This window comes from Colossoma macropomum, unplaced genomic scaffold (genome assembly GCF_904425465.1).
Source record: "Colossoma macropomum unplaced genomic scaffold, Colossoma_macropomum, whole genome shotgun sequence".
Classification (NCBI taxonomy): Eukaryota; Metazoa; Chordata; class Actinopteri; order Characiformes; family Serrasalmidae; genus Colossoma; species Colossoma macropomum.
Genome location: NW_023494795.1, coordinates 20,948,309 through 21,236,666, shown reverse-complemented (window position 1 = coordinate 21,236,666; position 288,358 = coordinate 20,948,309). Strand labels below are relative to the sequence as shown.

General features: G+C 38.0%; 1 protein-coding gene across 1 annotated transcript; it reads left to right on the top strand.

The window, feature by feature from the left end:
* The first annotated feature begins 53,825 nt into the window (after positions 1–53,825).
* On the top strand, positions 53,826–272,887 carry LOC118815593 (MAM domain-containing glycosylphosphatidylinositol anchor protein 2-like). Its single transcript, XM_036581820.1, has 17 exons — positions 53,826–54,074; positions 122,538–122,677; positions 144,231–144,405; positions 169,908–170,104; positions 180,541–180,679; positions 181,552–181,821; positions 195,514–195,843; positions 209,411–209,704; positions 221,601–221,870; positions 235,465–235,613; positions 245,828–246,005; positions 259,742–259,762; positions 260,473–260,628; positions 264,689–264,850; positions 270,043–270,176; positions 271,016–271,115; positions 272,404–272,887. Exons 1-17 carry the CDS (start codon positions 54,002–54,004, stop codon positions 272,490–272,492), a joined length of 2,877 nt encoding a protein of 958 aa, XP_036437713.1. The 5' UTR covers positions 53,826–54,001; the 3' UTR covers positions 272,493–272,887.
* Positions 272,888–288,358: the final 15,471 nt, after the last annotated feature.

The window sequence follows — 288,358 nt, the reverse complement described above, 5'->3', positions numbered from 1 at the left end:
AAAAAAAAAACAATGAAGTTCATAAGATAAAACATAAAATATAATGTTTTTGCTACATGATACATTTGCAATTTAATACAGGTCAAACAGAATGTATTAATCACTTCTTTCTATTTTCATCAGGATTTCACATACCATGGCTACTTTTTATTGAATACAATGCAATTCTTCATACTTCAAGTGATTATCATCTTTAAAGCAGATAAGTTGACAAGATATTATTGTAAATTGATCATTTGTGTTTTAAGTTTAAAAGAAGTACATTTTATTAAACTTTTTATCATTTAAAAACATCAAATTGTTGCCAAAATACTTCAATTAGCAAATAAAACATCTACCTGTGCTTTGCTGCTTAGGTTATAATATTTAAATCTATATAGTGTGTGTCAATATATATAAAGAAGCGAAACACACTGTGGTGACCTATAGCTGGCATTGGCCTCTTGGTGCTTGTGAGGCATGGCCATGCTGATGGCTGTGTCAGGGGGCTCATGGGAGCTGTGCACCCTCTGGAAAGGGAACTTAAATGGTGTTTATGTTGTTGTTTGTCAGCTAAAGGTGTGTGGTGTGTGATTATTGTGCTGTTCTGTGTCGGGGAGTGGGTTTAAGTGGTGTCGGTTGAGGGTCACCATGAGGGTGAATCCTGTGGCTAGTGGTGACCTCTCCCCATGAGGCTTGTGCTTCTGCATGTGTCTTTCTGCCTTGGTGTTTAATTAAGATTACCTCACTTGGTGACATCGTGGTCTTCCCTGTGTTTTAATATACACGGGTGGTCCAATATTAACATGACACATGATTTCAACTTTTGAATGATAGAGTATACGCTAATGAAAGCATGTGAAGAAGAAAGCTAAGATCTGATATGATAAGTTGCAAAAATTTTCTATGATTGTTTACTACTGTATTTTCTGTTTTATGACACAAAACAGGAGACTGGCAGTTTAAGAGGATTTTGTGGTATTATGAAAACACTTATTGCTCATATCATAGCAGATAATAGAGCAGAAAAGGGAAGTATTATATGGTCTTTAATCAAATCGACAAATCATGGTGCTATTATTGGCTTTTTCAGTAATTAGAAGGATGAAGGTTTTATCTTAAGTGGTTCAATTCATTCTGAGCCTTGCTCAGGTCTGAAGGTGGGTGGATAATGCGTTTAGTTTAATCTTACATATCAGTCTCATTTTGTAAAACAAATCAGAGAAATACTGACACTGTTCTCTTATTTAATATATACTGCAGTTAATAAATATCAATCAATCAATCAATCAATCTCTCTCTCTATCTATCTATCTATCTATCTATCTATCTATCTATCTATCTATCTATCTGTCTATCTGCATTTTGGTAAATCTTATAGGAATTATATGCTTTTTTGTACATTTCAGGTGACCACTAAAACTGGACCAATCAGCATAACTTCATCTGAATAAAACTGTGTTTACACATCATTTGCAGTCAAGGACTGCCTGAAGTCCACATCCCAGACACTGAGTATATTCCCTAGTGATGCTCTGCGGGTCTGTAAACAGCCATTTTCACTTTCTCCTTGTGTCAGAGGCTTTTTGCCTTCAGACTTGTCTCCAGTAAGTGAAATGCATGTTCAGTGGGACTTCGGTATAGCAGTGAACTTGGCCAGTCAAGACCTTGACTATGAAATATCATAGATGATTTGCATAGATGTTTTATTTAAATATTTTGAGTTTTATCAGATGATAGAATACAATATGCAAGCCAAAATGCTAAAGCATTGCTGACATATTCCTGAAATCTATCTATCTAGATAGATCGATATCATAGTCCTGAAGAGGAATCAGGGTTCTGTAACTAAATCATAAAATCACAAGCTTAACCATTTAAGCAGGTCTAGATGAGCATAAAGAGCAACTTCACCAGGCTTCTCCAGAAAAAAGTAATTATATGTAAAAGATTAGCCAATCAGTGAGTAGGTTCAGTTCTGTTTGTCATGACTGGCAAAAGCCACTGTCATTATGAAAAGTGTCATTTTGAAATGAAATGCAGAGATGGGGAAATGCCATTAGGAAATATGCCCTGCTGAAAAGTGTCATTATGATATGAAAATAGAGTTTTGACAAAAGCCATTTGGAAATAAATTGTACTATAAAATGGGAACACTTGAGTTTAGGTTTTCCAAAAGTGACCATGGATCTGGGCGCGTGAGTAAAATAAACACTAATAGTAAACAAGATACTTGAACACTACACAATCAAACCAGCCAGGAAAAGTAATTTTTAAAAATGATGATAGATCAAGGAAAAGGGTGTAGAGGAATGTAGAAAAGTGCCAAAGCAAAGTGAAAATATTTCATGCTCACTTAATGGATCCATATACTACATTTTGTTTACGTATTTTTTTGCCCCCGAGGTCCATGTAGGGCACTTGTGTAGTTTTGTGCACCAAAAGTCATAATTCATTTTTACATGACCATTTTTCAACCTGTGTTCATCCCTTTGAATTAAACAGGCTGTTTCTTTTACTGTGCTTTTAAGACTGATATATGTAAATTAACTGTACCTTATTAAAAAAGCAGTTTAGGCTGAAACACTCCTTATAACTTCAGTATGAATGGGTGGAGCTAAACTGCTGTAGGCTGAATAGGTAGATACATGTGAATGTATTAATTTTTGTGACATCATAACAACAATGGATTTAAAAGAGTTTTTGCAGCTCAATTTCCAGATATGGTTCACATGGAATGGTATGTTGTAATGTTTTGGAACTTAACACGTCAACTTATTTAAACAAAAAAATAAATAAAAGAAAAAAGAAAGAAATCAGGAAACTTAAGCAATAAAATTGCCAAAAGTACATAATGATAAGAAAGCAGAGGACCCCAAAAGACCATTTCTGTGTAGTTTATAATATTTAAATCTGCATTGTGTAAGTTATTGAATATACAGCAATAACAATTATTAATATCACAAGTGATTCCAAACTTCTAAATGGTAGTGTACATGCAATTTCCCTTACCCAAGTAAAAGTTGAAGACTTACTTTTTTACTCAAGGAAAATAAAACACAAGAAAAATGCAAGAAATTGGTCCTTTAATCAAATAATACAGATCATGCTACTTTCTATCAGCATTTATCATTAATTAGAAGGATGAGAGTTTTAATGGTGCAATTCAGTCTGAGGCTGTCTCACAGCTGAACTGCAGGTTCAGGTATATCAAGTACTTCAGTCTGTAGTAGCTTTTGTTCTATATTATTTGATCTGCAATGTAAAAATCAATGCACAGAAACTTCTGCTAGACAGTGAATAAATGGTGTGACTCTTCAATGTTTGGAGACAAGTAGCTTCGAACAGGATTTGTGGATGACACTCTTGTGCTCATTGATCCTGAATCTAAGTTGTGTACTTGTTTCACCAACATATTGTATGCCACAAGGACAAGACAAGGTAAATGACATTCACAGTACTACAGGCAATGAATTTTTAATATTCTTTTCTGTACCCAATGCGGGTGAAGCGTCCACTGTTTTGCCATTACAACATGTGAAAAAAAACTGTGAGGCACACAGCAATTTGAACCTTTTGAAAACAGTAGGGTCTGTTCTGATGGCCCTTAAAGGCCCGAACAAACATCTGTAACTTATCTAAGACATATTAACTGTTTGGTAGTAATGGCCATATGACCACACTTGGTCAATAACTGTTTCTACTGGTCAAGTTAAAATTGTCATCAAATGTCTTTTTTCCTTTTTCCTCATTAAGTAAAAGTAAAAAGCATAGCTGTCTCTAAGAGTGCAGTGAGGGAAGTGAATGGTTAGACATTTTGATTGTGGTGACAGTAAAAATTCACACAAATAAAGCAGAACAGAATCTACATTCCAGCAGTCAGCACCGCTGGGAGCCCTCTGATTGGCTGTCACTCACACAAAGTCTTTCTGTCAGTCAAAGGAAAGCCACACAAAGCCATGACCTGAGCAAAGAGGTGTTGGAGACAAGCTGCAGTGCATGCTGAGTGAAGCTTCAAAACAGGGCCATTCTCAAAATAGATTCCTCTAGGTTCATTTATTTTATGGTATCATTTATCCAAATTGAATTTTTCAATTAGTGAAGATTACACCTCATCATGCAGGATGTACTGTTAATCCCAGAAAATCATTCATATTATCCCACAGAAATCCCCTCTGCCAATACTCCCCACATTGTGTAAATGCACTGTTTTCTGAAAGAGATTTTATAAATGTCATTTACAGGCTCCTGGACTTAAAAAACAAAATTTCTGTAACTCTCTTTTGTGTATTCTGTTTTTCATTGAAGACCCTAAAAATGGGGTTTAAACACCAAATATAACCAGTTTAATACTGGATGGATGGATGGATGGATGGATGGATTGTCAGCTGGCCGGCCAGATGGATGGATAGATACACAGACAGATAGAAAAAAAGTAGAATGTGTCGTTTTGAAGAGCTCAGTGATATTAAAAGTGCAAGTGTCATAGAATGCCACCTTTGCCACAAGTCAGTCTGTGAAATTTCTGCCCTGTTAGATCTGCACTGGTCCATTGTAAGTGCTATTATTGTGAAAAGGTGTCTGGGGTGAGCAACAGCTTGGCCACAAAGCGGTGGACCACACAAACCGACAGACTGGGGCCACCGAGTACTGAAAGCAAAGTGCGTAAAAATGACCCGTCCTCTGTTGCATCACTCATTACAGAGTTCCAAACTTCCTCTGGAAACAACATCAGCACAAGAACTGTGCATCCTGAAATGGGTTACTGGCTGAGCAGCTAAGATCACAAGCCTAAGATCACTATGCACAATGGCAAGCGTCAGACGGAGTGGTTTAAAGCAACAATAAAGTTGGAGGGAGAATGATGGTCAGAGTTTGGCTTAGCCCTTTACTTCTTGTAAAAGGAAATGTTAATCCAACTTTGAAGGCACTTTGCTGTTCCACCATGACTGTGCTCTTGTGCACAAGGCAAGGTTCTTAAAGACATGGTTTGATGAGTTTGGTGTGGAGAAACTCCAAGGGCCTGCACACTTTTGTGAGGAATTGGAACCTCGATTTTGAGCCAGGCCTTCTCATCCAACATCAGTGCCTGACCTCACAAATACTGTTTTGACTGAATGGGCAAAAATTCCCACAAATGCACTCCAAACTATCATAAGGGGAGAAAAGGTAGAGGGGCAACTCCATAATACTGCCAATGATTTGGGAATTATGTCTAACAAGTTCATATAGGTGTGATGGTTGTGTCCACACATGTAAAGTGTAGGTAGGTGAGCGCATAGATAGATGATAGACAGAGAGATGGATGGATGGATGGATAGATGGATGGATGGATGGATGAATGGGTAGATGGAAGGACACCTGGCTGGCCAGATAGACAGATAGATAGAAAGATAGACAGACAGACAGACAAATAAACAGATGGATAGATCAAGAGTGAATACCTAACACCTGAGATATCTACATGTAGACTTGTGGGAGTAGGGGATAGATCCCTCCAGTGTGTGGCTAAGAGTGATGAGGCTTTAATTCAATGCTAACTGGGCCAAAGAGCTGACTTCATCTCAGTAGGGAGCATCTGCCCTGCTAATGGAGTCAATGGTTATTGACAGAAACAGCTGACAGCAGCGATGCACCCCACAAGAAGCTGCTCCATGCCATCGACAAGCCCAAGGACCAACTCATCAGTGCAGTGAGCTTTAGCTCTAAATTACCACACCCAGCTTTCCACATTCACTCATTGGTTTTAGCATAAAGTACACAGGAAATTTGTGTGTCCATCCACTGAGGATAGTCTCACTACAGCTTCTCTTGCACAAATCTTTGGGCTGATGATATACCGCATTTTCTTTTTAATTACAAAGTTTTGAGAGGCCCTGGGCTCAGATGCTCAAAGACTAGGGGGAACATCAAAACATCTGTCTTTAATATGTAGTGAGACTTCAGTGCCTCAGGAGACAAATGAAAGAAAAAGCAATATAGTATGCATTTTCTCTTGCGTTTGTGGGAATAAAGTTTGACTGAATCTGCCAGGCCGCAAACAGGCGGATATGGGTAAAGAAGACTAAACTCATACTTGAGTGAAAGTATTGTTACTTTAGTGAAGCAATGATGTAAAAAGTACTTTAGCAAAAACATAGAAGAAAGTAGAAGAAAGTGTCACATTGAAAAACATAAAAAACAAAACTCATTAAGTTCTGAGTTTTCTTTAGAACTGATATACACATTGTACATCCAGTATATATCAGCAAATGAACTGAAGTCTGATAAGTCTTGTTTTCCTGTTTTGGGGATCCTTTTAGTCTAAAATAAAATGCTAAAGCTCAAACATGAGAGGTGTGAATGAGAGCAAAAGTTCAGGGGCTGAACCAACAGAACACAATGGAATTAAACACAAAAACTACATTTGAAAGATTTTTAGGGAACTGAGCAAAAATAACTCAAACTTACTAGAGGTAAAAATGTTTACTTGCCATTTGACAATATGTAGAAATGTACAAATCCATCAAACTTTTACTCAATTGCACATAAAGCTACAGTCATATGTATACCTTTGGCCAGCCTTTGGCAAATAAGGTTTTTTTGACTATCTAAGTGAAAATAAGTAAACATCCTCTGGAGAGAACATATATATATATATATATATATATTATATATATATAATATATATATATATATATATTCCTGGTTTGGAAGAGGTCCCTCAGCTTGTATGTTTTTCTTTCTTTAATAATGTTCATGGAAAATATTTCAACAGGCCTGGCATCAGGGGCTAATTTAGTAGAGCAATGCCCAACTATTCAATCTTCATGCCCCACTACTTTTTATAAAGGCCTTTATAGTGACAGGCAGTAAAACAAAGTGAAACTAAAGTTTGTGTGGGCTGTTGCTCCTTGCAGCGTGCACCAAATATACACTCACTAAGCACTTCATTAGGGAATAAAATCATGCAGATATGAGCCAGCAGCTTCAGGTAATGTTCAAATTAACCATCAGAATAGGGTAAAATATGTGATCTCACTTATTTTGACTGTGGTATGTTTGTTGGTGGCATTTTTTATGCACAACAGTGTGTAGAGTTTACTCAGGTACAATAAAGATAAAACATCCAGTGAGTGGCAGTTCTGTGGACACAAAATGCCTTGTTGATGAGAAAGGTCAATGGAGGATGGCCAGACTAGTTTGTACTGACAGAAAGGCTACAGTACCTTAGATAACCACTCTGTGCAACTGTGGTGAGCAGAAAAGCATCTCAGAATGCACATCGCATTCAACCTTGAGGCATATGAGCTACAACAACAGAAGACCATGTCAGGTTTCAATTCTGTCAGCCAAGAACAGAAAGCTGAGGCTGCAGTGGGCACAGGCTCACCAAAACTGGACAGTTGAAGGGTGATAAAATATAGTCTGGTCTGATGAATCTTGATTTCTGCTGAGGCACATGGATTGTACAGTCACAATTTGGCACCAACAGCATGGATCCAAGGACTCAACACACCTTGTATGAACAGTCCAGGCTGGTGGAGGTGGTGTAATGGTGTGGGGAATGTTTTCTTCACATCGCTTGAATGCCACAGCCTAGAGTATTGTTGCTGACCATGTGCATCCCTTCATAGATGTAATTTACCCATCTTCTAATGGCTACTTAAGGTCTATGCCACACAGCAAAATTAATTTCAAACTGGTTTCAAAACATGATAATGCATTCAATGTTCTTCAGAGGCCTTTCCAGCCACTGAATCCAATAGAACACCTTTGAGATGTGGTAGAATGGAAGATTCATAAAAGTGCAGAAATTGCATGATGCAATCATGACAGCATGGACCAGAATCTCAAAGGAATGTTTCCAACATCTTACAAACAATTGTGGCTGTTTTGAGAGAAAATGCAGGTTCTACACAGTATTAGTATGTGTTCTCAATGAAGTGCTCGGTCAGTGTAAGAGGCTATTGATTAACATTTACATGTATCATTTTGTATTAACTTTGTTTTAGAGATACACTGTCAGTTACAAGAACGTAAATCTTTGATCTTTCATGCTTTGCCTTAAATTTGACTCTCTTGTTGATTCTCTCCTTAATGTGTAGCTCTATGTCTACCATACATTTTTGTCTGTATTTTGTTTGGGTTTTTTTTTAAGACCGCCAAACAACACACATCCCTCCCCCTCCATGGTTTTCAGGAGCCCCACTCAGGATTTAGTAATATAGAAATGTGCATGATTTACAAACCCACAGCTGGACTTTCCTTTATAAGTGGTCAAGCAAGTCAACATAAAAGTGTTTTCAATACAATGCTTTTATTGTGGCAGTCATACATGATTTTTTTCTATCAAGAAAGCTTCTGCCCGCCCCCCCCTTCATCTCTCATTGCTCCCAAGCCATGTCATAGATACACACACAGGATACACAGGGCCTACATGGAAGGCTAGCTGCTTAGTATGAATCTATGTATGCCTATAGCAGCTTTTTCCATGATCTATAGACTGTGAAAGCAAGTGTATGCATGTGTCACTGGGCCCCAGCCATCTTTAGCATGCTGACTTGATTATCCACTGTCGGTGTGAAATGGACTCATTCAAACACCCTCCCTCCTCCCACCCTCGTAGGAGTCACTTAGACATCACAATCCTTGGAAAATCAAATTATAGAGCCATTAATTTGTCTAGGTAATCCAGGCTGTCAGCTGCATTGGAGAAGCAATCTCCGAGGACTGCGTTCATCAAGTGCGTGATGCCAGCAGAAGTGAAGCATTATCTAATTAGCATGAGAGGAGTGGAGCTGAGAGTTGCATATGAATGTTATCACCCCTCAACCCATATCCAAAGCAAGAAGAAAAAGCAATCCTTATATATTCTACACTGACCATAAAGGTAATATTGGCCCTTTACCACATATTTCCATGCCGACATTTATTTTAGCTGCGCCAAGACAATCCATCTCAGTAAGAATGTGCAAATAACCATATGCTTTGGTAAACATCTCAGCTGCTTCCTTTCACATTATGGGTCGTACTCCAGCACAGATAATGTGTTTTTTTTCTTATACTTGTCTGCTGGGGGCCTATTACCCTTGTGTAAGAAATGATGCTCTGATGGAACTAAAAAGTAATATCACAATGTGTTAAGAGACAGTGCTATTCATCTCCCTGGCATAGACATCCCCTCCCATATGCATAAAAACACCTGCAGTGAATAGAATCATAAATAAAGTCTTGCTTATTCTTTCATCATCATGCATAAAGTACAGTACATAATACTAGATCCCTCACAGCAGGCAAGTCTGTCACCCTCTCAGTCTATCTAATAATAATATGGCAGAGTATGAGATTTATGCTCATCATCTGAAGGGCAGAAAATAGTGAAAAATGCAGCAAATAAAAAGGTAACCCACACAGAAAAAGAAAAAGACACTCCAGACTGGAGATTTGAACATGATGGCTCCCTTTTGATAGAGATGGTAGTGGAATATTAATTTTCCCCATGATTGGGTTTGAGGCTGACAAGGAGGTAAAAGCTTAATTAGCCATCAATAATGACAGCTTATTGGTTTAGCTAAAAAAAAAATAGCCTGAATGGGGAGGGAAAGATCCCTTCTGCTCAGCCTGTGAGTTCTAAGGTTTTCTCTGAATTGTGTTATTAGTCGTTTCATAGAAAGCACAGTCATTTGCTCGTCTCCACATTGGCCTCACATAAGCCCGTTGTCAAGATAAATCTCTATTGCAAATGTTTCATTCTTTTTGTTACCCTTCTACATGTCCCTTTTATAGCTCAGGGCCAGTGTTCTGTAATCACATTATGAGATCATATGTGACAGCTCTTTCACAATGTGTGATGTCTTAAATCCAAAAGGCTGTTTCTGCTCCACTGCCACGCCAGGAGGGCTTCTTAAGCAGAAAGTTAGTTAAGATGAAAAACTAAACTGGCTATAACTGTCTGGGTCACGCATTGCATAAGAACATAAAGGAAGGAATATGTGCGATCTTGTCTTATTGTAATGTACTGCATTGTTTTCACATTTTTTAATTTATTGTACAGAGCATTGCTTGGTAAATTACAAATAACAACATCAATTTGTTTGATCCTCTATCTGTTCCACCTGGTCACATACCTAGTGCAGTTATCATCTGACTTATTTCATATTATCCAGTCTGAATCTGTCATTTGCTCATCATCTTACCAGACACTTGTCGACCAGCGAAAACATTGAGTGTGTTTATATGCACATTAATAATATAGTCAGTATCTGATTTTGCCATTTTCCAGATTATTCAAGTGGTCATCTAAACAGCATGCTACAATATCTCAATAATCTCAAATTATTAGATTTTAAGATATCTGATGAAACACCTGGATCTTAGCCCAATAATCAGATTATTCAATGCACAAACCATGTAAATCTGCTATGGTTTTGTTCACTACATCTATGCACATGTGTAAATATAACCAGGTAGAGAATAGTTCCCTTTAAAGTATAGACTTAATGCATTACTATACTTGTTTAAACCTCGTATCTCCAAAATGGTAACTTTACAGGAGAAGGAAAAAACCTCCTTCACGTTTAATGTAAGTCAATGGAACCAGAATTTTTTCCAAGTAATTTTGGGTCATCTTTTGGTCCATTCATCATGAAATTGACACACAATGTAAAGGACAACAGGCATTTTCAAATCATGTCAAAAACTGAAAAACAAAAATGGAGATACAAGGTTTTCTTCCGACAGCAGTGATATATTTATCACTGTTGACTCATATATACTATGCAAATGATGATTTGCAACCATAAAAACTGCCCCATAAAGGTAACGCTTTTCTTTGACAGTCCTTAAGTTCTGTTTATTAACCAGGTAAGTGTATGGTGCAAACTCCATAGTACTAGATTGCTGTTTTGGGTAATGTGTTGGTTAAATTAATTAAATTACACTGAAATGCCCAACAGGTTCTATGTAATAACTGATGATATGTACCCACAGTATAACTAAATTACACTGAGGTATAAAAATAAGTTCTAGCTATGAAAGTGAACAAAGTAACTGGGAGCATCCAATAAATCCAGAATCATTCTTTTTCTTTTATGGCCCAAATCCAATTTCCTTTTCAGGAAATAGACAGGTACATATTATAAGACTTACACATTCTAAGACTTACAGGACTCTAATGCTTTTTACCCCATATGACAGCAGATACCTAGAAAACTTTCCGATTTACTTCCCAGCTTAAACAAATAGCATTACAGTGAAAGTTAGATTGTCCTTATTACTTACTGTTGTTTGGCTTATCACTGATCATTTTACCCCAGATTATTACACAGTACTGCAGAGTTTGTATACTTACTTTACTCATGCTTGCCATGTTAATATCTAGAATCTGTTGGGTATTTCAGTGTAATTTTGGTAAACTGTCTTGGACTTTATCATCATGTTATCCAAAATAATTACCTTGTACCCTGGAGTTTGTACCTCACATTCATTCAATACCTAAAACTTAAAGCACTTTGAAAGAAAAAGCATAAATATTTGCCAGTAATACTACTCCATATAAAAAGAAAACATTTACATAACATCTTTCTTTGAGGATTGATTGACTATAATATTATTGACTAATATTCTCTATAGAGATGCATACATAATGTGCTTAGACAGAAATCCAATTATTGATTGCCTCATGTGGGTCCAGAGTTTTCTCATTACAAGATTACTTAATTTATATAAAAATATTGAGTGACTGCAGTAAAAAGATAGATACTGTTTTCTACAAGATTTAAGAGTGTGTCTGTGGGACTTTTTGCCTTTTTATCCAGAAAAGCACCTATGAGGTCAGACAATGATGTTGGACGAAAGGGCCTGGCTCTCCGTTCTAGTTCATTCCAAAGGTTTTCGATGGGGTTGAGGTCAGCGCTCTGTCTGGGCCAGTCAAGTTTTTCCACACAAACTCACCCAAACATTCCTTTATGGGCCTTGCTTTGTGCACTGGGGCACAGTCATGCTGGAACAGAAAAGAGTCTTCCCCAAGCTGTTCCCACAAAATTGGAAGCATACAATTGTCCAAAATGTCTTGGTCAGCTGAAGCATTAAGATTTCCCTTCACTGGAACTAAGGGAACTCAGGCAACGAATGGCTTCATGCCATGAAGCTCCCAGTGCACAGTTTTTGTGCCAGATGAGGTTTGGAACTCTGCAGTTATTGAGTCAGCAGACCACTGGCAACTTTTATACACTATGTGTCTCAGCACTCAACAACCCGCTCTGTAACTTTACGTGGTCTGACACTTTGTGGCTGACTTGCTGTGATTCCTAAACGCTCCCACTTTTCAATAATACCACTCACAGTTGATTGTAGAATATCTTGGAAGGAAGAAATTATGTAAACTGACTTTTTGCAACAGTGGTATCCTAATAAAGTATGAATTTGAACATGTCATTTAAACTATGTTCAAATTCAGAAAGCTTTCTAGAACAATCTATTCTTTCACAAGTGTTTATAAAGGCAGACTACATGGCTAGGTGCTTGATTTTACACACATTTTTAAGTTTCTCTGTACTTTTGTCCATATTTATAGATAACGGTATGGCCCATACAGTTAGAAAACACATAAGCAAATCTGTTTGAGATTACTTGACACAGTTTGACTACAATTTTACTTGGTTTAAAGCATAAAGCAAGTGTCATAATTTACACATACAGTGTACATGATGCCAAATGACTGGGTACAAGCTTCCATTAGTCGCTAGCACCATTGCAAAATTAATCAATCAAACTTTGGGCACCAAACATGTCTTTACTTATTGACAGCATTTGGGGTGAAATTCTGTACATTTGATTTTTGAAATACAACATCCTAGCATTGTTTGTGGCTGTCAGTATAAATTCTCCTGAGAACAAATGTCTCTGTCGTGGTCCAGTGTAAGGCAGGAGAGGAGAGAAAAGACCCTGAGGTTACAGCAGCATGAGTGCGGCACGCAGCATTTAGCAGCCCCTTTCATCGATCGGCCAAGTGAGTCCTGGCCTGCATCGGCATCCCATCACACTACAGGGAAACACAGGAGTGCAAGAGGTGCAATTAGCCATTCCCTTGAGCACAGAGAGAATGACAGCCAATCAGCCACCAGCGTCATTACGTTGTGAGGTCATTATGCCCCATCCATCCCATGGAGCACCACACACCACTCTCCTATCAACCCCTGCATGCTTTAATTGGTCAGCATCGGGTGTTTATTTAGACACGCTCCTGAAGTTTTGATGGAGCTCTCACTGGGGAATGGCAGGAAAGTTAACAGTAGAGACATGAAGTAGATTTTTAAGCAGGAGGAAAGAAGGATGACTTGAGAGTCTACAAAAAGCGTGGGCACAGAGTGTCTCTGACGTACTTTAAAATAATGTTGGCATTCAGGCTAGTTGCTTTATTATGGCCTGGTCTTTTCTACTTGCTTGTAATAGACAGTGGTGCAAAACTGGGGGTAGGGGGGATATGTCCCTTTCACTTTTTGAAATTATGCAAGATAAATTGGGGGTGGGGTCTCAGGATGATTATCACAAAAAGTACATAGCCTATATTATTGATGACATATTTTTAAGTGTCTTTTCCATTAAATCTTCCATCCAATGATATTGTGTTCTCACTCTAAGTTACAATAGATTTGCTGTGTGAATAATGATTAAAGATGCACTGTGCACATATTGAGCCACATATTGAGCCTAACTATTATTTCTATCAACATGAAGTGATAGATGTCTATCTACGCTATAAAACAGAAGTTTCCTTAATACATATGACACAATGGTTTGTCAGAAAAAGCCTGCCACTTGTAGCAAGGCATTCAGTTATATGGCTAATGTATTCTTCAGCTTATAAAGTAGGCACATCGTTTCATTCAGAACAGCTTTGTGAAACATTTGTCAGATTCCCAATAAACATGAATTAAAGCCAATTATATAACGTTGTTTCGATTAGTTTTAGTAAGCAACATCACATTCTTCCATGTGTTTGGAAACTGTTGCATGTCATATTTTTTATTGAGGGAGTTGAGTGGTCACAAACCCCAAAGTACATTTTTGGAGGGTCACAGCTCTAAAGGTTTGAGAATTGTGTAGCAGCACTATCTACAATTTACTCTGTAGAGTTTGAGTAAATTAAGGAATTTGAGTCTGACATGTCATTAACATCATGATTCGGACTGGCTAATGATGCACCTGCATTGCAACCCACAGTTATGAAATTCAGCAAATTTGTATTCAATGTTTTTGTGTATGTTAAATTCAACAGAATCCAGGAATTAAAAATTGACCTGCCTGATTGATTTTGGCTGTTATATTAATTTATAAGCTTTTCTTTTTCCTCTTTAGCATCATGAAAGTGTACTTCGTTGAGAAACATTAGAAAAAACCTGCCACTGTGAAAAGCAAGAAGCTGATGCACTGAATATGTATCCAAAAATACATTACATTATTCCTGTTAATGTACATTTCTTTTTAATGGTTTACAATCCATTAGATATACTAATTTGCAAAAAGTATGTGCACACCTGACCATCACGCCTAAATAAGTTTGTTGGACAGCCTATTCCAATTCCATGGACATTGATATGGAGTTGGACCACCACTTTGCAGGTATAACAGCCTCCACTCTTCTGAGAAGGTTTTTGACAAACTTTTGGAGTGCATCAATGGGAATTTTGTGCCCATTCAGTCAACAGAGCATTTGTAAAGTCAGACACTGATGTTGGATGAGAAGGCCTGGCTCACAGTTGACGTTCCAATTAATCCCAAAGGTATTCACTGGGGTTGGGGTCAGGGCTCTGTGTAGGCCACTGATAATGCTTCCAGAGACAGTTTGAAACTCTGTAGTGAATGAAGCAACGGAGGATAAGCAATTTTTAAGTGCCGCACTCTGTGACCCTGCTATGTGGGTTTGTGAGATCTACTGCTTTGTGGCTGAGCTGTTTTTGCTCTTAGATGCTTACATTTCACAATATTAGCACTTACAATTGACCGAGGCAGATCAAGCAGGGCAGATATTTCACAAACTGACTTGTGGCAAACTTGGCATATTATGATAGTACCATGTTTAAAGTCACTAAGCTCTTCAGTATGACCCATTCTACTGCCATTGTTTGTCAATGGAGATTGTAAGGCTATGTGCTTGATTCTGTACACCTGTTAGCAATGGTTATGGCTGAAAGACTTGAGCTCAATAATTAGGTGGGCTGTCCACTTTTGGCCAAATAGTGTAAATGATAATTTGATAACCTTTTCTGCAAGTATACTTTTTTTTTTTACCTAGTTTTATGTTTGAATTGCGTTATATAGACTTTAGCCTCTCGATGTAAGTCCCTCATGCCTTTAAGGTCAAATTTTCACCTCCGGTAACAGATAACTACTGTGCAACACTTGCATCACATAAACATAGACCATAAGCTCTGCTATACCCGATACAACTGACAAGACACAACATAAAGGCTCCCAGTTAAACCTCTTTTTTTCCCAGAAACCTAAAGAAATAGATGGATAATGAAAGATTTTATATCACTTTTAGGCTTTGATTCATCTCAGTTGAAAGCGAGTTTGAAAGCGTATTCAGTTATTTTATAAATTCAAGAGACAGAAATCAATTCAGGAAACTGAAAGAAAGTGACAGTGGCATGATCTATTTCCATGTCCATCATCTATTTCCTTGGCCATGAAGATTGAATCTATACTGAGAACTGCAAAATCACTGCAGGAATGCTGCATTATAGAAGAATTACAATTGTACATTATACGCTATTGAGATTTTGCATAGAATGAAGTTAACACTGCTTCATAACATCCTTTATTGATGCCCTGAAATGCATGAGGAAGTTCTGCCTCCATGATCAGAAAATTGCATGAATAGCACCTTCTCCCACCAGTTCTTTGTTGTGTTGATATACACATCCATAGCATACTCTTGCTTGAGGAGAGAGGGGTACATATCATGGCCAATACCTGATACTTTTAGCAGAAGGGAAACCTGTAATCACCTGCTGTCAGACAGTGAGGGGAGATTGAGAACATTTGAAGGTATTTTCAGGAGATTAAGATTTTTCTATGGTCAAGCCTCAGTATTTAGCCTTTAGCTGTCTATCAAGTCAATGATCATTTTACCCAACAGTCTACAAGATAAACCCAACTAGAAGATTTACCAAAAAGTTTAGACATCCAGATGTTATTTTTTAACCAAAAAATGCTGCAGCACAATTGCAGATCATAGTGGTGTCTTCTTGTAGCTTCTCATGGCCACCAACTAAAAAGAGTTGTTGTCACGCATTCGGTCAACTCTCTGGAAGACATGGACTTCATCTCCCAGAATCCTCTGGGAGATCACATGACTGAACATCCGCACTCAGAATCCAGCTCTGGAGAGAACTCCATTGCCCAGAATTCAATGGGGTCTCATGTGACTTTGGACTTTCACCGCCGAACCTATCAGCGCTCTCAATCCCCTGAGTACTAACTATGTTCACCTGTGCATATGATCATAAGACAGATAGTTAGCAGTATTTAAGCCCGGGCTTTAGTCTAAATCTTTGTGAGGTATTGTTTCCTAGAAACCTACTGAGCATTATTTGCCTGTTTGATTATACGCCGTGTTTTGACCTTTGCTTCATTTGTTCTGTTTTTGACTTTTTGCCTCTTCCCTTGGTTCTTTCGCAGTTCTGACGGATCTGTGTTTTGACTTTTGGACTGTGTTTTTGACTTCGATTTGAGCTGTGCCCTTTGCTTCCGGTTGGTTTGTTGTTAATAAACCACCTTCATTTTTTCATCAGCAAGCGTCTGATTTTCTGTCACGGCGTCACAGTTGTTAAGATTTTCCAAAGTAAAGTTCCAAAGGTCTTCTTTTCTTTCTTAAAATGTTTCTTCACATTTTACTTTTAACTTAAAGAGAAATTCAACCAGTTTTCAATATATCTGTGTAATCAAATTATTCCAATGTAAATAAAGTCATCATAATGGTTTGATGTGAAATACTACAATCTAGAGAGACAAAGGTCACAGGCATGGTGACAGGAATGTCTGAAGCATTTCATGGCCTTAAAGGTTACCTCACACAAAGTAATTATAGTTACAGTTACTATGAAAATGGTTATGAATTTGCTGCCTGATGCCTAAGATATTGTTTTACAATAGCTTTGTGAGAAGGTTTTGCCCTAAAACACTGTTTTAGATTTACCACTACCATTATCAGCATTTCATATAACAACTCAGAACACCTGTAAGTTCACTGGTTGTTTTGGATAGTATGTAAAATGGTAGTATTTGTACTGTAGACATTTTGGGCCCTGGTTCCCATCACCACCAGTATGAAGAAATCTTAGTAAGTTTCTGTACAATGGGTGATTAATTTAGCCAAAATGTAAAAAAAGTAATTCCCCTTTTATAAAGTGGCCATGGATAACACTGTGTGATCAATTGTGGACACAAATACGTAAATTGCAAAACAAAAAAACAAAAAAAAAGGTGTTGATGGGTGCAGTGATGAAAGCATAACATTTAAGGTGTCACTGAAATCATTCAGAATGGCTTTTCCTCAGATCTCCTGGTTCTTAACTGTCCTTTTTGTTGCCTGGCAGGTAAGCAGTGATGGACGATAAAATAGTGGCAATAAAAAAAGAGCTGACACCACCTTACAGACCCAGCTGTATATCTGGGAGTTTTTTACACTACACAAAAACAAATTCCTTGTCATATATATTAACATAGTTAATTCAGATTCATGAATCCTGTTAACCCCTTAAACTGCATGAGCCTCTATGTGGGACAGTACTTCAATTCCAGTGACAATATAACTTGCCCATTAATTTACCAAATCATGTAAAGTAGTTTTTGAGCAAGAAGTCCTGAGATTGCTAACTGAATATCAAGCACATAGTTTATTGTAGTAAAGTACAAAAGTAATGAACCCCAATGGTAATGGGACTAATCATTTGGATCCACATAATCTACCTGTAATTGCACCAAATTCCCAAGAACATGTCAATCTAAATGATGATAAATTAACCCTTTAAACTGCAGGATTTTTCTTCGTTTATTAATCTGACAACTTCACTAACTACTATGAAACTAATTTATAAGTTATGTAGTTATGAGAGTGAAGAAACATACAGGCCTACAGATGAGATCTTGCAGTTTAAGAAATTCATCTGATATGCCTTTTTTGTATGATCTACCATACAAGCACAGTCATGTATGTAGAGAAATTTACCTGTTACAAGCAAGTTGCTGTAGGATGATAGAAACAGATGGCTTGTGAAACAGTTGTGCGCAAGTTCAAAACGAAAAGATTGAGAAGTACCCTTTCAGTTACGCTGCTTATTGCTCAGTGCTTACTGTTGATGCTCATCTGAACGGCAGGCGGAGGATCGACTCCACACACAGCCACCAGCACTTTCTGAGTAAACTTATTTTCAGAACTATAACGGGTGTTGACATTACTGGAGTGGTTTTGGAAGCTATGCTGGGAGGCTTCTAAATTGGCTGTCTTGGAGTGTGACCACACACCCGATGACAACTCCTCAGGGCTACATCTTAGACTGTGTGTAAAGATGGAGAGGATGCAGGAATGATTTCATATTTGCTGACAAGACATGAGATGATTTATACAGTTTATAGTAATGTTCAAGATCTACCTTAACGCTAAAGCCAAGCAATTACACTGATAAACCGTAAACGCCATCACATGTTATCTTGCCTGTAATCATGGGGATACTACAGCTGTAGATGTCTGAAGATGTAATTCACTGTTGTGTGCATTATTAATGTGTCTGAAGAAATGGGATAGTGAATACATTAGAAGTTGTTCTCCAAAATGTGTGTATATACAGTACTGTAACTCAGACTACCCTTATTTAATATATAATATTATAATATAATAATATAAATAATGATATATTAATATAATAATATAAAGATAGTCTCAGAACGCAGTTTAAAACGGCCTTTTTCTGTTGTTAAAGAAGGTCAAGCAGCGTGTGCTTCTGACCACATTACCACATTTCCTAGCCATGGTCTCCTGTGAAAATTCAGAGCAATTCATCAGCATTTTAAAGAGATCTGTGCCAAATAGTGTTTCAGGGCATGTAAATAATTTTTTTTTCAAGTTTTTTTTCGGTTACTGAGCTGTTGGTGTAAATTATAAAATCCAACTTTACATTACTTTAATCACCATCCTGTTGCCTACAACATAGCACCGTTTGAAGCATGTGACAAGCTCACAACAAGTGCTAGCTGGACTTAAGTACAACCTCTGTACTGCAGAGTTAGTTGTAATGTGGCATTACAACTAAGCCATCTATAATAAACAAAGACAAATATATTTTGGTAAAAAAAAAAAAAACAGTTGGTAAAGCTGTATTTATTCAGAAACAATTCAATATTTTACTGATGTGTGTTTTTTATTTATTGTTCTTCACTGGACAAAAAATAAATTTGTCATTGTTTGACACAGTTTTATGTTAGTTTTCATATATCAATTGAGCCATCTGTCTGTCTTATAGTTAGATAACATATAATGCATTGTATTTGGAAAATATATTTGTTTCTTACAACATGGAATTATATTGAATTGAGCAGGTGTTACAACCAACCCTCTGTCTGTTACAATTAACTGTAATATTGCACTTCCCGTCATTTTCAGTGGAATTGTACATTAAAGGTAGGTGCTAGAAACAAAGTTCAAATGTTCATTTGTAGCAGAGATTTAGAAATAAAATGACTAGTTTATGATCTTTATCTACAAATTTGTGGTTTGTCGGTTCATTCACGTAAATACTAGCATACTGTACTAGATCACTGGTCCACACACAAGACCAGGTTTCAGTTCCCTGACCCGGCAAGAATACCATCAATATACCAGTAAGAGTCTTTAAGCAAGACTCCTACACTGTAAATCCAAATGTTTATGATTCAAACATTTTTCTGTATCACTTTTTTAAATTTATCAAAGTTCATTCCAGCTGTTCTTCTGTTTGAGAACAAATTGGTATCTACAAGTAGTGAACACTGTATCAAAACTCTGATTCTACCTTTTCTCCTAGATATTCAACATTCACCCATCTTCCTTCAACTGAAGAGTCTTTCTTTTGTTTGAAGAATGCATCAGAAAACTGAGTTGTCACTGCAAAACAAGCGAGGATGATTGTCTGAGGATAGCATGCAAATATACAGAACACAGCTGCACAGCAATTAGTGCAAAACAGGGAAGTATTCTGCCTAACGAGTTGGTAATTGAACCTCTTTATCTTTCCGAGCTGTACCTGATAGATTAGTGACAGAGCTCATCTGGGCTGTGACGAACTCACAAGAGCAGATTCAGGTTTACCATCACTGTCTACATCAAGGTTCCATTAACTAACATTATTTACTGCATTGGTTAACATTAACAAGCTATGAATTTCAGCATTAATGAGCCATGTAGAATGTAAACAAAGTAATTAACACTTGTACTAATTAATAGTTGTTTATATATTGTTTAAATATTTAATTAGTAATCAACACATTGATAATTCTTCATAGGAATGGTGGGTTCCAAAACGTATGCCCAGTAATACATTGATATCACACTGTAACTGATTCTAATAAGTAATTCAGAACAAGCAGGCCTTTTTTGTGGATCCTCTTCATTTCTACTAAAAGCTTAATTACTGCTCCTGGCACATGATAATAATGATAGCGATAATAATAATAAATGTTAATGATAATAAAAAATAATGAAGTGTAGCATTTCTTCAGCAGTGCAAATTTGATCTGACAGTTACTGGGGACTTATATTCGCCTACATACAGCAGCCTACGTACAGCAATTCAAATGTAAAACCAGGAGGAAAGCTGCAGTTAGAGAATACAGGCAATGATAGCCAGAAATATAGTCACATCCATACACATTTGAATGTTGACAAAGTTATAGTTATTATTATTTCAGCTGTCTATCAAAGCATATGGAAGTATTAAATAATGAATCTGAGCTCAAAGTACAGACTGTCAACTCTAATTTGATAGCATTTACATCCAAATAGGATGAATGATGTAGGAATTACAAACATTTTCACACACAGTTTGATAATGTTGATAGGATTCTTTGTTGTATTCTCAAAGAGTTCATTAAATTGATGAAGAAAGTGCTGTATATGGTTCTATACAGAACCTTCTCTATAGAGAACCTTTTAGGTTCTACATAGCAACACAAAAGTTTCTTCTATTATTATAATGTCAAGCTTGTAACAATAGAGAACCCTTTTTAGTGCTATATAGAACGCTTTTTAAAAAAGATAAATCAGGTACATGGGATAGAGTCTCAAATGATGAGAACGATGGAAGAGTTGAGATCTTAAGCCCTGAGTTATGATTATCATTCATTTTATTACAAAAAGACAGATGCAGTGAACTAATGCAGTAAATAATGTTAATTAGGAGAACCTTAATTCAAAACATTACTAGAGGTGGGCAGTATGGCAAAAATATAACAATATTTTCTTGAAAATCAAGACATTTCCTTGATACACAATATGCATCAAGATATTTTGATTTTGTAAAGCTTGATAAGTTAGAACAAATCAGTGTTTCAAAATACACTACTATTAATAATACTACTATTAAATGTTTAATGTTCCACATAATGTGCTGCACTAAATCCAGTTAGGCAGGGCTAATTATTCTTTCTTTGTAATGAAACATGCAGCTGGTACTGAAGATATCAATAATATACTCAGAAAGTGACGTTTATCACAATAACGATACTGTCATACTGCTCAAGCATTATCATAACTACTTTGACTGCTAATAGGGTTTTCTTTATGTAAAACACTATTTAGGTGCAATGTGTTTAAGTCTTGTATTACTTTATTGACTAAAATTAGATTTTATAAATTAATTTCAGAGCTACACTGTGAATCTAGGGCCCTTGGTTCTGTCATGGTGTCATCAGTAGTCGTTCATTATCCAAAGGAGGAAATGTTTGTGTCCCTTATCTTATCTTGTAGCAACGGAACTAAAGGCAGAGCAGAGTATGAGTCAGAGATATGGGATTCAGATAAAGCATGAGCAGCCTTCCCATGCCTCACATGCCTCTGTTGTCATGACCACAGTCTGCACCACCTTGCAAGGTAAAACTACGATCAATAATGCATGTGCTGGAAAAAAAAACGTTAGTCTGATAAATAGACTTCAGTGCATGCTGTTGTTGCACATATTCAGTTCCATTCATTCACCAGGCAAATGACAAGGTCATGTACTGTTATACGCTGATATGCAGCACATATTTAAAACAGGTCTGCTCTTTTCTTTGTCCTCTTTTTTTTCATGACTGTTAACTTGAGAGGACTGGAATACGGTGTATCAGCTTCATCTATTCAGAATAGATGAATAATATTCTTTTAAGAGAGTTTTTCAGATACTGTCATACACACTTATCAATTTAATGACGGTGACCGAGCACTGGACAGCACACATTTAGATCCTCAACTCTGCATTGTTTATTTATTGTAAGACATACTTGTTGCCATGGTTATAGTTAACACTGGAGCAGTGAGGTTATATGGACTGCACTCTCTAAAAAGATGGTTCTTCAAGGGCTCCTTAGTAAAGGCAGTGATCCTACATAGAACCTTGAACACCCTACACTCTTAAAAAGATGGTTCTTCAGGGGTTCGTTAGTGAGGAACATGAATTTATATAGAACCATGAACAGACAGGGAACCCTTTGCATGATTATAAGGTTCTTTGTATCCTTGAAGAGTTCTTCAAATTGATGGATAGTTCTTTGAGTGATTATGGTTCTATATAGAACCATTTTCTTAACTAATGAACCCTTGAAGAACCACCTTTTTTACGTTTATAAAAACCATTTGCATGCTTAAAGTGATTCTTCGCTTCATGAAATGCTTCTTCAGATTGTTGGAGAATGTGTTGAATATGGTTCCATACAGAACCTTTTGGAAAAGGGTTCTATATAACACCAAAAAGTTCTTCTATTGTTATAATGTCAAGGTGTGATCCAAGAAAGTGATCCTACATAGAACCTCAAACACCCTACACTCTTAAAAATGATTGTTCTTCAGAGATATTTAAGTAAACAAAATGGTTCTATATAGAACCATGAACACTCAAAGAACACTTTGCATGATTAAAGGGTTCTTTGCATCCTGAAAAAGTTTTTCAAATTGATGGAGAATGTGCTGTATATGGTTATATCTAGAGCCTTTTAGAAATAGGTTCTACATAGCATCAAAAAGGGTTCTTCAATTGTTATAATGTCAAGCTTGTAACAATAGAAGAACCCTTTGTGGTACCATATAGAACCCTTTTCAAAAAGGTTCTATGTAGAACCATCTACAGTGCATTCTCCATCAATCTGAAGAATGATTTCACCATGCAAAGAACCATTTAAGCATGAAATGGTTCTATATAGAAACCATGGTTCCAAATAGAACCATTGCCTTTACTTTCTACCTCCTTAAAGAACCATCTTTTTTAAGAACCATTTGCATGCTTAAAGTGTTCTTTGCATCATTAAATGGTTCTTGGAGAATGTGTTGCATATGGTTCCATATAGAACTTGTTTTAAAAAAAGGGTTCTATGTAGCACCAAAAAGGATTCTTCTATTGTTACGATGTCAAGCTTGTAACAAAAGAAGATCCTTTTTGGTGCTGTATAGAACACTTATTTAAAAAGTTAAATCAGATGTACAGAGTCTCAAATGATGAGAATGATGAAAGAGTTAAGATTCTAAGTCCTAAGTTATGATTTGACAAGATTAAGGTTAGATTTTTCACACATTCTCATTACGAAAGCAAATTCAAACTAAATTTATGAATTATCTGTTATCATAAAACAACATTCAACTTATTATAAAAAGAACATATGGTTGTCTGAGTTCACTTTATTGCTGAAGTAATTGTTTCACATTTCAATAATTTCTCAGTTGATGTTACTTATTATTGAATATGCTGAAATTGTCTGTGAGAACACCTCTGACACTTATCGAAGGCCCCTCAATATTGTATATAATCTACATATTATATTTTATATTGGGCTGTTTTTAAAACATTCCTTGTTTTTCATCTGAAAACAACTTTTTGCTTTACACAGTTCATTTGGGTACTTTCAATCTTCCTTTCATTGAAGCACAATATAAACTGTTTCAATCGCCCTTTCTGCTGATGTAATTCTGCTGATGTAATTGATTTATTATCTGGGTCACTGTAGCAATTTTTTTCTTGTACAACAGCTGAGCACTGGGGATGTGGGTGGGAAAGGTGGTGAACTGTCTGTATCTGTGTATTTGTACTGTATGTTATGTAATGTTTTTTGTCTGTGTATGTTTTATAATTTTGTATTTGCATTTATGTGACCCCTTTAAAATGAGATGCTACATCTTTTCATTAAATTCAACCTTATTTTGAGCTATAAAATCCGAAACAACTGAAAAAAGAGAGAGACAAGGTTAATTGTTATTTCTATCACCATTCAACCAATGACACCCACTTAATATTTAGAGTTAAACTTTAAGTTAAAATAATTGCCAGATAATTCATGGACAACTACAGCACAAAAAGTACAGGAAATGTTACATTCTTTTGTTATAAACTTGAATAAATGTCAATGTTTAAATTACAGCTTCCATAAGTAGTACTAAATCCACAAATTTTATTGTATGGAATAAAAGTAAATATAAGTGAATATAACAACATTAGCTTGCTAGCTTGCTTGCTAACATTACATTGCAAATTCCATATCCGTAAAAAAAAGAAATACAAAATCACAGTATTGAATATTGCTATATGATAAAATGTGTTGTTGGAGCATGTTTATGATTATGCAGTAGAAAAGTTCACAAACTTACTACAATATCATGCTTTGCTTTAAAGCCAGAGATAATTGGAATGAACACATTTTCCTACAGTATTGTTTTGTATTTACAAATGAAGCACTGTATCAGTGAGGGCCTAGAGCCAGCTGAGAGTTTGCACCTGAGCAAAGGTTGGGGATGGTGGGAGGTGAAACATGAGATTAATGATTAATATTATTTTCCCCGCCTGCTGGTGCATAGTGTCATAGCCAAAAATCACAAGACACGAAGTGAGGAAAAGTCATTACACTTCAATCAAATATTAAAGGAAAACAATAATTCATTTTTTTTTTAATCATATGACATTGTAAATTATGCTTATTATGACCAGGAACAACTAACAAGGTAAACAACATCAATTTTGATTTCACGTTGGCTTTAAGTCAGTGCAGGTTTTGGAGATGGCCATTTACAAAAAAGCAAGCTTCCATCTATAAGAGGTGCTTCACATTAATGACAGTCTATTAAAATGTTTCTTCTTTGGCTATTTGAGGATTATTAATAAGCTAGCTCAGATGTAGCAAACGTTTTCAACCCCTTAAAATCCTAGCTTATTATATCCTAAGGCTTATTATTTAATACACAGACTACAGTGCAAACCAGCTGAGTTATTCTTAAGTTATCAAAGAATAATGTAAAAGTGTAGAAGACCTGCTAACAGCGCTTGGCCATTTAATTGCTAAATACTCTAAATGCAATTTTCAATAGAATGACAAACAGTACAAATGAAAGAATAAAATACAAGTTAGGACACGAAAGTGTTAACATAAAGTCAGGACATAACTTAAGGGATCTTGGCAAGTTATCCCAAAGTGCATATAAGAAAGTCTTTTGGCAGCCTGTTGTGAATGTCATATAAAATCAGATCTTTGTCTCTTTGAGTGGGGGAAGAGACCTATAAAGCCCAAACTGAACAGCAAAGCAAATTTTCAAAAAACATGTTTGTAATCAGTAGTAAAATCTGACAAAAATTACATTAATAGTATGTAGCATTTAGACCAACACACCAAAACATGCTTCTTCAGGTTGTTCTGCCTACAGCTAATGAACTTTTGAATCTTGAGCTTTTTATTTTGTTTTTAAGTGTTACAAGCTTTTTTATTCATTTTTCAACCACTGAACTGTCTCCTCCTCCTTTATAATGTCTCTGTAATATAATTTCCTATCTGGAGTAAAGATAAGATAATGAAATTAGGAAATGTTGTTCTGTAATAGTTACTGTTCTAAATGAGATTCTGAGTGAAATTGACATAGTTTTTGTTTTAGAGTTATGATGTTTCTGCAAAATAGATTATTTTGTTTTACTTAATTACATTTGGTATTGTTTTTTTCTTATATCTCTCCAAATACAGCAGAACAAGTGGCTGAATGGATAATTGGCTAAATGGAAAGAAGAAACCTTTCATCTGCAGAGTACACAGAGCAACTCTCTGTATACTAGAAGTGTTCTTGGTAACAGTTCATCCATCACAAAACAAATACATTCTGTGTCTTATCAAGTATGAAGGATCAAAGTGTGTGTGTGTGTTTGTGGGAGGGGGTGATGAGGCAATAGCAGAGAACTGAGATTTTGATCTCTCTCTCTCTCTCTCTCTCTCTCTCTCTCTCTCTCTCTCTCTCTCTCACTTTCTCTCTCTCTCCCTCTCTCTCTTCATTTATTTCTCTCTCTTTCTCTCGCTCACTAGCTCTCTCACTCTCTGATGATCCAACACACACAACGGCTTGTGCTCCCTCCTTCTGCTCTTCTCCGCTCTGCAAACTCTTCCTCATAATCCCATCTGATGAGAACACCAGTCAGAATATGGCAGATAAGCAATGAAAAATGAATGCTAATTTGGCTCTGAATATTAAATGGAAATTATAGTCTTCGAAGTGAACAAAGACGATTGTAAAACACAAGCTATCATTAAAAAAAAGATAGAAGCTTATCATGTTTGATCAATAATGGATTTTGCAGGCTGTTTGAAATGGATGTTTTCTTTTTCTGAACCAAATGTCAGAGTTTTGAGCGAATATGCATGCTCTTATGTAGACTCAATACAATACAAAAAAGCAGAAGTTAAAGTGACTCAGGAGGAATGCCTCTGTCCGGTGGCCTCGGAGTGTAAGGGGCAAGATGAAAACCTTTTCGGACAAAGCTGAAGACCATCAACAAAGCAAGCGGCGCAATGGCTGGTGTGATCCTGGTAGCATCTGATAAGTTGTAAACTGGATTATGTGTCTGTGTGCTCACCTTTAGAAGGCAGCAGGAGTAGAGAGATCGATATGGGGGATAATGTGGGCAGAGAGTGCTATCACCTTTTATCCTCTTCCACCAACAGAATAGCACTTACTCAGTAGCAGTGTTGGCGCTCAGGCCCTTTAAAAGCCCACTGAGAGTGGGTCATCTTCTTCTGCATCTGTGCACCAGTCTGAGCCCACTGACAGCTCACACTTAACAAGCACATTTGTCATTTTCTCCATTAGCTTTTGCACAGCTGTTACCATATTACTTTTTTTTTTTTAATGAGTGGGCTATGTTTGATTTTATTGGCCTTAAGGTGAAGGATTATAGCTCTATAATACACTGTGGGGATGGAAAGTATCTCTACTAAAGGACCTTTGATAGGTGTGCTGTAAAATGGTATTAAAGTGTGGCGCAAATGTGGTGATGGGGGAGCAAGAGGTTCACCTGAAGCTCATACTGGTGGTTATTGTAAATAAAATGAGACTGTGAATCCAAGGACTATCCAGACACTGTTACCTGAGTGACAGATATGGTGCTGTTAAAATTCAGTGTACGGGTATACCTCTTTCTATTTTTAGACATTATGTAAAAGAGTGATATGAATTAGGACAATGCAAGAGAGGATTTCAGAGTCACATGTATTGCCAGATGTAGAACCAAGTAGTCCCATATTCATACTTTAAGACCTGTGAAATGGTGCGTTCCAACTCGTTCATTTGCTCTCTTCTGTTGAGTTCTGTTGAGTGGCCATTAAGTACAAGTTATTACTTTTTTCAGAAGATATTTCTGAGAAGATTAAATATAAAATGATTCACTCGTATAAGGAAGGGGAACATCAAAGGAAAAAGTAAAAAAAAAAAGCCCAAGACAAAACAGGAGTTTCCAAAACTGAAGTTCAAAATATTGTTAGGTAAAATAGAGATATATTGGAGTTGAACAACAACTCAACTGGTAAAAACATCCCTTCAGATTTCTATGAAAAACTGAAAGCAAGTCTCCTGAAAACAATGGAAACTGTAATTAAGGCAAAGGCTAGACACAGTAAAAAATGGATAAAGTTGACATTATATATTAATAATATATTTTATATTGATATTTATATGTTCATAATGACTGTTTTGACTGGAAACTAAATAAATGAAGGTTAGACTTCTGCATAGCACTGGACATGGTGTATGATGCAAACTGGTAATTCCTGAGTTATAGAAGTGTGTAATAGAAGCTTGGATGTCCTGGCCATTCAAAGAGCTAACAGGAAAGGCTAGCCCAAGGAAACCCTTGATAGCTTCGCCAAGAAGATATTCATCAAAAACAATAACATTTGGGCATAAAAGCAAAATAGACCTGCCTCCAGCATTGACTATTGCATAATCACTTACTGAATCAATGTATGATCTGTCTTTCATGAACAAACACTAGCACCTCCACATCTTTCTTACTTTCCATATGTTGGTAGAACTCAGAAGTTAAAGACATTGTCACAGCACGTTACAAAATCACTAGCTTGGAAGGAATAACATCTGGAAAATACATGGTGCATGTAATGTTTACCCAGCCTCATGGCTTTCAAAGAAAGAGAGAGAGAGAGAGAGAGAGAGAGAGAGAAACAGACAGAGGTTTACATTCGATCACAAATGAAAAACAAATGTTAACGATTAAACTTACATAGTTAGGCCCATCTGAATAAAAGATTAAAACCTGGGGATAAAAAGAACAAATAGCCCTCTTCTTTGGATTGGACAGTAACAACTCTGCCTTTTTTCTCCAAAAGGACAAAACAGAATTAATTTTGTTTGATATGTTTTACATCAGTGTCCTCTTCTGATATGATAAGGACACACTCTGTATCCATTCATGGTAAAGATGTTTGTTCTCCAGGAATTTATTTTGCATCAGACTTGTTAATGTCATACATATTAAAGTATTATATACTATTCTGTTTGCATCTATTATTTTGAGTGACATGTATGAAATAAAGAATTCAGGTTCCACTGGGAGCAGCCTAATACAGTTATACCAAATTCTGTAACTTTTGGAATTATCTGGATTTCTGCTTGATTGGATTCTATTATCTGATTTTGTTTGGCTTCATTAAAAGCCATACTTATAAACAAAGGCAGGCTTGATGATGATCCCTTGAAATGTGAATGTGAGTTTGACCTGCCATATCATATAAAAATCCACACGGTTTGCTTCCCAGTTTGAAATTTCTGAAATACGAGTTTCAGACGTTTCAGAGGACTTTAGAAGAAAAGTTAAAACTCCTGAAGAGTTTACAAAAGGATTTCTAAAGACCTCAGGCCTACACCAGTTCATGGTGAGGCAGTTGCTTAAGCACCATTGCTCCTCTTCCTAAGAATGGGTGCTCTACAAAGATCAGTGCAAGGACATGGTGTAGAATCCTTAAACAAGTGACAGTGGACCCCAGGCCTCTTGACAAAGTCTGTGTTTAAGTGTCTACCATTAAAAACACTGAACGAAAGGTGTTCATGAGAAGTTACTATGGAAAACATTTGAGGCAAAAGTTGAACCTTTTGGTAAGTTTACATAACATTAAGTTTGAAGAAAAGAAAATGCTGCATATGCACACCAAAATATTCTCCCAAGTGTGAAGCATGGTGTTGGGAGTTTCATAAAACAGACCTGCTTCGCTTTCTGGACGGCTTGCAATCACTGAAATTTCTATGAATTCCAAACTGTTTTAAGAAATTCGACAGAGAATATGAAGGTGTCTGTCTGAGACCCAAAACTCATCAGGACATGCAACAATGCAACAATGACAGTGATCTAATACACAAGAGTAAATTAATAATGGTCAAACTGGGTCCATATTTTGCAGAAACAATTTGAACAGAGGACTGGCCTTATGACTTCTAAATTGCTGTGCTGGAAAAATCAGGTACAAAAGTGTATGGTTGTTGTTGCCAATAAAGGAGATTCCACTAGTTTTATATAGACTTTACTGGCTCCATCTCTGGCCTTAATTGTTTAAAACATTTGTTCACCAAAGATATGAGCCTAGCAAATCTGTGTGTGTATTAATTTTCAAGAAGAAATTTAAATAATTGCAACGTGTTTACAATTTTTACAACTGTCAGTGTGTTTTAAACACCTTCAATTACACATAATTTTTCTTATTTTTAGCTTATAGAAGTAACTATACTCAATTAAACATGCTCATTTACAATGCAGTTTGTATCCACCTCTGCAATTCATTGATTGCTGAACTGGTTTCTGCTCAAAACAGAGAAACCAAAAGTATGATGCAATGACCAACATCAAAGGTGCTAACTGAACATATAACAATCACTGTAAAAAAAGGTCCTAATTTTACAGAAAATAACCCTTAAATTTTTACAGTAATTTTCAGTTTTTTTTTTATTGTATAAAAAACTCTGTAAAATTACAGACAACATCTGTAAATTAACAGCCCAACTGTTATTTTAAGGATTCTGCCAATAATGACAAATTACATTTATTTCTTTTTTTTTTTTACAGAAAAAATACTGTACTATTTATACAGTTTTTGTTCAGTTTTTTATAATTACGTGCAAATTTCTGGAAAAAGACAATAATTATCTGTAATTAAATAAGTAACACATTTTATAAAGGTTTAGGTCCATACTAACATTTTTAAGTTTTTTCTTAGTACTTCTAAGGTATATCTTATTACTTTTAAATTTTTGTATAATAGTAAAAATTTTTTTGACAGTTAATCTGACAAAAGTAAAATGAGTAAAGCCAAAGTCAGAAAAACAAGGCATTGCAACAGTCCAGGCAGGAAGTAGTAGATGCAGAAATGATAAGCCATAAGTGCTTTAGAGCAGCTACATGCTAGAAAGTTTCAACCACAAGACAGCACTGAAGTTTTTGCCATATGTGATTTAGTGTGAACTTATTATCAGTTCTTGCTTGATTATGGTAAAACCTGATTACCAGTGAGCATATTGATGAAAAAACAATGATCACTGCACAACAAAAGGCTGAGTGCATTAATACTTAAACATTCTAATATGTCTTGAAAATAATTTCTATTCATTGTGTTACATTAAACTGGAATAGACCTTTTTCTGCTGTTCAAAAATTGAAAATGACAATGCTATGATTTCCACATTCCAGAAATTGTGAATATATATATATATTTATGTGTGTGTGTGTGTGTGTGTGTGTGTGTGTGTGTGTGTGTGTGTTTGTGTGCACATTACTACTTTTTTATTCATACACTGCAATGAAAACCTTATTTCACCAATTAGTTAAATATAAACTAAATACACATATTTAATTTCTTTATTTTTCTTTTTTTTTCGACGCATATTTTCCTACAGTTGCTATGCTACCACGCTGTAACAACTGCTATTGACGGTTAAGAAACCGTGTTTCTTTGAGCATGATTGGCTAATCTGACTGTCATCCAGGAAACTGGCCAATCATAGCTGAGCGCGCCCTTCACCCGGTCAAATTTGAAAATCCGTTAGAGCGGGTGAGTTGCTATTGCTTCTGCCACTCGGTCGGCCCACTATCAGTGGCTGTTACCTGGATTATTTTACATCTGCCTGTCAGTTTATTTTGAGATGTCAACAGAGAACCGAAACTGTAATATGGACAGAGAAGAAGGTCAGACGGGATCTGGGGCAGTAACTTATCAGTTAAGAAAACGTTCTCCCTGTTATTCTCCGAAACAGCCGAACGCAGCTCACGTTAGCTGTGTTTTGTGTTTATGTCCGTCATTTATGCAGCCCAGTCTAAAAGTGAAGCTAACCGCTAGGTGAATCATGAATGAGTGATGTGAGCTTAGCTTGCGGTATGTTCGCGTTTTCTGGTAAAAACAGTGTCTCTTTGGTTTCTGTTTAGTTCTCGTCTGTTCAGTGTGTTTTTGTTGAGCGCAGTGTGAAAGCCGTATACTGTTAATATGTGTCCTGAACCGAAAGTGCCAGGTCACTTAGCTCGCGGCTAATTGAAGTAGCTAGTGAGGTGTCCAGTCTAGTGTTGAATTCCTCAGAAGCAGATTCTCAACATGCCGAACCAGCACAGCATGGTAGATCTTTAAACTAACAAACATCCATCCCAAAACCACCGCAGCTCAGTCGGAGCACAGCAGTCTGAAACACGCTAACGTTACTCGTTTGAACCACAGCGGTTTTACTGCTGTCTTTAATGTAAGTTACGGTGAATAAACCCCTAAAACGCAGATGAACAGTAAAGTAACTTCTGCAGATAAAGTGGAACTTACTGAATCAGGAACGAGCTAAAACACATGCCAGTCTAGGCCACAGCATTGAGACTGGTTTACATCCGTTTAATTTCAATAAATTTGGATATTTAGTCTGCAAAAAGATTGGCATCAGGAGGGACTGCATCCTAAAAAGCCTGGTCATGTTTTTGAACGAAGACCAGTCTTTTTTTAAAGCAATATTTGGTATGTTTATTATAATACAACTATGTGTATTTTACAAATTAATGGTAAAATTGCTGCATGTCATGTAATTGGGGAGAATAGTCATTTACCAAAATATGCACTTTCACTAAATCTGTGCAGTAACAGTGAAAGCAATAGTTTCATGAAGGTGATGCTGTACAAACTTTAGAACTAACCAGTGTTTGATTTATTGATTTGATTAGACTCTGATCACTGCATGTAGAATACATACTGCTGATGCTGAAATAGCATCTCAGAGTTCATCCTTGGAAGAAAAATGATGTCTAGAGCCATAAATATGTGGGTTAATGAAGCTCTGTGGGTTTTCAGAAGGACTCAGACAAAGTTAACATGCCAAGACTTGATGAACGTTTGCTTTAAAAATGATTGTTTGATGGAGGGGCTGTATGTTCACCTTATCTAGGTTCCATTGGAATTTGAGATGCTACTTCAACATCAGCAGTATGCATTCTACCTGTAGTTGATTCAGAGTCTAAATCTATCTAAAGATTTTTGGCAATTACATCAGTAAATTAGCCCTTTAATATTCATAATATTATTTCCTAACAATATGAACAGCAGCTAAAATTTAATTTTGGTTAAATTAAGCTACGGTTATGTTTTTCACAAGCCTGCAGACTTCTGCTTGTCCACTTCTCTGACCAGTCAGTGATTATGTGTTTGTATTTATGTTCAGGTCTGTCATTGGTGATGCGGAGAAGGACATGTGAGTGCACAATGGGAATTTACACAATTTGAAGAGACGGTAATGAGGATGATGCTGAGCTATTGGACATTGCTATTGTGATAGAGGTCAACAATCTTGGAAATGCATTCATCATGGTATTTGGGCTCCTTATGCCCTTGTTTTCAGCTTTCTGACAACTTGAGTTTGTCCAGAAGATCTTGATGAATTTGGATGGACACAAGCTAAACAGAAAAATGTTCATAAGTGGTGGAAAGTAAGTTTCTTTGGTTCCAGCATTACAGCTCAGGTTAAATGTTTATCAAATAAACTGCATTGAGTCTTTATGCTCATGTTGGTTTTTGAAATTTTAGTTTTCTTCATGCTGACATTTGAAATGGCATTTTAAAGGAGTTGGTTTTGCACTGTAAATTCTTTACTACACTTAGGGTGTTAAGGGATATTAAACCCCTCAACATGACTGAGGTAGGAAAGCACCACCATGTATATATTGCCTAATTTTCCTGTGTCATGTAGGGCTGAGAGCACTTTGTTTTGGATTTGAGCTAATGGTGGTAAATAACTAAGCTACAGTTGTGTTTTTCAGTAATGCGCAAACCTTTCTTGACACTATTTTTTATGTAAACTGAGTCTGTTGAATCAGACGATATTTGGTAAAATTTGCATTCCTTGTCTTACAATAGAATGATATAATTTAATATTTTGTCTGCTTAATTTGAATAATTGACAGGTTGTTCAAGTTGTGACTTCTGGTCCAGTGTGTCTGATCTACTTCTAAAGTGCTTTATTTGGTGGGGGCACAACTTTTTTTGAGTGGGTAAAATAGATGTGAAACTTTGTCACTGCTTGAATTATTGTTGATGTCAATAAATGTACCTGAAGCAGATTTTCTCACTTGTGTCTATAAATAAGTAGAACAAAGGAAATTTATTGACATGATAGTTTCTGTCTCTGTCCAGTCAGTCTTTGCAAAATGGCAAAAGTGGTCAAAAAACTGTAAAATAAGTGTTTCTCTGCAGAACTTTTAGTGCTATTATTTTTTAAAGGTGTTTGTAATAATTCAGAAAAAGTCTGTGAAATAACAGTGTTTCCCTGCAGAACTTTTAGTGCCTTTACTTTGTTGGTGTTTGATCGCAGTAATTTAAAAAACATCTGTTAAAGAACTTTTTGTGGTATCACTTTATTGAAAGTTTTTGATTACAATAAATATAGGAAATATAGGAAATAGGAAATATAGGAAAAATCTGTGAAATAACAGTTTGTATCTGCAGAACCTTTTGTGCTATCTATTTATTGAAGGTGCTTGATCATATTAATTTGGTAAAAAATCTGTAAAATAACGGTTTTGGTCTGCAGAATTTTTTTGAGCTATCATTTTATTGAAGGTTTTTGATCATAATATTTTAGTAAAAATCTGTAAAATAACAGTTTTAACATGCAGAACCTTTTGTGCTATTTATTAATTGAAGGTGTTTTATCATAATAATTTGGTAAAACTCTGTAAAATAACGGTTTTGGTCTGCAGAATGTTTTGTGCTATCATTTTATTGAAGGTTTTGATCATAATATTTTAGTAAAAATCTGTAAAATAACAGTTTCTTTCTGCAAAACCTTTATTTAAAATGTCTGTAAAATTATTGTTTTTGTACTTTTTTTGAATTAGCATATATTACTTTAATTTTACGGTTTTTGTTTGGCAGCCGCTGCTGCTAGTCATTTGACCGATTTTTTATGATTTTTTTTACAGTGCTTTTGATATTGTTAATTCTTAGAAAAAAAAGAACAATGCATAGATTTTTATTACATAATGAGTATATTGTTGCTGTCATATCAAAACCTTGCAACATTTTCCATCTGTTTTTATTTATTTATGTATTTATTTTTATAGCATTTCAAGCTGCGCTTTACATTTTGTGACCATTTGATGATGAATGGACCAACAGAAATGGTTTAAAATTACTTAAAATCTTGCTACATTAAGATACATTATTTACTACAAAAGATTGTTTTTGTATTAACATGTTATGGCAGAAGTCATATGCTGTCAAGAGTTGTCATAATTAGTTTTGTTATGACACCAATATCCAATAATGACTTCACTAGTAGTAACAAATGAGCAAAGAAATGTCCACATACACAATAAAAAGAGTATTCTTCTAACTGCAATGGCCACCTTGTTGTGGAGAAATCTGCTTAGCATACACACACACACACACACACACACACACACACCTTGAACACAATCCACCATCAGCGCTGGTCAGCATTGCTGAGGATAGCAGAGTGGGCTGTAATTAGGAGTCCCTTGGCTCAGTGCTTATGCTTGGCTGGGCTCCGCTGGGGATGCACTTGTCAGGCTTATCCTCCATGCTTAGATCGCCTAGGACCTCCACTCTTAGTCTAAAGCCCAGGGCTTCTGCAGGGTTGGCTGGGTGAGGACAGAATTACAAAAGCCTGGAATTATTCCACATTTTGGAGAGTTTAAACTTCTTTCTAAACCATCACCCATCTGTGCAACACTTAAGGCACAACAATGGAAGGAACACAAGTAGCACCATTTAGAAAGAAAGCTTCTGTGTGAGTGTATGTGTGTGCATGATTTTGCCAGACATTTCTAGATTCTGCTCTTGCCACGCACCTCAGGGTTTCAAAACAAATCCATGCTATTCGGTTAAAATGCTGTAATGCGGCTTATTTTGAAAAACAGCGTCTGGGCGGGTGAGCTTTTTACTGTGCACTCCTATGTTGTGCAGTTCGATATGTTGCAGAGGCCTGCTGAGAGAGAGGAGGGTCAGATGCTTCTCGATGCACTGACCAGCCCTTTAATCAAAAGGCACTGCTTTAAAGTTTTAAATCCTTTAGAAAAAAATATTTAAAGGGTACTTCCATAGACATTTTGTAACACATACATAATAAGTATGTATCAACAGTTTTCAATATTTGCAAGACAGCATGCAAGTAAATGATGTGCATACTGATGACACCATTAAAAGTATATCATAATGGACGATAATCAAGGACACACAAACTGCCTAGTTCAAAAGTTCCAGACATTACATCTAACTAGTGAATTTAGCTACTTTAGGATGCACCCATTACTGAGTGCACACACACAGCTTGTGTAATCTGCATACAAAACCATTCTGGGAACTTCTAGAGCAGCCACACATGAGCCTAAGGTCACCATGCCCAATGCCAAGCCAATGTATAGTAAAATAGTGTAAATCCCTCCCGCCTTGTCTCTGTGAAGACCTGAGAGAGGGCCAGATTGTTATGGCCAGATAACTGGGTCAGAGCATCTCTAAAATGGCAAAGCTCATGGGTGCTCCTGATCAGCAGTGGTGAGTACCTACTGACAGTGGCCCAAGGAGGGTGCCCAAAGCTCATCGATGCATGAGGACAATGAAGGCCATGCTGTCTGGTCCAAACCGACAGAAGGGCTACTGTGACACAAGTCACAGAAATTTTTAATGATGATTATGGGAGGAATGTGTCACAACACACAGTGCATCACACCCTGCTACATATTGGGCTGTGTAGCCAAAGACGAATCAGAGAGCCCATGCTAACCCTGTCCACCATACAAAGGAGAAATCTACAATGTACATGTAAGCTTCAGAACTGGACCTTGGAGCAATGGAGGAAGATCACCTGGTCCATTGAGTCCCATTTTCTTTCACATCACTTGGACGGTTACATCACTTGAACACTGCAGGGTGTGTGTGCGTCATTTCCCTGGGGAAGTGATAGCACCAGGATCCACACTGGTGGAAGGAGTGATGCTCTGGGCAATGTTATGCTGGGAAACCCTGGGTCTGGGTGTTCATGTGGATGTCAATTTGACGCATGCCATCTACCCAAAGATTGTTGCATACTAGGTACACCCCTTCATGGCAACAGTATTTCCTGATGGCAGTGGCCTCTTTCAGTAGGACAATGTGTCCTGCCACACTGCACACATTGTTTGGGAATGGTTTGAGGAACATGACTATATTTCACCTGATTCCAACCCGATTGAGCATTTGTTGTATTAGCATTTGTTTGAAGCCTTGGTTGTGAACATCCTCTAAAATTAGCACAACGCATTTGTGAGACTGAATGAGCACAAATGGCAGGGCCAGTATACCAGAGGCAGCAATATAATCACTGACATCAAAAGCACACTGAAGAAACCATGAACAGTGGCGAACATGGCGCAAATATTTGAAGAGATGGTGACGGAGCTTGTCTTCACCAACCAATATTTATATGACGTTTCTATGTAACTCCACAGCTATGAATATGCTTGCCAGTTGACGTGAAATCGCTACACACCCTACTAGTAGATATTGAAACTGAAAGTGACAACAAGTTGCAGTGGAGACTGGGGATATATCAGCTCTTAGCTGCCCCCTATGTGTAGTTAAAACAAGTGTTCCACAGCCCTACCAGAATGTAATGCTAAAGTCTTGGTGCCACAGGGCAACTTCAGAGGTCTTGTCCGTGTCTTGGTGGGTTTTAGGGGCATGCAGAAAATGACAGCATATTAGGCAGTTGGTCATACCGTTGTGGTTCAGTAATGTTCCTATATCTATATTTATGTACATATTTACACACACACACACACACACACACATTATATATATATATATATATATATATATATATATATATTATAAATATAATTACAATACACAGTATAATTATATAATTCTATTGGGGTGGGAATCTTTAGGCACCTCACGATTCAATTCGATTATGATTCAGAGGGCTGCGATGTGATTATAAAACGATTATCGATGCATCTCGATGCATCTTTTTTTTCTATACATGATTTCTATTTTCTTACTGTCTGAGGACTTTGTAGTTTTAAAACAAAGTATTTGTTATGGTCCATAATGCATTTACGTCCAATATTTTTTATTAATAAAACAAATGGAAGTGATGTGGCAAGTGAACTAGAAGGCTCTCATTCACTGCTCTTGTTTGGAGACGCTGCTGCCACTCATCTGCGATAAAATGCGCTGTTACGGTGAAATAAGATCCAGTGGTAATGGATGACCACGCAGCACTTTATATAGTCTTTAGTGATTTTATTATTCGCGTTTATAAGCAGCGCAGTTGGTTTCCTGGTATGTTAAATCTGCAAGCAGAGACTGTCAAACACTAACTAAAAAGTTGCGAAGATGAAGCTGCTTCTCTTTCTAATTTTCCCGTTCCACCTTAAATGGTGCCACAATTACATTGATAATTATGGATGGAAAAAAAATTAAGGTAATGCTAAAATGAACTGCATTGATTAAAAAAATACTTAATAAATAGACAAAATAAAGAAAATAAGTACATTCTTTTTAAACATCAAAACAGTGTCAGAGTAACAACAAAGTATTACGTGTTAAAGACATTATTCAATACTTATTATTCAATACTTGTGTAATGAAGTCTATGTGGAGGTGGTAGACTTCAAATAAAATGTTACTGCTCCTTTTTATCAGGGCTGTAAACTTACTGCACTGCATCTCGCAAGTCTACACTTTTTCTTAGCTTTCTAAAACCTTTAAAAATTATCCTCTCGAGTGTCTCTTACTGCTCCTGAAACACATTTGGGTTTTTATTGTGCTAAACTCTTTCCATGCCAAAATCCACAAAATACCACACGCATAAAAAATCATTATATCAGGCATGCTTCTCTTTGTGTGCTCAGGAACAAACAAATGTTTTAAAGCAGTAGTGATTACATCTCCAAAGGCATTAGCACTATTGTTACAACAGAGCATTAATCTCAGCCCTTAATGAGTTTCTAGGCATGTTTACTGCCTGCAAGCTTATGAAATCAGAGAGGGGTTGCCACATAAATGCAAAAAAGGAGTCTGACTGTACTCAGTGAGGGAAAAAGCACTTGTATGGCAGCTGTTAGATTGCATTTGCCCAGAATCAGGTGCTGAGGTACAGTGAATGGGGATTGTCTGACTGTGTAATCTATAGTTAGCCTCGGTAGCACAAATCTGAGTCATAGTGCCTATTGCCATAGCACTCTTGACATTAAATGGTGGCAAAGAGGGAATATAAAGACTGTGCTTAGGCAAAGCTAAATGCTGTTGCTTCAGTGCTGTTTGCAATGTTTTGGAAATCCTAAGACACAGACAATATCACTGTCAAGTAAAGATTGTGTGGATGAATGCTAACCACATGGCAGATAATCTGGTTCAATCAGGATGTTTTGAGAACCAAATAACATGTAAATTAATCCAGGTCCATGCATTTCCGCCCAGTCTAGGCAACCCAAAAATATACGCCTAAATAAGGCAATATCTAGCTGCATTGTTTATATGTTGTCATATGATTTATAACGGTAGGTTTCTGATGCTTTTGCCTGTATGATTAAAATAACACTAACACATTTTTGGAACATTTTACCAAAAATGCTACATATTTTATTAAATCTAAACTCAAAGATTTTTATTTGAATCAGCACTTCAGTTTCTACATCTACATCCAGAAAATCCAATGACTCATAAGAAATAGTTGCTTTAAAGCAATGCAATCATACGAAAACTAGCTGTGTTTCATATGCTTTCTGTATCTGAAGAAAAAGGCTACAAGAAAAGTGAGTAATACTGAGTAATAAAGGACTCAATTCACAAAATTAAATACGTCTATGATAAAAAACTAATTCAAAGTCAGTTCTTAAAAAAACTGTGACAATAAGACAACAAGCAAGTATTTTCTGTAGCAATGTCAAACCACTCTAAGGCCGTTTTTCCACTGCACATTTAAAAACAGGAACTGACCCAAACAAGAACCAGTGGAACTTGCACTTCTAGTTCAGTTAATTTTCCAGGCTGGAACATTCATAATAGCCTTGCTTAACAATCTTTTTAGTCATTCTATGTATAGATCTAAAACATCTGTGTGTAGTTTGGCTTATTAGCTATATTGCTTACTTGTCATCTTAGCTTGGCCCCTTAAAATCCCAGGCTTATTACATACAAAGACTTATTATTCAGTAACTACAGGGACTTCAGTGCAAACTTGTTTAGCTATTCTTAGGTTACAGAAGTGTGTAATAAAACCTATTAAAAATTTGAGCCCACCGGTGGACCCTGGCCTTTTAGGGGTTAACTATGTGCTAAAATGAAATAATAAAGTGTGCTTTTTGCACTGCATCACTCAAATAAATGTCTACAGTCACAAAGAATCAAATGTAGAATCAAGCAAAGTTTACATTTTTTCTCTGTTGAGTGAGTTAATAAGAGCAAAAATAAAGGTAATAACATTAGCAATAGTTTCCTAACTACCTTTTGTAAACTTAGCAAACTCTTTGTAAAGTACTAATTCTAAAAATAGCAATCAACTCATGAACATACCATTATAGTTTACATTCTGGTGCACTTGGTCATGTAATAGTGCTTAGTGACTTTATCTTCATCTGAAAGCGTAAAGAATTTGCTAAATTTTTGTTGGCCTAATCTACAAGTGCTGGCAAAGACAGAAGAAATCACTCTCAATTACTGTGATGTCCTAGTAGTACCAATCTTAAGCAGTACTAAAAATCATAAAATTAGAACTTTAGTACTGGGCTGGTGGCCAATGGAAAAAGCACAGTTCCAGTTTTCTGGTGCCAGGGATTCAGATTGAACAAATTACTTCAGTACTACTAGGTATTAATATATTCTGTCATTCAATACCTAAGTAGTCGGTCGTAGCATCAGTGAGCTTGTTCTAAATTCTAGACCCTTTGACTAGCTGTCCAAATTACATTGTGTTTGCTTGTTATTAAAATCTAATTTCTGATTAGTTTGTAATCTGTTGCAGTCAGCAAGTATTCCCAGTTACAGTCTCACATACTCATTTCTGGTTTAAGCCACAACCAGTTTATAATCATTACTAATGAGCACCATTGATTAGTTTCCAATTCCTGGTGACAATATAGTGACGATGCTTCTCCAGAATATTCTGTCTTCTATTTCGATCTTCAGGCCTCTGTTTTGCTGGCCTATGATTCCTATGATTGCATCCATCTATCTACCCATTTTGTAATTTTAAACACGGTAACGACAAAAGTATCGTTCAGGAAAATGTCAAAGCATCTGTATTGGCATTGATGTCAAAAAAAATTTAACCATACCCAACAATACTTCTTAAATGTGTGCATAAGCACAGTCAAAGATATGCTTTTTGAGTGGGGGGGGATTATTCAGCAGTATTTGGGTGCAGCTTGCCACAATGCTTGAAGGCCTAACATCAAAGCCTATTTCCTGATGAGCCAGACTTGTTTCACAGAACATTCTGCTGAGCTTAGCCTGAAGATGTTGAAAGTCATAAATACTCCGTTTCACATTATGTGCAAGACAACTAGAGCGGGTTTCATGTACAGTCACCAAACACATCCATATACGACGTTCACAGTCACTTAAGTACCACTTAAGTTCTGCCGATTGCTTTAAAAGATTAAACATGGGTGTGATTCAGTTGCAACTCTTTTGAAATGTATTTTAGTGCACCGGCATCGTACATGCATAAGAAAGTTCCTTGTCTGCTGCATTCATACACCAGAGGATGCTTCATGAAACTGAGATGAAATCATTCTGTCATTGCATATTTACATAAAATGGTTTCAAGTGCTTGATTGCTATTTCTTTTCTGCTTCTCAAAACCTAGGAAATCATCGCAAATCTCCAAAAATAGACAACACATTTTAGCAGGGATGAAAAAGAGGTGTGGTAAGACTTACTCCAAGTGATTTGAAGCAAAGTAACAGGGCTACTTCATGGTGCTTCAGAAATGGTTGTAATAGATTTGTCTTCAACAGAGACTTGGAAAGTGGTTTAGAGCTGACACAACAGAATCTAGGGCACCGGTAGTGTAGAAACGTCTGGTGCCATTTGGATTGATTCTTGGGCTGAATAAAGATTATTCATCACACAATTCACAAAGAATTCCAATCACTAACAGAAGGACTTGAATTGACTGCTACTGAATAACAGTATACTACAAGTTAATCACATTATGAACAGTTGTATACTAAAATTTGGGCACCCTTTCAGTTTTTCCATTAGTTCCAATAGTATTATTTCTGTAAGGTCTCAAAGGTTATTTGACTCACTAAGCCTTAATTCAAGCCAGGTGAAGACAATTCTACACCATAATAAATTAAGTGACCCTTCAGACCTCTCTGTTGCACTTAACAGTAATGGACTCATCTAAGCAGCTGACTGAGGATCTGAAACTAAATATAAGTGACTATTACAAAGAAATAGACGACTATACAAAGATATCTGAACACATTCTGCTTGTAATTTTCACTGTCTGAAATGTCATTAAGAAATAGGAGTTGAGGAGAACTGTTGAAATCAAGACGACATGTGGTCAGGTATGTAAAGCAAAACCCCCACATCAATACCAAAGACCTACAGGATGATTGACTTAGCTGTGATCTCATCACAAAAGTCAACATCTGAAATAAGCAAAGCAACATCAACGTCAGTACTCACCAAATCGAGTGCATTTCAATAAAAGAACACCTTACCAACTGCAAGCATTGGGGTGGATCTATTATGCTTTAGAGTTGTGTGGCAGCCAGTGGCACAGGAAATATTGTGGGAATAGAGCAGGGGTGTCCAATCTTATCCACAAAGGGCCGGTGTGGCTGCAGGTTTTCACTTCAAACAAGCTGAAGTACACCTGATTCTACTTGTTTAATCAGTTGGCTCTTAGTCTTTAAATGTTTCATCAAGTGACCACCTGCTTTGTTGGAGTGAAAACATGCAGCCACACTGCCTCTTTTTGGATAAGATTGAACACCCATGAGGTAGAAGGAGGAGAGGATTCTTCTAAATATCAACAAATCCTGGAAGCTAATATCCCACTGTCATTGGAGAAACTCAAGGAGATAAGAGATTGGATAACACAAGACAATGATCCAAGATATCAAATACAATGCTATGAATCAAATCAACCTTCTAGATCTACTTCAAGAAATGAAAAATCAAGGTTTAGGAAAGGCATCGCCCCTCCAGACTTATAAAAATCTGAGGTTATATGTCACACATGATGTGCATGCAAGATGACCTGTAAATATTTCTGAAATAGAAATTATCTGAAAGGAAAAGTGGAAAAAAATACAAAAATCTTTAGAGGCTGTGATTTCAGCCAGCAGAGGTCTTACTAAGTAATGACTGAAAGGGGGCACGCAGTTAAATTCAACTAATTCACTTAAAGAATTGTCATATTCAAATTTCACACACAACTGTACAACCGTAAACACTGTAGATGTGTACAAAAGAATGTACTGTAACATATGATGCTGAAAAAAATGGTGCTTGGAATTGATAATATGAAAACGTGGCATTTTAATTGTTGCATATTAAAGCACGATTCTTACCAAAAGAAGGGAACTGAATGATAGCAGTTGTTGACTTGAATACCTTATGGTTCAACAGTTTGCAAGATTCTTACATTTTTCTCATGATTCAGTTTAAACAACAGCTTTAGTCTGACATGATGGTACTGGTGAAATATTGGAGTTTTATAGGTCAGACAGAACAAAAAATTTTCCACATATATCTGTTAAAGCTCAAGTCAGCAAATGTACCTGTGCTTTGCAGAGCTGAAAGAAACAGCAACAATAGATGAAAGTGATGGAAAGCAAAGATGGGTTATCAAGACGTAAACATATACTCTTAAAAATAAAGGGACCTAGAAAGTTCTGTGGAAAGTTGCCACAGAAGAATCTTTCTTCCTAGAGAATGGATTTTTAGAATCAATGATTCTTTAAAGCAGAGATCTTTCAGTCCAGACCTTGACTAAGTTTTGTAATCACTGTATATGGCACTAGATGATCAGTCATTTACATCAGGTTTTCTTGTTCAAAAAGGCTGATTGTGACATTCTGTGTGTTATTAACAGAGAAGAGCAGATAACAGATACATGTTTTTGAGCTGACTTTAAAAGGTAAAAGAGCAGAAAACTTGTTTGCGCAAAGCACTCTTAAAACAGAAACCTTCGGACTGACCCTTACTCATCAAAGTTGCACAGAAATGAGCAAATATATGACAGCTCTGAATGACATATGAACTATTCCATGTCTGATTTCATATGACAACATAACAAGCGGAGATTTCAGTGCAACAGATATATCAGCTTCGGTGCGTGAAAACAAGTGCCAGCACATGAGTACCTTTATATGTATTTTAGATATTTGCAATGGACACACTCCAAATTTACTCGCATATACATATAATTTACATGAACCAAGCCCTAATTTATGCAGCTGTTGAGACAATAAAAGAAAAGTTTTCAGCTGGTTAATGAGCCAATAATTAACCTTATTTGAGGGTTTGAGGTTGAGCATGAAGTGTGCTGCTCCCCGTACTGGCCAGAGCTTAAACAGGTTTATCATGTTTAAAAAACAATGACTGACAAAAGTGAAAGATGGTAGAGTGATGTGATTATTTTCATAAAACACTGGTTTAAGCAATGATATTGCAGTATACGAGGTGGTGAGGTGGCTTCTACTGCATAAGCTATGTTTTGTATGCTGTATGAGGAGGTTATTGACTGTATCAGTAGCATACACACACACACACACACACACACACACACATATATATATATATATATATATATATATAATAGACATTAATTGTTCATTAAAATGTGCAGGTCCACACTCACTTTAGTACAAGGACTGCTGTCTGTAGTCTTATGATTGTTTTCTACTTTAATTGTAATTCTGATTTTTTCACGCTCAAATTTACATGCACTCCAACCAGATGTGAGTTTGATTGTACAGATATGGCAAAGATAAAACTGATGAATAACAACACTAAAATGTGTATTCTCCCATCTTGCAGTCAGATTTGACTGTACACAACACTGACAAATAAGGGCCTGTATTTTGTGTCACTTTGTTTCTGTTCTTTTACAGTAACTTTTCTTAAATATTATCAGTGGTAAGCGACCATACGGATGTGGCAGTTGAAAAATGCTGGAGTATTGCTTTAAAGAACCATTTATTGAAAGGTATACTTGGGGACCAGAAGTGGTTCATCTACACCAGTAGTTCTTAGTAATCCTGGTCCTGGAGTAGCACTGTTCTGCAAATTTTAGGGCCAGTTTACAATTAACATGCATTTTCCATGATTTCACTTCACTGCATAAACATCCAGGTGTAAAATACCAGCACGCACTGTGAACAGATTATAATCTGATCAAGCAAACCACATTCAAAAGTGCTCAGAGACAGGCCAGTGAAAGCGTCCAAGCCAGGCTTGTCTGCTTGTATTGTAATGGAGAAAAATGTAAACAAAAGTAAAACAGAAAGGACTTATATGTTTTTTTCTGCTTACATGGGAAAAGTACAATCAGATTTCAACTGGCCAAACTGAGGACGCATTTCAGTGAAAAGTGTGAATAAGATCTAGCCAGAGTTTATCTAGATACAATCTGGACCTGAAACATGTTAACATAAGGTGTAAATAGGCTTTTAGAGTTTGCCCTCCTCCCAACCTGACACAACTAATGAACTAATTATCAAGCTCATCCCAAGGTGAACAGGGTATGTTATGGTAAGTATATCACTACAGCATGCAGCGCAGTGGTACTTCAGGACCAGGACTGAGAACCATTGTTTTAGGGCATCTCTCTGAAGAACACTTTTGGCGCCTTTACTTTTAAGACTCTAATTAAATGGAAGGTTTCTGAGAAATTCTCAGACGGTCTGACAAGCACCAAAACTATCTGCAAGCTTCCTGCATACTACAGACGCAACTTTCAGAAAACTAGTCCACAATAAATAACTTCATGTTTATCCCCTTAGGAATTTACCTTATTTAAACTGTGCTGCCAACATCCCAGCCAATTATGATGTGTGCTCCTCTAGGTAACACATATCCTACTATGAATCTAATTTTCAAGACGCCGGTGCAAACAAAACAATCATCTGCAGCTCAATTGCAATATTTACTGCTCATGAATAATAAACACATTTATGTAAAAATTTTGGTTAAAAAAGTAACACTTTCAATGCAGCTATATAAACACAACTTTCTTTGCTCGATTCATATTTCAGGAGCGTCACCTACCTTCAGCATACTTCAGTGCATTCTGTTATTGCTTCTTTTGAAAGAGCTCAGTTATACAAGCAGTCATTCATACTGAATCATACCCAGCATCTGCGGCAAGAGGCAGAATGACTGCAAATGAATTTGACTGATTGAAGTAGATTTAAAAGATATAATTATTTGCATCAATCTTGACATTCATGGAAGTACAAAAAGCTAAATATCACTAATGGGTCTGGCTGGGCTAAAACCAAATACATTGTAATGCAGCTATCGAGTTCCCGCTGATAGCAGACACAAAATAATGCTTTGCATTCCTCATGTGCTCCCCAATGAGTGAAGCACATCTCTGCAGACGACTCTGAAAATTCTATTATAGCAACATAAATATTTATTTGGATTCATTTTCAAAAAGATCAGTTAGATTCCCTTTTACTTGCTTACTGTGGTGATGCTGTGTGCATATACGTGCTCACTAGTGCAGGTTTTTGGACCATTGGTCACAGTGGATCAACACATTTCAGTGGCTCAACACATCTGAGATTCAGCTACGTCAAAAAATCCAGCAGATACCCAACTGTTATGCTTTCGGTTTACGTTATGTATTGATTAATTATATGTTCATAAATATTGCATATTGTGCTGCCACTTTGTTTATACATCCATACATATTGCACAACTATTAACATAAGCTATTGTTTACACTGTATAGTCACTTGATTCATCCACTGAATGTGACACGCACCACTGCATTGTCACCTGCATAGTATTTATGTGATTTTATTCATTCTCGTACTGCACATTATGTTTTATGGTTGTTTAGTATATTTTGTTATCTATTATGCAATTGTGTATCAACATACTTTTTCCAGTACTGTGCAAAAGTCAGACACCATTATCGAGATTGAACTAATAGAAGAATTATTTTTGGTGCTTTATAGAACCTTTTTCTAAAAAGTTCTATATAGAACCATCTACAGCACATTCTTCATCCATCTGAAGAACCATTTCATAGACCTCTTTGATCATGCAAAAGATTATTTGAGTATGCATGATTCTATATAGGACCATATTCTTTACTAAAGAATCCTTGAAGAACCATTATTGTTAAGTGTGTATAGCTGTTTCGTGTTTTGTTTAATATGTTTTCTGCTTTATTCCTAAGGCTTAAAACTTCATAACTTGTAATTAATGTCTGTTTTGACTGGATACTAAACAAATGAAGGGTGGTCTCTGACTTTACACAGTATTGCACATAGTTAGTTACATAATAACATTCAATTTACATTCTGTATTCACAGGATTGAGTCTGCACTTTTGATATTTTTCATTTTCATTGCCAAGAAATGACAAAAACGTGAATGCTTTTTTTTTCTGCAAAACAAGACTGTATGCGTAGCAACAGACTTTTATCAAATTCCATTCACAATGCATTATAATTAATATGTAATTACTTTAACATGTTCTGTATAGGTTTTTAATCTATGCTTTTTCAGTTTGTTTCAATATCAAGAAATAACAACACTTGAAAAATTGTATTTTTTTTCACAATACAATTGTATACACCATGGGTACAACAATAACTTTTTATCAAACTGGAATTATAAATATATATAAAATATCTTCTACTTACTAACACAAATTTGGTTTTGAAAAGTTTAGCACTTTCAACAGAACTTTTCCACTTCTTTCAGTGAGCTGTGATTACGCTAACAGGGTCACTTCTTCAAAAACACAAAGTTTCTACACATGGCTCAGCTGCAATTCAAACATAAAAGGCATCACCTCCAAGTGAGTTTTTAACTGTGCACATCTGCTCTGGTCTCCAGTGCCAGAGCTAAACCACCAGGCAGAGGAAGTGGAGTCTCTGCTTGTGATAAGCCGACAGGATTTTTTGTCATCCTCATGATGGTCTATACATTCATTTCTTGGAGGAATCATATGACAGCATTGTGGCCATTAATTGTGTTTTTTTAGCTTTGCCACAAGCTTTCCAAAAAGCCTTCCGAAAAGCTCCCAGGAACCTTTAACTTGATTAAAATCTATCGCCTCATTCCACGGTTCACTGGTTCATTTACAGTTTCTTCATGGAACCGATTATAACTCGGACTAGACATATTTCCCAAACCAGCCACTTTTCTTTAGCTGTCGTATTTGCAGCCATGGGCCATATCCCTTCATTGTGATATAGTGCTGTGCCTATTTTCACCTCAGTAACATTAGAATATTTCCAGTGAAGCCTTAGGCATGAATTTAGGATTTTGTTAAAAGGCCTCTGTCTGGGAAATGGAAAATGTCTGAGTGAACATTTCAGAGAAAATGACAGACATTTCCAACCTTCCTGACCTTGTCTGATTTTTATAAAGACAGCTACAAATGACAGTTTCTCATGAGAAATGCATGTGGAGGCACTGCCTACAGAGCAGACAGCTGAAAAGCACCACACACGTTTATTCTGCATCTCAAAGGACAAAAGAATAAGACAAATGACCAGAGCGGTTCACAGTAGTGACATCCGTATACCATGATTAAGTTCATTTGACACTTCTTTTCCCCACATGTCAGCGTTCAGATGTCAGCCTAAGTCCAATTGAGTGGCACTCGCTAAGAGCCTGCAGGATGTTAGTGGCTGCCCTCCTATTCTCTGGAATAAATTATGTTTGGCCAGTGAACTCATTACAAATTGTCTGTAATTGTGTGTAATTGTTTGCAATTGTTTGAAAATGTAAAACATTTACCACGGCGTAGCCTTTTCTAGTGATTTCCTTTGTTGTAGCCTCAGAACTGCCCATGATAAAGAATACCCCAAACCCAAAAACTCACCGCAGGAGAAAAGGTAATTGCAGAAGGTTGGAACTATCAAAGTGCTTTGAGTGTGTGCGTCGAGACCGTGTCATTCCAATCTGAACAACTCCCCAGCGAGAGTGAACAAAGACTCTCTTGTTGAACAGATAGAAGTTCAAAGTAATCATTCCCCTCAAATGCCACATTTGAGCAGTGATTTTGACAATAGCAATGGAGCAACAAGAAGCTTACCGCTGAAAGTCAGGCAGGCTAATGTTCATTACTGTAGCTCTGATGGGTTGGAAAACACTTGAATGCAGTGAGACCTCTCCATGGAATTCGAGAAGTCCCATGGGTGCACAAGCCATACAATTACCAATATTCATTTAACAGTGATACATTCAAAGCAGTGTCTTATGATGCATTCAGAGCTTTGGAAATGCACTTTGCTTACATATTCATACTTTAGGAGGGTTCCACTAATTTTTCAATCAATGAGACTCATATTTCTGAGTTTCTGCAAAAGACAGATACCACCCTTTGGTTTATTTAATTTCCAGTCAAAACGGTCAAGTATGAGCTTTTCATTTTTCAGGAGACATTTCTTAAGAGAATAGATATAATACAATCCAGTTTCCAAAGCTGGAGTTAAAAAAATTGCTTAAAAGAGAGATAACGGGACTCCTAACAACCATGCAAGACCTGATAGACCACCAAAAACTGTCACTGTCAGATAAAGAGTACATTTCTTCTTTTAGAGACAGGAGAAAATCAACTCCACTCTTGCTTTACATCCATCCTTCCACTGTGAGAAGGCAGCTCAACACTATAGGTCTGAAAGGATGTGTAGCTAAGAAGGTGGTGTAGTTAAGAAGCTGTTACTGAGAAAAGTTAAAGTCAAAGTCAAAGTGAACTTTATTGTCATTCAGACTATACAACAAGCAGTGCACAGCTGAACGAGATTGCATTTCTCCAACTCTGATGTGCAAAAATATACATAAATATAACATTAAAGGCAACTCCACATAGACATACTAGACAGTACAGACAGACATAAAACATACAAATATTGCATGTTGTATAGAAAAGAAAATAGACAAAAAAGAAAAACATTTGCAGTAGAACATTGAAAATGAAACTGTCTAGATTTATAATAAGGATGACTTGGATCATGATAAACAGAAAAGGCAGGAGCACCGCCAGGGATTTTGAGCCCCAAGAAAAGATATCACATTGGGCCCCACCAGCACAGGCCACGCCAGTACAACACTGTGCAGACATGCATGGAACATTCTGCATACAGTGAAATTCACTATTTGATGTAAGACTGATATAGTATCAGTCACACCCTCTATAAGAAATGTGCTAAAGGCCATCATTTATAGTTTAAATGTAATTTAACCCTAGCTTGGCAACCTAACTGATAGCCAGCTGGCTATTTTAAACCATTGCCTGAGGCTTCATAATTAACTAACATTAACATGCAATACATCAGCTCTCTGGATGCTTATGTTTTGCCTGAAACTAGAAAAGAAAAGGAAACTGTTAGTCTTGTAAATACCTAATGTTCTAATATTTTTAGGGCCCCTGTCAGTCACAGTTACAGGCTCTTAAATCATCCTAATGCCCACCCCGTCCCCATTACACTACCCCTGAGAAACTGCAACTAACTTCTAAGACTGAACTTTGGAGGTGTAAAAAAATATCCCTGTAGATTTCTTTGAAAAGCTGAAAGCAAAACGCCTGAAAGGAATGAAAGCTGAAATGAAGGCAAAGGGTGGACACATACAGAAAAAAACACATTTCTTTACAGAGGCTTCTAAAATATTTTTTTCTGCTCTTTTCCTGATACTGAAAAATTAGTTACTTGTACTGGGTGGCTGTTTGGACTGGAAATAAAACAAATGAAAGGGTGGTCTCTGACAAGTAAACTATTGTGAAAATTCCACCTGTGTGAAGTATTGTGGATCTAGAATGGAGTATTTCTAATCAAACCAGTCTGAATGACTGAATGACTATTTACATCTCGTTTCATCATGCAGAAATTTTGAAAAATCTGTATCATTTCAGAATCCACTTTAAAAATACAGGGTTCTTGGGTGTCATGTCATAGAAGACCCACTTCCAGTTCTACTTAAACTATTATTTTTGCAACAGAGGTGAGTGTGAAGAACCTTTTTAAAGCTTAAAGAGCATCCACACAATGAAAAGGTTCTGTACCCATAAGTAATTTTCTCATGTCTGCTTATAAAAGCCAGAAACTGTTTATTAACCTTTGCATTTAAGAGTGTAATTTGGGATTAACCTTGATTTCATTAAGAAATTGTCCTGTCACATGATCACAGTTCTTCCAGCTCCAGGTATTTGTTCAGTTTAATGGTAGTGGGGTGTAATCTGAGAGGGCTGAACAGACACAGTCGTGCCAGGTATTTAATGTCTTTGGCTGATGGTGTGAAAGCAGTGAGAGGGAACGAAAGGAGAAGATAATCTGTGTTAGACAGATGGAGCTTTAACTGTGATCCTCCCTCACGCAGGGCTGCTTCTGTCTATATGGGATGGATTACTGTAAAGGACAAACAAAGAGCGAATGATCAGCATCAGACAGATGGGAGTTTAACTCTCAAACAAGTGCAGTGGCACACACTCACACATGTGCATGCATACTCACTGGCCCATTGTGATGTGAACAGGAATCAAGAAAAATATTAAACAAAATACATATTTACATAATTTGGAAATAAGGGGGGAACCTATCCCAGCAGTCATTGGGTGGAAGGCAATTTGGAAATAAGGAAATAGCAAAAAACAAAAGCATTTTTTCTATAATCTCTTCTCCTCTGTTCTACAGAACTAGAAAAAGTAAATATTTAACTAGAGTAAATATTCTTACTAAATGTCCTATAGTCTTCAAAGGAGCATGTACTGCATCACCAAAAGTTTGTAGACTTCTGCTCATTCAGTGTTTTTTCTCCAGGATTTTGTGTGTCTGTTTGCTGCGCTGACAGCCTCTACTTTTCTGGGAAGGCTTTATACTGGATGTTGGAACATTGCTGTGAGGATCTGATCGCATTTAGCAACTAGACCATTAGTGAGGTCAGGTACTGATGTTAGATGATCAGTTCTGGATCACAAATGCCACTCCAACTCATCCCAAAGGTGTTGGATGGAGCTCCATTACTCAAGAGAATGTAGTTCCGCTGCTCCACTGTCCAGTGTTGGGGGCTTTATATCCACCAGCTGATATTCGACATTGGGCATGGTGACCTTATGCTCATGTGCAGCTGCTGGAAAAAAAGCTTTTGGCAAAGCTTTTCTATGGAAATTATGCACCTTAAAGCAGCTAAATTTACAAATTGTAAGGGGTGTCTGGTGACAATAAGTGACAATGATAATGATAATGATTCAAAACTGCTGGTAATTTACTCATGCAAAAAAATACAATAAATATTAATCATCAGAACTCCTGACCTGCTCTCAAACTTGATTCAGGTCTTACCTTTTTAACTACGCGCGCGTCAATAGGGGGCGTTGTTTTACTGCCTTGTTCGCCTCTCAGAACGTGCCTATACTAATAATGAGAGAAGAAACATTAATCAAATAAAACCTAGATCGAGAACCTTTATTGTATTGCCTTGTTCTGAGACGTAGCCTAAGGGAACATATTCAGCAGGATACGTTACACTATCCATGCACTGAACTGATTTGAAGCACTGGACCGTTAGGGGAAAAAGTGGGGATACTTTTTTTTTTTAATATATAAACTATTCGTGCGTCATTATCTGGACCTGCTGTTCCCCTATGCACGTCTGTATGTTGGTTTTACATCCATCATGTTAGTCATAGTCTCTGCCCTGGTCTCATGCTTACTATCACACCCGCGTGCACTCTGAATGTTCTGAATGAAGCCCCAAACTCCCTTTAGGAGGTGAGCTCGAGACGGAGGCCTTAAGTCAGCAGCAGTCATAAAAGAAGAGATGAAGCCCATGGTGATGTGATTGGCCTTTATGGCTGTATACTGGTGCAGTGTTGCCCCGGTGGAGCAGCTGCGCCGCGCGTGTGTATGTATATATATATATATATATATAAATATATATATATATATGCGCGCGCGTACGTCCGTGCGTGCTTGCGTGCGCGTATATGTGTGTCTATGTGAGTGCAAGCTTCCATACAGATGAGAGCTGCAAGTCACGCACTGCCTGACGTAGCGAAGCACCGGCTGCGTTTCCATAGCGCGTATTGCGCAACCGGACGGATCGGCAGTCCGAGCAGCCTGTCCGCGTCGTTAGCCTGCGAAAGAGAGAGAGCTGGACGGAGCTGTTTGTCCACTCCGCGTGCGCTGATTCAGTTATAGTTTTTTAATCGTTATTACTATTAATATTCATTTGTCCCCTTCGTTGCGGTGAGCTTGTATGGGAGTCGCGGCGCCGCCGAGTGCACGCGCATTCCTCGCGCCCGAGCTGAGATCTTGTTGCTCCTGGGATGCGGCTGTGAAACGAGGAGCAACGGGCGCGAGCGGCGCGCGGCGGCACAAAGTTTACGGCCGCGGCCCTGAAGCCGGAGCTTAATCGCGAGAGAGAGAGAGCGTGGGCGCCTCGTCTGAGGGGACTGAAGTAGAACAGCGGCGGAGAGGCGTGCGCGAGGCTCGCCGCTGTCCGCGCGAGCTGCACTCGGCGTTGAAGAGACGGGTCGCCGCTACTCCGTGACGCCAGTGTATATTTGCAACGCCTGACTGACTGATTCTTCTGACTTCGAGCTCACGAGCGGGAGAGAGAGAGAGCGAGAGAGTGAAAGAGAGAGGAGAGAGAGAGAGGAGAGAAAAGACATCTTGGCATCTATATGTTTTGGTCCAATCCCAACGCTTCATCCTCGCAGCCTCGTTGAATGAATGAGCGCGGGACTACGGCGTGATCCGTGCGCGCGCTGACCGCCGTTCACGCCTCTCCGGACTGCTCGCTTCTGAACTAGATATGTGGAGATCCACGTAAGGATGGATGGAATTATCAGTCTGTTGGGGCTCATCGCGCTCATGCTGGAAGGCGTTTACTGCCAGGGAGTGTACGGTGAGTCAGTGCGGCCAGCAGCATCGTGATGACCTTGTGGGAAATAAAACAACCAAAAAAAAAAATAGTGTATTAGCAGTTCGGACGCTGCTGTTTTCCTGCATGCGTCCAATCAGTGGTAGATGGCTTTTGGGCTCTCAGTGCAGTCGTGGTTGTTTTTTTGTTTTTGTTTTTTTTTCATTCACAAGAGCGAATAGGTCACTAAAGCGATGGAGAAGGTTCCACACGTTGTGATTGATCGATATCGTAATACAAAACAATTACATAATGAACGTCAACCTATGACCATCGCTTATTGACCGTTTTGTCAATACGAATCATAAGGGAGGGCTTCCTCGTTAATGACACAGAAGCAGGCAGTTTCTCGCCGTTTTTAGTGCTAAGTTTCTTTGAAAGGCTGAGGAGGAGCCCATTAATAGTGGTATTCATGAGGAATGGGCAAGCCAAGTGTACTGGCCCTCCCTCCCTCCAGTCCACATCACATGGACGAATGCAACTAGTGGCATTCTGCTAGTGTGTGAGTCTACCTTCAGTGTGAGGCAGAGCCTTGCATGGCTGTGAATCATAATGTGCAAATGTCACAGGGGAAAACATCTGAGCATTGTTTGCTCTGGGCTGTTGTTGCTCAGGGCGGCGAGCGAAAAGCATGGGAGGTTTGGTCAGCGTCGGGGTCACGCTCAGAACTGGTAGGAGTAAGAACGGCTTGAGGTCTGCATAGTCCCAATTCACATGTAGTGCGGCAGGCATGGAGCGTGCTTCATTCAAGTAGCAGAGGTTCTGCTGAACCGTGAGAGAGAGCACTTTAGGCTTGAGCATGTGCAAGGATGAATAGAGCCAGTAAGAGATGTACTTTGGTTAAATATCCATTTTTTAAGAGGGACATGAACAAGGCTTAATAACTATGGTATGTCAGTGTGTATCAGATGGCTACTTTAGTGTTTTAGTGCTTGTGATTATTGCCCCTATAATGATGGGCTTTAATCTTGGTATGTCTGCTTGGCTATTAGGTTTTGCCTCGGTCATTATTGAATGTATCAGTCATACCATGCACAGTATGTCTCATATGATCACTCCATATGAGACATCACTCCATATGAGACATCACATCAGACAGTATGATAGCTGACTATTCATTTTAGCCAACTGCTATTCATTTTGCACCACCAGTGCATTCAAATGTGAATGGGAAGTTGGTTCTGCTGATAATAATTCTAGTCAAGAGAAGTCTAGTACATCTAGTCAATAACTATGAAGAACCTTACTGTCATCCTATCCATGCACCAGCATATAATGACATGAAATAGCATTCCACTAGGTGCAACATGTAGGAGCTCTTTCCACAGAGACAAACCATACAAGAAAACAAGGTGCAAAATGAGAACACTGTACACAAGACTACAGAGTATAATAGGACAAGACAGCAGAGTGTAACTAACACAATAAAATACACTGTGGCTTGCTGTTAAGGTGAAACTGGACCTGTTAGACAAATATGTACTTGAGCTACCAATGATACTGTGTTCGTTACAGTGCCTTGATGAATTTGGGAATCATGGTCATCAAACTTACCCAAATTAAATAAGTTACAAAGTGTACAAGACAAAATTACAACTGTTCACTGACTTAGCAAGTTTTATAATGGAAAATCTAAGTTCTTGCCTAACTTTCACTCAAAGTCTGACTACTCATATGGCGTTGCTCCATTTGTTTACTTGTTTGTTTTTTAATTTAACAAAGCAGCAGTGTTTCCTCTATATTTTTGTAGGCTGGGCAGTATATGTGCAAAAGTATTTTAAAAATGCAGTAAACACACTGTAACACACTAAGAAGTGCAGTTGTTTGGTTAGGGGTTAATTTTTAGCCAGTTATTTAATAGCCAAAGAATTGGCTATTAAATAGGTCTCAAATGCAAAATCAACCTTTACATCCTTGGAAGACACATCCTTCTCTAAGTTTTATCTGGCTTCTCTTTGAATACTCTTAACTCGCTTGCAATCATCAGATTCATCTGTTTGGGGAAAGGTTCTGAAGCGCAAGCAGCATAACGAAAGGGGTACGACACCATGTTTCCATAATATCAACCCAAACTAATATTTCAGTTTGCAGAAAATATTGCTTTTTTGTATGGAACAAGCAAACTCTGTGATGAACAGCTTCTTTTAGATGCTAAAAAAACAGAGCTTGATGCTGTTCTTCTGGCACAAGCCAGCTCACATCTGCCATACTGCCATTTCAAAGACCGGATCCATGCAGGACTTGGGATCTGAAATTAGTGAAGCTATACATTTGAAAATAGATTTATTTTGCACGTACTACATAAAAAATATAGGAAGCTAGCCTGCCAGATACATCCTGATGTCTGTATCTGATTTTGAGATAGCCAGGTAGAACATGGGTTTGGCTAGATGGGCTACCCAGTCTATTTAATGGTAGGGGAACCACTAATGCAGTCTGAACATACAACCCTCCTTGAAGTCAGTTGCATGTTTGAATAGAATAATTGGAACTCGTGTTGGATTGGGAGCATCTTACAACATGACTTGAAACTAGATCTGTGCTCAAAACATGCTGTGATCAATTTGATCAAAAACTATAGAATAGCTATATAATACTTACTAGAGATTCTAAGAGAATTTATAGAGATTCAATCACTGGCGAATGCATTTTGTACTCAGACAAAATACAAAAGAGCGGTTTTAGTGTATGGAGTAGCCATTAAAGCAGTGATGTGAAAACCAGAATGTGTTTTTCTAACTGTGTTTTTGGCAACATTTAGTGTTGGTTTAATGTGCTCTTTGTTTCACTTTGCTAAAAAAGTAAGACACTTTACAGAGATGGTTTAAGTGCAGAAATGACTCACAGCTGGTGTCTGACTGCTCCTCTTAAGGAAGATGGATTTTCAGACGGATGGGAAATTATCAGCTATGTATCCCATGTCAGTTGATAAAATGCCTACGAACAGTCATCCATTCATTAAGCTCAATCTGTGCGGTTATAGGTTAACGGGTTTATGCTCGAGTGTCTGTTTTTAACGGCAACAAAACTGTTGAAATTAGCATGCCATTACAGTGACGCATACAATGAAAAGACTAACTTCCGAAGGACATCCTCCACCCAGAATTGGCATGCACACGACAAGCAATTATCCAGTCAAATGTGAGTTATGCTGCACCCTCTGCACCCTGCTGAGTGAGGTAATGCCCTGTACAGCTTTCTGGAGTGGTAGCAGTGAATGAGAAAATGTTGAAAAGAAATTAGTTTAGGTTCATATTAGCGTGTTCATGCTTTTGGGTTCCCTCTTAATATTATTGACAAGATAGCAAAATCAAAAAACAATTGGAATACAAGTTCCCTGTCAGATTTATAGTAAAATCATTTTAAAATAAATGGGCCTCACCAGGATCTTCCTAAATTGTTTCTTAAATTTGTTCTTGAGAAAGGTCCAAGAAAAAGTCTACATCAGATTCTTGACGTGTTCACCTTTGTACTCTTGGGTGTGCATAGATTCTGTTCTTACCTAAGAACAAATGCCAAATGCCAAAAACATTGGCTGTGTTTACATGTAAAGATTATTGGCAACCTGATTGAATACATCCCTATTATAGATTAAGACTGAGGTGTTTATATGCACACTTTTCCTCAACCATCTGATAGAAAATCTCTGTTTGCATGCACACTACAAGTAATCCGATCCAAAAATGTGCGCATGTGTAGAGTACCACTTATTATAGTTGTTGCCATGACAACAACTATCACGTGAGTCCAGCCAGCCTGAGACGAGCAGCAGTGTGTTTGCCTGAGTTTTCAGCTGGCGTGCTTGTGTTTTTAATTACTCTGAAATTATGGTGAACTAAGGAAAACATACTTCACATATACTTACTACATTTACATAGTTATTAATGTTCTATTTACTAGATTATTACCCACCTCGTTTAATCAGATCGAAATTGTATTCTGAATGGCCTCGATTATGAACGGATTATCAGGCTGCATGTAAACGTAGCTTTTGGTGAATGTCTGAATCCTTGTGAGAACTGTGTAAGTGGATTTAAAGAAGACATTTCCTCTTAAGAACGGTTAATGATTTAAGCCATTATGTTGTTATTTTAACACATTATTTTAGTAAATAAAGAATAGTTAATAGAATTTAGCTTTGTCTCATTTTACATAAAGTTGGGAAAGCTAACGTAATAGCTGTGTGCATTAGGACAATATATGATTAAATATCATACATTATCTCTAGTGGCTTTTACTATTTCAAAGACTTATTTCAGTGAAGAGAACAGATTTGTGTAGACATAACATATCCAATGAAGAGTTTCTTTTCTGAATGTTGTGCTAGTTTCACTTAAAAATTGGCAGTGTTTTTATTAGGGCCAATAGGTCTTTATACAGTTGGTCATTAAAATTGAGCAATACTGATTTCCCCAGAATTTAGTGGTATTATGTAAATCCTTGCTGAGTGACTAAAAAAAGACAATTAAGAATGCACGTTTCTGAAGATGTAGTAGTTTCATTCTGGTGTGCTAGTCTTTTCAAGAGACTAAACATTAGTTTGAGGATAACGCTATAACATACAACAAAGTCTTCTGTTGAGAAAAACTATAAAAAAAGTTAATTAGCTAATTAAAAGAAAGAAACAAACAAACAAAAAGAGCTGGGAAGCTCTTCTGAAGTTATGTTTAACTTATGTTATTAAGGTAATTGAATACGATCTGTTGTATTCAATACAATTGAATACAATCTGTTGACAATTAAATTGAAAATGTGTTTATAAACACTTTCAAGTTGAAGTTTCCATTTGAATGGAAAATGGTGAAATCGAGTTGTGATTTCAGAACCTTTATGAGTTCAATAAATGAAAGATTAAATGTAGTTTTAGCAATATGAGTCTCTAATTTTTTACCTTTGAAGGAAGTTGTCTGCTTTAGCGAAACATTTAGCAGTCATGAAGACACCATGAATATGAGTTTATCCTTTCTGTGGTGCTTTGTTTGGCACTCAGTTGACTTCATAAAAGATTCTGAGCCTTTGTTTAAGGTTATTGATTTCCAAAGAGGCAAACAAGTGTGTTTACACAGGGGGGTTATGGTAAAGCCTCAATCTATCATCTGTGGTATGGTGCTATGTTTTACCAGTCATGTACAGGGAAATAACTTAGAACTGTAGTTATTTTATGTTTAAATCCCCCTTTTTTCTGTGACTAGGAAGACTAGGAAAAAAAAAATTGGCTGACTTAGGAAGCCAGGAAATATAGTATAGGAAACTAGGGTGTCAGAGACAACAACACTTTTAACCTGGCTTGTCTGGCATGTCATGTTTGATCATCTCTCCTTGCTGGAGAATAGTAGGAGAAATCTGGGCTGTATACATTCGCTGGGCAGCTAAGGATGTGAAAATGCTATCGTAAAGGTGGGTGGTCTATCTCTATACTCAGAGACTGTGTATGAACTGGAAAATAGTGAGGTAACAAGGTATCGCTTTTGATCTATGTGATTCTGTTGGTATGTACACAATACCATAGTATGTATACATGATATAAACACACAATCCTGACTTAGATTTTTTGTGCGTACATGATATACAAATGTACAATGTGCTGGGTATAACAGTCCCATGACTTGCATGTGATTAATAGGAATTATATTGCGGCATCATAGTAACATTTGTTGGCCATTTTGTGCCATAGCTGGTGGGGCAAATTTCAAAATTAATTGGCTACATTTAGAGCTGTTGTGAGATAACAATGGAGCTCTTTGAACAGAAAATATGGCCCCATTTTGGCCCCACCTAAAAATCCTAGAATAACCACCGAATGTATTGGGAAAAGTCCTTCCCGCAAGCTGAATTGGAGATTTTCATTGGTTTCCTCTCTGTGTATAGTGCCAATAGGTCAGTGCAGTTGGGGAGAGTGATGTTTTTTAAAATAAGTGGCCTGAACTTGATCAAAAAGAGGCGGTGCTTCGCCCCAGTACTTTGAAAAGTGTTGAGTCAAATGCCTGCTTGTCCCTGTTGTTCTAACGACCATTATTGTTGCCTTACAAATCAAGATCCAGTTGTACTTTAGCATAGAGAAGGCTAAGGTGTACACACTTACCATACATATTTGGCTAAATCAGACTAGCCACATCATTCATGTGGTTCTGCAACAGTGACTCAATAAGAGTATATGAAGATATGCAGACAGAACTTTCCACTCAGCATCCACATCCGCCATAAAAAGGTAAGATTCTCCACAGGTATAAAACCCTGTAGAGGACATTATATCATAATTGTTGGTTTGAAAGTTTTACCACCTTACCTACATACATTTTGATAAGGTTATATGTTAATAACTCATGCTAATATGCACTGTGTGTTGAATAATTTAGTATGAGTCATCATGTTGAGCAAAATGCATGTTCTGTAAATAGAACCCTCTTAACTACAATCTTCACTCTAAAGATGACTCTACCTTTTAACCCTAGAATATATTTTCAGTCCTTGTGATTTGGCTTGACATGGTAGATAAAATCTGCAAGTAAAATTTCCAGAGAGAGTGTAACTGATGCAGAAGTCTAGTTGTAGACCAATGTCTAAGAGAGAGAGACAGAGAAAGAGAGAGAGACAGAGGTGGTGGGAAGGATGCTTGTTTGTACCAACATGGCACTTTTTCCGCTGCCTGAAATATTAATCCTATGAGGGTTATTTTTTCTGCATAAGGAATGAAGGAGAATAATGAATGTTTTAACAAAGTAGAAACAAAATGTTATTTGCCTCACGTTAGACCTTTGCTAAAGTCGCATGAAACATTTAGTTAATTCTGAATGTGATCACATGCAACTCCATGGAAAGAAGCTTACTGCAGGATTAATCTGCGATAATTACATCTTGGGAGAAGCACTGTACTTTGCATTGCATAACATTATTTGAAGATGACAGGATCTTCCAGTTCTTACGGATTGGAGAGAAGAAAGTACTGTAAGTTCTCACCATTCCTTTTTTCCCCTCCACTGGTTGCCATTGAAGTCAAAGCAACTTCTCGGGTATCTTTTCATGAGTCGCTTCAGTCGCTTGACTTCTAAGCTATGCAAATGCATTCGACTGGTGAAACTAAAGCGGCCTTTGTTGCTTTTCAGAGCCTCCTCCCGAGTCCTTCGTCAATTCCCTTGGATCAAGACCTTCACATTTCCTACAGTAATGAGAAGGAGAGAGAGAGAGTAAAATTGTTTTGCGTGTTTGAACAATACTGAGCAGTCTACTGGAACAAGCAGAGCCATTATAAAGAATGATCAGTAATCTTTTGCTCCCGACTGGTTGGAAAGCTTTTCACCTGACTATTTGGACTTCTGAGCTGAGAATTTGTAAAGTTTGAAAGATGCTCATTAATGAATTTAGGGTTTATGCAGCCTATTATCTGGTTCTGTGGGGTGGATTTTAGCCTGGAAGACTGTATGCTGTCTCAGTTTAGTGAAAAGGCTTGTGATAAATGCTTATCTGTCTAATAAAAATAGCTTCAGTCTTTGCGTGATGGATAGCAGTGGTTTCTTGGTAGAAGGAAGAGTATGACTTGCTGTTTTGCTTGAAGGCTAGAAGGCTACCCTGGATTGGATCAATGGACAGTGACTGAAATCAATAAGAACCCAAAGTCTTCAGTAATGTCTATGCTAGTAGATGTTTTTGGCAGGGTTGTGAAGCTCCTGACACACAGTTTGTGGCGATTATTATGTGCTACATGCTACAGCACTTGGCAGCTCCACTTTGTGAGTTTGCGTAGCCTACGTTGCTGAGCTGCTGTTGCAAATTGACGCTTCCATTTCACAATAATAGCACATACCATTGACCGGTGCAGATCTGACTTGTGGCAAAGGTGGCGTCCTATGACACTACAACGTTTAATGTCGCTGAGCTCTTCAGAATGATCAACTCTACTGCCAATGTTTGTCTTTGCAAATTGCATGGCTATGTGCCTAACTTTATTCACCTGTTAGCAGTAGCTGTGGCTGAAACCAAACTGAATAATTAGGATGGGTGTCCACATACTAATCTACCAACATTGATACATAAACATTTATAAGAAGTAGAAATTGTGACTATAGCGCAGAGAGTGCAGTATAGTGGATAAAATGCAGATATTTGGCATAGTAGCCCAGCATAGCCTAAACATTCTGCTCTTCTGGAGTAAAATTAATAAAAAACAACCAATATGGTCCACATCATGCATCCCTAGTTTTTGTCCTCTTTGACAACAGAGATAAAATATCAGGTTGTTCTACTCTGCTGTTGCTATGCATGCTGGCTTTTCACTGTTGTGAGATATATTGCCTGTGACGCTCCATAGCCATCGACATCCAAAAGGATCTTTTAACGTGTAAATGAACATATGTTGGAGTCAGTGACATTTCAGGCTTCCTTTGGCCTAAAAGTCAATTGTGTGCAGTGAGCCATTTTCAATGTTGGCCATCGGCCATATTTGGATTATTACAACATAACCATTTAGTTAATTTGATGCCATTTGTCCACATGACAAACAAGTCCACATGCTTTTTTTCCCCACTGTTATTGTTCATGTATTACTCCCTTGTTGCTGCACCATGCCAGCATGCCTAAAGGGTTGAGCTTAGGGCATCTGAGAAGTAGTCTAAAAGGCACTGTGACGTGTAGGTGGGCTCTCATTAATTAAGGCCCTGCGCTGATGCCATGGGTGAGCGAGTGCTTGGCATGAGGCTCATTGGCAGTCTCGCGCTAACCTTCCGCTGTGCTGTTCTAGCCCACATCCATTCCAAGTGCTGCTCCTGTGTGAAGTGATGTCTGTTGTCATGGTGACAGCATCCACGGTGCACTTCTCACATCCCCAACTTCCCTCTTCCCTCCACTATGCATGCCAGGGAATCGCTGAAAAGAATGTGAAGTGATTGCAACCCGAGAGTCCTCATTGCCCCACACGAGCACGGCAAGAGAGAGTTAGAGGAGTCTTGAATGAGGAAAAAAAAAGAAAAAATTCTCCCAGGCAACTCAAAAGGGATACTTATCTCTGTTGCAAGCAGTGTTTAAGAGGCTCTGACAAGAACGGAACAGGGCTGAGGTAAGCGTGTTGACAGTGATGCCTTCAGTAGTCTTAAAGCTTCAAAAGTCAATGATAAACAGCTCAGACGGCTGCACGGCCGCAAACACCATCTTTTCTTTTCCTCTCTCGCTACGTTCTGTCTTCCATGCTTCCCTTCTTCCCCCTCTCTCCCTCTGCTCGGGGAGTCACACAGCAACAAGCACAGGCTCTGCTGACTGTTTCCTTCCACGCAAGAGAGCTCCAGCGTTTCATCTCGCTGTATGTAGGCCATGGCGAGATGATGAGACACAAATTAATGGGTTTTGTGCATGTGTTTCACTGTCCATAGAACTGGCACATCAAAATGATCATAAGCAGATTGGTCATAAGGGATGGAAGAGACTCCATTAGTGAACATGTGACAGTGTGATTACATGTGTTATTAAATTCATGGGCACTTCCAAGTTCTTCAAGGCCACTACATGTCTGATCCAGTGCAGGGACAAAGCACAGATTAATTGGAACCAGTAGGCGAACACTAAGCCAAAATGAAGTCTATAATGAGTGCTGAAAAAGTTTGCTGAAGAACAAGTCAGCTTTGAGGACTGTACCAGTAGATCAGAGCAGGATTGTGCTTTTTATTTTAAACTGTAGCTATAAGATTTATCTGCCTAATTTTGCATAGTTAAAACAATACTTACACATGATACCTACCTTATTTTCCTTATGTTATCAAATGAAGCAACTACACAAAAAGATGCCAACAAGAGTTTTACTCTGCTAAGGAGCAAGGCAGTAAGCTCTGCTTATTCCATTCATTTGTGAAACCAGAATCATCTCAATGTCAATGATGAAGGTAGCTAAAACATCAAATCTGTTCAAGCCAGGCTATTAAACACAGCATTCAACAATTTGATTGAAAATTCAATATTAAATTAAAAGTTTACTGAATTCTAAACAGGGAAATAACCTCAGTTGTGTGTTTGCCTATTAAAAGGCAGTAAGGATCATTCACTACCAGTCTCATTCTTTCTCTCTATCTCCTGCTCACTGTCCTCTTTCTCTTTAAGTGTAAAACATGGATTATTCTTAGTGATTTTACATTTACCATTAAGTACCCCAATTGTTTGGTGGTAGTATCAGAGGACTGTTCAAGACCACTTTGCATTTATTGAACTGGCTGAACGTTAAACAGTAATAAAAGCTTAAATAAATATTTTTCATTAAAAACTGATGTATTACTTTGTAATAACAAGACATGGTGTCAGTCTTTCTGAAATTTTAGCACTTATTTTTGACAAATTTACTAACAGCACTTGCATTAACAGTGGCTAGTACATTACGTAAATACTTGATTTGAGACAAAGGTGAGTTTAATATTTTATAAAAACAAAAGATGAGTTTGGATATCCATATGTTCAAATAAGCATACCTATCCCTATTCCCTCCCTGTTTTCAGGTCAGTTTTCCCTCTCCTTCTGTGTACGTGTGCAGAGTATGCTACTTTTGGGTCACACTTAAAATGGCAGAGACATTTTTAAGGTTATTTGAAAGGCACCTCTTGGAAAATGAGTAAGCACATCTTCTAATCCTCCTATGTTTTGTTTTTTCTACGAGATTCTATGTCCTTGTTTGTCATGTGTGCATCAAGCATTTTCCTAAAGTCTTGCAATAGAAGAAAGGCTGAAGGGTTGTAGAATTCATGGAAGTTCTTTTATAGTAATTTGTGGACAATTACGTTCCATTTAGTTTGACACTGAATCTAGCAGACCCATTCAACATCAAGCAGACGTTCATTCAGCACTGATTCTGTAACTACAGATATACATGCATGAACACATAGATATAATAGTGTTGTAGTGCTCGAGAACATAAACTAGTGGTCTTGGTCTCGACCTCGTTTGGACTCAATCTTGTCTTGGTCTTGAGGTAAGGTGAACTCGGAAATTGATGTTTAGACCAGCTGAGTCCAGTGCCTCCATGTGAGGTAACTGGAGCTTAGTAGCTCATCACTCTGTATAAGAGTCAGCACTAACCTGTGCTCTGATGAATTGTTCTGCCCTCTCAAAGTGTCCTACCATAGCACATATTTACAGGTAGAGCTATACATAAGCTGTAGGTAGGATATTCTGATGACTTAAACCACACAAAACGTCTTATTTGTCAGCTTTTTGTTCAAATTTTCTACCTTTTGAAATGTTCCACCTTAAATGGTGCAGCAGTTACATTCTGGTGTCTCAGGCCACTGAAGCATTCAAGCACCATTTAAGGTGGAACTCCTTAGCAAAAATATTACCAGCATTAATAGAGTAATAATGTTACTCAGAACTGAAATTCACTGTTTATTACATTGTTTATAAATATGTTAATAGAACAACTATTTCTGCTGTATTTTTAGCTGTTTTCATTATTTTATGTATCCATGTAATGTCCCTAATTTCTCCCAGTCATAGTAACAAAATATTATTATTACTGGGTTTTAATTTAATGATATAAATGGACGTAGTTTATGTTCACTTGACTTTAGGTGGTGATTCTGAATAAGTTTCAGAGAAGAACGGAACAGATGAGACTGCTTCCAGCTACAATGCAAAGTTTGACTAAGACTACAATATAATAATGATTAATAATGTTTAATATTATATATTATGTAATGTTATATTTTACAAAATATATTACACATTGTAATATTATGTCTTAGTATATACAACCCCATTTCCAAAAAAGTTGGGGCGCTGTGCAAAATGTAAATAAAAACAAAATCCAATGATGTGCAAATTATTTAAACCTTATATTTAATTGAAAATAGTACGAAGACAACAAATCAAAAGTTGAAACTGAGAAATTGTATTGTTTTTTTGAAAATATATGGGCATTTTGAAGTTTGATGCCAAAAACATGTTCCAAAAAAGTTGGGACGGTGGCAACAAATGGCTGGTAAAGTTGTGTAATGCTAAAAAAACACTTGGTGGTTAATTGGCAACAGGTCAGTAAAATGACTGGGTATAAAAAAGGCATCCCAGAGAGGCTGAGTCTTTTAGAAGTAAAGTTGGGGAGGGGTTCACCACTTTTGCTTTTGCTTTTTATCATCTATGGTACACAATAACAACTGGAGAAATCTCTGTATGCAAAGGACAAGGCTGAAAACCAGTATTTGCTGGCCATGATTTTTGGGCCATCAGGCAGCACTGCATTAAAAACAGACATGACTCTGTAGTGGAAATCACGCATGGGCTCAGGAACACTTCTGAAAACCACTGTCTGTGAACACAGTTCGTCGCTGCATCCACAAATACTAGTTGAACTCTAGAATGAAAAGAAGAAACTGTATATAAACAGGATTCAGAAATCACCTTATCTGAGCCCGAGCTCATTTAAAATGGACTAAGGAGAAGTGGAAAAGTGTCCTGTGGTCAGATGAATCAACATTTAAAATTCTTTTTGGAAATCATGGACACTCTGTCCTCCAGGCTAAAGACCATTCAGCTTGTCAACAGTGCACAGTTCAAAAACCAGTATTCATGATGGTGTAGGGGTGCATTAGTGCACATGGCATGGGTGACCGGCATATCTGTGAAGGCACCATTGATGCTGTATGATATATACTTGTTTTGGCAACATATGCTGTCATCCGGACAACGTCTGTTTCAGGGATGGCCTTTCTTATTTCAGCAAGACAATGCCAAACCACATTCTGTCTGTATTACAACATGACTCCATATTAAAAGAGTCCGGGTGCTAAACTGACCTGCCTGCAGTCCAGACGTGCCACCACTGATAACATTTGGCCCATTATGAAATGAAAAATATAACAAAGGAGACCCCGAACTGATGAACAGCTGAAATCCTATATCAAACAAGAATGGAAAACATATCACTTTCAAAACTACATCAATTGGTCTCCTCAGTTCCCAAACACTTACACAGTGTTGTTAAAAGAAGAGGTGATGAAACACAGTGATAAACATTCCAAACTTTTTTGGAACGTGTTGTTGGCATCAAATTCAAAATGGGCATATATTTTTCAAAACACAATAACATTTCTCACTTTCAACATTTGATATGTTGTCTTTGTAGTATTTTCCTTTAAAAATATGGTTTACATGATTTGCATGTCATTGCGTTCTATTTTTATTTACATTCTGCACAGTGTCCCAACTTTTTTGGGGTTGTATAATGTGTAAGTCATGATAATGAATGTACAATTAACTACAAACAAATTTAATTTATTTATTTTTATATTCTGAAAAATCTGGTCTGGTCTTGGTCTTGTCTTGATCTCGGCCACTCCTGGTCTTGGTCTTGACTCTGGCTCACCTTATAAAAATCTTGATCTGAACTCTGACTTCGTGTGTCCCGGTCTCGTTCTTGACTTGGACTCACCTCTAGTGATCTTGACTACAGTGCTAGATATAAGAGTTATAGACTTCAGTCTTTCAGCAGAAAAAGAGATTGCGATTAAAGAATTAAAAAGAAGTAAATGTAGAGATTCATTTAATTATTTACAGACAATGTAAACAGACACTCACTATTTACCGCTTTGACATGTGATTCTTATATCATTGATGCTTTACTCACGCATTCATAGCTTTGCTTGCAAATATATCCCCAGTCTCTTAAATATAAATTTTAGAAAATTAAGCAATTATTTTGAAAAATGTGATGACTAAATTTTTGATCAAAGCTATTAGGAGCACTCATATCAGAGAGAAACTGAGCCATTTTGAATTTCAACAGAAAAGTGATTTAGAAAAAGAAAGCAAAAGTACTTTGGCAAATACTGGAAATGTAATGAAAGTGATTTGTAATTTATACCCTAATTTGTTTCTTGGATTATTATTTTAATCACAAAATCATTAATGTGCGAGTGAATCTGGGCCATTTTCAAGGCAGTCCAAGCCTCCCAGCCCTGTAAAGAGCTAGAATGGTGACAGCTCTGCTGTGCTTTCTCACAGAGTCCTATATTTTGCTTAGCACAGTGTAATATAATGACTAAAGTGTTTGTTCATTTCTCATTTTAGAAATGCACATTCAGATTTCACCTTTCCAAGCCCTCTCACATGGAGCATAAAAGGGTCTGCCAAAATCAATAAGGACACGTCTTTTTTTTTTTTTACAGAATCTTCACAGTTTTTGAGACTGGCAATCATCCTTTAAAACTTTAAATCATATATCATGCAACAGTTAAACTTTTGCTAGTTGAGGATAAAGCATCTCCTGCCCTGTACATTCAGTATGTTTGAATATTCATTGCAAGCTGTTGTTGCTCCTGTAAAGATGCAGTTTTTAATTTTGGAGTCAGCTGGCATCCCATTGGTGGTTAGGCATTAGACTGGCAGTGATGTATTGGGAATACTGAAACAGCCTTATTGTTTAGGTTTCTCTCTGTCATAAGACAAATGCACATGTCCTCTGAGAAGATGAAGTCAGATAAAACAGGTCAAAGCTCTGTTAGCAAAGCGTCCTTGTCCTGTATGGACTGGATCCCTGCAAACTTACATTGAGAGAGAGGAATAAAGAGCAGTGACTTTCAAAGATCATTCATGACTTTAGAGTAGATTTTATGTTCCATTTGGGGGTGGTGGGGTGGGGGTGAGAGCAGCGTTGTTAGCTTGAAAGGCAGGCATAGCACACTGCACTTTCATTGTCAGTCGTAAACATCATAATGTAGTGTTTTGGGTAATCCATTCTCAGATAATCCTTGATAATGAAGTCTGCGGGTGTCCTTCTATTTGGTATAGTGAGATCTAATTCAGTGAGGGAGGAGAAACAGAGAGAGTAAGAGAGTGATCCAGAGAGTGAGTGGGCATGAGATGTCATGGGGTGGGCGATATGTCCATTTGATATAGTCATCTCAATGAATTACACAACAACAGGCTTTTCTGAGCATATCATAGATATTGACAGTTAAATAACACTGACCAACTGCATGTTTCAATCAAAAGAGGTTTAGGAGGGAGTAGCTGTCTAAAACTGGATTACTTTTACCTGTGCAGGTACTGCAGTCTGAGTGATTACAGATGAGATCTGTGATTTCAATCCAGTATGATTCTGCATTTGTTTTACACTCTGATTGTAATAATTGTGGAGTGAATTGCCTTCTGGGATTGGCTGAACTTGAGTCTCCCTCAGTCATAGAAATCCTGTTGAATTCCTCTCACAGTAGGCTTGAGCAGATTCACGATAGTATCAGGAATCAGTGATGGATTGCATCTATCCTCATGCCAATCAAGTTGGAAGATTTCAACATCAGACATTGACTTAAGATGAACAAAAGTAATGTATTCCATTGCACTCCATTTCCTGTATCAGCCCTGATTTGTTGTCTGTCTAGGCAGCACTTATTAGCACTATTATTATTTTAGCAAGGTGTGATTTATAGGCTGTTAAAGAATGATTTATTAAACTTAAAGCAAGAGCTAACAGACCATATCAAAGCTGCAGCAAATGTTGGTTGAAAAGCTCCTCAGCCTGTTGGTTAGGGTTAAGAGCAGCTTCTTAGTCTTTCTCATATGCGAACTAAAAACATGCTCATATGTGCAAATCTTTTCTTGTGATATTGGCTGTAATTGGACAGGTACACTCTCAGAAATAAAGGTACGAGACTGTTACTAGGGCAGTACCCCTCTTGTCACTGGGGTGGCACCCTCAAGGGTACATCTCAGTACCTTTAGTCAGGGAACATAATCCTCCACACACCCCGTCTTGTCTCCAGGCTTTTGTTTTATTGTTTTGTTTTAAAACATTAGGTTACGAAAAGGTACAAATATGTACTTTTTGACATGGGAAGAACTTATTTAAGGTGCACAACTGGGCATTAAAACCACTGTTGTACATTTGAAGGTACCTTTACATCGTTTGTACCTTGACGAACAAAAAATGTACCTGCACAGAACCTTTATTTCTAACAGTGTACTCCATTTGTTTTGGTCCCAGCTACTATGTCTGTTAAATGCTAACACCGCCCATGATTGATAATACTGTCAATCAGCGATGGTTGGGGGCACAACTGGACCATGCTGTGCTGCCCACGAGAAGAACTCATGCTAATGCAAAAACAAGACCTACTAATACACACAGTAGTGTGTTATGTTGGATGTGTGGAAATTTGGGGAAATTACAGATACTTTATCCAGTAAGAATCAAGCAGTCAGATCCCTTACAAACATATTCCAGTACATTTCTTTCACCCTGTTGTTGAAAGATTGCAAGTTCAAATCCCAAAAATGCAATTAATTAATTGGATGTAATTGAAATTGTACTTGTACTCACAACTTTTGGTAGTTTTTTAAAATGTGCTACTGTTTTGCTGTTGCATCAAGCGTCATGATTCTTATTGTGTATCATGGAAATGTCTTGAAGTATGGTAATATTGCCCACTCTATTGCATAGCAGTGTTTTTGACTGTGTGGAGTGGCTGCAGCAGCCAAGGCTTTCTTGTCAGCAAGGAGATCAGAGCGCGAGCGACATTCGCCCTTAGCCAGTCCTCTCCTGCAGCCGTGAGATGCAGCAGGAGACACACAGCGTCTGACTTGCCCTCCACTCTCATTGCCTTTTCACCACAAAGGAATGCCTGCACTCCTTGTGCATCACTAAAGGTCCCTGTGGCCCTGAATGGCTCTGAATGTGCCCTGTGCTTGGTGCATGTCCTGTTAGCTTACCAGGAATAGAAGCTTTTCCAGGAAAAGTCAGCTTCCAGGCCCTGGTTGAATGACATGATATCATATCTCTTGCATACAGCAATAGTTTTCAATTCTGCTTATACAGTAGGCCATGGGTATTTTAATGTTTTAATGTTTTGCTCCTCTAGCACACTCTTTTTTTACACTTTGGCAATGCATTTAGAAACTTTGGTCCCCTTTAACCCCCTAAAATCCCAGTCTTATTACATACTAAGGCTTATGATTCAGTAACTACAGGGACTCCAATGCAAAGTGGTTAAGCTATTCTTATTTTATAGAAGTGGGCCCGTCAGCGTCCCCAGAGAAGTTTTAACAGCTTGATATTTGATTGTTAGAAGATAGAAGAGGATCCTTTGTATTTTGCCTATTTTTGTCATTTAAAAAAAAAACATTTAAAGAATGCAAAAGAAAAATACATATTTATTAGGTATTATAAACTGAATGTATAGTGAACTGACAACAGTAATATCTCTAGACTTCTGAGGGTTAAATAGTTGATATCTGAGCAAGGAAAATAGCTAAATGTGCAGGACAGCGGAACCCCAAGACGAGAGTTGGAAACCACTGGCCTGCAGCAATATTCTGTTCCAGATCCCCTGTTCATATTACTGACTTCACTCATCATGCTACTTTCAAAACTTCCTTCCTGTTACATCTCACAGGTTCATTTTCATTCTGTCTAGCTGAGTGCAGGTAATCTTTTTTTCTGCATGAGAGTGAAACAAGCAGAAGCTACTCTCTGGATGAATTGGAGTTATTACACATGCTCTAATGAGCAGGACATGCCGTAATAACTGGGAAATTAGAAAAGTTTCAGGTTGTAATTAAAATGAGATGATATATCTGCATCACTACCTGAAAAATTCTCTAACTTTTCTCCATTACTGCTTACTGCTTAGGGTGTAGGCAAGTGTGAATTTATATATTTTTGTAGATATGTTTGAGATTAGAAGAATTAATTACATTTACTTAGTTACATGTACTTAAGTAAAACTTTTATGAGTTTGCATTTGTACTTCTCTAAGTTTTTTCAAGTTAAAGCCAAAGTTCACCTTATTGTATTTCCTTCTCACTACATTCATGTGTTGAGTAAGTGAATGTAACATAACATGGTACAGCATTTACAACACATCAACAGCAGACAGCATCACAAATCAGGGGTGTTTCTAGACTGTCTAAAGATCTTGGGCTCAGCCCAGGATGAGATGTTGCCCTATAAAATTTTTATAAAATGTTGAATGAATAAATTCAAATCTTAATGGGAGCTGCTTTGCTCTATTAGTACCACTCTGCTGAAACAGTTACTGTGCATAAACTGTGGCTTTGTCAGAAGCAAGTTTGATATGATGGCTCTTTTTTGTTTGTTTTTGTACAGTTTGTTGATATACCTGGTTGAATTTCAAGACTTTAACAGAAACAGACAAGCACAACCATTTTTCAGCATTCAGAAAAAACAGTGTATTTAGTAGCAGCCAACAACTTTCCCCGCAGGTCAGATGCCTTGATTTAATTTCCACATTACTGGATCCGCTAACTATAAAAGCTGTTTCCACTAATACACATAATATCATTGTTTTTGGCATGAAATATAATCTTTATTATTTTAATAAGAATTTGTAACACTTCAGTATAGTGGGGTATTATAATGCCCTTCAGCCTTAATAAGGAGCAGGTAATACTTAACCAGCTTCTTATTACTACATTATCATGACCATATTAAACCTTATTGTCAGCTGGTGGCTAACCTATCTACTAAGTAACTGGTTGCTTATTACTATTAATTAAGCAGTAACTAAGGTGCATTAAGCATGTTTTATCAAGCCAGTAATTGATAATGAACTGTTGCTCATAAGGATATTATTAAGCAGAAACTGGAGTGAATTCAGTTTCCAACCAAAACTTAGCAATGTAGTGAGAGTATTACTACAATACTTGCAGGGTTTAAATACAACAAGCAGGATGATTACATTTAATAAAAGCAAACTAAAATTACATACATTTCACAGAAATCATTAGACTTTCTTTGAAGGCCTAGAAGGCCCTCAGGGTTCCCCACTGGAATAAACAGACAATAAATGCAATGCCTACGGCCAATAAACTGTGCAAAACTCTATAATACTTTTACTTCTACTCAAGTATATTGGTGAAGCAATCCACTTTTTATTCAGTTACACTTTTAATCATGAGTTACTTATTTCTTTTTTGAGATTACCTTCATTCTGTTGTCACCCAGCTTGAATAACATCTAACAAACTTCACTTCCTCCTCTGATAGAAGCTGGAGGTACTAAGAAGTTCCACCGCAGTGCTGTAAGGAAAGAAACACTTAGGAACTTTATTGACCTACAACCTTTTTACTCCTACTCAAGTTGTTTTTGCTAGACTACTTTTGCTTCTTTAGTTGAGTCATTATTTTAATTAAGTAACAATATCTTTACTTGATTGTGGGTTTAGGCTACTCCACAGGCCTCTGTTTGAGACTACCTCTTGGACATATTCAGTATGTTCTTGTGCCTGAGCTCTACTCAGCATCTGCACCAACAGTTTTTTTTTATTGCCATTCTTTTTTCTCTCCTGTTTTAGGAGTGCTGTTGTTGGAATAATTGGCTGTGGTGGTGCCCACCCAAAATCCCCAGTAGCCTAAGGCAAACTCTGATTTTCATCCCTGCCTGTCTCAGTGGAGAACACAGACTAACAGAGAAGCACCGTCTTTTAACTCACACATATCAAATGCTTTGACTGGTGAAAAGGTTCGCATCTGAAGGTGCCTCAGCATTACCACTGAAAGAACACAGGAAATTTTAAGATGGCATAAAAGGGGGAAAAACAGTAATAAAAAAGGCCTCTGTAAATGAAAGGCAGTGGGCCTCCATCCAGAATAATCATGCTGTAAGTTTGCTGCCAGCTCTTTGTCTAAAATGGAGGCAATCTTCATGCTTTAGGAGCCTTAAAACATCAGCAGTGGTAGAGTTCCATGTATATGTGTGCAATTATCTTTAAAAGGTACAGTAAAACTTTCAGCTAGTCATTCTGATTAATAACAAACAACAAAAGGAAGGAAAATCTGAAGCTTAACCGGTGAGCTTTTAAGTTGCCGGCGTTTTGCATGAGTAAATGGAGGGCTGTGCATCGTGCTCTGCCGTAGTGGGCTTTAATTCTTAATTCTCTGTAGCAGCTTATGTGCAGTGCTTGCACACTTCACTGCGCTTTCCTCGTCTTTAATATGAACGACATTAATTATGAATGGCAAACAAGGATCAGAAAAAGGTTGCTTTCTCCGAGGATGTCTCATTGGATGCGGATGAGAGTGCACTTTCTCTCCTGCCCCCCCATGGTGTTAGCAGTGCTGGTGTGTGTGTGTGTGTCTCTCTCTGTGTGTGTGTTGTTCAGAGGGGGATTGCTTTGATCAGAACTTGGTGTGATTACAATTTGCTTTTTATAGCTGTGTGCTCCAGTAGAGCTCCAGAAAGGCTCCTCTCCTCCACCCCTTCTTCACTCATTCCTCAGGAGAGCCTCCCTCACCCCTCCTGGACTCCCTCACCCCCGCTTTCCCAGCAGGCAGCAGGAGAGAGAGAGCGAGCGAGAGAGAAAGAGAGCAGGAGAGAGCCATGGGCGCTCCGCCACAGCTGGTGGATGGCCATCTGACTAACACTCTTCTAACAAGACATGGAGGCTCTTCCTTCCCCTCTTTTCCTCTGTCCTGCTCTCACTCTCCTCTTACCCTACTGCTTTCATCTTATACCACCCTTTTGATTACCTACTAGGAGTGTCCTAGCGAGGTTTTTTGCACAAAGTCCCAGTCTAAGTCATTTAATGTTCCCACATAATATTTGCATTTTTATTGATAATATGGCACTTTAATGCTCATGTACATTAAAGTTAGTAAAAGCAATCCAGCCTAGATAAGAGATGCTACATATGCCATTTACCACTAAAGGGCTCATATTATGGAAATGAGATTTTTGAATAAATGACTTTAATGTAGAGATGCACTGATCATGATTTTTTATGGACAGTTACAATTCCAGTTTCTTTATAGCCTAATTGGCTGATGGATGAATTTTTGGTTGATTTTTTATTCATCTTTTATTTTTAACCTGAAGCTCATACTGTATACTGTGTGGGGTAAAATAACACATGAAGCACACTAACAGATTTCTAGTATGTTTTATTAACCAATATAAGCAACAATATAAGCAACATTTATTTGCTCTTTAGTAGGCCAAACTGACATTTAACCTTTTAAAACTAAAAATCTGTTTCCTATTTAATAACATGAATCAAATGCTCCACTGAAAGTAAAAGGTTAAATGTCAATTGTAATTATGTTACGACATTTTGGTACAGGTGTAGCAGCAGCATTTAAATACAACACAAGTGTGCTTACCACCTTCACATTATTTGCATTATAAAATCTCAACCCAGGCTGACCAAAGTTGAAATAATAAATTGGCCAAGTGCCAATTCCATGACTGTGATCTTGGCTGATTCTGATTGTGCATCCCATCTTTGATGCAGTATGTAAGCATTGCTAAAACTTCAAAATGTCCTATTCACTACCTAGCACATAAAGTCCATATAGGAGAACTAAGCAGTTTTGAGTTTATTGTTTCTGTGATGTCACGAAAACCAGTGCATTGACCTACGTCAGTCTATTCAGACTACAACAGTTTTTTCTTGTCTCTTCATATTGAAGTTATAAGAAGCGTAATACAGGGCAACCAATTAGAACAGATACAATTTACATATCAGTACTGTCGGGATAAAACCATTTTTAGTTTTTGACATAATTGTAAAATGCCTTAAAATGACTCGAAAAAAAAGTTTGGTTCCATTGACTTACATTAAAAGTAAAGTATGTTTTTTCCTTCTCCCATTAAGTTACCATTTGGAGATACAAGGATTTGTTCTGACAACTGCAATATATACGTATTAAAGGCACAGTAACAAAAACAGCCTGTTTAAATCTAAAAGATAAAGATGGGTTGGATAAAGATCAAGTAAATTTTAATCATGACTGTTTTTGTACAAATATTCTAAGTGCACTAAATGGGGCCGGGGGGGGGTGTTGGGGGGGGCAATGAAAGACAAGGGTAGGATATTGAGCTGAAGACTTCAGTTGCATTAGACTCAAAGTTCCAGTGCAAACCTGAAGAAGCTTCAGACACAAGCATTGGCTGATCAACTCCATTTAGGGTGAGAGGAAAAACTGTGCTTATTTGTTACTTGTTTTTTTTTTCTCTAGATAATTTCTTATCTTCTTTAATCATCTTGAATATGTGCATTGTGTGACTATAGAAGCTTTGCCAGAAATTAACCTGGGGGGGTAGTGGTGTTGTCACAGAATTGATGGGCCAGCTAGCAAGCATTAAAGCCCATAGACACCACTGTAGTCACAATGACCACCATCAACTAGCCAACTTGATTATGGTTATATTGTTAGAAAGTTACCCATCCATTACCATCCATTACCATTAACCCAAGGAAAAAAGAGCTTAACGTTGATCTGGCTAACATTATTTACTATAACAGCTGTCTGAATACCACAGTGGGTAAAGGCTAATTAGGCAGAAGCCTATTAGGTGTAGATGTCTAGGGCAAAGGGTTAAAGACTGCAATGTTCTCATAGCTTTCTCACATTGTTTGCTTTACAATGGTCATGTTACGTCTCGTTAAGTAGCCTCTAATAACCATTATAGCTCAGTTAAGTTCTTAGCTTCAGCAGAAACAGTGGAGCAGGCTAATACTGTGTTCACATGGTTTTTGAAAAAAAGCTATATAACACCAAAAAGGGTTCTTCTGTTGTTATGATGTCAAGCTAGTATCAATAGAAGAAACTGGTGCTATATAGAACACTTTTCAAAAAATTTCTATACAGACCCATCTACAGCACATTCTCCATCAATCTGAACATCACTTTCGCGATGCGAAAAACCTTTTAATCTTTCAAAGGGTTCTTTAAGTGTTAGTTCTATATAGTTCTATTTAGAACCATTTTCTTTACTAAAGAACCCTTGAATAACAATCAGTGACAGTGTAGTCTGCTGAAGTATTGTGATGATCGACAGAAAGGTTTGTAAAGCCTCTGTATTTATTTAACAAGGGAAAATGTCATGAGGGTGCACTTTTGCCCAAGACAACCTAACCCAGTGCTCCCCGTAGCTAGGCCTCTGTGATGCACACTGAACTGACATGATTTGTCCTTTTAAAAAACTTGTTTTTTAAAAGAAATTTTCATTTTTTTCTTGTCCCAAATATGCTACATTTGAATTTTAGGTTACTGTATCTCTAGCAGACATTACCTCTTTTAAGTTGCTGTTAGCAGTTAGCGTGGCTAGTATATGTATGTTTTGACAAAGCCTGGCTAACTTAACTACAGTGTTAAAATATGTGTACACATCACAATTACAGGCTGTTGAGCTGTTTTCCTTTTCCTCTATAAAATACTTCCACTAGGCAGAAATCTAAAACACTTGTTAACTTCTGAATGTTGTGGAAAATGTCTGTTTCACTTCTACAAAATAAACCTAGTGAAAATGGTGTAAATACATGCAATGGGCAGAAGTAGCCTGAACAAACAGTCAGATTTTGATTGGGCTTAATATAAGTCCATTAAAATATGCCTTCACTGGCTCTAATAGTGACCTTTTGAATCAGACTGGGACATCCCGTTTACCTGTCAGAAAGCAATTACATGATGAACCTCCTAATTTGACTTCGCGTAAGGTTCTTTAGAGGTCAGGGCTGGGTGGGAGTAGAGGTGCAATGTTAGCTTTCAGAATTAACCTGGGATGGCAGCTTGGGTGCATTCTGTCACACCTCCCACACAAACACGCATATGTGTGTGAGTGTGAGGAGTGCTGTGGGGCTCCTGGCGACACTCCTCTCTTCTGCTACTCTGCTTCTCTGATTTAAATAGTGCTGGGATTAGCATGTGGTGAGCCTAATGTTCATTCAGAGAGGCAGAGCAGCCAGGTCGCAGAAGACTAGGACAACGCAGTGGACAGAAGTCAAACAAACTTACTGTCGTGGATGGTGAGCTATTAGACCTCAGTGCTCTGATTTACTGTGGTGCAAGCTGCTTGTTATTTTTCGTGGCAAAGTCCCTCAGGTGGAACACATGGTGAAGGTGATAACTCTATGGTGTTAGCAGATCTATGACTGCTCCTCAGTGGAGGGCAGAGAAAGTCATAAAATTACTTTGTTGTAAGCCTTATAAAAGGGAGAAAAAAAGGTTTTAACCTTCATTGCTCTCCAAGGACTCATTATTTCCACAGAAAGTTGGAGATTTCCATATACCATGCTTTCCTCATTTTATGAACCACTGAAAAACAGCAATTTGTCTATGTGATTCTCAGGCTAAGGTGATACAAAAACCTCCAGCGTTCAGTCTTAGAAGTTGGTTGTATTTTCACATTCTCATTTTATATATATATATATATATATATATATATATATATATATATATATATATATATATATCGCTGTTGTTGGAAGAAAACCTCGTATCTCCAAAATGATAACTTTACAGGAAAAGGAAAAACCTACTTTACTTTTAATGTAAGTCAGTGGAACCAGACATTTTTCCAAGTCATTTTGTGCTGTTTTTTTTGGTCCATTCTTCGTGAAATTTACACACAATGTAAAGGGCAACGGGTAAATTATGTCAAAAACTGAAAAACCCAAAAAATGGTGATATGAGGTTTTCTTCCGACAGCAGTTTGTTTAAATGTGATGGTTGAGGTGGCCTACCAGGCCTTCTTAGGAGTTCAGGTTTCTCTATATCTTTTAAAAACAGTTTTGAAACTTTTTCACTTATTTTCCTTTTCACTTATTTTCCTTTCCCCTGTATTATGTAAAGGTATGTTTACTTTTATTTGAGACTTCAAGTAACAATATTTTAACTTTGGATTGCAATTACTCCACCCACTTCTGTTTATGTTGTATTTTCAGGACAAGAGCATGGCTTCCATTCATAGCCCTTGCTGTACGTATTAATTTGTATACATAATTTGCTTTTAAAATATAATAAATACATGTAGAGGTTACTAGGCATTTGTGGTCATTAAGTAAATCTTTTTAGAAATGCTTACATCCGTACAGCCACAGAGCAACAACATTCAGCTGTGGTCTGCCATAGCCGATGGTATGTGCCTTTCTTGTGAGAGATTTATGGTTTAGTCTGCACGCTCATTCCAAGAGCTGCTGTCTCACGACATTTGAAGTAAAAGGCCTGAGGTTGACATCTTGGCACCTGTGATTGGTGGCACAGTGCCTTTCTGACCCAACCACCCAATGATCTGAGTCATGGGTTCCATAATTTGCATGACAGTTCAAGTGGCAGCATCCACCATGACATGTGAGCCAGTAGGCAAAAGTAGTGCAGCATTTGTATTCCGATAAGGATTATGAAGTAAAAAATGTGGATTTAAAGTGTTGTTGGTGTCATTTTTAAAGTAAATAGACTATGATATTGTAATTAAACCAAACACAATATTTTTCCTCATAACTGTTATCAGATTAGCTAGGATACTCTTGGCTCTCGGTATTTAAAAATGTTGTGACTCTGTGTTGAGCTGTTAGTGAGCAATTAGTGGTAAAAAGGGAGGGCCGAGATCCCCCTACCCTGAAAGCAACTCGCACCTCTCCACCATGCCAAGATGAGAAACAAAGACAACATAACTGTAGCTTTCTCAATATTACAAGCTGTGTGTAACTGCCACATTAAAAAAATAGCATATTCGAACAAATAAGAAACTGTTTTAGAAATGTTACTCACCCATGCAAACAAAACTCCAGTCACTTTCATTTTGTAAATCACACACATTTCCATCTAAATATATTTCATCAACTTTACTGAAGCAAAAAAAGACACAGATCAAGTGAGCAACCTTCTCCAAAACAGACGGAAACTGCATGTTATTGCTACTGTGAAAATGGAAATAAAGTTGCTAAAGGAGCATTTCAGTGGATGGTTCTCTAAAGAACCATTTTTGTAGATGAGACATTTTTAAAGTTTATAGAACCTCCACATCATATGTAGGTTCTATGCCAATTAAAGATTTTTTTTCCAAGCTGTGTGAATTTAAGGTAGGACAAAAGATCAAATAGGGTTTTAGCACTGTTGGATACCATTGCATGACTGTGCATGTCTTAACCAATTACTCTCCCCCTATATTGAGAATATAGAAGATTCTGGCATTTTTAGCTGGATATGACTGCATCATTCCTGGAGGTAACCTGAGCCTGAACACTGTTACGGACTACTACTTTTTTAATATTATTGTAGGTTATACTATAGGGTCCATCACAACAAAATAGTGTATGTTGTTCTGATGATAAATACACTGAGTTGGTCAGCAAAACTCGCATTGAATGATGGCATCTCAGACCATTGGCTGATAGCTTTATAACACAAGTGAGGATGATTCAGTTATCTGGATTTGATTCAGTTAGTTGAATTTAATACATTTAGGAGCCTCATGTCCGATTTAATTACAACGCCATTCCCAAAAAAATTGATGCTGTGGAAAATGTAAATAAAAATAAAATGCATTGCATTTGCAAATCATTTAAATTCTGTATTTGATTGAAAACAGTACAAAGACAACATATCAAATGTTGAAACTAAGAAAAAAAACATGCCCTTTTTGAATTTGATGCCAGCAACATATTTAAAAAAGTTGGGACGGGGTAACAAAACACCTGGTGGAACATCTCACAACTAATTAGTAAAGGTCAGTAACATGATTGGGTATAAAAAGAGCATCCCAGAGAGGCTGAATCTTTCAGAAGTAAAAATGAGGAGGGGTTCACCACTCTGTGAAAGGCTGCGCAGGCAAATAGTGCAACAATTGAATTATACAGTTTCAATACAACGTTCACTACAATACAACTTGGAAATTATATCACCTGCCCTACATAATATCATTAAAAGATTCAGAGAATCTCTGTATGCATAGGACAGGCCGAAAACCAAATCTGGCTGGCTGTGATCTCCAGGCCCTCAGATGGCACTGCAATAAAAACAGATGTGTTTTGTGTGGTAGATAATACTAAGTGGGCTCAGAAACATTTCCAGAACAATTGTCTGTAAACACAGGTTGTCGCTGCATCCAGAATTTCAAGTTAAAACTCTACCATGCAAAGAAGAAACCAGATATAAACGGGTTTATCACATATCGCAATCTGTCACATATTTAAAACATTTCATGCATTATGAAATGAAAAATACGGCAAAGGAGGCTCTGAGCTGTTGAGCAGCTGAAATTCTACATCAAACAAGAATGAGGAAACATTTCACTTTCAAAACTACAGCAATTGTTCTCCCAAACACTTACAGAGCCTTGTTAAAAGAAGAGGTGATGCAACACAGTGATCAACATGCCCTTGTCCAAACTTTTTTTTTAATGTGTATCTGGTATCAAATTCAAAATGGACATATATTTTTCAAAAAACAATAAAAATTCTCAGTTTTAACATTTGATATGTTGTCTTTGTACTGTTTTCAATTAAATATAGGGTTTAAATGATTTGCACATGAATGTTATCTGTGTTTAATTACATTCTACACAGCATCCCAATTTTTTTGGAAACGGGTTTGTACGTAGCAAAAGTCAGACAGAGTTACATTTACATTCTATTTCATATCATGTTTTGACAGGTGTGTGTCCACACTTTTGTCTTTGTTTTGATGTCAAGAAATGACAAAACATGGCAAAAATGTAAAGGATGTACAACCAATGACAAATTCAAATCATTAAAAAATCTTTATACGAATTCAAACGTGGTGCTCATTTAAAGTTTTGAATTGACACATCTGCTAGAATTCCCTCTTTTGCTGCAGTGAGCTCCGAGTGAGAAATAATTAATATTTAATTATACCATGTTTTTGTTATCACCAGTGATGACTGCAGTTTCTAAGGTTAACTACTTTTTGCATGAATAATACAGTGTGTTGCCAAAGTCCAGCAATAATGCATAAGTAGTCTCTGCTCAGTGGAGAGATGTGTGGAGCACCTACAAAGACTTATTTAATATGTGTAGTTTTAAAGGAAGAGCATGTCTGCAACTCCTCTCTCTGAGCTGTTAAATATTTCTTGTTTGACACTACAGGGCTGTGTGAAGAGTTTTGGGCTCCCCCACCTCTCGCCTTCTCCCTGCACTCCTACACTTCACTTTTTAAAGCTCTTTCCTTTTCTACAGTTTTGCATTCACTTCTTAAATTACGGTCTATTAACTGAAGGTGTTGCCTGCACTCAAACACACATATATTGGAAAAAAAAAAACAATTTACTTGATTCAAATGTGTAAATAATTTCCACATGAATAATATGTTCTATCAACACAGCTATTGCCAGAGGTCAAAAGCCAAACTTGTGATGTATCATACACTTACCGGCTGCTTTATTAGGTACACTTACCTTGTATCTACAAAAATATTTCATTTTATCAGGTCGTCTTGCCATATAGGTGCATTCAGTAGATGTACAACTACAGATCTGCTTTTCCCATAATCTACTAGCCTTTCTGTACCCCATTCATCTATAGTCAGGACCCCCAGGGAATACCACTGAGCACATATTGTTTGGAAGGTGGACTGTTCTGAGGACTGCAGTGACACTAGCCAGGTTTCCATTCAGCTGTCGACAAAAATTTATGTGAATTAGACTGTGTTTCCACAGAAACTCTCTACGGTCATGTCTGTAAAAAGAGGGAAATCCTGTTTTGTTTAACTTTATGCTTGTATAACTTTATGCTTGTATTGAATCCTTCTGTCTGCATATCATCCAATATCACCGTCCAATATTATTTTTTCTTTGATAAGATCAAGGTACATTAGATATCCAGTACCTGCTGCCTTCTATCATGTTTTGTAGCTACTGTGGACAAAAAATGAAACATGTGATCAGTAATATGACTATATTCTATTTGCATTTACATTATTTATTTGGCAAATGTGTCTCAAGTGAGAACATCTTTTTGATTTGATAAAATATGCATAAAATTTCTGACATAATAGTACCACACAGCCAAAATATCCAGCCAAGAGCATCCTGTGGTCAAAAACTGACCACTGCTAAAGGAGTAGAGGATAACTAACACAAAACCTGTGCAGCCACAGATGAGCTATCGGCTCTGACTTACTACAAGGCAGACCAACAAGGTAGGTGTATGGAGTGGACAGTAAGTGTACAGTGTTTTCAGTGTACATATTTTAAATGTGGCAAGTATGTATACATTTGAATCAAGTAAATTCAAAGCATCACTTTACTTAATTAGTTAGTTACTTAAGTTAGTATGTACTGAAGTCTGTTGCTACACTTAAAAAATTGTTCTTCTTTAATAAAGACAATGGTTTTTTGAGAGTCTAGACATCACAACATTTCCATGTCATAGGCATGGACAGTTATCGTGCATACTGAAGGTATAATAAATAAACAGTAAATTGCTGACAGATGGTTTTTGAGGTTAATGGCAGCAGGTTATTGAGTAAAAAGATTGACTTGGAAAGTAAATTAAGAAAAAAATTGGTATGACTGCATCCGAAAACACAAATCTCCTCAAATTCCTCTTAAGTAACTGAGAACCACCCACCCGCTAGCAATGGTACACCTACTGTGTAATTCCCTAGCTCTGACCGATTTTATGGGGCAGTAAGTACCTCCATGTGTTGTATAAAGGGCTCATGAATGTCACAGTAAAATGTCAGAAAAAATGTATTTACTCCGAGGTTGCTTAGAGCATCATGGAGTGCAGTTACGATGGGATTTCTCACATTTCTGTATTGTAAGAGTATACAAGCATATATAATGGCTATAGCCAGCTACCTGATGACAACTGCGCCACCAGAAAAAAGGATACTTGTACATTTTTGTTTTTTGAGGTACAAACAACATAAATGTACACATAAAGGCACAACAGTGGTCCTTATGGTCTAATCATGAACATTAAATGAGTTTTAAAAGTATGCGATATTCACTTTTTTAGGGGAACAGTGCATACTTGTATCTTTTCATAACCTAATGTTTTAAAATAGAAAGATAAAATAAATGCCTGGGCAGTAGACAAGGTGTATAGAATTAATGCAACTTAAAAAAATGTCATTGCTATGATAGGATTTCCAACTAAAAGTGTGGAAGACATACCTTTGCCAGTGACAGAGTGGTACCACTCTAATGACAGTTTAGTACCTTTTTTTTCTGAGAGTGCATAAACCACATGACAAACAATATTTAAAAAAATAATAATAATAATAATAATAATAATGGCAAAAAAGTACTTTGATGCCAATTAACTTGTTATTTCTTTGCCTTTTTAGCTCATCATTTTCAGTAAAATCAGTTGATGAATGTCCATTTTTGGTTTTGCCAATATTATACCAAAATAATGAGAGTGCTAATGCGCTAATGTTGATGGAGTAGTTAGCATAATTTTTGATTAACTGTTAGATTGATAATTAGCAGTAGACCAAAAGCTGTATCCAGTTGTTGCTGCATCTGTATTTTTACTCGGAGCCCCACAAAACTGAGTGCCTTTTCAGAGAGACTGTGTATTTAGTATTGGCAGTCACAGCAGCTGAGGGAGCCCCAGCAGGGAGAAGATTAAATTATCTTCCTAGGAAGGTGTACTGGTGTCTTCATTGGACTGAGGCCATTATTAATATGCAGTGACACAGGCATACATTCACAATGATCCTGGATGTCTCGTCATGGATCATAAAATTCCCCAAGGTGCCTTTTTGCTCGTTGCATATTGAGAACACTTCCTACACCTCTGTTATAAATCATAGTCTTTCCATTATTATAAAAAATGTCTTTATTATATTGGCTGAGACAAAATTGCACTGGTGTCGAGCAACTTCACAGTGTGCTTGGTGATATTGCTCTCTCTTGAGGTTAAAAGAGCAAATGGACTGATTTTCTGGTCCGCGTGGCCTGTAAATAGGTCTGTGTCAGGTTTGATTCTTGTGGGACATGGTGAAAAGAGCAGAGATGATTGATTCTCAGACCAGCCTAAAGGTACATTTCCCACATTTATTACTTAAATGTGTCTGTCGGCTAATGAGCCTACTTAGAATTTCATTTTTCACTTCCTATGTAAATGACCACAAAATGAGCTGCTGAAAATAAAATCTCTTGCTATCTGTGTTTTGGTCAAACTTATGTCTCTAGAATACTGTTATACCTTCCCTGTCCAATCTGTGTGAACTGTAATTGAATAGTTATTAGGGGTTTGTTAAAAATTTGTCTTTCAATTTTTAAATAAGCTTAATACTAGTAATAGTTTTACTTTGTGTTACTGACTCTAATGAATACAAGAAATATGACTATTCCAATAAATCAGAGGTCATGGAATGGACATTAGAGTCTGCTGAGTGCACGGAAAGTAGATAAGCTAAGTTCCTATAGGCAAAGTCAATATAGAAAGAGTCAATGAGTTACTATGGTCAGAAACTAAACCTTTATGTACTGCCAGGGTCCAGCACAGTTTAGTGATTTCCTTGCTCAAACACATTGATTAAACTCATGTACTAATTGCTAGGTTTAGTTGACAGTTAGCAGAACAATCCCCAGACTGTGCTGGATTCTGGCCCTTGCGGAATAGAACTGAGCCCCCATGGTCTTTAGGACAACTCTAGGCTGTGTAATGTTCAATTGTCTGCCATGCAGACTGGTGTCAAATGTCAGAGTGAAGAATATAGAAAAAAGTTAACAGGTCTTATTCTGTCCACACTTCAGTGTGATGAAATGACCTGATGTTTAGATTTTTAAGTGCAAAATGGACAAACCATATGTGTTTTGACCTTTTTTTCCCTAAAGTTTAATCCTGACTCGCATTGCTGACATATGACAGGCCTGAATGAATGGTTAAAAAGGTTTCTGTGAAGCAAACAGCTGAATTAGGAAGGTAAAGAGTCTAAAACAGTAAACTATTGGAGAAAGCTGATAGGAAAAATAATGTGATGAATGAAACGTCCATGTTCCACATAAAGTTTGACGTGAACCACCTTGTCATTTTATTCGATCATATGAAGTTGTAAACGTTCACCTTTACTAAGCATTGACTGTGTGATTAGATAAAGAAGTATGACCTGTGCTCGAATAAGTGTATAAAAGCAGACAGCTCAACATTTTTTCAATATTACACTTTGGTTTCATTATTTCTTTGTGCAATTTCGAATTTGACACCATCATTGGTTCAAATCGCAGTGATGCCACAGGCCTCCGTGAAGTTTGGTCTGAACCAAAATAGCAGATGTAAAAATGTGCCTCGGACCATGGTCGGGACCAAACGACTAAAATTTGGTCTAGCCAAAAGAAGTGGTCTCAGTCCAGATCAAACTAAATCATGGTTTGGTTCGTTTGTAGTGTGAAAACACTTTTTGGGATGGTTCAGACTTTCGGACCAATTACAGGAAGTTGAGGCAGACTACTGTCACTAATTAAACAACAGAGGAAGAAAAAGAACTGGAAAAAAAGTAAAAATGAGCCAAGGTAGCACAGAGGAAGAGGTGAAACATTTAGTTGTAATTTGGTTCCACAAAAAAGCCAAAGTGAACTTGAAAAAATGCATGAAAATGTTGAAACGTGTATACCTTATATACCTTATACAACATAGTGGCAACAAATAAATCTGTTCATTCATTTTTCTCTATTCAAATGGAAAAGGCTGAATTGACATTGCGCCAACATCACACATGTCCCTGTACAAAACAATCATTGTTAAGTATAGGAAGATGCAGCCCATGTAGCTGATGACGACAGGATGCAGGTATGTCACGCAAAGTTATTTGCGCTCACTAAATTGCAATGAGAAACCAAAACTAACCAGATCACATGTATACAATGTAACAAAGACATGGGCCTTGGTTCGAGCCTTGGTCTGGACTTTTTAGGCATGAAAATGCCCTAAGAGTAGGACACATTCACACCCACCAACCTGGGGACATCATGTGATAAATGGAAGGAGGAAACTGAGTAAAATCAGACAAAAAAAAATTTTTTTTCAGCTTATAAAGAGGCAACACATTCATTTTTTGAGAGAGCTCAACTTATAAGTTTAAGTTGGCCTCACTGAATTTCATGCTATCGTGATTAAATGTTCCATGGTGTAGGAGATAAGTGTCCAAGAATAAGGTTGCTGTTTCATTATTCAGAGGATCGAGAGTAGAATTGGTGGTTAGACATACTCAGAAAATAAATCCATTGATAGGTGTTGTATGGTAGATTTGTTGTTAGATCTCATGTCCAGCCCACTATTGACCAGTTTCTGACCGATGTCACTGAATAATGAGATGAAAGAAGGAGATGATGGAAATAATATCAGCCATGTAGAGTAAGTGTGATTGAATAAGTCCCTCAAACTGTATCGACATGGCTGTGATTAGTGGACTCCTCCTCGGTGCAGCAGAAGCAGAGCTCATTAAAAATATGAATGGGTGTCAAGCGTGGCTGTAGAGGTTAAACATATCCAAGCAAGGCAATGGCTGTTTACTCAGTAATTGAAATTTCAGCTTTCCCTCCCTCTGATAATCTAAATGAGCTGTCATCCATGATTGATTTTCACATTTTCACATTTCAGGGATGCCTGCCTTATCGGTGCATCATTAGGAGCCTCCTATTGACTTGGCTGTGCTGTGTTTAATACAGAGTGGAGCAGATCTGTGTGCTTTCATGCACAGCTTGTACGGGCCTGTTTCAGCAATACAGTTGGGTAAGAGGATGCCATACTGGCTGATGAGCTGATGTTCCTCTTGGCCTCCTGGAATTGATGTAAATATAGCACTAAGATTTCATCCGTAGCGGTACCAACCCCCAGCTCTCTTCTTTTCCATCTGTGCGCCTGCTGACTTAGCACCAGACATTGATTCATTTATCAGTGCATGACATTTTGACAAATTTATATGTGAAATGGTCTGCATCTGTGCAGTAGCTTCTCTGGCACTTTAGACCAGGCTCTCCTGGAACAGGGTACTGAAGTAAGGACACAGACAGTAATTCTTCTTCCCAGGAGCTCATAGCTATTTATTTTTCACATTAGTTCGCATAATCTGTATAGATTCATCTCAGAGTTTCAAATTTGGAGAACTGGTGATTCACTTTAACCCCTTAAATGGCCATGACCAAATTTTTATTATACACTGCTAAAATCTAAGAACAACTTAGTCAGTTTGCATTGTAGTCCATAGTAATAAGCCTGGTAATGTAGGTCTGGGATTCTAAGGGGTTCAGCTGAAAATGAATGGAAGATCATTTCTCGAGCTGCTGTGATGTTCAGAGAGATTGGGGAGTTCTGAGCTCCACCAACTATAATGGTCTTATTCCTTACCATTCAATTCAAGGTCGCCCACACACAAAATTAGCCTTGGAATTATAACTTTTATCAGTGATAATGCAGCGTGACCTCTAAATCATCATCCAGTACAATATAACATAAATGACTCATGATAATTCAATTTATAAGGTCACAATTTATCACTGTTGTAAAGAAAAGCTGGTGTCTCAGAAATGGTAACTTTATAGGAGAACAAAGAAATGCTCTAAACATTAAGTTCATGTACAGCGCAAAGGTCAGTACAGTACGTAAACCTACCACCCTTCATTCATTTAATTTTCAGTCAAAGCTACCATTAAATAAGTGTTATTAATCTTTCAAGAGATATTTTTGAGGAGATGAGTAAAATAAAAAAATGAACATTCCATTTTGTCACTGCCAAATAAAGCTTCAGAGACTTCGCCAATAGTTTTGCTAGTGACTGTTTCAGGAGTGGCCTTTTTAGCCCATTCTAGGCATAGCTGAAAGATGACCGCCAATACTTGATTAGCAAACACAGCTTTAAACAGTTGTACCTATAATTTCATTAAGACACTAAAATATTTACTTATTTATAGAAAATATGTGTTTTGATAGTGACAGTTCTTAATGTTACACACTGATTTTCAGACATGGCCATGAGGGACAGGGATGCAGTCTCACTTCCTGCTCTAAAATGCAGGGCTGTGGCTTAAATAAGGCTCCACCTATGGACTAAAACTCTGAGTTTTGGTAGTGACATGAAAACATGGAACAGCATTTTTTTTTCTATAACAGCAGTTTTTAATTGAAATTCATGATAAAACTAAAACTTTTCATGTTCACAATAAAAGAAATCAAAAAGATCTTTAAATAGATCATATAATAAACCTTGTAAATGTCTAAGTTCTGAATACTTATTTTTTTTTGTCAATTTGTTTTTTATTTGTCGAATGTGGAAAATTATTGCAGTCAGCTTAAACAATTGCGATCATCTAAAATAATTGCTATTAGATAATTATGTAATAATTGTGACAGGGCTATTTGCAAATCAAAAGAGCGGCTGATGTTTTCAGAACAATTGGCTGACCACCCCAGAATCCAGATCTCCACATCACTGATTGGATCATGAGAAGCAAAAAATGCAACAAACTTCTAAGGCTGAACTTTAGAGGTGTGGAAAAATGTCCATATCCTGAAAAGTATGGAAGCAGTAATAACAGCAAAGGGTATAAACATTAAATACTGAAAAAATGATATTATATTTAGCTGTTGAAGCTTCAGTGTGATTTTCTGCTGTGTTTTCTGCTTTTCATTAAAAAGCCTCACAGTATGCTACTGAATCAGAAAACCAGTTCATCTCAGAACTGAGGTCCATCGTTTGGTTTTCTGCTGCTTCGATCATGTTGTTTGATCATCTTTCTATGCAGGTGCAGTGCTCAGCTCCATGCTGTGGATCAGCAGTGCTGTTGTGCAACCTGTGGAGGGCCAGGCTACTGGCTAGCTCCTCCTGTGTGTGTCTTAAAAGGACTCATTGAAAAACATGCCGCAGCACTGATGGCATCTGCAAACAAAGAGCTCCTCAGTGGCCCACTTAATCAGTCAGCTTCTCTGCTGTGCGTTTGCTCTGCTCTCTCTGCCTTCCCTGCCCTTTCACTTCGAAATGCCACGCGTGGGCGAGGCGGAGCCCTGGACATGTCGACTCTTTATTGTTGCCTCTGTAATTCAGGTTTTAAAAACAGATGTATGAGCATAGCTGATGTGTTGCAGCTCTTTTTGCGAACTATTTTTATTGCTTGTTATACTAATCACTCTTGATTCAATAGAATAGATTAATCTCTTTCTATATTCAGTATGAAGATTATATGTGATATTTTGCTAATATGCTATTCTTGTAATTTAATGTAACAAATAATCTCCAATGAACAATAGGGTAGAAATCTTTTTTTGGATTTTTTCATTTTAATTTTTTTACTAATACTACTAGTAAACCTTTTTTTTGCATGAGAAATCTCTATAGTTGTTAATAACGTATTGGAGGACAGTAGAACATTATACAGCTTACCTGTTTAGCCAAATTCCTGACATAACCAAAAGTTTAAAGTAAGAATTAAACAAACTGAATCTAGTAGAGTGGAGCATTTTGTCTTTGGTGCCAATTTCACATACAAGTAGAAACGTAATAGACAAAGAAATTTCATTTTCTAAATTTTAAAGTAGCAAAACATTTTCATGCATTTAATTTTTCATTCATTACAATCAGGACGCCACACAGTGCAGTAGTGGTACAAACAATCTGGAGTGTGAACTGAAGTTTAACAACATGTGTTTGCCAATTATGACAAAATGAGACCATCTAGCCATTTTTTATTTGGACAAAGTAAGAAAGCTAGCTACCTCTGACTGATGTATTACTACTGTCTTTGTGTAGCCATAGCATGTTTGGCCCAGATGGTAATGAGGAGGACGGCAGCTGGAGAAAGAGTGAAGTTCCTCATGCAAAGGCTGCAGTTTTCTTGACGGTGATGAATTCTGTGTGTTATCATGTTTCATTAAGTTTGATATATTGCCAGACTGGCCAGTTACTGAGTAGTTTAGAGCATTATTATCTAGTTTTGAAAAGTAGAACAAACAATATTTTGGAACTTTTGTGCTGTCATCTAAAGAGCTGATTACATGCCACATTAAAATGGCAAGAGATATGTTGCAGTTATGTATTTGTGCTGAGCTGTTGGCTTTGTAAATGAAGAGTCCTTCAGTCAGTATAGGACCTGTACATTATGTGGAGGTTCTTTAAGGTTTTATAAGGTCATCACACTCATACCTCTCACTTACAATAATGATTCCTTAAAGAACCTTCCATTGAAAGGTTTTTGGGGACCAAAGGTTGTTTACTATGGTATGATTCCAAAGAACCTTTTTTGGCACCTATATTTTTGATTTGTAGACAAGAATGGTCCTGAATGTAAGTTAAGTTTTGGCCAAAACACTGAACATAAGCATTGTTTTTTTTTTAATCTTCAGCACAGGAAACACCTGTCACTATTGTGAAAGATTAATTCACAATATCACTAATCATTAATTAATGGCAATAAATAACTGCAATTGTCAATTTTATTGTCTATTTTGGTTCAAATTATGCAACCATAAAAGTACCAGCCCAGACCAAATTGAATGATTAACTGTCCTGCTTCTGAACTGTCAATACTTAATCCAGCAGTATACGTCAAATGAAAATGATGTTTTAAAGCAAAACAGCGTCTTTACAGCCAAAATGAATGGATAGTTCGTGTTTATACAATATAATTTACACCACTCGGTGAACAGAACTCCTGATCACTGCATTGTTTGTTCTTAGACCTCCCCCTGACTGTGATTGATCCTAATCAGTCAACATGTCATTTGTTCTGAGACCTACTCCTGACTGCAATTAGTCCACTGCATGGAGCAGAGTTCTAGTGGTGCTGAGACATACACTGAGTTATTTTAAGTATAACAGTATGTTCAGCAGCAGTTTTGATTTTGTTTCGTTCTTTTGTCAGTTGAAGTGTTCTGCCAGTTGTAGTAGGCCTCAACTGATGGCAGATGCAGCTCAAGCTCAAATAAACAAACATGCAGTACTTAGATGGCAGTAGTTACGTTTTGGGTGACACTTTATTTTGAATGGTCCTTTTTAAATGAAACAAACACCCAACGGACTCTCAGTAACATCTCAAAAACAGATGAGGTTTGGGATTAGGTTTTGGGTTGTGCTTAAGGTTAGGGTTAGGATTAGGGCCAGGATTAGGGTTAAGTTTTGGGTCAGGTTGGATAAGGTTAGGTTTTTGTAATGGAAGTAACATATTAACAAAACATCTACTTAATGTAGGTAATGTATCAACATTACATCTACAAGATATTTACTTCAGTGTATTCAGATGCTTCACTACTGCTACTGCACTGATATGTTGTTCATGTGTTACTGATAATCTGTTAAGGGGTTATTAATAAATACAAAGGACCACTCCAAATAAAGTGTTACAAAGTGATCACAGACACAACTCAAGCTCAAATAAACTGACATGACTCACTGCTGCCCTCTAAATGTGTCATACTACACTGTAAAAAGTGGCTCGTCAGATCTACTTAAAAAAATTACTTCATGTGGTAACAAGCAATTGAATTAGTTTTATTCAACTAAAAATACTGCGCTGATTGAAAGAATCGTTCATTCAAAGTGTTTATTTAGGTTGAATAAAACTAGTTCATTTACTTGTTACTACATGAAGTAATTTTTTAAGTATATCTGACGAGCCACTTTTTACAGTGTACCCTATCTAACGCTATCAAACCATATCACAGATTATACCAACTTTTTTCAGAGATTATTACAACTCTTGTATTTATGATACTCTGCAGAGCTACATGGCTAGGCTTTCTTTGCTGTGGATGCATGGAATGACATGAAAGAGCATCTGTGTCATTCAAAATAGATCAAACTATCCTTTACTGTGGGGCTTTGATGTTAGTGAGTAGTTTCGTTCGTGCTGAACATCATCCTCAGAGGCTGGAGGTTCAGAGGGGCCTGGTCCGTCCCAGGTGAACTGGATCCAACAGATAGTGTATGGGGGGAGGGTGTGACAGTGTGGGGAGATGGAGTAAAACTCAGGGGGGGAAAACCAGCGCAGCAGGAGAGCTGGACTGCTGTGGGCTCTGAAGCGCTGCAGCTGCACAGGTTACCATGACCTCCCGCTGGTGTGGAGAATTGGTTCTGAGCAGATACTGGTCACGTTCGCCACAGCGGGTCACCATCAAGTCTCGCGTTATACTCCATTACAAACTTCTAACGATTAATGCCTTTGACCTCAAACATCTGAGGAAAAGATTCAAAAAGGCTATTCACAAGCTACAGCTATGTGTATACATTTTAAATGGCCTATATACCACGCAGTGCCGTAGGCAGTACGCTGTCTTTAACCTGATTTTACCGTATAGCCTTTTCATGGCTACACTTTGTTGATGGTCTCCAGTCTACTATTAGCATTTCTTGTATGCCTCCTTGTTCACAATGTATGTGAATGATGTGGCAGCACAGCAGGCAAATGTTATACAGAGCATTAACAGACATAGCATTTTTACAGTGTCTAATCTTCCTGTCTAATGAGCTGACGAAGAACATGCAAGCACAGAGTGTTAGTAAGGTATCAACCTTTTTGTACTGCTTCATTTTAAAAAGAAACTGCTTAATGCAAGCAGGTAGTCCATTAGGTCATAATGAAACTGAGTGTTTTTGGTTAGGATTGAAAGCATCATCACTTTCACCCAAGAGATACAGTGGCCCTAAAAAGCATCTGGACATTTGTGCCATCCTTAAACATGTGTTAAGTTCACTGTGTTAGGATATAAAAAGTCAAATCAAGTAGCATTTCTTTTAAAAGACCATTCCAAGACTGTAAAAGCGGCTGGTATATTTCAGATCATTATCGTTATAGCAGATGTATTAAAGACTTCTACAGGTTTGCATAGGTTTTAGTTTATGATCCCATCAATGAACACAAGCTCACTGACTAGGGATGTAAATGATCAACTGAAAAATTGTTAACCGACCAATAAACAATCTTTCAACCAATGCTTTCAGTCAAGAAACTTTCATTTATTTCTATTTCATTTCCAATAATCAACAGTTTATATTTCAACAGGTGGTTTTACCGTTCAAGTTAAGGAATGTTTTTTAACCGTACATCTGAGGACAAAATAGGCACTCGGTTCCATTACACTGGGTGAAAAATCAACCGTGAGTTTAAAAATAGTTTTTATACAAATGGACAGCACAACTACAAGCATAATCAATATCAAATGCAAACATCTGCAAGCAATGAGACAGACAACTATTCTGTCTGTTTTCTCTAAGAGTAAGTGTGATGCAAGGCAGTGTGAGTAGATCACACATGGTTGTACATTATACAGAAGGATGCGGTGGATGCCGATGGCTTTGGAGAGCTACACTGAGCCAAAGCTAGCCTGGGACTAACCACTTCAGTGGGCAGGGACCACCAGCAGGCCCAAAGTTTTATTACACACTTCTATAACCTAAGAATAGCTCAACTAGTTTGCATTAAAGTCCCTGTAGCTACTGAATCATAAGCCTTAGTATGTAACAAGCCTGGGATTTCAATGAATTGATTTAAGCTAGTAGTAAGTGATATAGATAATATTGTCAGCACTTTGGTTCTTATGTAGGGTATGTTTAATATGTATTGGGCTGTTTACTTCATATAAATGTTTGTGCCTGGCCTCATCTATTAGTACTACATTCCACAATCAATACAAGAAACACTTTTTAAGATCTCTGTGCTTGAATAGAGTCCAGTTCAAGTGTCCCATATCAAGGATTTTACAATGGCTGTGAATGTGACTCAGCCAGTTAGATTTTAGAACTGGAACTATCTGTTTAATAATTGTTTAATATTGTTAAAGGTTTTTTTTTTCTCTGGAGCAAATATCATTTTGTCAACATTTTAATGAAGTAACCTAATCTTATGGTTGTGAGATCATTTGCTAATGACACACAAGAAGTTACATCATTCTCCTGGCTTTACATTGTGCTTGCATAATTGTTCCTGAATGACCAAATTAGTTACATGTAAACTCTTTGGAGCCCTTCCTGTAGCAAGCATCCACATTATTAAGCATTCAGAGAGGCCCATCAGGGATTGTTAGTGGCCATTTTGCTTGTGTCAGTGCTAATTAGGGTCTGTAATAGGAAGAATGAGACATCCCAAAGGTGTGAAGGGACTGTTCTGTTAAAGCAAGCACAGAAGAGCTGTATTGTATTAGGGTATGTTTGCTATACATGTTCTATTTAATTCAAAAGACTCTTTTTTGGTGTTCATAACTGAAAAAAAAATATTTTATTCATTTTTATCTGACTCTGCTCACAAAAGCATGGCTAAACTACACAGCCTTAGTCATGCATCTGTCAGTGAGAGAATATAGCCGCATTCTCCTTTGGGTATTTTCATGCCTTATATGCTATAAAACCATAAAAGAAACATTTGTACTTCAGTTTGTCACCATAATGCACAAACATGAATTAGCTTTTTCCCTCTTTATCATATGGTTATTTCTCTGTTGATGCGGCCTTCCCCCTCAACTTGAGGAAATTTCATTCTCGTAAAAAGAGAAAGGCTCAAGGGTTCGGTCTGGAGGCCCCTGAACGGCTGTGAACGAGCTCAGTGTGGATTTTTACAGTTCTGATCCATCTTAAAAATAAATGATCCATGAATCCATACCCCTTCTGTCATATTGGACAGGAGGAAAAGGCCTTTTGAAAGATTGCCGAGCTCTTTTCTTTCTTCCTTGTTCTTCCACTGACCTGACGTTTAAGTACCCTAGTGTCTGAAAAGGCAAGCAGAGGCTGCGCTAGAGTAGGAAGGCATTTGTAGTTCTTCTGTGGTGACAGGTATCTATAGATGCCATTGACTTTAAATTAAAGTGGGGTGTGTGGTGATCAATCATAAGAGAACATCCTAGACAGAGGCTCTGGGCTTTGATGCATTAGCCTGCTCCTCTTGGCTTCACTGCTATCATGCTGTGATCAGAGCTGAATTAGCCCAGCGACCCACAGCAGCCTGTCCATGCTCCGAACACTCCCACTCCACTCCACTCCACTCCACTCAGTGAACAAAGCCTTTTCGGTAGGGTCATTTTCCCTTGCTTTGGATATTGTGCTGTTTTCCAAAAAAGAAATTGTGTTTATTGTGATTCCATGCGTGATTTTGTGTAGGCTGCCTGCCCAGTGCCATGTTTTAACACTTGCTATGTCATGCTTTCCACTAATAGTTTCAACCAGACGACCCATATAAACTACAGAAAGACATCTGAGAGCACACAACAAAGCTTGCTAACTAAAGGCATAAATTGCAGTATTAACAAATCACTATGAAGAACTGCTAGCTGTAGAGCAGTGGTCTCCAGCCCTGGTTCTGGCGAGCTAGACTGTTAGAAATAAAGGTTCTGTGCAGGTACATTTATTGTTTATCAAGGAACAAACAATATAAATACCCTCAAAGGTACAACTGTGGTTTTAAGGTCCAATTGTGTACCTTAAATAAGTTTTTCCAGGTGAAAAGAAAATAGAAAACATATTTCTATTTCTATTCCTTCTGATGAACAAGGCTCTGTAGACAGGCTAACCAGCTGTGTGTCAGATATTTTTCAGTGGATGTCGCAAACTTTTCTACAATTAAATACTGATTGTTGGTACAAAAACTCATAGAAAGCTGCTTTATGAGAAACTTGGTTCTTTATCTTCATATACCAAACCTGAAGCATGAAACCTGGGTGTGATCTTAGACTCTTAGCTCTGTTTTATCCAGCATGTAAACACAGTCACTAAAGTAGCTTTTTATCATTTGAGAAATATTGATATAGTTTGGCTTTAAAATCTCAGAATGATGCAGAGAAACTTGTTCATGCATTTGGTACAAGCAGAGTTGATTACTGTAATGATCTTCTCACTGGGCTTCCGAAGAGAAAAATACGTCCTCTATATCTCACACAAAATGCGGCAGCACAGATCCTAACAAAAACTAAACAGAGAGATCATTTCACTCCTGTTTTAAAAGAACTGCACTGACTACCTGTATCATCACCTGTATCAAGTTCTGCTACTAGTTTTTAATGACCTTAACGCACCAGCATTTTGTACCATTATTTCTGAGTGTGTAGCTTCCTGCAGTGTCTAGTTCCAACCATAATCTGCCACACCTGCTCCAGCTAATTAACTTCTTCAGGAGTCCCTGATTGGCTGGGTCAGATGTGTAAGTGTTTGGTAAGGGAGGGACAGCATGTCAGAACTAAACTCTTCAGAAAAGTAGCTCTCCAGGACGAGGCTTGGAGACCTCTGCTGTAGAGGATATGAAAACAAGTTAGCTAAACCCAATGAAAAAACTGCAGTATTAACAGATCATCATGAAGAACCACTAGCTATAGAGGATATTGCAACTAGTTAGCTAAACCCAGACCAGATGGAATATAAAGACTGCTAAGCTGGGCCATCCACAGACCTACAGCACTTGTAAGGTGAGTTCCATGTTTCATAAAGCAGCTTGGCCACATCAGACATTAAGCCTGCAATATTGTTGGAAATGTTTTTCCAGTAGTGCCAACACTTACATATAGAGTAATGAATGGTGCTTTGCTTAAAATGTTCGGTCTGTCATGCAAAAAAGGTGTCAAATAAAAGACCAGTGTGTCTTTGCCATTAATTTTATGGGAGCTAGTGTCTATCCAGAGCCTGGAATTCAGTGCTCACAAATCATTTGTCTACATTAACTGTGTTTATCACATCCAGACTATTTAAAGTCAAGTGCTGAATGGAACCTGAAAGAGTTCTTTGGAGCTATTCTGTTGAAGAATCTCTTCCATAAAGAACCTGTCTGGCTGATTTTTTACAAAACCTTTTTGTAAATGAGATGTGCAAGTATTAAGAACCTTTTGAAAGTGTAAAGGACCTCCACATAACACAAAGATTCTCCATGAATTAAAGGCTTGTCCTAGAGCTTTCATTTTCAAAGATGTTGACCTGTACACAATGCTGTAAAAACGAGTTACTGACATAAAGAAAGGAAGAAAAGTTTCCTTAGAAGAAATGAACACCTTTATTTTAAGATGGGGCCAAACATTGTTTGACCCTCGTGGACTTTTGGACCTTGTGAAATACATAAATTTTTAAAGCAGGGTAAAATGTTGCCACACGATTCATGTTGAAATTACTTTGCTCAGTGAAGGTCAAGGTCTAGGCCCCTGTTGAATCACAATGTGTAAGAAGACAGTGTGTTCTTGCAGTCTCTGACACCTCACAGTACTAACTATTACGATGGCTGGACTTTGGCAACTTTCTCTGTTTTTCTCTCTCTCTTTTTCTCTCTCTTTCTCTGTCTCTCTGTACTGTATAAGTCCCACTACTCAATTTCATGCTCTCATGCCCACCTCATTGCTTGAGAGGGCATATTGACATACACCGCGTGTCAGAAAGGCTGTGATTGGTTATGAAATGTATTTCAATCACTTCTTTGTATCCCTTGATTTGGGTTTTCAATACTTATTCAAAATGCAATGCATTGCTTGAATGAGAGGGGGTGTCTAAGATATGGCATGATAATGTTACTTTCTTGCATGTTCTGCACCAGATGGTACTGTGAAGCTCTTTTCCAGAGCTTTTAAAATGTGTTGACTAGTTTAGAGAGGAAGTGCTTAAAGGCCTGGTTTACTATTTGTTTAATAACAAATATTGTTATTACAAATTATTGCTATTTACTGCATTAGTGCCAAACACTAACTTTAATGAAAGAGTCTGTTGAGGAATTTAGCACAAGAATAAGCTTTTTTAAAGCCATAAATCATAAAGGACTTTGTTTTTTACCTTGTTAGTTTATGTCTCTGGCAATATTAAGTATGATTTATCACATCATGTCATTTAACAAAATTCTTATTTTCCTGTAATCTTTGATCAAAGTGTTGTGCCCACCTTGAAGACATATTCTGGCTTTTGGTTACATCACTGTGCACCAGCGGCCGGGAACAATAATTAACCATTAATAACATGTTTGGCCTCCTCCTCCTACCACACCCACTATAATCAAGCGAAGCACTCAGCCAGTTCAGAGACCCTTCCTGAGGCAGGCTTTCACTCGGAAATCTGTCATGGTGTGCGTTATGAGAAAAGTGCATAATGATTTCCTGTTTACACTGACTTTAAAGAATACAACGGCAATCTAAGGAATAGTTTGGCACATGTGAACTACACTTCCTGGAAAAAAAGTAATTGCATTACTCATTACTTATATGTTACTCTCTAACATCCATACAAATCTGTAGACATTGTGAAGGAAAAGCCCAGTCTTTTCAGTAGTTTATTGAGAAAGAAAGAAATGTTGGGCCTTATTCACCAACTGTTCTTAAGAAGAAATTTCTTCTTAAAACCCACTTACACAGGTTTTTGTGAAGATGTTTTATTTGGAATTTGTTCATAGGTAAAAACAGAATCTACACACACTCAAGAGCACAAAGCTGTGAACAATTCTGCGAATTAAGAACACGTCATGAATCTAACGTAGACTTTTTCTTAGGACTTTTCTCAAGAACAAATTTAAGGAAAGACTTAGGAAGATGTTGATGAACAAGGCCCTATCGTAGTAGTTAGGGCCACTGTGTCACTGATGCTGTATACTTGTGATCTGAACACAACATAGCCAGAGTTGCTGGATTAAAATTAGGAATAAAACCCCAAAAGTAACCAATAGAAATAGAGGCAGCTTTGAAATCAAATCTTTAAGAATAAAATCTCACAGAGCTGTTCTTGAATGAAAATTGAGTCTGGCCTGTTTAGGGTAGAGTGTGACTTTCTCTTTTTTAGCATGGGGTGGAGGGGCAGGGCTTTATCTTTCAGTTTCATATTATCATGATTAGATGCTTTGTTTTACGATCCTTCCTGTGTTCATGCTGCACTGATCACTGTATGAGCACAAATTTGTGCTCATACATACATATAGATGATTCTGTGAAATTGGTTCAAAGTCAAAGTTCAAAACACACTTTGGATTTAACTGACTTGGACTTTAGACTAACATGCTTTTGATTTGAGTGACCCTATACTTTAATTATGTTCGTTTTATTAAAACAAATTGAACATTCCATTTTGCAAGTGAAATTCAAAGACTACACTATTGAAACTTTTCCAAATGTTTCAGTAGTGACTGTTTTAACAGTGACAATTTTAGCTAATTTTGAGCAGAACTTGAAAATGCTAGCTAGTATATGACTAGCAAACACAGCCTTTAACAGCTCACATAAAATCACTATTCAATATTTCAATATTTCCATTAAATCACAAAAACATTTACTTAATTTCAGAAAATGCGTTTCTGTAGTGACAATTCTTAATGTTACATGCTAATTTTCAGACTTTGGGACAGATTTACTTTAAAACAGTGAGATCTAACTGCTCACCATGCGGCATAAGGGTTGCAGTCTGATCAAGGATCACCAGTTTGATCCTTAAAAAAGCTCTTAAAAAAACACCAAAAAGAAAAAGAATATCAGTATTATTTTAACAAGTTTAAATTTAGGGGTGGGTTAGGGTCTGGGAGAGCAACCTCACGATAGAAAATACCCTATAAATGAAGACTTTGTATATATTTATCCACTTCCTTGATGATTTTTCATGCTAATGCAGTTGGATGTGGTCATCGTAAAGTTCAGCAACTGCAAGCTCGAAATGAAAATGCCGGTTGACATGGACAGTGTCCATATGGCATGTTTACAGATTAGGTGCCATAATTCTTGTTTTGGGCACCGATTGACAAAGCAAAACAAAGCCATTTCATTCACCCTCTGCATGAATGGCTGTGATTCATCAGGAAGCTCAGAGCGTTCACTGAGTGAATCTCCAAAGGAAATTTCAGTGATTTGTCAGAGTGCCCCTTTGTTGAGTAGTGCTTTGATAACAAAGTGTTTGGTTTTAATGCATCAGACATACTTCTGAATGTACTGCATTATATTGGCTCCTTTTGCAGTACCATATTACAGAGGTCAGCATTACAATAACAATTGCGTCATGCGTCATATCCTGTGCTGCGGTGCTGTGCAATCATACTACAAATAGATTGAAGCACTGAGAGAGCGACAGTGTTTGTGGTGGGAAAACATATGAAGGCAGGGTTCATGTGCCTTTGAGTAAACATACATCTTTCAGTAAAAATGTTGGTGCTGCTACTGCAAATCAGAGACTAATGTAGTGAGAAAAAAACACACTAAATGATGTCAATGGTGGAACTGAAAATTGGAACATGAGGCTTGTTAAGCCTGGTTAACTTCAGCTAAACCAGGATTTATGATTCTTATCTTTCATTTTGCCACATCATATAACTACACAGATTTAATAAATGCATTTTAATGCACTACACTAGCCAGACTGTTCATATGTCTTTCCTATATTCTATTTTACTGCAAGCATAAAGTTGAGTTAATTATACCCTTAATTGCGCAATATACAGCTGTGCTAAGTTAAAAATATCTTCATGCACATTATATTTCCATGGGGACAGAATGTCCTCCCAGAAACATTGCATTTTAAACAAACAAAAAAAAACATTTAGACTAAAAAGAAGCACAATTTGTCTTCAGTGACGATGTCCTTAAGCTTCTATAAGAGCTGAAAGTGTGTTAGTTATTCAATGCAATGTGGAAAATAATGGCACACCTTTGGGATTTCAATTGACATTAAATGGCAAAGCACATTAATTATTTTATTTGCTCATCTATTACAGCCCAGAAATGATTGTACATACTCCCATATTTCAGTAGTAGCTCCCAGTTGAGCTCGCTCCTTAAGGAGCTATCACTGACTAAAGCTCTTTCCTCATTTTCCTCTGACACATATACTGTGCATAAGAAAATCACTCTGCCTCGGTTTTATTGGATCTTTTACTTGCAAGTAAATCATCCAACACTCAATAGTTGTTGCGTGCTTGCGAAGATTTGTGAGTATGGCATGGTTAGAGACTCAGCAAAAATGTGTACGTTAAAGCAAAATATCATCAATACGCTGTCACTATAAATGGTCAGGAGTGTGATAGCACCAATAAATATACAGTCCTTTGCAAAAGTCGGAGATTGCCCTTCATTTATTTCATTTCCAGTCAAACAGCCATTAGGTTTTTCATTTTCGCAGCATCAGGAAAAAAAGCAGGAAACATACATTTAACAGAAAATTACACAGAACTGCCAACCTTAACCCTATTCCAAGCCAATGTCCTGTTTGTCAGGCCCAAAGTTTTATTACAGACTTCTATAACCTAAGAAATTAGTTTGTACTGAAGTCCCGTAGTTAATGGATAATAAGCCTTAGTATGTAACAAGCCTGTAATGTAAAGGGGGATAAATATAATACAAATTCAATCAGTATTTATTGTGCCCACACTTTGTCTTCATCACAGCTTGCATTCTTTTCAGGAGTCTTGCTTTCAGTTTTTTAAAGACTTCAAAAGTTCAGTCTTAGAATTTTCTGCTTCTCACAATCACAAACACGTTCAGTAATGTTGAGGTCTGGACTCAGGTGGGATGGACAGTCCATTGTTCTGAGAACTAATTTTCTTTTTTTTTACCTTTTCTTACAAACTGCTTCTATACAGCTACACATCCTGTCAGACTCACAGTGTTGAGTTGTCTTCTCATAGTGGAAGGACTGACAGAAGCACCTGTGGATTATTTCAGATCTGATGCAGATCTCCCCTCTCTCAAAGATGAAAGCTTTAAGTACTGTTTATCTGAAGATGACAGGTTTGGTTTGTGCCACTGAACAATAACAAATGTGCGTGGACAAAATAAACTGTTAACCATGGTAGCTAGAAGACATGGTTATGTATTTGTAGATGGACTTGTGTAGACAGTGTGGTCCTTTTCTTCTGGCTCTGTGGACTAAAGGCCCCATTTCAAAACCTATTCAAGAATGCAGCATAGCAGGGAGGGAAAAAAGCTCTAGCAGCTCTAGTGGAAGTAGGAGTCTTTTGAAAGCTGGGACTAATGAATCTCTTTTACTTATGGTGATATTACAGCACAGAGAAACACAAACAAAAAGAAAAGATAAAGAAAAAGAAAAAGTACTGCTGAACAACAAAAACCATCCTTTCTTGTTTATGTATATTGGGGATTTTGCAAAGTCATTAAAATGCAAACACCATGAAAAAATACAACAAATAAGGACTCTGTTCCTTGTCTGTTGAAGCCAACCCTGTAATTCCCAATTAGCATCACAAGGTTGAGGTTGAGGTTTAGTAAACAAGCCTAAAATATCTCTGGCATGAGTAATCATTCCAAAAACAGTCCTCATAGTCTCACAAGGTGTTATTGGATATTGTTTTTAAAGAAAGCTTTTTCTTTAACAGTATTGCAGTTAAAACTCAACAGTATCCACAAAAATTGTAATATCATCCTAATATGTTACATTTAGCAAATAAACAGTAATTGTGCATTAAAATGTGCAGAAGTGTGTTCTCTGTAGAGGATGTGAACTTTCATATAAAATCAATAAAATAGTTAACAACATTTAACTGTGCAGACTTTTGCAAATGACTGTAAATCCTATTAGACAAGACTAATTATGTTGCCTTCGTAAGGAAACATGTAGTTCAGTGTTCTTTAGGTACAGATGATATCGTCGCTATCCAAAGGAAAACAAGTATCTCCAAAATAGTGACTTTGCAGGAGAAGGCAAAAACTCTTACCTTTCAATATAAGTTAATGTAATGAGGTTTTATTCCGAGTGATTTTATAGCATTTCTATTGGTCAATTCATCGTGAAATTGTCACACAACGTAAAGGACAGCTGGTGTGTTAAAATGATGTTGAAAATTGAAAATGGACAAAAATAGAGATATCAGTATCCATATCAATATCTCAGAAAAGCATGCTATACCAATATCATGATATTGCCCACTCTTATCGAAGTGCACATCTTTTGGCACATATTTGGCCAGTGCTGACATAAAGATACAGATAATGGAATTTTGGCAAAACTGAAAACAAACTGACCAAAGCATTAAAGTGAATTAATATAATTTCACAGTGGGTGTGGAATGCTGTAGCATGACGATAAGTGAAAGCTCACAGCGGGAATTGCTTTCCACTTGTACAGTGCTCGAGGCAGTGCTGGAGGTGATGTCCTATTCCGAGCCATGAGCGAAAGACCCTTAAAGTTAAAGTATTCCTCAGTGTACTGTTATTAGAATTTGTTAGAAAGTATCTGCATGCTGAGATTTTTTTTTTTTACTTATTTGCAAAGTACTGCAGCTTTTGTTAGAGAGTCTGTGAATGAAGCAGCTCTCCAGATAAGCAAATGATATATTTCTTAGAGCAAACAAAAAAGGCTCCTGAATGTGGAAATGAACAGTGTCTCAGGATTCTTTAGACCATTGTTTTAGTTGCTGAATTTGCTGACGGTGTGCCTCTCTACCTCCTCGAATAATCACCTTTATTGCATCCTAATGTTCTTGTCGACATTTCCTGTTCCCTGAGTAATTATGGAGGGTTTGTGAGGATGTAATTATTTCTCAATAGATGTAATTATACAATCGCACCTTTTGTTGCTCCGTTGCCGGGTGCATTGCGGACAGTGTCGGTGTTGTTTTCTTGTTTACACACCAGAAAAAAAACAGGAGGTAAGTATGCATGTCTACATGCAGATTTATCTCAGCGGAGTTGCTGCGTTCACCTGTTTCTAATGCGGTAACTTTAATCGAAGCTTCCTGTGAGCTGCTTCTTTTGATCAACATCGCCTTTCGTCATAATTGAACTCTTGTCAGGGGCCCGCGCTCTTTTATTAATCATGACTTTTCAGGAGTTAATTGAGAGGGGTGGGCGGGAGAGAAAACATTATTTACATGTTGTGCTAACGGTGGCACATCAGGTGCAAGAGCAGATCGCCCGTGTTGCATTTCGCTCTCCGCTCTGGACCGCAGGCTTGGACAAAGTGCCGATGTTCCATTCCGTCTTTCAAGCCATTTTTCTTTTATCCACACCAGTCATCGCCTATTTCTCTTCAGCCTCCATTTTATCTCTCTTTTTGCTTATCATTTTCCTTTCAGTGCCATCACCTTCATCATTTTATTTCACCATTCTGTATCTCCCTTTTTGTCTGTCTTATTTTGTTCTGATCCGTCTCCGCTGCCTCCTCTCGTCATCTCGCTCTTGGACTTTCTCTCCTTCCTTCCCTCTCGCTCATAAGACACCCACCGAGAGAAAGGAGCAAACACCATTCCTCACCCTTCAAATGAGCACCTTGTTATCGTTTTGTCCTCGCCACGACGCTGTCAGACACTTTTTTCTTCCCCCCCTAGTTTTTTTTTCCCTTTGCTGATGTTTGACTAATGGCCTCCCATCATTCTCCACGGAGGCGATTTCTCAGAAGCGACACGCACATTTGCCGAGAACCAAGTGTGCGAGCCAGTGGCTCTTGCCTCTGTTTGATTTACACACGTTTAAGATTCATTCTCATGACATTTCATTGTCAAAGAAACATTTCACACAGCACAATTCCGTTCCCAGAGCACATTTATCACAGTGGAGAAGGGATTTGGACAAAATGGATGATTTCGGCTCTCATCTCTTTATTTTGGCTGACACGCGGGGCTGTAATGATGCATATTTTTAGTCCAATTCATATGGATTAATGCATGGAACACCAGCGTAGGAATATCAATGCGATCCTGACTCTGTAATATTATTGTAAGATAACATTCTTCAAACATTAGGATCAGCACTGCCGGCTGAGTGAAATGAATCACTAATGGCTGTCAAGGTCAGTGAAGAGAATTTGGTCACAGACTGCTTGGATTCATGATACCTTTTTTATTTTTTTGGAGCTGACACTGATATGTGATACATGTTGAAGGGTACAGCTTTCTTGAGAGGCTGTCCAGATGCATTAGTCATGTCCATCATACAGGGTATTTCATTATTACTCTTGCTGTATGAGTAATGCATGTGCTGTCTGATATAAGACAGATCAAATGAATCAGGCTGGAAAGTATTTTTTAGAGCTCAAAGTAGTGATGACACTAGCTTTAATCCCAGTTATGAATCTCACTGTGATCCCAGTGAAAGGGAGAACTCAGGATCAATTCAGGTAGGTGACTGGTGGCCATTCATTGGCAGTTATGTTGAAAACGACTGGAAGCGCTATAGGGGAAAAGGCAGCAATGAAAAGTTTTAAAGGTGGGTCAGTGTGTTTTTTCCTGTAAAAAACACTATACAACATTATAATAAATACAATTAAACATAAATAGAGTAAAATGAAAGAATTATTTGCTTTCAGAGAACTTATTGATCTTTCGGTTAGAAGAACACAGGTTTAGTTCCTGTGAAATCATTATATGGATTTGTTAAATCCCACCAGCAGCGCACCTGATTTAATTTAACGTAGGATTGATTGGACCAACTAAGTACTGGATGGTAACTCGAGTGCATGAAGAATGTCTTTGAGATGCTTCAAATGTCAGTGTGTAATCTACGCCAAAAAATTCTATTTAAATAACTTGTTTCAGTTTGAGTTTCAGCATCTATATCATTTTCTTAGATTATCACTAAACACTGATCTTTCATTATCTAAAGATATCTAAAGGTATTTTATTATTACATGTACAAAATATGTAGAACTGGTTTCCTTTGTGCCAGAGATGACAAGAAAGCCTTAAGGCATATAGCTACGTAGTAAAGTTAATTTTTTATAGTTCACAGTAAGTCATACTGTGCACTAAACCACACTGACAAGTCTGCACAACCTTAATGGAAACCTGCTTTGGGTTTGAGCTGCTTAAGAGGAGTTTTTGAGATGTATTTATATTTTTATGTAAGATTTAAAGATTTTATGAGAGCACCACATTGTTATGCAAGTGATGAAAAACCAACCCTGTGTGATTTTTCCTCACTTGACCCTGCTGGTGGTTGGACTCTTTGTGTTATTGCCAGTGACATGCGGACTCATCTTGCATATCCGGCAGCTTTGCTAATCCTCATGAGGCTGGACTGGGCCCGTGGTACTGGATATTAAATGCCTGGTAGCATGAGCTTAGTTAAGTGAGCTCGGGAAACTTGCGACACATTATGTAGTCTGATGCTCTCCTTCAGGAACCATTTGGTATGCGCACAGGCAGATATAAAAGGATCAAGATGGATATGAGTGTAGACTTTTAATGAACCAACCCTGGCCAATACTGACCTTTCAGCTTAGCCCAAAATGATTTTTTTTTATGTGGCATTAAGGATTTCTGTAATATTGTTGATTCTATTAGTAAACATATACTTTATGAATCTTATTTTATCAGTGTACATGACACAGCAGAACATAATCTACATTCAAATGGTGTGTTGTTAATAGCTGAGGCATAACACTCAATTTACATTGTTGTGTGGTTAGTGGAGAACATGGGCCATTTAGCGAAAGATTTTGGTTGGCACATTGTTGACTTTTGGGTCAGTAGGGGGAGCTCTCACAGGAATGTAACAAACAAACAAATGACCGACATTTACCGTTTTATCAAAAGATTTGAACGTTACAATCTGTTAGGGTGGAGATGACGTCTTACTTTTTCTATGTCAACACTAACAGATGAGTAAATATATTTATTACATATTATATGAGTCTCTTTTAGTAAATATATACATTATTTGAATAGAGATATTGTCTATCTATTAGATTTAGTTAGTAGAAATGGAAATCGGCTGTATTTTGAAATATATGATCTGAAAGCCAACATAATGCCAGCTAGCTAACTCGGCTGAAGTAAATGCAGACCTATGCTTTGATGTGGATGGGGTAGGTTAGCACATGTGTCAGCCTGTCTAAGTTCAGTGCTATTGTGACAAACACATATTATTAATATCATCTGCTGCACATAACATACCAAATAGCATCCTAAACAACACATCTAGAACACAGTACTATACACATTTTAATCTGTGGGCCATTTAATGATAAGTGAGTCTCTCTCAAGTTGAAAAAAAAAAACCATAGCTTTTAACCCAAACTATGTAGTGTCATTATTTATGATTTTTTAAAGAAAGAATTAACTTAAATTTTATTTGATTTTAATTCATATTTTATTTTAACAAATAACATTTAATTCACTAAATAGAAAAAAATATTTACAGTGAATTATGGTGTTTTAATACAGCCTAATAAAAAACTTACTCAAACATTAGTATTGTTTAGTTGATTCAAAAAACATTATTTGATCGCCACTGAATTTTGTATTTGTGGTATGGTTTGAATTAAAAGCTCTGATTATTTCTGTTGCTTTATTCTTTATAGTTTTTTATCCTACCCAAGTGCACCAGTGAATTTAGTTACGAATGCATAAATTCAGGAAATATTTTCTGACATTGAAAGTGTCCAGGATAAATGCCAGAGAGTGAAAACTGCCAACGAACCCCACTGTCCCCTATAAATAAACACCTTAAGCTCTAAGGAGAAGTTCCTCAATACATAGTTTATATACTAATTTCATAGTGGTTACCAAATAATTACATGTAGTTACTGAGTAATAACTCTAATAAATAGCTAAGTAATAAAGCTGGAGTTCAAGTGTTAAACAAGCATGTTTTTGTTTTTAATTAGGAGCTTGAATACATCTGCGCAAAGTCCATGAAACTAGAACGAATGATTCATTGCTAAATATTTCAGCAAACATATATCCTTTAAATATTAATCACTTGGGAAGATTGATACGAACTGAAAACACTCCATGAAATATTAATCCTTGTGTCTTGCATTGCTTCATGGCTGCATGTTTTCCAGTACTTGGATGACAGTCTAGCCATGCATCATACTGTTTGCTCTATATACTGCTGCATGTGGCAAGTAAATAAACTGGATGCTGCATTAGAGCTGAAAGAGCTGCTTTGGTTAATGAATTAATCATTTTCTTTTATTAGATATTTTTAACAAATGTTTTCCATTAATTACCAAAACAGATGCTCCACTGAAACGCATATCTGGTAAATCTAAAAGATTAAAAGCAATAGAGGAGAGAAAATGACACCCATATAAAGCCCCAGTGAATCTGCCAGGTGAAGAAGTTTTAAATCTGCATCCCATTTTCCTCCTTTTTTCCAGAGAATTAAGCACTGCTTACTTATAAGGACAGAGGAAGAAAAACAACAGCAAAAATACTTGCAGTGCTGTTATCCAAAATATACTTTTGTTCCAATTTGTATTGAACCCTTCAAACGATCCCAGATTGCAGAATAGTGTTTAATAATGCATTGTGTTTATATAAATCTTAGAATTACCACAACAACAATTCTCTTAGAAGCACTCGCTTTCCAGAAAGGGAAGAACATCAGTTAAAAATAAAAAAATCAATAAATTTTGCAGTCACTGTAGGTCACAAACGTTCAATGTGTCTAGATAGACAGATTTATTTGACTCATTTGTTACCCCTTAAATGGGCCGGCCCAAGGTTTTATTACACAGTCCTATAACCTAAGAATAGCCAGATTGCATTGAGGTCCCTGGACAATAAGCCTTAGTATATAATAAGTCTGGGGTATTAAGGGGTTAAATGCATGTGTCCTGGTCTTCAGAAAGATGTTAAGATGACAGTTTGCAAAAGATGCACTTTATAAGATGTTATTTTGCGATCCAGTTAGTTGATCAAAAAACATCTTGAAATGCTAAGTAGGACTTGTTATAGGGTCTACATTGACCTCTTAAATGGTCAGGGCCTGCCAGCGGCAAGTTTTATTACACACGTCTATTACCTAAGAACAGCTCAACCAGTTTGCATTCAAGATCCATGTAGTTACAGAATTATAAGCCTTAGTATGTAACAAGTCTGGGATTTTAAGGGGTTAACTAAATCCATAATTTCAACATTACACAGTGGTATTGCAGAAGCTGTAAAACGCTTATTACATTTTACAGCTCTTATCAGCACAGATTGTTAGCTTCTTCTTGCAATATGAATAATCAATTATGTTTTGAAAATGCCAACAACACTTTTGTCACAGTGATAAGACAATGTTTGAGACAGAGAGGAAGAAGAAGAAGAAGAGAGAGAGAGAGAGAGAGAGAGAGAGAGAAAGAGTAGAAAGAGACAGACAGAGAGAGAGAAAGGGAGATAAAGACAGTTATAGAGAGAGACAGAGAGCAGACAAACAGACAGCAAGAAAGAGAGACAGAGAGAGAGACAGAGAGAGAGAGAGAGATAAGAGAGAGGGAGTAGAAAGTGACAGAGAGAGGGAGAAGGAGATAAAGGGAGCTTTAGAGAGAGAAGACAGAGAGAGAGAAAGAATTAGAGAATGATGAAGACAGACAAAGAGACATGCAGGCAGATTACAAGAGAGAATGTGAATGAGAAACGGAGAGAGAGAGAGTCAGACAGAGAGAGAACAGAAAGAGAGAGAGACAAAGATAGAGAGAGGAAGAGATAAAGAGAGTTAGACAGAGATGGAGAGCAACAGCTAGACAGAAAAAGAGAGAATGTAAAAGATAGATACAGAGTGAGAGAGACAGACAGACAGCAAGAAAAAGAGAGAGAGAGAAAGAGAGAGAGAGAAATAGAGAAAGATGAAGACAGATAGAGAGACAGACAGGTAGAGGGAAAGAGAGGATGTGAATGAGATACAGAGAGAGAGAGGGGCAAAGAGAGACAGAGAGATGGAGTGAGAGAGACTGACAGAGAGTGAGAGACAGTGCATCTATTCATGGCGTTTTTGTGTGGATGTCCAGGTAGATAATCCAGTTGAAATCCATTTTGGATTCCGTGCACAGCAGGAATAATTCTGCATGATGGATATCCTGTACAACCCTCTGAATTTCTGCTGTAACATTGCCGCCCCAGAAGACAGAGATGTTTTTCAATTATGCTCCATGCGTTGCCTCCACATATCCTGCTGTATGAAGGATTTGTTTCTGCTATAGGCTGTGAAGAGCATTACACTTGCATGTTATGCTGATCACCGCCTATCAAACAGCTTTGGCTCATGATATTAGGGGATGCATTTGGGGTTTGGAATAAATGCTTTATTTTTGAGAATATGATCAAAAAGCTTACCTGTTATTGTTCTGTTGTTGCTGATGATTTGTAATATGTACGTAAACAATGATGTGTTGCTAATTTAATCTAAATAGTGATATAAACTCAATATAAGCTAGACTATAAACTAAACTATAAAAATAATAGTGCCAGAAGGGGTTCTTTGAACCAGTGCCATAAAAGAAACACTTTGGGTTCCCTGAAGAACCTTTCAATTGAGTGGTTTCAATTGATTTTCTATTAAAGAACCACCAACTGAAAATTTCTTTAGGGAACCAGAAGTGGTCTTTCTATGGCCCCGCTCCAAAGAGCCCTTTTTGGCACCTGGAATAGGCATCAGTTTGACTGGGACTATCCAAAGCATGTGCAGTGTCCAAACATTAGTATTTATCCCCACCTTTCACAGGGAGGGGTAATGACATGCCTGGGGTTTTTTGGCAGGTTTTGCACCCTCCCTGGCCCCTGTTGGGGCTATGGATAACTCGAGCAAAGCCAGTGGGCAAACCCAGCTCTTTGCATGCTCTATGGCCATTGATAGGATGATCACTCAGTATCCACCATTTGCCAGGCAGTCATCAGAGAGTTGCTTGGCACTCGGCTGTACATCTAATTCTCGGAGGGAAAACAGCCTGCCCATTCCCAGTCTTAATTCAGCTGTTGGATCGACATTCGGCCAATCGTCAAAGACCTGGCCTGTTTTAGCCTATCACTGGGAGATTTAGTACCTCAGTCCAGCCAATGGGGGTCTTATCCGCCTCCGCAGATGTCCGATTAATGTTGTTTAGTGATACATACCCTGAACAACAGGCCACTGGTGCCAGAGTGCCAGCATAAAGCTGTTCTGGACTATAGGATAGCGTCCACAGCTTAGTCACACACAGAGCTGCCTCGGTGTGTTTCTGTGAGCTATGTGTGTGCATTTACATATAAATGTAGTAGCATCTCACACATATTTTATTTTCATAAAAACTTGCATCTTCTTATTGGAGGCTGTACATACAGTACTATGCAAAAATCAGAGACCACCCTTCATTTATGTAGTTTCCAGTCCAAATGCCCATTAAATGTAAGTTGATCATTTTTCAGAAACCATTTCTAAAGAGATTAGATATAAGATAAAGCACTTGCATATGAAAAGAGAAAATCAAAGGGAACAAATGAATGTTTTCAAATCTGGAGTTTAAAAAATTATCCAAAGATAAAGGGAAAATGGGAACTCGGACCCAGTAGACCACCACTCACCATGACACAAACATTTTCAGAACAATGGACTGGCCACTCCAGACAGATATATATATATATATATGCATACCAGTGTATTTCAATATATCGAAATGACAGAGGAACACTGTCCCTGAATTTAAGAAAACTTTATTCTACAATAGAAAATAATAATGCAGTGAAATCCATCATGTTTATAGCGTTAAAAGAAATTTCTCTTGGGAATCGCTGTGTGGATTCAGCATAGCGGGTATGTAGGCTATAATGTCCCTTCCTTTCCTCACACCATTGCCCTGCTGTGCCCTGCAGCACAGAAACTAACCTGCTTTTTCCAGAGAAAGAGGAACATATGTTATATGGTATGTTCAGTGAACATTCTCTGTCTAAAACATTTAAATAAATGAACTGAATGTGATTTGGCTATTCAGTGTGCTGGAACAGTTATAAACCTGATAGCAAGTACTTTGTTTGCTTTGAGAAGATTGAGTATAGTGATTTCCTCCAGTCAAGAGAGACCTTGTCTGACAAGAAATTACTTTGCCTAGACCTCAGTGGAAGGCTGTATGTACACTGATGTAAACGTTTCTAAAATTCTTTGCTGTCTTGAAAGCTGTATTTGCATGTGTAGGTAGTTCAGCCATGAGGCAACACATAGCCCATGGGTTTGTTTACCATGTTTCTTCTAATTTCTCAATCAGGGAGAACAGCTTTCAGCACGTTCTACAGTACAAAATGAATCTTCAAAAGAGTGAATCTTAGGGATGTCAAATTCTTTTGACCAATAACTGATAGATCTGGTTCTGAAAGCTGATTGGCTGAGCTACTTTTAAAGTCATAGGAAGACACCTAGGAGTGCATATACCAAATGAATTTGGTATTAATGTGCCAAGATTTTAAAAAGTGTTCCTTATATGGACTGTAGAACATAATACTGATAGGTGAGGTTAGGCATAAGCATGCTTATGATGTTTAGTAAACGCCTCAAAAATTATAATGTATTAGATGTACTTTATGCAAGAACCTGGTTGGGCTGAATGACACCATATGTCCAATAGTATATATATGCCCATTCTATTTAGTGAGTTCAGCTACTTTAAGTTGCCCTCCTTGCTGATGTGAGTTCAGTTGTACCCACACAGTATGTGTATAATCTCCATAGAAAAGCATAGCAAATAGAATTTGATTCTTTGGAACAGCTGCACATGAGCCTGAGGTCAGCATGCCCAATGGCAAACATCAAGTAGAGGGAAATAATTCCCCCCAGCTTTGGCTGTGTAACTGCTTTCTCTGGAGTGATGGATCCCCAACACCTTTGGGATGAGTTGGAGTTGCCAAACGCCCTGTTCTTACCTTTGATTTCAGAAGAAACACTGGGCGAGCAGGTGTCCACAGACTTTTGAACATATAGTATAGGATCAAAAACTAAAAAGCTGATGAAATTACTGGGATGATGAGGTACTGAAAATTCTGATTTATTAAGTTCTGAAGGTATAGTTATCGCTTAACACCAGTCCAAGGTAAAATAAACATAAATTCCCTTACCAGGGCTAACTTTGGCTCTGTGTACCTCAGCAGCTCTCAGATTCTGTCCCCGTCCAACATGTCCTTCTGTACACTTTTGCACACTCATGCATCACTTTCTCTCTGAGAATGTGGACAAAATGATTGTCTGTCTTACTGCTTGGGAGTGGTTTGATATTGTGCATTGTTGTAGTCGTGCTATCATCTTCTCAAAAAGAGGTCCCGAACAGCACTATTGTTAGCTGTAAAGTCAAATTTTTTAGTAGCCCTATCTAGAAGAACCAATGGCCTTCTGTTCCATCATGCATACAATTCAAGAAAGATAAACGAAAAGAAATAAAATTAACTTACCATTGTTAACTGATAGCATTAGTTCAAGAACTATTTATTTTCAGATAATGGTTAATCATTTACATACCTAATGTATTGAAAACAGTATCGCCATTATGCCCCTCAATCTCTTCCTTGAGTGATCAAAACTGGTGAACAGTGGGTGCTAAGGGAGGGTAATCAAATGACCTGTAGAACTCTCATTTTATCTGTGGATAAGCCCAAGGTACAGTCAGTGCTTCAGTAGTAAGGCCACTTTCAGCACCATGGAGAGGGACCATTAGAGAACTCGTTCACATTGCACTCTGCCTCTTCATGAGGCTCAGGAAACAGAGGCAATTGTAACCTTGGCATGTGTCCCAGCTGAAAATGGCTTATTATTTTTTGTAATTGATGGTGTATTAATGTTATTTAGGACACAAGTTGAGGATTTATAGTAACATTGTATAATCTGTAATTGAATTTTTTGAAACCCGCAGTGCTGTCAAATGTATACCTGCTATTATTATCAAGAGATGGCCCTCTTGTTGCATTAGTGACTATGCCACACTCCTGACTCACAATGTTACACCATGTAACGAGCACCTCTACGCTGAACATGTGTTAGTGCTATAACTGCTTTATTCTATAGGACCAGACGTGCCAAAAGATTATTTGTGTCACCAAATAAATATATAGATAAACAGTCTGCCAGCTTTGACTTGAAATGTTAATGAGCGAATTCAGGTAAGAGCAAACATCAAGCGTCGGTTTGGCTCTCAATGGGATTAAGGCAAGCCGGCACCTTTTTAATGACATTTTTTCTTTTTTTTTTGCACTTTAAAGGAAGGGATCCAACATCAGGGTGCACTCTTTGACGTTTATCCTTGTTTGTTTGTGAGTAAAATGCGTGCTTTCTTCACAATGCTTTGAAGAGATAATCTTGATGGGCATGTTATCTTTGCAGTTTGATTGAGATTGACATTTTCACTGCAGCTTCAAACAGATCTCCTAAATGTCTAAGTAGTTCAAAGAGTATGAAAATTCAAGCCATTTTTGTTCACTCTAACTGCTGGCCTAATGTGTTTCGTCTAGTTTAGAGTTATATAATATATCATAAGCTGACAGAGTGTGTCATAACAGGTGTCCGGCGCCATCAACAAAATATTAACCGCTCATGTCTAAGTTTAGGAAGAAACTGCGCTGTGTGCATTTTTTCCTCAGAAGTGCTTTAGTTGTGGGTGCAGTCTTTATGCTTGATTTACTGCTAAAAAATGATTGTGTCATACATCAGTGAAAATACAGCTCAATTTTAGATAAGGATGAATATAGGAATGCTCCAGAATGCTTTAAACAATGCACTGTATATGTCATATTACTGTTTTCAAATATGAGGCATTCCAGATATTCACTTTATTAGAGCTCATTCCATTGTCTTTTTTCCTTCATTGTATGCAACTATTAAAGTAAGCCTAAACTGCTCAGATTGGCTGATTAGCTATCTTACTTCCCAACTGTCAATACTTAGCTACTCCCAACTGGTGAAAGACACAGTTCGATCTCAGATAAACAAACACAACTCACTGCTGCCCTCGAAAGGTGTAAAATAAATTGAAGTTAAAAGTTGTTGTCATAACAACACGTGAAAATGCATTGTATTCATGTTCTGTTTGTTGCTGTAGTCATAAAATTGTTAAAGCTAACACCAGCTGAAAATAACTGTGATCAGCTCAAATAATTGCGATTAGGTGATTATGTAATAATTGTGATGGGCCTAATTACATCATCATTCTCAATGCTATATGGTTTTCTTCGTTCTTTTAGAATCATCTCCGGGTCCATTCAACATTCTGGAAACAGATACAATTTAATATAATTTAATGTAATTGAATTTAATGTTTCCAGTTGTTTGAAACCTTCTAAGTTGCATAGAATCACTATCATATTAGAGTCATTTTATATACACATCTACAACAGGATTGGTTTTATATAATTGAACATTGGTTCTATACCTCTGTAATCTTTTTACAGTGCACACACTCACACATTACATACATGCAGAAACTAACAAAAAGTTTGAAAACTGATAGACATTAAGTCTTGTGGAAACTGACTCAAGCCTATACACTCAGAGTGTGACTTATTCATGATATAGATATGTGAAAGCTGTACGAGAAAGCAGATTATCTCTATTTGCACTAAGAAAGGTTTCTGCCCCCAAAAAAGTTTGATGTTAAAAAATTTAATCTGAATATTTGGCATTTTGTGGTATTTATTTGAGTTGCATTTATTGTGTTATGGACTTCAGACACACAAAACACAAGTTTATATGCCTATCTATCAGTGTCATTTCCAGTGACTCAGTGCTGTTAATTGTTTTACATCTTCAAACAAAATTTAGTATAAGACAAAGACAACCTGAGTAAACAGAAAATGTGGTTTTTAAAAGATCATTTAATTTCTTGAAGGACAAAAGTGTTATCCAATACCAAACAGCCCTGCATAAAAAAGTAATTGCCCCCTTAGTGACTCAATCAACCAAATAACCGAATTTATTTGGTAATTGGGATCCATTAACGTAGACACACCCAGGCTTGATTACTACCAGCCCTGTTGAAGCTAAACATTACTTAAATAGATCCTTTCCAGCAATGTGAGGTACAGCTAAAAGATCTCAACAAGCAGCACATTATGCCATGATCAAAAGAAAATCTGAAGGAGATAAGGTTATATCTTAGTCTGTAAAGGGTTAAAAAGCTACTTCTAAGGTTCTGGGACTCCATGAACCACAGTAAGAGCCATTATCTCTCAATGGGAACTCTTCCAAGAAATGGTCGGCCTACCAAAGTTTCTCTAAAAGCACAGCAACAACTTATCCAGGAACCCACAAAAGAACTCATTAAGGACTTGCAGGCCTCTTTCAACTCAGATAAGACCAGTATTCATAATTCCACCATTTGAAAGACTGGGGAAAAAATGGCATCCATGGAAGGGCTGCAAAAACACCTTGCTCCACCCCAAGCCTTTTGGAATAATGTGCCATGGACTGATATTGAAAATTGAAAATTTTGGAAAAGAAGGGAAGGGTCTGGCATACAGCTAATACAGTATTCCAGAATAAGGACATCATACCAGCAGTCAACCATGGTGGTGGTAGTGTTATGGTGTAGGGATACCTTGATGCTTCAGGGCCTGGGCGATTTGCCATAATTGGTGAAACCATGCTCTCTATCAGAAAATCCAGCAGGAGAATGTCCAGTCATTAGTCAGTGATCAGAAGCTCAAGAGCAAGTGGGTTGTGTAACAAGACAAGAATCCAAAGCATATGAGCAAGTTCACTCATCAATGGCTCAAAAGAAATAAATGAAGGTTTTGGAGTGGCCTAGTCAAAGTTTAGACTCACATTAAGTGGGCAGTTCATGCTTGAAAGATCACCATTAAAGCAATTCAGCAAAGAAGAGTGGGCCTAAATTCCTCTACAGCAATGTGAAAGACTGATTTCTAGTTAAAGGAAGCGTTTTGTTACAGTTGTTGCAGCTAAAAGTGGCACAGTTAGCACTAAGTTTATTATGTTTGGGCAGCAATTACTTCTCCATATGAGGACCAGACAAATGTCAAAATGTTCATGCTTTCCAGCAGCCTGGGGACCTTTGGTACCCACCAATAGCCAAATACATAGACACACACACACACACCCACCCACACACACAGACACACGCACGTTGATTTGTTTGTCAAATTTAGCTTCTACCCAACTGCCAACAAATCTCTCTCTCACCCTGGCAGCACTTCAGCCTCAAATTTAACCAAATCCATTTGAATCTTGATTGGCGGTATAGGATAAATCTGTTTCCATTCTGTGTGAGGACTCTCCAGTGGGACTGGCCTGGAGCTCCTGTCACTGTGCTTAGACAGTAAGGAAATCATGTCACTATTAGCCCAGGGTCATAGGCATGGGCACAGCTGGGCTCACTGATGCCCTCTGGCCTCTTCCTTTCCATTTTTATGCTCCACACTACAAAGACACTGACCTTTCCAAGTGTACTAACTATGCTAACATTAAGTTGACCTGCTCTCCAGTCAACCTAGCACACGTATAAATTTCCAAATGAGTGTTTTAACTTGAGCACAAGTAGCTGAGTTGCATGGTTCTGACATGAATGGAACTTGCAATGTTCACTTATTTAGGGTAGTGATAAAACCAAAATCTATTCATTGTAAATCAAATGTAATGCATGTGACATGCAGGGAAGTTGATCTGACCTTAGTTAACCTCTGACTATCAGCATTATGCTAATAGCTTCTTCTCTGTTGTAATCGGGAACCTATATTTACTCTGACTTTCAACAGTGTGACTCAATTAAGAGCTAACGTCAGTCTTGTTATTTGCAATTCAAATAAATTGAGTTCGCCAAGGTGGTTGTAATTCAAGTATTGGCAAATTGTGCTCGTAACCATAAAGCAAAGCTGCAGAATACTGATTCCCATATTGATAATTGTGCATTCAATCATTATTAATCACCAGCACCGCTCCGGTTTGCTCAGACAGCTTGGTCTATGTCTTGGGTCTGACGGTATCTAGCAAGGATGTTGGCTTAGTGGAATAAAATGTATTACACTTTGTTTGTGTGGAGCCCTAGGGTCTAATTCTGAGCTTTCTTTTGTCTTAAGCTCCAGCCTAGCGTGAACCTCACCCACTCCGTCATATGCTCAAATCTCTCTGTTCTCTTTGGAAAGGAAAGAAGCTAATCCATGTGTGGGATAAGAAGCATGGCTAAGGACCGTCCCTGGGTAACTGGTTCGTTTGGATTGGCTTTGGTATGATTTGCTTCTGGAATAAACACTAAAACTGTGGTCATTGATCAGAGGTGGAATGTCCAAATGTTTAGGTTTCAAATATTTTTCTATCACATTTTTTAAACATGTTACAGTGTTTAGTTGTGCTGTTCTCCTAATTAAGAACAAATTGAACGCTTCACTAACATCAAGCAAACACCAGTTCATCATGTGGTGTTTGTGTTTTAAGTAATGGTGTTTGTTTGGTGTTAGTCATGCTTTGCCTAATTTGTTTTCCAGTAAACACTGCAATTTAAATAAAGCAATAAGGCATCTGAAGTCACACATTACTGTGACTTTATCATGGATATGGGTGTTTTTATGCACGGTGCGAAGTGGATACCACCACAACGATAATGTTAAATTCAGCTATCACCTCAATGTGCTTTGCTATATTGTTTTAGCATAAAGCTAATTGTGCCCGGCACTGGTTTTCCCATTCTGGGTCTATTACTACTTAGGCAGATCTAACCAAAAGCATAGACATTTGAAGCATGTAAGACATTCAAATAACATATCATTGCTGTCGGAACAAAAGCTTGTATCTCCAAAATGGTAACTTTTCAGGAGAAGGAAAAAAAATACTTTACTTTTAATGTAAGCCAATGGAACCAGACTTTTTTCCAAGTCATTTTGGGTCGTCTCTTTTGGTCCATTCATTGTGAAATTATACACAATGTAAAGGACTACAGGCATTTTCAAATTATGTCAAAAACTGAAAAATGACAGAGATGTAAGGTTTTGTTCCGACAGCAGTGATATTCTTTTTGTTTTGCAGTTTTACAGTGAATTATTTGGTAAATGCTCCAGTTCAAAGCCTAAAACTGAATATTACTGGAGAGGCAGTTTAGCCTAGCTCTCTTTTAGCCTTTTTACTTTGCTCTCTTTAGCATGTTTGGCCCATATTTTATAAAATTGTTTAGAAGTTACTTTTACTCAGCAGCATGTCCTCGAGTAAAATGTAGATTTCCAAATGCTAATCATTTACATTGAGTTCCTAATTCTTTTTTTCAGTATAATTTAATTCTGTATTTCTTCTTCTATTAAAATGACTTCAATCCAGTAAAAATTGAATATGTTTATCTAAAAAATGAATGTTTGAAACAGTGTATCAAGTTTAAAACTGTATTACTAATACACCCCTCAGTCTCTTCTGGGGGTCTCTCAGTTGCTGTCAGGCATGGCAACCCCTGTCTATGATCAAAACTAGACATTGGTGTGCATCCTGTCAAAATAAAGTGAGCAAGGAGGAAGAGGGGTTTATGCTATGCACCCTATTTGAGCCAAATCAATCTGTGTAATAGCCTATGTAATTAACGCTCTGTAGAATCACACATAACACGTAAAAAATTGAGAAATGGTATTGAACTTGAAAATGTATGTATTGTTAAACTTCAAGTACTTGAGTTATTTCATTAAAGTAATAATATTTTTGCTTGAGTGAAGCCGCTGTACCCACCTCTGCCACCAAGCCAGGGCTGAGATTCAGGTGGGAAAGAGAGGTGTTAGGAAGCGTTCCAGTCACCCTATACCTGGTAAAAAGGCACAGACGGCTTCCCCAGACCACAGGGAAAGACCTCTCACCTTTTATTAGCAGCAGCACACAGGGCCTCTGGGGAAGCTCCTCTACACTCCTTTACCTGAGCAAAAACCAGCCTGTTTCCCTCACGCACCTCCACAAAGCCCATAATTGTCTCCTGGAGCTTTCATGAATTAGTAAACTGGCAGAAGGGAAGGTGAAGAGGGGTTGCCTCACCCTGTTTCACCCCTCCTCCATATCTCCATCTCTCCTTGCTGAATGACAGAAAAACTTCACTACATCAGTGTCCGTCATTGTCCATGTCCACTGTCTATTCATCATTATGATCACTGCATACAGAGTCACATTTATGAAAGTAACAGGTTTGTTTTAGAAGTGGTATACATACAACATTAAGTGGGCAATGTTGCATTTATTTATTTTTAGTCTCAGCAAAGTAATTTATGCATCGTTTCAGAATTTGAATTTTGTATCACTGCCAACTAAGAATATCCTAATCATTTCTCTCTCTTCTTTTGCCTTCAACCCCAATGCAAATGTTTTAGTATTATTTGCTGATACAGGCTCCTAAGCTGATGTTTATATTTTCATAAATAATGCAGCGACAAGTACATTAAAGTTAGTAAAAGTTGAAGTATGCTGAGAACACCCTGGTCATCCTTCTAACTGGTATCACCATCTCCTTACAATGTGATCATTTTAAAAATAGCAGTCACTACTTCGACATACAATTCTGATTTACATTCTGGTAAACTTTAGTGATGCATATTGTTGCTGGTTTCAGCTGCAAGTGTTACCAAAGACAGAGTAGAACATTTGAGTACTTTTAGGTCCTGTTAGTACCAATTGTGCATGTACCAACAGAAATGGGGACTCAAGTGAACGACTCAGACTCAAGTTAGTAGTTAGTTTAGTTAGGACGCAGTAGCTAGTTTAGCTGTTTGCATCCAATCTAGCAAGTGTTTTAGTAAGCAGTTAGTAACAAGATTCAACTAAAATTCTCTACTTAGGTCTCGCTCATATTCGACTCGTATTTGCATTGACTCATAACCATATTGGATAACAAAAGCCTTAATACTGGAACTTTTGCTGCTAAGTCGAATAGAAAAAGCCTTCCAGTTTACTGGTGCCAAATGTTCTGGTACTTTCTGCAGTGAAATAATGTCCTTAGACCACTTTTTAACTTCTGAAAACATGCCTCACTGCTGCAAGTCATGGAATGTGTGTTTCTATCACTTCTACAACAGAGGCATAGATAGAGCACAGTGGGGTAAAACAGCCTTAACAAAGGACTGGAATTGGGTGAGGCTTAATATAGTTGATATACAATCCTCTGCCTTGATTGGCTTTGATACTAGTCTTGCAGACTGGATTGGGTTGTGAAAGTGTGTGATATTTGTTCATATGAATGGGGATGTGAAAAGAGGACTAGTCTCTTTTGGGAAAATTTCATGAGCGGTGCCACTTACCTGTTGAAATCCTGGGAATGAAAAACTCTCTCCTTTCTAGAAGTAGGAAACCCCCCTAAACCATGATTCTCTGAAGGTAAATCCCTCAGAAATATCCCATTCCCAGGCTTTTGCCATTAGTCTCAAGCCTGCTTTTGTAGAGCACTGGTCTTAAGACAAGAAGATACAGGAAGGATGAAAGGCCAAAAGCTGCCAGAGGTATTCAGTGAGTGCCAGTGTTCAAAACTTCACTGCTCTTTAAACCATAAGATTAATTACTTAATAATGGACTTTCACATTGGTGTTAGTGTTTGATAATTTTAAAGTGTTCACAGAGAGTATTTGTCATATGTCTTTATTATTTGTGTAATTTGTCTCTCTGTGTTCTTGAGGTTGTCAGATTTGATTCATATCTTTTTCGTTGACTATGCAGCTGAGCTTTCATATGTAGAACATGCTTAACAGCATAGCCACTGTGTGTTGGTCATTTTCCCATGAGTTTTCAATGATATCCACAAAAAAGATAAAGTGCATTTAAAATTTAGTAAACAAAGGTTATTTTTATGCACTTTAGTGTGCCTCTGTATTTCTGCTCTCTGCTTTTATGCAAGCAGTGTCCTTCATTGTATAATAAGAGCAGACAGTGCCATTAAGTGCCCATTTGATGATGCAATAACATTTGTTGCAGCCCTTAATGTTGGAATCAAAGCATTGAAAAGCATAGCAAAAAGATCCCTTGGTTGATAGTGTCTGTCACTGGAAATGTGTCTATTGATAAATGGACAGAAAAGAGCAGCATACCTATTTATCTAATTCCCAGTACTGGCTCTGTGGCTGACAGAATAACAAGACAGGTTCAAATTTATCAGCAGTTATTTCCCTTCCAATTTCAGACGTCTTCCTGACTGACTGTTGATGGTCCGACTGATAGGTTGGGATTTTCTTCTTTTTTTTTTTTTCTGAAAACTCAACTGCTTACATTTTGCTATTTGCTTGTGCTCTGTCCACAGCTCCCCCTACTGTCCGGATCGTGCATTCAGGCCATGCGTGTAACGTAGAGGAGGAGCGCTACACAGAGAGGGTGTATACCATTCGGGAGGGCGAGACCCTGGAGCTCACCTGCCTGGTGACTGGACACCCCCGGCCACAGGTGAGCTGACCACAGCATTACACACAAGCTGCAGTCTATCATAAACTAGCATTCTCTTTATCAAACCCTTAAAGTCTAAGGAGCTGTCAGTGGATCCAGATTTCCATTCTTCACTCTCTTTCATAACGACAGACTGCACAAAGACACTCCTGTACAGTGGAGCATGTAGATCACTGACAGACATATACACTTCTGCTCCTTTCAGTGTCAATAACTGCATGAGCACAAGTGTAATAAAATGATCTTTTTATTGAGTTAAAATGAAAAGGAAAACAGAGACATTGCTTTGCTGAGAAATTTAATTTTGTGCAGCACAAGGTGCTGACTGTCTGTAATGGCACACCACAGCAGAGTAGATTCACGAGAGACAGACTGAAACACAGACACAAATATAAAGGTATGTATATACAGTATGTGTATACACAAATATTAAGGCTGCGTTTTGTGAATTTGTTGTGTTGGTAACAGAAGCACTGATTGCTTTGGCCACAAACAATTTCAGACTAATATATGAGTTTAAAGGTTCTTAAATGGTTCTTGGCTTGGATGCACCTGTAGAAAAAATCTTTAATAAGTGTTGAACTTGTACATTATGTGGAGTCATGAAAGTTTAATGATCACATCACATTTACCAAAAATGGTTCTTTCAAGAATAATCCATTGAAAAGTCCTTAAGAAAACCAAATGTTGTTCTTCACTGACATCACTCCAAAGAACCATTTAGATATGCTAGCTAGCCAATAAATACAGTGGTGGCTTTAGCTAGCATGTTTGGCTAACTAGCATTATCTAGACTTTGCTAGTTTTTTTTATGATTATGTATTATAAATGTCAATAATTAATAGTTTTATGTGACCCGTCTAAACAAGCATTGACTTATTCTCTCCACTAGCTTGCTTCAGCACTTCGAAATTACTTGTCCATGCTGAACAGTAGTTACTAAATTGGTATTAGTCTTAAAAATGTATATAAGATATTTATTTTCCTGCTAGCATCTTGCTAATATTACTCTCGATAGATAGCTAGCCAGGTGTTGTTTTTAGCTAGCATTAGTTGGCTACCAAAGCAATAAGCCACGATAGGCCATACAATACTGCAATTTTTATCATGGGGAAAGGGTGTTCTTAGGCACGACACGAGGCAGAGTAATAATAAAATACACATTTAAAAAAAAAAAAATTGATTATTATAATAATAATTGACATAAACAAGTTTTCCGCCAAGAAATGTCGTTCCTTTCACGTATGGTATCATTGCCGAGCAACCATGGACTGCTGAATGCAGAGAAGAATGTTTGTTCACCCATCAGTGTAAACTGCGGTCATTTCATTAACCTTTTAACTTTTTGTCATGTAATAATGAACATATCATAACACAGCACTGTTTAATGCAAAAATATGCACTTTATAAGTACTTTTTGGTCATCAAATTACCAACGCAGGTCTTACATAGCGCCATTCAGTGGCGCCCTTCTTCTCATGCTGGGGCTAAATCTCAAATAGAGCACTGCTTCCTACATAGTGCACTATGTAGGAATTTAAATACTGGCTTCTACACTCCAGCAGTGCATGATGTAGCTATAAAATAGCTATTAAAAATAGTCATTAAATATAATTTGGGATTCAGCCTCATCCATACTCAACAAATAGTGCACTGTTTGGCTGTAGAAGCTAGAAATTCAAAAACCATCTATAGCTAGCACACTACTTAGGGAGTACAGACGTGACTTCTGACAGAAACACGGACATTTAAAGCATGTAAGCCATTCAAGTGACATTCTTTAGACTTTTATATTGCGGTTTACAGCAAATCATATTGTAAGTCTTTTAATTCAAGCTTGTGATATTAATGATGGAGTTGCTCAGGCTGTTAGCTATCTTTTAGCTTGTTAGCTAGCTGACTAGTTCCAGTTAAGAAAATAAGTTGTAAGCCCGTCAGTTTAAACAAAAAAACAAGTTCTTACTTCATCAGTGCATTCGGTGGTCCATGCAAGCAACATAAACGTCAAAGATTAGGGATTTTTCATGACGTGACGCATTAAGTTGTGAGGCGGATAGGTGTGATTATATATTTTACAACAGCTTCAAATGCAGCTTAGCCAATCAAATTTTAGGACCAGTACTATTCATTTTATAATTAGCATGATCTCATTTTTGCTAGTTTTTTTTTTGATTATTTATTATTGACAGTAATCAATATTTTTATTGGATTTAGCTAAGCAAGCGCTACTAGCTTTACCTCCCCACTTCTAAACTATGTAAGGTGCCCATGTTTTTCCTGAATTTTTTTCCTCCTGCTAGCATCTTGCTAAATCTATCAAGTTAGCTAACAAGATATGCTGCTAGCTAATGCAGTGTTAATTACTGTTCGTTGGTTTTTAGAATTTTTTTTAGTTTTTTTTTTTATAATTGTCAGTAATTAATGCTTTAACTCTTCAATAAGCAAACATTGTAGCTACTATCTCAGCTGTCAATTCCCACTTCCAAACAAAATCAGATGCTCGTGCCATGGTGGCTACTGAATAATCTAGATCAGTATTAGCCTTAGTAACGGAATAATAAGCCAGCAGTTAAGATGTTAATACTCATGCAAACCCAAGAGGAATAATTTCCATTGCTGTATAATTACAAGCTGTGCCTCATTGTCATAAATACACATACAAACTGGGATTTGCTTCTCTAAGCAATATCATCCACATTTTGATGTCTCACCTTACACTAGCAAGAATAAACAACGTCTCGTGAACGCTTCACGGCACTGCTCCTTTGTAACACGTTTTCAGTCGAGAAGGCAAACAACACATCCCACAGCCGCAAGGGCTGGAGAGGCCAATTGAACACTACTGCTCTGCGAAATCAATCTCTGAATGTAAAACTATCCTAAAGCGCACTCAGTTTCTCCCAGCTGTCTCCCTCCCTATCTCCACCCTTTGCCAAATCTGTGCAATTAAGACATTAAGGGAAATGAAGGTGTCAGTCTTATTTATTAATGCCTTAAATTAGCCAACCACAGTCGTAGCTCTCACCTCCTGCGTTTCCCCAGGAGAAGCCGGAGCGCTGCTGGGAGAAACGGCTCTGTGCTCTAATCCATTCTGGTGCACTGGGTCTGCTCCTCACATATTTCCCAGCTGACTATGCCCGCACAACGAACCGGATAAACACCACTAACCCAGAATAAATCCATTTGCTGGGGCTAAATCAAGCGGAAGTGTGGTTCAGTTGACAAATATGCTTTATTATAGAAAAGGGAAGTCTTGAGTGTTGCTTTTGCTTTGAATTTTAATGTAGAGGGTAATACTATCAAGAAAAGATGAATTGTTATTGATATTATCATATATCCATAAGTATATGAAGCTTATAGTATGAACTAATCGGCAGATCCAGCAGGAGCTGAAGATACTGTGGTCTGAGTCAAACCTTTCCTGCCCTTGTGGCTTTGGTTTTGCTCTCACAAACAGCGAATGCACGTATAGCATGTGCTACAGTTTCCCACTGCCATCTACAGAACAGTGCTGTGGGCATCTAAGCATGAGTCCTGTGGTGTGGTGAACAGTGTGTGCTGCTGTACTGCATCAAATCTTTCAGTTCACTGATGTTTTAAGGCTAAAGCCGACTGTGTGCTCCATCACTTCGATTTCTAGTCCATGCAGCAACATGTGCCTTTGCAAGAGGGGTGAGACGTACCACGGAATTTAAGGCTGAGGCGAAAAACAACTACTGCTGCCTGTTTACACCATGAATTCTAAGGATTTAACAATTAAAATATACTATTGAAAAAACAGAAAAAATAAACATTTAAAATAGTGTATCAACATTTAAAACCGCGTAGCTAATGTGTCATTTGGTCTCTTTCTCTTTCATAGAAATTACTGTCAATGATCAGAACGAGGTTTCTGGGTACATCCTATTAGAGTAAAGTCGGCAGAGAGGTGCTTATACTATGCATGCACCCACCCTCAAATGACTGTGCTTTTTTTTAAGTCACTTATAATTCTATGAATTGCAGTTATTGGGGCTTATTTTGTTGGGCCTGTGTAGCAGGCATTGAAAATTAATTATGGTTTATCTGAGTCAAACCAGTCAGTGTAGTTTAGAATAGTATAGTTATATGCAAATGTTAGAACTCCTCTAGTCAAATTACATTACAAATTACATTACTTCATTACATTTTAATGTTCTAAGTAAAAATAACACACCAACTACAGGGAACAAACCTAAGTATGAGTTTAGTATAAGTTTTAGTGCACAATCTTTACTTATTTGCTGAACTATGACCACAATCAATGCCCCCCCTTCCTCAAATATGTTCAATTCAGCAGATAAACAGTAATTGGACACTTAAAATGTGCAAAAGTGTGTTTTCTGCAGAGGATGTGTTAACTTATTTTCACTTAGATTAAAACATGTAAATTGACCAGGGCCACTTTAATGTGTGTATATGATTGTAGCTCTGTAGTGTCAAGGCTAGTATTACTTTAAGACATAAAATATTGACTTTTGACCCACTGATTGTAAAAATAGGTCAATTATCATACCCCTTTTAAATTTCCATGCTTATTACAAGCTTATTATTTAGTATTTACATGCAACTAAATGTGTAATTCATAATTATAAGAGTGAGGAATGGAAATCTGGACCTACCAGCAGGCCTTGACCATTTGAGTAGTTTAATCTACTCTTCTACTTACTGAATACTATTGTTGCATATGTTGATTTGTGCAGAACATGAACTAAGAAAGCTATTTTTTATTTTTTTTTTAATGTTAATTGTGTCACAAATGGAGAGCACGATGCTTCCTTTTTCACATTATGATACCAATATTGAATCCTTGAGTATCAGCTGATACACATTCCCATTTGATATTTATTCTTTAAAGCTTTTAAAGCTCTTCTAAGCTTTAAAAGATGCTGTTTAAATGACACACTTCATTTAAGGAGAGATTCTAAAAGTAGACTCTCATGTTCAAACTACTCAAACACTCAAATAAGCTTAATTCAGTGCTGATAGTGCACTCTCAGAAATTTTCAGCCCAGCAATGAAGGCAGCTTCAGGCTTCTTTTATACAGTGATAGAAAACACAGAAAGCTGCTTTTGCACATGCTGATCCATTTACTGTGCTGAACATGGACATACACATATTGTCGCTGTCCAAAGAAAAATATGTATCTCCAAAATACTAAGTTCACAAGAGACGGCAAAAACGATCTTTACTTTTAATGTAAGTTGATGGAAGGAGCTTTTATTCCTAAGCAATTTGGGTGCATTTTTATTGGTTCATTCATCATGAATTTTTTATACACAATGTAGAGAACGGCTGCCGTGCTCAAATGAGAAAAATACAGAGGAAAGTACAAATCTCAAAAAATGGAGATGCAAGTTTTTCTTTGGACAGTGACGGTATTTTATCTACTTTGGGGGATTTTAATGAGTCAAAGGGGAAAAAGATGATACAGTAATTACATGGGAAGGGATTTTGTGGTATATCACTACAGTACACAGCAATATGGATGGCTTGTTTACTGCTGCAGCACTGGGGGAAATTATAAGTTAATTTTGTCTGTGGTATGCCGTTTTAATTTTGATTCTGCTCTTAAAAACATTCTGCAAAGTATCAAGAGGCAAAAGCCTTGTCACTACAGCACCACAAACCTCTATGGAATGGGTATCCTCACTTGATCTTTTAAGAAATTCTGCTTGCTCAAATATTTATTCATTTAGTGGAAAAAAAATTCTGTTTCAACCTCAACCAAGAGGTTGTTTTTGCAGTGAGCTCAATTTGCCGGATTGGATAAATTAAATGAGACTTGTTAGTGTCTTGGGGATTGACTCTGCCCATTTACCCTAATTAATATTTAATTTGCCTTTGATCAATATACAGCCCATTAATTTGTACACTCCTGCTCAGGACTCTCTTGCATAATAGGTATCGATTCTTATATATCGTTTGAAAAGGTGAAACCCCTTGAATTAGTGAGACGCTACGACACGCGATTTATCTCCTGTGTGCCATGCGATGACGGCTTCTTTGCCGCTGTCTCCACTCTTAATTAAAATTTTAAGAAGAGAGTGGGGGAGAGATCAAAGTTCCTCCATCTCGGTGGGAAGAGAGCGAGTGTCTCCTTTGAAATCAAATCATTAAGATATCCACTTAGATGCGGCAACAGGGCGGCCGCTGGGCCACAGCGCGGACCCAGCCACTGCGTTCCAGACCACAGGAGCTCCTCTGAGAATGATGTGGAAAGTTTTCATCAGAGGCAGGACATTAATGAGATGTTACAACTTGCAGTCTGCATTAGCTGCTTCAGTAACTGTGTTATCTGTTTTTATTAAAAACTCTCTACACTTCATTCAGTTTTAATACATCAAAAGTTTTTCACAGGGAAAGAAAAGAAGGCTGTGCCAGAAAATGGAATTACTGGATTTGTGTACATATCCTCAAAGCACATGTGGGCAATGCATCACACTGGATTTTCTTTCCGTCTGAAACTTCAATAACTAACATGCAAATTCTTTCAGAGGGAGAGTAGATAGGTGTTCAAAGGGAATATAGGTAGATATTTTAGTACTAACAAAAGCTTAATAAAAGCAAAAGGTTTTGAGCCCCTTTGCATCAGTTTGTTTGCTGTTCAGAAAACCTCTCCTGTGAGGGAGAAGAACAAGCTTACTATTCTGACTGAGCCATGTGTGTAATAGCATCAGTGGCGTACACGGCACATGGGTCATTTCTGCCCTAAATGCGGTCGTGGTTGGCACGTTCACCAGCGTTTAATTCCTTTCATGTTTTTCAATATTCGCACACTTTAAATTAGCCAGCCGTCCCCCCAGGGGGCCACCCTTAGATGGAGCTGCTGGACCCCGGCCAAGAGCATGGCAGCTTTCACTACAGGCTCGAGCTGTCCTCGGACCACCATGAAGGTGGAGCCAGACCAGAGAGGAAATTAAAAAGGAGGGAAAAAGGGATAAATCATCGTACGTATGCTCCTAAAACAATTTTCTTCTTACACGTGATTGGCAAAGCAATGCTTTCACGTCAGGCATTCAGATATGATGCCGTGCCTTTGTTGCCTGGTTACGCTGTTAGGTGCTGTTAGAGGATGTCCTCTATCGCGCTCAGCAGGGCTACAGAAGACATGTTACTACGACAACAGCAGGTCAGAGGAAGTGGCGGCGTCTCTCGTGAGGACAGCTGGAGTTAGAGCTTGCGGTGTTGATTAGAATCACAGTAGGAGAGGGTCAAGTCCACTGGCTTCAATTCTCACAAGACTATGGCGCCAAGTTTGTTTTTTTTTTGTTTTTTTTTATATATTACTCCCGGCTCCACATGGTGTCTTAAGGTGAAATAGGTTCATTTAATTTCCTAAAGCAATTATGATTTTACTTTACCAAACATAGTTTTATGTGAATAATTGAGTAAGTTGTTTACAACTCAGGGATCACACAGACTTGTGCAGACTTGTTTCTATGCCACCTTTACTACAGGACACATAAATACATTGGGAACTGTTATTTAAGGGACAAAAAAATCAAATTTACATCATCTCATGATTTGCATCATTTACCTTATATACCATATACATACACTTAGTAGCATTTAAATAATAAGTAATATAAACAATAAGTAATATAAAAGTAATATATCTTTAGAAGTACATTATAATGTTGTTTTATAATAGATGTCCAATTCATAATTCTTAATGTTTTAAAAAAGTACATATTAACTCCACTAATAATAATTAACTAAGTATTTAGAAAACAAATATGCGTTGCAAAGTAGTAATAGTTACAGTAATAGTAATAGTAATAACAACTTAATAATTAAAAGAATGACATAGATAATTCATTGATAATTACTACCAGTAAACTCCTAATATTTCAAATTATATATTGCACAAGTTATGAGTATCAAATAACTATAACTAAATTATCCATAACAAACTATAATTAATAATTAGAAAACTTTAAAAAAGTTTGATTATTCTCGTATCACAAAGTGGTTAATAATTCAAATTAACACATTTTTAAATAGTGAAGATATGATGACAATAGTAGATCATTCACATGCATTCTCAGTTGTTTTGACTAAGTTCTCTTTGAATATTCATTCAACGCGCTCGCAATCAAGTTCACCCACTTGAGGAAGGGGACCCAAGCACAACCAATGTTACAAAATGTTCTTTCCACCAGAGAGGTCTCCAAATCTTGCATAGTGGTTTTAATGAATAAGTAACAATTACATAATTATTAACTATCATTAACACTTTATGAGATAATGATTAACTCTGCTGTACATTTTGACCAACTGTTTGCTTTGTTAAATGCAGTGTTTAAATTGCTTTAGCAGTAGTAGGTTACAGTTTTGGTGGCTGGTGTTGGTATATAATAGTATTGGAGTTTAATAGCAGGCTTATATTCATGTGAGATCATTCCAGTGCGCAGCAGCATTAGCTTGCGTTTGAGCATGTATGTAGATTTATTCATATTTGGCTACTAAATGACCTTGTAACCCAGACGACCCTGTGGCACTTGGGAGAAGATAACATTTTTGTTTACCACAAGGCAGTATTGATTTTCAAAATTCTGTTCATTTTTCCAATAGAGAAAACTAGTTCAGGCACAGAGTTGCTAATATGGGCATGACACCAACTAGAGAATTGTGCATGACTCCAGAGGTCAAATCAATGCTAAACTGGCCAATGAGATTCAGTTTGTTCTGGCTATCCACATGTGAACTGGGTTTCATCAGTCCAACAGGAAGAACTTTAGCAACAGTTACCTGCTCTTGGCACCATGATAACAAGGAATCTTGGAGACAGATATAGATGCAAGATGAAATTTAGTATATATGAAAGTCTGTTCATTCAACGGCCACCTCAGACTCTCAAGCAGTTATTTGCAGTCATACAAGATCAGGCTCCCATTTGTTTGAATAGTGAGAGACATATAAGTCTAAAACTGGAAACCCATTAATGTTTCAAAAACACTTTTGAAATTAGTGGTAAAATCTGACATAAATCGCAGGCCTAGTCTGTAACAATTGGTTTAAATAACACAGAAAAACAGGTTTCAACTTGTTCTGGTGACTATACATGCAAATATCTCCAAAGTAATGGGGGGCTTTTCATGCGTAAGCATTTAACAGCACATCAATTGGCTTTACTTAGTAAAGGGTGAGAATTGGCATGTTGAGCACTAGGAGCTATCCCATTTTTTTCAACCAGTGAACTGTCTTCACCTAATTTTATGTTTCTAATATTAAACTTCTAAATGCACCACTCTCTGGCAATAACTAACATCATGCTTCCATTACTTGTTAGTTCAGCCTTGTAGCTCTAGTGCAAAACTAAAGATGCAAACTTTAGGCACCAAACATGTCTTTGCCAATCAACTTCATTTGGAGTGAGGAGAAATTTGTGGACATTTGATTTTTTTAGTATTTTTCTTTTTCAATTATCTACTCCTTTAATTGTTCTAAGAAGAACCAATTCATTGGAAAACAACATTATGCTTGGAGGAGTTGACAGACACAATCAAAGGAATCATGAACTAGCCATTCAGAAGCCTGAAAACCCAAAGAAAAGACATGATATTCTGGAGAAGCACTATCCATATGGTTGTATGATGGCACTTAATAGTACCTCCTTTAACAAAGCACACCGCAAATTGTTTTGTACCTAATTTAGAAAAGTTGAAGCTGAGTTTCTATCTGTAATAGCAGGCGGTCCTTTGTGCAGTTTATGTGATCAGCTGCAGCCTTAGTAGATTGAATGGTAATTCCAGGCATACTGTGGGTGCGTATTGTGAACACATCAAGGCACATTTTCCACTGTGCCTTCAAATGTGCACACATCTGGCCCTCAGTGTCTTGTTCTGGACTGACCTAGACAGAGTTGCTTCCTGTTGCCATTTGTTATAGCCAGAGGCTCAAAGCATGACAAATCTACATAAACAGTAGGGCAGTTATTCTTCTCCTTTTGTTCACCCCTCCCTTCTACACATGAAATCTCAGGGCCCTCCCCAATCTTTTCACCTACACCTCATCCTTTCAGTTTGAGGACTCAGAGTAACGTCACCACAGCACTCTGGGTAAACAGTTCACCTCTTTGTTTCAATTATCAGCCTGGGTTGGGTTCAAACCATGAGAGTAGGGGGTCAGTGGTCAGGAATTAGTAGACGCAGAGCGGAGAGCTCTCACGGCTCAGTACCACTGGCCAGAGAGCAAACAAGGATATGGAGCGGTTGAGTCAGTGTGTGCAGCTGCCCCGCAGTGACGGCCGCCTCCTTTCCCTCCCGCTCCGTGGCCTGTGGCACAGCCCTTTTAGAACGCTTCAGTTGGTCTCGTTTTCAAACGCTCGTTATAAACACAGTCGGACAGCCAGAGTTACACAGTGGCTCTCAGTGACGAAAATGTGTGAATTCCCATGCCATGTTGCCACTAATAGCAGGCAAGTGGTGTGAGAGTTATGACTGTTTATTCTGTGATAATTGCACCCAGGCCAGCAATGCCTTGTTTTGGGCCTTGTTTTTATCTCATTATTATTGTTTCATTATTTTCTCCCCGATTTAACACACTTTAATTTGACTGACCGATAGTCTGTTCATTTCACCTCTAATTGTTTAAACTGCATAGCTGTGGTAGTAAATCTAATAACTCTAGATCTAATATCTTGTCATGGCATTCTTGGCGGTTTGTGCAGCTTAGTTCTAGAGCTGTCACAATTAATCGATTGAACTCAGTTACTCAGTATGAAAAAAGCTTCAGTTCAAATTAATCTGCTTGATGAACTGTAAGTGATTAGTTGTCAATTTGCATAATTATATGCACATTTTACATCTTCCTAATGGTCTCTCCTTCAGGTAGAAATAGAGCATGATATGTATGACCATTTATATGCATTCTTTCCATGTAATGTGTTTTTGAGGCATTTTGAAATCAGAAATTATTGTTCAGTTAAGTTTATATTTATTGTTAAAGCTTTTTACTGTTAACCTAACAGAGTAAAATATTAAAGGGTCAATATTATGAGAAACTAAATTTTCCTCACTTTCTTCAAATTAAAGAGTTTGATTTAGTATGTAAACAATGTTACTGGTCCATTCATTATGAAATAGTCACACAATGTAAAAGGCAGGTGCTGTTTTCAAAAGAAGTACAAAATAAAAATAAATGGAGATACTTTTTTTGGACATTGACGATGTGCAGGTTGCATTGTAGACCCCACTATGTCCATGACTCGCTATCATTATCCAGTTTTTACATGGCAACGTCTTAAAGAAGGTAAAGATCTTATTTACTTTATTGCTGGAGGGGCATCCACAGTATGCTGATGTTGAATGAATGAATGTACAGACATATGAATGATCAAACAGAGCAGTGACAGCTGAGCTAGCTTAATGCTTGGATATGCTTACCAGGTTATCTTTTGCTCATCGTAAGCTATCTCTTGGTAAGTTTACTGACTTGAACACAAAGAGACTGAGCACAGTTTTGCTAAAGCTGTGTGGGTGGGACAAACGACATCAGCCTTATGATTGGTGAAGGGACTGGTTATGTAAGCGCTACCTAAGATTAGAGCTAAATCTCAAATGACTCCCATCTCCTGATATAATGCACTGCGTAGCTCATGAAACTATGGCTTCGAGACCCAAATAGTGCTTTAAATTTGAGTCATGCAGCTAATAGCTGAATATAAATGGCTTTCTTTTTGACATATAATGCACCATTTGGGTGTAGGATGTCATCACCTACATAGTACACTACATAAGAAGGAGTGCATATGAAATTCAGCCTAGGACTGGCCAGTTTACATCAGTTAGTTTGACAAAATACATCAGCCTTTTAATGGACATTGGAAAATTATTCACAGGACATATTTTGCACTTATAAAGTGTTATGAAAAAATTTAATACCCCTGGTCAAACTACATATTTTGTTGATCCTCTAAGTGAAAGCATAATTTCTATTTATTTGCTGATTTTAACTTATTGGAAAAATAAAACATAAAATACAATATGTGCCATAACTTTTGCACAAGCCACATTTTATTTTTCATTTTTTCCAATGTATTAAATTCAGCAAATAACTAGTAATTGTGCAATAAAATGTGCAGAAGTTATATAAGGATATATACTTATTTTCACTTAGAAAGTCATGTAATTTGACCAGGGCTGCCCATACTTTTGCATAAGACTGCATAGTGTGTGCGCACAAGAGCAAGATTAACCTACTGAGAAAGAAATGTGGATTAGGTTCCCTGGGGATTTAAAACAAGCTCTGATTACTCAACTAATTGTCAAGATAATTGGTGCATTATTTGATTACTAATAAAATTGATGGTGACAGCCCTTCGTTCACATTTATTGTTTTTTATTTAAAACTTGCAGAAATCAGTGAGATACGCTGATTGATTTGGCCCCCCAAGCCTCTGATATTCAGTTAAATTCCTGGCTTTACTGTGTTCATGCAGGCCTTCCTTTTGCAGGAATACAGAACACAGTAGTGCAGTTGGAAAGCAGTGTGAGATGTTTGGTGAGGAGTAATATCAGCAGGTAGAAAGAGATTTACTCACTGTTCGTGTCCTGGCATGCGCAGTTAGCATAGCCTCAGCCGCACAAAGCATATCAATTAGATGTCCTACCAAATTAAAATCATCAAGCCCCTCTGATTCCTCTGGCTGTGGATGAAACAGCAGTACAGCTTTCCTCACATCAGGGGCCCTGTTTTTGCGGGTCTGCACTGACTGTGTCTGCACAATCTTTGGACCTTGATGACCTTGGCATGTGTTTTTTGGCCATTTGGTGCCCTGTGGAGTGGACCTCACATTGCTCATGGTGACACGGTTGGAGCAACCACACAGAGCTCCTTGGAAATGAGAGACCACAAGGTGAGGGGGTGGGATTTTTGTTTAAAATGTATGTCCCTATGATAAGAACCCTGAAGAGCCTGTCTACACTCAGCACAACATCTAAACCTAGTGCAGTCTGATCGTTTATCATTTGGTGATTCCAGCAAACTAACTGTACTGGAAGAGCGCTGCTTCTGGTTGGACATAATGCCATACAAAACAGCTTTTCATTGTTATTTTTGTCATATATGTGCAGATTTGAAGTTGTAATGCTTATTTGACTTTGACTTTAATCCCTCTAGCCCAACAGGTTTTATGCTTTCCTTCAGTTTAAACAATTCTCTTTTCCCTGCTGTTACCTTCCCATTTGGAACATGAGTTTTTGTTCACTCTTATTTTTTCTTGTCTTCTCTCTTCATCCTCTGTTATCTTCGCTGGCTGCTTCAATAAAGGCCTCCCAAATTAGATTCAGACACAAAACAACATCATATAAAAATGACTCTCTTTATAGCCATATCTTGCCTGTCACAGTTATTCCATGTTTTCCCTGCGCTAGTATGTTCTGCTGTGTTGTTCTACAGTTTGATGCTTCACTTGTTCCTGCTGTGAAGCTCTGTGAAATACATTCACACTACAAGACATGCAGTTCTGTTTTTCCAAACTGATCATCTGATTGTCCTTGCAGAGTTATCAGCTCAGACAGTGCATTCATTATCTGCCAAATCTACAGTGGTTGCTATAGTAATGATGTAGGCATGGAAAACACTGCCTAGTAACACTTTTACTATGGCTCTTGGTGTATGATGTCACATTGCTGGCAAGTGATGGAATAATAACGTGAAATAAAATATAAAAGAGAAACACTTGAAATCAGATATGACTGTCGGATATGACTGTTCAGGTGGAACACCACAAAAATTATGGTAACACTTTATTTGGAAAGGTCCTTTGTAGATGATTAATAAACTCTTAACAGAGTATCAGTAACACATCAACAACATATCGGTGAAGTAGCAGTAGTGAAGTATCTGAATACACTGAAGTACATATCTTATTGATGTTCTGTTCTGTACATTACTTACATTAAGTAGATGTATTATTATGTAACCTCCATTACAAAAACCTAACCTTACCCAACCTGACCCAAAACCCTAAAACCCTGGCCCTAATCCTAACCCTAAACTTAACCTCAACCCAAAATTCAATCCTAACCCTCATATGTTTTTGGCATGTTACTGAGTCTGTTGAGTGTTTGTTTTATTTAAAAAGTACCACTCAAAATAAACTGTCACCAAAATTATATCTCGCTAAGTGAAATAAAAAATACCTGGTCTTAATCTGAGATAGATTACAAAATAATAGATTATTTGACTCATTCAAAAATGTTTTGTACCTGTTTTAAATCTTTATTTCCAGTGATATTGTTGTATTCTATTGCCAGATATTTTTGCATTATTTTTTCATGAAATGAGCAAGATTATCTGCCAGTAGAACAAGTAAGAAAGACGAATTGAATAATTGAATAATATTCGCACAACAATCTCATAATGACAAATATTGGATACATTGACTAGACTTAAGATGTTTTCACTTGTCAAAATGTATTTTTTGCAGTGAATAAGATTTGAATTTCATTACAATTACAAATGTGTTTGTGATTGAATCCCTAAAAAAAATATAATTTCATGTGATGGTTTTTAATGGCGTAGACTTAATAGAACCAGTCTGCAGATAAATTGGATCTGGTTTGCCTGTGTGATCACAGCCCAGCCAATGTGAGCAGCTGTTTAAAATGAGATGAGTAATCTGATTGACCGAGTAGATAAGCAACTAATTAATCACCATACCCTCCTGATTCTATTCCAATTCACTCATTGTGCAGTGCCTCAGGAAAACAGAGCCCCAGATCTCAATCTGAGACTGATATGTAGCTCTACTGGGGAATCCCAATATCCCATTGTACTGTCTTTCACCTCTCTTGGGGGTTAGATCTGTTTTCGAGCAGCTGTTCCAAGCTAATATTTACGTTCCATAAGAGAAACTGCTAAATGGCTGTTAGGAAGTGTCTGTTTTTTGTATGCCTCTGCTGAAGACTCAGCTGGCTCAGATTTGACACTGAATTTCTGAAGTTACGGCTGTGGTTTGTTGTAGCTGTGTGTGTAGGAAGTGTTGTTTACATAGTAAAGAATTGATTGATGAATGTTAATGTCTCTGGGAGCCTCCACTGCTGGGGTACTTTGACCTCCAGGACCAGAGTGGAGGAGAGCAGAGATGAGTAGCGAGGAGCATACTGGGTATTTATATAGATGCGAGCAGGAATTTCAGGGGAACGCAAAAGATGCTTAGGGCAGAAACAGCCTCCAGGCTTGAAACTTTAAAGTCACCAGATAAGCCGATGTGTTGCCGTTTGAAACAAACAGCTATGCCTCTCTTTGAAAAATCATAGTGTATTTGAATTCCCCCCTGCTTAATGTCAGACCAACAGTATATTTTATTGAAATAGCCCCTCTCTCTGCATAAAAGAAGAGAAAATAAATGGGAGGTATGAGATGTGAGAGTACCAAATTCAGCTGTAGTCTCTATAAGTCAACAGATTTTTCCCTATTTTTTCCTATTTGAATTCACACAGGAAGCACTTCAGGCTAACAAAATAAAAGAGCCTCCAGAAGCTTTCCATCTAATTTATTCTCATAACTTAAGTTACGTAGTCGTCTAAGAAATAATGTTCTCCAAAGTGGACAGGGGCAAACCGTAATCAACTCTGGTCTGATTTGAAATTGATCATCTGCTAAGCTGTCTTGGTGTTTTTTCTTCTCCAGTGTTTACTTGTTGAAAAAAAAGAAGCAGTAAAATCAAGGCCTTTCTTCTGTCCACTCACAATATAACATTGTTAAATGCAAGTGAAATGTAATGGCTGTCCAGCAAATTGCAGCCACGGGGACAGTCCAGACGCAGTGATATCAGAATTGTTTCAGCTATCATTTTTTTTCTGTAAGACAATGAGAGGAGTTTACAGCTAGTTAGTTTCCATTCAGAACTAGACCCCAGGGCCAAGAAATGAATGTCAGGCTAATAATAAACTCAGGGTAGTGAGAATTCACTGTTCTCTGGGGTTCTCGCATAATGCCTCTACACTGGAACATGCATTCCTTCCTGAAATTACCAGCAATTCACACATTCATCTGCAGATATGGTCTGTATTTGAGAAAGCATGTGAATGTCTACCTGACTTCGCTTTCAAACAGGGTGCTATTTCTATCTAATTGGGTACAGCTCATTCTGGATATATGAAAGTGTAATACTCACATCAAACATAATGTAATTTCCATTTCATGGGCTGCTAACCTCATCCCGTACTACACTACGATCATAAATCTCTCAACTCCAATTCCAGGCTAATGCCTTGGCGGACTGCACCACCAAAAAGGCTTCAGCTCTAGGCTTTAATTGAGTCTAAAATTTTGGTCTGAGCCCGATTAAGGCCAGAGAATCCAACCTGAAGCACAGCATATAGTTTAGTCTGTAACTGCACCAAGCCCGACACAGCTCTGTCCAAACCTGACCCGACCTAAACCATACTATCAAGTCTTGAGTCTGAAACTGACCTGAGCCCAACAAAATTCTGCCTGAAACTGACCTGAACTGGATCATCATCACCCCCCCCCCAAAAAAAAGGTGATCTTTCTAATGATGTGCTATCATTTGAGATATCATGTGATGTGTGATGTTATGTGATATGTGTTATCACGGTGTAGCGACAATAACAGCTACCATTACATCAAGGACAAATAAAACATTAAATAATATACTAAAATATTCATCTATCCCAGTGGTTTATCTTTCATTTTAACAAATGTATTCATCAAGCAATGCTTCTGAACAACAAAGTTTTCCATAATATGCTGTTCTTATACTGTGCAGTGCTGGTTTAGCAAGATGATAGTCCTTACCTGTTTAATCCTAAAACTCTGTGCCCTTACATACAACATGTTACATATAATATATTAAACATATGACATTTTTTTTGGCCACACATATTAAATACAAACGTTCTTTGGTTGCACTAAACTGACCTCTCATGAGTCGATTCACTGTTTTATTTTCTGCATAGGCATACATTATCATTGTCATCACAAAATCACGCATCTCTGTAATGGTTACTTTACAGAAGTATATTGCTGGTGTCAGAAGAAAACCTCATATCTCCATTTTTATGACATAATTGTAAAAATGCCTGTCGCCCTTTAGATTGAGTGTAAATTTCATGATGAATGGACCTAAAGAAACAGCCCAGAATGACTTGGAAAAAAGTCTGGTTCCATTGACTTACATTTAAACTATTTTGGAGATACAAGGTTTTCCTCCGACAACAGCGATATGTTAATGTATCGAGTTTTAGACTATTTTGGGCCATTTCTGTTTTACCTTTATTATAAAACATCAGCATGCTGTACATTTCAGCTGATGTTTTCAAACACCCTCTTAAAAAGAGCTCTAAAAAACACTTTTGATTCCCTAAACAAGCTTTCAATGAATGGTTCTTATTTGTAAATAATATATTCAAGTGCGATGCATGTTTTTAAAGTCCAGAGGAACCTTTATTTAGAACCTTATATATAACATAGTGAGAAACAATAACAGTAAGCATCTAGCTGTTCCTGGTTAGAATTCCTGCTTTTGTACACTTTTACTCCATGATAGTGCAAGGTCGCAGGAATTTGAAAGCAGTCGAAATGCCCAGCAGTTGCTGAGCAGTGCATGAATTTGTTAAGTGGTGAAAGATGGGCCTAATGACTTGGGCGGACTCCAAAGTGCCTGTAGACCTGAAAGCTGATGTTGGCTGGGGAGAAGGCAGGCCCTCCCCCCACTTGTCTAGCCTTTCCCCAGACCCCCTGACTGGGATTCCTCTTCCTCCTCTTGTCCTCCCCTCTGCTCGGGAGTAGCAGCAGCGGTCCCTCCCCAGATCTCAGGAGGAATGCTGCTGAAAAAAGGATGCATCCATAGTTAAACAGCATGTGGTAACACTTTCAACAATGCTGTCACTTTGATTCACTCAATGGGGCTGTGTAGAAGAAGCAGCAGTAACTGAGGGGTTTAGCATGCCAATGAAATCAATGCTGGTACTGCTGAGACAAAGTGGCATTGCCGTCCCAGAGGACTTACGTTGGCATTTGTTTGACAAACGAGAAGCGCTCACATCATCACTGTCAGAGTAGTTGTGCCACACTGCACCCTCCACAGAATTAGGGTTAGCATGCTGGAGGAACAGTTGGTTCTCTGTCCTTCAATAATGAAAATGTCATAGACTTGTCACAGGTGTGCTTTATGCTTGTGCACAATGTGTCAAGCACTAAGTTAAACTTAGTTGAAAGTAATATGTTAAGTTTTTTTTTTGTTTGTTTTCAGCAGATCTAGAGTTGCTTACAATTCAGCAAGTGGCAGGTTAGGCTGTGTTCACAAGGGCATTATGGTATGCATAAAAATGCAACTTTGCCACTGTTTTCAACAACAAACACCCAGGGTCATTCAATGTGAAGCACTGCTTTTATGAAGCATTCAAATTTATTTGAGGGATAATGGCAGTTAACACCTTTTTTATTTTCAATGTGTTAAACATGAGTGAGTGAGTGATTTACAAGCCAGTTCCATGAGATGCTTCACATCTAACAATGCACTGATGGACAACAGACACCAATGTATGGCAGTGCTTGAATATTAAGTGCCATTGTACGTTTAAAAAGTTCACCAGGGTTGAACATTTGAAAAAATGTACTCAGACGTTGCCATGTATCAACTAATAGGAGACGGTTCATGGTGGGGCTTCAGTCAGTCAGATACTAATCGTTGCTCACACCAGAGCTTCATATTGACTAGAGAGCTACACAAGGATTAAATGCTTTACCCAGTCCAACACCATCCTTACACCATTCAGACATTTCAACACCATCCCCACCCTATCCTCACATTTCAAAACCATCTCCACTCCATCCCCACACGTTTCAACACTGACCCCACCCTGTCCACACGTTTCAATACCATCCCCACTCCATCCCCACTTCTTTCAACAATGTCCCCACCCTATCCTCACGTTTCAATACCATTCCCACTCCATCCCCACCTGTTTCAACACTCACCCCATACCTGTGTGCCCCTGCACCACCCCCTAAATAGTAATAAGTGACCATTCACTGTTTTCATCACCATTTCCATGGGAAAATCATAAAGTTTGATCCCCATTCCAGCTTTCATTGTGGAAAAAATTCAATTTTGTCTCCATACCAGCGGATTACTGCAGAAATCCAGAGTGTCACTGCTATCCCTGTTCCCCTGCAGCTCTATAATGCGGACACCTCATAGCTGGTTTATTGCGTATACCCACATGCATCTTTTTTACTTCCTACTTTCAGCAGTGTTCTCTCATGAGCATTTAGTTCAACAATTCACTGTTCACAACAAAAATCCACTGTTCTCTGTCCATATTCACCCTTGTGAATTTCACCTTATAGGACCAAGGTTGTGTCTAGCAATTAGCCAGTAATATGTAACTAAATGTGCAGCAGACAAAATATAATGGAGATAAAAATCAGTGGGCCAGATTAATAAAACACAGCGGCAGGTTTACTATGACGGTCTGAGCAAATTCAGTCTGGTCATTTATAAACAAGGATTACTGTTGGAGTACCAGTGGTTCTACTAATGGTGGGTGATCTGGCAAAAATATAATATCGCGATACTTCATGAAATTTTCAGCGTACATGGTATGTAACAATATTTATTTTTTTCAGACACCTGATCAGTTGAAACTGAGAAAAGAGAACCAGTAGTGTTACATTTTAAAAATCTATCAAAAACTATCAAAAACCATGAACCCAATGAATTTTTTTTTAGATATTTGGCAAACTGTGTTGCACTAAATCCAGTTAAATGGGACTAATTTTACTTTATAATGAAACATGCAGTTGGTCAGTGTTTGAGTACTGATGATATCCACAATATGTTCAAAAAAGCATATTGTGTTGTATTGTAACATAATTTATCATGATAACGATATATATTGGCATACTGCCAAGCCCTAGTTTCTACACAGAACTTAGTAAGCATGAGTTACTTACCGGAACTGTAGCAAACAAAGAATACATGATAGCGCAACAGTACAAATAGTCAAATACATGAGGTTTTGTATGTCAAAAAGACTTTCTTTCCTACTAAGGCAAGATTTTTTTTTAAACCGAGTAAAGCACAATGTGATCAGACAACTTGTTATTTGTAAACAGCTCAGTTCTTTGGTTGTGCCACACAGGACATGTTCTTTAACTGTTTTTCAGCATTTCCGCCTTCGTGAACATGCTGAACATCAAAATGCTTGTTGGCACATCAGTGTGCTGGCTGGCAATGTTTGCGCCACTGAAGAGACACCAGCACTGTCCTCTGAGTGTACTTGCAAATGGATACATTTTATTTATGGATAAAGCATACTCAGAGGACAGTGCTGGTGTCTCTTCAACTGTACAAAGCTTTCTAGCCAGCACACTTCTGCTGGCCAGCATACATTTGCCCACTTAAGCAATTGCTCTAGTGGGATAAAAGTTATGTTAATTAATAGAAGTTAAATAGATACATTTTAAAGGTAAAGCTCAGTTCAGTTTCAAGTATATCTGTATAAGAGAGCTTATCTAATGCTCTTAGACAGTGAAGAACCATGGCTTTTAGAGTTGGGCCTTCAGTTTGGGCCATAAATGTCAAAGACTCAGTAAAAACGAGACAAAAACACCTCTATAATAATCCCCTATGCGATTTTAGTAATATGTTAACAGTCACTGACCTATCTCTGTTTTCTGAATGACCTAAAGTGATGTTTTTCTTTGTGGCATTGGTCTCAACCACTGGAAAATGTAATTGGTTGATTCCACTGTCAATTCCTAATTATAATGGTAGTTAAACTGACAGATTAGGCCTTCAGTCCAGCTCCTGGAGTTCTAACCAAAGGGAGAGTTTTCTTAGCTGTATCTACCTTGGATACCACAAGGAGAAAATTCCTGATTGGATAATTTTCCATTGACCATTTCAAGATTTTAACCTTTTTTAAAAAGAGTCTTACTGTTTCTATATAAATAACTGTAATTTGTGTTTTTTATAATGATTTATTGTATTCAGCTGTTAAAGTGGTCTATCTGGCTAATTGGCAATCTTGTTTGCTAGCTCTTGATATTTAGTAGCTCCCAACTGGCAACTGAAACAGGTAGAGCTCATATAAACAAACATTTCTCACATTTGCAGCCATTTTGATAGAGCTATGGCTTCTAAACATTATAGCACCAGTCAATAGTTTGAACTTTTGTCGTTGTCGTAATGTATCTCAATACATTTGTTCTGCTTCCTTTTATTTACATGTATTGGACTCAAACCAATGAATGAAAATGCATCCAGCTCACATTCTGTTTGTTGCTGTGAAAATATGATTGCGAAGCAACTGGATAAAATAATTGTGGTCAGCTTAAATAATTGCTGTCAGCTCATATATTTGTGGCCAGGTGATTATGTAATAATTGTGACACTAATAATTATGAGCCCTAAATTACAGATATGTATTTTTTCATTACCTTACAGAAATCATTAGGCCTAGAAGGCCCTAAGGGTGTCCCTCTGCTATTAGATGTTACACGAGCTATGGCTGTTTAAATTAACCAAATTTTTTTGTTTCTTTGGTGTAGATTCGATGGACTAAGACAGCAGGCAGCGTGTCGGACCGATTTCAGGACACAAGCGTGTTCAATGAGACGCTTCACATTGCCAAGATCCAGAGGCACCAAGGTGGACGCTACTACTGCAAGGCAGAAAACGGCCTGGGCTCACCAGCCATTAAGTCCATCAGAGTGGACGTCTACTGTGAGTACTCCACAAAAATGGCTGCAAATGAAAACTTTAAAGACTTGATTTCTTCCCTACTCTATTTTAAATATACAGCGTGTTAATATGACACCTTTAAATGACGTGTTAGTGCTTTGATTACTCACTAAAAGTTTATGAAGCCTAGAACTCTCTGGTCCAGGTATAAAAGAAAGCACTTAGCACAGCTTTGCTATATCGACATCAGTGTTTGGGCTGTACATTTAGCAGCCCTGTGTTATTTCTGATATTGATTATGGATTGGATACTTGAGGTTGCAATTCATTGCGCCTCCAAGGCTTCACCCTCAATTACTCCTTGAGTACTCAAAATCAGCTTGCGGCTCACATATTGATGAGTTTAATACACTAGACCTACAACCATCAATGAAATGGCTGATTTTACTTGTCAAGGACAAACATATGTACAAGGAACTAACACACTGAGAACTCACCTCTTTCTAAAGGGAGCTTAATTCTCCCACTGAACAGGTTTTAGACTTAGCAATTGTGGTACTATATCAGCACATTTATATTATATTTATGTAATATTAATTCGAAACCTCCACACCCTCCAACCCAACGTATATTTAGTATAATCATGCATAAACTAGAACATGTTTTTGATGAGCATTAATTCAGTTGTGCCTTTGTGAACCTTTTACTAATTCATTTGAGACACACACTAGTTTGTAAAAGTTCGAAATCACTTGTTACATAAGCATGTGTTTTCATTTACATAAATAATAATAATAAAATAATAATGTATAGACATTACATCTTATGAACCACACACCAAAATACATTTTTACATGTTTTTATTTTCAATATTACAAGGATTGTCAGTTAATATATAATGTAAATTACATACTGTAATTTTCTATACTGAAATATTCTAGTTTTGTCAGGTTATCTGCTTTAAGATTTGATATAAGGCATTCTGGTTATGTTACATTTATTATAACTTCATTCTTCCTGTATATTCTGTTATTCAGTCTTATCTTTTTTAAAGATTTTATAAATTTTTGATTCCTTTATTTATTTGATTCTTTTTTTCTCTTTGAATTATTTAAAGTGAAAATTTAGATTAATCAAATAGTTTGTACAAAAGCCTCTGAATGAACCGAATCATTCTAACCAGGACTCAAAAAAAAACATTTTTTCCGAATTTTGTGGAAGGGCTAATGACCTTGGCATTGCACCATGAAGGTCACTTGGGTTCTTCTTTATGATGATTGTATGAAAGAGGGACCAGGGTATTGCATGTCAACATAAAAGTCCTTTGTTTTCGGTTGTGCTGCCTGACATTTGAAGAAGTAAGAACTTTTTTCAGCACATTGAGCGCTTTAAAGGTTTTTATTTTGAAGCTTTAAAGATAAAATCATGTAAAAATTATTTTATTCAGAACTTGGTGACCTTTTTTATTTTATCACCAAATGTGGGCAGACTGTTGTACCACCTGGGATTTTTAGACTTGTGCAGGCAAAAAGAAAGTATAATGAATTTTATATTGATGCACTGAATTATTTTTATTGTTGAATAATAGCAATAATGGCAAAAAAAGCATGACATATATGTATATATTACCCATGACAGTCTCTGAGTCTACTTCATGTGACCGCTGCAAAAACATCTGTCTCACATCATCATATGGATCAACACAATTACACAAGGCAAGAAAATGCAGATGCATCAGGCTCTGTTTTTGGACCATGTCATTATCTTCAGTGACATATTCTCAATTTTTAAGTGATAAAGTCACATTTCTTATTACACCACATTTATGTTAACAGCCAATACATGTTTGGTGTTTGAGAGCTATGAGGCTAATGTAGCTAGCAATTATGATAAGCTTTGGACACCATGATCATGGCTGATCACCTGCTTTTTTTTGTTTTTGTTTTTTTAAACAAAACCTTTAACCAGCAAGTATGAAAGTAAAGCTACACCTGTTGTGGTAAGATGCTGGATCTGGCAGAGGCGAAGGTGCATGGTTATTTACTTACAGGATGCTTTCATCCAGAACCTCCCCAATCTGCCTGTCAACTCTGATAGAATACGCCCTCTCATCTTTTTCATGGTTTACACAGAGGTCCCCTTCCTGTCTGTTTTAGCTTTCTCTTTCTTTTTTGTCCACATTGCACGCAGCACACATGCTTGTTGTTTTGGCTCTGATGCAAGCTTAGCCCAGGAGACTAAAGGTTTGACAATTGAAGGTTACTGGTGAAAAGCTCTGCGAACTGTGAAAGGAGCACATACATTTATTATACTGAAGTGCTCCGGTGAAATCTTATCTCAAAACATTATCTGCTGTGTGGAAATGAAAAACTGTGACAGTTTCCTTTATTATCGAATATGCCGCAATTTCAAAAGCTATGAATTCAATATTTTGTGGCTGTTTAGGACATAATGATGCTCTAAAAGCCCAACATCAGGAATGAGTCAAACAGCTTTTTCTGTAGATGAATGTCAGGACCTTAAATGCATCACCTTCAGTTGAATTGCTCCAAAACTGAGAGCACTCAAGCTCTCACAAGAGCTCCATTCCATTCTAGAAAGCATTCTTTTCTATCTTCCATGAGGATCCATTTCCCAATACTGATACAAGTTTTTCATGAGAGTGGTAAGAGAAGTCTCTCTGATTGACAGAAGAAGTCTTTCTCCAAGGGCTGTGCATCATCTTCACTGATTTTCTGACTCTAGACAGGCGCAGAGCAGGGAAAAGGTTTTATTTTTTTTATATGGAAGCCAGTAGGAACTGCTTTAGGGCTGAGAGAATGCTGTACATGCTTTGGATTGTCTGTCTGCCAGACCTAGCCAGTGCTGAGATGTCCTCTGTGCAGGTCAGGCAGACATCCAGGGATCCCCTAAGGTTTCTGGAGGTCTGGAGATTGGAGACTGAGTCACCGTCCAGGGACTGAAAAGGGTCTTGGCGAGGCCTTCAGTCAGTGAAGTAGAGTCTCAGGAGACAGGAAATGAGCAGCACTCTGGTGCCTTCAGCTTTTGCTGTCTCTGTCTCGTAACTTCTCTGTCTCTGCAGTTTCTCACATCTAACTCTAAAAAAATAAAGGTTTATAAATTGTTCTTTGCTTAGATATATATCCCATTTAATTGGTATGAAACATTTACGCTATGTAGAAGTTCTTCAAACCTAAAAAAGGCTCTTTGCACATAGCATTTAATTTTTTGAACAGATCTTTTGAAAACACAAGTTGTTCTTCTGTGGCATCGCTCTAAAGAATCTTTCCTGGTGCCTTTGTTTTTAAGAGTGTATATCATTGCATTAAGTTTTTGCAGCCCAGTCCACGCCTGGGCAATGGACAGGAAATGAGGGAGCAGCAGACATGTTATGTTGACAAAGATGAAATCAGACTTGTGGACATCTGACCGGCTGATCTGCTGTTTACCTGCTCGTGTGAAAGCACAGAGATACCCCGGTCTTCAGACATTGGGTCTGCTTGTACTCTTGTGCTCAGCTGTAGTCAGTAGTTCCACTGAAAAAAGTGATTCACTGGATTTATGCGTACATCATTTTCACATGAATTAAATATACAACATCAATCCAGTCTCGTCTTTCAGTTTACTTACTTTTGGCAATAACTGTGCTGATGCAACGTATTTTATTCATGTGGAAATGATGTGCCCATTTGAATCAAGAAAATCCAGTGCATCACTTTTTCAGTGCTGATGCTGTCATCTCATGTCTTAAGCATGAGTTCTTTATCTCTGGGCTTGGGCTGCCATTCAATCCTAGTACATCACTATCGATTGCATATGTCACTGATTCAGAGCAGGTATGGAGTCAACAGGATATTTACTGTATACTCACTAGACTACTAGCATTTCCATATCATCATTGTCATATTATTCATTTATTTGTTTACGTTGTTTGAAAATGCCAGCGGCCCCCTACATTGTGTGAGCTGGATCAAGAGAAATGATCTAAAATTACTAGAAATAAAATTGCTTTACATCACCTGCTTTAAAAGTATATATATATATATATATATATATATATATATATATATATATATATATATATATATATATATATGTATATATACGCCCCATAATGAAAATTAATAGCATATTGAGAAAAACAAAATACCTAACATTAGTTTCATACTAAATGAAAGCATTCAGAGGTTTTAGTGTTATATATATGTAATAACCAGTTTGATTCTTTTTTAACATTTGCTTTTTTGGCTGTCTTGGAAAAGTTATTTTAGCACATCTCCAACAGTTTTTTTCATCACCACAGGGCTGATTGATTGTCAAGGCTGAAACTTGATTGTCACCTTACTCTGTAACAATTGGTTTTTGATTCAACCTAAAAAGCTTGCTTCATGTGGTTCAGTAATTTAACTGGTTTCATTCAAGTCAAATAAATACATAGGAGAAAATGATGCAAAGCAAAATTTAAGTTTTGATAAACAAAAGTTATGTTTTAGATCGAACCTCAAAAATATTTCAGATCAGCCTCTACCCTGTTCTACTTTTTATAGACTACAGCAAATTAGACTGCACCACTGAGTCAAACCTCACTGTTCCATCCACAGAATCCGCTTCCTGCGTTCTGCAAAATATCATCTTTATAAGGAGTATTTTCATGACAGCTTGAAAAAAGTGCTATACTATTTTTCCAAAATCAAATCTGACTTTGTTTTGAAAAAGCAGAAACTTGACTTGTGTGCCAGCAGATTTTGATAATGGTGATTTTCACTGTCAATCAAAGCTCACAAAATAGCTACTCACTCTCACTTACTGATGCATGAGAAGAAACCTGATGGCAAGCGAGCCTGGATCACTAGCATGAGAATTTGCAAGGTCTAATCCACCTATTAGAAGTGAATATTTTTGAGAAAGTAGGTCTGTATTTCAGTCACAGTGTGATCTAACTCAGGCAAGCATTAGTAATTCTTTTGGCATGCTTGAGGATGTAGCTTGGGAAGCTGCAGTTTTGATGTTTGAGAAGTGATAACAGCTGTTGTTTTAAACATAGGCCCTTGTGTTTGGCCTTGGTGTTTATGCACTATGTATTTTTCATTAGTTGTGTGTTGTGTTGAACATCCTGCAGAAATGTGCTTTTTTTCCCCCTCCTGAGAAATGTTGAAGCTGTCCCCCAGGGGTGAACTTAATTGATGGGCCTCTGCTAGTTTCCACTATTTTTAGTGCTTTGTAGCCTTGATTGCTAATTAGCATCGAAATTGCTGCTTTGGACACTGGGGCTCGTAATACCTTCTGCTTGGCAACATGAAAAATTGCAGTGCAGGGTTTTGCCTTTGTTGCTGTTGCACTCTTGCTGTCTTTCATGAATGGGCACGAACCTCGTGTGCGGTCTGACACCACGGGGATGGACAGCCCTATTAGGCTGTAGCCGTTGCGGATATACTGAGAGTGAGGGACTGGATTAGAGGTGGAGATGCAGCAGGACACGCCATCAGGAGATGGGGTAAGCAGAGAGGAGCATTTTCTAAAGATCTTTCTTCATCTCTATCCTGCTGTCCTGCTTAAAGTGCATGATTGGTCACTTTTCTGTCTCACAAAGGCTTTGTTTCTTCGGTCTGTCTGTTGGTCTGTGTGTTTGTGGACATGATATTAATAAAATAAAAGGACAAAGAAGTCATTCTGAGTAGAATTCATACTGCAGCCCTTGGGCCTTTCTCACTGATCTGAGCAGACAAGATAAGCATGAGCAATATGACTGAATCTCCTTCAAGCCAGCCAGGCAGAGCCACAGGGAGTAATCGGCATACTGCTGATACCTATCCAGCCCTTCCAGATCTGTTGTAGCAGCCTGGAGGTGGGTTATGGATTGGGCAATAGAGTGAATTTTGAGATGATTTCCCTGGATGCTTTGCCCAAGTGGCCTCCCAGCCCTCAGCTGCCCTGGTGACCGTGAAAAGCTCTGAATCCTCAGTAATTAATGAGAATGGCTCCTCTCAGTGGCTCAGAAGTGCTGATATTGCCCACTCTCCATCTTACTGATACACTTTCAGCACTCCTCTAAGCACTTTTTTTCTGTCATTTTTTCTCATCCTACGACGCATCGCCTCAAGTGTCTCCGAGTCTTAACTTCAGTTTGCGTGAGATGTGTTCTAGATAAACAGCTTCTCTCCATTTGGAGATAAACAGTGTTGCACTGTAGGACATTTTCACAGAATGGTTGTTTATGTAAACAGCATTAATCTGGATAATTTCTCCTTTCCTCTCCTCACACAGCCTGTGTATTCGCTGAAGTGGTTTCGCTACTGTAAGTCACATCATCAAATCTTAATGGTTTCTATATGTTGCATCATTAAGCTCACACAGAAAAGAGTAAACAGCAGAAGCACAATACATGCCTGACTCTAACTAAAGGCAGTACCAGAGTATCGGAGGAGTATTTCTGAAGATATATATATATATATATATATATATATATACTCAAAAGACTTAAACAAACAAACAAACAAATAAACAAACTACCTAACAAACTTTGGAGGTAGGGAATTGATTTTTTCTCTCCATTTGTATGGATTACTCTTCTAAAGAACCCAAAAGAAAACAAATGCCTCCACTGTTGTTCCCTATTTCTCTTCTACTTGACATTCACAAGCATTTCTTTTTGTTACTTCTTCCTTTGCATTTGAATTTTTCTGTTATTCTTTGAAGCTTTAGCACAATTGTCGACGTAATTTGTGACAATATGTTCAGATTTAAATTTCCATTTCGAGTTTCTGAGTGCAGCAAAAGGTTAGAAGTCATATTAGCAGAAAAGACATTTTATTTGTATTAAATACACCAAGGTGGAAACTGGCATATATGATTTCTATGGAAATTTACATAGGCTTACTCAAAATAATTCCAACAGTGCTAAGAAAGTGTATATGAAATATTATGTAAATTTGGAGATAATGCTGATATTTCTCCTGTTTGTGCTGAGGAACTGTAACTTTAAACAGTCATTTGACAGTTACCTTATTGTGGCGTTTCTTTCTTGTGTCAAAATTATTGTTTATTATATTTTAAATATTTTAACTTGTAGCATGAAGCATAAAGAACTAACCCTAACTTTACACAATATAGTATAACGTGTAAAGTATAGTGCAGGAAGACACACAAACTGATACTTGAAGTGTGAAATGCTCACCTTGCTGAAAAGCCTTTTAATTTGTTAGTAGCAAATTGCTAAATTTAAGTAATAAGATTATCACAGATTGTAGTCTTGTGGATCATCATGACAATTCAGGGTCTTCTTAAAGCATGAACTGGCTCTGGTAAAAAAAAAAAAAATAATAATAAAAAATTTTACCCATTCTTCACAACAGTCAGTAAAACCTAAACCTAATACAGTAAAAGCACTTTACTGTAGTGCGGTCTTCATGAGGCCACATGACACCTACATAAACTCTTTATGGCAACAAATTTGGACCTGCATAAATATTTCTAACAGTACAAAGTTACAAAGTCTGTGTAGTTCCACCCTAGAAAATGTTAGGAAAAAAAAAAATAATGTCACCTGACACCTGTTATGTCGACTTGACATCAAGTCCTATTGGAATAATTGTTTATATGTTTATGTAGTTCTATGTTGGTTCTCATGAGGTGCTTATGTGGGTGTCATGTAGCCTTAGAAAGGCCTTATGTAGCCACTATCCTACCTAAAGTGTTGCCAAGCAAAAAAATCTTAACATCTTCAGACATAACTCCAGTATCACTGTGTGGATGTATCCTCACTGTCCACTTCATTAGAAACCTCTACCTTTTACTTCCACTTACTGGTCACTTTATCAGAAACACCTGCCTTATTTGTCCGCTAGATAGGTTCACAGTTGCAGATTGTAGCCCAAACTGTAGCCCTTTACCTCATTCATTTTTGGTCCATTTCTGATTGCAGGACTGCAATTGGTCAAATGTTGTTTGGGTGGTGGACCTTTCTCAGCACTGTAGTGACAGTGATGTGGTAGTGATATTGCGCTGGTAAGTATGTTGCGCTGCTAAGAGTATGTCAGACATAGCAGTGTTGCTGAAGTTTTTACACACATCAGTATCACTGTAAGGTTAAGAGTGGTCCATCACCCCAAAAAGAGCTAGAGCTGTGGTCACCAACCCTCCTCTTGGAGATCTGCATTCCTGTAGAGTTGCACTCCCCTTACCTAACAACCAAAGACTTCTGAAGAACTTAATGAGCTGGAGCAGGTAGTAATTAAAAGTAGACACTACAGGAAGGTAGATCTCCAGGACTAGGTTGGTGACCACAGGGCTAGAGGCTGGCTAACACAAATTGTGCATCAACTGATGGGCTACAGTCTCTAAATGTACACCTGCAAGGTGGAGCTACGAGGCAGGGGATTCTATCAGAGTGATCAGTGAGTGTATATATTTGTGCCTTTCACCTTGCCATTAATGAGAATTGCCAGTCTTACATTAATACTTGAATTCACCACTGTGCCAGTAGAATGACTTTACACCAAGTCAGAGTGCATTTGAGGGCTGTGTATAAAGAGCTTTTTGTAACTGATATTGCCGTCATTTTAATTCTGAAATGTGAAGAGTACACAGGCCTTTAAATGCCATTTGAGCGTAGCCAGCTCAAAATCAAATCTGGAGAATTTGTCAGGGCTTGTCACATTCACTGGAGTGGCAAACCTTGCTCGTTCTGTAGAGGCTGATTCATCCTCTAATACATCATAACAATTTACAGTCATCACGCACGCTGCAATTCCGTGTCGGTGTCGGCCGGAGAAGGTTCCAGAAGCACTGGGAAAGGGTGATACCATGCAGGTGGACTGAGTCAGGGCCAGCTTTATGCATGAGCACATTCCTAGCCAGCCAGGTCCTGAGCCAGAGACACATGTGTCAAAGGCTTAGCGCGCCACAGCCCACGCCTCTGCAGGCCCAGAGCACAGTGCGTTACGCAGTCGGTAATTGTTTTTGTAATGTGTTCCAGTGTTTGCTCAGCTCATCTCAGCTCTCTCATGGGTCACAGGGGTCCACACTTACATGTGGAGCCATTTTCAAGGCGTTGCCATTTTCGTGCCTGTATCCGAATACATTAACTTAGTCTCAGGGAAACATGAACTCCCTTTTTTTAGCCGCTGCAGGGGTAACCCAGCTATTCCACATAAGACATAAATAGATTGAATGTTAGATGTGCATAAGGTGCTCATGCCTAAATATATATTGAAATATATTGACCTGCTTGTGACTGTGTTTTTAAATCGATGATGAACAACTCAGTGAAATACAGACATAGCATTAATAAAAATGCTCAATCCGGCTATGGCAACAGTTGAGCTATGACAACAGACAATCCATGCATGAAAATTTTATGTGTACTGGGGCAGAAGATAAAGTCTTGCAGTTTTGATTCCGTGTATTCTAAAGAGAATGGAAAGGATAAAGCCAATGTAGAGCAGGCATGCAGAGTGAAGGCTACCAGCATTGCTCCTTTCTCTGAGGGAGGGACTGAATCAGGTTAAAACACATCTATATATACAGTATATAGTACAAGCTATTAATTTTTCAGGAGATGCTTCAGTGGAGTTCAGATATAAGAAAATCCACTTGCGTATGGAAGAGGAAAGTCAAAGGAAAATAAATGAAAAAACTGAAGAAGAAATTGGGACTCCTAATGACTGTGCAAGACCTGATAGACCACCAAAGCTGTCACCATCACATAAACAGCACTTTAAACTTTCATCTTTGAGAGGATCAAGCTCCACACTTGCTTCTGATCTGAAAAAAATCACATTGGCATCCTCCCAATGTCAGTAGGCAACTTAAAACTATGGATCTAAAAGGACGTTTAGCTCTTAAGATGTTGCTGAAAAAAGAAAATGGACAAAAAGAGAAAAAAATGCAAATCAAAGAAAGAATGTGGTGTTCTAAAAATAACAGCTTGGCCACCCCAGTGCCCAGACCTCTCATTAATCCCACTAGTCCAAATTAATGTCATTTGGATAAATGGACAAATTACTTGGATAGTGAGAAGCAAAAATGCAACCAGCTTCTAAGACTGAACTTTGGAGGTGTGTAAAATTCTTCTTTGAAAAATTGAAAGCAAGTCCCAAAAAGAATGGAAGCTGTATTAAACATAAAAGGTGGTCAGGCTTCTGTGAATTTTCTGGTAAATACATTTTTTTCCTGATCCTAAAAAATGAAGAACTTGAACTTGAAAATGCAGCACTATCAAATTAAATTAACAATGGATAAAGTTTATAATACAGTTACAGTAGAATTGCCTTTAGATTTTAACATCACTGGGGATGTAATGTAACCCTGTAATTTTTATAAATTTTCTGTGTAAGTGTGCTAGATACTAGTCCATTTAGCGTTAACCCTCTATTGCATGAATTATTACTTAAACATAATAAAAATGTTTTCACGTGTTTGTGGTATTTAAAATTGCTTAAATAATGGATATATTTGATTTTTTTTTTTTTAAGTGGTGTATTTGGTAAATTGTTGCCGTATGGCAATGCGTAATGCGTAATCGACCATAGCACCATAAAATCTAAAAAAAAAGGACCATGAAATTTATTTTATCTCTAAAAACATCCTTTTATTGAAGACAAAAATCAACAAATCCAGCATATACTTGAAATGCACGACCCAATATTTATAAATATTGGAAATTAATACAATTTCAATTGGTATTTTGAATGTATGGTAATAAAAACATCATGATAAGCATGCCTGGCCATGTGATGTCATAAAGTATGTGTACTTTTGAAGTAAAAGACCCTTTTTCTGCAATTAAATAGGAAAACAGCAATTTTAGATTACTGCTTTTAGGTAAAATTGAAATAAAGTAATTGTTGCCATGTGGCAACACCATGCAATAGAGGGTTAACTAGTGCTCCTGTAATAGGGAGTCAGAGTCAGGGGTTTTCACCAATGTCAGTTGCAGGTGAAGTCAGACATTTGTTTTGTCTGGTTTTAGTGGAAGGCCTGAGTTAAGTTTGTCTGAGGCACTGTGGCTGTGGCTTGTTTTCCTCCGAGATGAATTGGTGGGGAGATGAGGCCGGGCAGACGCCACTGTCTCAGGGAGACGATGAAGAAGAGATTCATTACCCTGCTGACTTGCCTATTGGGCCTCATTATTTCTTCATCTCCATCACCATGAGGAAGAGCAGAAACTGCTGGCATTGGTCCTGTCTATCCATCACACGCTCCCCCTGCGGACAGCCCAATCGAAAAAGAGCAACACCTGTCACTGATGAAGATAGAGGTGCAGGAGTGGAAAGAGAGAGCCATGCAGGAGTCATGGACTTTAGGAAGATAGCATTTACACTGTTTACACTGCGTAACTGTTGTTCTGTCTCTTATTGGACAGGAGCTCCTTGGGTTTCTTTTTGCTTCTTTAACTCCACTCCAGAGTAATAAATAATGACATCAGACATTTGGGCCGTGGACATGGGCTAAATTTTGGACTAAATCTACGACTCCAAAGTGGACTAAGTTGCAGTACCTATTGCCTATTTAATTTGAAAAGCTGAGAGCTTTTAGTTAGTTTGTTGTTCATGACTCACATAGTTTATTCACATGACTTTACGGTTTAGTATGCCGCATGCGGCTCATTTCGGGACACAGATTCAATTACATTAATGATAGATTTGAATCACTTACAAAATGTGAACTATCCAGTTAGAAAGATTGGATCTGAGCAAAAAAGTGAGCAATAAGACTTATAATGTGAACATACATTGTAAAAGACTGGGCATTTAGAGTAGTGTGTTGTTTTACTGTAACATACCAGAAAACACAATGCAGAGTGGGAAGTCTACACTTTTAAAAATTTACCATAAAATTTAATGTAAATTACTGTACATTTTACAAAATTCCTTGTACGGTGTAACTATAGACTCTTATACGATGACGAAATAGTATTGTGATGTCAGAGCATGAATATTAATGACCAGTTGTGATTTTAAATGTAACAGATAAGTTTAGCCTTCTTTTCTTTGAGAAGTGTATGATTAGTTGAATCATACATTGATTAGCTTTTATGCTTCTTAAACCTTTCAGTCATAATTTCTTGCTAGTGATCCATTCAGGTGATCATTCAAATCTGCCCCCACAGTCATTGAGCCACATGCATGTCTACACTGGGCATAGTACAAAGTGTCAGCATGTGGAGCTGGAGGCTTCTGTGCACTACAGTGTTTCCATCACTGTATAAAATAAACATAAAACTGTTTTTTTACAAAGCATAAGGCTACCTTTTGTTCTTGGATTAGTTTCTGACCAAATACACAAGTTTATTTTAAATGGAATTTATATCAAGCTTATTATTGATTGGGTTAAACAGAGAAACAACAATAAAAGGTGACTGAAATGTGAAGGATATGTGAAGGATTGTTGCTTAAAATTGTAGTTAGACACCAAATGTCTTTGTTAGATCATCTTTACATTTCAAAATAAATGCAACAGCATTGAAACATCACATTGTTAACAGAAATTAGTCATTTAAAAGATATAAACATTTCATGATGACTAGAGTGGAATGAACCGATTAAAAGGATCTTTAGAACATATAATCCAATGGTTAAGAAGTAAGTGAAGTTAATCAGAGTGGTTTGCTGTGAAATTCTGTCTTGTAGAGAAATGTCTACAGTGCAAATAAAGACATTTTCTTTACTATTCGACACAGCCAGTAAACCCACATGTGTCTTTTGAGTTTTTAAATGCAGTGTTGTCAATGGTAAAATAGTGGTAAATCTTAAGACAATGTTCTGTTCCACGCCCTGCATGTGTCACTCAGCCATGAATACGTTTTAAAAATATTTCTAAGGCCAAAACCTTACTGCAAAACTACCATAGCACAATGTCTCAGGCATGAGGCAGCATATTCTAAGTATTTCATAAAATAACTTTGTGATGTCGCTTTTGGAGGCATTACATGCCTTAGACGTCTGGGTTCTTTCACCACCGGTGTGAATAATTCAGGTTTGGTCAGTTTCTCTAGAATGGCACATTTCACACGAAAGCACTCTGAATTGTTTTGTTTACCTTTTAAAGATTTAATTATGCAGATATTTTGAAAAATATATGGAACACCTCCTTAACTCCATGATTGTTTTGGAGGTTTTCTTATGGCTGCAACATTGTGCGTGTTGTTTTCAGTGCCTTGTGTTTTCATTGTATTGTTATAGAGTAGACAACTGCAGACTCATTCATTCTTCCCAGGTCTTGTGCACTGTCATTACACCTTCATGCACCACTTGTAATCTGCACTGTAGAAATCAGTATAGTGCTACGCAGTGCTCTCCCATTCTCAACATTCTCTACAACCCACATCATTCTATTCCATTGTGTTATGTACACGGTTCTCTTGCTGTCCATTTCACTGGCAGGTCACAACATGATTGTGTTGCCCTGCAGAGATGATGAGGGAATGGGCCTGAATCCTCTCAGCTGCAAAGTAGAAGCTGATTTTATTTAATGATGATGAGTCGGGTAGGTGACCTCTCTGCACTGGCTGAAAGATTAGTGTATAATACACCCAAATGTATAACCCAACACACACACACACACACACACACACTCACTCACACACCCAACACATACACACATACAGTCACAGTCAGTGAGGCTTTCAGGTGAAAAATGCCTGGTGAATTATTCAGGGCTTGTTTTTGGAGCTGCTGAAGAGCATGCCAAGCAGAGGCTGCAGTAGAGGTGCCAGCGTGCCCTTCTGAACTACACATTCACACCCACAGATCTTGGGCTGCAGAACTTCGCTGCACTCCAAATGCACAGCCAAAGCTACAAACAACAAAGGTGATTAAGCTCTTTACGTGCAGGTGCAGGTGAAGACTCCATTAGTTACATTCTCAGGTGATTTTTCCTAGTTTCAGATAGTCTCAGCAATGTAGCAGTGTCTCTACTAACCTTTAGAAGTTGCCAATGATATAAAAATGCGGCATGGTATAATTTTAATTACCATATAAATAGACGAGGAGATGTGTTATTGTGATTTGAATTTGACATTTTTGTTTCATTGTACAGTTTTGTTTTGCAGAGAGAAAAGCCACCTTTTGCATTTTTGCCATGCGTTTGTTAGTGATGCACCAAAATGAAGATTCTTGGCAGAAAACCAAAAGTTTAGCACACACTGGGCCAAAAACCAAACTTGTCTGTTCTAACCGGGGAAGGGGGGAAAAATATAAAATAATATTAAACCTTAAAATTTATTTCAATTAAATTTCATTTAGTTTGGCTTTTTTTGTGGCCAATGCTAAATCTGTTTTCTTTGCAGACAAAATCAAACAGCTGATTTTTATTAGCCATTTCTTAAAGCTGAAGCTCACACTGTGCACTTGACAAATGTAGAACTGGCTCTTGTACATGTTCATAATAAATCAACAAATCAAGTTGATAATAATCGAGTTGGCCTGTTTTTGAAATGTACTTCAAGTTTGAACGTTGAAAAACATAATTACTCATTAATCAGCCAAAATCAATCAAGTCAAGTAAAAGAGAAAGAGCTATGTTTTTCATCTGGTATCATGAGATATACACCCAAATAGATGAAGACTGTTGTACTTCATCTATTTGGTTTTACTGCCTCCTGGCTGCATCTACTTGCATATTAGGCATGTCTTTCCCCTTGTTTCACTTACCGGTTCTGCATTGTCTTTCCTCCTATGCTATCTTTCTTTGGGTGGATGCAAACATCCAAAGTTTAGGTTAATCATCCAGCTTCGTAACTGCTAGCACTACCACATTCTCTATAGCTGTTTGACTGGGCACTTCAGGGATCGCTTTAAACACATTCTAGTAAAATATGTTGGGCCAACATAAGTTCATTTAACACATGTGAATCAATTTCAACCTCCATTAATGAGTTGAGTTGGAAATGTGATTGAAGGTAAAGTTTAGCCAATTTAAATAAAGTATGTTGGGTCAGCAAAGTTGACCTTATTTTGAAAGAAAGCCATATAATTGTGTGGAAAACTTTCCATAAATAAGTTCAGGTAATAAAAAACTTTTTTGAAAATGTGGGTTAAACGAAACATGAGACAGGCAACCACATTTCCAGCACATTTTATTAGTCAAAGTTTCAATATAAGTAACATGACATATAATAATTTGCTTTAGTGGTCCAATCTGGTATTTGACATTCATGAATGAAAAATTAGTTGCCTATTTAAAGAAAGTGCTACTCTGAAAGTAGGAGGCAATTGGCTATTTAGCACAAGTCATGCATAATTATGCTGTGACATTTTAGTACAGGTGTAGCAGCAGCACTCAAATACTCATAAAGTGTGCACTTACCTGACTCACATTATTAACATCATAAAATTGCAATACAGATCAGCCAAAATAAAAATAATAAATTGGTCTTTGTCAGTTGCATGTTTGGAGCAAAAATGTGCTGATTCCAACTTTGCATTCCTAATAGACTCATGGAAAAGTTTGGTTATTCTCTACAATCTAAGTTTTGTTGGTTTAGCTCTCGCTCTGATTGATTTATTCTGATTTTTCACCCTCTTGTTTCACCCTCTACAGTATGCTGTGCTGGCATTGACACTTCTGTGGTCCTCATGTTGAGTAACAATCTTCAGATGCAAATGCCACATGAAGAATCTACTCTAGACCTTATGTTAGCTTTGTTATGCATGACCTAATGATGCAACGACACACAGATGGCCAGGAACAGCTCAGCCAACTGGACCGAACACAAATGTACTAAAACAGCCTGTGATTCCTATATGGTTCACCCAATAGATACTTTCAGATTAAACATAGCATTCTGCAGTTTAACTATTTGACATGGTGAATGTTTAGTTTAAGCATAATGTGACATGTAAAACATGCAAAAGCAACTCAGTGTAGTCTATAAGTAACTGGATATTAACACAATATTTGTTGTTTGTTATACTTGTTCTGATTTATTCTAGTTTAGCCTTACAATGGCCAGCTTTACTGGCGCATTATTGGTTTTTTATGTTGAGAATCCACAGCACAGACTGTGCAATGCAAATGCCACCTCTAGAATCTAGACCTGTGCTTGCTTTGTTATGCATAAGCCAATGATGCAATGAAACACAGATGGCCAGAATTAACAGAGTCAACGGTCCAACTACTTATCTGAAACAGGGGCTGTTTCTGCATGATTTACGCAATATGTACCTTCAAATTTAAAACAACATTCTGCATTTTAACCCCTTGGACCCTATTCATTATTCATTTATTCCTTATTCATTTAGTCATAAATACTGGCTAGGGATCAGTTAATAATCCTTAACACTGCAATGACTTTTCCGGTAGCTACTATAAAGCCAATATACAAGTAAGGAACTGAAGTAGGGTGCCACATATAGGCCCGTAAGGGGTTAAATGACAGATGTTGCAGTTATAATCAGTAGTAGCTCAGTATTAATTCTGTTACTTATTGAAACAAGCAGAAAAAAATATATATTCTGATATATATATTCAATCATTACCTTTGTTGGATTGTGGGTAATTGTATAGCTTCTATATGCTTATTCTGTCTGATTCTGTTTATCAGAATAGTCATTCTGTCAGGTCATCTTAGAATGTTCTGTACTTTTCCTATAACCTTGAGACTTAGAGCAAGAAGATTGTTTGGGCCAGTTGAGGGTGATAACACTCTCTGCAATTGCTGTTTGCTCCCACGTTTGTAAGGAAACAGAAACATGATTTATTGTGATTTGAATTTCAACAGCTATTGTCATGCATGCAGTATATTTTTCTCATTTTTGCCATGTTGTTACAGTACATAATGTACAATACTGTGCTTTTGCATTATTTGCATTATTTCATTTGTTCATTTATTTAACTTCCAGTAAAAACAGCCTTTGAGTACAAGATACTAATTTTTGACCATGAGGAAAATATCAGAAAACATCTATTTAACAACAGCTTACTGCAATATTTATTTTGTTCAGTATTTAGTGTGTCCAATCTTTGCCTTTATTACAGCTTCCATTCTTTTCAGGAGACTTGCTTTCAGTTTTTCAATGAAATCTACAGGAATATTTCTGCACCTCCAAAGTTCAGTCTTAGTTGCATTTTCTGCTTTTCACCATCTAAGTAATTGCAAGTACAACTTTAGACTAACCAGTCAATAAAATCTTACTCCATATACTAGATTTCCAGTTTTGGTGTTCTAGTGCAAATTTTTCATTTGGGCTCTGTTTCCTTTTTCAGTAAGTTCCTATGTACAACTGCACATCCTTTTAGACTCATAGTGTTGAGTTGTCTTCTCCTAGTGGAAGGATGGACTGAAACACCTGTGGATTTTTTTCAGATCTGAAGCAAGAGTGGAGCTTGATTTTCTCCTCTTTCTTAAAGATGAAAGCTTCAAGTACTATTTGTCTGATGGAGACAGTTTCTTCCAGGTCTTGTTAGGAAATCCACGTTTCTCTGTATATTTTAATCATTTGGATTCCTATTTGGTGGTCTCCGACTTTTGCACAGTACTGTAAATTAGAAATTCCTGTTCACTTATTTGCCTTTTAATTTCATTATGAACATGGGTTATTTTTTATCTAATCTTCTCCGAAATATCTCCTTTAGCCACTTTAGATGCGCATGAGAAAGAAACATGAAGAGCTTTGGAAACAGCTTTTGTTGAGAGGACACAGCTGTAATATTGTTTTTAATATTGGAAGGATGGAATAGTTCAAATGTCAGTAGAGTGCAGAAAAGCAGAGTGGACATATTACATATTGATATTCCTTCTTCATTCCTGACAAAGGAAAATGAATATTTTGTAGTAAATGTTTATTTTGACTAAAAATTAAATAAATGAAAAGGTGGTCTCTGACTTTCACACTGTACCGTAAATTAACTATAAATGTAAATAATTGTATAACATGATTCTGTAGTTCCATTTTAACAATATAGCAAATATATACAAGTATATATAAACTAATAACTCTTGAAGGATCAATCTCATAGTAATGCTCATTGAACTCCAGTGTGCCGGAATACAGAAGCAAAACAGTTTGAACGGTGTCACTGGATAGTCCCTAGTGGACTGCACTGTATTCATCATTACACATTTGTGTATTATTGTGTAAATAAATGTTATATTTAGTGGTGCAGAGGCCACGTTAGGTTTTCCTCCAGTATTGGTTTGAGTTTTGAGGTTGTGTATCTTTCTCAGGGAATACGCTTTATTTGTTTTTCAGTATATCACAGATATGTAAGTGGACCAGTGAAGTAGAAATATCTCGCCTTTGCTGAAATGATCACTGGCAGGTTTGTGTTTCTCAATTGCAGTTTTTTCTCTCTCTCTGCATAATCTTTTATTTATTGGTTCCACGCTAACACTTCTCTCAGCTAGAGTAATGTATTTATCATTATACCCCCGTAATGGTCCCTCCATGAGATATAGACTGCAGTGCAGGCAGGTAGTACAGAGGAGGAAAACTTCAAAAGAATTTTTCATTATCAAAGAGAGAGACACACTTCAAAATCCATGCGCATGAATAATGGAATAAAAACGACTGCATCCAATAACACCTCCAATTAAGGGCACAGGCTCTGTTTTTGTGTTATTTCTTCTTTTTTTTTCCACTGAAGTGTATTTGACAATTCTATCCTGGCTGTGTTGTACTATTATTGTAGCTATCGAGGTGTTGCGGTATACGCTGATGTGGCCGTATTGATCTGCTCCCTCTGTTCGTGCAGTTTGCCTGATTCATAATTGCAAAGAGAATTATGTAATTTCTGGCTGCTGCGCTCCTTTCTAAAGCATTCCATTCTATGCTGATAAGTCTCTTTGCAATGGCAGCTTTAATTTGCAAACTGATAGCTGCACAGTATCTGAGCGTTAGACAAAGTCACTCTTGCTCGGCGAAACCTTGCTGCGAACAGACACTTAATCTTGCCTTTGCCCGAGTCACAATTTCAGCAGCCAGTCTTAATATGTGAAATCATCCATCTAGGCCTGAGAGAAAAGGCCTGTTTGCAGCTTAGCTGGGAACACAGGTCCACATCTTTTGCCTCCTCCCCTCCACCCCACCCCGAACCCCTTTCAGACCTTGGAACATAGACATCGCTGCGGGCTGTTTTTAGATCTCAGGGCTGAGGGGGTGATGACAAAGTTGTTGCCCATCAGAGCTTAGTGCCAGGTAATAGCCTTTCCCTCTAATACCTCACCTCCATATCTCAGCCCCAAGAGCTCTTTGGGAATTAGCCTGGTCCGCCTCTCGCAGGCCACGATCGCAACCCCAGCAGCCACTCTATGCATCACCTCATTAGCTGTACATCTGGTAAAAGACAGTTTATAAGTTTCCAGCCTTCCCGTCCCCCTGTTACCAGCTTGGAAGCAAATTGCTTATCTTTGCCTTAATGGGACTATTTTTACACGGAAAGCTGCCATGCAAATGTCACCCGGGTCACCAGTGCCGCGTGTAATCAAGCCGGGACAGTGATTAGTGCCACACAGTCAGGGTGAATTTAATTCCAGCCCTGTGACACCTAGCACTGACAGCTTGATGGGCTTGATGGGCTTTTTTCCATAATGACTGCTATAGATTACACTGGAAAAGAGTGCTGTTTGATTAAGCTCCCAGCCTGCTCTGCATGGAGTCTCTGCATATCCAGTGGGTATCCAGTGGCAAAATGTGAGGAAAAATCCTCTAGCTCGCAGTGTGGTAAGGATTACTTAGTCATTGTTTTGAGAGGAGAAACGTATTCTTCACTTCTCGGCATGAAGTTTTCTTCAGTTGAGGTTACAAAGCAGTCTCCTTTTTTAGGCCTGTCAAAGTAAACATGTTAATGCGATAAATTAAGGGCACTAATTGTTTCAACGCTTTTAACACATTTCTTATATAAAGAAACTTGCTAACTTTTCTAACTAACTTCTAGCTAACTAACTTTTATGTCAAGTTTTTACATTTCTGTGGATGAATTGTGGCCCACGCTTCTTTGCAAAATTGTTTAAATTCGGCTACATTGAAGGGTTTTTTGAGCATGTACTGCCTATTTAAGGTCTTGCCTAAGGCATCTCAATTGGATTCAAGTCAGGACTTTGACTCACCCACTCCAAAACCTTAATTTTGTTTCTTTTGATCCATTCAAAAATGGACTTGCTTGTGTGATTTGGATCATTCCTGCTGCGTAACTGAAAATGAGCTTTAGGTCGTGAGCTGACAGATGGACATTCTCTTTCAGGATTTTCTTATTAAGAGCAGCATTCATGGTTCCATTAATTATGACAAGTTGTCTGGGTCCTGCAGAGGCAAAGCAGCTCCAGACCATCACACTACCACCTTGTTTGACTGTTGTTTGTCTATTGTTCTTATGTGGTGTTGCCTTTACGCCAGATGTAACAGGACCCATGCCTTCCAAAAAGTTCCACCTTTGACACATCAGTCCACAGAATATTATCCCAAAAGTCTTGGGGGTCATCAAGATGTTTTTTGGCAAATGCGAGAGGAGGCTTTGTGTTCTTTTTGGTCAGCAGTAGTTTGCGCCCTGAAACTTCCCCGTGAACGACATTTTTGCCCACTGTCTTTCTTATTTTGGAATTGTGTATATTGACCTTAACTGAGGCAACTGAGGCCTGCAGTTCTTTAGATGTTTGCCTGGGTTCTTTTGTGACCTCCAGGAAGAGGTGTCTATGTGCTCTTGGCAAGGTTCACCACTGTTTCAAGTTTTCTCCATGTGTAGATAATGGCTCTTACTGTGGTTGGCTGGAGTAGACAGGAACAGGATGAAATCTTGCGGGAGCAGGTGGGAGTGGAAAAAAGAGCCCCACACAGACCCCAACTCTATACTCTAGTTAGCCATCAAAAGATCAAACATGACGATCTGTTACGACAGTTAACGGTAATGCTATCATGATACTGTTGTATTACTGAACAAATCTGCAGTGACATGTTTATTTCACTGTTTTGTATCAGTTTGTTTAAAATGCTACTAAATGCACTGATTTTTCAATGAAATATTTTTTCCTTTTGGGTCAGATTTGTGTGAATAGGGGAGAGTAGGACACAACCTAATGCAGGGTAAGATGTAACATGAATATTTTATGCAGTTAAACAGGTTGAAGTAGAACATGTTTTCCCATCTTTTCATATTCCCATCTTCTCATATTCATATAGCAAATTTTGCCAGCAGTCATATTTCTCAAGATTGAACCTAAAGTTTTTGTACTATAAAAGTAACAAATGCTATAAAATTTAACATGTAACAAACTAATGCAGGGTAAAACGTAGCATGAATATGTAGTTAACCAGTCGTATTTCTTAAGATTGATCCTGAAGTTTTTGTACTGTAGAAGTAACTTTTTCATTGTGTGTTCACATCTGTATGATTTTTAATCATTGTTTTGTAAACAGCATGAACAATGTAACCTACTCACAGTGAGGGCTAGCCTTCACATGGTGTGGTTAGTATTATGAAGTGTAAAATTGTTTAGCAAAAATCAAAATGCATGAGGTTATTTGTTCAAACCTTTAGTCCAGTGGTCACCATTCTTCCCCATGGAGATCTACTTTCCTGCAGAGTTTAGCTCTAACCTGCATCTTGCGTGCTGCCGCCTCCCCATAACTACTGTAATGCATTTGATCTAGCCAATCAAGAACTTCTGAAGAAGTTACTATGCTAGAGTAGGTGTGGCAGATTGTGGGTCTAACCACAGTCCACAGCAGTGGTTCCCAGCCCTGCATATTTTTGGGTTTTCCTGCCAAAACACATCAACTTCAGCTCAGGAAGGGCTTGTTAATTAGCAGATTAGTTGGATCAGGTGTGTTGAAAGCAGAACAAATGCTAAAATGTGCAGGGCTGAGGGTCCTCCAGGACCAGAGTTGGGAACCACTGGTCCACAGGAAGGTAGATCTCCAGGACCAGGATTTGTGACCACTGTTTTAGACTCAAGCTAGTTAAGTTCACTGTGCTTTAAAAAGACTTTTTAACTTCTTAAAAGGCCAGGGTCTGCCAACGGGCCCAAACTTCTTATACACTTCTATTACCTAGGAATAGCTCAAGCAGTTTACATTGAAGTCCCTGCAGTTACTGAATAAAAAGCCTTAGTATGTAATAGGCCTGGAATTTTAAGGGGTTAACCTAGAAATTTACATTAAAGTCTTACTAAAGCTACCAAAACAGGCAGAAGCACATAGTGTAAAGTCAGTAGACACGATGGTCTATTGGGCACTTAAGGGAAACTGCACGGCACCCTCAAGACTATTTTAGGCCTGTGCATACTGTAATGTCTGCATTGTAAGAAGACAAGCGAAAAACATGCTTTTTTGCTTACAGCCTCGGAATTTAAGCGTGGAAATCCATCAAGCATGACTCCTGCTTTGCATGATGGGTAATTGCGCAGCACCGATGTGGGCACTTGTAGCAACATAAGATTGATGGTTGTTGGGTGGAGGTTGGATTTTGTTTGAAATTCATCGTATTTTTAATCCAATGTGCACATTTACATATTTACATATTTATCTTTGGTAGCTCCCAGCGCCCACTTGCTTTTTTGCATATGCCTACCTATAAATAGCCATCTGACAAATTGTGTATGCTGCATCACGGCCACTCACACGCTAACACAGTTAAAGGATATAGCAAGACCCGTTCCAACAAGACTGTAATGCAGCAGTGACATGCTAAATCCTACATCCATCTCGCTTCAGTGGCACGTTCACGTGGTGGGATGTTCGAGTCTTTCTGTGGCTGTCCTTGTTCTTATCCTGGCTGTGTAATCAAAGGTATTAGGTCAAATAGGAATGGTGCAAAGCGTGCCGATAAGCTTCGCAGTCCCTCCTTTCTCTGTAATGAATCAGTGTATTTATTTAAAGCAATCGCCTCTGCCAAAACGGCCCCACTCTATCGCTCGCTTCTGAGCGCGCCGCCGTCGTCTTAAAGGTAATTGCTCCTACCTGCATGGCTGTAATGGATCCTGGATGAAGTATTGACTGCCTCTAGATTTTGATTAAGGGGCTGTAGGGCAGAACGTGCCTTAATGAAAGTGAGGAATCAGCATTCTGGTGGGCTCCCTGCACTCCCTGATTAGGCTGGGATCTTCATTCACCCTTAGGAGGGGGAAAAGGGGATGCTAAATTAAAGGGTACGTCCACTGATTAACATTTTCAACGTGTTCTGTATTTCCTCTCTAAATCGTAATGGCATGAGCGGAGGATGTTTATTAAGACGGTTATGGGCTCCATGGCCAGGAAAAAGGTCAACACTAATCATTTTTGATTCCAATTCAATGTGTTTTATTCAGTGGTCATCTGACTCTTTAGCTCCTGATTAGAAGGCCTGGTAAATTGATTGTGTCTCGCTCTGAGTGGAACCCAAGGGTCTCGTCTGGTTCATGCGTTGCACAAATGGACAAGTTTAAAAAAATATGGTTATGAGGCAAGCATTAGCAAATTAAATGACATCAAACTCATGATAAATGACATTTGCCAAGAGTTAATGTGGCAAGTGTATAAAATTATTAACTGAAGATCCATTTAAATTTAGGCAAGCAAATGCTTGGTCAGGCCTAGAACCCACATCACCCAGATCATCTTTATAATTGAACTTGTGAAGTCAAAAGGCCAACCTCAACTGATGAGAATCTGAGACGCTTTTTAGAGGATGGAATCTGACAGTTGGTGAAGGATGTAGGTTAATGTATTGTAGGTCTACTTTAGACCTCACACAGTGCCCACATGGTGTCCTAGCTAGAGGGATAGGCATTGCAGGTCGTTGATTAAGAAAGGCAGAGTGCCCTTGGGGAGGAGGGTAAAAATAGAATTGGAGCCTGGCAGCTTCTAAAATTATTTCTTTTTCTTCCTCCACTGGAAAGGCAATGAAAATTCTGAGTGATTTGCCCCATTGCAACATTTCACTTACCATCCCACCTGCTACATATTTGATGTAGGTGTCTGCTGCCTTTGGGCATAAAGGAAGTATTACAGTAGAAGAAATGTATTGTTCTCTTTCTGGAATTTCAGACCCAAATCCCAAGTGTGCCTTATCATTCTGAGGAAAATACTTCATTTTACAAACCCCCATTCCAAAAAAGAGGAGATTAGTAAATTCGTTTGATCAAAATTAAGTTGAAAACAGTACAACAATGTGATATTTCATATTTGGCCTCAAGAAATGTATTGTTTTTAATGTAAATATATGCTCATTATAAATTTGATGTTGACATGTTTACTACTTACATCATCTTACCTCTTAAGAACACTCAATACAACAACACACAATAATCTGGGACTGAAGACGCCAATTGACCTACTTTTAAAAACAAAATTGTTTGCCTCTCTTCTGCTATCTTTAGCTATATAAACATACAGTGCCTTTGTAGTTGTATTTTGTTCTCCGTAATGCACAAAGTGTTAATGGTGCTTTCACAGATGTGCAAGTTACCAATGCTATGGGTGCTAACACCACCTATACCAAGATTAACCCTTGCTTTTGAACTTTATGCTAGCAACAATGGTCTTTTTCTTTGCCCTAGAGAATGTGACATCCATTATTTCCACAAACAGTCTGAGAGATTGACTCATGAGACCACAAAACACATTTCCACTAAGAATGTGTCAATTTTAGTCAAGCTCAGAGAAGTCACTGGTGGTTCTGGTTTCCGCTGTGCATAGTACAGTCCTAATTTGTGTTTGTGGATGCAGCGATGAACACCGTTTATTGATACTAGTTAATTAAAGGATTCCTGATGTGGTGATATCATCACAGAAGCATGTCTGTTTTAGTGCACTGCTGTCTGAGGGATCTTAGGTCTCAGTCATACAGAGAAATGGTTTTCAGCCTTGCCCTTTATGCACAGAAATGTCTCGAATTCCTAAATCTTTTAATTATATTATTTTCACCATAGGGGATGAAATAGCTAAAATTTCCCCTTGTTGCGAAATGTTGTTCTTAAACTGTTGGATTATTTGTGCCCACCCTCGACCCATCCTTGCTCATAAAGGACTCAGCCTTTCCAGAATGCTCTATTTATACACAAGCATGATTGCATCACCTGTTAATGAAGTTCCTAATTTTCCAGTGTTCCTAGTCTTAAATTGCTGTTTTCACATCTTTTGGAACGTGTTATAGGTTTCAGAATCAGCTGATAGATGTTGATAAGAGAAAACATAAAATATATTGTCTTTGTACTGTTTTTGTTTAGATACCGGTACAAATCACTGCTTTCTGTTTTTATCAGTATGTCACATATCATTTCAACACTTTTTGGAATTGAAGTTTGCATGTTGGGGTACATCTGATATGTGAGATGCTTTTTACATCCTTCCTCAAAAAAGAAACTTGGTAAATCTGTGAAATTGCTGTAAATGGACTGGTTTAAACTGTGTTGTTACTGGATGAATTCCTTGTGTTAATTATAATTTCACAGTTTCATGAATATACAATTATATTAACAATATTACACTCATTACAACCATTATAGTGATTTGTTGTGAACCAGTTGATAATAGTTTATGCTGCTAAAATGTTTAGTTTGATTTTGCCAAAGTCATTTTGTACACTGTCTTTTTCTGTAGTGTAAAACAGAAATGTGTTTTTGTTTTTGCTCAGACTTGGATGACCCGGTAGTGACAGTTCATCAGAGTATAGGAGAAGCCAAAGAGCAGTTTTACTACGAGAGGACAGTCTTCCTCCGCTGTGTGGCCAACTCCAACCCTCCAGTCCGCTACAGCTGGCACAGGGGCCGGGACGTGCTGTCTCAAGGTTCTGACAAAGGTGTGGAGATCTACGAACCTTTCTTCACACAGGTAAGAGAATTTTCCTGGCCAGTAAAGCTAAAGTACTAAACAAAAGTGTAGTACATATTCTTCCAGAGTCAAGTGCAGTGCAGTAGACAATGAAAATGCTAAAAAAAAATGTTTGAACACATTACAAAGGCTTTAGACATCTGTTGTAAAAAAAATAAAAATAATAAATAAAAATTAATGATTTTTAAATTTGAATTTAAAAAAAATGAGAAAATACAAAGGGTGAATGTCAGCACACATATTGTTTGAGCTTCCACACTTTTTATTAGTGCAAGATTTCACTGTTTGCACACCAGTGAATTGTATACAGCAATAATGTAGTGGTTTCTTGATAGGTGGGTAGAATGTCTATTGTATACTTTGTGTACATCAATTTAGTCATCTAAAGCTGTTTTTTTTTAAATGTGGGAAAAATCAATATGGGTTCAATAAAATCTACACGCTTAAAAAGGTGGAGCTTTAAGGGTTCTTCAGTACAGAAAATGGTTCTATAAAGATCATAAACACCCAAAGCATCCTTTGCATGATTGAAGGGTTCTTTGCACCATGAAAGGGTTCTTCAGAATGTGCTGTAGATGGTTCTATATAGAAATGTTTTGAAAAGGGTTCTATGTAGCACCAAAAAGGGTTCTTTTTACAATGTCAAGCTTGTAACAATAGAAGAACCAATTTGGGTGCTTTATAGAACCATCTACAGCACATTCTCCATCAACCTAAGAACCCTTTCATGATGCAAAGAATCCTTTAATCATGCAAAGGGTTCTTTGAGTGTTCATGATTCTTTATAGAACCATTTTCTTTACTAAAGAACCGTTGAAGAACCATCCTTACTACAAATCAATGTAACACTATGAAAGTGTCATTTAGTTATTTTACACAGGCCTAAATGTGAAAGTTTCAAAAAATTCACCAAAAGAGTAAGTTGATAAGAAAATGCAATCTCATAGACTATTTGTTCTTAAAACTAATTTGTTACATTGGAATGTAGCCAATGGTGCTATTATGGTCCTCATACCCAGCTTTATGATTTTCATTCCAATAACGCACTTCGATTTTACTGCATTCCTACACCGCTGGCATAGATTAGCTGTGGCAGTATTGTTGAATTGTATTAGTGGATGTAGAGAAAGGCTACAGGAAAAAGGAACTTACAAAATGTTGCAATACATAAAGAAACATGCGAGTCATACAACTTGATGAACATAAAACCCTTGCTATGCAGCCATGACCAAAATCAAAATCAAGCACAAAATCAGATATAATTCAAATATCTCTGTGTCATTTAATCTACTAATCATAGATTTTTACTTTGTTTGTGTTATGAATTACATTTTGAGCATTAACATGTACATAGGAATATACTTCACACTTTATTGCATGGCACTCTTTATTGCTCTTCTGATGAAACAAGAGAATATCAGGCCCTCAGCGACATTAATTCTGTTCTAAATATTCTTGCGTGGTCGCAGTACATCCAGCAGTTAAAGATAGTAACGTGCTTCTTTTACACAGTGATAGAAAACATGGTAGCACACAGAACACTTCGATTCCGCAAGGTGATACATTTTGCTGTGCATGGTCATGCATGCTTTGTAGCTATTCTGGCACTAGATTTTAATGTGTTAAAGAACACAAAGGCAAAATCTCTGAGTGTACCACGGACAGCGTGTTATGTTTCATACAGTCAAACTCGATAAAAATCAGCACCTCTAGTAGAGCACAGCTTTAATACATTATTCGTCATTAGCGTTTTACACTGCAGTAAGATTCAGCAGGAGGCAGCAGAACACAGATAATCAGGTAGAGATGAGGAGAGGAAGAGAGCGGCATGTCGCGAACAGGCCAGTCAGAGCCTTCCCTGCATTCATTCTCACTGCTTTCAAAAAGACACACTGAAACACCGAGGTGGCATTTCCAACCCAGCATGGGAATGACGCTGGTAATTAGCCAAGAGGAGCATGTCGCTTCCATTCGGGGCCTCTCGCCTTTCTTCCCTCTCTGCCTCTGTCGCCTTCCCCGCTGAGAGTTTTTCCGAAAACAGAAAGATCAGGGGATGCATTCGAAGCCTTTTCTGCATTTGTTGTTTTTGTGTCTCTAAATGCCAGCTTACCATTTCACCCATGGGGGTGGCCAGAGGGGAGAAAGACTAGCTGCGTTTATGTGTGTTGAGCTGGGGGTAGTAGGGAGGCCTTGATGTCACTGGGACCAAACCACAAACTCTGAAAGCTTCTCTAGCACAGCCATTGCAGACACACTGCTGGATGTCATAATGGCAATGGTCGTGCTTATGATTCTGTCTCTCTGTGTAACACACTCATCCTCAACCTCCACAGAGACCTGTGCTGCGAAAAGTGGATTTACTTGATTCAAATGCGTACATCATTTTCTGCATGAATACATCACCTAGCAATGTCAATGTTAACACATTAAGAACATGTTAACACAACGTGTTAACACCATCGGTAGTTCTACAGCTGCTCACATGCTGTTGCTATGACTCCTTCAGAAATAGCCTTTAAATGTCAAGTTCCATCCATGGTTCTCTTGATAAAACCAGTTATTTCTGTCTACTCTTATGCTGTAAATTTATTTGTTACTGATGTAACATTAACAAAAAACACAACACTGATGTCAGCAATATCAGTAACTTCAGCAGGGGCAGCTAGTGTAAGTGGGCTAGAGGGGCTAAGCCCACCATCTCTTTCAAAGTAAAAGAGCATAAAAATAAGGTTCCAATTTTGGTATCCACGTTATTTTATTTTACACTGTTAAAAATGGTCACAGTTTATTTGGATGCTCCCCTGTAGATGATCTACAGATACTTCAATCATTAACAAACTTTCTGGTGATACCCAGTTAATTATCAACAACATTATGGATAGGGTTAGGTTAAGGAGTAGGTGTAGGTTTTGTCTTGAGGTTAGGTTTAGGGTTAGTTTTAGAGTTGGGGACAGATTTGATAGAATCTTCAACACTCAACTTCAGAGTTCAGTTGCATTTAATAAATATTTAGTTTAATGTTACTTAAAGACATACTGAGCATCCACAAGACATCTACAGTATTACACAGAGTAAGACGCCCCCTAGAGTCGTTACCCGTTTGGGCAAATTTTTAATGCTCTCGATTCGTAGCTAAGCCCTTACACAGTCATTACAGTCAGTATGCGTTGAGACGGGTAGGCCCGGGTCTAAAATCTGATTGGCTGGGACACACTCAAAGTCTTTACAACATAATTTTGCTTACACTGAGAGTCAGATACTGTCAAGTTAGAGTATGTAATTCCATAACAATGTTTAATGCAGAAACATTTTTATTTGCTTTATAAGAAAGCATGTATTTATCCAATTTACAAAATACACTGTTTTTCTATCTCATTAAGCCAAATTGCAACAAATAAGGCAAATATGATTAATTGCAATTCACTATTTTGTCTTTCAGTTTACCTACTGTTTCTGATAAGTTGGTGGATGTCATATACCTTATTCATGTGGAAATGATGTACACATGTGAATCAAGTAAAATCAATGCATCCCTTTTTCGTGTGCTCTTATTGCACTTCATTCTCCTGTTGTTGTTTCTCTGTCTTTATCACTTTCTATCACTCTCATTGTGTTTGTCCATTACTCTCTCTCTCTCCCTCTGTCTCCCTTTCTCTCTCCCCCTCTCTTTCTCTCTTTCTCTCTGTCTCTCTCTGTCTCTCTCTCTCTCTCTCTCTCTCTCTCTCTCTCTCTCTCTCTCTATCTCTATCTTTGATATGTCTCCGTCTCTATCTCCTCCGCTCAATCTTTTGACAAATGGATTTTTATTCCGGTCGAGTTCCCGTCAGGGCCTTGGCGGCTGCATGCCAAAGACAACACGCACTCCGATATCAGCCCCAAACAGGCCGAGAGGTGGCGGCGAGAGAGAGAGAGGCGCAACTGCTTTAATAGAATTATGTTGGTGGAGTTGGATGATCATGTGGAAATGAAAGCAGCGAATGATCTTACTTCTGAGGCCCGGCACGCCGCAGTCTGTCTGATATTCTAATCTGCACTGATGAGTGGGGAGCCAGATCAAAGACGCGTCCCACCAACTCTGCCGCTTCCGCCTCTGTCTGCTTTGAATGCGGAGATGCTCAAAACGTACTGAGAGTCAACTGGGCTATAGACCCCCCACCCTTCATCAACAGAAATCAGCAGAAAAATACGATAGAGTGCAGCACAATGCGATCCAGTCGGCAGTTATCATTTCATTTCTGCAAATTAAAATCCCAAATGCTGGCTTTGAAAGGAGCTGTAGCGCTTTGCTCAGTCTTCAGTAAATGTTATCAGCGGCAGGCTGTCTGCGGCTGTAATTAGTGTTCTGCTCATGAGTGGTCGGGCTGATGTATTTGGGCCTGAAGGAGAGCATGTCTTAGCTGACTCACCAAAAGAATGTCATCAACCTTACGCTCAGAACGGATCAGCACATATTTACTCACATGGTTCCTTCAGAGGGATAGTTAGCTGATTTTATGCGTCAAATTCTATGTCGTCATCACTGAGAGATCATATTTGACTGAAAAAGAATGACTTTAATGCACTCTGTGGGTCCACAGTTTGGTAAGAGTTTGACTCTTGGTGACGTCATCAAGAGTCAAAGCGGTTCAGCTTTAAATTAGAAGAGGTGGGGCTGTAGGAGTTACTGTATCCCACCCAGGCTTCACGCAGGGGTGGTATGTTCAAAAAACAGTAACATGAGTTTCAAAAAATATTTCAGAAAGGCTCACAGGCACACACATACACTGACTGTGAACAAACTAGCTGCTATGGCTACTGATCCAGACAGGATTCACAAACAACATCTGGACAATAGCAGACCTGACATGACAAAACTTTAACTGACATCAGCAGCAGCCAGCTGAGGAAGATCAATGGGCTACCACTAGGGCTGCCACTTCAGCCCTGTAAAATTTCTGGACACTCAATCAGTGGCTTTATTTTTTTGTGGATGGGTAGCTGTGCTCATGATGCATTCTAAAGTACATGTCAGTTCAGCTACAGAACCTAATCTTCTCAGTTATTGAGTTACAGCGCTGTCTTGTGCCCAAACATGTCACCAACAGTGCATTTGTCCCTAGAGTGTCTCTACAATTGTTTCTGCCATGGGTCCGAAACAATCCCGCTCTTCCTTTATATACAGATGGCTGGACTGGATAAACAGGAGCATTTAGAAATGGCTAACAAATGGAAATGCTTGAATTCAAGGATGTTTTGTGTTCAGGAATGACATTTCTTTTTTTTCCTGGACAGAGAACAACAATTCAGGATAATCCAGGAAAGTCTTGAACTGAACTGAACTTGCTGAAATGAGTTTACTCAAAATCTGCTCTACTACCTCTTAGCAGCTCTTGATTTTGATGGATTAAACATGTGGTGATCATTCAAAGAAAAAGAAAAAACTTAACTCATCCATTAAATGCAGACTGTTATAGTGTTCAGTACACATAGTGTACATGGATAGATGATCATATACCTAGACAGTGTGGAATAGCAGAAAAGCAATCCAAGTTCATTTGTGTGTTAGTTTTTCAAGCAGTGTTTGAGATGGTTAAGTAGTGTGTTAACACAACTTAAGACACAGGTTCTCGTTCCATTAACTTACTGTTAGAAGGCAGACTGGTAAGATAAAACAGTATTTTTTACAGTGCAGAGAACCAACTGTGCTCTAGCTAATCTGGTAACAGATTCATAGCAGAAAATATTTGATTTATTAAAAATAAAAAAAAATCATTAAAGATGTCTGAGTCAATAATGGCCTTTAGGAGGGCTGCAGAAAGAGATTTATAGTCCTGTGGAGTGAAACACTGACTATTCTCGTATTTCAATATCTACCTTTGTGTATCATTTGGATATTTCGGGTTTAAATAGCCTGCAGCCACTGTAGCCTTCAGTGTGACTTACAGTTGCAGGTGACTCTCTTTGCTTTTGCTGTCTGACAGGCAAGACACAAACGGTTGATCAGTAGTTCATAGTTATTAAGGACTGCAAACCTGCTCAGTTTTCAGTATTGTTTCTCATTCTGCACACCTGCTTGGAGTGTTGGGGTGTTTTCTGGAAGTGTTTAAGTACCTAGCTGCCACAATGCATAGTAGAAGCTGTTTTCGAAAATAAAAATAATGGAGATCACAAATAAATAAGTGAATATCTCAGGCTGTGGTGGGTCAATTTGAGCTATTCTTGTATGATTCATCATCTGGAAGCCTAAATTTTGGAGTTGTATCAGTCAGAGCAGGGGTGAATCATCCTTTTAACACTATCTTACCTAACATATGGTCAGCGATACATTTAGAGACCTTCGCTTTGTCCACTTTAACTCATTAAAATCTGCCCCCAGAGTATGCATGTCTACATTAGGCCTAGCCAAATGGAATTGAAGGTTTCTGTGTACTACTGTGTTTTTTAACATTACATACGAAAAAGAAGTGCAGGGCTGCTTTTATCTGCCTTGTTGTGTCATATTCTTCACTTTTCAAAATAAAGGCAACAGCTTTGATAAATTAATCCCTTAAATGTCCAGAAAAGTTATATTACACACTTCTTTAACCTAAGAATAGCTCAACCAATTTGCATTGAATTTACTGTAGTTACTGAATAGTAGTGAAATTTATGTATATAGCGCTTTTTACAACACGCACTGTCACAAAGCAGCTTTACAGAAAAGTCCAGGTCCAAGCCCCCATGAGCAAGCCAGTAATGACAGTGGCAAGGAAAAACTCTCTAAAAGCAAGAGGAAGAAACCTTGAGAGGCCCTGAGACTCAAAAGAGGAACCCATCCTCCTCTGGTCCACATAGATAGTAAACAATAACAAAAGAGCAAAATAAGCAGAGAAAAGGTTTTAACATTAGTATGAAATATTAAAATACAGAAAAGGGGAAAAGCAGGTGAAGCACTGGTTCTGATTAAATAGTTAGAGTCTGTGCAGCAGCAGCATCAGGAGGGTCAGTTCATGCAGGTGAGATTTGCACAGCAATAATAAGCTTTAGTATGTAATTAACCTGGGATTTTAACTGGTTAACTCAGCAATACATTTTATTTTTACTTTTTAACTTATTTAAATCAACTCCAAGATAAGTCTTGTGCATATCTATGTTATACATAGTAAAATATATCAGCTTGTAGAACTGGAGTTTTCTGTTCTCCTGTGTTTTCTAACACTGTGTACTGTAAAAGAAGCACAAGACTGCCCTTTATTGTTGGATGTACCGCAGTTTCTTTGAGTTTCTGATAGAGTGCGCACACATTCAGAATGGAATTCAGATTGTAGATTCAGGGTGTATTATTGATTTGTTTCATCATAATAAAAGGCAAATGAAGTGTGAAGTACATTCCTCTGCATTTGCTTTCTTGCTCAAAATTATAATTTGTGACATAAGCAAGACAAAAATGTACAAATCTCTGACTGTTCTTTACATATCAAAATAAACGTGATACCATTTCATTTCAGCACATTTCTCACAAAAAGGTACAAACTGTGCTTTTTTGGGTACAAACACAGTCCACAGTCACTGGGGCAGTACCCCCAGATTATGTTTTCAGCACCTTAATTCAGTGAACATAATTGTACCATATTCCGTTAAATTTTGTGTTGTTTTTTTTTCTGACTTGACTCTTTTTATTTAATATTTCTATTTTAAAAAGTAAGGTTTTGAAAAGGTACTAATATACACCTTTTGCCTGTGAAATGTATCTTTTAAACTCATTTCAGGTATTGTTGGACCTTAAGGGTCTTAATATACATTTAATGATACATTTACATCGTTTGTACCATGGGAGACAAAAAAATGGACCAGCATTATACTCAAATTTTTCTGACAGTGGATGAAAAGACAGAAATATCTGCTTTTTGTCTTAACATAAAAGGATTAATTGCTGTCTTAAGAGATTCTGCTAATCGTGGATACAACATGCTTTTGAGGAAAAGTGTTGACTTGGCATGTCTCAATAATTTCTCTAGTGTCTTGTAGCTGGTAAATTGGCATCTACGAACTGTTCTTTCAGGACATTGGCACTAAGAATTTTATGAGCACCACAAAAACTCTAAGCTGGAGCCAAAGTGAAAGTGCGCAGTACTTCTTAGTGAATGTTTCCACAGTAAATATTTAAACAAAAGAAAATGCATGTATATTTTTAAAAACAGGCATATCACTTAACCAGTTTTACATACTTGTCAGTAACGTTTGAAGAGCTGGTTGGGATGACCCACAGATTAATTAACTACTTTCAGCTTGTGAGTCTCTCAAAATGTTCAATCACGTACACGTAATTTGTGATGACCCATGAGTATGAAGTATAAAAAGCCTGTGATGAATTCATTATGAGCTATTGTCATCTAGTGTGCAGTAAACTGTGAGAAAATTCCTTTCAAGTGGCAGTCATTAGGATAGTGTTTCTCAAGCGTGTCCTTGGGGCTTAGTGAACGGTCTACATCATTACTCTAACGTAGCCTTAACACACTAGAACCAAGCCATTAAAACATTGAATACCTGGTACAGGTGTACTGGGAGCTACTTTACAGCAAAAATCTGCACTTGTTGGGTGGCCCTGAGGATAAGATTAAGGAACACTGCATTAGGACACTGTTCCCAATTCTGTTTGTGACTGTGGTTTGCTGTATTTTCTGACTACACAATTATATAATTAACTAGTTACGTAGTGAGTTCGATATACATTTGATTAACATTGTGCATTGTGTAAAACATTGTGTAAAAGGTTTAAGTATGCACTTCTGTCCTTTTTCCATGTTTCAGTATAAAAAATGTTTTTTTGTCCCACTTTATATTCAGCGTCTCTAATAACTGTGTTATTACACAACAACAATACATGCAACAACAATGTAACTTCTGATGTATTCACTGTTTCAGGTGGATTATAGTAGTGCATCTTACATAAATACATCAGATTTAGTTTTTATTCATGTAATGACACAATTGCATCTTGATAGTTGCAACAGCATATTTTCTCTTATGTAATTCCAAATGTGTAATCTGGTGAGGGTAATTACATTTCTGTGACCTGTTATTTTTCTAGCAAGGAAAACATAATATGGCTATATGTTAGAAAAGCTAGCATTTCTTGTGCAGATTCAGTGTAAGTACAGTGTACATAAGTACTGTAGGTAATTACATCCCTGCTGCAATCAGAAAGGCCATGTTGGGGAGAAATATTCTATTACATATGTGTTATTACATAAGAGAAAAGATGACCTTACAACACAAGATACACTTGTGTAATTACATGAGTAAAAACTGAAGTTGAGACATTTGAATTTACCTAAGCTGTACTACTGTAATCCATCTGTAACAGTAAATACATCACCAGTAGTTACACAGTTGTTGTATGTATTGTTAATGTGTAAATACACATTATTACTTAATTATTCTAATTACTTAATGATTGTTTTAGACACTTCAGAAATATAGATTTGAACCTGTTAATACAGAATGTAAATCAAATGCAAATTGAACTCATTACATACCTATGTAGTTAATTATTTAATTATGTAATTAAATTTTAAGAAGACAGCAAAATGATGATAAGTCTAGACTCATAAGGGTGAAATATTATGCTGGAATTCAAAACAGTGTCCTAATGCAGTGAATTAACATAAGCTGTACTACTGTAATACATCCGTAACAGTGAATACCTCACCAGTAGTTACATTGTTATGGCATGTATTGTTAATGCATAATTACATAGTTATTAGGGACACAATTTAAAGTGAGACCTCTTCTTTACATTGATTCTTCCTGCCCTCAAAACAAGTAATCATAATTACATGATAATTATGCACATATATGATCTATGCCATGTAATTATTTAATATTACTCCAAACACAAGCTTTAGAAAGAGAATAATACTGTTATTTTTAGCAAGCCATACTTAATGTCTGATTTCCAAGCCTGGTAAGCTCTTTTAAATGTTAATATTGAGCCCTGAATACCAGAAGAATGTCACATAATCTAAAGGTTATTTTCTGTTAATCCTTTAAGGCTGTCGCACAAAACGTAGCTATTTCTGCCATTTAATATGCTCTATTTTTGTTGCACTTAAGTCATAGACTTTTACTTAGTTTGTGTCACAAATGAAATGTGACTCATTAAATGTGAGTCACCCATCAGACATGTTTTACCTTTAGTCTGAATAAACAAAACAATAAGTGCTTGCCAAGCTAAAATGCACTCTAAAAGAGCTTGCTCACAGTAGCATGTAGAAAGCTCACATTCTACACATTTGTCTCTGGCCAACATGAACTTGCTCCTGCTGTTACTCCTCTAGCAGCAGATTTATATGAGTTTAACAATCCATCAAATTCTCAGACTAGATCATTGGCGAGATGTTCGGTGATGGTGGTTTTGGAAGGTTTGGAGCACCAGGGCACACATTTGCAAACTGCTCTCTGCCTTTCGCTCTGAGCTGCAGGGGGAGACTAAAATCCTGAAGCTGAAGAATCTGAGGCCCAAGGACTACGCCAACTACAGCTGCATCGCCTCTGTACGCAACGTGTGCGGCATCCCTGACCGCAGGGTCATCTTCAGACTGACCAACAAAACAGGTCACACACAACAACTTTCACTATAAGATGCTGCGTGTATTTTTATACATTTCATATATCAACCTTGGTCCTGGAGTACCCCCGCACTGCACAGTATGCTGTTCTCCTTGCTCTAACGCACCTGATCCAACAAATTACTTAATTAATAAACCTTTTCAGAGCTGAATTAAATAGGTTAGAGCAGTCAAAGCAATAAAATATGCAAGGGAGTGGCATTCCAGGACCAAGATTTGAAACCAAGCACCAAAGCAATTGTTTGGGCAAATGAATGTGCAATAGGTCATGCATCATTGACATAATGGTATATAGGCTACTTTCACATATAGTTTGTTTTCTAAACTCCGCTTTGAGACATGAAAACAGAAACACATCAATTAGCCAGTAATAGAAGTCAGTCAATAATAGCTAGCTTGAGCTTTATGTTTGTATTCTTTTCACAGTTAAACAAATTCATTACTCTCATCCTGCCTATTCCTGTGCAGACAGCTGTGACTTTTTTCATTAGCCATAATGGAAGGGCACTACAAAAACATAGCCTTTTACAATGCAGCTGAGAGCATCGGAAAAGCATGTTCAAATACATCCGACAATACACGCAGGTGTGACAAATGCACTACATTGTTTGCATCCAACAAAAGATTCAAAGCAGACTAACTTCATGCAGGGATTATGCACGGAATCCATTTACATTTGCAATCACATTTGCTGGACCTTTGAGAATTCATTATTTGTACCAGTTGGCAGTAAAAAGCAACAAAATAAGTGCATTTTTTATATGTGGTTAAATGAAGCTTTGGAATTATATTAAGGGTGTTAAAGCATCTGCATTTGAGGATGCTGACTGAGCTGCTCATCTTCCTCTTGCTCTGCAGCCTCCCCGTCCATCAAGCTGCTAGTAGAAGACCCAATCGTGGTGAACCCTGGGCAGACGGTATCTTTGGTGTGTATAGCCACAGGTGGCGAGCCCCCTCCTACCCTTACATGGAGCAGCACCTCGGAGAAGCTCCCCGAGAAGAGTGTAGTGAAGGACGGCACACTCACACTGCCGGCCATCACTTCCGAGGACGCCGGTGTCTACAGTTGCATCGCCAGCAACAACGTAGGCAATCCAGCCAAGAAGTCTACCACAATCATCGTACGAGGTATACATCTCAGTTAACCCTACATTTCAACTCAGAAGACACCAATCAGTCTTACAAATACGAGAGGACGAAGTTAAAAAACACTAATAATTATCAGGCTATCATGCTATACTGTAAATACAGCCTAACTAACCTCAGGCTAATACCAGGCTAATGTCAAGGCATTTCTTTAACCAAGGTCTAGAATTATTACTGTTCTGATATGATATTTAAATTTAATTCCAATGGCAAAACTGCTATGCAAGCAGGGAGTCAGTCATAATGAGCCCCAAATTTATTGGGTTCCCTAATTAGATACTGAGACCATTACTCAAACGTACTCACAGAAAGATCTGTTTTCTAAACAACAATACATAGACAGGTCTTTGTCTATTTATCTCCCTCTTATTCTTCATTTTTGGGGGGATGTTTTCAAATTTTCTCCCCTATTTTAGTTGTTTCCAGTTCCACCCACTAGTTAGAACTTCCCCAATCACATGATGCCACCAGCGCTAGGAGGCTAAAGGCAAACACCAGCTTCCTCCAAATCATGTGAAGCGCCACCGCATCTTTTCAAACTGTCGCTAAAGCAATGTTATTGGACAGCTGAAAGTGCTTGGAGGAGGATGCTAACTGCCAATTCTGTTACATCAGCTAACATATGCCTGCGCTGGCTATCATAGCACTGAGTGATGGGGTGGAAAGGGAGGGCCATCCTACCCACCCAAAGAGAGTGAGGCTAATTATGCACTCTTTGATTCCCGGCCATGGATGGCTGTAGCATCACAGGAGATCGGTGTCCTGATGGTAGAGCCAAATCAAAATTTAATGCACATTTTAATGCACAATTACTGTTTATTTGCCAAATTTAATATATTGGAGATGTACAAATGTGACTTGTGGAAAATTTATGGCACATTTTATGTTGCATGTTTTGTTTTTCCCAGTATGTTTAAAGCAAATAAATAGAAACTGTGCATTAAATTAGAAGAAATTGTTTAAGTGTCTTCCCTGTAGAGGATGTGTGAATGTATTTTCACATAGAAAATCAACAAAATGTAAAAAGTTAAAACTTTGCATACAACTGTATGCTTAAAATCTTAAATAGGTAGTCTACATTAAACATTTAGGCTTGCATTAGATTATTATACTGTCATTTTTTTCATTAAAAGTAATTTTTGTATGGGGGAGGTGAGGGGCATTCTCTTTTTTTGCATTGAGGCCCACACGATCCTAGTTACTCCACTATACAATTCTACAACTACATAGTTAATTTTAAAATTAAAAACATAATTAATTACATGTACATTTGAAATATATTTCACATAAGCAGGTTCAAATCCGTGCAAAGGTGTTTTTTTTCTGCAAAAAAAGGCCATATTTAAATCAAGATAAAATATCTCCTTTTCTACTTCAAGCACAAATATGGCATCGGTTCATATTCTGTGCTTTCAAGCAGAGTTCTCTGCTTATCTTAATGAGCTACAAGTGAGGTATAATTCTAATAAAAATGTTGCACAATGATATTGTCAGTCAGAATTATGGGTTAACTATTGATCTCAAATCATAGGACACTCATCAAACACTGATAATTATGATAAACTTTTTCTGTTTTGTGAATATGGCATGTCACCTCAGGCTAACAGTAGGCAAATGTCATGGCATTTCTTTAACCCTTAGAAATCTAAATTTACTACAGTTGTTTTGCTGTGTTACATGAATATAATGACATAGTGCAGTTACATAACTAATCATGTTAACATTCTGTTTACATTCTGTATCAACATGTTTGTGTGTGCACGTTTTAATTTTCCCATTTATGTTGATGTTCAGAATTGACAGAAACAGAGTGAAACATGTGAAGTGTATTGTTTGAATGTTCAGAATCTGCATTTTTCACAGAATTTCCCCCCAACAGTCTTAATGAGCTTCGAGTGAGAAATAATATCCAATTAGGACATACTATTCTAGTTGCTAATGACAACCATGGCTTCTAATGTTGAACTCTGGCTCTTAGTTAAAAAGATACCCATCCCACTTAGAGATAAAATAAGAAAATGTTGAAAAACACACACACACAAAAAAAATAAATAAATATATGACGAATGAAGTGAATACAGCCCTGTTGCCTCCTGTTACCTTAGGCTAATACCAGCTTAATATCAGGCCTTTCTTTACGTTCTTCTTCTTTTGTACTATAACTAACACGTCCTATTTTATCTCATCCAGAGACTGCAGGAAGAAAAGTGCTATTGTAAGCTAGCTGAGCCTCCATGTTACTGCCATAGTGTGCTGACCCCACTAATCACTACCACTGTAGTTTTTGCTCACTCAAGCAAAGTTTTCATTCAGAGCTGTAAAAAAGCTTCAGAATAAGGGCAGTACAGTCTCATTCTTTATTGTATCATTAAGGAACGAGTCATGAACGATGCTTGGAGCACTTTACAGCTGTGAACAAACTGTTACGTCAAATTAAACCTCACTGTTTCATTTTATAGACATTTATAGAGGATATCAAATACCTAAAAACAAGATCCATCACAGAGCACCAGGTTTGAAATACAGTTTTAAATGAGCTCAGCTGTCAATTGTTTAGCTCATATGGTAAATGTACAGGTTCAGTTATTGTTAGTGCATTAATATTTCATGCAATAAAAAGGCAAAAATGTTTTCTCAGAGGGTGCATTTATAGTATAAGAGATTAAATTGTGGTTTTGAGTGCTTATCAGCTAAACTATGACCAGAACTACCAGTTATGTATTAAATTTCGTCGTATTACACTATATTTGACTACTTCACTCATTCATTATTCCTTTAAGCTATGAAAAGTTTACCATTTAATGCTATTCCTGTGCCCTGACACACTACTCAATCTGTAGCTCAGGTAGTCAAAGCGATTGGATTACTGTGGTACTCTGCTGAGATTGTCAGTCAGAATGACTATCAAATCTTGCATAAAATAAGTGAATGGAAGGTCATATGTGGCACCAGGGATTACACTGCATCTTAGTATGTGATATGCATACCACATTCTGTACCATAGTTTTCATTTGCCTGGGAAGGGCAAAGCCTGTGGCATATTACTGTGTAAGTACTTATTAAATGGCCAATTACAGCAATTAAGTGAAGGCAGTCAGGCTAATCACTAAACTGGGAACTTCTGCCATTAGTCAAGAAGTAGTGTATGAATCTCCTCACGCAAGGTAGGGAAGAAACCCTAAGCAGCCCTTACTGCTTAATGCTAGCAGCAAGCAATTCTAGGCTGACAAGGCCTATGCTGGAGAACAGATGTAATAAGCCTTTTGCACCAGTTTAATGTACACATAGATGCATTCTCCCAGTGTAACTTACTTAACAGGAAGGTTTAAATCTCCCTCAAACACATGCAATGTGCAAATCTTAGGAAGACTGCACAAAATGGGTGAACACTGGAAGTATAGCTGCTTACACATTCTATTTGATTAATCACAGTGGCTAGTTTTGCATAGAATTTTCTCCACCTCTTAAAGCGACTGCAATGGGAAATGTAACCATCTGTTGTAAACATATCCACTGGCCTCCTACAGTGGTACTGCAGTAGTTTACCTGCTATATAAGCACCTAGCAGTACAGATTTGTTGAGCGCTGTAGGGATTCCTAATAATTGCATGATATATTTGCATAATGCCTACTGGGTATTGTGGTGAGAGTACATTGATGGATGAAAACACAAAAACAACACTAAATAGTAAATTTGTCAAACTGATGAGGCTGACGGATGCAGTGCTGCATTACAGAATACAACATAACATGCTAGTTTTAGGCCGGAATGCCTCTTTAATAATAAATGTAAATTGGTGGTAGTGTTGTTTAACTTTTTTTTTCTGCAGTCATGAATATTTTATAAGCCTTAAAGATGTGCTAAAAGAATATTCACCAACAAAATAACACTATTTCAGATTAGCCAGATTAACAATAATAACTTTTATAATAATGAAATTATTTTACAGCACAGCACAGCAGTCTTAATAAATAAAAAAAAACTGCAATCCACGTTGTTGTTTCACAAATTCTGTTTTTTAGGGTCCAATACAGTGTTCTGTTGGTATAGAACAGCTATTACTGCTGCTGTGTCATTGTCACTTAACTTACATGTTCGCTTTGCTTCTGAGCAGTGCATCCATTGCATCTCTGCAACTCACAAGAAAAACATAGTTAGTAGGTGGTCCTATGTAGGGTTGGGTGGTATCCACTTTTTTCGTACCTTCAGACCATCTCCAATTATTACAGCAGTATACAGTACTATCAGGGGCAGGAGTGCGGTTAAAAGCAAAAACAAAAGGCTAAAATGCGTGAAGTGTCTTAACCAAATCACGTCGCAAATGACGTGGCTGGTTTAGGACATCATGGCATTTTAGCATCTGTTAAAAGAAACACTGTGCTAGTTTTTGTTTGATGTTGATAGACCAAGTAAAAACAGAGATAGGACCATATGAATTTGATATAAAAATCATATTTATGCATACATAAAAGTATGCAAAATGAGATGGGGCTGGCATTGAATTTATCCTAATATCTTTCATTGTTTGTCTTTTTTTACATATGAAAAAACAGAAAAAAGTCTGAATCTACTGATGTTTTTTTAAAATCTGATTTTATATGTTTTATGTGGGGGTTTTTGGGTCCAATATACTGATATAGTATGTCAAAGTGAAAAAAGTCAGGTCATACAAATCATGTTGTGCAGAAAAGAAGATATCAAACATTGGCATGATGAACATTTTCCAGTGTGATATGTAATCAAAAGTATTCAAAAACAGCCAAAATAGCCCGACTCACAAGGATTAAATTGCTTTTTTGCCATCTCTTTTCAAAGATAATTAAATTTAAAAAGTTGCATTTGCTATCATGGTCACCAATTAACCACAATGACCAAATGTTAAACGATGCAACTAGCTAGGAGAGAGGAGCAGAGTAGCTTAGCTAGCATGAAAACCGTTCTACTCAGCACAGAACAGATTTGATTCTGACTAACTGAAGCTATACTGACAAGTATAGATGATAACTCAGAGGGAGTGACATTGAGTGAATGTTGTTGGAGGGAAAGAAAGGTGAAATTAAACCTATTTCATTATGTTTGGACCCTAACGTTATTCTTGATGTTGCCTTGCTGATACAAATGTAGACAAAAAAATATGCCTGAGAGAGCAAAGTCGAGTAACCAGTGTTCAAGTGACAAAAAGCTGAAATTGAACCTGTTCAGTGGTGTTTGCAGCATGTTAGCTAAGCTAACAGTAGCCTGCTTAGCTGGCACAGCACAGTACAGGACTGTTTCCAGCTTACTGATATTAAAATTACACACATTTAGAAAATGAAGACTCATATTTATGAGTGCAAATCTAGTGACTGGTGTTGGAGTGACATCTGAAATCAAATGTGTTTTCTGGTAGTTGTTAGCTGTCGCAGAACCACTGTTGTGTATAGTTTTTCTTAAATATTTCCTAATCCTGACCCATCAGATGGAAAAAAAAACTATAACCAGAGCAATACACCCATGGGGATTATTTGGCACTACAGTGGTAAAGTGGCCTTTAAGTCAACAGAACTTGTGAAGCAATTAGGTGCTTCATTTTTAGATGGGAACGCATGTTGGACGTCTTTCAACCTTTCCATCTCTGGCTGATTGTGTTTTGCTAACTGTTTTCTGGCAAATCTTGCAGACAGTTTCTTCTGAATGGGCAGAATTTGATTGTTTACTAGATTGACGTAGAACAGATATTTGACATGTAGTTATGAAATACCATCATTATTTTTGTACTCCACATTACAACTAATTACCTATACTTAATTACTTAACTAATATACCTTGCGACTCTAGTGCATTGTTAGCTACATCCCTAATAAACTAAAAACTGAATGTTAATTTCAGTTGCGTTGTAAGTGCATATTGCAACTGCACCAAGGCACATTTTGCATTGCACCTTCTAATGTATGCCATGTTTACACGCTTTTACATATATTCATTATGAGCTGTGTGTGTGGGACAGCACACATGTGCTTTTGTGTAGGCCTGGGGTGTGTTGTGTGTGGGTGTGTGTTGTAGTGTGCATGCATATGTGTATGTGCATGTGTGTGCTCATCTCTTTCTCTTGTTGTTTATCACGGCAGTCCTTGAAAAGCCCTCTCCGGGCGGTCCTGCCAAAAGGCCTGTCTGTGTTTGGGCAGATTTCGCCTCAGCAGATGGTGGCTTTTCTGTCCACACTTCCCGACAGCCTGGGATGACTTTCAGCTTGGCCCTCTCTACCGCCATCCCTGCATGCTTCTGGCTCACAAAGGCCCTCCATCATGATCCATCCTTTGGATGAGAAGAGCCAGCCTCCTCTCCAAAAAGCAGGTCAATTTTTGGTGCAATTTTAGGTTGGGGGAGGACACCTCAGACAGCCATGTTTGGCTTCATCTTCTCCATTCTCGCTCTGTCTCTCTAATAAGATCAGCCCAAGCAGAAAAAATAGCAGCCAGCCTCAGCGGACCTCTGAAGCAATCAGTTGCTGCGGCAGCCACCATTTTCCTTCTTGTGCGATTCAAAAGTTTCAGAAGATCCGTATGACATGAGGAGATCCGAAACCCATCCCTTTTGTCTACTGAAATAGAATGCTTTGGCAGAGATCCCTTCCTTATTTGAATTGTGTTTCCCTCACACCTTTTTTAAAGTGGTGTGGGTTTTCTCCTGCGCGCCCCAGTGTTCGGAAATGAGCCACACATTTGGTATCAAAGGTTCTGTATCAAACTAACGTTCCACTTGCGTCTTGCGCGACAATTCCTCGAGGAGACTCCAGACGACGCAAGGTATGCATTTTACAAATGGAACATCAGCCATTCAAGTCAGATAAAACACACCGATGGTCTCTCTCTCAACATGATGAGGGGGGCCACCGCTTTTATTCATGGAAGAGAATGTAACCGGCGCCTCCTGCTGCACATATTTGGGTTGTGAGCAAATGGAAAGAACAAAGAACAAACCCAATTTTTCTCTCGCCATGCAGTTTGTTAGAAGCTTTGCGTCCAGCTTGTAAATCAACATGTGAATGGCGACCATCAAATTTGCTTTGGAATAGGTTTTGGGCCTGAGCTTGCATGCTTTTCCATCTGTAAAGAGCCACCGAAATGGCATGGGCAGCGTGGGCAGATTGGACACACGTCTGGTGCTTTCAGGGTCGCGTGATGTGATGTGGGTGTCTCCGTTGCCTGGAGAGCATGCCAGGACTTGTCTGTGATGAGCGATAAGAAGGTCAGTCACAGAGTAGATGACACTTAAGTATTTCTGTCAAAAGAGAGAGAGTGAGAGAGAGAGAGAGAGAGAGAGTGAGAGAGAGAGAGAGAGCGAGCGAAAGAGAGAGAGAGAGAGAGAGAGAGAGAGCGAGAGAGAGAGAGAGAGAGAGAGAGAGAGAAACGAAAGAGGAAGAGAAAGAAGAGATCTCTCTCTATCTCTTCTCTCCTTTCCTCTCTTTCTCTCTCTCTTTCTACCTCATTTTTTTCATTCATCTATCCTTGACTAAAGTCACCAGTCAGGTAGAGACAGCCATCTGTCCCTGTGGAGTATGCTAAGCTGTACATGCTGATAATCTGGGGGGAACCCAGGGGTCAATTCACAAAAGCTTCTGTTAAAAACTGCAAGGTCAGGTGAAGAGACTGTCTCTGCCAGAGCTATTATAACAGAGGAAAAAGGAAAAGAGAAGAGAAACCTTCCCTCCACTGAATTTCCGCTGAAGTTAATTATAGTCTGTTTGTCTGCTTTTTTTGTCTGAATATATATATATATATATATATATATATATATATATATATATATATATATATATATATATATATATGTGAGACACAGAGAGAGAGAGAGAGAGAGAGTGAGATTTTGGTCACTATAGAGTAATGGCCTGATGTCATTAGTGTTATCCTATTGTATTTGTATCAATATAGTGATGACCTATCTTGTGCTGTTCCATGAAAGTGCCTCTGACGATATATATATATATATATATATACAGTACACTGTCTAGCTTAATGTTCCATAAGTGTATAGCAATATGCCCCTTTATCTTACTAGCTAGTGATGGCTAGTGCTTTCAAGATGTATGTTATGATAATCATTCAAGCTGTCAGAGGTGGAGCATGAACAGAAAAATGATGTTCCTGATTCTAAGTAGGCCTACATCAAATCCATTCATTCATATAATGATGCAGGATTTGAATTGCTTCTATGGAACTTACTAGTGGTACAATGGCATGACGCTAAAATGTTAATAAGGGCCAATGGATGGAATAATAATAAGGGTCTATGTTCATCTCCATGAATGCTGGTAGGTAGGAGTACAGTTTGGACTTATCCTACAGGCCACATCTCTGCTACAAGCCACTGGGCTGTGATAATGAGAACCATCCATCAGACACCAAGTACTTAAATGTCTGCCACATAAACTGCATTATGTACATGAGCTTAGATAAACAATGCATTTGCATGCGCTCAGAGAATACGATTTTTCTTATTTAATCACTTCCTTTGTATCCTGAACCATAGGAGGTTCTCTCCAGGCAGCTGAGTTTAAAAGCATTTTCTGCAGATTCAGCACTGACGCATGTTATTTTGCAGATCTGAGCTTCTAAGACAGAAGCAGCCAGGGCAATGAAAGGAACTCTACCCAGCAAAAGCCATATCATCAATAATACATACTGAATATGTGTTTGTGTTATGTTAACTCTTATTTCCTGCCTTGATGCATGCGCTATGTGGATGCTTTTAAAGCTAGCTCCTCTGCTTGTAGACCAGGCTTCTGACTTGTACCATTTGAATGGGGTGCTAAAATTCCTGCTATTGTAGGCTTTTCTTACTACCTAATAAACCACTTACCCCCGTTACGGTGGTTCACGGCCTACTTCTGCAGCTGGAGTCTCAGCTGTGATGAAGCCTCCCCAACCTAAACATGCTGCACTCTCATAAGATATGAATGAACTGGGGAAATGATGTAACATCTTGGCAGCAAGAGCATTTGAATGTACCAAATGGGAAAGTGCTGTTTTTTTCCCATGTGTTCATGGAAGTTTAATGCACTCGGATGACTCCTTGTGTTGGAGGGCAGGAGGTGGTAACGTCTGTCACCTGATAGATCCTCTGCCCTTCGCTCTGGAGTGAGAATGCTCACTTTGATCTGCCTCCCCTTTGAAGTTGACCAACACTGGACCAACAATGTGTCCAGTGTTCACTCAGAATTCAGCCACTTCAGAAAACTGAGGCATTGACATCAGAGGATGTGTCATCAGCTCTTCTGAGCTCTGTTTGTACCATAGAAACAAGTTCAAGTCCAGCACACCAGTCACTTTTTCACCCTCACATGGTTTTGTTTCCTTTGCACTTGATCACAAAGTGTGTTGAGATGCAGGTGTTGAAATCTTCAGCAGCATAATTACAGTTGCATGCAAATGTTTGGGCACCCCTGGTCAAGTGAAAACTTAGCACATCCTCAATAGAGAACACTTTTCTAAACACTTTAGTGCACAATTACTGTTCATTTGCTTAATCTAACATAAATGTGACCTATGCAACAGTTATGGCACATATATATTTTTTTAAACTCAGTAAATAAATAGATATTGTGCACTTAAATGTGCAGCAAAATGTCATATTTAAGTTTGTTCCCTGTAGAGGATGTGTCAGCTTATTTTTGCTTGGAAAATTAATGTACGACTGTGTATATGTCATGCAAAATGACCACTTTATTTTGTGTGATAATTTCCATCAAATAGAATGTGCCATGATCTGCTATAATATAAGGAGAGATGACAATATACACATTAAACTCATTCATCAAACCACCGCTGCACACCCTGATTACTCTATTCTCTTGAATTCTGGATTAACTTAAATTATCTGAGCAGCGGCCAATCAGATTGTTGAAATGTGACACAGTAATCGCATCACGCCACACATATAGTCAAGCTATGCACTAAAGATTCAGTACTCAAACACACACCAAGCGGAACGTGTAATGTTGTGAAAAATAATGCATGCAAAACATGACACATCAATACATTTGTTGAATGTTTTAGGCCCTGAAAACAATATGAGAATTACAAAACAGTTTGTCAGACAAATGAGTGAATTTTTGGTTGCATGTTGGTTGTTGTGCAAAAACACATGCAGGCTAGGCTCAAGCAGCTTAAAATTAAAACTCTTTGCTAACAAAAAAGTGTTTGCCAAATGTGAACAGCTAAGTTCAATTTCAGATCTCTTAAAGGGGACCTATTATGCTAATTTTCAATGTTTAGTGTTTTTATTTTTGGGGTCTACTAGAATAGATTTACATGCTTCAGTGTTCAAAAAACACATTATTTTTCTCAGACTGTACATTTCTATTCACTTTCTGTCTAAAACGCTCTGTTAGAGCTCCTGTGTTTTTATGCCCCCCCCCCTTCTGATTAGCCTGAATAATGTTCTCTGATTGGTCCATTCACCCACTCTGTTCTGATTGGTCAACCACCAGAGCGGTTTTGCCCCTACATGTTGAGATTTGTAACTTTGCAGACCATTTATGTACACAAAAAGCTGTATAAGACACTAAAGGAAAGGGAAAAACTGGAAAAAGCATAATAGCTCCATTTTAACTCTAGTACTCAAACCCTCATGCCTGATAAACTGGCCAGTGAGGGTAGAATAAAGCCTAATAAACTAGCAACTGTCAGTGTGTTACTTTTTCAGTGCAGTTCTTTTTGTGCTGTTTATGGAAATAGGCCTAAAATATCAACACTTCTGAAAGTGGTCACAGTTGCCCAAAGGGAAAGGACATTTGTGTTTCTTCTCAGGACTGTGCTATCAGGAACAGCTGCACAGCTGTGAGATGCATTCGCAGGTGGTGACTGAGTAATGGATGAGGAAACAGTGCAGGCCTGACGTCCATCCCGTGTTCTGCTGGAGGCTGAGTCACTGGATGCATGCTCAAGTGGTTGAGAGCAGATAACTAGATGGCTATTAGTGTTGATGCTTGGGTCCTGTGACAGGATATAGGTCCTTCAGGATGTTATGGGCTTTAGAGAAGGTTCAAAAGAAAAGCAGGTTTGAAAAGTTCACCACATTTTTCCCCCTATTGGGTTCTTGCCTTGGAGCATCCCAGCAGATAGGTATGGATGCTTTGCACATTGTTTGAAAAGGTCATTTTGCAGTATTATTCTTAGATGGACAGGTGGATCTTTGGGGAAACCTTTGTTTTAGCAATGAATTTGTAGCTCACTTTTGTTTGGAAGGTTCATTAACATTCCAGAGAGAGATAACACAAAGTATTGCAGTCTGGCAGTTTAGCAGCACATTTCCAATTTAATAGGGATTTGACAGAAACTGAATCCATAGTTAAGTGATTAAGCCAGTGAGATCAGTGACGCAGTACATCATAACTACAAAATGCAAGATAATTGGATACAAAGTCCTGTGTGATTCTCCCAAATCCATTAAGACTACAGAAAACACTTAGAAAAGACAGAAAGCTCCTTTTTTTTTCTTCTTACCTGTTCTCAGTGCTGCAATTATTAGTAAAGTGTAATGCTGGTTGGTTCTGTGAAATATGATTGCTGTTGCTGATATTGATTCCCTTATTGTAGGGGTGTATTTATTGTTCCTTTGAACTAAATTAAATTCTGTAGCCTCAGTGCCTCAGTGATAACTCTCTGTGGTACAGCCTCTAACACATGATTAAGTGGCAAGAGTCTCAGATTCCTCTTATTTGATTTGAAAAAGGTCATTGTCGTCCGTGGTATTACAGTTCATTGGCACCATTTTGTATCCGGGGACCCAGGTGAAAATGAATTACTCATACAAATTGAAGTCTTCTGTAGAAACATGTCGACATTATTACAACATGCCTCAGACATCAGATCCATGGCAGGGTGGTATTGATTTAAAACAAAAGAAACGGGATCTCATATTGCATTTGATGAAATGTGTCATTCACTTTTGTCTTGCTGGTTTCTCCCCACGTTTTGCTTTTTCAATTTCCTGTATTTGAATCTGACAGGGCACTTTTATTTTACAATTTCTTTTTTCTCATCTCCTTGTTTCAACCTGATAATGTCCCAGGAGAATAGGTAAAAAGATTCCTGGTTCTCACTGTTCTTTTGCTTGTGAGATAAAATGTGACTCCTTCATCTGAAGTGTATAAACTGCCTGCATAAAGAATGAATCTAGATTGATGTGGCTGAAAAACAAGCACACAGTTACTAAACCTAACATGAAAGATGCCATGTGTCTATACAGGTGCCGTGAATTTTTTATTGTTGATGAGTTGGGTGCTATAGTTGCTATATTTACTTTGGGAGATTTTTTAATAAAAGAAATTGTCAGTGGCAGACAGTATTTGATGTTGATTAGGATAGAACGGCAAGTATACAGTATGGTGCAAAAGTCAGAGACCACCCTTAATGTATTTAATTTCCAGTCAAAACAGCCACTCAAGTACATTTATTTTTATTCAATTTTTAGGACATATTTCTGGGTAGATAGAAGATAATCCCCTTGCATAAGAAAAGTTGAAAAAGAGGAGTTTCTAAAACTAGAATAAAAAAATAGCATTAAAAGATATAGAGGGCTCATAACAACAGACCCAGGTAGACCACCAAAACTGGCAACATAAACAGGATGAACAGTACTTAGAGCTTTCATCTTTAAGAGAGAGGAGAAAATCAAGGTCCACTTTTGCTTCATATCTGAAAAGATCCTCAGGTGTTTCTGTCAATCCTTGTACTGTGAGAAGACAACTCAGCACCATGAGTCTGAAAGGATGTGTAGCTGCCAAGACGCTGTAACACACAAATGCACAAAAAAGATGGAAATTTGCTAATCACACTGCTGGTGTTCTTAAAACAATGGACTGACCACCAGACCTCAACATTATTGAGTGTGTGTGGAATTACTTGGATTGTGGGAAGCATAAAATGAGACCGACTTCTAAAACCGAACTTTGGAGGTGTGGAAAAACATCCCTGCAGATTTCTTTGAAAAACTGAAAGCAAGACTCCCGAAAAGAATGGACCTCTGTGTAATTTTCTGTTAAATGTATTAATGATGCATGGAATCATGCTAGTATCAGCAGACAGTTAATTAAAATACTGGGCTACTGCAGTAAAATATCTGCATTTTATTAATGTTACAGCATTTGTAACCCTATAGAAATGTTATATTTATCTCTAATGAAAACTCTATAGCTGAGAGTAAAAATCTCTTTCAGACTGAGGAAATTTCTCTTAGCTGGTAACAAACTAACTTTAATTATTATAATTATTGTTGTTATATTACAATTTCTACATTTTATATATGTTTTTGTGTTAGTGTCAGCATCGGCCCACAATTCCCACTTCAGTGCATTCCTAAAATATATGTTTGTTTGTTTGTTGCCTTAATGCTGAAAAATGAAAAACCTCCTTAATGACCGTTTTGATGGGGATTAAATAAATGAAGGGTGGTCGCCGACTTCTTCACAGTGCTGTATTTCTTGGCAGTAAAGTTCGAATCCATTTCACTGAAGCTCATTTTTAGACAGATTCCCTTTATAAACATGAGTCATTGCCCTGTTGATGCTTGCCAATTGCAAAAATAAGTTTGTGAGGCGTTAGAGCTCCAAAATAAAAAAAAACATTGCCAAAGCATTCCCAAGGCTCATCCTGGCTGCTGGTGTCTGATGTTTTTTTTTCTCATTTTAGCGCTGAAGAAGGGCCGTTTCTGGATCACGCCTGATCCATACCACAACGATGACAACATTCAGATTGGCCGTGAGGTGAAGATATCATGCCAGGTGGAGGCCACACCCCCTGAGGAACTGATGTTCAGCTGGCTGAAGAACGGCCGGGCTCTGCGCAGCTCCGAGCGCATGGTCATCACCCAGACTGACCCTGACATCTCCCCAGGCACCACCAACCTGGACATCATTGATCTGAAGTTCACTGACTTTGGCACCTACACCTGCGTGGCGTCGCTTCGTGGCGGGGGCATCCCGGAGATCAGCATCGATGTTAACATCTCTTCCACCACTGGTGAGCCTCACACACACCCTGGCCACAGCCAGCTTACACATGTCTGTTCAATGACCCACACTCCAGAGCTGCTAATTAGGGAGTACAAGCTGTGAGTGCTCACTGCAGTGCCAATGTGCTGTCACTGTCATAAGAAAATCTCCAAAACAATCACTTCTTAACTGTCTTAACATTTGGTAAGGTATAAAGAGTAAATATCCATGGGATGCTTCTTAGAATTAAACAACCTGTGCACAGAGAGACCCCAGATAAGCTTTAGCCCCCACAATTTGTCCTCAGACTTAACAAGTGCTCTCTTAGTAAATGTATTTTATAATAGAGCCTTTTCACACATCTGCACAGTGGATGTTGTCATAGTAGAGAAAACATTATAGCAATGGCAGCGTTTAAGGATAAGAATGTAGAGGATGAGAATTTTTACATCCTCTTTAAGGTACTTATATAATTTCCTCATGAAAGACATTCATTTGATGGAGCAGTTTTCATTTTCTGAGAGAAGCAAGCTTGATCTACATGAGTGTAAGGTTACCTAATGAGGTCAACTAGCATTAGCTGTCTAATATTGACAAGAATGTAATCAGTGTTGTGCAGGTTGGGATTGTAAAATTAACATAGTCATTTATACCTCATTGTCTTATGGCTGTATTGCATGATTCAAAGCTGCACTATGTAAGATTTTTTGGTTAAAATTGAAAGGAGTAGCATTACTAAGTCAGGAAAAAAAACTCTCCTAAAATATTATCTGTGTGGACTGCTGCAAGTCACCCTGTAAAGCCTGAAATAATAATTTAATAAGTTGGAGGAGTCAAGTTGTATTTGTGGGAGTTTTTCAGACCACATCATACATCTTTATGTATTAATGTCACATGCAGGCTCGAAGGGAAGGTCCGTCTCCGTATCTGGGTCTTAAACGCAATTTCAGCATTATAATTGTTATATGTTGTTCACCAAGGTTTGACTGAGTTCACAATAATCTAATTTATTCATTTGGGGAAAGATTCTGAAGCACAACTGATGTTACAAAATGTTCTTTCTGCATGTTTTGTGCAATAACACATTTTCACCAGAGAGGTCTCCAAATCCTGATAACTTACATAATGTAGCTTTAACCATACATTTCTCCATCTAATATTAATGTTGTATTGTACAATATGAAATGTTATAAATGTTCAGGTTGTAGTGTTCCTATGTAAGCTAAGCTAACCAACATGATCATTTTTAATAACTTTAGTGTTTGAGCAGAATCTGTAACGCTTACCCATCCAGTGCCAGAACAGCATGTGTCAGTGGCCTAGTTCTAATGTAGCCCTTGTCAAGCTTGATCTTTCTTGAAAATGAAAACTGCTCCAACAAACAAATAACATTTTCATGGAAAAATTAGTTAAATGTTTAAATTTTCCTTCATATATTCCACCACTTCTATAATGCTTTTCCTCCTCAGACAACTACTGCTGCGAATCCAAAAGTGTGTATAGGGTCAATTGTCTTTCATTCGACCATTCTTCAAAATCTGCTTCAGCTCAGCTCAGCCTCGCCCCAGGAATAGAGCTAGTGGGATTGGCCCGGGTTCTACAAGTTTCATTGCTCAGAATTGAGGCCTCGAAATTTCATCTCAGTAGCTTCAATCTGTCATGGATGCACACATAACTACAGCACTGGAAATCCCATTGTTACGCGCCCCGATGATGTTATCTAGGGGTAAAGGGGAAGTGACATGGAGTGTGTGATGAGGGGTCGAAGGGAGAGACACAGACAATGGGAGTATCACGCTTAGACAATGCTTTACTTTTTTAATAATAAAAGTGTACATAAGCACCTTTTAAGGTTTTATAGTGAAAAAGGACAATGGAATAAGACAGTTGACAATAAGACATCCAGCTACACAACATCAATAAGAAGAATTGTTAAACGGCTAACAAAATTAATCTATAAAGTTCAATGTGATCAAAGAGTGAAATTGGTTATCAGTACTGACAAGTATACAATAATAATATTGTATATGAAGCTAGCTGCAATGGGGGACTATGGACAGTGCCAAAGCAGTAAAAATAATGAAACTTCTAACCTGCCTAACTGGAGCTAACCTGCACAAAATACAGCGGGTGGCACTCGCTCCTTACCTAGTGTGTCTATACAAAGTGTTAGTACTGCGTCATATGTAAAGGGACGCCCAAACTGCCTGTCCACTCATCGCGCTAGAAACATAGATACAAAGAGAGTGAGCGAGAGAAAGGGACAGCGAGAGAGAGACAAAGTTAGGCAGAACTAAAACTAACTGAGCTACAATTTTAGTAATAACAGCATAAGTCACTAAACTGCCAGCAAACTAAAGGCCTCACAGACACACAATGCTCTCCTCCCTTCACATGCTGCCGGGTCTGCCTTTTATCTTCAAACACCCGCCCCATTCACTCAGCCGCAATTTCGATTAGAGGATGGGGGGTGGGGGGGACAAAGAACAAAAAAAAACCCACATACGTGCTGTCCTGGCACGTAACACTCCAATAAAGCACTGAAAATCTCTTTAAGAAAGTGTCACACATTTATTTTAAACAACATCCGAACAAATGGCAGTAAGGGGCGTTAATAATTTTATAAGCTTTTCTAACCAAAAATTATTTGTTTTTGTTCATTTAAAATACTATTAAAGTAATAATAAAGTTGTAATTCCAAGGTTTAGAGCAAAATAATGTTATGATTATACTTTGTTTATCTTGGTACAAGTGGTTGCAGTATGCTGTAATTGAAATTTTATTTTACATTCATGTTGCCCTTATTTTTGAAATTTGTTGGTTTATTTATCATGAAGAGTCCTGTAACGTAAAGGGCAGTTTTCAAGTTGGTGTGGAGGTTTTCTTATGACAACGATATGAGGATTTTAACAGTTCAGCACAGTTAGGTGTTCCCCATAGTATGACTTCTCCCACCCTTTTAATGAGACTTTTGCTGAATTCTTAATCAGACTTGCATTAACATACATAACATTTACATGTGCAGCAATTCAAAGTTCACATTTGCATTTTGAGGACATTGGTATTTAAAGGTACATTATACATGTAGTTTTTTATAAAAGGGGCCATGCATTTTTACAGTAAGGCATTAAACAGGTGGGCGTGTGGAGGTGGAAGGGAGCAGAGGGTAAGAGTGATCCGGCAGGAGAGCAGAAAGAAGGTCTTGCCCCTGTAATCAGCACTCATTGGGTTGATCAATAAACTTCCATCTCACAGTGTTGTGTCACCATTCATTATCATCCTGCTCATCTTGGGCCAGAGAGAGGTGGACCAGATCGATGCCCAGGCTGAGGAACACCAAGCTCATAGGAATACCACCAGCATGCCAACCTCATCATGTCTCACCTGGATGTCGTCGCTGATGGGTAATGTTTTCATTGGTGGTTTGGAGGATTCTCACTTCTATCTTCAAGTGAAAAGTAGTGAGTGACCGTTCAGATTGACATAGACACAGGTGGTCAGACATTGCTGGGTCTTTGAGCTGATTTGACTTCCTTCTTTTATTCAGTCATGTCTTATGTCATATGCTGTATTAGTAAGTGTCAGTTCTTCAGCTCACTTAGAAATATTCTCGCATAAAAGGAACACTTCGGTTCAGAGGGTTTTCTTCTAAAAGATTCTTTGAACTTTTTTTAATGTCAAATTTCCGGAACTTTTCTTGGTCGTATGTCATATTCATTCCACAGCGTGCTGATTATTGCCATCCGTATGCTTGCTCAAGTGCAGTCCTCAGCATCACTTCCCTGCTTTGTTTGGTACAACATATAAAAGCACCTTTTTCAACCTTGCTGCATAGTTGGTAGAAGATAATCCTTTGATAATCCCCTCATGCAGTAAAACTGTGGAATCAGTCGCACCTGCCATGTTTGTTGCCTCATTATTTTTTAAGCAGCACAATCTCTTTTTGGACGTGTTCATCATGCAGTGCCAACCAGCAAAACAATAAAAAAAGAAAATCTAAGGAAAAAGAAGACTCTAATATACACAATGGGTTGTCAAGTTGAAGAAAGAAAAGCACTGATTAGATTTTCTTTTGATTACCACATATTATAAAAGGTTTTGAATATGTAATTTGCAGAGATGAAAGCGAGGTGTGTTTAAAGGATGGCTGCAAGTGTATTTCATTAAGAATTATATAATGAATAATTATGTAGGTCTAGCAAACATTTTTCATTGTTGTTTTGCTTTTAGCCTGTTTTCTTGTGCCAAGCTCCTAATGACAATGTGGTCTTTCCATTTGTGTGTATCTCTGTTTGAGCTGTGGAAATGCCTTGTTTTTCATACTCTGCCAACCACAGCGTACGGCATTGCTTTCTCTCAGTTTATCTCGGGTGTGCCCAGTACAGTAATAACCATTAGCCTGTGTGTTCTCACCCTGGGCCCTGTTTCAGGATAAGCCGTTTTGTGCTGGCTGCAGCACTCCTGAAGGGGAGGAACTGGAGGGCCAATTAGAGTTCTTAATAAAAGCATTTAGAGGAGATTAAGCAGCAGGTCTGCCAGGGTTTCATGCCGTGGAAATGTTTAGAATGAGACTGCGGCCAGAATATCTAGTCTTTGAACACAGCACAGTGCTTAGGTAGCTGCACTGGGGTGCAGCGCACGCAGCTGCTGCGGAAGAAAGAGGGGGAAAAGAAAAAGTCATATAACAGAGCATTAGAGATGTTACCAGAAGCCAGAAATGACCCTGCATTGCTTATCATTTAACTTTTATTTATCTCATGATTTTGCTCAACCTTTAGCACAAAACAGTGCTAATATTTTCAGTCATCACGCCCTCATTAGCCAACCCGTTTTTTTTTCATTCGGGATTGCACAGCTAATGGTTTATTCATGAAGAGTATTCAAACGAGTGCTGAGATTTCCCTCTCCGATAGCAGACGGATTAAAAAGGATGACGAAACCCGTGGAATGGAGAGTGGCCTCCATTTTCATGCAACGAGTGCAACGAGGTAAAACACAATCAATCTTCATTCCACTCGCTGGCTTTAATGAAGCTGTAGAGAGCGGGCCGGATGCTTCTATCGGCCACTAGGCAATTAATCTTTGCATTAGTCTGTACGTTTAAACACGCTGCACTAAGGAGAACTCAAGGAGGACAACGAAACTCGCCAAGATAGCATCCCTGGTATATGTTCAATCAACCTGACGCTCCTCCTCCTTCGTCCTTTAGGGTGACTTCGGAATTCATCAGGCTCCTAATCGAAACCATTAGGGTGAAGTTCTTTGGGTTTGGCTTCCATTTATCTGCAAAGAGGGGAGATTTGTAAAAGACTTGACATAAGTGAAACAAAAGGTGAGCTTGCTGTGGAATACTGGCTGTTTGAGATGCTGTCCAGCAAGGCTAGTTAGATGAAAAGTTTATTTGAAGGCTACCTACAAATGAATTTGATAACACGTACATCAGCACTGAATAACATTTTAAAAGGAATCCTTGAGTAATTATGACCAGCTTATGGAATATTTACAAGATGGCATTTCAGTTCAATTTAACATCAATTCAGTTCAACTTTACTGTCCTATTTGGTAAGTGTGCTTAAACTGAAGTGGCAGGCATTTGCACCATTTAAAAGACTATTAGGAAGCTTCATTCCCATATAATGGAACTTATAAGGCCGAGGCCTAGTTAAGAACACAGCTTACCAGTTTTATGAAAAATTTAGATGCCCTTAAACTGAAGTAACCATTTTCATACATGTTCCTGAATTTTTTACACATCCTAAAATGCCTGTTTCTGGTACACAAAAATTAAGGTATATAATTCTTGGTTGGGTCTCCAATGTTTTTTCATTAAAGCTGAAAGAACAAAAATTCTGCAAGTTTCCAACAACATTACTTTTGACTGAGTGTTGCCAAGTAATGAAGCTCTCTATCCAGCCTAAGCACTTTCATTACAGACTTTAGAATCATTAACGCTTTGATTAAACACAAGAAATGTACCCAAAACAGTTCAATTGTAACTCAGTCTGTAAATCTTTTATTTACTTATTATTTTTTAAAAGATATCATTTCTATGGAGAGCAGGATAATTACTGTGAAAGAAAATTAAGGAGCGGTCAGGAAATCATCACAAAATATCAATTACACCAAGCAGACTAGATATCTAAAGAAACACCAGGTCTGGCGAAATTAGAAAGCAAACCACAAATTTCATTACCGATTTTGGATTTTCTTGTCTGTTTTCACATTCCAGACCTACAGTTGTTACTTTGGAACCTGGGTAGGCAGTCCATTTTCCATTATCTGAATGGGCTGTAAACTGGGCTTGAATCATGTTCAACAGACATTGTGCTTCATGCGCACAGTAAAACAAGTAGACATGGTTTCCCTATTCTGTAGTTATCTAGATTTTTTAAATGTGAGCCTGAATGACTTTTACTCCCAGAATGGGGTTTTATTGCTTTCAGGCCCATTTCCACCCTTAAGTATAGGGCAATCTAAACTAGGCCTCTGCCTCACAGGTTCTTCATATAAAGTGTTCATTAAGTTTTCATGTTCCTCTGAATGCTCAAATGGTTGAATAGAACTAGGTGCTAGCTTTAAGTGACCATTCTTTCTTGAGCCTGCCTAAGCGTACATTTTTGTTCAGTGTAAAGATGCTGCAGTTTTTAAATTAGGTCGTGCTGTTTCATAATACTGCTCAGATTGATTATCTTCTATGTGCCCACAGTCCTCAGTCTGCTAGCTGTTGCTAGGGAATTTCACCCTCTGCCATAAGGTGATGATTGAGGTTGCTCTGATGCTCCATGCTTGTGTGAAGGTCCTGGATATACTTGATCCTCACTGACACATCCAGATGTCATCTTTACTGAATGTGTGTTGGGCCCAAAGTGCCAGTATGGCAAGCAGTGACAATGCAGAGCTGGGTCTCTGAGTTATGAAGTTAGCAACTTCATAGCGGAAGTCTTTTCTCCAATACCACATTAAGCCTAGTGTTTGTATGGTGTGAAAGGAAGACTAAAACTATCTATTAATTCAGACTTACTTATCAGAGCTGTACTACCCCTGTTTCTTTTCCGCTTATTCAGAGGAGCTTTACTACCCTTACTGAAACCACACATTCTTAGTCCTGAATGTGGCCCACAGCAAAACCTCCAGTGTTGAATTAACACCTGCAGTGTTTGTATAAGATCAGTCAGATACAAATGAATGAATGAACCCTTAGAAGTTCTTACAGTACTTTACTACTACTGTACATTATTAATATAATTATGCAGTTGAACACATGGATGCCTACTCGTTCTAGGTTATAGGGAACAAGTGGAAAAATCCATTCTTTCTATAGTCTCACTAACCCTCTAGCTAAATAGTGAAATGTTAGATAGAGTACTCACTGTTTCTAGCCATTACACTGTAAAGTTGATAAATTATGTATTTATTGAAAACGTAGGCTATTCAGAGTGTTACAAGAATACGTTTAATAGAAGTAGCATAGCCAATAATAATATACTTCATTTAAATATTCATTCTGTATTCATTCTGATGTACTATTTAGATATTTGGAAAATTATCAAGTTATATTAGTTGGAAAGATTGTTATAGAGAGAAACTATGTCATAGTAGCCTAATGATGAATTTGTAAATGGTTTGAGGTTACATGATAACATTATATAGTGCATTAAGGTTGCACAGTGATATCAGAACCATATGAGTATCGGCAGACAAAGAAACAATTGTCGGCATCAGCCAAATGTTTAAATCTGACAAATATTAACCTTGCGTTGATATTTGATGATGTATTTGTTGTACTCCAAAATAACTGAATGTTAGGTGATGCTGAGCTAATGTGCTAAAATGTCTACATTCTGTTCATTTTACTGCATTTGTAACCCTACAGAAATAAGTGTTATATTTCTCTTCAATGCTAATCCAGGCAGATCTACTCCCATTTTCGACATAAATAAATACTTATGTATCGGCATCAGCACTAGCAGATATGTACATAAAATTATTCAAAAGATTTTTGGATAGCAATGGCAATTTTTTTTATTCCATTCACGCAGGAGCCCACATGATTCATTGGTTCAATCAGTTGGTCTCAGTCTTCAACAGTCAATCATGTGTGATCCTGCTTTGTTGAAGTGAAAAACTGCAGCCACACTGGCCCTTTGTGGATAAGACTGGACACACCTGCTTTAAGATGTCTATACCAAGCTCAATTTACATTAGACCATGCATTTTGGTCAAAGACTTGGTCAAGACTGGAGACATTATAATGTAGCTATTGAGTCATTAACAGTCAGCTCAGTACACTGTAAAAAGTGGCTTGTCAGATCTACCTAAAAAAAATATTTCATGTGGTAACAAGTAAATTAACTAGTCTTATTCAACCTAAATAAATACTTTGATTGAATCATTTTTTCAGTGAAAGCAATTTTTTGAGTTGAATAAAACTAGTTCAATTTCTTGTTACCACATGAAGTAATTTTTTAGGTAGATCTGACAAGCCACTTTTTACAGTGTATGCTACAAGTTTTTGTTAAATTCTGAAATGCATTAATCAAAAAATGACATTACTAACCAGTCAAATGAACATTTCTGTTCTGGGACAATTAAAGATGATACTGTTTTTGTGCCTGGCATACCCAACACCATCTTTTTTTCATTGAGCCAATTTGGAGCTCTGTTCATTCGCTCCAGTATGGCAGGAAAGGATATGAAACTGGTGAAGGAACGTTCCCGCAACAGCAGATGGAATGTGCCTGTCCATTGTGGTGTTTCTGTAGAGGAGTTCAGCAACTTGAATATGATAGCGTTTGCATTGTTACCCTTCAATTTTCCACCCCAGTGTGCCCTCTCTTTTTGAGTGTGTTGGTCAGCAAATGTGAGGAACTGCAGCAGTAAGCTTTCTTTGAAGAAAGCAGCACAGTCTGAAGTCTTTGTCTTCTTCAAACAGACCAATTAGCCAGAGATTGAAGCAACAGCTGTCGTCTTCCATCCACAGCAGTGCAACTTGGACACTTCGGTTGGGCAGAACCTGTCCTTTCTTACATTGTGCTTTGTTGGCATGGTGCAATTGTTTTTGATCTGTGTGGAAGTTTGTGTGCTGTTTTGACTGCTTCTCTTGCTGGCTGTTGTGATTTCTGCAGTGCTCTCTCACCACCTCTGGTGCTGCTACAATGCTCTTGTGCATGTGTTTCATAATGGTTGCCAATGTGTGCTTCTTTGGAGCTGGCTGAGAGGAAATGTAGCAACAGCAAGCAAACAGTTCTATCAGAGGTGTTTTTTTATTCAGTGACTATTTGAGGCAATTTTTTTTGAGTATATGTTAATGAGCTAATTAATTAGCTTCCCTTTTCACAATGGTGTTACATAAAGTGCAAGCTTATGGGAGATGGAACAACAGTTTTAGGCTGTCAGCTTTGCCTTTTAATTTTATTGGAAAACCCAGAAAAAAGCCTTATGTGACACATCTTTTCATGTGTGCATCTGGTTGTAAATGACAGTGCTGAAGGATGCTCCTCTGTCTGAATGGTACATGAACAATGAAAACTGTTGCCTAATAAGCCACCGAAAGAGGTGAAGAACAACAACATGAGAACTGTGCAGGATATTAGGGGCTGGTGAAAAAAACAACAAACACTACTTACCTGCATAACTAAGGAAGGACTAGGTAAATAGTGTTCTACTACCATCTTCTGCTCTATCATCTCACTTGAGTTTTAATCGGGCCTTGTCTTGAACCCACATTTTTTGTCTGGGTCTGACCTGACACACAGCGTTTTTTAGTCCAAACCCGACCCGAGCACGACAAAAAATTCTGTCCGTACCTGACTGGACCTGAACCACATAATCAGGTTTTAAGTCCGAAACCGACCCGAGTCCAACAAAATTCTGTCCAACACTGACCTGAACCAGCCCATTATAACTCAAAGTGCCAAATAAAGCCCGTCAGTGCCTTTTGCAAAGCTTTTGGACTGGGCCCCCCTTAAAAACTCACAAGACCTAAAGTGCATTCACACATACAGCATAAGCACTGTTTTTTGTCACCCTCCTCAGAACTGTGTGGAGCTAATGTGCAAAAAATACTGCTTTTATATGCCATGACACTTCTGTGTCTGGGACACTCTGCTGTGCTGCTCGTGCAGCGTGTGTCATAGCTGTAACCTGATAACATGGGCACCGAAATGAAAAGCAAGACATTCTTTGTCACTCGCTCCACACAGAGGTGATCGGGGCTTGGAACTGGCGTTGAAGAATAAGAGGCTATTGATAACACATGAAATTGAGGCTATTCACAGGCCCTGCAAAGCACAGACCTGTATGCGTATGAATGCCCTGCATTAACAGAGGCTTTAAATTAGTGCATAACAACAATAATAGCCATCATTAGAACAAGGACAAATGAAAGAAAAAATAATAAAAAATAATATGATCCCGCTATAATGAATTCAATCACCAAGCAATGCTTTTGAACAACATTCCAAACATTTCTTAGTGTAGATAAACTTGTGTTTGATAATATTGATTGAATGCGTATGATAATGTAAAAATACTATACTTTACGACTAATTAAATGTCCTATTGGCTGAACTAAATGAAGTCTTCTCTTGAATAGGTTGCTTTTTATTTGGCGTGCTTCCTTTTTTATGGGCCTCTAGGAAATCAATACTAAATTCTGGTGAGTCCAACATGCCGAATTAAAAACTGTTTTAAGGTATTGAAAGTAGGAAGGTAGAATAAAGGACGGAGTAAACCTAAAGCAGGGGAAATGCAGGGTAAAGGTGGAAGATGGGTTGTAAGAACTCAAGTGTGAAAATGAATCCAACTGAACCAGACATGGGCAGTTGGGACCCATTGGGTTCGGACAGATATTTCAAGCTATACATTACACATACTCATGGCTTATTTTATAAATGGACCATTGACTGTGGGCCATTGCATTCTCTCCCAGAGATTTATTCAGAGCGCCTGGCCAGCAGGCAACCGCATACCGTCAAAACACTTCTGTCCGTTCCAGCCCAGACAAGCCGGCGAGAGATAAATAAGCTGTTCTGGCTTTGCTGAGCTCATGAAATTTTGAAGGAACTATATTAGAAGAAGTGCAATAAGAGGATGAGGGTTATCAATTTTCCTTCTGCTTTTATATCTTCATCTAAGCCTAACCTTCGGTTGCTCTCTCTGCCAATATTCCTGTTGCCTGTTTTGGTTTTCTGCTGGCATTTTCTTATGAGACCTCTCCACATTTACAGTACGTGTCTAGGTTTAAGGGGGAAAATCAGGAATGGTAGCAGTAAAAATGGATGACCTGGTTGGCGTCTTTTTTTCAATGGCTCCTAATCTTCTGCACAGCTCTAATGTTGGTACTCTCCACCCCCTTTGGTGGCTTTCCACAGGCAACAGTTTTCTCTTCACTATGTATGCACCATTCAGAGACAGGAGCATCCTTCCACACTGTCATTTGAAACCACACGCACATAGACACATCCACTCACATATACATAAAACTCATACACGAATACTCATGCGAAAAACACATTACTGCAAATGCTCACAAAGACATATTGTCAAGCTTATAGAGTAGGAACACGCACAGGGAGAGAGAGAGAAAGAAAGACTTAGGCAGACAGACACTGACAGGCTGATGTGTTGCTATGGCAATGAGCAAGTGATGTCATTCCACTTGTTTCAAAGGACCATGTCAGTTTTATTTATTTATTTGTCTTGTCACAGCTTTTGATGGCTGGTCTGACTCCAAATAGCTCGGCTCTTCTTGGCAGAGAAGGGGAAAACTGAGTGACATTTTATGATCTTGAACAATTCATATCATGTAAACTGCTTACAGTTGCAAGTACTTCACATTTTAGGATTCTGGTCAGACTGCCAATCCAATCCAAGAAATAGATAAGCATTTTTTTTGTTGTTGTTTAAAGCTGTCCGACTTTGCAAGAAAAGCTTGACACTGAGCAGTTCTTTGTAGTCTCAGCCGAGGACAGATCATTTATGAGTCATCTGACTAAGTCGCTTTCCATTTAACTGCAGCACTTTGAGGGCAAAAATGATGCAGATGAAAGTGAAACATTTTTGATATTTTGAATCCTGAAAGCTTATTGTTGTAGTAAGTGAGCATGCAGAACACTTGTGGCATCCAGTGGCCAGTGTTGACCGGACGAAGAGATCTCAGTCAATATCTCAGCAGCCTCTCAGGTACATCCACAGCAGGAGATCCAGTTCAGAGATCCAATAATAGCTGCTATAGAGCAGGATTTCATTAGTGTGCACCAGAGAGTGTGGCCGCTAGCCCAAACAACCCTAATTGCACCCAGATTTGGTGCATTTACAGGCTTTTGGTAGAAAAGGTGGCCTCTGCTTAATGGCAAAGTGCATTTAGGTCCCTCCAGTCTCCAGTCCTATAATAGCTATTCATTAGAGCTTGTTTTTAGGATATTGCTAATAAGATTAATGGCTTTTTGTCATTAAGGAGCAATGTGCTGCAGAATTCCAGTGTATAAAGGAGCAAAGAAAGGTTATATCTACATTAATTAGGTTATTACAATACCTCATGACTTCTGTTTTTTATTTGTGACTGCATTAGCATGTTTTATGGCTTTTGAGGGGTTACCTCATTACGTATTGAGCTGCTTTATATTGTTTTAATGGCTGTAGTGTCATTTTTGAGCTGATAGGCATTTTGTTGGTTTGCACACCGTTGGATGTGTTTAGATTCCACTTGGTTAGTTGTGAATGTTTATCATTTTGTCTTTGAAATCAGTGGAATTTGCAATGGTTTTTGAGACAACTGTATGATTGTCTGGGAGAACTGAGTGAAACCTCTGTTTTTATAATCCCTTATAGAAATGCTAAAGTCCTAAATCTGTGTGAGGATTTGATTGCATTCAGCTACAAGAGAATTCGTGAGATCAGGTACTGATGTTTGATGATTAGGTATTGGATGGAGCTCCAACACTCCAGAGAATACAGTTCCACTCGGCTTTGGGAATGATGACCTTAGACCCATGTGAGGATGGCCGTGCTTGACAATGCTTTTCTATAAATGCATTTCTATACAAGCTGTGCAGTTGAAGGCCTGTGTTAGCAATGGGTGCACCAGATAGTTGAATTTACTAATTAGAAAGGGTGCCTGGATACTTTTGGACATACAGTGTATTAGTGCACTGACAAGTTTTATTTTTTTCAATTGACATTTTGGTGTACTTTCACTGTTGAAGACAGTAGAACTCCAATATTTGTGTATTGGGTAGTTCTTAAAACCACCTCAAATTGCAGCATTCAGTATCTTTCTGAAATTTGCTATCGGAGATTCTCTCTTTGGTCCTCGCTGGTCCACATGCTCTTACATTTATTTAGTGATCATTTCACATCAGCTGATCATACTATGACTGTTATGGTATATGTTTTTGCATTCATGTCTTAGGGTTCAAATCAGGCATTTGCTTTTCAGTGTATAACCACTTCATACGCGTGTCTGTCAGTCTTGACCAGCACACATGCTCTAACATCTGAACACCACTCTTTCGCTGTTGACCATTCTGAGCGACCCCGTCTGTTGGCTTTCTAGAGCCCCATATCAGTCCCTCCTCTGTTTTTCTCTTTCTTAGTTCCCCCCAGCCTGACCGTCCCACGGGGCAAGTCCCCACTGGTGGTGCGGGAGGGCGAGACGGTGGAGCTGGAGTGCCTTGTTTCAGGAAAACCCAAGCCCATCATCCTGTGGTCACGGGCCGATAAAGAGGTACCCATGCCTGATGGTAACATGCAGATGGAGAGCTATGACGGGGTGCTGCGGATCGTCAACGTGTCTCGGGAGATGACCGGCTCCTACCGCTGCCAGACCAGCCAGTACAACGGCTTCAATGTCAAGCCTCGAGAAGCTGTGGTCGAGCTCATAGTACAGTGTAAGTGTTCCTAAAATATGCTGGTATGTTTGCCTTCAACGACTTTCACTAAGATATTGTCCATCTAAAGGTAGTTTTCAGTGTAAGTGTACCTACTCATGTGCCTTTAAAAATGTTCTTAATTCTCTCTTTACATCTTAAACTGCCCAAAACAATCCCTATTGTAGACCAACACTTTAAATTCTCCTTTTCATTACTACACTATTATAATAGTTCCTAAATGGCTCTTGGACATTTGGTTTTAGGAAAAAGCTTCTTCAAAATCATTTATCTCATTCACAAAAATAAAGAACCATTAACTGAAAGGTTTTTCAAGGAAACCTGGGTCTGATTTACTAAAAGAGGAGCTAATTACTGGCAATCGATTAGCATTTTCCTCAGCAGAGCATTTTTTTCAGAGGGTTATCTACAAAGAATTTTCATGCAAATGAACACAAGCACAACTTTATAATTAACATATGACCTGAACAATAGGTCAAAATGTGCTTTTAACAATAGTTTGGAAAACCATTTAGTCAGAATATCTTCAAAACTATTTTTAAACTATTTGGTTTCTGTATTATTTTTGTTTTTGTTTGTTTTTTATGTTTTATGTTATGTTTACGTTTAAGTTAGCATCAAAAATAAGACAAGCTTTTAACACACAATCAGTATTTATTATGAGTCTGGATAAATGGCAGTAGGTGGTTAATTATAATTATCGCCTGCCAGTATTTTGCATTTTGAGACAAAAACTCTGATGCTGATGCAAGGAGACAAAAGCACAGAAGAGCTGCATACAGCCCTTTGACTGGTTTATGGACATTAAAAGACCTTTGCGTCCATTTAGTAAATCAAGACAGCACCTTTTTAATGCCAAAATGGATTTTACAGTGGAATAAAACTATCACTCCAACCTTTTTGGTAGTCTCACAGGGCCAGATGTGATCTTGTAATAACAATGTTGAGAAATGTTGAGTGTAGATAACAACATTAAGTCTTTGGAGTGGGAACAAATTGAGTGTGAAGTTTCTAAAACGCTTCGTGATGACAGAGCTCTTAGTACGGTGCAATGGGGGGCTTGTCAATTTTGTTAGATAGGCAAGCCTGTTGTAAAGATGTAAAGTAAGTATGGCTGAAAAGTCCCCTCAGAATACTGTGGTTGGGCATGCAGATATGTATCACGTGTGCCGAGAACACCTTACATGCAGTAAACATAAATGTTGCCTCTTGCAGAAGAAAAGAGTTACAAACCAGGGGAAGGTTTTGGAGGGGGCATACTCTTGTTAGAACGGCAGTCTAGTACCAAAGGTTAAACAGTGTCTCAGTACATTATGAGGTCACATCTGGCCCACTAGGCTAGCTGTTTGGCATCTATGTTTTTGTGTACATTTTTTGAGTGTACATAACACAAATATTGGTATCATTATACTTACAGACTAATTAGAAGGTGCTATATACAACATTTAAGCTTAATAACTGAACCGTAATATACCAGAAACAAAATTACACATTACGTATTAACCCATTCTGATGAAAGCTAATGACAGTCAGGCCATGTATTACAAGGTTCATCTATGGTTCTCTCTTAATAAACCTCTACTTTCTGAGGCAGCCAGGGAAGCATCCTTCACTATGAACTGTAAATGCAATTTCAGAAAATTGAGAGTGTGTTTTCAGAGAGAGGAGCTCAAGAGCCACCCTGTTAGGCAAGCAGAGCTCCACTTAAGTTCCCTTCGCTCCATTCTCGAGCTGGAAGCAAGAATGCACTGCAGAAATAGCCTTGAGTCACAGTGCCACTAACGGCAGATAACAACCCCTGCGAGCCCACAGTACTGTAAGGTAGGATGATCAGAGTGGAGAAGAGGGTGGCTATTTCCTTTCTTGTCATTTCGGAGAATGAGACCCCTTAGCCCCTGCGTGCATACGCCACTCTTCTCCCCCAAGATGCGCTATTCAAAAGATGGCTTAACGCCTAATTAACAGACAGCTAATTTATTCCCAGCAGTGCTCATTTGCTATTCATTTATGGAGATTTTAACAGAATATTTAAAACCAAAGCAATATGTCAGTCACTTGAGCAATAAAAGTTTTCATGAGGAAAGAGAATTGAAAGGAACAATGTGAAAGTGGTATGGGTGAAATGTGGATTCATACAGTCGTGGCAAGTGCCTCTCTTGCGTGCCATTGAGGAAGATGTGTCAAGCTGTGGAAAGTGGTTTCTGTGACTCATGCTAAATGTGTTAATGTATTATGCCTGTAAGATCTTTTAGTCGTCATGATCTTGTCCCCAGACTTTTCAATATGTGCTTAATATTTCTGGGCCATTTTCATCTGTGTGAACGTACATGAAAACTTTTGAAACTATATAGCATTTATTACATTTTTGTCCCTTCCAGCATGAGGTTTCTCTACACTCTGGATAATAAATCTTTCGATATATTGCTTTCATTTTCTAAGAATTTGCACAGTCTTACTGTGGTCGCATCTCAAATAAGACTATAGTGATTGTGTAAAGGAGAGGAAATGTAGCATCTATGTCCTTCATCTGCTGGTGGAACACAGTGTGGCTGACCATTTTCCCTCTTTCCCTTCTTCTTGTTTCTTTCACACGTTTGGCATTAGGCTCACGTCTTTGGTAAGCCATTAATGACTGTGCTCTCTAAGCAAAATTAATGAAGTTTTGATGGGCTCTGAAATGCAATCCCAATGAATTTCCTCTAAATTGATTGTGATTATGTTCTGATGACAGCACATATCAAAGGTTAGCTGTTTCAGCATCGATGCAGTAGCTGGATTGTAAACAAAAGATTACACTGTCAAGCAGATCATGCACATTCATCACCCTAGTTAATTTTGGCATCGCAGAAACATTTGGTTTTGGGAGTCTCCTTAATGGCTGATTAATACGGAGGCTTTGTGCCAGATGCTAGAAGTCATTCTTTTATCCTTAGGACATAAACATCATGCACGTGATGCTCTGCTGTGATGTGTTTAAAACGACCTTGCTGTGAGACGTTTCAAAGAGTCGCTGATGGCAGCAGTACATACATGTGTCATTTCTTTCCTTCAGCCTAAGAGTGACACTGACTGTAGCTGTGCTGATGTCACAGAAACATACTACAGCCTCAGCAGACATGATCTCGCTTTCATCGTATAGGCAAACACGGGAACCTTCTGAAAGCACAGTCGTGAGAAACCTAGCCTGAGCAGTCTGGATTCTCAAACTGCAAAGGGTGCAAAGTTTGATTGGGTAAACAAAAAGACAACACGCTCAAAGGCTTTCCCGAGGCTTTTTTGAGCCCCATTTGTGCAAATTAAAATGTCTGTTGGGCTAAACAACACTTACGTGCCACAGATTACTGCGTGACTTAAGCAGGGAGATAAAACAAAGAAGCAAAGACTGTGAGCTGAACACAGACCATCGTTTTATTAAAAAAAGACGCCGTGCCAGAAGACAAGGGTAAAAATAGGTAACGCTGCCATGATTCTTACACTGGAAGGTGTACTTGTGCAGTGTTCATTAAAGCTAGGTAGGTAGAGATATCTACATTTGTAGAATAATTAAATCAAGGTCAAAGAAATGGCAGTGGCAGTTCCTATTCAATAATGATTGTTCAAATTGACTCACTCACTGTGAATGTACAGTGAGGTCCATCAGTAACTGGACACACTGGATTTGAAATAATGCAGACTGCAGTGTACTTTGGTGGAACAGACAATCTGAATGTTCTGTAACAGTTAAATCCTTCTCTGTCTGACTCTGACAGGAAAGATTTTAAAGAACCATCCATTAGCTTTCTAACAGTTAAGGCTTTAGTGCACATACCTGAGGCAACTTCTCTCCTTGGGTCGCTCGTCACCTTGGCAACCACTTGACTATATGCTAGCCTTGATAGCCAGTAATAATGAAGAGATGTGAAAACAATAAAACCCAGATTACTGCAACATTTTCACACTACATAGGAACATCTTTGGCCAAAATATTAAGCACATTTATACTGTTTGGTTGGCGTATTATGTAAACAGAGTTACTGTATCTTTAGCTATGGGCACAGAAGAAGTTCATGAGATCAGATATATGATATTGGAGCTTGTAGAAAATCAATGTTATTTACATAGCACTTTAAGTATCACAGAAAATAAGATATTGTAGCATCAGCAGAAGAAACAGGGATGGCAATTATCTGCTACAAAAAGTGCTCTTTATTAAACGTGCAGCAAGAAAGACACACACACAACACCAAGCTTGAGGGGAAGCTCACCAAAAGCCCCCCCAAAAACCCACAGCCCTCGACAAAGAACAACTCAAGTAACATATACACATAACTACAACTAACAGACCACAACAATGAATATACAAATAGTTCCTTTACTGGGGGACATGCACATAGCATGAGCTTTTGCATGTGGCCATCTTCCTAGCCACACCTCCAGAGTCTCTTGGTGCCAGTGCTAGCCAGTAGCAGGATGCTACAATATATAAGATTTAAGATCATGGAAGATATCAGATTTGATCAAATAAAAGATAACAAAAATAAAATCAGTTAAGGAACAATGAAGATATATGGACAGATCAAGAACACTTTTCCCAGGAGATAGACGTATCAGTGTTAAAGTCTTGTGCCTGAACGATGAGAAGAATATGGAGAATATAAGGAACTGCTCATGTGCTAAAGCATATCACCTCATCTGTCAAGCATAGTAGAGGTAGTGCTATGGCGTGGGCATGTATGGCTGCAAGTGGAACTGGTTCCCTTGTATTTATTGATGATGTAACTGCTGACAAAAGCAGCAGGATTAATTCTGAAGTGTATTTGGCTACATTATCCACTCAGATTCAGGCAAATGCTTCAAAACTCACTGTGTAAGAAAATGGTTGTAATTCCAATACTGTTTATCCGACTTGGATATAAATACTGTCAAAAAACTGAAAAGTCTGCACTTTGACCTCATGTTCATTATTTCAGTCCTGTTATGCTGTGGTGGACAGCTAAAATGGCAATAACATCCAAATATTTATGGACCTGACTGTAGTACCAAAAAAGGTTCTATAACCATGCTAACAGTAGCAGAACCCCTTTGTGGAGGTATACAAGTGTTTTTAGAAGGTTCTTTAAAGAGCCATAAACAGCTTCTCTCTTTTAACAATACAAAGAACCATGTAGGCACTCAAATGGTTCTTTGCGCTCTCATAATTCTATTTATAACCATTTACTAAAGAACGCTTGGACCGCCTCCTTTTTTATGGACTGCATAATGTGAATGCAACCTGTGAATGCTTCTTCACGCTAATCATTCCACTGATGGAGTCAAGCAAGATGTTTATGGATCCCTGACAGAATTCCCTTTATTTTTTGTGGTCAGGCTCGTCACAGTTCAATTAGGAGCGAGGATTTTGGCACCTTACCTCGAAGTCAGAATCTAAAAACAGAGAGGGAGAAAATAATCCCAGGTATGAAATGAGCCCAGGACATGGGGGTGTACCTGCACGTTCTTCCGTGGTCAGAATTCTAAGGTTTTGTTTAGCGTGCGATTGGATTGAGTAACTGCCAGTGACATGTGAGCAGTTTCCTTGTCTCTGCTCCTCACTGAGAGCTATCCCCTTATTAGTGGAGGCTTTCTCAGCTGGCGAGCTTCCCCAGTGCGTGGATCCCTCCGTGCCAATCCTCTGAGGCCGCTTTCCGGGGCCGTGGAGCCGGAGCCCAGCGGGAAGCAGGCCTTTGGTTTCCAGCCGCACCGCAAAGCTGCCTTTAGTAACTCGATCAAGGGCCGAGGCACAGCTCTCTGAAGCAAAGAGCATTAGAGGCGTGAAGAAATGGCTTCGGCAAGTCAACAGCTTTGATGTGTAAAAAACCTGCATGCGTGCTGCTTCTTGAGTGTCCCAAGCAAAAAGGGAGGTGTAGTGCGTCTAGTCAAGAGAAAAAAATCACTTTCGTAAAACATAACCAAATCCTCAGCTGAGGGACTGTAATATTCTCATGTATTAAGGAATGAAATGGTACCATTCAGAAATAACCCTATAGGTGCTAAAAAAATTTGTCATGATTGAATTTGCAATTCAGTTCTTTTGTGGTGTTTCCTTCACTTTTGGCAAGCTTTGCCTAGACCTAACTGAGAAACCAAGTTTACTTTAATGTTTTAAGAAAACCGACTGCTCTTGCTAATTTTTTAATGTATTTTGTACCAGACAGAAAATCAAGCTTGAGCAACTTAAATGAATCAAAGCAACTGGTTTCCTGAAACTCCAATCAAGTTTATGTTTTACTCCGGATCTACACATAGTTCTGCATGTCTGTCTTCACAGACAATCAGCCACTTAATGTCAATGCTATCCAACCAGTGCAGTGTAAAACTTCAGTTCACTTTTAATGTAAGTCAGTGGGACCAGACTTTTTTTCCAAGCCATTTTGGGCCATTTCTTTTGATCAGTCCCTCATGAAACTTACACATAATGTGAAGGGCAACAGGCATTTTCAAATTATGTCAAAAACTGAAAAATAACTAAATGAGGTTTTGTTCCAGCAGCAGCACATCAGTTGTCTAAATTAAAAAAAAAAAAGCAGCTCGGTTGTATCGGTGAAGTCTGCTTAGCTAACTAGCTAAGTACGCCCAGCTGGTTATATTTGTTTACTGGAAGGTCACAGAGGTCCATGAGTTTTTCCTCATTCATTTTTAAGGTGAATGGTGGATCAACACAGTGTGACGCATCAAAAATAGAAAGCGCCCGTCTGGCATCCGTCAAAAACAATGTGTAACATCTCACACATAGCACTCAGCTGGTGTAGGCAGCTTCAGTTATTATAATGGAAGTGTTTTGGTTTTGCTGTCGCTCGCTTGCTGTCAGGACTCAGTGTTACTCAAAAGGAGAACCCATCCTCCTCTGGTCAACACCAGATATTAGAGTAACGATACAAATAATAGTTTGTAAGTGAGGTTAACAGAGGCACTTGGATCAGAAGCAGAGGCACTTGGAACTCATGAGTTATTCAACAGTCTCATGGACATTTTTTCCTCTAGTGGACCAGCAGTAGAACTCTATCTTTTTTTGATCTTAGAGCCATTGCCCGTGGGCTTTTCTGACATGCACCTGAGGCGTGAACAAGCCTAAATGACTCACATCAAAAGACACAATAACGTGTCGTTACCAAATAATGAAAGGAATTAAAAGATTATTGTTTTTAATTAATTTTCTTCCTCTGCATCTATAAGACCGGAATGGCCTTGGGGCTTATTTCATGAGAATTGCATTATGGTTGCAGACGTGTATGAAATAATCTCCCTGTATTAGCTTCAGAGCTGTAAATTTGGTCTGAAATTTTAATAGCCCCATTTTCATTGAACAATATTGAATTGGTCAACCATGTTGAACGACTGGAAAAGGTCAGCGTATGTGTCCCCCGTAAACAAAGTCATTAGGTAGGCCCTGACAGGATAATTTATAGCATGGTCAGTTGAATTGGGGCCATTAGTGGAGCAGAACAGCAGTTTATACTGTACTTAAGGTTATAAATTGACCAAGAGTGAAGGAATAGATCTTTCCATGCCTGTCAAAGTTTAGAGATTGTAGTTTCTTCTCTTTTATTGGGGGTTTTTGAAATGTAGAAGTGCTTCATAACTGTTCTTCTGCTTGAGGAGAAATATCTTGCACTTGGAATCTTGGAATTAGGTATGTTGCACTCACAATGGTACCACACTTGGATTGAAATTAGTGGCGTGAACTATGGGCTATGAGGTGTAGTTTCAGTGCACAAGCCTGCACTCTTTATCAAGGACAGCCACCTCACCTTCTGCTGCTTGGCAGCAGCAGTCCATTTGCATATGCCCTGTAACCTATGAGCAAATTGTTGGTGCTCATGTTTGGCCCCAGTGAACCACCAGCTTTATCAACAGCAATCATTTGAATCATTTCAGACCTCTGAAATATGCTTGCTGTCTTGACTAATATTGCAGTAAGACGACAAGGACGAACATGGTCCTTCTGTTTTTCTGTGATAAACATGTTTTATACAAAGGATTCTAGGCTATGTGCAGTTTCCACAGTCTTAATTACTATATACATAAGCTTTTTTTGTATTATGAAGTGATAAATTAAATTAAGTATAGCCTTTTTTTTACAGTGGCCTAAAAGTATTTGGACATTTGTGTCAAACTTAGAAATTTCAAGTTCATTGTGTGTGTGTTAGGAAACAAAATGCCAGACCAAGTGATATTTTTTTAAACAAACCATTGAAAGGCTGTAATTTCCTTTTTGGCAAAGTTTTCCTTCAAAAGGCGACTGATCTGCTGTTCTTTTGCAGACTTCTACAGGTTTGCATCCGTAGTGTCTTTGTACACATCTGAGGTTATGATCTCATCAATGAACACAAGCTCACCAAGACAGACTTTGACAGCTCCACCTCTGTGTTTTACAGTGGAGGGAAATGGGGCACAAACTCCGGTGAGGTAACATATAGCATAAACTTTTTATGTTTTTTTGGTCACCTTCTTGTATTCCCATAGCAACATCATCTGTGAATTTTAACAGCAGTCACTGATATTTCTCAAGATTCCTTCTGAAGACTGTTTATGTACCAGAAAAATGACTTTTTATCATAAGCATTTTTGATTACTGAATTTTGTACATAAGTCACAGAATTCAAATATATATTATTGTAATCTCCCTCTTGGTGGCTGTAATTTAGCACCATTTTGAAGCATGTAAACAACTTACAGTGAGAGCTAGCCTGGCTGAAGAGTGGCCGGCACACGGTGGTGTTAGTTGCAACAGTGAACTAAGCTTCCCTATAAATATAATGACGGAAGGTCATATCTGTGCATGTCAGATTAAAACAGTTAATTTATTAACTGTTTCGATTAATTAAAAAGTTCTGTAGATGTTGTGTGCTTAAAAATAAATTTGCCATGTTTGACACAACCTCTTTTCACTTATTGTATTAATTTAGATGCATATATTTTTATGTATTTAGATTCATCTGGTATTGAATGAATTGTGTTTACATTGACATATCAGATTTGACTATTACAGCTAGCCCTTCAGTCAATTACAGTAACTGACTGAAGGGCTAGTCTTATCACTTTGATGTTGTGCTAAAAGTGTTTTTCTCTTAAATAAATCAATAATAAATAAATCATCTTGTTAAACCTAATTAACATTTACCTATGGTCAAAGTGTCCAGATACCTTTGGGGCCACTGTATATCAGTCACATGTACTCCTGCATTTTGCCTGTCTCTGATTTTATGATCACGGTCCTTCTTTCAGGAGTTCAGTTCTGTATTAAATCACTTTATTGGAAGTGTACTGTAAGTTGGACCCAGAAGGATTTTGGAAAAGTTCTAATGATGCACTTTATAGCTCTTTGGTCTTCTCTATATGAGCCCAGTACTGCCGCCTATAATGACCCATGTGACTAATAACAAATTACATCTGAGCTGTGTTTTCCCCAAACTGGCGACACAACACCATTTCTGCCTCGAAGCATCTCAGGAACATTGTTCAACAAACTGGCTTCCAGTGCAGATATCTCTGGGGTTTCCTGCGTTGCTAGCGTGAAGCTGCTGATGCAAAGCGGATGGCTTCGCTGTTGTGCTCCAGCGTATTTTCTCGTTATAAGCTACTCCCATTATGTAACTACAGTTCCGTGGCTTCGGTGAGATATTTGTCTCTTTGCGCAATGGAACTCCATTTACTTCAATTTTGTCTGTGCCACTCAAGAAGCCTACAAACCAAGCCATTATTTTCCAACGTAATCAACCTACAATTTTAATGTAATGAGTGGAACTTTGCAAGCTGCTCTTATTCCGCAGGATGAGCTGTCCGTTTCTGCTCAGCCGTTGTGCATTTTTCTCAATAGGCGCTCTCCACTGTTCTGTAGCATCAAGATGAAAAGAAAAGCTCTCCATCTTGCAGCTCACCAATTAACTTAACCCACATTTAAAACTTCTTTTCATGTTTTTTTGCATGCTTTTACAGCCTTTCATGAGACGACAGTAATGCTTTCATCAAGCAGTAAAACACACTGTGCTTTTTCTGTGTAGCTGTTCACATAAGGAATCCCTAAAGCATATTCTTAGTGTACAGAATCGAACTGGAGAGTGCAGGAGAAAATGCCCTCTCGGATTAATTTGGCTCAGCGTTCATCTGCTTTTTGCTGTCCTCCAGCAGCACTTAAGTGACTCTTGCTCTCTCTGGCATTATGTTGATTTAGAGCAATTAATTTCAGCCGATTTAAGACATGTTTGTTTATATCGGTTTCCCACACTGTTGCTGCTGCATTAATCCCTCACTGTGACTTCTGTCAAAGCCTATCAGATTGGCAAATGAAAGGCGAGTTAATTAGCCAGAGTTGGTTGAACCCATCTTGCTTTACTTAGACTGGTGCTGCTAAGCAATCAAGAAAAAAATAAAAAAATAAGCACAACAGAGGCAAAATGACTCTATCCCTCCAATCAGGTTTAACAACACATATTTATTCCTTTGTTATTGCCTTTTTTAGCCATTGAGTCACAGAGTTCTGTGCAGTTTTAGCAGCACAATAGCTCTTGAATGAATCTTACTGTATTAATGAATTTTATTTATTTGGTTCAGCCTTCAGGTGCTTGTTCTATTTGAAGAAATTTTGTGAAGCAACTAGTACCATATACGGTTCTATGGCTTGTAAAAATAGCATATCCTTTTTCTATATAGAACAAATTTAAAAGATCTTTAAAGAGCCATATTACTTGATGATTAATTACCATATAAATAACTGTAAATAATTGTCGTCTTTTTTTGCTCATTGCATGAAACTATTAAAGTACAAACCTAAAGTGACTAAACTGGCTGATTAGCTATCTTGCGTCATTGGAAAACTCTTCTTACATCACTAAATGGAGATAAAGAAATGATTAAATACTGTGGAAAAATGTTTAATAAAGTTTGAAATCGATCTTAAATGTAAAATAACAAAAAAAATATTTATTATGTTGAGTGTCTTTTCTCAGACATTAGCCCATCATTGCTAAAGGTGATTATAAATACCTTAATGACAGTCTAAACAACTCATGAATCTCCAAAATTTAACTTTGCTCACTAAGAGGTGCTTACTTATGTTGAATCAGATAGCGATTTACTTGGTTTTATACCAGACAAATGAGCTTAAGCAGGGCAAAGTAGCAGACATTTAACTATTGCCTGAGTGGTAAGCTAGCAAACATCCAAACTGTGCTCTTTTCTCTCTCTTACTTAATGTTATTTCACAATCACAGACAATAAAATAGATGTTAATGTTACACAACAGCTTGTAGCAGATACTAATGTTAACCCAGAAAAGGATGTCTAGCAGTGGCTCTGTCAAGTGCTGTTAAGGTTAATTATAGCAGCAGTACAAACACTCCTTTGTAGCGCAAGTGTATGCAGAACTAAATGACTGTAGTTTATAACCATTAGTATTACTGTGAATTATAGTAGCAGTGATAAGTATTCCAAAACTACTTGTGCTTTTTTCCAAAACTAATAGTGTTATAGAGCCAGTCAGAAGTTAGAACTTTTGCTGTTTTCATAAGACCCATAGCATGTTTCTTTTCCATATGTTCATTTACCTCAGCATAACAGATAAAAATGCACCCGATTCATATTCTGTCCGTTGTGATGTGAACATATGATTATGAAAGATGATAGCTATAAAAATAATTATGGACAGCTTAAATAATTGTGATTAGGTAGTTATTGTGATCAGACAGTTATCAAAATTTCTTTGAATTGTCATTGTTCTGTGTATACTTGCAGTTTTTTGTTTGACTCAGTAGCTCATAGTCATAGTGCCTCATTACTGTATTTGTACTTCATGCATGACATTGTTTTTAAAGAGGAAAAAAAAAACACTGTCAGTGTATGTACTGTCAGAGATTGACCTCAGTGCTCTCTCTGTGTGCAGACCCTCCAGCAGTGGAGCCTGTGTGGTCAGAGGTGAGGCAGGGTCTGAACCGGCCAGTGGCCATGAGCTGCCGCGTTCTCCGTGCGCACCCCTCACGGGTGCTGCGCTATGAGTGGCGGCTGGGCTCACGCCTGCTCCATGCTGGACACTTCGACACTCGTGATGAGACAGAGTATACGGTACGCACCTTGACACGCGAAGGCTATGGGGAATACACCTGCGACATCATCAACGAGGCCGGAGCCGGACGCTGCACCTTCTTAGTCACCGGTAAGACCTCCATCTCTGAAACTGCTTTAAAGTGGAGCTCATGTTAATGATGTAGAACAATGGTCATTCAGAGATCTACCCTGCTGAATAGTTTAGTTCTAATGATGGTCCAAGTTATAACTGGCAGAAGGCAGATCTCCAAGAGGTTCTGATGACCGCAGACCCAGAGCCATCATTTTGATCAGAATTGGCATGCTGTTTCCGTACAGCTTACAATTAAAACGAGTAATGCTTGCTGCTTCCTGTGTTGTGTATAATTCAAGAAAAGCTCCAAATCGTTGAACTCCACTGATCCTCATTTCTTATTTGAGTGCAAATAGAAATAACACTAAACATGATGACTCTTTTAAAGTTTGACAAATTTAGCAAGAGAGCCAGGCCAACTAGAGCATTTAAAATGATGATTTAGAAAAAAATGTGATCATTTAACCTCCTCTGGTTAATGATGCTCATTTAGTTTTTGCACCCAATTTGTGGACATTTTCTAATGATAAATAAATGCATTTTAAATGGAGATGCACTGATTCCACTAGTGTTACTGGCCCCAGTACAGACACTGAAGTACTTCTCTAAGCACTTCTGATGGTAAAAATCATGACCATTTTCCAACCTCTCTTAATCCCATAGAATTAAACCAATTGTTTACCTTGCCTTTACAACTGATTACATTGTTACGTTGCCTTTACGATAAAGATAAATTATCCCTCTTCTAATTGGGCGGAGGTAAACTGCTGTAGGCTAAATAGGTGGATATAGGTAAAGAAGTGGGTCTCATGACATCACAGAAACAGTGAATTCAAAATGAGCTGTTTTCTGTAGCTTTGTTTTCATATATGGACAGTATGGACTAGAAAGGGACTGGTACTTGTTGAATTAGTTGTTTATATATCACTTCAGCTCCTTTCTTTGAAAAAAAAATTAAGAAATTCAGTTTTCCATGATATTGTGGTGTTGATATAGAGTGAGTCACATGGGAAGCCATGATTCTGCTGCAAGTAGAGCTCTTTTATTAAACACCAAGCAGAAAGCTATATAACCACACAACACAAATAGGAGGGCGATCATCACCAGCTTCTCTGCTTCATGGTAGACACTCAAGTTCACTTCCCAACTAACAATAACACAAGTTGTTTACACAAGTATGTACACATAACTTAAACTAACAAACAGTGGCAAACAACATTTAAGTTCCTTTTTCACATGAATCCCATGAGCCACTTCACATTGCCCTGTGCATTGCCACACCTCCAGAGCCTCTACAGCAGCACGAGTCAGTAGCAGGACACTACAATATATTTGGTACCTCTTTACTGTCGGGCAGTGTTCATGAGCCAAATGACAACCGACATAAACCTACATCAACATTTATTAAGGTTTATTCTAATAAGCATCATCTGTTGTAAAATCAGATGTTGACATAACACCTGATTATCTGACACTGGGTTGTCATGTTACTTTTTTTGGGTGAAATGATCATTCAAAATGTTTTATGTAGCATGTTATAATAACTGACTTTGTAGCTTAGTGTATATCATGGAGACATAGTACTGATGATGTGACAGCTTAATTCTATAATAAAATATAAATGCTATAATAAAACTGTACCTAAAGTCCACAGAAATGCTTACTATTGTTCAACCTGCCTGACTCTGCAAGCTGTTTCATATGATCAGCATTATGTGACTGTGACGTACACTTAGCTACAAAGTCTATGTCATTTTACCCCACAAAGTGTCATGACTAGCTAATGTCAGAACAAGGACACAAAGTGGTTGATGTGATGCACCAGCATGTAGTACCTCAAAAATCCTACAAAGCATGCACTTCTCGTGTATTCACAACACTAAACACATGCATTGTTTGCAAGGGTGTTTTCACTGTAGTTAATACCAGTAGCTTCACCTAATGGACAGTCTTGTTAAACATGATTGAGTAAGTGAGTGAGTGAGTGAGTCGCAAGCCAGATTCATGAAGTGCTTTGAGTTAGCTGACATAAATGCAACCCTTATGACAAATGACACCTTTTGGAATAAGTGTTAATAAATGTTTACGAAGGTTTATGTCAGTTGTCATGAACACTCTTAGAGATAAAGGTATAAAACTGTCATTGGGGCAGTACCTGTCTTTTTACTGGGGTGGTACTCTCACGGGTACATCTCAGTACCTTTACTGAGGTACCATAATCCTTTGAAATTATATTTTCTAAGTTGTATTGACTCCACAAATACCGTCTCGTCTCCAGGGTTTTTTACTGTAATGTCCTGTTTTAAAAATTAGGTTATAAAAAGGTACAAATACATACTTCTCTCCTGGGAAAAACTTATTTAAGGTACACAATTGGACCTTAAAAGCACTGTTGTACCTTTTGAGGGTATATTTAGATTGTTTGTACCTGCACAGAATCTTTGTATGTAACAACAAAGAGCTTACACAGGTGTCATGTAGCATTTGTGTTTCTACAGAGAGGACCATTTGGCATAAACTGAATACCTGTAACAGCTGTTTACAGCCTTTCTTTCTTTTCTGCCCTTTCTAACATTTTATTTATTGCCTTCAACCAAAGTTATCCCAAAAACTGTAAATGTCCGTTTTTTCACACCCACAAATCACTTTTGTCAGGTGGCATCCCTTTTATTAAGGACCAGATAATTGATAGGAAGAAATGCACAACCATACTTGACAAAAACTGAATGGAGAATATTTTCAATAAGATCCATGTCAGTGTGCATATGCTTCGCTTAATATCAAACGACATGTGACAGTTTGGCAAAAAGGGGTAGCTAGATGCGGAAAAAAAAATAAATAAATAAAAATAATACTTCCTTTTAAAAACCCGTTGGCAATTGGGTTCCTGAAATGGAACACGCTGTGCAGAAAGCAGGAGAGCAGTCAGAGTGCATCACGTCTCTGGTGCCAAGGCCATATGACAAGGGGGGATATGGATTGATGGCTGCAGCAGCCGTCTGAGAGTTAGAAGGGGCCGATTCCATGTGGGGCGTCTGGAGGAGAGGCGCTCTGTCTCAGGGTCGGTCCACATTTGTCACTTCTGCCCGGCGCCACCGAAGAGTCTCCTCCTGCGGTGGAGTCTGCATTTGAAAGGTGAATAGATGGATGTCTAGCCTAGTGCTCAGCATAAATCAGGACTGCCTCCCTGTGAGCTGCAGGTAGAGCAGAACGGAGCAGATCTGGGCAGCCTGCAGCTATTTGCTTTGGGTTGACAGGCGGAGGAGCTAACGTGCTGTCGTTCAGCAGCCCTTTTCTGCCCGACGCTCTGCCTTCCTCACCATCTGGACACAAAGGCAGCTGCCAGAGTTACTGGGGCCTCCACGTGCACTCCAGAGAGAGCGAGTCTACGCCAGCTCCTGATTAGCCCTAAAATCTGGCCCAGTTTGTACCCGAGGCCTTCCCAAGAGGAGCACCCCCCTCCCCATTCTCTGTAGGTATAATGGCTTCTGTTTTGTACTCACAGTAAGTGAGCTGCTGAACTAACCCAACCCTGTGAAAAGAGGGAAAAAATGAATACATCATAAATTCTGCCTCAGGGATACTGATCTTGAAGTCAGAAATGGAAATAGCTCAAACAAGATCATGTTTGAAAAAGCTTTATTTTTGATGCACAACTGTGGCTACTGTATTAGTACTCGCATGTTTATGCAGCAGTTTACAATAAAAGACTGCACAGCAACAGCAGTTTTCATTTATAGTATGTATAAAGATCATTTCATCACACAATTCTTCTGGAATTCAACATTAGACATCTATTTTTTTCTTCTTCTTATACTTCTAGTCATATTAGGGATGGACACTGTTATTCAAATCTATCCAAACTCATTTTAGTGTGCATTTACTTAAACCTGCTGATATTTCATCTCATGTTAAGCAAATTGGCAGCATCTATATAGAGCTATAGTGCTGTGCAAAAGTCAGAAACAACCCATTTGTTTATTTCCAGTCAAAATGGCCATGAAGTGCAGGCTATTCATTTTTCATTGGCAGAAAAAAGCAAGAAGCATATATTTACCAGAGATTCAGTATAATATCAAATCTATAATATTTAATTTGTTCAGTTGTTACATTTGTGTACTCTGCTGCCACATTAACTCTTCCATCTTTCCAATCTTAAAACCAGTGATTTACAGCTTTGTCCTCTCAACAAAAGTTGTTTCCAAGGAGTCACTGACATTGTTTCCCTTTAACAGTCACACAAACGCACATTAGCTGCCTTCAAATTTCTTTCTCATGTGTATATATAAAATCACTAAAGAAGATATTTCTGATATTAGATATAAGATAAGCCAATCGATGAGTCTGCATTTATAATCGAGTAATGTTGCAGAACCTAGATACTGAGAAGCAGAAAATGCAACCAACTTCTATGACTGAACTTTGGAGGTGTGGAAAAATATGCCTGCTGATTTCTTTGAGAAACTGAAAGCAAGTCCCCTGAAAGGAATGCAAAAACCTGTAATAAAGTCAAAAGTTGGACATGCAAAAGGAAATGTGACATTTTTTTGGGGGGGCTTCTGTATAATTTACAGTTTGTACACTGCAAGTTGTGTAACTCTGAGCTATTATTCTGTCGTTCAGCTGGTAATTAAATCAAATATGCCTAAAACACAAAGAAAAATCAACTCAATTAGGTACAGCACCTCTTATTCTAGCTGCATGCAATAAACAAATATCTTATTAATGACCATCTGTATCTGAATACTATATCCTCAAAAATGCATTTATTCAAAAATACATGTATTCAAAGAGCAAAACTTGGTAAAATGCCCATACCCAGGTCAAACTATGGACACGGTAAGAAAGCCAAGGCATTTGAGATGTGCCACGGTTAGTTGCTTAAACCAAGATCAGAAGGCACTCGGTAAATCTGCTTAGCAGACCATGCCAAAGGGCAGACTCTGTATAGGCAGGCATGAGGCCAAGCCAAGCCATAACAGTGGACACGCTCAGTAGTGCTAGAGGCCAGACTGAGTGGACATCTGCAGTGCTGGATTGAAGGCAATAGACATTTAGGCCTGCCAAGGTGGCAACATATACTGAGTGGCTCAGTCTAGCACATTGACTTCATTTGTTCAAAAAAAGGTTTTGTTTTTTCCCCCACTTGAAGTGTCTCACCACTACAACTGCAACAGCCACACAGAGAATTTTTATCTAAAAATGCTTAGATCCTGCCCTATTTCGTTAAGCTTTGTTTTATAGGGGTGACTTTAATTTGATGCTAGAGTAGTTTCCATTTTAAGGTAAATTATCTGTAATTAGATACATCCGCTGGTTAATGCTTGTGTGGAGATAGTATGACTGGAAGTCAATAAAGCATTCAGTGAAGCAGTAGCGTGACATATGCTGAATTTAAGAGCAGTCATCAATCTTTTCACAGACACACTCTGTTACACAAATGATTGCTTCCCCTCCTCCCAACAAAATTGTGGCACGCAGCATGAGCAAAAAGACACTACTTAAGAAATTGTTTTGGTGTTTAAATTTATGTAATGTCATAATATGGTGCATATATTGTACAATATTAGTGTCTTCCAATTTCTGTGTGTCTTCGCAAAACCACACTTCATAATATGATTAGCAGGAGCACGCTAATCGCTTGACAGTGCCACACAGCCATGCAGATGTCCATTTAATGGATATGTAGCTTAGCAACAGGGGAATGTTTGTTCTTCCAGTGAGAGAATGCCAGTTGCATTCTGCATTCTTAAGAATGCCAGACAGAGCTGGTGCACTGAACCTGAATCCCAGATCTGTACACTGCTGGGGAATGATTTTACCAGGAATATTACTGTGAGACATATCTTCTTTCAGGTCTTTTAAATAGCCACCTTGTGACTATTTCCTCATATGTTGACAAAAACAAACATGTTAGAAACATTACTGGAAAACGTATGTGATGGACAATAAACATCTGTGTAATTGTGATTAGAGGGCATTCTGACAGATCAATCACAAAAGTTGTACATGTATACCAGCAGTAATGATCATCAAACATATATCTATTCTCTATTTATTAGAATGCTCATTACATAGAGTACTATGCAAGTCTTAGGCAACCAAGGAAATTGTATCATGGGTCCATATCCAGCATTTTCTTGTGCTTGTATTTTATTTTTACACCTAAAAACCCTTGTGTGGGTTCACATTTCAAGGATAGTCATAATTCATTTTTACTGGACATGATTGTGTTTTTTAATTGAGAAAACAACCTGGGTTGAAACACTCCGTATAATGTCAGTGTGATGTGGGTATAAGCAAATGTGTTGATTTTTGTGACGTCACAAAATCAATACACTCAAAATGTCTTCTTGATTTAAAAAAAATGTGAGGAAAATTCAGCTTTCCATATGGGCCCTTATTTGGGCAGTGAGTGTGTTTTGCCAGTAAAAAACTCTGTATAACTATATAATACATGCAGATAAACGTAAATGTAACTAAACAGTTTTTTGAAATGTCAGTGTGTTAGAAGACAGGCTTCTGACATTTTGATGCTGTCCAGCCATTGCATAAAGTTGTTAAATTCCATCAGTGGCACACATAGAATCACAATGTACTGTAATTATTCTTTAGACAAAAAAACATGTATTACCCAGAAAAATGGATTTACATATTTTGGCATAAGTGTAGAGAAGGGCACAGGGGAGGTCATGATTCTGCAGTGAGAACAGTTCTTTTATTAAACACCGGCCTTCCTGAACTGGCTCCGTCATTGAGCATTCCCGCTCCGGCTCTGTCGCTGAGCCACCATGCCATCTTCCCCATGAAGCCCCACAGCGCTGTTCCCGCCATCACAGACTTTCACTGGACACTGCCTCTCTCACCATTTGCCTTGACGTTCCTTGAAGTGCTTTTCCCTTTCAGACCACTGGGGGAGTACTATCCCACTTCTGACTCCACTGTGGCATTTAAAGTAGCTAAGGACATGGGGAGCCCATGATTCTGCTGCGAGAAGTGCTTTTTTATTAAACCAGCAGAAAAGGCCCATGAAATACATCTGAACAATGAGTGCGTGCCACTCATGAGCCTCTTCACATGGCTCTCTGCATAGCCACACCTATAGAGCCTCCTACTCAGTGTGATCCAGTGGCATGATGCTACAATGTTTCTTTCAGATGTTTACACAGTACACTGCATTGTCTAATAATGTCTCCAGCATGACTATTATTTTTGCTATTCGCCTACGCACTGTTTCATTTTTAAATCTGTAAGCCGTAAAGTAATAACGCATTCTGAGATGAACACTTACCAGCGGCTGTTTCACTATTTGAATTTAGTTCGTGTGTTTATGTCCAACTCCCACTCTCTTCTTCATAGTTTGCTTACTTCCTCCTCATAAACATTCTATTTGAGCAGTTACATTCCTTTAAATAGAGTCAACAAGTCTTCTAATAACACAATGGCCTTCACAGAGCCATTGAGGACCTCACTGCATCTGCAAAATAGATGTAATAAACACTTAACTGCGTATACCCAAACATAGCAAACACAGCAAAGCACTCACACAGCCTGAACTCCCCATGAGGCTTCTCTTTTCTGCTTGCATTGAGGAGTAGCACTGAATAATAGTGTTTGTTTTCAGCCAAACGGAGCCAGACACATAAAATGAACTGTGATTCACACATGCAGTGAGCTGTAGGTACGCAGAGGGATTTACTCTGTGCATTTTCCTCTCCCCAGGAGTTCTTCAAAATTGCGTCCAGAGCCTTGTAGAGCTGGCAGGACAAAAACAATATCAAGCACTTATTTCATATTAAAGATATTGTGAACACCCCAAGCCTAAAGGCTATGATATTTGAAGAGATATAAAATGTATTTTAAAAGATAAACGGTGTATTTGTACTTGTACTGCCTTAATGAATGATGAGCAGTTTGAGTAGTTAATGAATTAAATTTATCAGAGCTCTCATCTCTGAGGACAAATGAAGGATTTTGCAAATAAATAAAAGATATAAAGATGTTTTAGTCTCATTTTCAGAGATATCCCATTCATCTCCATCGCTTTATGAACTTTATGATCCACTTTTTTAAATCCATTAAGATATGGTAGCAACTGAAGTTTTTGAAGTTTCACAGCATAGAGATCTTGGGAATTTTAAACTTTAAACAGTAAAGTGACAAAAGATATTGCAGTTTTTATTCTCTGCTCATATCATCTCCCTTTTTTTGAAGCTTGTTGATCTTAAAAGTACTTCTCTGAGAAGAAACAAAAAGTGCCAGACATGTGGGTGGCTAGACTGAATCAAGATGAGAGTGAAACCTTTTTGTTTCAGTTAGGTAGGAATTCGACCTAAAGGTAGGGATGAATCGCAAATGATACTTGTTTTGCCCTCGGTTCCTTGTCAAATTCTTCATTTGATGGCCTTATTCTTTCTGAAAGTGTTTTCTCTGAACCCCAGGAACAAATTTTGGCTCATATTGATCAGATGTGGGGCAGACAACAGACCAGACACGCGATGCAATATAAAAAATAGCACTGATGTGCTAAAACATACAGATCACAATGTGCTGTGTTTATCAGTGCTAATTATATCAACCCTTTTATGCCATCATACATTTTGTTTCATAACGTATTCATAGCTCATTGAAAGAAGTGGAGAAATTCTGTTGAAAGTACAGTCCGCAGTCCTAACCTTTTTGTCCATACTACATTTTGTTTGTAAGTATTAAAGAAAAAAAAAACATTTTTTATTATGATTTGAATTTAATCAAAAGTTGTTGTGCAGACAGTCTTGTTTTGTGGAAAGAAATTGATATTGAAACAAATGGAAAAAAGTGCAGATTTAAAACTGTTAATAAAGAATACAGTGAAATGTAAATGTAACTATGTATGTATGTAACTAGTTATGTGCATCTAAATAATTATGTAAAGTAAATTGAATTAATAACAAGACTCTAGACTTGTAATGGCTAATTAGCAAGAGAACAATGCAGTCACCAGCCCCGCTGCTGGAAATTTGGATTATCCGATACAATTCTGCTGTTAACCATCACAGAAAACAAACAATTCTGTCAGGAACACATCTTTCTAAGTTCCTAGCGCTCTGCCTCCCCTGAGTACTGACACCTGTAGCTCATTATGTCACTCATTAACCTTGGTAGAAAAGCTTCCTATTTGTAGCTAGTCCTTGTGAAGGTCTTGTTTCCAGGTTACCCATGTTTCTGCACCATTCTGTTCTAGAGTGTTCATGTTATTATCTTTTTTCTGTTTTGTGTATCTTGTTGGATTACGGCTTCATGCACAAAAGTGATGCATTGAATATACTTGATTCAAATGTGTACATTGTTTATGCTTGAAAATACTCGTTGACTGCTTTATTAGGAACACCTGTGCATCTGCTCAGTCAATTATATTGTAAATGGTCCAGTCAGCAATCAGGTAGCAGCAGCGCAATGCATGAAATCATGCAGACACAGGTCAAGAGCTTCAATTAATGGTCACATCAAAGATGAGAATAGGGAAAAAAATGTGATCTAATGGCATTTTACCACCAGACAGTACAGTACAGCATGGTGCGGTTACAAATCTGAACCCAGAACTATCCATACCATGGTCAAGTACCTGTGTCTGTTTCCCATTGCATAACAGAACCAAGGAAGTGGAGGGAGTTCCCTTGAACTTGTGTGGACACATAGTGTTAACAGTAAACACAAAAAACAGTACAAACAATGAAGGAGTTTTGAGTTCTGATTTTTCTTTTACTCAGCATTTGTTTTTGTTTTGTTCTTTGTTTGGTTTTTGAGAGAGGTTTTTTTTTTTAATTGGTGGTCATTTAACTCCACTGACACCTTGTATGACCAATTGCATGACCAATCAGAGGTTTGCACCATTATCAGCCACCCAGATATTCAGGCTTGGTACCCCATCAAGAAGGGTAACCAGATTCAGCATAGGTACTTAACTGTACCACACTACCTGTTGGAAAAAGTTACTTTGACCATGGCAGGATTGTTGGTTCCAGATGGGGTGATTTGAGTTTCAGAAACTGCTGATCTCTTGGGATTTCCAGAGCCTCTAGAGAGAACAAAAACATCCAGTAACAGCAGTTCTGTGGGTGGAATTGCCTTGTTGGTGAGAGATGTCAGAGTAGTATGCAATTGATAGGTAGACTACAGTAACTCGAATAACACTCTTTACAACAGTAGTGATATAAGAATCAAACTTTAAGGTGGATAAACCACAACAGCAGATAATCACATTGGAAATCTAAGGCTAAAGAGGCACAGACTCTCCAAAATTAGACAGATGAAAACTGAAAAATGTTGCCTGGTCTGATTAACTGATTTCTCTAGTGATATGTAGATGGTAGGGTCAGTTTTGTGGCATATACACCATGAATCCATGGGCCCAAACTGTGGTGTAATGGTGTGGGGAATGATTACTTGGTGCACATTGGGCCTCTGAATACCAATCAAGCTAGTATTGTTGCTGATCCTGTGCATCACTTAATGGCCACAATTTGCCAGTTTTCCAGTAGCAGCTTCCAGCGTAAAAAAGGTCATCTCAAGCAGGTTTCATGAAAATGACAATACGTTCAGTGTATTTTAATGGCCTCCTGAAAAAGGGTGGCTTAAAGGTTGCTTTATATTCTCTTTATTCAAATGTTTACCTTGGTTCCACATGAATGAAATATGTCAACATAATTACTATATGTAAGTACAACCCCATTTCCAAAAAAGGTCGGACGCTGTGCAAAATGTAAATAAAAACAAAATCCAATGATGTGCAAATAATTTAAACCCTATATTTTATTGAAAATAGCACAAAGACAATATAACAAATGTTGAAACTGAGAAATTTTATTGTTTTTAAAAAAAATATATGCCCATTTTGAATTTGATGCCAACAGCATGTTCCAAAAAAGTTGGGACGGGGGCAGAGTGAGGAGACACTGCTGTAGTTTTGAAAGTGAAATGTTTTCCCATTTTTGCTTAACCTAGGATTTCAGCTAATCAACAGTTCTGGGTCTCTTTTGTTATATTTTTCATTTTATAATGTGCCAAATGTTTTCAGTGGTGACAGGTTTGGACTTCAGGTAGGCTAGTTTAGCACCTGGACTTTTTTTCATACGGAGCAATGCTGTTGTAATACATGCAGAATGTGGTTTGACATTGTCTTGTTGAAATATGCAAGGCCTTCCCTGAAAAAGACGTCGTCTGGATGGCAGCAGAGAAGGCCCAGAGAAGGTGGCAGCATTCCTGGTTCCTGTTTATATATGGTTTCTTCTTTGCGTTTAAGGGTTTTAATTAGCATTTGTGGATGCAGTGATGAACTGTTTTCACAGACATTGGTTTTCAGAAGTTTTTCTGAGGCCATACAATGCTTTCCACTACAGAATCATGTCTGTTTTTAATGCAGTGCTGCCTGAGAACCCAAAGCTCACGGCCAGCAAATACTGGTTTTTGGCCCTTACAGAGTGGTGAACCTCTCCTCATCTTTACTTCTGAAAGACTCAGCCTCTCTGGGATACTTTTTTATACCTAATCATGTTACTGACCTATTGCCAGTAAACCACCTGGTGTTTTTAAGCATTACACAACTTTACCAGCCTTTTGTTGCCCCCGTCCCAGCTTTTTTGGAACGTGTCGCTGGCATCAAATTCAAAATGGGCATATATTTTTCAAAAAACAATAAAATTTCGCAATTTCAACATTTGATATGTTGTCTTTGAAGCAGTTTTAATGAAATACAGGGTTTAAATGATTTGCAAATCATTGCATTTTGTTTTTATTTAAATTTTTCAGTGTCATAACTTTGTTTGTGCTTAATTAAATTCCTTAATTTAATTAACATATTTAAGTAGCATATTTCAATTGTGTGGAACCAGTGAACACATTTAAATCATGTATATACAACCACTTTTTCAGTGCAGTCACCAGATCTAAAACTAACAGAGCACTTTAAGATGTGGTAGAACATGGACCAGAACCGCTAAGGAATGTTTCCAGCACCTTGTTGAATCCATACCACAAAGAATTCAAGCTGTTCTGAGAGCAAAGGGTATCCTACCTGGAAATAAAATGGTATTCCCATGAAGTGGCCAATGAGTGTATATTAACATCAACACAATTACTGATAAAAGTAAGTAAACTGGAAAACAGAATTTTGAGGATGTAACATGTTTTATTAATGTAGAAATTATGTACACATTTGAATAAAGTAAATTCAAACCCTGATTTTTTTTCAATGAGCGTCCTTCATCCATAATAAATTCCCTTTGATTACATTTACAATTCCCACCTCCATTAAAAGCACATTATGTGGCAAGTTTCAAATCAGTCCCCAGTCTAAATGGATTGCACACACTTACAAACCTATGTGCTGTTTCAATGTGAAGATACAGTGTTTGTGTCTTTTCAGTATCAAATTATAAATATGTATTGTGATAAATTACAAAGAGAGCAATGATTAGAGACATTGCCTGGCGAAAATGAAGAAGGCTACTGTGTATTCAGTCACCGACGTATGTGACTTGATGAAACTGAAACAAGAGGTTAAAAATGTAAAAAGATTACATATAGTTTACTCTCACATTCATATATCTTTGTACTAATTGGTAATTAGTAAAAAAATAAATGTTTCTCTTGTTTGAACCAAAATTTTAAAATTTATTTCTTCCAGTTGAACCACTGATTGCGTTTATCAGCGTAATCTCTGCAGATCACTTTGTGAGCTCCTGCCAATATTCTGTACTGTGGAAAAATGACCATATAATGGAAATATAGACAAATCTAAAGTTCTTATATTCGGTAAGCAAGAACAAACTTGATAAATATCAAAAGGTGCTGTTTGGTGCTTTGCGCCATTTCACAGGGCACAACACCTCTGCAAAAGCTTGAAAAACTGCTCCCCATTTGGTGCTCTCTGGTCTACCAGTCCGCCCTCTGTCCCTTTTTGCCCTCCTTTCTCCCTCTATCTCTCTCCCTCCCTCCCTCCCTCTTTCCTTTTGTTGTGTATGTCGTTTGTGATGTGCACAGGCAGACTCCTGATGGGATCGAGATGGCCCTCCTCTCAGCCTGCAGGGGTAAATCTGCAGATCATTAAAAAGTGTCTGGCCCACCACAGCCTCTTAATAAGTCATGGCTGACATAAACACCAGTGGCAGGTTTATGAGGCTGCTTGCGGAGATCAGCAACTTCTCATCTCTCCATGTCAGTGCCTGCGCTGCTTTCTCTCACAGCTCTATCTGAGGTGTCATCAACACCCACCATGAACCCAATAAGTCTCTTGGACGCTCTGACCAACTGGCCAACTGGAATTCGATGGAAATGAACCGATGGCATCTGAAAAGCTTGCTGCTGCTGAGTCCTCTGAAGCTCACTGTTTGACATTTGTGACATGGACTCGCCTGTAGAACAGCATCCTTTTCATGTCGGCTACTGATGGCCCCTTTGAGTTGACACCATTCACAGCTCTTTTTAAAAGCTTGTTATGTAGTTGATGTGCTTCTGACATGTTCTTTGATTAAAAGTGTGGTCCCGGAGATTCTCTTCTTTCAGCGTGGGTTATACATGAGTGTGTGTTAGATGAAAATATTTGCATTCAGGTAGTGAGACGGGTGGTGAAAAGCCTGTTTTCTCTCTACAGGGAAAGCATTTGCTCCAGAGTTTTACTACGACACCTACAGCCCTCTATGGCAGAACCGGCCACGGGTTTATGGGTACAAGCTGCAGTGGACCCAGATGAACCCTGACGCAGTAGACCGAATCATGGCATATCGCCTTGGCATACGACAGGTAAACAACATCAGCATCTCACATATTTTAAACCATTTCATATTCTTCATGTAAAATTTAGGAGCCAGCTGAAGATGTGGCTGATAAAACTGGCCAACGTTTATTGACATCAGCGGAAATTCCAGCATTATAAATAACATCTCCTTAATCTTTAAAGATGCCATAGAATGGAAAACTGTATTTACACTAGCATCGTAGAATGAGGAGAGTTTGGTACATAAAACTGACATACCATGAACCATCAAACACTCCTTCAAATACAAATCCTGCATTTGCAAATTTGTAAAATTAGCCAGTTCCTAAATCCTAGACTGTTATGTCTTGACTTAATATTTACGCCCCCAAATTTACTATGATAACGAAGCAATACTAAGAAAATGGTGTACGTGCAGAAATGTACCATTACCAGCTATGAAGGGGATGACAGCACTTTTTATACCCTTTCCAAGGGCCCAACCAAGGTCCTATTCGCCAGCTTCATATTCGAAAGTTTTTTCCCACCCTAAATGCTACAGCTTAAATGGTATCAGAATGTAACCAAATGAGAACAGAAAATTTGCAAAACAAGCAGGCAAATAAGAAGCCAACTTCAGCACCCATGCCTTTTACAAAATCCAGGAAAACTCAAAATTCAAAGTTGTTAGTTTGCTCTTCACATTTCACTCCAGGCAGTCTTTCAAACTTTGGACAATACTGAGCAGGCTTTCCTCAGTGTTTGACACTGAAGAGACTGAAGAGAGGAGCACTTCCAACTTTATTAGCATCACAACCCACAATCCCAACAGCAACCTGTAAGTAGCTAGCCATACTGTGCAAATCGGAGCAGAGCTCATCAAATTATTCATGAGCCCACCAAAAAAGGGAAAACAGCCTGTTTCATTTTAGGGCCAAATCATAGGGTTGTAAATGGGCATGTAAAGTCACATCTGGGCAATTTTTACTCCAACCAAAATAACATACTTTCTATGTAGACATCAGAGAACAATTTAAAACGCAGAATAAATGCATTCTATGGCACCTTTAAGCTCCTTTATATTTACACAGTGTAGGGCTTATTCTTTGGTAACTACATGGAAAATACGAGTTTTAAGAGTGTAATATATTATTTGGTGTGTTATGCAGTATTCTGCAGTGCAGCATTATATCCCTCAGCTTTATCGGTTTGACAGAATCCACAATTCTATATCCTTTTTTTAAATTTTTGTTCATCAGTGTTCTTTGACTACAATTCCAACATGCATTACTCTATTGTATCATACAACCCATTGGGAATCCCTGTAATCTCAACCAACCCTGATTGCTGGACTATCCACTTATCTGTAGGCTAGCAAAAACAGCAAAGCTAACATTAATGTGACTCCTACTTTGGTTGTCAGACAAAATCATGAAGAAAAGATTACAAACGTTGTTTAACCTTTCAGACAGAGAAAAGGAGAAAAACTGAGGCAAGATATCTATATAGCCTGGTAGCTACCTCGCTAATTTTAGATTTTAGCTTGTTGTCCTCCACAAGTCATTTCTGTCATTATTTGAGTATTCTCTCCATTCTCTCCATTGTAATGATGATTTAGAGAAAGTCACTTCAGTTATACAGCTGCAGTATGTTGGTCATCTGCCTTCCTTCTGCATTCACCAGCTAAAAAAACAAACAAACAGCCCTCCACCAAAAACCCACCCCAAAGCAGTATTAGTTTTTCAAAAGTTCCTCCCACCTTTAAGATACATCATCAGAAGGGCAGTTTCCTAGTCTTCAAAACTCACTCTAGATCCTGCCATGACTGTAGGATGTGAGTAAACATGTTTATAACAGCTATATCAATGGTTACCTTTTTTCAATCTTTTTTACATAATAGCAGTTCTTCCAATCATGTCAGTCAGATGTTTTTAATAATCAAAAATACTATTATTATTATTATTATTATTATTATTATTACCTGAATAATAGCTCTGTAAAATTGTTATTGGTGACAAAAATTTCAAATCTGTCAGTCAATAGATGCCTATAGATACCATCCTTTTTTTTGCATGTCAACTGAAGGGTTTTTTTGAGCAGTGTGGGTTCCTTTTTCTGACATCTTGCACTGATTGACAGGTAAAATAAATGAATGACTATTTTCTCCCTGTTTTGTTTACTTGTCTGTTTCGCTTTTGCCTTTTCTGAAAACATGCCAGGCTTCCTTTGACCTTGCACCAGCACGTTAAGAGTCTCAGTAGAGATTGAGCTACAGAAACACTGAAGATCTATCAGGAGCAGCAGTTGTACGAGAAATGCATCCTCAACCAATGTTTCTCTTCCTTTCTCGCGTAATGACTCGACCCACTGCAGCATGGCAGGCACTCTGAGTGTAGCTGTAACTAATACTACTCGTTCCTTCCTTCGCTTCCTCTCTCCCTTCTTCTCTCTCTCTCTCTGTATTTTTCTCTTTAGGTACAGTCTACCAATGATAAGCTCATGACAGTGATTGATGGCTGGGGTTAGAGTACTGAGTGGCAGCCACTTCATCTCTCTCTTGCCACTTCTTGGCTGAGACTTGGGGGGAAAGAAAACATTTTTTTATTGAGGGAAAAAATGTCAGTATATGTGCAGAAACTATGGGAAATAAGCTATGCTTTTAAATTTGAGTCTTTGTTGTAGAACTGTCTAACTATTATACACAATATGTCCGAAATAATCCAGACACCTCTTTTAATTAGTACATTCAGCTACTTTAAAATGCACTCATTGCTGACACAAACATTCACCTGCACACACACACAGCTTGTATTATCCTGATAGGAAAGTGTTTCCAGTAGAATAGGGTGCTCTGGATTTTTATGCAATGCTACATTTCTATGAAATGTATGAATGATTAAATTCTGTGTGCAATATTTTAAGCTAAAGGCCTAACATGGGTTCAAAATGCCTTTACTAACTAAAAATAAATTTTTTTGGACTAAACTAACTCTGGTTCTTTAAAATATTTTCTTGCATAAAGGCACTTATGTTTTGTTAGCATCTAAAAAATACAGATGTGCTCTGACCCGCCAAAGCATAGACTCTACAAGACCTCTGAAGGTGCCCTGTCGTATCTGGCAATAAGATGTTAGCAGTAGATCCTTTAGGGCCTGTAAGTTGAGACGTGGAGCCACTGCGGATCGCACTTGTTGTTCAAGCACTTCCCAAAGACCTTCAGTCAGATTGATATCTGGGGAATTTAAACTTCCTAGCTTTGCAATCTTTTTTTTAGACATCTAGCAGTGACCTAAATTCTGTTTTGACCTTTTATTTCTATTGTTTAACCTTTCACTGAAAATACAGTAATATTGCTTTTAGGCACATATGATAGGCAGCCTAACAAGTTTATTATAATTGGCATAATGGCTTTACATTTATTCATATTGCAAAATAGTGGATTCACTTGTAAAAGTGATTTTTTCCTCTAAATCTGTTTTAGACAGTCTCTTTTAGGCTACATTGTAATGCATTAATAAAGTATGATCTGCTTTTTTTCTGTTGCCCAAGTTTTTAAGTTTCAAGGTAAGTGCTTGTTTCAGTGGAAGGTGGCTAAAATGCACATGCTTGGAGAGCTTTACACAAGCTCAGAGGCATGAACTGCATATGGGCAATATCAACAATATGATTGAGTTGCCCAAAAACTCAACTTAAGCACTTATATATTGTGAGTCTGATAAGTTTTCTCACATAAGCGGCTGACTTGAAGGGCCCACATCCTACGTTTTTCTTATTTCCTCTATTTTCATATTTTATTTTTTACCCTGAGATCTTGTGTGGATTCAAGAAAAACAGCTGTGATTCATTTTTACACAATTTTCCAATTTCTCTTTATCCCTGTTACTGTGTTTTTATGATTGATATATGCAAATAAGCTCTGTTCTGATCAGCTGCCATGTGTTGTGCCTCATTCAAAAAGCCACCTGGGCTGAAACACTCCTTATAACTTCAGTGTGCATGGGCAGAGCTAAACTGCTGTAGGATGAATAGGTGTATGTAGGTAAATGTATGTACGTTTTTTTGTGACAATATATGAACTGTATGGATTGTGGATTGAACAGTCCATTGTTTGCATGCTAAATCAAATTCAGTTTTTCATGATATGGGTCCTTTAAGTCTCTAACTCTGAATATGGCCCATACAGTGTGTATACCACTTTACCACAGAATATTAGTTAATTCATTAATACATATTTATACATATTTGTATCACAGGCAAATTCTATATTTGTATACTTGTGTGTTTGTATGTTGTGACTCACAGAGGCCAGTTAATCTGGAAAGTTTCAGTGTCCTCACAAATATCAAAAATCGTGACTGCTTCTTTTTGTACTTGGAGACTCGAACTAAATTGTTGAGAAGGTAAAACCGAATAGCATAATTTATCATTTAGCCTAATGTTCTAAATGCAAGTCATAAAACTTTAAAACTTGGAGTAGGAAGCATTAATTCTAGATAAGGAAAGAGGATTAATCAGATGGAACAGCATTGTACCTCAGAGGGAAGAGAAATATGGATGCAGTTTTTATCCTTGAGCAGTAATTACTGCTGATCTAATAACATTATTTTATATGACTGTTTTGTTATTGTTATAATTTTTTTTTTGTGAAATTGTGAATGTGAGGGATATTATATTAGTATTTTTATGTCAGAAATGATTTTTGTTCATGCTCTGATAGTTTTGCTATTTTCTCTCTAAAAGGTAGTAGGAGATTTCTCATGGGTGGATGTAATCAAGAGGTAAATCTTTGTGTTCATTAGGCTGTAATATTGGAAGTATACTTTGCATGAAATATAGTTTCCTTTGCCAGTGTAGTGCAACCAAAGGAGCTCTGTAATGTGAAATGGGAAGCTGCGGTGCAGAATCATCAGTCAAGCGAAAAAGAGGCAAGGAGAAGCTGTGAGGCAAATTCTTAGGGCAGAAAGCATCCAAAGTGCAATATAGGGGCCCAAGCACTAAAGGAATTCTTGTAACATTCAAGGTGCTTAATCAGTTTATTGAGTAAATAATAATAAAAATACCCAAAAAATTGTAACATCTGCCTCCAGCATTTGAACGAAAGCTCAGTGCATACATTTATACACTCATCTGCATGTTCTCGGCTTCTTGTGGGAGTCAGGCGCGTGGCAATTAAGGCAGAGACTCTGCTACGTATGACCTCTCTCTGAGTCAGTAACAGGCTAAAAGTCAGCGCAAGTAAAGAACATTGAGCTCATCTGTAGCATTCATGATTTAAGGTGAGCTCTTTTTTCTCATGTTTTTGTCCGTGGAGAGAAATTGAATCTTGACCCCTTTTTTTCGCTATGATCAACGATCCAACTCCACCATCCCACCCCCCCACCCCGCAGTGAGCTGGAATGATTGAACATGAATGAGAAAGGAGGGCTGCTGCAGTGGAAGGAGCTTCTTCTTCGTAAATAAATAAATGTCTCCAACCCCCAGGCGCCCGAAACTGTGCTGTAGCACGGCAACCAGAAGCCATGCACGTGGAGGGATGCAGTGCTATTTATAGCTCTCCGCAGCCTGTTCCTCACAGTTCCCCCACAATCATTATCATTTTGCCCTCGCCACTGCCTTTGAATTAATACTGAAGGCTGCTGGGCTTTGCCGCTCCATAATGGATGATTTTTCTGTTATCGGCGGCGGCCTTTTGAGAGGCAGGCTTGAATGGAAAATGAAGCCTTAGTTGAAAGGCTTGAGTGCAGCCCCAACAAAGCAAGAATCACCTTCGCTATCGCATGCTCCAGCCAGGTTCGCATTGGCCCCTTGCTCTTCTTGCGCCATCCTTCTTTCCTTTTCTCCTTGTCTTTGCCTGCAACCCCCTTATTCCTGCTCTTGCTCCTCGAGCAATTGATCTGTCAGTTAGTTGTGGATGGGCATGTGGGGTTCCAGAGAGCGGGATCGATACCAAACAGGCTAATTACACATGGGCAGTACGGCTGAGGCTCCACCATCGCAGCGAAGACACTTTGATTAGCGCACAGTCTCGCTCGCTTCTGCTGGCACTGTCTTTGATCAGATTCCTCTGCTCCTGAGTTCTTATAAAGTTCTTATGAACTGGCTCATCAAGAAAACAGGATGATAGGGATTCATCTGGGGAAAACAAATCAAAGATCTTTATTAGCACACAGGGTGGTTACAACAATGACTAAGACCCCCCGTGGAAGATAGAAAGTGAGCCAAGAAATGAGCTTCTATGAATCTCAGTAGGACCAGTTACAGCTAAACATCACACTGTTTTTGCATGATTAACATTTGTAGGGTAACTAATAGAACGTATTAGAAAACCATTACAACGTAACGTGGAATGTAGACCATTTTACTCCATTTAAATTTGATGGCGTATTGTTCTTGCACCAAGCCTTGGCATTTAACAAAACCATCTGCTCCCAACCGCTGTGCGCACACTTTAAACACTCAGATCCAATTAATTCTTATTCCAGTCAGGGAGGCAGGATTGAATGTGCGTGGTGAGTGAAAGGATGGGCTAGCCACTGAATTATGTGGGCGATTACCAATAACAAAACAACACTTTTCCATTTACCTGTGGACCCAGGCTAACAAAGGCTGTTATCTCTGAATGCCTTTGCATCTTAACTCCAATTAAAAGTCTAATTGTGTGAGCTTTCATGGCATCACCACTAATTATTTCAACCAGACCAGCTTTCCGTTTCAGAAAGACCGTTCAATCAATGCTAATGCTACACTAGTGAAAGGAGAAGAAGAAGACGAAAAAAAACATGACATGTAATTTTCTCTGGCTTTGTTTTGTAGAAGGGTGATACTTCCAGTTCAGCTTAATGGGTCCATATAATAGTGAGCAAGTGAGCAAATGGCTGTTTTGGCCATAAGCAGTTGCACAAAGTATACGCTACCATGCAAAAGTTGCTGTTCACATGGTGTAATCACTGTTTTCAATTATAGAAACAAGTCCTGTACAATTTACAGGTCTTATACAATTGGAGTTAGGAGAAGTTAGGAGCCTTAAATTAAAAAAAATAAATAAATAAATAAAAAAACTTAAGAAGTGTGTCCTGAATGAAGAACGGAGCTGTAGAAGATTCTAAAATGAAGCCTGTTACATTTTTACATTTTATCCTTAATTCTGGCCTGCAATTTTTTTCTTCAGCTAAATATTAGCATATAATGAGTCAATTTGCTTTGCTCACTGGACACTGTGGCTGGTTACCAAACATAAGCTTTATAAAATCAGCTTAAACTTATGCACATGTTGTTAAAAGCAAAAGTTGAACATTATGTGAAATAAGAATCATCTGTGAAAACACAGTGGACATGGTTATAATTTATCTATAACTATCTTATCTATTATTCTAATTTGGAGCAGTAGTTAAATTGTTTTTGTGGATTCATTCATGACATGAAAGTAGATGCGGCATGTCAGAATTTAGAAATCAATGAAATTATCAAATGATCCCACTGAATATACAGAATTAACGACTTTGCCTACACTTCACTTGCAATAACTTCAGTTATGCCCAGTAGGAAAGATCATGCTATTACTACAAGAGTCCCATATAATTTTACTGTTAAATTTAAGTTTACTTAATTTAAGTAAACATTAAATTATTTATCAAACACTGTTGTGGTTTGTAGTGACAGAAGAATTGCTAATAAACATTGACTAAGATGCACTTAAACGAGTGTATGTACTATGTAGTTAAAATATCTGCTCGAAACAACTTTTTTTCCTGCATCCCTCAGGCGGATAACTCAACAAAAAAAATATTTGCAAAAACTATCATTTCAAAGGACAATGCTTTCTTAGTTTTTTAACATATAAACATTAAACAGCAACCAAATAACGTTCTTGAATCAGTGAAATGTCAGGAATGTTTCATTTATTTTATCATTGGTTTGTATTGAACAGCAATGGACAAAATATACAAAAACTTTGACATTAGCTTAAACTGCTATACCGACCTGTAGAAGATAGTCAGACACATCGGAGCCTCTACCTATCACATGATGAATTTGGAGGAAATTATCACTTTTCAAAACTATCAAAACCATCATCTTCAGTTCATCTATTCATACATCATGTTGCTATGTTCTAGTAATTTGTTAGTAATTTGTTTGTAATTTGGCCAATTTCAGATGTTCCATTCCCGTTTCCTTGGAAACATGGTGCCATTCTGAGAAAGCAGATGTCCATTTTTTGTGTTTCTCCTTCATGGTTTCTTGTGAATTTTGCTTTGCTCTTATTTTCCTTCCAACTCTTATTCCAATTGAATGACTGTCATCACGAGCAACAGCATTTTCCAAAGATGTTTTTAAATGGAATTCTGCATCAATGGCTGCATGTCTCTTGGAGAGGCGTATGCCATAGTGTATTGAAAGGAATTTTCTCCACAGGGCTTGGTTCTGCTTGGCCTTGTGATGAACCATCATCTGACATGTCTGAAGGGAACAATTGATCCACTGGTGATGCAGTGTTTTTATGTCCTCCAGCTGGAGACATGCTCTGCCTCATCTAGCACTTGTTCCTTACCACAAGGCCATGGACTTATGCTGTCATGACAGACTTTTGAGTCTTGTTCTTCCCACTGCATACTTTGTGTGGAGGCCATGAAACCAGCTTTGAGAAAGAAATCAGTTGCAAAGGAAAGCATTCTTTTTCACAAATAAGTCTTTGGTATCCCTTTGGCTGTGTATTTGAGAAGATAAAATATAGATTAAAGCCATCTTATTATAGTAAAGTAATAAAATCTAAACATTTCACATTTTTAAACAATATGTTCTGTATTTGATGAAGGACATCTTATTCAGACATTGCAGGAGTTGGTAGATACATTTTCTTTTTCTTTGTTGAAGAATACATTTCAATTAATAAGCCTAAGCACCAAAGTCGTGATTACTGGAATGATGGTATCCTAGATTGTATAGTTTCATTCTAATATGAACCTACTTTTCTTTATCTTTTTGTTGTTTGAATCTTATGCAAGGCTGAACTGTAGTCTTACTGTCACTGAGACCTCAACTGAGTAGAACAGTTAAGAGTAATAAGAATTGTACAACTCAATCCACACATTGCTGTACCATGTTAACACTGTGACAGGAAACAGACATTTTCATCTACATTTCACTACTTATTGTTCTTATAGCAAAAAAAAACACAAGTTTTGAGTTGAATGTAACAGATTCTTTTAAATCTAACCCTGACCTTAAACTTAACCAAATCAAATCAAAATAAAATGTGCCTGGGCTTTCACTATCATATATATGTATATCAATTTTCTCCCCAGTTTAGTCGTGTCCAATTCCACCTACTAGTTAGGACTCTCCCAATCACACGATACTACCAACGCTAGGAGAACGAGGCTAGCACAGGCTTCCTCCGAGACCTGTGAAGCCATCCACCGCATCTGTTTGAAATGCCGCTCACACAACGTCATTGGACAGCCGAACGTGATCGGAGGAAAGGACCAACCGCCAGTTCTGTTATGTTAGCTAACAGATGCCTGTGCTGACTAGCATCGTGTTAGGTGATGGGGGGAGAAGGGGGGCCATCCTACCCACCCAGAGCGAGGCCAATTGTGCTCTCTAGGACTCCTGGCCATGGATGGCTGTAGCATCGCCAGGGACTAATAATTACATTAATAATAAAGTAGATTAGCAATTTGACGAGTAGTTGAGTAACAAATTTACTCAAGATTTTTTTTTTAAAGCCAAACATCAAAATAGACTTGACCATGCAGAACCTGGTTTGAAATTTAAAATACATTTATTAAAAAAAACATACACTATTAATACCATTAACATGTCTCTAAAATGCATATAACTGAGACTGACCTTCAGACTTTTTCAGTCTTAAGACTTTTCAGTAAAAAAGGTGCCAAAAAGGGTTCTCATTGTGTTCTTTGGAGTGATGCCATAAAATCGATTCAATAGATCTTTGGATTCAGTGGATTCAGTGGATCACTGCACTTCAAATGGATTGGAATTGCAGCTGTGAAGATCTTTTTTAAAGTTTGATGAACCTCCACATAGTGTAAGGATTCTGTTTTTTCCTCTAATCAGACGCCTAAACCAGGAACCATTTAGGAACTTTTATTTTTAAGACTCTATGAGGACTTTAAATGTGTTATCATCATGTAGAACAAATCATTGCAGATTCATTATTGAGGTAAATATTAATCAATGCCTTTTTAATCAAGTAATCAAGTACAATTCTAACTACAGTAATCTTGCTTCTCTTCCTCAGACAGGGCAGCAGAGGTGGTGGGAGCAGGAGATTCCTGTGGAAGGTCCCATCCAGAAAGGAGAGCTCATCACGTACAACCTGACAGAGCTCATCAGGCCCGAAGCCTACGAGGTGCGTCTTACCCCCATCACACGGTTTGGCGAGGGAGACTCCACCATTAGGATGGTCACTTACAGTGGTGAGTGTTACTTATAGAGCACCACACATGCTTCTGAAAACATACACTCACTCTGTGATTGATTATAGATGATTATGAAAGTAATGAATGAAAGTGAAGATTGGTGAAGTTTTCTTAGCAGCTGTCTCTAGGTAGTATTGTAGGAAATTTTTTTTACATGTGCATTTATGCATCTACAGATACACTGAAAATACACTGTATGTCCAGTGTTTTTACAGACATCGACTCGTCCAACATTTCTCCTAAAAATCATGGGTGTTAATAGAGAGTTTGTCCCCCCTTTGCTGCAGTAACAGCTTCTACTCTTCTAGGAAGGCTTTACACTAGGTACCGGAACATTGCTGTGAGGATTTGATTGCATTCAGCAAGCATTAGTGAGGTCAGATACTGATGTTGTATGATTAGGTCTGGATCAGAAACATCTCTCCAACTCATCCCAAAGGTATTGGATGGAGCTCCCTCAGTCCAGAGAAAACAGTTCCACTGCTGCACAGCCCAGTGCTGGGGGCTTAATACCCCTGTAGCTGATGTTTGGCATTGGGCATGGCTCATGTGCAGCTGCTCCAGAGCATCCCATTCTATTGACACTGCTTTTCTATGGAGATTATACAAGCTGTGAGTGTGGGAAACTGAATGTCTGTTTCGAAAGAGGGTGCACCTTAGTACCATAGCACCATAGTAGCAAAGTTTACTAAAAACTAAATACTTTTGGGCATATAGTGTATAATTGATCTAAAATTGACAGTGGCATTTTAAAAAATGAATTCATTTCTAATGATTTTGCTTTTTTACCTGCATCTCTCTGTGATTACTTTGCACAAAGTATATGTTTTGTCTCATGACAGCACAATTTTTTAGTTCACGAATTTCATTCATGAATTCATGAATTTACAGTGCTGTAGAATCTGAGGGAGAATTTTAAGTTATTGAAGTTATTGAATGCCCTAATATGTTGAATTTAATTTATTGCTTTGTTGAGGTGTCAATTGAGAATCACTTCTAGCTGTCAAGGAGATACACCACAGTTATAAATAATTCAGCTTTGCTAAAACTATGAAGAATCATAGAAGCAAATCATCACTCCTCTGCTTTGAGCAAATTTCTTCAGCTTGTGCTTGCATGCTTAGAGTGTGCTAAAGGAATACACCATGTTCTGCAGTTGTTATAAGATACTGCAATTACTGCTGTTCCACAAACCGGTTATTACTGACCAAGACTTGAGAGGAGAGAGATAAAATGTTGGTAACAGTTAGTGAATTGAGCCTGACAAAACGACAAACAGGCAAAACAGCAGTGGTGAAAATAACCTGAATACATAGACTATGTACGGTACTCTGCAAAAGTCAGAGACCACACTTCATCTGTTTTACTTCCAGATCAAAAAAGCCATTAAATACCAGTTAATAATTTTTCAAGGGATATTTCTGAGGAGATTAGATAGAAGATAATTCACTTACATAACAGAATGAAGAAGTTAAAAAACAGGAGTTTCCAAAACTGTAGGGCAAAAAGTTATTAAAAGACACAGAGAAAATGGGACTCCAAACAACCATGAAAGACCTGGTAGACCACCAAAACTGCCACTGTCAGATAAACAGTAAAGTCTTCATCTTTGAGAGAGAGGAGAAAATCAAGCTCCACTCTTACTTCAGATCTGAAAAAGGTCTCAGGTGTTTCTGTCCATCTTCCACTGTGAGACAACAACTCAACACTGTGGGTCTAAAAGTATGTGTAGCTGTGTAGACAATAAAGAAGAAAATTTGCCAATCAAACAAATAAGCTGTTGATTTTCTCAGAACAATAGACCATATACACCGAAGTCCAGACCTCAACATCACTGAATGTGTTTGGGATTACGTGGATTGCAAGAAGCAGAAAGTTTAACCAACTTCTGTGCCTGAAATTTGAGGGTGTGGAAAAAGATCCCTGCAAATTTAATAGTTTTACTGGAAGTGAAATTGATCTTAGATTTTGCAGCTGTAAATACGCTTTTTCAATAAGTTAGTATAAAATAAATATAAAGCATTGAAGCTAGAAAACCACTTTATAGTTCAATAAGGAAGTACTGTGATACAGGCTGCTAGTAGAGGTTCTGTTTGGCACGCTTTTTGTCCTGTCTTTTGCATTGTAAATGACATTACTCTTGCTTTTACTGGGTACCCTGTCAACTAACCTTTTCTGAGTGTTCAGTGAGTAAAGAATAAAAAAAATATGATCAGCTTTCTTACTCCTCTTACTCTTGTTGTATCCTGATTGTAAATGATTTTCAGATGCCTTCCTACCAATTTTCTTGAGACCAGGTTGCTTTTTCAAAAGATTTTGTTTTACCTATTTTGTGTTTTCTTTCCGAAATGATGATTATAAATTGATATTTAGGAGGTGAAAGTGTTCACAAATCTCTCATCAGTCCTAGCCAAAGTTTTGCTACTGTAGCTTTGCAAATGTGTCAGACTGCCATATGCATCAAATATGCTACCAAGAACTCCTGCTGTGTCCTTTGGGATGCTTGTATTAAGCCCCCTCCTGGGGTGTCAGTGAAATGCAAGTGTCTTAAAATGTGTTTACTGTACAATTCAGTGTGATCACTCAAAAAACACAAAACACAAAAGTATTCCTCAAAACTAGCTTGCCAAATAGAAGCAATTAACAGAGTTAAATTAATTTTGTAAGAAATATTTGACAATTTACTGTGTTTAGAAAAAGTATTTTGTGTGTTATCACACTGAATGTCAATGTTGTAACTGTAGGTATTGAGTAAAAAAACGTATTAATCTTTTTTGGGTGTTCTGTTATCACCATGCCAAATGAGCCTGAAACATATAGCTCTGTAACAAAGAAATTAGATTAAAAAATGAATTAAAAATAATGCAATCATCATATTTGTGAGATGGGTTGGCAAAGGAAAAAATGGATCTTATGTCAGAACAAAAATAGAAACAAAATTAATATAAAGCTTTGGTTTTGGAGGAAAAAACTTTAAGTTTAAACTTTAAAGTTTAAATCAGTGACTAAGTACACCAATGTACTGGTCAAAGTTAAAAACATAAAAGGTTTAAAAGGTTTAAAAGGTTTAATTACTATCAGTTAAAGTCTTAGTGTTATCAAAAAAGAATTGCTTATGCCAACAGTATCATATGTGACACATTAAAAAGATTAATATGAAACATCCAATAAATACGGAGTCATTTTCAGGTATCAAGCTTTATAAAAACAAAAACAATTGCACATTTTTCATATTTTCTTGTATTAGGGCCATTAGTGAAGTGCAGTACAGGAAACTGTACATAATGTTGTAGATGCAGTAGCTTGTTAAACACTTGCAGTCTAGTAATCAATCTGATTTACTCATTTGTTATAAGTGTTAACACAGTGTTGTTTTCAAAGGTAAATTTAGCCAACCTTTTTACTCTGCAGCTACTGTGCATCCTCACACAGCTGCTTGTCACCAACATGCAATGCAAAATGCCAGATTTAGAGCTGAAGACATTTCAAAATGTCAACTTTGTGTATTTTTATAGTTTCACTCTACAGCAGCTGAGTTGCAGTACAGGCCAATTTTATTTTGATCTATAATGAATTCCCTTTTTTTTTCAGTGCAGCTGGAAAGAGCACTAGCTTTCAGAATGCAGCACCAAGAGACTGAACCAGATTTTATTCTGACAGTGTTAGGTGCTGCAACACTAGCCAAGAGGACAACAATAGTGTATCACCTATCTGAAGGGCACTGCTACTATAAACACTCCTAAAAATACTGTTTCTCCAGTAACCTGTCTACAAGTTTTTTCAGGTTATTCAGGTCACCTCTGAAGTGTACGTATATATATACATTTCCAGTCAAACTGACCATTAGATTAGACATAAAATCTTACTTAAGGAAGCGAAAAGACAAAGAAACATAAGTCAAAGCATGTTAAAAAAAATTAAAAGATATAGAGAAATGGGACTCCTAACAACCTGGTAGACCACCAAATCTGACACTATTAGATAAACTGGACTTAAATATCAAAACTGATAGTGTCCTCTGAACAATAGACCGGCTATCCCAGAGTCCAGATCTCAACATCATTGGATGTGTTTGGGATTACTTGGATGGTGAAAGACAGAAAATGCAACTTCCAGCGTCATTGAAGGTGTGGAAAAATATCCCAGCAGATTTCTTTGAAAAACTGAAACTCCTGAAAAGAATGGACGTTGTAACAAAGGCAAATGCTAGAAACCTGTATCATTATATTTACCTTTTGAGACTTTTGTGTAATTTTCTGTTAAATATGGTTTTTGCACTGTAAAAATGATATTTTATATTTTAATAAATATTTTAATTTACCAGTTTCCAGGTTGAGTTCGTTCAAATAATAAGTTATTAGAATGTAAAACACAAATTATTGTTCTGTTAACTTCTGTTAGAAGTTCATGCTTAATGGCTTTTAATTGGAAATTTAATAAATAAAGCATGGTCTCTAACCTTTTCACAGTAATGTACACCAATCAGCCATGACATTAAAACATCCTTGCTTCTATACTCATTGTCTATTTTATCAGTTCCACTTACCATACCGCTTAGTCCATCTGTTTCTGTTAGGAATATGAACATGTAGATTTTGTACTTGAAAGAAAGACAAAATGTGAAGATGATGCATCACTTTTTTGTTGAAATGGATGAAATGAAGTGTTGGATTAAAGAGAATTTAAATGAAAATACATATGAGTCACTAGAGTCTTACAGAGGCTGTCTGAGCTGGGTATTTGTGCACTTTGATAATATTGCCTTTTGTTGTTAGATGAATGTCTTCTGAGGAGGTTACTGGCTAATCTTTTCTATTGAAGAGATGCTATATGTACACAAAGGACTGTGACGTGACACTGAGCAGCAGCAGTAACAATACACGTAACAAGTCATTTGAATGATGTTGCTGTTAATGAAACTGATGATTATTTGTGTCAGTTGTACAGATCTCTAGCCTTGGCCTTGCACTACTTAGAGAAAAGAAGCTATTAAATGGGTGATGAACATGGAGAAACATTATATATAATAGGTTATATGTTTTGCTTTATCCAGGAAACAGGAGAGCTGAACCATGAAGTTGTGTGTAGTTGGGGTGAAATATCGCCGGACAATTTATTGATGATAATAAATTTAGCATCCTATTTTTAGCATTTACACATACTGACACGTGTAGCCACTAGTCCTGGGCATTTTCAGTCGTTTCAACTTATGCAAATGGATAGCAAAGTGGAAAACACCACAGCCCACATATGCCAATGCTATATCTATAAGAACACTTGCGCAAGACCCCTAATGCCACGTTCACCTACCACTGTAATAAGCTCTGGGTAAGAGTGTCTGCTAAGTAATGTAAATTATTATCATAAAAATGTACATGTTTATAATAATTGTTTATAATAGTTTTTATTAATCAGACACTACGTATTGTCTGATGTCTGACTTTAATCACTGATCGATCTTTAGACTGTCTGTCTTAACACTGCAAGAATAATCTTGCAGAATGAAATTATCTTAAATCTAGTTAATATATCTAGTATTTATCTAAAATTCTCATTATGAGATTATCATAAGAATATTTTAAGATTGTTCACCTTATTTATTTATATTTTGTGCCTATTTTGAGAAGGAATTTCGTCACTGTGGAGAAACTTACCAAGTCAGATTCCTGTACAGTGGTGATGATAGAAACCAGAGGGTGCAATGTCTCTCTCTCTCTCTCTCTCTCTCCTTATATATATATATATATATATATATATATATATATATATATATTGTTGGACCGCCTTTAGCTTTGATTACGGCATGCGTTCACTGTGGCATCGTTTCCACAAGCTTCTGCAATGTCACATTTATTTCTGTCCAGAGTTGCATTAATTTTTCCCCAAGATCTTGTATTGATGATGGGAGATTTGGACCACTGCGCAAAGTCTTCTCCAGCACATCCCAAAGATTCTCAATGGGGTTCAGGTCTGGACTCTGCGGTGGCCAATCCATGTGTGAAAATGATGTCTCATGCTCCCTAAACCACTCTTTAATAATTTGAGCCCGATGAATCCTGGCATTGTCATCTTGGAATATGCCTGTGCCATCAGGGAAGAAAAAATCCATTGATGGAATAACCTGGTCCTGTATATTCAGGTAGTCAGTTGACCTCATTCTTTGGGCACATAACGTTGCTGAACCTAGACCTGACCAACTGCAGCAACCCCAGATCATAGCACTGCCCCAACAGGCTTGTACGGTAGGCATTAGGCATGATGGGTGCATCACTTCAGCTACCTCTCTTCTTACCCTTATGCGCCCATCACTCTGGAACAGGGTAAATCTGGACTCATCAGACCACATGACCTTCTTCCATTGAGAGTCCAATCTTTATGCTCCCTCGCAAATTGAAGCCATTTTTGCTGGTTAGCCTCACTGATAAGTGGTTTTCTTAAGGCTACACAGCTGTTCAGTCCCAATCCCTTGAGTTCCCTTCACATTGTGCATGTGGAAATGCTCTTACTTTCACTATTAAACATATCCCTGAGTTCTACTGTTCTACGATTTGATTTCACCAAATGTTAAAGTAATCACCGATCACGATCATTCAAGATTTTTTTCCGACCACATTCCTTCCTCGAAGATGATGTTTCCCCACTGTCCTTCCACTTTTTGATAATGCATTGGACAGTTATTAACCCGATTTTAGTAGTTTCAGCAATCTCCTTAGATGTTTTCTTTGCTTGATGCATGCCCCCTTGATGCTGTTCCCTTCTGAAACAGATTAACATCTTTTCCACGACCACAGGATGTGTCTTTCGACATGGTTGTTTAACAAATGAGAAGCTACTGACTGCATCAGTTAGGGTTAAATAACTTGTTGCCAGCTGAAACATAATCACCCATGCAGTAATTAGTATAAAGTATATATATATATATATATATATATATCATGCTATCAGAACAATAATTTGAAAATTGCCTTTTGTCCTTTACATTTTGTGTAAATTTCATGTTGAAAATAGATCAAAAGAAATGGCTCAAAATTACACGTCTGTTTCCATTGAGTTACAATAAAGGTACATTTTCCTTCTCCTTTAAAGTTACTATTACCATACGAGGTTTTGTTATGACAGCAGCTATATATATATACATATATATATATATATATATATATATATATATATATATATATATATATATATACATATATATACTTCCCTTTAAAGTAAGTAAAATTAATCTAGAAAATAGGTTGTATAATCTGGTTTATTTGAGATTCCTACAACATCTCTGAATTTCTAGTTTGGAAATAACATCAGCCTGGCCCAGGACCAAGCCCAAAACTCCTCCTCCACCATCACACATCCTATAAATTCTCCCTTCTTTCAGTTTTCTAGGACGAAAAGTTTGCATCCCATTACCGCCCTATCACCTCCCCCACAGCTGTTCTCTCTTGTTGGGCTTCCTTGACCACAGCAAAGCAGCCCAGATTTTCTGCCCAAGTTCTCAGAGTTCCCCTCTTCTATCTCGAGCTCAGTTAAGGGCACAGTCGCAAAATGAGAAATATTAGATTTACTAGATTTCAGCAAGATAATATTTCAAGCAGTGTGTGCTCACTGCCACCATGTTTGGAAATAGCAGGAATTTTCTAAAATGCAAAACAAGTTTAAATGTTCAGTTTCTGGTATTGATAGCGGCCACAACAAAGCATGAATTATTGGTTATTGTTATTGGTCCAGAAATTCTGTGACAGTGCATCCCCAGCATGTAGTTCGCAGCTCTGATCACCAGAGAGGATTTCATTCTTCTCTCTCTGCGCCCGCTGAAGAACTCATCCACATCAACAGCATGACTGAGACAGCACACCTCTGTCTTCACACTACTTCCTGAGATGCTCGCTCTGATGCCTCTGACAAGCCAGAGATAGGCTTTTTTCCGTTTGGCGTGATTCCTCTGCAGAGGGGAGAAGAGAGTGCATCAAATTTACGAAGGTAGTTATTTTTTGTCCTTGAGATGTGATTTTCAGAATTACGGACATGGTCTTCAGAGGAATAATCATACGGGCTGATGCCCGCAGTACTAAAGACTGCCACATCGTTCTTTTTGCCAAAAACCTGCAACTGCTCTTTTTTAGTGTGAATGATAAGCATCTTTGTAGTGCGTATTGTTGCTGCGGTCACAGTGTTTTGTTTGGTGTGGCTCGAAGCATGATTCTTCTGTGTTCATTGTAATGTCACGCACAATCTGCGAGGCTTAGAGGTCCGTTTCATTGTCCATGTGAAGTGCATTATATAGCACACAATGTTTGTGAAAGGCCTCAGATCTGGTGTTTGGAATAAATCACACCATCTGCTTGTGTCCTTGCTTATCTAAGCTTTTAGCCACAGACAGAAAAGTAATCCCTTTGCTGCATTCCGGAATCAGTTGTCACATCAACACATGAAATTTGATGCATCTGCATTGGACGGATCAAGTGAAGCACTGAAGGGCATTTTAGGCAACTTTTGGTGCCCCTTTGCTTTTAAATGTGAGGATTACAGTTAGAAGATAGGGTGGATGGGTGAATGATATAAAATGGCAGAAATGTAATATTACAGCGCTTGAAAACATTTTTACAATTCATAATATTTATCACAATATTTCATGTTTCTAAGGTTTGCTAGGGATTCACTAACAGACAAAATGCACCAGAAAAACAGTAGTTCAAAAAAAGTACAATGATTTTTAACTAGAAAATCAAAAGATAAATATCATGATGACAGTTGGTCTATGCCTGTATTTTGATGAAGCATGCATTTGTGCAGTGTTCTAGAAATACTAATGATACCCACAATGTGCTCAGGGAAGTGTATCATAAGGCAATTTGTTGCAATAACAGCAACAAATCATCATACTGCCCAACCCTATTGAAAGTCAGTGTACTGTACAACACAGTAATGGAAGTGCAGTACAGTAATGCAATAGCAACATACATTGTTCTATAATAACAGTAGCAATATATCATAACTTCAGCAGAAAGGTTTAGATGACAAAGTAGATCTAGATGAGCCAGATCTATGGATTTGACAAGCATGCTCATGGCTAGAAACCCACTGCAGTTGTTTTCACATAAATCCTCTTCAGTGACTACTTTCTGTAATATTTCTTGAAGACTTACTGTTCTCTGAACACTTATGTTGATTGCTTTGTCGTTGTAGCTGAGAGGACAAGGCCATTAACAGAATGCTATACTTAGCACAATTGCACTCAGCATGCTACAGAAAGTGCTTCTTAACGGGTTATGGTAGGATCTTGGATGGACCCATTTAAATATTTAAAACCCTTTTACGTCAAGAATGGGTTCTTTAAGACCCAAAGCAAGGTACACATCCTCATGGAAACGTGATGCTGACAATAAGGCATAAAAAATTTCTCTGTTTTGATATGAGACTGAGGTATAGGGCTATTTTGAAAAATTCAAACGACTGAGGCCTGCCCCTGCTCTCATGTTAATCATTTGTTATTTTATTAAATATTTTTAATACTTAAAATAACAAAGTGGTTAGTGTGAACCAATGGAACACCATACTATGAGTGTTTTTCCACTGCATAAAGTACAAGAACCTTTGGCACCCAAAAAGTAGAACTGAGCTTATTTTGTCATAAATCAGTCCAGTGCCCAAGGTTCCACTTTTATGATTTTGGTACCTGCTCAAGATTGGTATCTCCAGGACTTAATGGTACTCAAGGGTGTTCTCCTCTGTGTTTGCTAACACTTGCAGCTGATTCAAATTCTTTGTTCCAGGTGGCGATAAAGTCACTAAGCACTATGACATTGCCAATAAGTGCTTAATTCTGCACATGATTCTGTATAATTGTGAGTGCAGTAAAGCGTACTATATTATTTCATTTCAGGGATTTACTATAGCTAATTCGATAACGAAATTTGACTAGACTTGTACTTATATGACCAAAAAGATCAGTGGTTGACGGTTCCCATTGTCTCTCAAACAGATGGAAAATGAACTGCAACTAGAACCACAAGTCCCATTGTTTCCTGTTTGGGTCAGTCCTTGTTTTTGAATGCGCAGTGGAAACACATATGCAAAATGTTAAATCTTAACTAGCTAGAAAACTTTGAAAATGAACAATAGATCTTGCTTTTGTATTTAAAGATTAAAAGAAACGTTAAAAGTAGCTTTTGCTTATTTTGAGTATTATTATGACATCAGTTTAGATTAGTGATACATAAATCTTGCCACTACGGCTTAAACTATTTTACATTTTTTAAGATATTTATGGCACAAGATATTTTTATTATTTAGTCTTATTACATACAATTTTCTCCCCATGTTGGCAGATGATTAAGCTTGATTTAAGCACTTGATTTGGTTTTATTTTTGACACAGATTTTGGTGACACTTCATTTTGAGTGGTCCTTTTTAAACAACCAGTTTTTCTAAATTGAGTGAAATTACAGTCTGTGACATGTTTGTTTTGGTAAGGTTCTCTATTCATCACTGTTACAAGGACATATGAGGACAAGAAAGATATGTACGTCATGCTCTCTCATGCCATTTCTAGCCAAAGAACTCTAAGATATGGTAATAGCATGTGCATTTTAAAGACTTCACCATTTTATCCCTCATAATCTTGCCAATGAATCATGTGGGACTCTCTCTCTCTCTCCCTCTCTCTGTCTCTGTGTCTCTCTCTATCTCTGTCTCTCTCTCTCGCCCTCTCTCTGACTCTCCCTCTCTCTGGCTCTGTCTCTCTCTGTCTCTGTCTCTGTCTCTCTCTCTCTCTCCATAGCACTACTCTGAAAGACAGATAGACAGAAGCCAGGGATCTTAACCAATATTCGTTTACACATGTTTGCTTTGTGGGAATGATTTGTTATTAGCTAGTTTAATCGAGTGGATTAAAATCAATTCTTCCCATGCGCTAAAGCAATTCATAAATCATGCCACGATAACAAAGTTTTGAGGTTAAGCCGATGTACCGCATTTATTCAGCGTGGCAGGAATCGATCATTAAAAACCCCATGCATCTTCTTGACAGCATAGATTGTATTTACTCTGTGAAAGAAATTACTGCAGGCTATCTGACTTATTGAAACAAACAGCGTTTTGTACCCTTGACCTTTAGCTTGTTTTCTATGGTTGTATCCCTCTTATATTATCAATGAGGACTGTATATTGAGCAGCAACTGCTTTGAAATGCATGAGTGTGCCCTTGCAGCTACAGAGCGCTGAAATGCTTCTCAGTGTGCTGTATAAATTCTGATTTGTGCACGGAATAGCAAATAAGACTACTAACATCAGGAAATCATTAAAATTTTTATTCATTATGATAATTCAACGCTTCAAGGATCGGGCCAGCATGGTCCTTAACAGAAAACTTGTTCTGTATTAATTTGTGAATATCAACAGTTTATTCACATATTGGTCAATGAACTGGTGAAAAGAAGACGTACTCCAGAACTAATTAAGAATATAAATGCCACTCTGATATACAGTCACCTATTCAGCGTTAAAAAGAGATTTTCACCATATGCTGTTGTAACACGGATGATGGTGGATATATTTATCTTCTTTATTCCTGTCTTCTGCTGTTCTAATAAATTGTTTTATACATGGCCATAAAAGATTCTTGTAAACAGTTATAGACTGTTTATCATAATTCAGAAAGAATGGCTTAAGCTGTGGACCTTGAAATGTGAGTGATTAAAGTTGAAATTAAACTTTATATCATGTCGCATCGTGGTTAAAACAGATTCTCAAACCGTTTACACTGTTAATCTGTTATATGCATAGCTTGTTTTTATTTTGCAATTTTCTGTGAACTTTTTAATGCCTCATTATATCAGTTTATGGAGCTTATTAATGGATCTTTGTATTTCCTCCTCCCTGTATTTCATTTAATTACATCACACCCTTCTCATGCTCACAATAATTAATTTATGTTCCGCTTGAGAAATGGGTGTCAGTTAATGCAGCACAACAATCTGATGACTTGGTAATTTGAGTGAAGGGAAATGCAGCGTGAGTCAGATTGAGGCAGGTGTCATTGAGGAGACGCTCTGAGAACGTGAACAATTTCTGTGATATGATCGAGTGTGCTAGCTCACACTTTTATAATCGTGAGCAATATGTTTTTGAAATGTTGTGAAAGCTAACAGTACTGTGCAAAAGTCAGAGACCACCCTTCATTTATTTAATTTACAGTCAAAAAAGCTGTTAAGTACAAGTCATTCATTTTTCTGCATCGGGAAAAAAGGCACAAGACATATGGAGTTTCATTCCATAGTGCTGTTTATGAACTTGTAACGATTTTGGAAATGCATACTGAAGAACATTGTTATTTTTGTATTTTAAATATATTAATCATAGCATAGCTTTAATATTTCTTATGTGTGTAAAGCCCACTGCCAACAGCTTACAATATCATGAAAAAAAAATTCCTGAAATTAGTCTATAATGCATTTTGGAATGAAACCCTTTGTATATTTAACAGAAAACCATACAGAAGCCTCAACAACTGAACTTAAGACTCATACTTTGCACATTGTAAGGTTTACAGGTATGACTGTATATGTGTGTGTGTGTGTGTGTGTGTATGAATAAGTGATGGTAGGAATGCTTGTTTTATTTTATGTTATTTAATTAAGTTTTTATTTTATTTTATTTACTACATGTAAATGTTTGTCTGATACTGTGCGCTGTGAGCTATAACCAAAACCAAATTCCTTGTATGTGTAAGCATACCTGGCCAATAAAGCTTGATTCTGATTCTGATTCTGACTAAATATCAACTAAGTATCAAATGTTTTTCCACTCCTCCAAAATTCAGCATTAGAAGTTAAAGATGTCTCAAAGATGAAAGCTTTAAGTACTGTTTATCTGATGATGCCAGTTTTGTTGATCCACCACCCATGAAACACAAGGCCCATGGGCCAACTCAGGCATGTGACACAGTCCTATTTGGCCGACAAAATTATTTTAATTTTCTATTCTTATTAGACTGTTTCACCCTGAGATGCACTACAGTCCCCAGCATGCACTGCAACATAGTGTGCATTTTGAACCTCTTCTCCCAACTGCAATCTGTGGGCCAGCGGTTACACAAAAAAAGAAGCCTGGTGTCTATAGGCAGTTTAAAAAAAAAACTACCTAAAACAATTTATTTTTATTTAGAACTATTTTTGAATAAGTATTCAGTGCCTATTTTGCTGTTGCTGTTTTGGCAAATTTTGAATAAACAATGGTCCATTCGAGTCATAGATAGATAGAACTTTATTGATCTTGAAGGGAAATTGCAGCAAAAGTCATGGAAAAATATTAATAAAATAAAATTTTTACTTTTGGCCCACGGATTTGCTGAGAATTTTTAATATGGCCCTTTTAGAGGTTGAATTTGACACCCCTGATCGACAAGGTCTTGCGTGGTTGTTATGAGTCCCTTTTTTTCTACATCTCCGACTTCAGTTTTGGAAACTCCTGTTCTTTCTTTCTTTTTTTTCCCTTTGATCTTTCCCCTTTCCTATGCGAGTGGATTATCTTCTATCAAGTATCTTCAGAAATACAAGTTATTCATCCTGAATAATGAACAACTTGTACTTAGCATGGCATCTGACTTTTCTGAACTGTATATTTCATACTCCTACTAACTGCCTCCAGATTAAGTCTATTCATCAAACTTTTGCAAGCTGAAGGTTGTTCCATGTTCCTAACAATGTACTGATGTGTATTTTTTTTTCTTTTTCCAGCTCCCATTAACCCACACCTGAGTGAGTATTTATTCCTTTTTACTGGAAATATGAACTATTGTTTGTGAGCTTCCCAAGTCTTATCTGTAGCTGTGAATCCTACAGTAAGCTAAGGGTCTGCCTGCAACAACAATTCCTGTCTGTCTCCACAAAGCCCCCATTGCTATCTCCCGGCACAAGCTCCGTCCTATCCCTCTCCCCTGTGGTGTAGAGGAGATTGCAGGCAGCCCACCTGATCTCTTGCAGAGAGAGAGGTGTTAGCAGTGCTGCTAGGGCCAAAACCCCCATTTAAATCCTCAGGCCTGGAGGAGGGCAGGAGTCAAGAGCCTAGTCTCTTGCACTGTCTTAACCAAGAGTGAGCTGCCTCTCAGTGCTACCTGAGTAAAACCCCGCAGATCCCGCCTCTCTGAAGGTCACCACTCCACACTGCTCCCAGCTACGTTTTAATAAAATCAATGAATATTTATCGCAAGCAGCTCAAGCGGAATTTCAATAGCTCCTCAGCAATGCTGTGAAAAGGCGGACAGGCCTTTAAACTGTTTGCCGGTGGCTTGGACTGGCTCTATCGATTGATTTTGTTGTAAGGGTTTTGTCAGTGTGTTTAGGAAGTTATACTACCTCAAGTAAGTCCCTGATCATCAACCTGAACGTCCCTTTGAGCTTCTTAGCTGTGTCTGGTTGTTCTGTGCTTTGGAGCTCGCCAAAATGATTGTGTCTATCTGTCTTCTCAGGGGAGTTTCATTGCAGTTTCGAGGAGGAGCCTATTTGCATGTTCACTCAGGACAAGAACGACAACTTCGATTGGACGAGACAGAGTGCTGCCACGCGTGACACTAAATATACTCCCAACACAGGACCCAGCGGGGACCGCAGTGGCTCAAAGCAGGGTATGTATGGCAGCTGAGCACTGCCCAACCCTCAGGACATGGACAACCATCATCATCTCAGCAGTCATTAGTGTTTCATCCTTTATTTTGCGGGTATGGTGGGATGCATTTACATAAAGTCTTCAGCAGCCCAGAATGAATTCTTGTTAACTTCCAAATGTCATTCAGCGGTTTAATTTGGACAAATCCCAGCTGTACACATTATGCTGTATAATTCTTGACTTAAAATGAAAATGCCCAAAACATGCAGTAATGGTTTTGAAAGTAACTTGAAAGAGAAAAAAAGTGTTCAGCAGTTGCAACAGCGATTCAGTCTGACCTCCATTTATTGACACGTCCACAAAGAGGCTTTTGATCGGGAGGAGAAGGGGGTGGGGGGGGGTCTGGAGGGAGGCATGCTGGTGATTGTGGCTTTTATGGGAATGCAGCAGCAGCTGATGTTGTAAATAATAAATTTGCTTTAATCATCCTAATAGCTCAAAACTGTCCAACATTTCATTACCATCAGAAGTCCTCCATGGATTGTAATTATCCCATATCAAATTCAGCAGAAGACGAAATTCTATTTGATTTTGGCTGGAGGGTCTTCAGTGCCTACCTTCCTCCTCACGAGTGCCTCTGTAGTCCTACTGGAGAGGAGTTCACCATTAATGCATTGGAAATATGTTTCTACCCTCCAACTCTGAAAACAGTACAGAATGTATATATGTATGTAGTGTCTGTGTATATAAATATTGTAGCGTCTTGGCAAAGAATAAGACATGGGAGAGGTCATGATTTCCTTTCCTCACTTTGCCATAAAAGTGCTCTTTATTGACACCAGCGGAAAAGACACATAAACATAGCTAGGAATAGCAGGCAAGGTCACTTCTGGCCATGGCTCTTTACTCTACAGTAGTCACCCACTCTAACTAACCCCACTGCATAACACATAGTGACACAATAAACACATTCACATACCTTCTACTAATGAACAACAGCATAAACAACAAAGACATCAACCTTTATCATCATTTTGGCAGAGGTGGCAGGGCGTGTGGCGAAGATCTGCATACCATGCCTCTAAAGCCACTTCTGCGAACCGGAGCAAGTGGCAGCCAGTATGATACTTACTTTACTATGCAAAAGTCTGAGACCACCTTAAATTTATTTAATTTCTAGTCACAAAAGCCATTAAGAACAAGTAGATAATCTACTTTCATAATGGGTTAAAGTGAAAAAAGGTTTCCAATGGTTGGACTATTAACAACCATGCAAAACCTAGTAGACCACCAAAATTGTCACCATCAGATGAAAGGTCTTGAATCCTTGATCTTTAAGCTCCATGTTTGCTTTGGATCTGAAACAATCAGTGTTTCTGTCCATCCTTCCACTGTGAGAAGACAACTCAACACTAGAGGGATGTTTAGCTGTCAAGCAACCATTACAGGAAAACAGGCAAAAAGCAAGAAATCTGCAAATCAGACAAAGAAGCTGCTGATGTTCTCAGGACAAGGCACTGACCACCCCTGGGACCTTAACATCAGTGAGTATGTTTGGGATTACTTGGATCGTGAGATGCAGAAAATGCAACCTCTAAGACTGAACTTTGGAGGTGCAGAAAAATATTTCTGCCATCCATGCATGCAGAAAAGGCTTTGCAGAAATGGAATAGAAATAATCAGTAAGTTTATTTATACAGCACATACATTTCAGACAATACAAAGTACATATACATATACGACTCTTCTTAGTCAATCATACTCCTTTTCTCATATCTTTAAATCCACTACGCAATGGAGCCTAGTGAAAATTGTTCACTTAGAGGTAGTGCCAAAAGCACTTCACGGCAGAGGTGACCGAGGTGCTTGTGCGTGAAGTGCAAGCCCAACATGAGCAAATATTTGGAAGTGCCAAGCACCCGCCTTGACTTGATGAAGTGAAGAGAGCTTGGGAGCAGGTAACAGTTTACATTAATTCAGGTTCACCTAGTGAGGTGAGAACTGCTCCACAGTGCACAAAGCAGTTCAGCAATGTCAGGCTTGATGAAGAGGGGGGCGTATGACAGCAGTCTTCATCCGGCAAGTGAAGGAACGATGTTCTTTGCCGTCTCTCACCTTCTCTTATATCTTCTCCTCACAATAATGATATTCCATTAATGTTAAAGCATAGCACATTCAGGTGAGACAGACTGTTCACCAGATATTCAAAGTCAAAATCATTGCAATGCAATAACAGACAATCAAAATGGAAAATGTTTTATTATTATGAAAATATAATTTTATGCAGCCCTGAGAGAGAATGAATTTTGAGTATTGTGAGGTTTATGCCTGTCTTACCTAATCCTGAGAGCATGTCAGGTGAGGATGAGTTATGATTCATTGCATGTGGCCTCCAGTTATTAATCATGTCCATCTACTGTATCATAAAATCACTGTACAAAGAAAAGCTTGTATCTCTGAAATAGTAAATTTAAAGGAGTTAATCTTTAATGTGCACTAATATTTAAGCATTTATTCTTATTTTTTTTATTTTGGATGATTACTATCAGTCTTGAATTTGTCATGAAATGGTCACACAGTGTACAAAATATATATGAGATTAACAAATGGCATATAAAAAGTTACAAGGTTTAAAATGATACTGATGATAAATATTATTATCAAGGGTATTATTATTATAATTTCAAGCACACATTTTTATATGCTATTGAAATCACTGAATTATCAAATGAATGTACTGAGTTTAAACTTACACTACCTCATTAATATGTAATTTCCAATCTGTTGCAACGTTGCCACCATTACACAATGGGAGGTGCACAGTGCACATAATTAGCACAAGACACTTTCTATATAGTCTGTTATATTGTAATCAGAAGTGAAAAGGGTCAGATTTTACTGGGGTAACCATTGAAATATACCTCATATTTTTTATCAACCAACAAATAAAAAATAAATATATCTAGTGTACTCCTGTATATGTAAGATATTGTTCTGTTACAATGAAAAGCTGAAAGCTTCAGCATTTCTTTATAGAAGCTTGATATTTGATATACATTTTACATCAGGGTCTCCAACCTTTTTTTTGCTGAAAGAACAAAAACACTTCATGTCTGCGTATTGCCAGCAATTCAAAATACTTTTGATTGTTCAGTCTTGTTTATTTTTCTTACACAGAGTAGAAAAGATTATAAGGAACTGGAAATGGAATATATATATATATATATATATATATATATATATAATTTTCATTCTCTAAAGAGCCTTTAATTGCAACAAAGTCTTTCATTAAGGCAGAGTATAAGGATTCAGGCAAAATGTCAAACACTTGTCAAAACAACCACTAATTCAACAAAAATACTAAACCATCTTGCTTACTTATGATGTGATCTGCTTAGCTAGAACATCAAAAATGTCCAAAGTTCATTCAGTAACATTTTTTATATTTAGATATCTAACATGCAGTGAATGGTTGACATTAACAGGCTAACTTGGTATCAATAATTACTTCCTCTTTGGCAAATGTGTTAATTTACCATGGACCTTTTTAAAATGACCTCACTTACTGAACTTTTCAATAAGCACATGAATCGTCAAAAATGATTAACTGCATAGAGTGGACTAGACAATCACATGATATCACTAAGGTTTGAAGAAACTTGAACATAAATTAACATTTTTATTGTTGATTGTGGAGTCACTTAGCTGCTTTTACCTTCCAAACACACAGACTTCTTTCAGAATGCATTACTATGAAGACTAGGTGGGTGGACTCTGTAGCACCACGACTTTCCATTGTATGAACGGGCTGTAGGCTGGACTTGGGGTGTGTTCAACACCACTTCGGTTCAGCATATGCTTTAGAAACAATGTAAAACAACTATATGTGGTTTTCCCTATAAAAACAATAGTCAGTCTGAGCTGGAACGCCGTTCTATCCCTCATTTTACACCTGGAACAGTATTCAGGTGCATTCCAGCCCATTTCCACCCCTGATTGTAGTGCTGTATGTTTTATGCACACATGAAGTTAAGCCCTTGTAATAGAAATCTCACATGTATTTCTTTATGTCATGATAGGTTTCTACATGTACATAGAGACCTCCAGACCTCGTAAAGAAGGAGAGAAGGCACGATTGCTGAGCCCCACCTTCAATGTTGCCCCAAAAAATCCTTATGGCATCACCAACCCTCCAGCGTACTGCTTTGGCTTTTATTACCACATGTATGGGAAACACATTGGTAAGTGCGGGCTTGTCCTAAAACCTAAAACTTTATCACGACAGTTTCTTTTTAACAGGTTCTTCTTCAGCTCACTGTAATAACAGTACTACCACAACCACCAGGAGAATCTGTGGAGTAAATGACTGTAAAGACACATCTTTTCTGACAGCCTCTTAGAGCAGGCCCACATAACTGTACCATTAATATGACAAGTTACTGGACTCGATAGTTTATGTCAGCTTCTGGCATACAGTGTAATGGGGAGAGTAGCTGCACAGCCCGTAGCCAGTGAGGCTGACCTAAATCACTCCTGATAACATCACTGGACCCGTTCCTGTCTCGCAGGAACGCAGGAAACGCAGCAGACACATGCTATTGCTAATAGAACAATAATGCCACCGTGTCAGAACACATAGACTAATGCTGTAATAAGGTGAACACAGTACGTCTGCTTTGCCCATGCCAGAGCAGTTACTGTCCGCCTGCCTCCCCTTATTCTTCTACACAACTGGGTTTGCTTTAACCACTCTGAGCTGTGCTTTTGAGAGCACTTTCACCAGGCTTTGCTGCTGCTGTCCTCGCCTCTCCCTTGAGTGGGAATATGTGTTTCGCCCGGCGAGGAGAGAGATTGGATCTCAAGCAGGCAAAACTGTACACTCCCTGCTGTGATATCTGTCATGTCATTGAGTCCAGGGGGAGTTTCTCGCCATCTCCATCTGATGCCATCCATTGTGCCGTGGCCTTTGCGCCTGTCCCTGTGCCCCGGCACTAGCACTGCTGCTAATGCTCCGGTGCCGTGAGCACTGCCATCAGGCATGACTAACCGAAGAATTTGCCGGCTTGAGAGGCAGCACATTGGGGCCGCGGGATACTCTTGTGAAAGGGCAAAGGCAGCCTTTTACATGGCTGTGTTCATGTGGGATTTCATACATGGCTTGTAATAACTTATGCTGTCACACACACTATAATATTTTATTCATCCATGCGAAGAATTCATTCGAAAAAAATGCTTTTCACACATTTTGCATTTGCAGAAAATCTTCTGAGAGGTCAATGTCTTGAAAGAATTCATTTGAAATGACTGCTTGAAAAAAAATGTGGTGTGCACTCGATGTCTTGTAAATTTGAACTGTAAAACTGGTAGGGCCCATGTGATGCCACACTACAAGTCATCATTATTATAACTACAAAACTAATATTAAAATCAGAATCAGGTTTTATTGACCATGTACATTTGCAAATGTAAGGAATTTGTCTTCATAACATTTTATCTTCAACCGCTAGAACATACTTGTACATAAAATCCTATAAGAGGCATCCACAAGATGGTCATAATGCAGCTGCTTTTATAAGGCATTTTTTTTCATCTGTGCAGAACGCTTTCGAAAACAGAAAAAAGGTCAACTTCCCAGAAAAACAAGTGTTTTGACAAGTGTTTCTTTGTCAGCCAACCCATCATGTCACAGCTCGGCAGGCCAGTGAAAACAACCAAGATAGAGAGTAGACTGTTAGAAAAATAAACTGTTTATCAGTCTTGTTAGTATCTACATTAGCTATTTGCAGAAGCACTCTTCTCTTGATTTACTGCTACAAGACTAAGGCAAGTAGCCTACTTTTAACAAGAGATATGTTAAATTTTGAGAAATCTATCTTTTTGTTGTTAGTAATGAAAATAAATCTAATATAGACAGCTAGCAATGGTAGCTAATTAGTGCTACAATTGAATACAAGGCAGAACTCAGTGATAACGGTGTTTTCATGGCTGTAATGCACAAAAAGAGTTTCAGGCTAGTGACATGCACAGACTTTGGAAGGGGTTGGCAGAAGCTGAGGTGTTTCAAAACAGCATTGCTCACTTCATCAGCTTTTCATAAACCTAGACTCTCAAAATGTGTCTTGATATACTGTATTACCATAAAAGTCCTGCATAAACTGTATTACTTTTATAATGCAGACTTTTCATTATGACTCCTATTATTGCCATTTATAACAAATAAGAATGGCATACAGTTTTGCACAATATGAAGTTGAAGTCAATGTTACTTGTGATTGATCCACTGGCATTGTCAGATGATGCAAACAGAACACATCAGGCAAGTTCAGGCATAGGAAAGAGCAGCACTGTGTGATCAGGCTGGTGTTTTTAAGCTCTTTTGTAAAATTGCAGAGACAACCAAGCTGTGCCTGCCCTCCAGTGATAGTTTTAAGTTTTACACAAGTTTTACACAGCGTCATATGAAGCATTTATAGGCCCTTAAAAAAGGCAATAATGATTCTGAGACAAGAGAGACAGGGGGTCATGCCTATATACCGCCCCCCCCCCATACACACCAGTGCTCCAAGCAGCCCTTTTCTATACATAAAATATGTGTGAATACAGCCTTGAACAATAGCTCACAATTTAAAATGTTTCCACATAAACTTTATAACCTTTATTAAATTTCTGCATATTTTAGCTGTTGAGGTGTAAACAAAGTCATTCAGAGTGGTTTGATGTGAAATTGTAGAGAAATTTACTTGCTAAGGCTGGTGGGAACCAGGGATTGCAATGAATACAACACAAATGTAGCTATTTTATTTACAATCCATTTTATTCACCAGTGAACTCACACGTGTCTACTGAGGTTTTATATGTAATATTGATAATGGAAAATTAGGGACAAACATAAAAAATAAGTTTTCTTTGGGGACTATCTTGCATTATAATGCTTTGCATGCCTCTTTTCCATGAACAGGTTTATAAAAATCAATTTTAGACCCAAAGCTTATCTGGAAACTATTGTAAAACAATGTGTCAGATATCAGACAGTGTATTCATAACCAATTCATATAATAATAACTTTCTGAACTTTTAAAGCCATTCAACTATTCAAATGTCTGGTTCCCATCACCACCACTGTGAACAATTCTGACTCAGCAAGTTTCTCTAGAATGAAGCATTTCACATCAAACCACTCTGACTGACCTTGTTTACATCTTAATGATTATATATGCATAAATGTAAAAAATGTGGTTGAACTTTACCAGTAGTGATATTGCCAGTGTTTGGGGGCCAGCAACCTTTCATACACTGCTTTCTGTGGTGGTTCAGCCAAGAGGCACTAAACATGAGTGAACGCAGGTAGTTATGCATATATATATATTATATATTATATATACATATTTCACATGATCACATTTTTTCACATCTGAACATGTTAATTCACAAGTGATAACATATTTTTAACATGTGAAGTGTGCAAAAACCGCATGTGTTTATTTACATGTAAAATGCATGTGACTTTTTTTGTAAAGGCCAATTAGCAGCTCTAAATATTTGCTTTTTTTTTTGCAGTTGTATATGCCTGTGTGTTAAAACGAACACAGGAAAAGAAACAAACCCATGCTGATTCTACAGCGTTACCCATAATGATGGCAATGTGAAGAAATGACCATATAAGTGTTTCTGTAAATGAGGATCAGATGCAAACCTTAGCTGGCAAATTAAGTGAACACCGATGTGACATCAGTGCTGCTTGCGAAATTGCAGCATATTTAAATCAATGTGCCAAAGTGCACATTGTGGAGTGGAGTTTTTGGCATTATTTGATTTTTAATAGACAATTTCCTTGCTTAGTTAAACATTTAAGCAATTAACATTCCCGTGTCTAACGCACACACAAAGAAACACACACACACCTAGGAGTACATGCACTCCACTCCTGACTGAAGTGAGGCTGCTCGTGAGGGTTGACATTTCCAATTTAGGAGGCAGCACCTCACATTTGTCCTGCTGAACTGAAAGGAAATCTATCAGTGTTCTTCATGCCATTCCACCCCCTACATAGAGAAGAATTCCCTTCTTCGGGCTAGAATTTTTTTTCCAGAATTCACCATGAGGAATGGCTCCACTGAGGTGTAACCTATTCTTTCATTTTTGTCTCTGACCCGGCATGAGAAATGTAGCTTTGCACTCGCCTTTAAACCACTCTAAACCGAAAACCAGCCTGCATGCGGTTCTGCTTGATTACGGCACGGAGCCCTCATGCATTTCTCTGATCAAATTTTACCAATCTGTAAGCCCCAAAAACACAGAAGCTTGGGGGAGCTTTTGAACTGAGGTGGTATTTGTAGACCACAAACAGCCTCAACCAGAAGCATCCAGAGACTTCCACAAACAGCACAAACACAAAGTCGGCAGAGACATGCACAGAGCATCTCTGGGTCCCAGCGGTGGCAGGCTTAAAGTGAACAGGCCAGCAGACCGCAGCTTTTTTGCGGAGGACTGGATCTTTACCATGGATTAGCCTGGGGGACCGACACAGCTATATTTTATTGTGGGGGGTGAAGTGTGGTACCTGGGACGACAAGGTCAGAGCTAATTAATGAGGCACACTTCAAAGTTTGCCTTTGGAGTTCTCTGGCTCTCTCTCTGAGTTTGTTTACGGGATTAAGTCATCCGACTCAAAGCAAATACTCACTTTTGAATGCCTGTCCCTAAGAGGCTAAAGGATCAGAGCACTTTCATTAGAGGCGAGGCTTAATGCTATTCATCCTCTGGAGCATGGCAGTAGCTTTCTCTGTGACTTACAATGGGCCACGTCCAAGTGAGAGCATACCTAAAGCATACGGTATTCATCTGTAAATGAAACTGTTTATCCCTGTGGGTGTCCTCACACACAAGTTCCACTTTCTGTCTCTTTCCCCCTCTCTCTCTCAAAAAATAATAAGAATAGAGTCGACTTTGGGGGAATAAAGGGGATAGTGCTTCAGTGGTAATGGGAATCCTATTCTGGAACTGTTTATCTCTGTACCACCCAAGCAGGGATGTACAGATCATAGCGTCTTTGCTTGTTCAGACTGCCTTACTTCTAGAGGACACCATATAGTTCAGTTTGGATAGATTATTACTGTGCTTTTGAAATACTTGAACAAGTAGACTTTATGACTAGCAAGTGTCAGGCTTGTTCAATAGCATACAATAACGTAATTCACTTTGAGGAATATTTGATGAAGTGTTGGAATTGAAAGATGCATTATAAATCATATTTATAAGCCATCTTTAGATGTTTCACAAAGATCAGCATAAAGTATTGATAATGTCAATTAAATCCATTAATTGCCATTGTCAATATTTTATGTGGATATTTCTGAAAGCTCTAAAAGTGGGTCATAAATTTGATTTGATAGAGGTAGCTTTGTTCTGAGGGATTGACCGAATGTCTTTGCAGGCACTTTGAATGCGTTCATGAAGCAGAAAGGCCAAGCTACTTCAGATGCCAGTCCAGTCTGGTCACTCAGTGGTAACCAGGGGGAACGGTGGAGACAGGCCAAAATCAGCATCCACCCCACTTCCTCCTTCCAGGTGAGCGCACTGGCACATCAGCGGCGTGCTGTGTCATGCTTAAAATAAGCCAAAGAAGACTTATGTTCACTATAACTGGACTGTCAGGTTCCTGTTAGTGCTGGGAGGTATTGATAAAGTTCAAATATATCACAGTAGTTAATGATGTCTAAGTGTGCATAAGTTTTAATACTTCATGAGTATTGTACACTAAAGGAATATCTCACAAACCTGAAAGAGCATTTTAATGGGAAAAAAAAAACATTTTATTGGAATAGAACATTATCGTGAACATAATATCCTTTATCTATCAAACTGAAATTCAATTTCATGTGGTGACACCAGCTGAATAATGAATGATATATAACTAAACACTAGTTCCAATACTTGTATAGTGTCCATGTGCTTATTTGCTTATTCACAATGCAGACATATAACAGTAGTTAGTGTCTGACAACAGGGTGTAAAGACAGATGGCAAATTGTACTGCATTACATTTCTTTAATACAACAGATCAGTAATTGAATTATTCTTCTCCTCTATGATTCTGATCTAAATTTCCTTCTTATTATCTCATTATCTTGTTTATTGCTAGACTGAGTCTGTCTGAGAACACATTAGAACATTTTGATTGCTGATCCATTTTTTTAAAAACTGCATTTTAGCATTTATTACATATTTCTGAAATAAGTGCTAAATCAAGATCTTTATGATTTTGCAGGCTTATCATAAACAGCCTTTAATTACCATTTAAGTGCACCTAAGCAAATTCTTCAGGTCTATACTGTTGAATCTTACATTACAGATTAGGCTCTGCAGTGTACCTCAGCTCGTTCTTATTTTTGTTTGCCTTTACACAGGTGATCTTTGAAGGCATTCGAGGTCCAGGGATTGAGGGCGACATCGCTATTGATGATGTCACTCTGGAGGAAGGGGAGTGTCCTGACCCTCCGTCCAATCGTATGTATTAAATATGCATCACCATAGTAACCAGCCTGTGATGTGAGAGTGCTAGCAACCCTAACTGTGCCCAGTAGAGTTCTGTAATTGTGCTTGGGGACAAACAGTGAGAGAAAATGGAAGTCAAGACAGGTAATGGTCTGGAATTGACAGGGCTATTGACAGGGAAATAAGGATTTTGTTCCTCGCAGCTTGATCTTTGATGAAATCCATGAGCAAATAGGGTGGCTAAATGGGTTGCCGTTGCTTTTCTCAGCAATACCAGGCTTGTTCCTGTATCAGCTGGAACAATCTTTCTGTTCTCGCTGCGGTGTGCTGCAAAGTCCTTTTATTTGATTAATGTGCCTTAAATGTGCTCTCACAATGAATGAATCACACTAATATCATTACAAAGGAAGTTTCAATAGTTCACGAATTTTAAGTAGTACAGTAAATGTTCATTGAAGACTCGTATTTCTTGAAATCTAAACTTCTGGCTCACTGTAAAAGTGATTTGATGATGTAACTTAAAAACTAAGTTAACCTGGCTGCCTCAAAGAACTTCACCAACTTCACCAGCTTTCAAAAATTCTTTGTTGTTCCTAAAAGTTTCAAGATGTAAACAAAGTAATTCAGAGTGGTTTGATGTGAAACTTGAAACTTATCAAGTCAAAATTGTTCACAAAATTGACATCTGAAGAATTTGATTCTTGTAAGTTCCCTCACAGAAAGGTTTTACATGAAATGGTTATGAATATGCTGTCTCATGTCTGAGATGTTCTTTTATGATACTTTTGAGATAAAGTTTTGGCCTAAAATGTATTTTTTTAAAGCCATTTATGGTGGAGAGGTACAAAGAGAGTGTTATAAGGCAAAAGAGTCCCCAAAGACAATTATTTTTGACAGATTTACCACTCTTTTATTATTTTCAACAGTACATATTAAACCTCAGATGATGTGTAAATTCACTGGTTGTTTTGGACAGTAAATATGGCTATATGTGTGTTGTAGACATTGCCACCCCTGCTTCCAATCACCACCACTGTAAAGTAGTCTGAGTCTGTACATTTCTCTACAATGCATACTCTGAATAACTTTGTTTACATTGCAACAATTGAACTATGCAGACATTTTTAGAAATTGGTAGACTTTTCTTCAATATTTAGATTTCATTGAACTTCCTTTAGCAGGTTGAAATAATGTAACATAGATTATTGTTTGTTAACCTACTATTAGAAGTTCAGTGAACTCAAAATGTAAACTTTTTTACTTTACTATCTCTCTCTGTTTCTCTCTCTCTTGTCACCAGACATCAGATCCAAGGCTCCATACAGAGCGACACATATATGGCCGTTATGCACCGCCCTGGCTTTCACATTGTTTCGAGGTCAGAGGTGACCACCTGGTTGGGTGGAGACTGGCAACAGCATCCGAGTCTGTGTCCCTGTACCCTCAATATATAATCACCAAAGATTCAAACGTTCAGATTGCTGAGAGGGACACAGCACTGGCTCAACATGGATTATCAGAAATAAAAAATTCATGAAAAAAGAGGAAAAAAAAACAACACAAAAAAGTAATAAGGATTCGCAAAATGTATCTATTGAAAACAATCTGCAAACTCTGTTCCAGTAAGATGCTCGCAGGGACTCAACGAGAGAGCACTTTACAAATGGAGTAAGTTGGTTATAGGAGATGAGGCTCATCAGGAAGGGCTCCCACGCAGACCTGAGGACAGTTTGTAAAGCACAAGGACAACTTTGCCAGCTGGCAGTAAAAAGCTCATTAAAAAAAAAAGGTGGGGAAATGAAAGGTGATAGCAGTCTCCCCTAGCTCTTTACTACGAACACCTTTCAGTGTGTCATCCTTTCTGTCCTTCATCACATATTCGGCTTGTTCTTCACCTCCCACTCTTCAGTTAACCACAAGATTTTTCTCTTCTTTTCTGGCTTGGTGCTTTAGAACACAGACTAAAAAAAATAATAATAAACTGTGGCAAAAACAAACATCTAATATCTGCTTTATATCCCACCCTGAGTAGCTGCCTATTTTGATTTCACAACACTGTGCTCACGTCCCCTAGGGGCAGGCCAGGGGTAGGAGACCCGGTCAGAGGTTACTGGGAGCGATTGGTGGAGTAGGAGAGAGAGGAGAGGAGGTGAAGACTGACATGCAGAGGCCTGAGGCAGGAGGCCGTGGAGTTTGGAGAGGTGGAGAGAGGTCGTGATGAAGATGAAGATGAAGAAGAAGAGGAAAGATCAGCACTTCTTCTCCTCCTCTATTCTCCACTGCCAGAAACGTGACATAATCGGTGCCACTTTCTGCCATGAAATACAAAGTGCCTTCAGATTATTAACAGAATCGTGAGCCTGGCCATTAACACCAATGTCAATGTTTCTAATGTCACCGATGGGCTATTTTGTACACGATTATTTTGCTCCTTCAAGTGCTGATTTGAATGGCACAACCATTTCAAGTGGAGATCGAAGATGGCCCCAAAAGTCAGCACAACAGCCTGCCCGCGAAGCGCAGAGGTGGGTCTTTGGGAGGGTCCTTCATCACGTAGGTAGCCATGGCCTCTAACACGAGAGCAAAGACGGCTGTTCTCCATGGCCGCTGTCGCACTGTAACATAGCCGTTGTGCTGTACTGAGATCAAAGCAGGTCACTGGACGATGGCTAAAATGCCACACCGAGACACAGTGGCCTGCCCTGGTCATTGCTTTAGTCAGAGTCTCCTCAAGTGGACCTTAGAACAATAAACACAGTAGTACACCACCAAGGAGTTAACTGGCAGGTGACGAAGCCTGCGTCAAATATGGCCTACTGTCCCCTACCCACGCCTCTGCCATTTATATACTGAACAATGTACATTCTGAAAGAAAACAGATATTAATAATTATAATAATATTTTATTACTCTAGCGAGAATGTTTCTCTGATTTTACACAAACTGTGAAAATAAACTGTGGAAAAATCTACCTGAGAGTATCCATGACCAGCTGGTTTTTAAAACATATTGTAAAAAAAAAAAGAAAAGGAGAAGAACATTTACGTATATTGTTGGTTATGAAAAAAATGTTTTGAGGAGCTGTGTCTTGTTTTTTATTTTTTTCTGTTGAAACTGTTATGACTTTTAACTTTCTTTAATTCTTGTCGTCTCCCTTGCATTGCTAAAATATCAAAATGGCCAGAACTATATTGAATAAGTCGGTTTGGTAAATGTATAACTTGTATATGTAAAGAAGCTCTGTTAATCAAGGTTTATATGAAATGTTTATGTATGAATACAGGAAGCACAAGATTTAGGGATTAAAATGCAGTATAAATTCATATATGTGACTTCCTTCTTACAAAGCCAAGTATATCAAAATTAGGGACTGAAAATTGGACATGCCTTGGTAATGCATAATTTGATCTGACACTGTTTTTGATCTGACACTGTTTTTGACTTTTGCTTCCATTACTGAAACGGCAACTTCACTCTTACTGTTTGTGTGGCTTTGCAGCCGTGAATCTGTGAAAGCGTCACTGGTAATAGTTCTGTCAGCCATATGTTGAGAGACATATGTATGCTATTTAAAAAAGTATTTTTTAAAAAAGTAAAAGGTATTTTCACTGTCATGGTGGTCAAACTAGTCAGTAGTCAAAAAAAGGGTTAAAAGCATGTTAATAAATCATACATTTCGCTGTTGTCGAAAGAAAACCTCGTATCTCCAAAATGGTAACTTTACAGGAGAAGGAAAAAATATACTTTACTTTTAATGTAAGTCAATGGAACCTTTTTTTCCAAGTCATTTTGGGCCATTTCTTTTGGTCCATTCATTATGAAATTTACATACAATCTAAGGGGCAACAGGCATTTTCAAATTATGTCAAAAACTGAAAAATGACAAAAATAGAGATACAAGGTTTTCTTCTGGCAGCAGCGATATACAGTATTTTAGAACTGCTGTTCAAAACTAGAACATAAATTCACAAAAAACAAATGACCACTTTTATTTTATTTGCTTTCATTTTAATGTTTTTCCTGTTATTATTTTGATAAAATACTGTATATTGGAACAGCTAGTTGAATGATTGAAACCGCTGAATTACAGTAAAAGGCAGTATTTATGGAATTCAAATTTTACTAATTTTTACTATCATTAAGAAAACATTTTTTACAGTGCATGTAAGCTCACCGGACAAAACAAATTAGTCACCTGTGACTGAAATGTACCTAATGGCATGTAATACCTCCACAAGCATGAATAACATGGACTGGGCAAATTTTAGCCACTCTTGCATTAAAGAGTTGCGCAGTTCGGCCAGATTTTGTGGATGCCTTCCCTGGCGTCTTACTCGTTGTTCCAGGTAGCTCCACAGATTTTCAAGAGGATTAAAATCTGGGGATTTTGCAGGCCGGTCCAGATATGTGAATGCTCCGGAATGTTCATCATGCCAATCAGTCACATTAGCAGCCCTGTGATGGGATAATTGTCATTTTGGAAAACAGGGATAGGAATGTTATGTTCGTCGGTAAGATGAACAAAAGGTGAAACCTGGCTATTCAGCATCTCAGTGTAGGCACTGTGGTCCAAATTTACTGTCAGCTCAACTAAAGGACCCATTTCTGTTTAATTAAAACACCCCAGAACATCACAGAGCTCCTCCAGCTTCAACCAAACCTTGAACACAGTCCTCACTAAAGGCTTCCTGGGGTCTACAATGAACACTATAGGCTAGCATCATTCATATACAGGCAGAAATGAGATTCATCTGACTATATAACGTTTCTAGTCATGAACAGTCCAATGTTTGTGTCTCTTCGCCCACTGTAACCAGGCAACTTTGTGAGCAGGAGTGAGTAAAGGCCTCTTGCGTGCCACTCTGGTTCATATGTTTATGGTATGCAGTTCCCTGCAGAGTGATCTTTCAGAAATTGGTTGTGAAGGACCTGCATTGACTTCTAGAAGCAATTCTTGCCCCGAAGCAAAGCAATTTTAATTCACACCCCGCAGGTATTTATAATGCAACGCCATCTGCAGGAGCCTGAAGTTACTACCACTCTAAACATGCAAGGTGACTAATTTTTTGTCTGAGGAGCTTATGTACAAGTTTATTTGAAGGGGCAAATTCTAAACTCATATTCCCATCCTAACTGAAGAAGATTTTAACAGAAAAAGAAAGCAGAATCTATTGTTTCCACAGCCTTGGTTTTGTTAAGAGTGAGTCACATATATGTCCTGGTATATGCAGTGTACAATAGGTGTGTTAGAAAACAGATACAATTACATGTAGAAGATCTGAACAAACCAGAGCACAATGATCCACAGTCATTACAGGAAATGCTAAAAATATTTTTTTTTTAAACTCACATGTACTCCCTGCCATGGCTCAAAGCATTTGTAAGCATCACATAAGAAAAAATGATAAACTACACTGACACAATTATAGTCTAAAAAGAGAAACCTTCAAAGATTTCCTGAGTGATTTTGCCTGTGTTTTTCATTACATCTTGCCATATTTATCATATGATGGCTTGTCACCAAAGGACAACATGAAGTGGCCACCAATCAGAACATTCTGTTAACTTATACACCTAATAAAATAAAAAATTAAGGCAATCATGTTAACCTACTTTCTGAAGATAAAACATTGCATCACTTTTTACATTTTTGACTGCACAACAGAAAGACAGTTTGTTAATCCAAGAACCATTTTGATCCTTCACGTCCCACGTTCCATATTACTAATTAACACTGATGTTTCCAAGTATTCTGTTTTTATTTTGTCAAGTTTTGGCAGAAAAGAAATAACTCACTTTTACTGATTCCCATACAAATGATTAGTGACGAATTCATGTGTGATAGGTATTTGGTATTGTGTATTCTGTATATATGTGTAATTTTAATGTAAATTGTATGATCTCATGTAATTAAGTAGAAGGCCACTCAAAATTCATGATGAGGAAAGAAAACTGCTGGGGACACTTTAAATCTCATCAGGTGTTAAAAGCAGAGCATATGGAGGAGAGGTTTGCCAAGATATTTATCAGCTATCCCTCACAGAAATTTAGCTGGAACTCAAATCTCGATTTTAAGCCAAGTCTCTGGTATAAGGCCAAAAACCTGTTACCTCAATGCTACATGCACAAACCCATTAAACAGACTTTGATGTTTATTTGCCCACCTTACAAATGATGTTTATGACTATGGCAACTACATCAGCTGCATGACATCAAAGTTAAAAAGTTTTCAAAGACCTCATTTCAAATTTAAATTTTAGATATTCAGATGGCACTAAAATATATATGATATGACCTACTGAGGTCATTTTCACAGATTTGTATTTTAGCTTAGATAAAGTAACACATTTTCCTTCTCAACAGTTTAGTCTCTTTTCCTTTGTCTCTGCTCTCTCAACTCCTCAGCTGAACATGAAACCCTTCACATACAGAGTGATGGAGAAGAGTAAGCCGCATAGTGCAAAAGTACTATGTCTAATGCTGACGTTGGAACCATTGGGTCAAAGTCATTACTTGTGCTATTTATTGACTATATTCACTCAGAAGGATGTGTTTCAGTTGCTCATAATGTCTGTCATTAAGTGAAGGGCTTTTTAACTGCTGTTATTTAAGTTCTATAGCTCACTCTGAGGTGAATGATGCTAATCAACAGCTATTAATATTGATAGCGTAACAAGGTCCTTCGTTGCCTTCATATATACAACACTTTATGAATAATTCTGGGATTAGTGTATTGACTCTGAACCAACCTCCTGTATTGACACCCCATCATTGTACTCTGATTTGTGCTCTGTTTAGGCTTCTTTTCACTGTATTTCTTTGGATTTACCACAAATTTTTGTGCCATCCGCAACTAATGATAAAATAATAAAAAAAACAGGTATTTTACATCAATGCTTGGTAAATTCTTTTTCACTTTAAATGTTAAATCTGTGTACTTTTAAACTGCATACTTCAGTTTGTCAGACTTCACCCTTTATTTATTTCATTTCCAGTTAAAACAGCCATTAAGTACAAGGTATCAATAACTCATAAGTACAGTTATTCAAGTTATTCAGATATAAGATAATCCACTTGCATCAGGAAGAGGAAAGTCAAAAGCAAGACTATCAGTACTTTCATCATTGAGAGACAGAATAAATCAAGCTCCACAGATGCTTCAGATCAAAAAATCCACAGGTGTTTCTGTCCATCCTTCTACTGTGAGAAGACAACACTATGAATGTGAAAGGATGTGTAGATGTCCGGAAGCTATTACCGAGAAATGAAAATGGATTTTTAAAAAGGCAAATTGCAAATAAAAAAAAGCTGTTGGTAATCTCAGAGTGATGAAATGGCCACTCCAGCGTCCAGACCTCTCCATCACGGAAAGTGTTTGAAACTACTTGGATCATGAGAAGCAAAATATGTAACCAACTTCTAAGATAGAACATGGAGGTTTTGAAAAATATCCCTGCAAATTTCTCTGAAAACTGAAAGCAAGTCTCCTGTAAAGAATGGAAGCTATAATAAAGAGTGGACACACTAAATACTGAAAAAATGATAATATATTTAGTTGATGAGGTTTCTGTGTAATTTTCTGTTAAAATATTTTTTTCTTTTTCCTAATGCTAAAAAATGAATAAATAATACTTAATGGCTGTCTTAAATGGAAATTGTAAAAGAAAGGTGGTCCTATTAATATTAATAAGACATATTAATGTCGCACGCACAGAGTCAAAATGATAATGTTTATGTGTCAACCGCAAAATCAACATTATGCTGATGAAGATATGATGATAATAGTAGGTCATGCACTTACATGAATGACGTGTCCTTCACGAAGTTTTATCAAAGTTCTTTATTTCAATGTGCTCGCAAACATCAGATTCATCCACTTTGGGAAGGGGTCCGAAGCACAACCAATGTTACATTATATTCTTCTGCATGTTGTGTGCAATTACACATTTCCACCAGAGAGGTCTCCAAATTCCTAGATCTTACTTAGTGTAGCTTCAACTTCGTTCAACACTACTATATACCCACTTTTACATGCAACTGGTGTTAAAGAGGTCAGCTGTGGATTCACAAACCACCCCTGGAGTAGGAATGCTGATATATGATTTCTGTGATCCACGACTATCATAAATATGAAAAGATGTGAGATCAGCCCTTTGATTCTGTGCAACTTTGTGAATAGCAGTCTAATTCTGTTCAGGTTAGTAAACAAACTACTGTGATCTAGACATTGTTTTTTAAAGCTGCCTGTTTTGCTCCAAAGTCATTTTGTCCTCTTTGTGCTGATGAACTGCAGGTCCCTGTGGCTCACTGATGTTTGTTCTGTAGCTCCCTCTTTTCACGGACATGCACCATGTTTGTAGAGGTGAGAAAGAGCCCATATATTGGGTGTTGCTGGTGTTATATAGACCCAGCCTGGTGAGACACTGAAGTGCTAATGGTTATGGCAAACATCAGGTCTCACTGGAGAAACACTTAAGCATCCAGGGGTTTCTTTAGGGTGTTGCATTTACTGTTTTATTGTGGAACTTGTGAGATTGTTATTTTATTCTGACATTTTGCTTAGCTGAACAGGCATCTGTCTGCTGAATTAACACTGAAACATTTCAAAATGATAAGTATTTCAAATTCAGTGGCTTGTTTAAATGTCATAGGAACAGTGTACTTGACTCCAGTCTTTTTATGTTTGGGGTCAACCAAGCTGCATGTGAACGAACAATAGTAATGAAGATGAGAAGCATTTTTAAAGGTTAGTTGCATTTACCTTACTAATTTTTTACTACATTTCATTTCCAAGTTGTAACCTCCAAACATATGTTGGTACAATTGAATGTTATATGAGCAAAAAGGGGTACTCCAGCATGTTTCTACTTAACCTTTGTCTCTCTGTCACATCTGTAGCATATGTCAGAGGGGCTGAAAAGAGGTGAGGAATATGACAACATTTTCCGAGTATAAGTAAAAATGCTTCTCATCTTCATTACTATTGTTAATTCACATGCAGTTTGGTTGACCCTAAACATAACGAAACTGAAATCAAGTACACTGTAAATATATATAAGTACACAGCCCCCTCATTAACCCGAAGCCTGTTGCGTGTTGTGTTTGTTTGTCTCTAGTTTTGTTTTAGGTGGTTTTCATGTAATTCTTAGCTGTGTTACCAAGTTTGCCTTCTGACTTTTACCTGTCTTTTTTGTTGATGAATTGTTGATGTATATGTCTACACATTGCCTGTCTGCTGATCCTTGCTTTCAAAATTCATCCAGTGACTGATTCACAATAGGGTGGCCAGGTTAGACCCTGTGATGTCATTGGGTGGCAAAGGAAAAAAGGTTAAAACTTGTTAATAATGTTGTATGTGTTATGTGTGTGTGTGTGTGTATATATATATATATATATATATAAGAACTGAATCAAGAGCCACTCCAGAGATGAAAGAGCTGGCTCTTACTTCTGAGCTCAGCCACTAGATCTGATTCATTAAAAACAGAGGGAATGCCTGTCATGAAAGCAGTGACCAACTGCATGTTTCCTCACAAAGGCCTGTTTTGGATTTATTGTTTTTTTATTCTAACTTCCACCATCAAACTTAAGAAGAACTACATATCATGATGCATATCATGTATTGTGAAATTATTATGATATTGTATTTTTGCCAAATTGCCCAACTATAGTGGTGAAGCCTCTGCCCATTGTCTTCTGTTGTGAGTTTGTTTGGAATCAACAGGTTTTCTGTTCTTTACAGGGAAACCTTTGCCTGCGATAATCGACCACAAGCTACAGATACAGCAGATAGAGATTGGGTTGAAAAACCCCAGAGTACTCATTTAACGTTGGCGCTAGATGTGGAGTGAGATGGAGTAGAGGCAGAGGGAGTGGATAGAATCTGCACCAGTACACAGAACTGTCTATATCTTGTCGGTGTGATATCTGGTGTTGTTTGCTGCATGACCTTTGGAATACATCGGAATTTTTTTTTGTTGTTGTTGTTATTTTATGATACGGAGACCCATTGTAGGTGTGCATCTGTATGTGCATTTCTGGGTGCGATCTTGAAGTTTATTAATGCTTTAAGATCACTCGGTTACTTCCCCCCGATTGCCTTCTTCATTTACCTAATGAATGCAGAAATCATTGAGAGGTAGTGAAGGTTTTCAGAAATAGGTCAACATCGTGCAATTCAACTTCCGTTTGCTGTGTTTCCATGTGATGTTATTCGTCCTTTCTTTGATTGCAGAGAAAAAAAATATCTGGGCATGTAACCATGGAAACAGAGAGACAGACTACTAGTCCTTTTTTCATGATGTCTCTATTTTGGAATGCTGCTGTGGAATCACAAAAAATATGACAGCACAGAAGTGTATTTTTCTCAGTCTTATAGGCAGTACATGTTTGGATGTTGTTATTGAGGTCTTCTACATGTCTGTGCACTTTTTATTGCTTGGAGAGCGTTTCAAAGTTTGTGCTAGCCTGGAACTCATCAGAATCCAAGTGGAATTCCAGCCTTATCGAATCGTTTTGCCTTTGGCACAAGTCTCTGGATAGGTTAACTTCATAGGCAATGCACAGTTAGTGGCGATAACCCCTCTCTGGATGTGAACTTTAAAATTCCATACTTTGGCAGTCACCTTTTTGCTCCCTTCTCTCTTATCTCTCTCAATTCTTGTTGCAGCAGAACTGAGATTGACCCCCCGATCTCCATTAAAATGCGCTCCGAGTAGCCTGTCCAGTGTACAATGTCATTTTACATTACATTATGTTCTCCTTTCTCCTTGCCGTGCTTGGCGATGCTGCTTTGTTTACATGCTCCTGTTTCCTGGGCACATGGGAAAATGTCACCGAATGCTAATGGAACGTAATGCCCCTCTGAACGGCCTGCACTGTCACTCAACCCAAATCCATATAGCACGCCAGATGTCTGTCAAAGGCCCACAGACGATTGGCACAAATATGAAGGGCTTTTCGAATCGTTTGTGCTCAAAATCCACCGAGCATTTTTCAAACTAATATGCATAAGTAGCTACTTATCAGGATTGATTATGCAAGTAACAGACAGGACTGAATACATCAACAACTTTAATAATTACGGTGTCAAATTGAGGAAATGTGATCATATTTGGTTTGCACTGAGAAGAGATAAACATTTCTTCATGGCCAATCCACAGCAAAGCGTAAAAAAATGTTTCACTGCTTATGAACGCAGCAGAGTGGAGATAAAGAATGCTTACAAATGCATTGTCTGAGATGGAAACAGGGACAAGCAGAAGTTCTAAGGGTACAGATAAAGGAAGCCTTAGGACTTGCTCATTTGTCAATCCTAGCATAAACCTACTTGTAAAAATGCACCATTATCTATGAGAAACATTTCGTCTCTCCGGTGCCGGTGATGAATTAGGACTTCTTTTTCTCCTGTCACCTCTTTAGCTCACCTAAAACTGAACAGGGCCTTCCATTTCCCTATGCAGAGGAGTGGAGGAAATCTCTCTCATGTGGTGCCATTTCAGCCGGCTGGATGGATAAACTCTTTGCTGAATAATATATCAACTGGCCCTCGCCCCTCCGCTCATAATGAGCAGTAGCTCATCAGAGGCACTGGCCCACGGGTGCCAGCTCAGACATCTGTGCTAGCCTGTCTGCTAAGAGTGCCATTACATCTGTTTTGTAGCAGAGCAGCAAAATTTGCCTAATGACAGACCTTTGGCTGGTGGGGAAGTGATGATGGTGTTATCTAGATCTACTTAGATTAAATGTGAGAGGATTTTCTTTTACTGTTTAATCAAGATTTCATGATTGCGCATGGAGGGGGAGTGAGATTAAGTCAGATTGAATCTTAAGGCGCTTCATTAAAGAGATGGCAAGAGTGTAGTTCATCACACAGATATGAAAAGTTAGGATTGTGCTTCATCCCACAGACAATTGCAGGCACATGGAGTGGAGGTGAAATAGAACTGGATGAAAAGGTAATGATGAAACCCTGTGTAAAGTGTTGACGCACTCTTAAAAATAAAGGTTCCTGAAAGGTTTGGACACAAAGTGCAGTGCAAAAGTCAGAGGCCTGCCCTCATTTATTTCATTTGAATGTGGTTCTATTTCCGATCAAAACAGCCTTTAGAGATAAGTTATTAATTTTTCAGCATCAAGAAGAAAAGCAGAAATACACATTTAATATAAAATTGCACCGATGCCTCAACAAATAAATAAACTTTTTAGGATTATCTATCCTTTGCCTTTGTTATAGGTTCTATTCTTTTTGGGAGACTTACTTTCAGTTTTGCTTTTTGTTAAGAAATTAGTAAAGATATTTTTCCACACCTGCAAAGTTCAGTCTTTGAAGTTGGTTGCGTTTTCTGCTTCTTACAATCCAAGTAATCCCAAACATATTCAATACTGTTGAGGTCTGGATTCTGGGGTGGACAGTGCATTGTTCTGAGAACAACAGCAGCTTCTTTGTTTGATTTGCAGTTGTTCTTCTTTTTTCTCAGTCACGACTTCTTGACAGCCACACACTCTTTCAGACTCATATTGTTGAGTTGTCTTCTTACAGTGGAAGAATAGACAGATACATCTGTGGATTTTTACAGATCTGAAACAAGTAGAGCTTGATTTTCTCCTCTTTCAAAGTCGAAAGCTAAGTCCCATTTATCTGATTAAGGGTGAAGTGTGGTCTCTGACTTTGGCGCAGTACAGCGAAAATTGGTATAGAACCTTTATATCACTGACACTGTTCTAAAGATTTTTACAGTGTACATTGCAGAGAAAACTACAGTTCTTTAAGTTCTCAAAGAAAGTGCAAGAATCCACATTGCCCAAGTCCATGTCTTGTCACCGAGCGTGCTGCAGACAGAGACTGTAATTTCTTTCCAGCATACGGCCTTGGCAACCACAGAGTGAACTGCAAGAAGGTGAAGTCCTTTCTGTGAGGTATTGTATAACATGAAGAGACAGGCAACACTGTGTACATGAACAATAGCACAAAGCTGTGATGGAGGATTCACTACTGAGAGCACCTTGATAACTAGCCTGCATGCCAGTCCTCCCCAGTGTTAGCCAGCTTTGCTGTCACTTACTGGCCAAGTGGAAACAACAGCTCCGGCTGGCAGTGCACGAACACCCTGCCATTCCAGCCAGGTACTAACATCACCGCTGAATACCGCTTTAGTTTTTCATTCCCTCTCTCCTTTCATGAAAAATGTGTGTTCGCCTTTGAGATTTATGCAGAATTCCAGTGGTGACAAAACACTCTTGGCATCAGCATGACAGGAAATTACAATGCAGTGACAAGCTGAGCTGATACATTTTGTGCTTTACCTCTGCTTAATAATCAGCATGGCTTTTGCAGCCACCAGACAGCTGCTGATAAACTCGTCCCAAACTGAAAATAGAAGTCGATTTGTTTCAACAGAATCCTGATAAATAAGGCTGTTGGATGACACTGTGACATCTCAGGTCCAATTACATTGGCAGGCAAAATGCTGTGGCAACATTGTGAATTATAAAAAGGGTTTTCCTGCAATGCCTGACATGTTAATTTGTGGGGTCCCTCAAAATGTATAGAGACAAATGCGTTTTTTAATTCATTGAATTTTAAGGGCTTTGTATGTCACATGTATTTAATATTGGCTCTTATTTGACACAAAACATAAATCAATCTGGTCTCACAAATTAAAATGTATGTAAAGATATGAAACTTGCATGAAATGTACACTGCAAATGAAATGCCACACCTATTGCTAAGAGGTGGATAAAACGAAGCTCATAGCCCTGCAGTCTCAATAAACACTGGCAGTAAAATGGGTTGCACTGATGAGCTCAGTGACTTTAAACATGCCACCTCTGCCTCAAGTCAGTTTGTGAAAGTTCTGCCCTGTTAGATCTGCCCCAGTCAAATGTAAGTGCTATTATTGTGAAATGGAAGTGTCTAGGAGCAACAACAGCTTAGCCACAAAGTGGTAGACCACGCAAACTCACAGAGTGGGGCTGGTGAGTGCTGAAGCGCACAGTGCGTGTCCTCTGTTGAATCACTCACTAAAGTGTTCCAAATTATCTCTGGAAGTAACATCAGCAAAGGAACTGTGCGTTAGAAGCTTTTCAAAATGGGTTTCCATGGCCGAGCAGCTACACACAAACCCAAGATCAAAATGCACAATGCCAAACGGGGGGGGTGATGTAAAGCACGCCACCACTGGACTCTGGAGCAGTGGAAAGATATTCTGTGGAGTGATGAATCATGCTTCTCTATCTGGCAGTCTTATGGACGAGTCTGGGTTTAGCGAATGCTAGGAGAACATTACCTGCCTGACTGCATTGTGCCAACTATAAAGTTTGGTGGAGGAAGGATAATGCTATGGGGTTGTTTTTTGGGGGTTGACCTAGGCCCCTTAGTTCCAGTGAAGGGAAATCTTAATGCTACAGCAGACCAAGACATTTTGGACAACTCTATGCTTTCAACTTTGTGGGAACAGTTTGGGGAAGGCCCTTTTCTGTTCCAGCATTACTGCCCCAGTGCACAAAGCAAGGCCCATAAAGGTGTGGTTAGGTGAGTTTGATGTGAAAAAACTTAACTGGCCCGCACAGAGCTCTGACCTCAACCCCATCGGACACCTTTGCGATGAACTAGATCCTAGATTGCAAGCCAGGCCCTCTCGTCCAACATTAGTGTTTGACCTCTCAAATGCTCTTCTGGATGAATGGGCAAAAATTCCCACTAGCAGAATAGCACGTAGTTTGGATAGTAAGTGTTCAAGATGCAATATTCTAGATTCTAGTGCAATTGCTAATTTAGTTGAAGCAGTTAAGTAATTTAGGTTTAAGTAAATTACAGATTTAGCTGGATTTAATAGTACACTAGCTAGTTAGAATAGTTTCTATGCATACTAAAGACTAGCAAACTGCTAGTTTTTAGTCTTTTTTTTGGCTCTTTTCTTTATTGCATGTAGCACTTCAGTTTTATTCTTCAGACTGAATGTTTTTCTATGAAGAAAAGTTCATTATTTGAAGTCTTGTCAAACCTGACAGGCTTTTAGTAAGGATTTACTTTTTTGCGCAATGCAAAGCCTGACTAAAAATTCTCTGCTAAAGCCTTGAGACTCGGCTTGCACCCCAAAGACTTGAGACTCGCATGAGGTGACTTGTAAACATTTCCGAATGACAGGAACAAAATGATTCAAGCAATATCTAGTAAGAGCCATTCCTCTTAGCATTTCTTTTCATATGTCCTTATTCATGGCATCGGAACAAATTTGGTATAAAATACACAATTAAAATCACTATCTCGGAATGCTGCAGCAGCACAAACAGATCACTCATCCACACCCATTTTGCCATAAATTCTGATCACGTATAGAATCACAAGGACAAACTACCAAACGTCTTCTAGTCCTCCATGCTTGCTTTAAGAGATTAATGGTAGGAACTAGTGCAGGAACACTTAACAGACAAGCCACAGTTGGACTTAAAGAGCCAGGTGATGAATATCCAGATATACAGAACCAGTTTTCATGTTCCACAGTTTCTGAGCAGCTTCTCCTGTGCCACTTTTATTGTTCATCAACAGACTCACATCCTTTGAAGTCAAAATCACAATCAAAGCACTTTGTTTGAGGAGAATAGGAAATGTGTTTAATTTTCAGCAATTATATTAGCAATAGCAAATCAACTCTCCCAAAGGCCAGGAAAGAGCGACTCACAGATATAAACATGTTCCCTCACTTCAAAGCCATCAGAATGAAAGCGGGGGAAAGAAGACAAAGAGGTCTGTTTTTTTCCCCTACACATCAGTGGCAAAATACATTAAAAAACCTTGCATGCACTTTCTAAAGGCAGAAAGCCTCCATTTGAGAATAGTGAGTTTTTCACCTACCCTGTACCATTTCTCGAGGCCACAGAGCTTTATCAATGTGAGCTCGATGGCAGACATTTGAAGAATATCCCAGTGTCAGTTGTCTGACAAATTCTGCTGATCCTCTCTTCTGCTTTGTGGATGCTAGGTATTCTCATAATTCCTGCAGTCTTTAGAAAAATGCTTGTCCTCCTCCTACAACCATAAGCAGAGCAGAGGCTGTGTTGCAAAAAGTTTCATATATCCAAACTCAAATTCGGTGTCTAGAATAGGACTTTTTATGGTTGTTCAATAATTGCATGTACACTTCATTAATTTTTATAGCCTAATGAATTTTGATTTTTCAAACAAACCCATTTTGTACATCATATGTCCAAAGGAATCCAGACACCCATTCTAGTTAGTGGATTCAGCTGCTTTAAGATGTTAAACTGCATGCACACAGCTTTGCAGCCTCCACAGAAAAGCATTGCAGTCAAATGGACACTCTATACAAGCCAAACACAAGCCCAAGGTCATCAGGCACAAAGGAAATGTTGGCAAGATATTATAAAGCTCCCCAGCAAAGGGCGGTGGAACAGTGGAAAGATCCTCCACTTTTCATTAAATCTGGTATGAACTGGAGCACCGATTAGAGCATCTTCAGACAGTATCAACATCAGTACCGGAGCTCGCTAATGCTCATGTGGCTGAATGCAATCAAATGCTCACAGAAATGTTTCAACATCCAGTGTTAAGCCTTCCCAGAAGAGTAGAGGTTGTTATTGCCGCAAAGGAGCGACAAAGTACCTATTAATAAATAAATAATTGATTTCAGAAAAAAAACACAAATGCCTGGATACTTTTTAACAAATATATGACGTATATATAGACATATATATTAATGCACGTAATAACATTCATGCTGCTTATGCTGCTTATAATTTACAAAAATTATGACCTATTTTCTTCACATAATTTGACATGTGCAATAAACAATGTAGTGAATCTACAGTGTCAACATGGTTTCTTGATTCATATTTGTCAATCAATTACACATGAATAAAATGTGTACATCAAAATTTGCTTGCTAAAATTAAAAGCCAAATAAAATACAGCAAATGTGTTGATGCAACATATTTTATTCATGTGCAATTAGGGGTGTAATAATATATCATGACATCATGATATATTTTTTTATTTCCCCTCCCCCCACCAACACACAAGCACCAATAAATGTCTTTATACTCAATGTCATTCATATTTTATTGGCTGTATTTCTTCAAAATGTCAGCTCTGATGCTGATTGGTGGCTGTAGGATACATTTGACTTGGACGTTAGATCTAGGTACTTATAGCAAAATGTAAGCAAAGAAAAAGAAGAAGAAAGAGAGAATAATAAGCAATATTTATTTATTGTTCCATTTGAAAATTTTGGCAGT

Excerpts from the sequence above, each read along its gene's own strand:
- LOC118815593 (XM_036581820.1), top strand. The coding sequence starts at position 54,002 with ATGGATGGAATTATCAGTCTGTTGGGGCTCATCGCGCTCATGCTGGAA. Across the intron at positions 260,629-264,688 it reads CCGCAGTGGCTCAAAGCAGG|GTTTCTACATGTACATAGAG; the intron begins GTATGTATGGCA and ends ATGTCATGATAG. Across the intron at positions 264,851-270,042 it reads CATGTATGGGAAACACATTG|GCACTTTGAATGCGTTCATG; the intron begins GTAAGTGCGGGC and ends ATGTCTTTGCAG.